Source organism: Lissotriton helveticus, chromosome 11 (genome assembly GCF_964261635.1).
Source record: "Lissotriton helveticus chromosome 11, aLisHel1.1, whole genome shotgun sequence".
Lineage (NCBI taxonomy): Eukaryota > Metazoa > Chordata > Amphibia > Caudata > Salamandridae > Lissotriton > Lissotriton helveticus.
The window spans coordinates 1,107,866,287-1,108,146,311 of NC_136072.1; the positions used below are offsets into that span (position 1 = coordinate 1,107,866,287).

General features: G+C 46.0%; 1 protein-coding gene and 1 non-coding gene across 2 annotated transcripts; both read right to left on the reverse strand.

The window, feature by feature from the left end:
• Window positions 1-58,180: 58,180 nt before the first annotated feature.
• On the reverse strand, window positions 58,181-209,871 carry DDX51 (DEAD-box helicase 51). Its single transcript, XM_078667806.1, has 15 exons — window positions 209,246-209,871; window positions 205,315-206,113; window positions 200,224-200,374; window positions 199,743-199,888; window positions 148,771-148,842; window positions 146,644-146,750; window positions 131,873-131,981; window positions 123,220-123,365; window positions 120,455-120,644; window positions 80,371-80,486; window positions 66,104-66,220; window positions 61,441-61,542; window positions 61,062-61,125; window positions 60,224-60,361; window positions 58,181-58,713 (listed from the first exon to the last, which is right to left on the reverse strand). Exons 1-15 carry the CDS (start codon window positions 209,266-209,268, stop codon window positions 58,687-58,689), a joined length of 2,307 nt encoding a protein of 768 aa, XP_078523932.1. The 5' UTR covers window positions 209,269-209,871; the 3' UTR covers window positions 58,181-58,686.
• A 68,983-nt stretch (window positions 209,872-278,854) lies between these two features.
• On the reverse strand, window positions 278,855-278,982 carry LOC144793269 (small nucleolar RNA SNORA57). Its single transcript, XR_013602866.1, has one exon. It is a non-coding gene; the product is annotated as a small nucleolar RNA SNORA57 (small nucleolar RNA).
• Window positions 278,983-280,025: the final 1,043 nt, after the last annotated feature.

Sequence of the window (280,025 nt, forward strand, 5' to 3'; positions counted from 1 at the left end):
GACTCACCTAGGAACCCGATTACAGCCATTAGAAACTACATGGGATGTATCGTAAATATGCAGGATGACATAACACCGCTTTTTACTCATACTGCCCTTCTCTATACAGAGCCCCACAATTGGGTGGTCCAGCTGAGCTACAGTATTTTGTGTAGGGCGGTTCTCAACCCTGTATCCCGCCTTTGCAGTTTCACAAAGCTGGAATCTCCCATTACCGAATATGAGATAATAGATGCCATTATACAGATGGTGAAAGGTTGGACTCCTGGAGCAGATGGTTGGCCCTCAGAGTTTTCACAACTTTTAGTATGCAACTGGTCCTCCGTTCACACCGTGTGTACCCTGAGGCATACAAAAAGGGTGAGTTGACCCACCGCCCACTGTCCCTCCTGAACTCAGATTATAAGATCCTTTACAGGTTTCTGGCTAACAGACTGGTTGCGGTAACCCCAACCTTAGTGCATCATGACCAGAATGGCTTTATACATGGTAGAAATACCTTTCTAAACCGTTGTAGACTTTTTGTGTTGATGGATTTGGCCTGTGCAATAGGTGAACCCCCTTGGGTCACCTTGCCCGATATTAGTAAACTTTTGACACCTTGGGGTGCTACTATTTGCAGGAAGTGCTTACTAGATTTGGAATAGGGCCTACATTTCTTAAGTAGATCTCCTTTATTTTACAACTCACCAGTGGCACGGGTGAAAATCGGGTTTACAGTTTTGCATCCCTTTGCCTTTGAACGGGGCAGCCAGCAAGGATGCCTCTTGTCCCCAATTATTTTTGTGCTGCTGATGGAACCACTTGCTTGCACGCTCTGACAGCAGGCCATGAACTGGGGAATATGGGCAAACAACCAATGGAACCATTTTATCATTATATGGGGATGACGCGCTGTTATCCCTGTGCCGAGATGCAGTGATTCTTCGAGGACTTATGGTGCTACTGAAGCAGTTGGGTCATGAATCAGGCCTGAAAGTGAACTGGAATAAATCCCTCCTATTCCCTATGACTTGAACGAAAGAGAACACTCCCACACACGTCACTTCTATGGTCTTACCACTCCTTCAAATACTTGGGAATCCGGGTGTATCACTCACCTAAATATTGATTGGACAGAAACCTGGTTAAGGCGATAGCCAGTGTTTAGTCCTCCTTATCTGTCTGGACTAAGTTACCATTCTCCTACATGGGTCGTAGAGCCATGGCTAACATATTGGTCCTGCCTAGATTGTTATAGTTTTTCGCTGCCCTTCCCATTTTGATTCCTCAGAAATTATTTTCGGGATCTTAAAATGTTTCTGACTATCCTAATATGTGTGGTAAGAGTAGAAAGCGAGTCTCTATTACGAAAGTGCATGCTCCATTGTCGGGAGGTGGGCTGGGAGCCCTGAACTACGAATATTATTATGCAGTTGGTATAGAGTCAAAATATCGAGTTTTTATTATCGACTAGACATAATATCGAGTAAAAAATATAGAATAGACATAATATCGACTAGACAGAATATAGACTACCAAAATATCGACTAGAAAATTTTAATATTGAATAAAATGGCCATAATATCGAATCAAAAATATAGAATGGACATAATATCGATTAGACAGAATATAGACAGCAAAAATATCGAATTTAAGGTAAGTTAATAATAATTTTTAATATTTGTGCAATATAATTCTGTAGCGGGTTGTGGGTTTATAGGGGAATAGGGTGGGAAGTAATTTAATTATAATTAATTAAATATGTTATTTTATTCATTGGTATTCATTTAAAATTAATTGTCAATTAATTATTAATTGGTAATTAATTAAAATATAATTGGTAATTAATTTTAATTGATTAATTGATAAATATGTTAATTTTAGTAATTTGTTTTCTGTAGCGGGTTGTGGGGTTATAGGGGAATTGGGTCGGAAGTAATTTAATTATAATTAATTAAATATGTTATTTTATTTATTGGTATTTATTTAAAATTAATTGTCAATTAATTATTAATTGGTAATTAATTTTAATTGATTAATTGATAAATATGTTAATTTTAGTAATTTGTTTTCTGTAGTGGGTTGTGAGTTTATAGGGGAATAGGGTGGGAAGTAATTCAATTATAATTAATTAAATATGTTATTTTATTTATTGGTATTTATTTAAAAATAATTGTCAATTAATTATTAATTGGTAATTAATTAAAATATAATTGATAATTAATTTTAATTGATTAATTGATAAATATGTTAATTGTAGTAATTTATTTTCTGTAGTGCGTTGTGTGTTTATAGGGGAATAGCTTGGGAAGCAATTTAATTGTAAGTAATTACAGTTTTAAATATTTTTATTTGTGTCTAATTTTTAATTATTTTTATATTGTAAATTAATTTATTGATAATTGGTAAATAATTAGTATTAGTAGGTCATTTTTATTATTAGTTAATTTTTATTTGTAATTTTAATTGATTAATTAATATATTTTATAAAATTGTAAAATATTTTAATTAATTTGTAATTGGTATTAATATTTATGTTATTTATATTTATATATGAAGTATTTACATTCCCTACTATTGCACTCACTGGAGTAGGAATAGTAATTTTTACCCCTACGCTATCCAACGCTTTCCCTACTGTTGCACTCACTGGAGTGGGAATAGTACATTTTTACCCCTACGCTATCCAACGCTTTCCCTACTGTTGCACTCTCTGGAGTTGGAATAGTAATTTTTATCCCTACGCTATCCAACGCTTTCTACTGTTGCGCTCTCTAGAGTTGGAATAGTAATTTTTACCCCTACGCTATCCAATGCTTTCCCTACTGTTGCACTCACTGGAGTGGGAATAGTAATTTTTACCCCTACGCTATCCAATCTTTCTCTACTGTTGCACTCTCTGGAGTGGGTATAGTTATTTTTACTCCTACGCTATCCAACGCTTTCACTACTGTTGCACTCTCTGGAGTTGGAATAGTAATTTTTATCCCTACACTATCCAACGCTTTCCCTACTGTTGCGCTCTCTGGAGTTGGAATAGTAATTTTTACCCCTACGCTATCCAACGCTTTCCCTACTGTTGCACTCACTGGAGTGGGAATAGTAATTTTTACCCCTACGCTATCCAACTCTTTCTCTACTGTTGTACTCTCTGGAGTGGGAATAGTTATTTTTACCCCTACGCTATCCAATGCTTTCCCTACTGTTGCGCTCTCTGGAGTGGGAATAGTAAATTTTACCCCTACGCTATCCAACGCTTTCCCTACTGTTGCTCTCTCTGGAGTGGTAATAGTAATTTTTACCCTCCCACTATCCAACGCTTGCCCTACTGTTGCACTCTCTGGAGTAGGAATAGTAGTTTTTATCCCTACGCTATCCAACGCTTTCCCTACTGTTGCACTCACTGGAGTGGGAATAGTAAATTGTACCCCTACGTTATCCAACGCTTTCCCTACTGTTGCGCTCACTGGAGTGGGAATAGTAATTTTTACCCCTACGCTATCCAACGCTTTCCCTACTGTTACACTCTCTGGAGTTGGAATAGTAATTTTTACCCCTACGCTATCCAACGCTTTCCCTACTGTTGCACTCACTGGAGTGGGAATAGTAAATGTTACCCCTACGCTAGCCAACGCTTTCCCTACTGTTGCGCTCACTGGAGTGGGAATAGTAATTTTTACCCCTACGCTATCCAGCGCTTTCCCTACTGTTGCGCTCTCTGGAGTGGGAATAGTAATTTTTACCCCTACGCTATCCAACGCTTTCCCTACTGATGCACTCTCTGGAGTGGGAATAGTAAATTTAACCCTCTCGTTATCCTATAGAAAAAATATGGTATATGTTTTGTTAATAATATGTTTTAACATTATTTTTTTTTTTAAAGTTACATTAATTATTTATTAATTTTAAGTTTATTTAGGTATTTTAAGTATGTTTAAATTAATTATATTTATTATTATATTAGTTTTAAATTAATTTTAAGATATTTAAAAAAATCGATATTTTGACAGTCTATATTTTTTCCTATCGATATTTTGGAGTCTATATTTTTGTACTTACCTGTTTGTAGATAGGAAGTCGATATTCTGGCATTCTATATTTTTACCTCGATATTTTGGCAAGTCGATATTTTGACTGTCGATATTCTGTCAGTGATCCAATGCAGTTACCCAGTAGCAATGGCCAATGCGCCGGCTGGCTGGTCAAAAAGCAATGGAGCTGGGCGACTGAAATACGCCCGACTGCTGTGTTGGAATGACTATTGGGCTCAGGGAATATAATCTCGAAGAGTGTAGGGAATATACTTATGACCACGGCTCGCTTATGCTAGTTCACTTACCTACATAAGAAAGGTCCCTTTTCCTCGTATGCCACCGAATTACCTCTGTGGGTGTTGCCTGTTTTGCATAGGCCTGGGTCCCAGACCAAGCGGCCGGATGGACCAAAGTGGGTATCACATCATGAGGAGCTCTGTGTCCGACAAGATTCTTGGCACATTTGAAAAATTGATGGATGGCTACAGGATCCTTCTTGTATACGTCTCTCACTTGACAATTGAATAAAGTATGGGGCAAAACACACAATGAACCCGAAACATCCAGACTACTTCAAACAGTGCTCGTACATGGCACTGGCTGGCGTGCTAGCACAATGTTCTACAATTCTATATGCAAGACAGGGCGCTCCCTCTTACTGTGTTCAGAGCTTACTGGGATGGTAAATTCTCGACAACATTAACCGTCAAATACCCCAAAATATCTCCATAAATGGCAGGCTCAAATACACTCAATGTAACTACCTACATCACACATATCTCACTCCCAGAGAATTGCATGGATGTATCCTGGCTCGCCGGACTCATACGTCAGCTGCCATGAGATCGGGCTACCTTTACCCATATGGTATGGACTTCCCCGCGGTTGGCCAGATGCTGCGGGTCATGTTATATCAATGGATGGCTGCACTTTCTGTTGGGGCTCACCTCAAGTATGGCAGCGAGTAAGGCCCTTAATAAGTTCTTAGATTTAGCACTGGTGGTAGCTAAACGTAGGATAGCCATGTGCTGGAAGTATCAAATAGCCCCTCCCATCCGATTGTGGCCCACTGACTTGCCTAGAGTCCTTATAGCTGAGCTCGAGGTTTGCCACGGGGCCATATCTGGATACACCTAATCCTCCAGAATGGAAGACATATTGATTAATGGGCACTTCTACTTGAATATCGGTTCACCATGTGGTTCGCGCAGTAGTGGTAATGGGCGGTGCCTCGGACTGCCTAGAGTTGGCTCTCTGTCTTATGGGCCCTCTCACCCTGCTCCTCGCGCCACTCCTGTACTAATGGCGACACCAATGATCACCAGTGTTATAATACTCCTTAAGTTTCACCGCCGCCACACACAGAATTAGTGCCAATACGCAGCAAATTATGTAGAAGACACGGCTCCTACCTTTCTTCAGTTGATGTTTGGAATCTTTTAGAAATGTGACATAGGTGAATGTAATCTCTGTTTCTGCACGGTGGGACTGATACATGTGAGGCGAAGTACTGTAAACTGCACAAATACTGCACTTATCAAAATATTACTTACGCTATTGTATCAAATCTTGTGTCGATGCTATATGTTATTGAAAACTCCCGCTGTTCACGATTTCCAGATGACTAACAAAACGTTAATAAAGATATATATAAAAAAAACAAGATGATGTACTAAGCCTTTAATATATAGTGTAAATAGGAATGGCACCAAGAAGCATCCTTGTCGCACATCATGGGAGAGTTTTAACGAAGCAGGAGCAGTAATTTCCCCCATCAGGCCATATCTCACACTAGCTATTGATGGAGCAAGGATTTGCATATAAGCAACTTGCTGGATGAATCCTCTTGTATAATCATAATTAAGTACTAATAAATGTTTGTCATACTCACGAAATTCGTATACAATGTAGACGCTGGGGAAGCTTGCCTATGTGTCTACTAACAAGTAACTGGACTGAGACTAAAATGACTGCTAAAAATGCAGGAAACAAATTGCGCATGCGCCAACGGCATGATGCCATAACGCTTGGAGGGAAAGCTTTGCTTCTGCGCACTAACGTGCAAAATGGTCACTTCAGAACTCACAGGCTAAGCATCTGCTCTGCTTAAAACTAAACTGTGTTTTATACTAAGTGCTGATGCATAAAGACTTATTTTGACTAAATGGGATTAGAGTAGACATACGTGGTATACAGTGAAACCATTTTATTTCAATCTAACGTCTTGTTTCTTTTGACTTCTCTGTTAGTTCGTAATTGGGCCTAAATTGAGAGACGAGGTTTAAACCCAAGTGGGTAACGCACGCAGTCGCAGTAGACAGCAACCCTGGAGTCGTGATCTCAAGTCTTGGAACCTGATCAAGGACGATCTTTTCTCATAGGCAGAAAATGACGGATGTTAAATTTAATATGAGAAACGGGTGGGAGTAAAGATTGGGTGAAACAAATTAAATGGGCGAGAACATAATACAAGGGTCTTAAGAAAAGTAATAAACTTAGTATGGTGTGATGATCATTCTCTTGGTTTGTCCAATCAAAATACACAATTTACACAAGCTTGAAACATGCCACCAGAAAGTATAATTGGGATAGTTAGCTAAATGAAGTAGTCTGATTGCTGCCAGAACGCTGAGAGACAGAGATGCTGTCCGATTGCTGGTCCATTTACTTGAAGCAGACTTAGAAATTTTCAACATAAAAACTTAGGAACGAGATTGCGGAAGAGGACCAAGGAGGCGAGTGAACTAGGAATGAGATGCGGAAGATAGTCGAGGAGGAAAACTAGTATCAGAGAGGGGTTTGACGCTGGCGTTAAATCCAGAAGAGGTGACCTGTCCTGTCCTAAGCCTGGCCTGAACCTTTTACCTGATATTTCGTGGGGTCCAAACTCTTGGCCAGAGGGGTCTGATCTCACACCATCCTAGGTCAATATAATGGTGTATTGTGTCAATGTGCCTTTTCTCTCTGTCTTCTCTTCCTGAGGTACTCGTCATTTGTACTTGATTCACTAAACATTTCAGATAACATTCTTAACTTAAAACTGAGTCTGTGGTTATTCAATGAAATAAATAGGTAAATGTTTTAATGTCATTAATTACCAACTCTAACTCAACTAAAATAGATCAATGAGTAAGGAAGGACTTAGTAATCAAATAGGTTACATTTTTTAAGGCAAACGGACATATAAAAAAGCCCTAAATCGATCTCTGGCGGGGTTTTCATCAACCGGATACTTTAAGTGAGAGTGGTTTATGAGCCAGTATGTATGTATTTTAGTGATACTTGTCCACAGGTTGGTGTCCCTCTGGGTCACTATTACCTCCCTGTATAATTACCTTAAAACCTCAGCTACATTTGCCTTAATACCCATTCCAAAAAATAATACCCCAGAGCTTGGTGCAGTTTACATGGTCAAAGGCAAATTTTAAATCCATAAATGCTAAATAAACCTTCCCCGGTTTAGCTAGGGTGTATTGCTTGATTAGTAAATGTAAAGTCAGTCACTCTTCTTGCATACCTTATCCTGTCCGAAACCCAAATCCAAGTTTGACACAATATTGATTTCCTAAGCCCAAACCTCTGGGTGATCTACAATTATTCTACACATAATCTTTGTAATAGAGTTAACCAGTGAGATGAGGTGCAAGCATTTTGGGTCACTTCTGTATCCCTTCCTAAAAATGGACACTAATACAGAATGTGACCAAAGCTTAGGTGGGCCTGTCTTGCTGTAACTTCATTCAGCTCAATTGCTATTCCTTCCTAATTTAGCAACAAATTATCTTTAGGTGGGTCACAATGGTGATCATGCAGGATACAATTACCATAAACCTCTTTGAAGTGCTCCACCAATATTTCAACTGCAATCACATGCAATCTCTGCCTCTGTATGATTTTTAAAGAGAGTATTATTAATCACCTTCCAAAATGCCAGGTTCCTAGCAGCTACCAGGGACTCAAGGGCATCAGTCCTGATCTCACCTTTCCTGGTGATGAGACCTGACCTAGAGTCTAGAGGACACTTTCTGGTGAGTTTTATTTCTCATGGTAGCATTTTGATGGATTTCAACAAACCTCATGTGCTTTGGAGTAGTTAGAATCAAACCATCTACAAGGTCTCTGCTTGCGATTCAATGTCAGGCGGATTAGTATTTCCTCTATCGATTTACTCAGCGAATTAAAACATGTTATGATCTCAATCGGAGCTCCTTCATCATTCAAACACATGTTTTGCCTCTGTATTATGTTTAACAATACTGCTAATTAACTTTGACTTCTGTAACAAACCTTGCATTTTAGTAGCAACTAGAAGTACTCGTAACCTACAAGACTATGTGGGAAATTCACTACAGAGAAATATAGCAAGTAAATTATGGTCACCAAATGTATTGCCCTGGACATTATAACCAGAACATAAGCTAACCATATCCTCTGATGGTGAAATAAAATCGATGATGCTGTGACATTAATTAAGAGCCTGCCCATAGGGTTTATGGATAAAGTGTGTTAACCCACAGGACACTGTGCCAACTTGATCACAACATTGGGTATTAAAATCTCCCATCCATAATGAGTTGAGTTGAGATGGGACTTGTAGAGCGCTACTTTGCCCGTAGGCGTCAAGGCGCTAAGGATGGAAAAGCTGTGTGATGAGAAAGTGGGGAGTGCCGGTTACATGTATGCCCCCCTTAAGAGCCAGGTCTTCAGGGCCCTTCGGAAGAGAGAATGGGAGGTTTGTCCTTTAATTTCGGCCGACAGGGTGTTCCAGATCCTGGGCACAAGGGAGCAGAAAGCCCTCTCGCCCCATCTGGCTTTGTTGATTTTAGGTACAGCAAGAAGATATTTGTTAGCTGAGCGAAGTGCCCTGCCGGGAACATAGAGAGTCACCAAGGATCTGACGTCTTCTGATCCAAGACCGTGTAAAGCACGGTGGGTGAGACAAAGGACCTTGAACTCTATTCTAGCCTGGATGGGGAGCCAGTGCAAATCCTTCCTGATTAGAGTACCTGAAGCAGATCTAGGGGCATATACGACAAAACGAGCTGCTGCGTTTTGTACTGTTTGGAGGCGCTGTACCTGTAGTTTATTAATTCCTAGGTACAGCGCGTTGCAGTAGTCTAACCTTGAGGAAATTAGGGCCACCGTAACCATTTTGCGGACCTCCGTGGACAGATAGTGTACTAATTTCCTCAAGGTTCTAAGGACACCGCAGCATGTGGAAGTCGTCCTGCTGACCTGTTTCTCAAAGGAGAGCTTGGTATCGAAAATAACACCAAAGTTCCGAGCGGACTGAGAAGGCGTAGGACAGGCTCCAAGGGCGGAGGGCCACCAGTCCGTTGACCAGATCGCCTCCTTACCTCCAAAGATCAGCACCTCCATTTAATCCCCATTTAATTTGAGGAAATTCCTCACCATCCAGCCAGCAACTGCTTCCATGCAGTGTCTAAAGTTTCGAGCTGTGATGTCAGCGGTTTTTGAGAGAGAAACCATGATCTGGGTGTCATCGGCGTAGGATAAGACTTCCAGCCCAAATGATCTTAGAAGTCTGGCGAGCAGTGTTACATAGATATTAAAGAGCGTGGGGCTCAGGGACGAACCCTGAGGCACCCAGCACTACACAGGTTTAGCTGGGGAAAGAAAATCACCCAGTTTGGCCCTCTGCGCACGGCCTTCCAGGAAAGATTTCAGGAGGCTAAGCGCCGGCCCGTCCACTCCTATCTCCCTTAGGCGTTTGGTAAGAATGGAGGGAGATAGGGTGTCAAATGCGGCTGTAAGGTCGAGCAGGACCAGGAGGGTAGTCTGGCCAGTAGTCTGTGGAGAGGTGTGGCTCACTGGTTAGAGGCGGCAGACCTGTAAGCAGAGAACGGCCCGGGACCAGGGTTCAATTCCCGACGCGGCAGGGTCTTGGACCAGGGTCAACAGACTCGATAATTCTCGCCTCAGTGCCTACTCTAACCAGGGAACACACTCGGTAACTCTGGGCATTAAGCTTGCCTCATCTCTACAACGGCCTCCCACAGACGCCGGGGATGCCTGGTTTCACCCTGGAGTTACCCAGAAAGGGACCATCTCACAGGGAAAACCAGGACGGGTTCCCCAGCGGTCTACAGCGCCAGGACACTCGGGTAGAGTAACAGTGCGCTTTACAAGTATCCAACATTTACATTTACATTTACTGTCGACCTTGGCACGGATGTTATTTGTGACAACTGTCAGGGCGGACTCAGTGCTATGTGCCCTCCGGAAGCCGTGCTGGGAGGGGTCAAGAAGGATGTAGCTCCCCAAGAAGGCACTCAGATAGCTGTTTAAATGGGCCTCTAACATTTTTGCGGGGGCTGGGAGAAGTGAGATAGGCCGGAAGTTCTTTAGAATCCTAGGATCCAACGAGGCCTTTTTTAGGAGGGGCTTTACTATGGCCATTTTCCATGGGGTCGGGAAGACACCTTCCTGGATTGCCAGGTTGATGACTTCCAGAAAAGCAGGAAGAAGAACCTCTCTGCATTCTTTAAAGATATTTAGGGGACAAGGGTCGAGGGGGGATCCTGATTTAAGCTTGTCTAGATGCAGGTTGAGTTGCTCTAGAGTGAGCAGGGGGAAGATGTTAACATGAGGAAAAAGACAGTGCAAGATGTCTCTAACTCTGTGCTCACAGCTTTAACAATTTCACAATTATAAACATAAAAGCAATTATTATAATAATTGATTGGCATAATGTTCTTGGACTGGTACTACAGCTAAAGTAGTGAAAATGACAGGAATAAAGATCAGCTCTCATAACAGGACCAGGAAATGTGGTGGATATCAAGGTTAATAACCCTCCCTTGGCCCTGCCAGTATTCCACAGGGTTGAGGTCTAAAATAAGGCATTGTGGGCCAGATGTACGACCTGCCAAATAGCGCCTCACAAATTGCGTCACATTTGCGACTCGCAATTTGCGAGGCGCTATTTGGCATGTACAAATTGCAAGGATCATGAATATTATTGAGCCTTTCACAATTCGCGAGCCCATTGGGAATGACAGGCCCTCCCAGGGATGGTGGCCTGCTGGGCTCAGCAGACCATCATGTCTGGGACTGCTCTTAAATAAAGCAGCTTTTTTTTATTTTTTGCAGCCCGTATTCCTTAAAGGAAAACAGGGTGCATTTAAAAACAACAAAAAAAGAACCGTTTTCGTTTCATTTTTTAAGGGCAGGCAGTGGTCCCTGGGGCCACTGTCTGCCCTTAAAAAATACTTTCCCCTGCATTTGTAAAGGGGAAGCTTTTGCAAGTGCAATACCACCTTCTTGAAGAGGGTGGTAGTTTGCAAGTGTTTTGCGACTGCAATTGCGGTCGCAAAACATTCATACGTGGGGTTGTGGTCGCTATTAGGAAGGGAACGCCCATTCCTAATAGCGAGTCACAGTATTTTGAGAGTCACAATTTATTTGAGAGTCGCAAAATACTGTTTGTACATGGGCCCATGCTTTTCAGCGTGGGCAAAGGGGTCTAAGACCCGTTTGCGGACGCTAAAAAGCATTGTACATCTGGACCATAGCCCTCTAAATTACACAGGTTGACAGCCCATGTCGCTTGTAGGGAGATAATGTTGTAACTATATATAAGATTAAGTCATTGTAAATTACTCATTTTTGAATCCAGACCAGTCACGTTCCAAGAACCTATTGTCCCTGGTAGTTTTGATGCAAATATTTCATAATCAGTGGTGGCTGGTGAACTATGAAAGTGTTGGGGCGCAAGACTAAATCCAAACTTGGCCTGGGTTAGAAAAAACTGGGTGCCCCAGTTGGGGGGGAGTGGCGGTCGCCCTAGGAATTTGTTTTAAAAAAAAACAGTTTAAATATATATTTTCTAGCTGAAGCTTTGCATCAAAAAGTAATAGTTTTACAAACATTTTGGCAGAATTACTGAACGTCTGCCTGTTTGTGTTGGTTGGTGAATGTGTGTGTATTTGCGCATTTGTGTTTATTTCTGTATCTTTGTGCGTATGTGTTTGAGTGTGGCTATGGATGTGTGTGTTGGTTATTTGTGTCACTGTGTTTTTGTGCCTGTGTATCTACTTGTACCTGTTTCTGCATATGTGGGTGTATCTGCATCTCCGTATGTTGTTTTATATAACTGTGCATATATTTGTGAGTCTAGACTTAGGCGTGTTTTCAAGCAAATTAGCTTTACAGTGAAGGTTTTTTTAAAATAAAAAAGGCAGTCTCATTTTTAACAAAATGTCCAGGGTAGACGTTGGTCTTCGGTACACCGGACTAATAAGCATCCTCGGCATTGTCAGGATGACCAGGTAAGTGCGTTTTAAAGCCTCTTTCAATTTGGAAGCATTTCACAGATTAAAAATAAGCACTTTAAATTTAGTGGAGCAGATTTACAAGCAAGTAAAGCATCTGTAGGGATGCGTCACTTTCCCTCCCCCATCCTGAGAAACCATTGCGCCACCATGGATGAGCCGTATTTACAATACAAAAAGAACAATTGATGGACAGAATGCAGAACAATGTCATACAATAAACGAAGTTCAGAGATCTGGGCCTAAATCCATTGTTTTTTTGCTCACCATGCCATTCCAGTTTGGACCCAGCCATATGCAAACCAGTCTTGACCCTGCACCCAAGGAATTCATGCTAGCCTGGCTGATGAGGGCTGTTAGCCCGAAACCGGTTTACTAGGATGCTTGTTTCCGGTCCAGGGAAGACATGGCTTAGCAGTTCGGGCTGGATGTTCCCATGAGGCACAGGGTCTAGACTAATTTGCATATAGCTGAGTCTGAACTTGGTTGGCGGAGTGAGCTAAAGAACGATGATGGATTTAACCCAGATCTGTGACTGCACTCTGTTCATCCATCATCTTCTTGTATTTACAATACAGCGCACCATGGCGCAAGGATTGACAGATATGTCAGAAATTTGAACGCATCAGTTGGGGCAAAATCACGCATTGCTGGAGTTGTGTCGCAGGCACCACGTAAATCCAGCAATGGTTTTTGAGGCCTATTTCCATTACACTGTGTCACTCCTTACGCCTGCTTCAAGCAGGCATAAGGTATTGACGCAGTGGCGTCCTAAAAGTGACGCAGTGAAATCTTGTAGTTTTCACTGCATCACTTCTATGAGGTTTTCCTGCATGGTACACTTTACTTCAATGGCACTGGCTCAGTTCACTCACAAAGGATTTCACACTAGCCTATTGTACCTCCAGACAGACTGGGACCTGGGCAGAGAGGCATGAAATACCAGACACATCTGTAAAGGCAAAACTCCAGAAGCTTCTCCCACGTCAAAACCGGCACCAGGTATAAATATTGGACCCTCAGACCCAACTCTTCAAACGACTTCTGTACATGTGAAAGACTCAGAAGAAGGACTGCTCTACTGCTCTGTTGCCCTGCTGATCCTTGAGAGTGGTGATAAAGGTGCACTGTCAGCCCAGCGTGTGGTCTCCATCAGAACCGACACAGTGTGATGAAACACAATGCAGTCCTCGCAGCTCTTCATGGGAACCGACACAGTGCGATGAACTAGACGCAGGATCCGCATTGCAGCCCTCACAGCTACCAATTAGAACAGATGCAGCGTGATGTAACTCGAAGTGGGCCCCCCTTGTAGCCCTCTTTGCTCCTCATCAGAACTGACATAGTGTATCGTAACTCAATGCAAGACCCCGCATCAATCATCAGGACCCCGCATCTCTCCTCAGGACCGCCATTGTACGGCGCAACACCCTGCATCCAGACCGTAAGGTACAATTCTCAGAGAGCTTAACCTGGTCCCTGTATCCAGCCCCCTCTCCATCATAGTCTGCCTGAACTTGTAACTTTGTCCTGGTCTGGCACCACCAAGTAACCACAATTGGTACTTTGTGCTTTTAGGCACTATTTTTACCTAAACCTTTAAAATTACATATCTCTAGTTCTGCTGAATGGCTTTTTGTTATTGTGATGTTTACTTTATTTTCATAGATTGGTGTGGGATATTTCTTGTGTTGTGTTTTTTATTACTGTTTGTGTGCTACATAAATACTTTACACATTACCTCCAAGTTAAGCCTGACTGCTTTTGTGCCAAGCTACCACAGGGCTAAGCACAGGTTGATTTAGTGAATTTTTGTGGTTAACCCTAACAACGTTGTGGCTGATCCTTGAGTAGGATTTCTCCCCCCCAGGCACCAACCCAATTCGTCACAGTGGTACAAGGAAGTTCATAGGCTGACTGCGACTTCACAAATGCTGTGAGCTGATTTTAATTAATTGTTTAAAATTGTAATTTTTAGTGACTTGTGGTTTGAATATAAGGTGGCAGTCGCTTGACCACCTGAATAACCAGCTAGAGTTGCTCCTAATAATGCTTCTTCTGAGGAGATAGCTAACAAATATAGACAGTTGATTGAACATTGTACAAAAATAGTCCATGAAAAAAATATAAATTGGGCAAATATTTTGAGAGGCAGACAGATTTTCATGCAGCATAGAGGGCCGATGATCCTGAGAAAGATGGTGTCAGTGGTTTCATTTCTGCTTTCGTTATGGATTTGCATCAAGAAATTCCAACTGAAGTCGTTCGGCTTGCTCCTCTGTCTCATTGGCTTGCTCCTGCAGCACTTGGAAATTGAACTTTACCGCCTCGATACTTGTGGGCCCGGCCTCCGCCTCTCTCTAAAGCACCGCTTCCCTCTCCTTCTCCTGCTCCTTGCCTGCATGGCCCTGTTATGCCAGAAGTGAGTTGAGACCTAACAGAGTCCTTTCTCAGTTTCAACTGGGGTCCGGTTGGGAGGGTTTACCTTAGGGGTGGGTACCTTGTGTTCTGACCCTTCAGTGGAACAGATGAGTTTGAAAAGCTGTATTTCCGGTGATTTTCGAATGGAGTGGCAGGTTGGCTTTGATTAGTTGACTTTGGCAATTTGCCCAAATTTATATTCCAGGCAGGGTGAATCTGTCCCTGTTTCCAGTCCACTGTCAGCGCCAAAGCATGTAATAATTCCCCGTGTCTACTGTGCATTGCACTATGCCCCGGTGCACTGTGGTTAAAGGCCCAGCTATGGAGGCAAGCTAGTGTTTAAGGTGGCTGCACTGCAGGTTTTGCTGTCACACTGGTTTTTAATTGCATGAATATGGTTCTACCAGTTAGCAATCCTAATATAAGAAGCAGCCAATCGAAATGAGGCATTTAATTGGAATGGCAGAGGCGACTTCCGGCATATCAGAAGAGGAAGTGATAGGTGGATGCAGGCCTCAAGAAAGGTAGTCTCTCACCCCCGGGGTCTTTCATGAGGGTGGCACAAAGTGGAGACTAAAGGTGGGCACCAGTAAAAAAAAAACCTCTGCTATGCAGAGGAAATTTAGTTTTTGCCTAACTCTGTGTTCCAAGTGGCCAGCAGAGTGATGAAAACTCTGTGAACTAAGCCTGCCCTTATCTCAGATGGAATGTGTGAGACTGGGAAATGGGTCAATCCACATACAAGTTGGTGGAAGATGGATGGTGAACAATTCTGAAATTAATGCAAATGTTTAAATGTTGAAAAATTGAAGCGGAACACTGCTTGTCATTTTGGTGGTAACTGGGCACCGGGAAAGGGAATGGAAGACGAAATCCAGATAGAATCCAAATCAATTTATTCCCCAGAGAACGTAAAATAAATTTAAATGGTCCCAACCGACTCCTGTGCAGAGAGAGTATGCACGATCAGAATCCGTTTTGCCTGACTATACCTTCAGCTCAAGTGTTGCAGCAAAACATTAAAAGTGAAATTCAATATAATCCAGGGTACAAACAAATCGTACTTGGAGCAGTCTAGAGGTAGATCAAAGTGGCCCATACATTGACAGTGAAGTCAATGGCCACCTCTTTTCCGTTTTCATTAATAAAGGGCTACCCATTCTACAGTTCATTCTGTGGAAGTCCCAAACTTACCCCTGTTAGGAAAAGAAGTCCAAGTTGTAGGGATCAGTAATAAAGAAATTGTTGAGTGGATTACAGCAGATGTCCTAATTACGATCGGCCAAATAGAGAATACACATCAGTTCATTTTGTATGATTTAAGCCTGTAAATTTGTTGGGCAGAGGCTTGGTTTAACAATAAATTGTATGATTTATTTTACACCGGATGGTGTTACGTTTGAAACACAAGACGAAGATTTTGTGTTTAAAATTAAATTACAGGACTCAAGGGTTCAATTGTTTTAAGCCTTAACAAAAGATGACATACCTTTGGATTGAAGACATACTGTCGAAGAAGAGGTGTGGGACTTCTGAGGTAAAGAGATAGCACTGATAAAAAGTGCTGAACCAGTTAAGATTAACGTGAAGGCTGGTGCAGTTTTCTCCAGAATTAAACAGTATAAACTTTCAAAACAGGCAGAAGAAGTAATTAAACCTGTCATTGTGAAAATGATTGAGCAGAGAATTTTTCCGGAAGCACTTAACAGACCTTGGTAGCCCTTGTAACTCTCATGTGAAGGGGTAAAAAAGCCAAACTGCAAATTCCGTACTGTGCAGGATATAAGAAAAAAATATATCCATTGGTACTGAATCCAGGAGTAATTTTTTCCCAAATTCCATTAGATGCAGAATGGTATACATTCACTGACTTGCACCAAGCGTTCTCCTTTCTGCTCCATGAGGAGAGCCATTTTCAAATTGCATTTCAGTTCCGAAATAAAGTGCTTGTTTGGTGTAGAATTCCACCAGGGTACACTGAAAGACATTCTATCTTTAGTCTAATCTTGAAGAAAGATCTTAAAAATGTGAGCTTGCGCTGCAACTCAGTCCAGGTGCAATATATTCATGAGCTTCTGGTCGCTTTAACGACAAAGGACAGTAAATGTGACAGAATTGCTTTGCTCAATCATTTAACTGCAACAAGCACACAGTAACACAATGAAAACACCACAAAATACCACAATGAGGTTTAGAAAAATAGAGGATATTTATGTGAGTAAACAAGACCACAATGACAAAAATCCAATCAGTCGAAGTCAATAAATGATTTTTAAAGAATAAATGCTAAAACAGTACTTTAAAGTCAATTGCGCTAAAAGGTTACTTGAGGTCGCAAGGGACCGGGGTAAATCCAATGTGCAGTCCAATCACCATGGAGGGCAGGCCGGCTACAAGACTCACGCAGGTCCTGCTGAAAAAAGTACCTTGGATGACCAAACCGTTGACATTTAGGACGCGATGCATATATTTTTCCACACAGTCGGGTCACTGTGTCATTGTCAAGCTCTGTTGAGATACAGGCATTGCGTCATCGTCACGCCGTGCAGAGCGGGGACAGCAGGCCACACAGGCTGTAGAACCACTATCATCAAACAGTCTCTGCATTGGCGTCAAAGTGCGAAGCGTCGTTCCCGATCGGCGCCATTATATCTAAAGCCATAGGCCTGTACAAATGAACCCATTCTGAGCCGGGTGCACTAGAACTACTCTGACCCCTTTCAGACGCCATGACAAAAGCTTACCAATAATTTTGTTGCAATTTAACATCGAGAGCAACCTATTTGCTTGACAAGCCCTGGGGTCCTTGCCTTGCTTGTGTAGAGGAATAATTGTATTATGTTCTTCTGAAATAACTATCCTTCCAGTAATTTTATTTAAGGAAAATGATACGTTTTCTTAAAATAACCCTCACCCACCAAAAGGACCCTTGGTGGCATGCTTCATCATTGGGTTCTTCCCGCCCCGCTGCAGGATGGGGCGTGCTACGACCGACGAAAAGGTGGGAGCACTTTGTAGGGTGAGGGCTATTTAGTGATGTGAGAGTGGAAGGGTACAACAAACTGTGAATTAAAAGATACCTGTACATGGAACCAAACCTTTATTAAATCCTGCAGCTGGTATTGTGAAAAAGAGGGAGAAGTGCAATATAATGGGTGTATGTCTCCTGCCCTACATGTTTCCAGCCTATCCCCTAAGGCTTTTCTTCAGGTCCAAACTAAATGATCCCTCTATCCACTCCTAAACAGCAAAATAGGCCTTTTTAATTATACTTATGGTGAAGTATACAATTTGTCATGCACATACAATACCTAGTTGGTATGATTCTTCAAAAAGATCTGGAAAGGTAGGACTTTATCACATTGTTAATGTAGTCAATAAAGTTATATTGAGGAAAACACATCACCAAATGTGGAAACTAAAGTGATATATTTTTCACTAGTGCACGATAATCTTTTTATATAGATCGTATGTGCTGTGCTATCCTTTTAGAAGACGAACAAGATAATACAAAACATGTAACATAAATCACACACTATACAGTATCTTGCATTGGTGAGAGAAGAAACGCTCTTATATGCATGCATCGATGGTCTGAGCTTTCTCATGACTCAATTAACATAAATTGTGAATCTGTTGAAAAATGCATATACGTTACATGTAACATATATGATTTTGCCTAATTTTGGCCCCATGAACTCTACTCGCAAGGGGAGGGGCGCTTGTAGTCACACACTGAAAGGAAAGGAGATATGCAAAAATGATTGAGAAATGTTTTGAAAAAAGAGATCGATAGATTTTCATCTGGGGAATGCTCGTTGTCAAGGGGATTCGCTAAGCCGTACTCACATCATCAAAGCTGCAACCTCATCCACATACTCAGCCTTCCCGTGGCTCTGAAAATGACTGAAGAGCCGGGACCATCCTGTTGAATGTCAGGAGGTTTCCATCGCGCAATAAGAACAATCCACATGTGTTATTCGTAGCAAAAAAAGTCACTTTTTATTAAGACAGTCGAAACAGATAATCCTATAATTGCACTTAATGCCTAGATAAATAACACCCATTGACACATTTTACACAAACATAATAAATATATATAACCAAAACATTCCCAACAAACTTGTCAATACAAACCCCCAATACTGTACAAACCCAACATTTTACTTTTTGTCCTCCTTATATATCCATACCCATTTTTCTCCTACCCTCCTCCCACCCCCAGAGGGAAAGAATAAGCCCGCTCTAGACTATCCAGACCCCCCACACAGCGCCACCCAGGAAAACCAAAGAGTTTTCCTGGCCCCACCCAAAATGTGAAACAAAATTTTAAAAACTATTTGACATTGCTATCACACCACAGGTTTTCACCCCAAATTCCTGCCAGCAAATCCCTCAATTCCATCAAGTAGTAGGCTTGACCCATCTGTGACAGATGTACCCCATCACCTCGAAATAAATGTTTTTCAATACCTGCAATGTTTTCATGAGATAAACCTCTAATACCCATAGCAGGACAAAAAGTTTTCTCCGAGCTTTCTCCACAGCAGTATGGCTACGAGCTCCTCTCCAGTGATGATGATAAATGAATTCCGTCCAAACCACAGATGTACCCGACCAGTTATCTTTTAGGACTGCTAAGTCCAATTTCATTAGTTTGATAAGGGTTAAACCAGATAACTCCACAAGATCATTCTCGCCTAGATGAATAATCAATAAATCCGGGAATCCCCTCTCCCTCGACAATTTGGAAAGCAAAGGAAATAAATCACCCCACTTCATCCCCCCAACACCTTTCCAAAATACTTCATGACCCTTCCCGTGCAATCCTAAAGCTCTGCCACAAATCTGCTGTTCTGCAAATGTAGCCGACCACTTGACAAACGAATGTCCTATAATCCAGGTCCGCATTTTCCTTGGCAGAGAATTAACTCGACCTAAGGCGAGAAAACACAAAATTAGGCTTGCATACTTACCCTATGAACATGTAGTCATTTCCGAACATAACAAGAGCAACAATCTGATTTCCATCTACCTATTCTTTGGATCTCCTCCCAGCCTCAGCCCAACCTTGCCGCCTCAGTGGCAGCCCCAATTCTGAAAGAGTGGGTCCCAAACAACAGGGGGTTACGTCCCACCAAGGTTAAAGCTTTCCGCAATACAGCCAGCAGCTGGAAGCAGGTAATATTGTTCCCGTTGGGATGACAAAAAATCACACCTTGACGAAAGGCCGGAGAAATCAAGAAAGATTCCCACTCGCCCAGAGGACAACAAACCACAACACCACTCCCACTCAAATGAATCCATGTCCCTTTACCCATTTGATCTGTTTTCGACTGTCTCAACAAAATCCTCAAAACACCTTGTTGCACATGTATATCACTAGTTTGTATGCCCATATTGCCCCGTAAACCCAACAATACGGACACTCTAAACGCCCCAAAGAATAACCAAATCATACACAGCCTAAAACGAATCACCTCCCACCCATTGTAACAGCAACTGGGCAAGCATGATAACAACTGCTGCAAAAGATCAAACGTAATCGGCTCACGCAAAGGCAAATGATGAGCCCTCATTTTACTGAAACCTTTTAACATCCGGCGTAACATAACCCCACTCCCAACGTCCATCCCAAAAAACAACTGACCATAAAAGGAAATCCCAGACAGCTTGCCCGCAATAGTAGTATGAGACAAACCCTTATCCATTAAAGACAAAACAAACTGTAAAATGAACTCTTCGTTACCAACCGCTAAACTACACTGATCCTGAGATGCAGCAAAACTTAAAAATTCAGACCAAGCTTGACGATAACTGCGTCTGGTGGAAGGAGCAATGGATTGTTCTACCAATTCGATGATCCTCAATACCCCAGTGCCCAGATGTCTGGATGTCTGGAGGATTCGCTGTTTTGCAGCTGTCCGCCCCTGGCGACAACGAGCGAAATGTCTGCCAATTAAAACGAGATAAGGCATCTGCTATTGTATTATTAACATATGGAATGTGTCTCGCCCGAAAGACAATATTCAACTTAAGACTCTGCAACATGAAAGATCTCAACAAATGCAAAACACGCACATCCCTCGCTCGCTGTTTATTTACCAGGTCCACAACAGACATGTTGTCAATATGAAATAAAACACACCTGTCTCTGAAATCCTCACCCCAAACCCTTATAGCTACTAGGAGAGGAGAAAACTCAAGGAAAGCAATACTACGGCCTTGTTGAACCCACTGTTGTGGCCATCGCTCTGCACACCAGCGTCCTTCCCAGAATAGGCCAAAGCCATGCGCCCCTGACGCATCCGAACATATTTGAATCTGCCACAATGTGTTATCTTCAACAAAAAAGATAGACACACCATTGAATTCTTCAAGAAACTGAAGCCAAATCATGAGATCATCCTTGACAGCTTTAGTCAGTCTTATCCTATGGTGCGGGAGGGAAACCCCTGACATGGCGAAACCCAGTCGTCTACAAAAGGTTCTACCAGCTCTCACAACCCTACAAGTAAAATTCAGATAACCCAGCAAACGCTGTACCTGTCTGAGTTCAATCTTCTGTCTGCCTAGAACTTCCAACAAAAAGAACTTGATTTCAACGACCTTATGCGCTGGTAAACGAGCCATCATCACTTCTGTGTCGATCTCAATACCTAATAAAGTCAGCTTGGTAGAGGAACCTTCTGTCTTTTCCGGGGCTAAAGGCACACCAAATTCCCTTGCCATATCCTGAAAACATTCTAGAACTCTGCTACATTGATTAAGCTTTGCCTGTCCAATAAACAAAAAATCATCCAGATAATGACAAACCGAGGTGTGCCCACATTTCTGCACCAAGCACCACTGCAAAAATGTGCTAAACGTTTCAAACAAGGCACAAGAAATGGAACAACTCATCGGTAACATTCTATCGACATAAAAGGCACCACCAAAAAACATGCCTAAAAGCTCAAAGTCTAGGGGGTGAATAGGCAACAAATGAAACGCAGACTGCACATCGCATTTTTACAGTTCCGCACCAGTGCCGGCCAAACGCACCAAGCGTAAGACATCATCAACAGAAGTATAGGACACATTGGCATCAGTAGGTGAGATAAAATCATTAACTGATTGGCCCTCCGGCCACGATAAATGATGTATTAGCCTAAACTCACCTGCTACCTTCTTGGGGATGACACCCAAAGGGGATACCATCAGGTTTTGTAAAGGACACTGACTAAATGGGCCTGCTATCCTTCCAGCTTGTAATTCCTTGTCCAATTTCAGTTGCACAATATGAGGCAAATCCTTGGTAGACTTTAAGTTATCAGCCCAGCGATGATAGCGCGGCCCTTGATAACCTATTCGAAATCCCACCGGGAATCCCCAGTATAACTTAGAAACAGAGTCCGTATCCGGATACTTAATCAACCATACCAACATAGCCTGCAAATCAACTGGGGTATGTGCCTTTTGGAATAACAGGTTGAACAAACCCTCTGCCTCTCTGTGCCCTCCCGTGGTCGACAAAATTTTGTTTGGGGAAACACTGGGTAATTGGATGCCTCCCCCCACATTGTGAGCATTCATGTTTAAACTTGTAAAATTGCCTGATGCAGGCGCCGCGGTTGAGGTTCCAACATGCACCTGCTGCGGGTAATTGCGCTCTGCCCAACGCACACGCCCCCATTTGGGCGGGACACTGCAGAAAAGGCCGATACGTTATGGGCAAACCGCTGGCAGTATGTATTGTTGCCTGTGTCTGATTAGAAGACATCCATTGTAACCAGAGTTCTGAATCCACCTCCCCCCAGGGTTTGTCATTGAAAATACTGATTCTGGCCCGACATTCCTCATCATAATTGAGCCAGGCGAAACCACCAACCTGTAAGTGTGCTCGTCGAATAATATCCATATATTTAAACATGGCCACTGCCCTTTCCGTATGCCTCTCACAGTACACACTTGCGTAAATGAGAAAGGCAGCTGTCCAATTTTCAATGGACTTAGGGACTCTAGGGCGACACAACAGTTCCCATTCTTCCTCCTTGGAACCCTCTCTGGCTTGAACATCTATATGCAGCAATCTGAACACATCTACAAATTCATGGTTCCAAATCTTTTGTTTAGTTTTGTCTGATAAATGCATACCCAGAGGCATAGCCAGCCCCATATACGCAAGTTTTGTCCGAATACTACAAGTACTTGAACCTTGACTAACCATCGGAGCATTCGGAGCAGACGTTGGACAGTCCTCACAGAAATCATGTACTTTTGAAACAGTACGTCACAATGGTTTCAACTTAGGAACAGACTCTAAAACTTTTGTGTACTTATTGAAACCCACATCAACATCACCCGAGGCAGCAGTATTGCCGCCCGCTCAAGGTCAGGACCAAGCAGCCCACCAATTAGGCTTACTTGGCGTTAGCTGAGTAGCGCGCTTCTGAAATTCCTGAGGATCATCTCGACCACGATGTCCGCCGCGCCGATCTTGAGCCGACAAGAAATCCGCTCTTGATCTCTGTAAAATACTAGAAGAAGTGATTGTACCCCGCCCCCCGCCCATCCAACTCCTGAGTGTTAGCCAAAGGAGTCGCCTTGTTTACCATACCATCCATAATAATCTCTTCATATTCATTATCATAATCTGTACCATCATGAACCATAGAGAAATTCCGAATATTAGAACTTGTGCTCGGCATCTGGCCGTCCCCAACCCCACCATCATAAGCCCTCCAAGAGGTCACAGGCCTCCGCTGAGAGAACCCGGCCGCCGTCTCAAAATCCGCCCTGGATCCGCCTCGTGAAGAATTAGACTCACCAAAAGCCGCATTTTGCTTCGCATAAGATGAAGTGGAACCAATAGAACCCGACCGATAGGTTGGGTCCGCCACAAACTTCTTACCGCTCCTGAATGAAGTCGCTGACAACTTACCCAAATCAGGATCCCGTATGGAAACTGTAGCCTCCGCCGCCGAGACATCTGAATGTTCCACCCATACCCTTTGTCCACGTTGAGGCCCAAACCAAGAGTCAAAGTCCACCTGAGGATGGCATGGTGGGGGGCGGGGTTCTGGAAAAATAGAAACAATGTCTGCACGAGGACGACAATCTACTGCATGCTCTTGAACCTTGTCCCTTATAGGCCAAAATCCTATAACCTGCCCCAAATTGGCTTCATCCTCCACAAAAGTATCTGGGACCACCATCTCTGCATTAAAAACCATGTGCTTCTAACCCAAAGCAGCTTTAGACCTGGGGGGGCCTCTAGGTCTGGGCGTCGCTGCCTGTTCAAAACTAGCTGTACCCTCTGTGGGCCTCACCCCACCCTCCTGACATTCCTCAGCATGGCGTGGTGATATGCTCTCTGTGTCCTCAAAATATCCCTCCTCATCCCCTTCACTGTCTGTAGGGTAATCCACCAGGGCAGCACAGCGTCCTTCCTCTATAACAGGAGGGGCTATATTTATCATAGTTGAGGCTCTCTGGACATTAACACTGTTCTGGGGAAAATTGCCTGCCAATTGCACTTCTCTGAGCATGCAAACCGCTTCTGCCTCTGAAAAAAGCTGGACATTCCCCACTTGGCTCTCCCCTGCCACTCTCCCCACTCTATGTGAAGGGGCCGGCACACTGCTACAGCCCCCAGTGCCTCTCCTGCCGCTCCTCTTGGCAGCCAACCCCGTACGCTGTGAAACCAATGCCCCCAGCTGCCCCTGTGGCATTATTGGCAACGACGAGGAGAGAAGCCTCACTTTCTTCGCGCAGACGCTCCTCCCAGAGGGGCGCACCTTACGCGATATAACCGGCATATTTTGGGCAGCAATAGTCGTCGGCGGTGCGCGGCTCGATGCAGGCATGCACGCTGCCACCGCATGACTCACCACTAAAGCAGCTGAACACCGCGGACGCTTCAATCCCGTCTCCACCTCCATAGGCGCTCCAGGACGCAGAAGGTCGCCATGTCCCGCCTCCAAAATCGATCGGACAGCGTCCCTTACAACGCGGTCGCCCTCCATATGTAAAGGGAAACACCTCTCTGGAAAGTAAACTCCTCCGTCACAGAACTCGATGCCACACTCCTCCCACAAACAAACAGACGCCACCTCAACACGCCTTCTCTGTGATGTCGTTCCCGCCCTCCACCTACCTTATAAGCACTTCCCTAATCCCGCCCCTTATCCCTCCCTTCATCCAATCGCGCTAGGTGGATAGTTCCACCACGCGAACCCTCCCAGGGGGACACCGGCTCGCGCCAAGGTCCCCTTGGGTCCCATTGCTCGCGTCCTCGAGTCAGTGGTGTCTAGGCAGCTGAGTGACACATAATGGATGCCCGTTAGTGGCACGACTTCCTGGTTTGAAGTGTAATACTCCTGCGCCGGTTCGTGTCTCCTGGCCAGTGGAGTATTTTTAATGTTTTTAAAAAAAAATTAAATTCACATGGTGTTAAATATGTGAATCATCATTGTGGCATGTTTTTAAAAAAAGGTTCAGACTAAGATGTATATCTATTTTGGTTTCCACAGGGGCTGACAGTTTAGTATTTGGTTGTCGTAGTATAGTACCCATTTTGATCAATTAAATAAATGGAAAATGGAAAAAGTTGAAAAATTAATTGGAAAATGGATAGAAAAAATTGAAAAGTCCCCAAACAAGCAGGACTGCCATTTGGGGGAGATTTATTGCTCCAGGTTTTCCAAAAACAATTGCACAGTAAACACGGCCGCTTAGCAGGTTGTTAAAAAACTAATATTCACAAAAATTAGCGATCATTGATCTGCTGTTTGTGCCTTGTATGATGGAGGTGTTTATACCTATATGTGCTGGTTCTCAAAAGAAAGGAAAGAAAAGAAAAGATCCAGTGTGGGTGCGCCATTTGTTGGGTTCAAGCCAAACAAGCATTAGAAATGCAATCGGGCTCGGATTTATTTGAGTTTGAGCTAATGGCATTGTAAATGCCAATGTATTGTTGCTATGTGTTATGGAGTGTGTTCATGTGGTGTGTACTGCCAGTGATCTCCTTGTGAGTGTGAGAATATTGCACCACTTGCCTGTGATGTCCTTCTTGTGAGTGTGAGAAGCTTGCACCTCTGCTGCCTGTGGTCTCCTTGTGAGTGTAAGAAGCTTGCACTGCTGCTGCCTGTGATGTCGTTCTTGTGAGTGGGAGAAGATTGCACCTCAGCTGCCTGTGGTCTCCTTGTGAGTGTATGCACTGTCATCGCTAGCCTGTAGATATGCACTGTCATCGCTAGCCTGTAGATATGCATTGGCTTCACTAGCCTGTAGATATGCACCGTCATCGCTAGCCTGTAGATATGCACCATCATCGCTAGCCTGTAGATATGCACTGTCATTGCTATCCTGTAGATATGCGCTGTCGTCGTTAGCCTGTAGATATGCATTATCATCGCTAGCCTGTAGATATGCACTGTCATCGCTAGCCTGTAGATATGCACTGTCATCGCTAGCCTGTAGATATGCTCTGTCATCGCTAGCCTGTAGATATGCACTGTCATCGCTAGCCTGTAGATATGCACTGTCATCGCTAGCCTGTAGATATGCATTGGCTTCACTAGCCTGTAGATATGCATTGGCTTCACTAGCCTGTAGATATGCACTGTCATCGCTAGCTGTCGTTGCTAGCCTGTAGATATGCATTATCATCGCTAGCCTGTAGATATGCACTGTCATCGCTAGCCTGTAGATATGCTCTGTCATCGCTAGCCTGTAGATATGCACTGTCATCGCTAGTCTGTAGATATGCATTGGCTTCACTAGCCTGTAGATATGCACTGTCATCGCTAGCCTGTAGATATGCTCTGTCATCGCTAGCCTGTAGATATGCACTGTCATCACTAGCCTGTAGATATGCATTGGCTTCACTAGCCTGTAGATATGCACTGTCATCGCTAGCCTGTAGATATGCTCTGTCATCGCTAGCCTGTAGATATGCACTGTCATCACTAGCCTGTAGATATTCATTGGCTTCACTAGCCTGTAGATATGCACTGTCATCGCTAGCCTGTAGATATGCGCTGTCATCGCTAGCCTGTAGATATGCTCTGTCATCGCTAGCCTGTAGATATGCATTGTCATCGCTAGCCTGTAGATATGCACTGTCATCGCTAGCCTGTAGATATGCATTGGCTTCACTAGCCTGTAGATATGCACTGTCATCGCTAGCCTGTAGATATGCACTGTCATCGCTAGCCTGTAGATATGCTCTGTCATCGCTAGCCTGTAGATATGCACTGTCATCGCTAGCCTGTAGATATGCACCGTCATCGCTAGCCTGTAGATATGCACTGTCATCGCTAGCTTGTAGATATGCGCTGTCATTGCTATCCTGTAGATATGCATTATCATCGCTAGCCTGTAGATATGCACCGTCATCGCTATCCTGTAGATATGCTCTGTCATCGCTAGCCTGTACATATGCTCTGTCATCGCTAGGCTGTAGATATGCACTGTCATCGCTAGCCTGTAGATGTGCATTGGCTTCACTAGCCTGAAGATATGAAGTGTCATCACTGGCCTGTAATTATGCACTGTCATTGCTAGCCTAGAACCTGCCGCTTTTTGGAGAATTGTGAGCCATTTCAGCAAAGATTTGGCAATACCCAGATGCAAAACATTGCTGTAGCCTAGCCTGGAGATCACGAGAACCTGGACCACTGCTCGTTGAGCAGGGACCGGGAGACATGCCAAAATCCTCCTGCACTGGCCATGACCCATGACCCATGACACACAGACTCAAGACTCCCCCTCCACTCACGACAGAGAGCTCTCTGCCCTCGCTCAGGCACACAACTCGCCCTGCTCTCACACAGCAACACTGCTCACTCTCCACTTACACAGATTACCCTGCATCAACAAAGTTGACCCTGCACTCATAGAACTTGCCTCTTCCATTTGTTCAGCACTATTGCTTCCTGCTACATTTGCAGTATAAAAGCACCTTACTAACCCAATCGTGTACAATTTGCACCATGTTTCATATCGACCCGGCTAAGGCACCATAAGCAATATTGATATGTTTTTGTGTATTTTGTACCATTTTTTTGCTGCCTATGACAATGCTGATTTGGATAGCGCAAATCAGTTAGCCTTTTATGTACGCATACAAGATGAGGAAAGTGCATGTTACAAAGATTTAATTTTTGCAGTATACGTGAATTTTGAAAAGTTTCCTTTTTTGCCACCTCTGCCTGTAAATACTGATTCCTGTGACAAGTTATGTATTAAAATGTATATTAAATCTAACAAAATGTTTGTGTAGGCCTCTCTATGGGTGCTCGGGTGCTAGTCCCCCATAAACCTCTGTGTGTAAATAGTTGGCTACTTTTGTGAATCCGGCCCTTTGAATTTTGTGCACACAAAATAGCATTACTCACAGCAGAAACGAAATACCTTTCTTTCATGTATAGAATATGCCGTTAATAGCGCCCTCCTTGGGTTTATGCAATATGATGAGTTCAGTGATTTGACGATCATTTACTTCAGTGATTTGACGATCATTTACTGAAAGGAGTAACACTTTATCTTCCTGAAATGGAAGCTTCCTTTGTGCCAACATCACTTTGTTCAGGGATGGTAAAGATCACTGACAAACCTGTCTTGGAAGGAATCTACTAGAAAGCATTGCGATCAGCCACTCTCACTATGGCTTATGTGTTAAGAGCAGTACCATAAATTGAGAAACCACAATAGCAGAAGACAGAGCAGTCTATCACCTCTATTTCACTATGACACAAAAAGTAATTTGACAACAAGACCTGAAAAACATGGATGCAAACAAATCTGAGTTTTGTAATTCACTAGAAAAAAGTCCTTAACTATATTTGCTGTTTGGGCCATGTATATGGTTTGCAAAATCACTCCACACGTTTATGTACATTGTTAAGACAATTTCCTTCTATATCAAAGTACCCTTGAGAGAGGCTTGGTAGCTAGCAATTCTATTAAAACAATCAGGAACACATCCTCCCCTTTTAATGTCAATACCTATTACCTGGACATTAAAATTGAAAATAAGAACAGTGGTTTGAAATCTGAGGCAGCAGTCGATGATATCCACTTTGCGGTGGAATCTGATTTCGACCTTATGAAACATACACACATTAAAGAACTACACCCCACCACCCATACAAACGCACAAGCGGAACACAAAACTTGTCTCAGGCAGTCTTCTTCTAACTGCATGGCCCACAATTCCGGCTGTAATCTCCCACCTCCGGCGAAAGCCACACCAGAACAATTTCCACAAGCTTCCACCCAATCAAAAGTGGAGATAGAGTTGGACTGAGACACTTTATTTTTGTGCAACTTTTGACTGGGCAAGAGGGCATGATTGACAAGCCTTGAAGCCCCATTATCTAACATGTTGCACTGTGTGACGCTAGTGCAGCATGTCGGATATGTATTGACTGTGTGGAGCTGGGTGGAAAAGCTCCTGCCTGACACATGCGCAATACAAGTGGAGCCCTCTACTGCTGCCAACCTGACATTACAGGGTTTACAAACAAACTATCCAGATCATTTGTTATCAATGTCATGTAAAAGTTGTAACTGGCCAAGCAATCGGTGGCACTGCAGGTGGTGGGTCGACGCCCTGATGTCCCTATTGAGGAGCCGCCCCAGAAGGCTAGCAGAACGGGCGTTACACAGTGACCATCTACTTTGCAGTCATCTGGCTGGAAGAGGGCATCATACCGTTCGTAGAAGGGCGCTTCCTGGAACACACTGGGGTGTGATCTGAGACAAACAGCTGGCTGGGCACTGCTGTCAGTTGGATCCCACAGCTACGTACCCAGCACTTATCAATGACTGCTGAGTCTGTGTACTCTCTGGGTCCCTGCCTATGCCACGTGAAGTGAACTAGCAGCAAAAGTGATAAAGAATGTCACTATTTATCTGACCATCGTGGGGGAGGGGGCTTGGTTTTTTGAGACTTGACCATCGTGTCTGTGTCAGCAGAGGTCTGCCTAAAGACACGTCTCAGTATGCGGCATGGAGGTGTTCTGGAATATATAATCATAGCATGTAGTGCCCAAAACAAGCGGATTTCTTTCTATGTGTCCCGTTGATGGGTTAACCCATTTGGAGTCATTTGATCGACCCGAGAGGATGAAGGGTTGAGCTCATACTACTGCGATTCTCAGTATGTATACTTTTAAAAAGGTTTAAAGTGCAGCTTGTATGTCTGCAGAATTCTTTTCTTGCTCCGCATTGACGGTTCTTTCACAGATTAATACTTGGAAGGTGCTTAAGATTGCTTTTTCAGAGCTACCTGGTTTTCGTTACTGAAGCCGCCACACGCCTGCTGCAAAATCAACTGCGACTGCCCTTTAAGCTACAGGAAAATTCTTTCCATTATCTCCGCCGTGAACGCGGCACTCTGACAGTTCCTAGTTAAAATTAATGGACTGCCGTGCGCGAAAGGTAAATGTTAAACGCGCGCATGATACATGCAATGCAATGGTGAACGCGCTCGCACCATCTGGATTGCATTACACGGGCACTCTGACAGCTCGTAATTAAGATTAATCACTCTGCCGTGCTCGTTCTCGCACAGAATATGCCACATCGGGCACGCGTAAATTACTTATAGCCTATCACTTCCACGCTACTAAATACACAGCACAGCGAAGACGAATCACTAGGCAGATGCCATTAAAAACTACGGAATGTGCCAGCCGGACCCCTTTCTGCATTTTTTTTTGTGGCGGCTTAGGCCCGAGCCCTAAAAAGGGCACCATGTTCTATCATCGTTCTTTCTTTTTACTATGTATTGTTAATATGTTGAACATGGGTCCTAATTGTTTATAGACTATTTGTAGAAACCACTTTCAAGTTCTCCAGATTTGCTGAGGACTAATCATGAGTTTAAGCAAAATGGCTCCATGGTATGACATCGTTCAGTCCTTTTGTGTGAATTCCCAGACGAAAAACCCAACGTTGTTCCTTTTCAAATAGTTGGGATTCCTTAGGGATTTGTTCTATGATGGTCCACTGTAGGTCCTGTACCTTGTATCCCTCCTCGATTCAATGTACGGACATTTTTGTTGTAGCTCTGTTACATCTTAGGTTGTTCTGATGCTCACAAATGAGTGCTCTGGCCGTGCGTGTTATCATACCAATGTAAAGGAGTTGGCATGGGCAAGTGATCATGTAAATCACATTTTTTGAGTTGCTATTCAGAAAACGGCGTTGTTCCCAATTGGTGTTATTGCTGAATGTGATATTATTGCTTAGTGGTCAGATGGCAGACACTGCAGTTTCCGCATGGATGGTGACCTGTAAAGGGGAAAGAAATACCTGTGACGTTTTCCCAACCTTGTTTTGGCATGGTTTGCTAATCATACCTCTTAGGCATTTCTTTTTCTGTGAGAACATTGGTTTGGGAAAATCTAAAGTACAGCAGTTCAGAATCCGCCAGTGTCTGTTGATTATCTTGCTCACCTGGTTAGTGTTGTAGGTGGTTACACAGATGGGTCTTTCCTCTTTTGGTGGTCTTACCTCCAATAGGGTGTCCCTGATGTTGTTTTTGGCACATTTAATTACTTTGTCTACAGGCAAACCTGAGCTCTTTCTCCCCCTTTGTTTGATTGGGTATAGTAGTCACCTCTCTCATGGTTTTGAGGAGAACACCCCTTTCCAGCACCTCTTGTTACACTTTCTAAGAACGTCTACAACAATGCCTCTGTGAATTTTCATACCATTTTGCGAGGAGGCCATCTGGCCCAAAGGTCTTCGATGTGTTTAGGTCACTAATCGGTGCCTTGATCTCGGCTGGTGTAATCAGTGCTTGTATAAGCCTATGTTTCGCCGGTGTTCGCAACACTGGATAAATGTCCTTTTCTTGGAAGACCGGTGGCTGCGTGTAAAATAGCCTGTAGTAACTAATCAATGTCATTGATTTGGTGCTGAGTGTTCAATATGTTGTCTTGTTCATTTTAAACAGTTGTAATCATGGCGAAGGCTTTGTCTCAGCACAGGAGCTACGTTAGTAGCCTCCCAGGTCTATCTCCTTCCCGATGGAGTAGTTGTCTGTACTGTATATTATGTAGTGACTCTTTACCTGCCATTTTTCACAAATATACCCCTTATGTTCCTGCTTTTGCAGTTTGTACCGCCTTCCGGGGTAATCTGCAGAGCCTACAGCCTCTGATCAAGAGTGCTAATATCACTGTCTAATGCCCTTCTTGTAGAAGTAACCAGACATATCACCGTTCCTCTCATTATTACTTTCATTGCCACCCATTCTGTGCCTCTATAGGTTGCAATGTTATTTTTCTGCCTAAAGTATTGTTCCATCTCGTCGTGAAGCATAAGCACATGTACACCGTCCAGCATCATAGCCACTGGCAGTTACCACCTGGGGATCTGAGGGATGTATGACGGTACCACGCGTACTTTTACAACGCGTACCGTTACAACGCTACTTTTACCACGCAAGTCGTTACAACGACTTGCGTGGAGGGGCGCTGGATAGTAAATTTTTTAATTTACTATTCCAACTCCAGTCCCCGTGGACTCTAGGGAAAGAGTTGGATAGTAAATTAAACTATTTACTATCCTGGAGCGCCCCCCAGCACAAGTCGTTGTAACGACTTGCGTGGTAAAAGTAGCGTGGTAACAGCACCGCGTTGTAAAAAATGCGTGCTAACCGTTGTATACCGATCTGAGGCATGCTTTACCGACAATGATATGTGAAAACCAGCAGGGAAATCTGTGACTCTACTGGTTTAAAGTGGCCCTCTCTTCCTCTTGGTTTAATGAGCATCAGATGTACTCCAGATGGAAAGAGTGGTCTGTCACCCTATGAGGTGACCATTGGAAGAGCAATGAGAATGGCTTATACTCCCTCAATAGCATTTGTTTAAATAACTGATGACACTGTGCTAAATTACTGCGAAGGTCTGGATGATATGGTGAAATCTGTTTCTCACCAGGTGAACTTGGAAACAGAAGCAACAAAAGAAATACAGTGTCATAGATTGAAACCTGGAGACTGGATAGTGGTCCGAAGACACATGAGGAAGAGTTGTTTGAAGGAGCGCTGGAGGGGAGCATGCCAGGTGATTTTGACGAGGAACATTGCTGTGAAATGTGCTGGAATTCTGCAGTAGATCCACGCCGCTCACACAAAAAGAGTAAAGATAACATATGAAGAAGTGGTGAAAACAACCACTGATTCACATGGTCAAGCTGAAGTTTGCATCTGGATCCAGATAGTGGTAAAAATTTGGAGAATTTTGAATCTAGTGGAAAAAACATAATCATAAATGTCCAGGTCAATGAAAGTGAAAGTTCTGGTGAAGATTCTGGTACCTCTACCAGTGGTGCTGCAATCCAGTTTCAAATTAAGAATCAGAGTGTAGAACTGCTGCAATGTGAAAGTTAAAGAAATGATTGGCAGTAAGGAAGTAGCCTTTGATTCAAACAACAAAAACTTCAGTTGAAATTTTGAGTTACGAGAAGCCCCCTGAGGAAGAAAACAGTTCACAGTAAATTGTACAGTCTAAATTGACAAAAGACTCAACAGTGAAAAGAGAGAACAGAAGAAAATGCAATTGAAAAGAACCTGCAAACAAAGCTGCCAACATGAGAATCAAGAGGAACTACAGCCAATCAATGAAGAATCAGAAGTAATTGAATTAGATTCAGAAAAAAGTGAGCGACTCACCTGTTGCTAAAACACCAGCAAGAAAGAACTCTAAATAGACAGTATGCATCACCTGAATACCTTGCCACAGTGTCAGAGGAGGAAGTGTCCAAGAGAGCCCAATAAATCGTTACCAATATACCTTTGAAAGTGTACTTGAAAGTGAATTGGAAGTGTACGATGAACCGTCTTAAAAGTTTTAAAAAGTTCTGTAAAGACTGAGTTACAGTGAAACTTCCTACTAAAATAAAAGAAGAAAGAAATGCACTTTTAAAAGGATATGTTTTTTAAAGTTTTCTTTTGACTATTATTTTGAAAGAAATAAGAAGAAAAGAAGAAACCTATTAATGACTTCATGAAAAAATCAAACAATTTTAAAATACCTGGAGCCTCACAATAATTTTGTTTTAGTTTGCCTGTTGTTGTGCCTACCATCTGAGGTGATATAGGTCTCCACAGGAATTGAATTACCTACTGTACATAATGAAGTGAAACATAAAACAGTGATACATAGGGAACGTTTAGTTAGTGTATTTCAAGGTAATATTTACACTAAAATGATACAAGAATATTCTGATATAAGGAAAGTTAAAAAGTGTTCCATAATCGTTTGTTGGTATATCTAATAATAGTTAATTTTTGTCTCCTTACTTGTCGGATTTCAATATGTCGTGCGTGCGAGGGCTTGCCTATCTTGTAGAATGAAGAATCTGATAATGCTATTAAACATAGTACATTTCGGAAAATGATAGGTGTGGCTATGAATGATGTGAAATTTAGACGTGCATCTAATTTAGTGGATAGACGCGCCTGAAGCACAGCTGGAGCACTAATTCAAATTACTAAAAAAATGATTGCCATAAGAACTATGGTGGTGCAAAACCTCATAGCGCTAGATATCCTTCTTGGGAAGGAAGGCAGTGTTTGTAGGTATTGAAAGTTAATAGGTACTACACTTTCATACTTAATAATAGTCCTATTATTAACTGTTATGTAGCAAATATGACTAATTATCTTGTGAACTTCAATCTTTAGAAGAGCATGGCTTGTAAGAAGTGAATGGTGAATGGATTGATAATTTGGGTGGGGGAACTATATGTGTTACACTAACGCCTGTAATGATTATAAGGATTTGTGCAATAGTTCGGTTTGTCTTGCTAACATTTTCTGGGTGTCTGATTGAAAATTGTAAGCATAAATATAAAACGAAATCATAATAGAGGAAAAGTCATGAGGAATATGTAACGGAGAAGATCAAAGATTGTGTCTACAAATAGTTAAAGATGATTGATGCGAATTTCAGAAAGAAGCAGAAAGTGATGCAAATTGGATGAGTTCCTGATTAAGAAAGTTTTCTTAATTGTTTTAGTTTATATTTTGTACATCAATAATAATGTATATTATGCATTTCCACACATGATTCTACATATGAACACTGCACTAAAATAATTGTAATTGAAACACATTTTTTCATGATGTATAGAAATAAAGGGCCTCATTACGTTGGTGGTCATACTGACTGCCAGCCTCTGTTGTGGCAGTCAGGAGGCTGCCGACAAGCATGCGGGTGGTAAGAAAGTCTCTAGGGCATGCTGCAGCCATGGTGAAGGGTTGCAGCACATGCTGATGCTCTACAGCACCTCCTGCACGTCCGGGCACCGTGTGCCATATACCATGTCGTACATGGTGCACAGAGGTGAGTGGGGGCACTACATGTGCCCCCAGGGCCACTTTTAAGTGGCCTATGCCAGCAGGAGGCCCCCAAAAAGGGCCCCCATATCCCTTTCCGTGAACCTTTTAATGGCTGGATTCCCTCCATGAAAAGGCTGTCAAAAAGGCATATTATAATCCAGACAGTGATACCTGCCTCGTCACTGCCGTCATTCTGGGACGCTGCTCTGACCGCTGCTCTGCAGAGTCTGCGGTCTTGTGTTCGACAGCTTAGGGTCCGACCGCCAATATCAGTATACGGCTGTTGGACCAAAGTGATGTCAGACCTCCACCAATGGACTATCGGCGGTTCGACCACCACCATTGAAATAAGGCCCCAAGTTATTAATGTGTTTTAGTTAGCCCACATATCTGTGTAAAACTCCATTTTGAAAAAAATGGGTGCCATCTCTGTTACTTACTCCTGCTTCCCAAACTGTGCACGTCTTCTCCCCACAGGCTCCGTAGAGCTGATGTCATAATAGTTTATTTCCACTGCTAATGTTGAATCTTGCATGGTGCGGATGTAGAATTGTGACGTGTATCAATGTTTTCCGTTCCTTCACTGGTGTTATTCATTTGGAGAAATTCTTACTGTTACATGTTTCATATTTGTTTGGAAATCTCTGGATGACATTAGCATAGAGGGTGTTGAATAAGTATTCAACAGAATTGGGATGGTCCTTATGTGTTATGGTAATGGCATTTATTATTCTTCAGTACTGATTTGGTAAAGAAATTATACTTTTGCCACAATATGATGAACGAGCAAATATTGCCAATGTTCAATGCGAGAATTATATCTAAAATTCCTTGATTTGTTGGTGAGCCAGATTTGGCGAAGACCTTCCTATTTTACTAGGGATTATCCACGACTATTGATTTTGATGCTTATTTGGGACTCAGAATAATTTCAGATTTGTACATACTCTGCTTCTGAGAGACTGCCTGGCATAACTGTGTACTGCTTATTTGAATTTTTGTAATAAAAACGTTTAACTCTTTATTGATATAGAAATCAGTTATTGAGTAGCATCCATTGCTGTTAAAATTGATTTACTCTGCTAATTCAATGATTGGTGAGGTGACTTAACGCAGGGACTTCATGCCTCATGAAAATGAGATTTAAGACAGTCTCCGATCCCATAACCTGAAGGAGAACTAAATGTGGTAAATTTGGGGGGGTGAAAAAGTTTGCGGTACAGTTTTGCTCCCACATTTTTAATTGGCGCAACAGTGGGGATGCCTTTTGCATAGCATCGACATATCGAACAAAACCATTTTTGATCTTAAGTGGGAATGGCTGATGCCAACTTAACATACAGCAGGGTGATTGTGCCTCATTGAAAACTCGCAGGAGTGAGAGGCACGAAGTTTGCGGGCTGGAGAGGTCACCTGGATGACATGAAGATCAGAGGGCTCTGGCTTCGGATGGACCAATGCCACCACATCAAACTTCTGCAGGGGCGCATCATCTGTCTGGCCTTCAAAGCATCTCGGCTGTCAACCAAGGACAAGTCTGTTCAGGTTCTGACACCACGACCGCCATATAGTACTGAAACAAGCAGGGCCCGAAATATCCAACCCTCTGTCTAGAGGCTCTCAGGCTCTGGTTGCTTACTCAAGGCACATCCCTAATGGCCAATCATCTAGAGATATTTGTGAATGTGGGACGAATGAGTTCAGCGGGTGTCATATTGCCAATCACAAGTGGCATCTGCTCTCTGAGTTGGCGCAGGGCACCTTCACCGGCAGGTGTGCCCAAGATAAATCAGTTCACTGTCTCTGAGAAAGCACAGTTCTCAGTCTTTTGCATAGTGGAGTTTTCTCCTTGAGGCTTTGTAGGCGATGCATTCCGCCTTCGATAGGACTCAGGGATTCTGTTTCATTTTCACCTCTGCCACTGATTTCTTGGGTTCTGCAGATTGTCAGGAGGGACCGAATTCATGATCCTAGCCTTGAATTGCATCCAGTGGGTCTGATACTACCAATTGCAGAATCTGAGCACATGCCTTCGATTTCATCTGCCTCTTTAGGAGGATCCTCGACCACAGCAGCAGGGTAGAGTTTTGCCTCCAAATCTTTACTATCGGATGTACGACATTACAACGCATGCTTTTACCACGCATGCTTTTACATCGCGGTTTTTACAACGCATACCATTACAACGCATAGCGCTTTGGGGTGCTGGATAGTGAATAGTTTAATTTACTATTCCAACTCCAGTCCCTGTGGACACTAGGGAAGGTGTTGGATAGTAAATTAAACGTATTCCCTATCCTAGAGCGCCCCCCAGTGCAATGCGTTGTAATGGTTTGCGTTGTAAAAGCTGCGATGTAAAAGCATTGCGTGGTAAAAGTTGCGTTGTAAGTGATGTTTCCCTTACTATCCACACTTCCTTGCATGGAGATCGGTCAGGAATCTCTAAGGAGCTTTGATCTTCTATCAGAGGGGTGGATAGTATTCTGGCTGCTAGCAGCCCAGCCAAGGTCTGTCTTTTCCTGCTTTGGGTCGAAATTTGGCACCTGCTACGAGGAAAGACAGATAGATCCTCTACAGGAAAAGCTGCCCAATGTTCTTCTGATGGTTTCATCTTTGGCCCGGCAAGAACATGCTATGGTTACTGCTGAAGGTTACATTTTGGCCCTTTCGGCCTTTGTCCATTTGCAAGATCAGCCCCCTTTACTCTTTGTGCTGTGTTTCTTTAAATGGTTCTTATGTTTCACACTGCTCTGTTTATTATGCCGCATTGAGATCTGAATTTGGTTCGGACCTTTCTAATGGGTGTACCTGTTGAGCCTATACATAGCTACAACACGAGGCTTTTGACTACCAAGACTGTTTTTCCCTGCTGCTACATCTGCGTGTCAGTCAACAAACTACAAGTGTTTTCTGTCCAGCTATCACATACCACCTTTATTTCTGACAATTGGTTCTTGGGACTGAGGAATCCCTTCTACCTAAAGTGGTGTAAGGTTTTCATTTGGGGCAGTTCAGCACACTCCCGGTTTTCTTTTCTCCGCCAAATTTTTTTAAGGAAGAGGAGAGGCTACCCGTTTAGATTGGATCCCAAGTGGACCCTCAGCTTCAACATTGGTAGTGCAAAGAAAGGGAATGCAGTCCAGAAATGGAACTTTGTGTCTTTGCCCATGAAATAGTACCATAAAAATGAACTACCAAACTACACTTGAATACTAAGTAGGGTATAATCACATAAGCATCATTTGTTCAAAACAGTTCATTATCCAATATGTACTAAATATTCAGAGCACAAAGAGCCATAAAAACAAGGATAATTCACAAAGAAAACGTATTTTGTTAAAAACAATCTTATTATTATTTAGGTCCTAATCACAAGTTTGGCGGTCCTAGGATTGCCAGACATACGGGGCACGGCGCTGGTGGTCCAGCCACCACCGTATTGGCGGTTATGCCGCCCTATTAGGACTTTGGCATTTGGACTGCCATTGCACCACCACAGCCGCCAGGTAACCGCCAATTCCTGGCAGCCCCGCTGTGGTCTGAGGGCAGCAATATGCTTGGGGGTGCCCTGAGGCGCCATCATCAAGCATTTTCTGAGTTTCCTCACCGCCAGTGCACTCATGGAGGTTCTTCCGCCTCCATGAAGAGGCTGGCAGTGAGGAAAGTAAGGGGGCATCAAAGGGCCCCCTCTTGCCCCTGTGCAGGAGGTGCATGCAGGGAGACACTTGTTTTTCCCCTGTATTTCTGCACCCCTAGTTCCTGCACAGAAAGAAATGCACGACATGGTGCATTTCTTCCTTTGCAGGAACGTGCATGGCGGTGCTGTTTCAGGCTCACAATGAACGTTTTAAACAGCCTTGCCGCGAGACAGCCACTCCGCCCGCCAGACTACAAAAAACATATACTCTGGTGGGTGGCGCGACTTTTTCCAGGGCGAGGGTGCGGCGGTGGCAAGCCACCTGCCCTCGCACCACTGAAAGTCGTAATCGGGCCCTTCATATTTATGGAGAAACACACAAGAAGGAAACAGTCTCCAACAAGTGAGTGTAAGTTAATAAGTAGGGGTGATTACGCAAATCAATTCGTAAATGCATTGGAAAGTATTTTAACAATAGGGTTACATTAATAAAAAGATGAGTATAACAGCAATTCATGCAAATTTGCTTAAGGAAAATATTCTGTAAGCGTTCATTGTAGTGGTGTCTTATTAAGAAAAACAGTTGTATAATAGAATGACGTGATGGAGGTCACATTCTGTCTTGTGCTTTTGGAGAAACATCTGCTATTTATCTCAGAAATGTAAGTGTTTAAACGAATGGATTTGTAGTGCCTATTAAGCACTGATGACGTGTTTCGACCTTGTATGCTTTGAGTCTACTAAGGGCAGTGAACAGGTGATATATTAGTTAAAGGAAGACGGGATATTATTGCAGATAGATGTAGAATATTAAAAAGAGCATGGACATTTTTTATCTTTAAAATGATTTGTGAAGAGGAGTGTTCGGATTTTTCTGGAAGGATAATAGGTTGGGCTTCAGTCTGATGTTTACCTGAGTCCTTTTAAAATGAGCACCACAGGAAACCTTCTTACCATGGAGCATGCCCTCTCCATGATGTCTCAGTCAGCGTTAAGGTGAAGCTGCGTAACGTTTAACCAGCTTATCTAAACCTGGATGTGGGTACAGCCACCTTTGGTGCTCGGTCTAGCACTGACCTTGCCCTACCCCTATCTGCACATAATGGGATTGCCCAGAGTACAATGGATACATCCTGTGTATTGGTGATATCCGTCTAAGTCAGTTGTGATGCTTTTGCAAGTCGCACATGGAATAAGATTTGCCCCGGCTGGAAACAGAACTGGACGTGTGCCTCTACCAATGTCAGAAATGTCTGCAAGCTATTGTGAATTAGCACCTGTATATCGCACAATATGCACTGTTAGGGCTTCTCATACAGTGCAAGAGGGGCCTTTGACTTACTTAAAATGGAATACCCTGCAGCCCAGGTGTAAGTGGACACCATGACGCAGTTTCCTCCAGGTCTGGTAGAAGGAATGCCGCAGGCCTGGTTTTGGGGCATTCCAGTGCTGTATTGTGGCTGGAGAAAATGCAGAAACCACAACTACGAGTTTTAATGCTGTGTTTTTGAAAAAAGGGTGAGCTAAGGGTCAGTGTAGAAAAGATGGCAAGACTGGAAGTCTGCCGTAAGGTGGAATGTGTAAATATATTCAGGCACAAAACTCTTACCCAACATTTCTAGCAGAAATTGACCATTCTGAGCAGTCCCTCTTGCAAACATAAGAAAGTATTTTGGCCCAAATTTCAAGTTATCTTAAGATGTTGCACATGGCGTTTATGACAGTGCTAAGGAATAGGACAACACTTACAACAGGTGAAGAAACAAAGGGATGGACACAAAAGAAGAGGCAATTCAATTTCAAAACTTTATTCGGAACATGTAAATCATGTCCATAAAAGTACATACAACAATACAAATAAAAGAAAATACACTTGATCAATCGCAATCAGCTACAAATACGGTAAGATACATATAACAAGCAAATAACACATTTAAAAATTTTTCAATAAATATGATAGAGTAAAAATATTGATAAATATATTTAAAAAATCATGCTTTTCCTATAGCTGATGGCCCTGAGTAAAAAGCTAGCCGTGTAAAAACAGATGTCAGGGTGATGCAAGTTAAAAAGTAATTTCATTGCCGCTTTAACAGTTCTTGCTCCAAATTTAATAAGTAGAGGTTTTAAAAAGAATTTACGACATTCGCTATACAGGTTGCATATAAACAAAAAGTGCTCTGTGCTTTGTTCTGAAAAATTGTCGCACCGACATGGACCAGTAGGGCGCTTCTTAATCTCAGGGAATGCAACCAATAGGTGGACCGTGCCCATCCTCATCCTGGTGAGAACAAACCGATGTTGCCCTTTAGTCACCTGGACGAGGTAAGGGTGTAGGCCCACAGATTCATTCAAATGGTTATAACGTATACAAGTAGAAAGTTTAAGATCATCCGTAGCTCGTCTTTCTGCACAATGATTTAAAAAAGTTAATTTCAGACTCTCCTTGGAGAGATCCGAGGCAGAACAGTGATCTAATGTAACGTTAAGCCCAAATACACTAGAGAAAGAATCAATTGTGTACTTAATCCATGGGATTCTAAGAAAATAGTCTAGGCGTAAACAATCCTCAATAATGGCCCTGTTAAATGAGGTTTCGTCTTTCATCCAGACTGAACGCCACAACATCAAAGGTCTCAACAATAATAGATCATTTATATGATGTAGTCCTAGTTCTTTGTGGACCAAACTATTAGCAGTAGAAGTCGGGAGACACAACAACTTTTTCAGAAACATATTCTCTTCAACCTGGAGGGATTCGACCCTGGATACCCCCCATACCCCTGCTCCGTAGAGGGCAGCCGAAAGACACCTGGCTTCAAAAATCTTGAGCATTTCTTTAGGCCTTCTACTACCTAACTTACTTGCGAATGCAAATATTCCATTGGCGCTCCTAATCATTTTGTCGCGCACCACCTTGTGCTCGACGTCCCAGCGACCATTTTTGGAAAAATTAACTCCCAGGTAGCAGAAGTTTTCCACAGACTGCACCACTTGGCCGTCAATGAGATACCTATAGGGTTTTTTAATTTTTACCTTGCTAGCTCCGCACTCCATCACAAATGTTTTGCTTTTATTAATGACCAACTTTCTTTTCTCAATAAAGGCCACAAATTTATCAATCAAAAGCTGTAGACCCCGGGGAGTCCTAGAGAGCAGCACAGCGTCGTCCGCATAGAGTAACACAGGGATGGTACTTGTGTTTACTCTAGGTGCGTCGGCTGGCGCCCTCTGTAAAACCGAGTCTATTTCGTTAATGAACAGAGTGAAGAGCAAGGGTGCCAATACACACCCTTGTCTGATACCTCTCCTGACCTTGAATTTGTCTGTGCATTCGCCCGAGGGCCCATACCGGACACACGAGCTAAGCCTCTCATATAAACGGGCCAGAAAATATATGATTTCCCTCGGTGCTCCCATTTCTAACAAGGTGGTCCATAATATGGCGTGATCCACTAGGTCAAAAGCACTGCTCAAATCAGCGAAACAGAGGTAAAGTGAACCCTTTTTCGCACGGGTATATTTCCCAATCAGTAGCTCCAGATTTAAGCATTGTTCAATGCAACCCCTCCCTTTCCTGAACCCATATTGGCAGTCTGTCATTATTTTATTAGACTCAGCCCATTCTTCCAATCGAACGAGGAGTACACGACTCATAATCTTAACCGACGAATCCAACAGCGAGATTGGCCGGTAGTTTTTGGCGTTTCCTCGGTCCCCTTTTTTATGAATTGGAACTATTATGGATTCGGACCAGGTACACGGAATAGTATAGCGAACAGCGGCATTAAAAACTTTGGCTAGTACTGGCCCCCAAGTCTCGGGCGCAAATTTATATACATCAACTGGGACACCGTCGGGTCCCTGGGCCTTACCGCCCTTGCTAGCCCTGATACTACTTAGGACCTCCTGTAAGGTGATATCTAAATTAAGTACTGGCCAAGAGCAACTTTCTGGCAACGTTACCATATCAGGATTAAAAATGGCAGAAAAATGCTGTACCCATGACTCCTTACCCACGTTTGAGGTTAGCGTGGGAAGTTTATCATCTCTAAGAAAAGGGCTATTTACTGCTGCCCAAAAAAGCGTACAGTTATTCGATACAGCCGCCAGATCAAATCGCTCCCAAGCTTCCTCACGTAATTCAGCTTTCCTTTGCCTAAGAGCTAAATTATAATCAGATCTAAGCTTAACTACAACTGTTTTATCTCTAGGTTTTGTGGATAATGCTTTTTTTAATGTTTTCAGTGCCACAGTGCATGCGTTATCAAACCATCCCCTGGCCTTGTAGCTAGAATTTCCAGCAGACCTAGTAAACTTACTGCTAATAAAAACATTGATTTTTGTAAAATGGGAGATACAGGCCATCATATTTGAATTCTCATCAGTAATAGAAATAATATCATTTAAACAACAGGAGATAATGCAATTTGAGGTTACTTCAGCCTTATCCCCTGCCCACCTTATTCTGAATCCATTCGGCCTATGTACTTCAATGTTTGTAATAGCACTACTATCTGGAATTATACAAGCTTTCCAAAACCTTGTTTCAATAACAAGACAGTTGTGGTCACTAACCATATGATCTACAACCTTGACATCGGAACTAAAATCAGCTAATTCGGAAGACATGCAAATAAAATCGATCACAGTGTTCGCCCCTCGCCCTACAAAGGTTGGCAAACTAACGCCCTTCCCATCCTGTTCAATCTCTAAAATCTCTAAGTCATAAGCGAATAGGAAAGAGTTCAGAGTTTCACCATATGTATTATGTTTGAAGTGCATAACTGGCTCTCCAACACGATTCAAATTACCACACAACCTTTGATTAGAGAGAGGGCAAACAGAAGTATTAAAATCACCAACATATATGTATTCAAAATCCGTATTGGAGGTTTTCATCAGTTGTTTGATTGCGACATCAAGTTCTACAATAACCGTATATCTACTGGCATCAAAAACGTTATTGTACATATTAATCAACAAAATGTTTTTACCTGCCTCATCCGCTAACCATAGTAATTGAGAATTATTGCCCACTATAATATATTCCTTCACCCTGATACGCATTTTCACAGAAATCAGAGTTAGCAACCCTCCTTTGGCCCTCCCTGACGTAGTTGCCACTGCTGGTAACTCATAGGCTACAAACCCGTCAAGCCCCTGGAAATTTAAACACCAGGTCTCCTGTAAGCATAAGATATCAAATGTTCTAATTAGTTCTAACCACCCTGGTACATTTAATTTGGAAACCAGTCCTGCTATATTCCAACTGGCAATAAAGCAAGTTGTTGATGATGCCCCCACTAGGGTATTGCGGGATATACCCACAGGCTTAGGCAGTATACTACCGATTGTAGTTGGGGGCTGATGTAAATCTACTCCTGCAACAACTGCGACAGACTCATGTCTGACCTCTTGTCAATCGCAGTTGTTAAGACCAGACAGGGCATCAAATCTATTATGCAATAGCAGACTAGGTACTAAGGGGGATGCCCAGCGATTATGCAGATTCAGATTGTTAATCAAATTGTTATCCCATCCCAATGCAGGCGTTTTCGGTAGGGTTACATTTTGCTGTTCCCCGTGGAAAAATTTTAATGTTAGGGGAACCACCGTACCTCTTCTACGCTGAGGTGGAAAAATATGTGTTAAGACATTGGGAAGTATATTGGGATGAGCAAATGTTATCGCCACGCAATCCCCTTTAAATCTTTTAGGGCGGTTCCCTATCCAGGGAATACGTTTAACTGTTTTGATATCTTGCGCTAATTGCTGTAAACCACCAGGCGCTAACCTCATATTACCAGAGAGCCAGTGAAGGGCCTTACTACTCAGAGAGCTGGCTGACTCGATGATGCCGTCATCCAACTGTGGTACATTAGCTAACACTAATACAACAGGTGAAGCTTCCTCAATAAATTGGAGAGGGTCTGTACCGTGGGCTTGTGCTTGTGGAATATTAACTGACAACGGGCACCCTTCTACTGTTGTAATATTATGATTAACTTTGGGGGCCAACGTATGGGCTAGATCAGTCAACCCGCCAGATATCCCTTCTACGGCATGATCAACACCCTCTATAGTGTTTTTTGCAGATATTAAAGTATTAAGACTACCTATTTCCTCCGTCAGCTTAGTTTGCAGACCTCCAAGCCTTTTAACTTCCGCCTGAAGCTTATCTATTTTTGAGATCAGAGGTTTTACAATTTCAATAAGTTTGCCCTCTACAACCTCAAGCAGTTTAGCAAACAATTCATCCTCTCCTTTATTTCTTACAGTCCCGTCCCCTACTGCCTTTGGGGGAACTCTCGCGGAACCTGGAGATAATGTTCTTTTCCTTTTCGCTCTTGGTCTTTGACCTCCCTGTTTCCGTTGGTTCTTCACACAGGCACGCACAGGTCGAGGTGTGTGCTCAATTAGAGGTGAATCATCCTCTACAGGACCAGTAACAGTGTCTGGGTCAGAATCAATAATGCTATCAAAGTCTACATTCAAAATAACAGGAGATACTAGCGTGATCAGTGGCTGACTGTCAGACTCAATCATGGGTGAATCATTAGTTGATACCCTTGTGTCCACCATCACAAAAGGACTATCTTCAGCTGACATAGGCAAGGTAGGACTTAATCTGCGCAAATCTGGTGACTGGCTTAGCCCTAATGATTCTCTCCTTTGTTCGTTAATTTTCTTTACAGTTTGCACAACATAATTATCCATGGTATTAGCGGGAACAACAGCAGGTTTCTTTTTGGTTGCCATATATATAACACGGTATACAACTGGGGGACTGTGTCTTACTTGTATATATGTCTCCGTAGAAACAGGGGTTCTGGCCCTGCCCCTGCCTCTTCCTGCCGATGAGGGCCGTAGAGGGCCCGCCCTTTGCCCGGGCTTAGCCCCGGGCGTCCCGCTCGCGTCCCGCGAGGCGGGTAGCTGCGGCGCTTATGAGCGCCTCCTGGCGCCTTCGCGTCGTCAGAAACGCGCGCCGCCGCGTAGGCTGCCGGGATTTGTGGTCCCGGAGCGGCGGCGCGTGGAGTCAGCAGGTGTTTGACTCTTGGCGGTGGCGGCGTGCTGCAGGGCTTCCTCGCTGCCTCAAATGACTCCTGGCGGTGGCGGCAACCTTTAGGTAAGGCTCTCTTTGTCTCCCAAAAGAAGAGGCTGTTGGGGCACAATAGTGAACACTTGGCATGCAAAGCTCGGGAAAGGAAGTGCAAGTTCGCCTCGGATACAGGACGTAAACAGTAAGCATGCTAAATGTTCTATGAGAGATAGTCAAAAGCAGGAGGAGACGTCTATAAACAAAATTATCAGATGACTATGTCCCCCAGACAGCGCTGATCTAGACGTGAATTTTCCCTTTTTCTTCCACGATTGCCAAAGTTTTACGACAACCAGAATTTAGGCCCCTTAAAGAGCCAGCAAATTATTATTTTCCAAAAACCCGGCCATCTGCATGTTCATGGCCTTTTCTACCAGCTTAGCTGGGAAGGGGAGCCTGGAGATGGGCCTATAACTATTCGGGTCCAAAACATTTAAGTTAGGTTTCTTTAGCAGTGGAAGAATCAACAGGCTTTTCCACAGTTTAGGAAACACCCCTGAACTGAACATGGCATTAAAGATCTTGACCAGGTAGGGGGCCACTGAGTCAGGTAGTTAGAGAGGAGCAAAATGGAATAGGGGTTCTAGAACTGCTGTCAATTAGAAGAGCTGTTCCTCTCCGCCCAGTCAATATCGCCCTGAAATGAGGCTTTCCCCCAGCTTGCACCACTTGCATCTTTTGTTAGGCCTAATGCCCATCAACAGGCCTATATTTTCCTGCCTTAGCAACCCCCGAAAGTTCTGGTTTAATCCACCGTGCTACTAGAATCATTGATGAGTAGTTTCCGAATGTTGAGGACCACCCCTAAGGATGATGGACTAATAGATGAAGATGCAGATTGGCTCATGGTAGCTTCATCACCAAGCTGCTGTGTGGTTCTCCGCTTTCAACCAGCTGCATACTGAAGCCTCTGGTTTCTCTATTAACTTCGAGAGGCACAGCATCAGTTTTTGTCTTCTCATGTTGGAAAGGAGAAGACAGCCTGCAAACATTTGGAAAATTGATTTAAAAACCTGCAGTTGCCGAGTTGGCAGCTGGCGTGCCTGCTACATGTTGAGGTGAGATCCATGGGCCAAATGTAGGAAGCCTAATTGCGCTTGCAAATTCTGAAATTCAGCATTTGCGATCGCAATTAGGGCAGTGTACTATGTAGCACACAAAACCCACATGCAAAATAAGGAATCGCAAAATGTGCGATTCCTTATTTTGCTATTACATTTAAAGAATAGCAAATTGCGATTCCTTAAATGCCATGTAGGAAACACCCAAGTTGTGCGACTTTTGGCTTAAGGAATCGCAAAATACCACCAACTTCAGGTTGGTGTTATTTTGCGATTTCTTTGAAAAATGCACTTTTTGGCATTTTTCAGAGTGCCATGTGGGTCACATACATGCCATTAGGGCATGTATGTGGGCCACATGTGCACACATGTCAATTTCAGGGGTGGGGGGGTGTAAAAGGGTGTCCTATTGACCGCCTTACAACCCTGAAATTGCATTCTCAATTTGCGATTCTCTAATTGAGAATCGCAAATTGAGAATGTCTTCCCACTCATTCCTATGGGCCTTCTAGCCCATAGGAATGAATGAGAAGGTATTCCTTATTTGCGAATCGCAATTTGCGATTCTCTAATTGAGATTCCCTAAAAATCGCAATTTGAGAATCGCAAAAAGAAAATTACCTACATATGCCCCCATATGACTTGAGTTTTCTACATGTTCCTTGCACATCCTTACAGCCCATAGAAAAATAGGGGGAACAAATTAGCTAGTACTCTAAATACAGAGATATGGCCGGATCTAACTGGATCTAACTGTTGAGCAACCCACCCCCCTCCCATGGTCGGACCATTTTCTGGTCCCGTTCACCTGGGTCAAACACAAAACCCCCCAGCTACCTCCCCAAGTCACCTCCAGGAGGAACTGGTCTAAACTCCCATTGGAGTCCTGGCTGCATAACCTAGATGCCACTCGCCCTCCACCTTGCCTAGACCCCAATGTGGCTAACACCTACTACGAAAATTGGATCACCCATTCGCTAGATTCGATCCTCCCGCTTCGTAAATCCTCCTCGAAGAGATTACAGAAATCTGCCCCTTGGTTCTCTGACTCTCTAAGACAACTAAAACGCCTCTGTAGGCAACGAGAGAGAGCCTGGCGTTTAGATTTCCTTCCAGATAAAAAGGCTTCCTACAAAGAGGCGATCAAAGCCTACAAAGAAGGGATCAGAACGGCCCAGGCAAACTACTATTCTGAGAAAATACTAGAAGCAAAATCTAAACCCAGAGAAATTTTCCAGATAATAAAGCACTGTTCCACTGCCAACACGGCACCCCCCACCCAACAAAACCCAGGAACAATGCAACGAGCTGGCGGATTTTTTCCACAACAAAGTTACAAAAATTTACTCCACCTTCCCTACTGCAGCTACAATTCTGGAGGCGATCAACCCTCTCCCCACTAAATCACCTCTTCACCCAGACCAGCCCTCCCTTGAGCACTTCCCTCCTCTGGACCTTGATACTTTAAGCAAGGTGGCACGACAAGTCAAATCTGGCTCCCCCTGTGATCCCGCTCCTCCAGAAGTCCTGATGCAGGCAAGCAAAGTCACTCTGCCTGTAATCTTGGATCTCATAAATACTTCCATATCCGCTTGCTCAGTCCCTACAGCTTGGAAGCAGGCCATGGTACGGGCGTTGTTAAAGAAACCCAGCCTAGACCCAGACGACCATTCCAGCTACCGCCCCATCTCACTTCTCCCTTGGGCTAGCAAGGTATTAGAGAAGTACATAAACGCACAGCTGGTCCAGTTCCTGGAGGACCACTCTCTATTACATATATCCCAGACAGGCTTCAGACCAAGGCATGGTACGGAAACCGCCTTGTTAGCTGTCACCGAAGAAACTAGAAGGATACTAGACCAGGGAGGATCAGTGGCAGTGATCCTCCTTGATCTAAGTGCCGCCTTCGATACGGTCAGCTATACCACCTTGCTGGACCGTCTCTATAACATCGGAGTTTCAGGTGACGCTTTAAGGTGGTTTGACTCCTTTCTGTCTGGGAGGTCGTTTAAGATCTTCGACGGTGAGACGGTGTCCTCGAGCAAACCCCTGAGCTGCGGAGTTCCACAGGGCTCCTCCCTGAGCCCTGCATTGTTCAACGTATAAATGAGGCCGCTGGCGGGTGTTGTCGAACCATATGGCATTAAAATCGTGTCATATGCCGACGACACCCAGCTTGTGGTCTCGTTGGCCACGAAGAACAACAGGCACTCCTCAGCCGACCTTCTAAAATGCCTAGTGGATGTCAAGGGATGGATGACCAACTCCTCCCTAAAATTAAATGGAGAAAAGACGGAGCTCATGCTCCTAGGCCCTACCTCCCCTGTGTCCTTCATCTCCCTGTGGCCCAGTGCTCTAGCCCCCCCCCCCCACCCCTAAGGATAGTGTCAAAAGCTTGGGAGTGTGGCTGGACAACAAACTCTCCTTCTCCACTCAGGCCAAAAAACTGTCCGCCACTTGCTTTGGCCTACTGAGAATCTTGAGGAAGGTTCTCCCGCTACTTCCCCTAGAAGCCAAAAAGGTGGCGGTACAAGGTCTCATCCAGTCTCGCCTGGACTCGAACAATGCCCTATATGTGGGGGCACCCGAGATGACCCTCCGAAAATTACAGGTCGTTCAAAATTGTGCAGCACGCACCTTGCTGAAAATCTCTCGCACTCACTCAGCCAGACCCGCTCTAAAAAGTCTCCACTGGCTGCCAGTGAGGCAGAGAGTGACCTTTAAGGCGCTGTGCTTGGCGCACCGCGCCTTCTGGAAAACGGCCCCAGCCATCAACACCAACCTCATCATCCCTTACCACCCTAACAGGAACCTTCGGTCGACGGAGGCGTTCCTCGCTGTTGTTCCCAAAGTAAAGCGAGCCAGGTCTGGGGGTAGGCTGTTCTCTTTGAACACCGCCAAGCTTTGGAATGCTCTCCCCATCTCACTCCGGTCCAACTCAGACCTCCTCTCATTCCGTAAAAACCTAAAGACACTGCTGTTTGCCAAATCTGACTCCCCCTAGCTCCCCTCCAGTCACTTCCTGCTTCTACTCAGCGCTTGGACGCCTACGGGCAGCAATCGCGCTCAACAAGTACCTTTACAATTACAGAGCGTGTAGTAGCAACCAATGTTGCCAGTATTTTGTAAAAAGGCTCTTGGAGCCAATGGTATGCCAAATTGGAGTACTTCAAACTGGAAAGGTCTTTAAATGACAAAGTATATTCGAAATGTCCGAAATTTACAATCAATTGGAACATGTAGGTATCCCTCCAGTATATCTAACATTGTTAGATAATTCTCCAGTATTATAATTGGGATTATTGTTGCTAGAGTCAACATCTTGATGTTGATGTACAATGTATTGACTTTCTTCAAGCCAATCCTGAACCAAAATCCCTAGGATTTTGTACTAATAACCATGTTGAATATCAACCTTGCATCTTTTCCTCCTCTGGTACTGGGGCTACTGAAGCTTAGTGTATAATTGTCTGCAACTTCTTATACATCGTTTGATGATGAAAAGGGTGTTGTGGAGTGGCCTAGAAAGACCTCTATTGGTTGCTCTCAGAATTGGATCCAATAGCCTAACTTTATGACATCCAATACCAATTTGGCTGAAATTGTGAAATTCCAGACCATGAAAAACTCTTGAGCAGCCCCCTCACTCTTTGCGATGCACTCCTGATCTAGTCTGGGAAGCGGAGTCTTGCCAAGACTTATTAGAAGAAATAGCGCCATGTCACAAGCCCTTAGTAGGTACAGTTGAGGTGGTTGCTTTCTTGACAGCAGTCAGAAATATTTCCTCTTTATAAATGTACTCCGGCACTCAAAATTAAACAATCACACAATAACATAACGTGTAAATGGGCAGACCCACAGCCGGGTCAGTGTAAGGTTTACAATTGGAGGCAAGGTTTTTAGAAAAAGGCCTGCATTGACATGAACAGAGGCCTGGAAGTTAAGAACATTTTGACCCCTGAGTCAAGGTTTATATTCTTGGTAAGCATAATAAAGAACCCTGTAAGCATCAGTTCATAGAGTGTAGCATTGTAGACTCACATGCCCTGCATACTCCAGCCATCTAGTGTTAAGCTCGATTGATTGCAACTTGTTTTTGTTCGCAAAAGTCTTTTGAGTCACAAGGTATTGTGTGACTTATTTAGCTGGCAATGTGCAGGGGCACTTATTTCATTGTTTTTTTTTTTTTTTTGGGAAAACCTTTATTTATACCAAAGTGTACACAGCTATTCAGCCGAACATCCCGGGGGTACGGCAGCACATCATAAGTAGAAACTTAGCGGCACACACAGACCATAATAGCAGGATACGTGAGGTTCAATCTTAAGTTTAGAATCAGGATGATCTCGAATAACACGAATGATTTTCCTCTATGCAATAAAAGTATAGATTAAAAAAAAGGGGGGGGGGAGGAGGATTCGGGTGCCAGATTTAGAACACGACCATCAGATGAGCGGGCCAAATGAACGAATCCGATACATTTAACAATGTCAATTAGAGTAACTTAGGATAGGCAAGCATATAATCACTATGTGCGACAGTCAGGCGCCCGCCCATTGCTGCAATGAAACAGAGAGTGTTGAGGCACAGGCTACAGCATATCCTTGAGATCTCAAAGGGTAACCCAATATACTGATTTCAAATCCAGAAGAAAGAAGTGAAAGGAAAGCAAGAAAAGCAAGAAAAAGGCCATAGAAATAAAAAACGGAAACAATAAAACCCTTCCCCCAACCCCCACCCTGCACCCCTGCGGATGGCTACGGCCCACCCCCCCTAGCAGCGTGCCTATCACCCCGAAACAAAACCCGAAATATAGTAAGAGTATAGAATTAGAAAGGGAAGAAAAAGAAAAAGGAAAAGAAATAGGGTGGAGGAGAAACTACTAAAATAACCGCCCCTGAATCTCCCATACCTCCCGTCCGACACGTACCGCCCTAAGCGGAAGCAACAATCATAAAATCGGGTATTACATGACTACGAAGGGAAGACGTTAAACAGCATCCAAAAGCCCACAAAGCAGAGCGTTAGTGTCCCTCTCCACTCCCAGCGTCCCAGCTTCCGTCTCCGACCAACCGTATCATCCTTGTCCCTTCCGAAGCATCGAGCAAACACCGTCCAGTAGTGCCCCTGAAGCCCTTGAAGAGTCAAAACGGTAGGACAAGTCAATAATTGGTGGCGTGCGTCTACTTAACCCACAGTTCGCCTCGCAGCCCTCCTCAGCCACCGTGGTCACCATCACCAATTCAATGTCACGGGGCACGACAGTCCACAGACCCACACTGTCGACCGGGATAGCAGAGGGGTCAGACATCCATCGGTCGCCATAGAACCCCGGGGTAGGGCTGAACCACACCGTGATTCCAACAATTAGGGCCCCCGGCAGTGGAAGCAAATTTCCTTCCACAATGGTGAGGTCGGTAGTGCTTCGGGACAGAGACAGTGGAGGCAAATCGGTTTCACGGCCTCAATTTCGGTCCTCCCTCTGGCAATCCAGATTATGCCCGTGGTCGAAAGGAGCAGGCGCCAGGCACGATCGCTCGGTGCCAGTGACATCGGCGACCAGTTCATGAAGCCTCGCCTTCACAATGGAGTGTAGGTCAACAATGGCGGCCATCACGGTCCTCAATGACGGCTCATTCTGTCCCTGGGCTACCGCCCATCGCTCCGCTCTCCACATCAGTGAGTACCCGATGGCACTGAGCAGGATACCTGAAGTGGGGTCTTCCGGTGACGAAAAATGCACCTTCGGGCAGCAGATCACGAATGCCGAACTGTGGTCTCACCCTGGCGGCAGCACAGGCTCCGGGCCATAAACCCCCCGGAGGGGCAGTCCGGCGATGGCAACAATGTTATTTTGCGTGTATCAGGTCAATCGCTCTCCACACACTCCAGGCCGGAAAGTTCTTTTTCGAGGCAAGAGGCCGGTCTCTGTTCAGGTCTCACGGCCGATGTTGTGCAACTGCGCCCCGGCAGGGCCAGTACTCAAGACCCCGGCTCGTAAAGCAGTCGGAGGCCAGAGATTTACACACGACGTAACTCAGCAAATCTGAGCGCTGGAAGACTCGGGACCACACCGATTGACACAGCAATCCATCATCTGTGCGGGAGTCGGACTGGAAATCAGGATGCGAGACAGGATATATGGTCGGCGGACGGTGGTCAGAGGAGCCGAGGGCTCAGGCGACCATCTTGCTTCGTTACGTAGCTCCTCCTCACTTATTTCATTGTTAGATTGTTATCCGCACAGAGTAAATATGGAGTAGATTACGTATGGAGAAGTGAGTAGGATAGTATGGTGGCAATGCATGTGTATACAAAAAGAGGAAGTTAAAAGTGAGGATATCTGTTGCAACCACTCACTTTAGAGGAGGAGGGTGCATGTGAATCTACAGCACTATACTCTCCAGGTGCTTACAGGGTAATATACTCAGTTCATAGCCTGTGTGGCTGTAGATACACACGCCTTGCATGCACTGTAAAACAGTCCTCCCTATATTGGTGGTCAGCCAGTGATGGTGCTGCTGTCTGAAACAGAGTCCTTAAGACATTTTGTCTGATTCTAGCTTGTTGGTGTGCCAGAATATCCACACAGTAATGTTTTGTGACAGTGTGAGGAGTTCACCATGAAGCTGCTTTAGAAGTGTCAGCTATGGAGCTATTCCCTAGGAAAGCTATAGTGGCACTCTGCTTATAAGTGAAATGTGGCCTGGGAGAGGCAGGTAGGGCTCTGCTGGCTTTATGGTAGCAGGCCTCGATGCATCCGTCAAGCCATCTGGCTGGACCTGACTTTGATATAGTGTGACCTTCATGTGGTTCAGTAAAGAAAACAAAAATCTGCTGCGTCTTGCGAAAGGATTTGTTCCTGTCAGTTTAATACATGATGAAGCGTTTAACGGCAAATGTTTGGAGTGCTGTTTCGGCTACTGAAGTGGGCTGTGGAAAACAGACTGGGAGGTCTAGGGTTTGGTTGAAATGGAAAAGTAACAACCTTGGGTAAGAATGTATGGTTGTCCTTGGGACAACTCGGTCATTGTGGGCCTCGAAGAAAGGTTCCTGCAGGGTAATAGCCCGCAATTCTCTTGGGGGCCGCAATAGCACAGATTAAGGCGACCTTCCATGATCCGAATTGGAGAGGGCAAGAATATAGCTGTTCAACAGGAGGGCCCATGAGACTAGTAAGGACAACATTAAGGTTTAGGTTGAGGCAGGTGGCATGATTCTTAGAAGGCCTCCCATGAAGGCTTTGATAACGGATTTTGAAAAGTTATGTGTTCCATGTTCTGCATATATGCAGCGATGGCGGTTAAATGTAGCCATATAGGTGTAGGCTAGCCCTGGCTTTTGTACATTTAGGAGGTAGCATACAATGTCTTAGACCACTGGTTTAAGGGGGGGGGGTCTATGCAACTTGAGATGGAATAGCAGACAAACTTTCCACTTAACAGTACAGCAGGCCTGTGCAGAGGGCCTGCGGGCTTCCTTCAGGATGTCCATGCATTCTTGAGGTAGGTTAACGTATATAAATTCCGTTACCTAAGGAGACAGATTGCTGGGTTGAACTGGCTGGGGTCTGGATGTCAGATTCTGCCTTGGTTCTGTGTGAGGTCTGGCATGTTGTGAAGTGGCTTGTAAGAAGCGATGGAGATCTCTAAGGAGGGTTGAGAACCAGGATTGTCTGTCCCCAGTGGAAGCCTCACTATGTAAGGGAAAGTGGAGAGAAGGAAAAGCATAGACAAAGTTTCCTGACCAGTTCATCCACAAAGCATTGCCCATGGACTGCGTTGTGCAAACCTGGAGGTGAAGTTTTGCCATTTTGCGTCTTAGCGAGGGGCGCAGAGGTTTATCTCTGGGACCGATCCCAAGCGTTGGATATACAGGAGTAGGACATTTGAGTGGAGATACCACTTGAGGTCCTGATGCTGCGTCCTGCTGAACAGGTCTGAATAGTCACTGTCCACACCTGGGAGATACTCCGCTAGTCGGTGTTTTCAATGCCGAATAACCCAAAGTCAAATTCGCTGTGCCAGTATTGAAAGCTGCCGGAAATGTGGACCACCAGGACTACTTTGCCCTGAACATCGAGTAGATAAGCCTTGAGAGCTAGCCAGGTGAACAAATTCTTTAGGTGGTTTTTGTGGGGACTCTGTTGATGAGGTGGTCGCAGATCATTGACTGCCAAGTCTACAAGTTGTGTCTCCCAACCTGTGAGTTATGCGATCATGGTAATTGTCACTTGTGGAATGGGGTTCATAAAGGGCTCACCTCGCAACAAGTTGTTGCTGTTCCACCATAGGAGAGAGCGATGGGTGAAGGCCCTTGTCAACACTAGATCCTCCCAATGACCCTCTGCTTGTGACTACTGTGCCAAGAGGCACTCGGGTAGCAAAAGTATGCGAAGCCTGGTGTCTGAGGCTATGTCTATGCAAGAGGTCATCATCTCTATGAGGCACATTATCGTTCTGACTGTTGGAGTGTGATGCGGTTGGAAAAGAGGCAGTAGCTTCTGGAATGCCGCCACTCTTTGGTTGCATGGGTACCCCTTGGCGGTGACTGCATTTAGGATGAACACTAGAAAGGGCTTAACTGAAGAAGCTAGTGATGAAACTAGGGGCATTAACTGTGAATCCCAAGGTGTGAAGTAGGGACATAGCAGCCTGGGTATGGGCTAAGTAGCCAGCTTGTGTTCTTGATCAGTCAATTATCCAGGTAGGGGAACACATGCTTTCACCCCCAGCCTGCTCTGAACTGGGGGCTACAACTGCTAGGCACTTGGTAAAAACCCTTGGAGGTGTGGTAATTCCAAAGAGTAACTAACACCTTTAATTGGTGTTGCTGGCTACTGACTGAAGCCCAGATGGCTAGGAGAATGGGTATATGACAGTAGGAATCCTTCAGGTCTTGCCTGGCCATGAAGTCACCTTGCTGCAGCAAGGGGGAGGCCCTTTTTAGGACAGTCAGGCGGAACAGTTCAGAGAGCAAGTATCGGTTGAGAGACCCGGGGTTGAGGATTGGTCTGAGGAAGCAATCCTTTTTGGGAATTAGAAAGTAAAGGGAGTAGATACCTTTGCCCCGATGTTGCAGGGGCACTGGCTCTAGGGCTCCTTTGAGGGGGAAGGCCTGAACTTGCTCTTGCAGCAGGCAAAGGTGTTCAGGGCTGAGGATGTGTGTGTTGGGGGGGATGTTTGGTGGGGTTGAAAGGAGACCTAAGCAATAACCGTCCTTATTTATTTATTTGTTCAAGAGTTTTTTCATAGTGCTGCCTAGAACCGAGAGTATCAGAGTGCTTTACAACACATAGCATTGATAGAAGGATTCACCGCTGACAAAGAGGGAATGAAAACAGCGCAATATTAAATATGTATCTCAAAGAGTAACAGATTTATTATTTAATTTTGACATTACAAAGCAAAGAAACGTTTTTTTCTAAACTCCTTTACGACATAGGTAGGGTAATTTCAATATTGCAGTCCCCGAGATGGTTATTAATTGTAGGTTTACGTCCACTGCTTTAATGGCTAAATTACCTGTCAGGTCACGAAGATGAGATCGATTGCGTTGCAAATGCTTGTTTTAATGTACTTCGATTGGCGCTGAACAAATATATTCTGCCCCTTGACTGAGCTGCAGATGGTGTAACTGGACACCTTGGGTCATATCCCTACTTCCTTTGCAACTTGGACAATCTGTGCACCTGTGTCTGTGGGAAGCATTTTCCCTTCACTATGTTTGATTTTCCTCAAGTGCAAATTGCAGGAGCACCTAAAAGTCACTCAGGACAGACTTCACTGTGCACACAGAATTGGCAGTGGCTTATGCACGGGTATCCATGCAATACATTCTTCGGGCAGTGCTCTGCCTCGAGTGCAGCTTAAAGTGAGATTTGAATGCTTCAGTTACGACCATACTTGTGGCTCTCGGAATCAACTTTGTGTGGGCCGGTGTAAAGCAAAGTTGATGGAACGCCTTTGTCCCTTCTTTCCATTTTAAAGGAGCCAGAATAGATGACCTGTGGGTTGGTACTACCAATGACTCTGCGTTGTCTACTTCTTCAGCTCTTAGGGGGTGGGTTAAGCTGAAGATGTACGGAGTATCTTCTGTGGACTGTCTCACCCAATGTGGGCCCAGTGTATTTATCTCTGTTGGCGAAGGGTCTTAACCCCTTTGACGCTCATGAGGAGCTGAGCTCGTCATGAGTTTCGCCTCTTGTACACTCATGACGAGCTGAGCTCGTCATGAACCGCGGGTTTTTTAAAAACCCAGCGCACAGCGGGAAAACGCTTAGCGCGGATGCGGTTAATACACTGAAAGGCCAGGCATAAGGTGCAGGTGCTGTTGTAGTGGTCTGAGAAAGAGACTGAGATAACAGACCTCGTGGAGGTCGAACCTGCAGCATTTGGCATGGCCCGGCGGCATTCCCTGAATAGGGTGTGTTCCATCACCGTCCACGCCTCTTCACTCTAGGGAGTCTACAAGGAAGATGTGTGGGGCCTCCTGTGAGGTGATGACCTGGTCTTCAATAAGGGTCTCCAAACCGTACTGAGGGAGAGGAAAAGGACAACTGTCGGTGTGGAAGCATTCCTCGGCAAGTAGAGTGGAGGCTTAGAGTGAGTGGACCTGAATCAAAAACAGACGTTTAGTCCGGAAGGGGCGCTGATACGTGTCCAAAACCTATGGCAGAGATAAACAATGCAACAATGTATTCTGCATCCATGCGCTTTGCCAGCAAAAGGAGGAGTCGCACAAAGCCACGTGACTTGAAAGATTTCGTTTAAAAAAAAAAAAACAAGTTGCAAATGTTTTCCCTGCACTAGATGGCAGAAGTATGCAGAACATGTGTATCTACAGTCAGCCATGCTACGAACATACACTTTAATAAACTCAAGACAGATTTAAACATGGAGATTTGTGGATTTTTCGAAAACGTGAAGTAAAAACACCTACCGTGAGGATACTTGTTTAACCACAAGGGTTAAAGGTTCAAAATTACAGAGGTTCTGCTAAACATGGCACCCTTCTGAGGACGACTAAGTTGAGTTGGGTAATGGTTGACCCGTTTATTCCCTCGGATTTTATTCTCACCAAGACCTACATAGGTGCAGCATTTAGGATTACAATAAAAGAGCATTAAGTAGCTTTAGAGAGGCAGTTCTTTGCAATTCGTTCGGATTAAAAATTGCAGTCTTGTGGCGCTGCTGATTAACATTTATTACCCCATATCAATATCTGCCATGTTTGGGAGGCTAACTAAATTATGCTGTCATTATATAAGGGCACATGAGAAGGATGACAACAAACAAAAAAAAATGCAGAAAAATATAATTTATTTAATCATCTCATGGTACTTATAGTCACACAAATCATTCATTGTCCATGACAACCTTTTGTAAACGTTGGGCTCCATAAGAATCTGTAGGTTGGAAGAGAATTCATGCCATCCACATTCCGCCAGATACACCCCCCACCACGAGAAAGAATCTGAAACATCTTTAGTCTTTGCCTCAGGGTAAATGCTTTTGAGCACAATTATATTTACTATTCTTGGCATGAATATGTTCAGGTACTTGAGGACTGAAACAATGTTTTGCAGCATTTATCGAGGTTTTGCGGTCATTCGACTTATGAACCCTCAGACATTGAGGTATTACTCCATGACCTTACAGAACACGGCCCTCAGCAGCTGAGGGAAAGGCTGCAGGTCAAGACCTTTCCATGCTTTCTGAACTCCGTCTTGTGTATCTGCCTTTCATCAATCTTCCTTTTGCACAGTCAATACTGTGGCCAGTCCTTGCCTCAACTGTCTGCATCACCTCATGCTCGCTTCTTTACATGTTCCTCCTGTGCACAAGAAGAAGACAAACACTGTAAGTGCCACATGAATAACATTGAGAATCATACCTAAATGTTCTAATCGAGCCCCTCTAGTTTGAGGCTTTGTGGAGGCAGAGTTTTGCAGACTTATCAGATTCCCACGTGTTATTTTCTGGTATTAACACGAAGTTGCAGCAGCAAAAATTCTAGGATTACAGAAAAGAGAGAAGTTGGCCTGTGTACAAGTTCAATTTGTTCTTGTAGTGTTATTTGTTATGGGTCCTTATAGTGTGACATCTCCTCTGCTACTCTACAGCATTTCAACTTCATTGAATCTTCTGTTAGACATCCCAACATGCTTTCAGATCAGTATACTCCGACATGCATTTTCTTATCTGAAGTTCTAACAATTGTTTCATGACTAATTAGTTATTGGCAACATGGTAGCGCCAGAAGCAATTCATAGATAATTATACTTTCACCAAGTTCTAACCGCTACCAATCTGATCAACACTTTCCAGGAGCTGGTGATGCAGTTTGAAACCTGCGAACTTGGGTTCCAACAATGGTGGAATTTCATAAGCCCTCTCTCTAGATCAAATTATGAAGGCCCACAGTACATAAACAATAATTGAACAATATGTTTTAAGGAGTGTTTTGACCTAATCTGTAATCCCAAGAAAACAAAAGTACAGGAATACCGTAAAGACAAGGTCTTCCTAAAATATTCCTGCTACGCGTAATCCTGCAGTAATCTTAGCAGAATGCTACCTTGAAGAAACATCAGCACAACCCCTACTTCACAGTATTTCTACATCACATGTATGACAAGTTCAGAAATTCATTCATCGCCAAACTGGTCAACTCTACTCCACTTGATCTATACCAACTCAACCCTACCACAATCTCATCTACTACACTGCTCATGTCTACATCCCCATTTGTCACCCCTTGGTTAACTCACCATCTAGCATTACAGTGATTCCACTTAATTCCTGCTCCACATTCAAAGTCCACTTCACCAATGCTTACCAACTCATAGCCGATATTTAAGCTTAACTACATCCTACCCCTGCTCACCTCCACATCTTGGGACACCTCACATTCTGCCCTACGTGTTCACCATCTACCCATGGTCTGACCTACCCTACTTGCAAACCTAACTTCTAGGCACGACACTGAAATGTCTGAAAAGCTACCTCTACATTCAATTCTTATCCACTGAAATGCTTTCCTAGATTTCACTATACATTTTTCTACAAATCCTCAACTTACCAACAGATCCTCAGCAATGCCACAGTAAGGTCTCCCTTACTAACTTCATATCCTTAGAGACAGACCCAGCATCCATCTATTCCTTTCTATGCTCTTTTGCATACGTTCAGCACTTTACCACCTGGCTTTTGCTCGCTCAATTCGCGCCAAATTTCTCTCAGCTCTACTTATGTCATGCAGAATGCACAGACAACAGTTTCAATTTATTTTTGCAGCGTGCTCTTCCTGTAGTATAGAGAGCGTCATGCAGGAGTCGGCTTACCTTAACAGTCTTCTGAAGCTCAACTAATGCCGCCTCATATCGTTCCACTAAGGACGGCTTCAGCTGCGCCTTCGTCACCAGCTGCTTCTGAAGCTCAGGGATACCTGCGTCCCTCAACATGTTTAAGAACGACTCTTCCTACTCAGCAAAGAGACAAGAGATAGAAAAAGGGAGCATAAAGAGACTGTGACCATCCAGATCATGCAATGACTGACGTTATGGCACTCCCTAATAGATTAGGGCTATGTATGACCGGGAGGTCACTCAGTACCCTAAATTCCTGTAATTCCAGCGAAGTCACGCTGCCCCTAAATATTTTCAAGTTAACATTTAACAGTGAGCATGCTAAATGTATTGAATGTCCTCTAGTTTGGTTTCAACAATAAGTTCCCTCAATAACCCTCAGTTATGTGTTAGAAGTGAGGTCACTGGGATCCCTCTGTTACAATGATAGTGTAGTCGGTCAGCTAACCGAATGACGACAGATCCGGTAATGAGGAGGGCACTCAGTCGTTACCACCTGTAAATACTAAGATGCAAGTATTCAGACAAGCTGCAGAGTAGGCTGCTTCTACATTTACCTTTCTGTTATAACACCACCCACTCATGTATCACATAACACTGCAGTTAACAGAGCACTGGTGCACAGATTGCCACCTGCAGGTCACATACTGAGTGTGGTGTCTGTAGCAAGATCACATTCAGAAAGTGCCTTGAAGCTTAAAGCAGAAGTCACTATGTAGTGTATGCTAACTGCTAATCATGGAGCCGCTAGTCCATCCCCTGGCCACGATAGGCTAAATTGAAAGTCCTGCCTTAAAAAATCTCGACTACTTACCTGCACTCTCAGGAGCATTGTGAATGACAAGCCAGACTTGCCCGCCCGTGCCGTCCTTCCAACCCTGTATCAAAGAAAAGGACATCACTATAAAAGAACGACTGATCAACCACTGAATTACCTCCTCCTGACCCACCGATTAATCCTCTTTAAGCCAGAATGAGCAATCGAGTGAGCAGAGACGGAATGAGAGAAATGAATGTCAACGAGGAGCAGGGTTAAAAGCAAAAACTAAAATAAAAACACAAAAACCAAAAATGAATGACAGAGCTGGAAGAAAGATGAGCAACAGAAGAACAACATAAGCAAACCACAAACAAGATAGAAAAGTGGGACATAATCTGAAACAAACGACTTAAAAAACTTGGAGATGCTTCACCTGTGGATGTAGACCCGGAAATACTGTGGGGCATCATAGTTGATCACACACCTCACCCCTTCAATGTCAATCCCTCGCGAGGTGGCATCCGTGCTGATCAAACTTTGGGTAGAAAACAAAACATAGTGATGTTTTTGTGGTGGCACACAAACGACTTTGATCCTCTACTGAAGCTCATACCAGGGACAGGGCTCTAGTTCCTAAGAAAATATCCAGAACATCGGACTCTTTATAATGCAAATGGCTGAGTACCTCTGTGATCTTTCAATTTGAACCCTTTCTCAGTCATCTCAGTCCACTAACATTCATTTCAACAACTCTTTCAACTGTATACTCTTCCACCTACTTACTATACCGCCTCAATATGTACAGTGTGACACTCTTGTTTACTTTATGTACGTATTTTGGTTTTATTAGTGCTCCAAGCTGCTTTAGAGTGCTTTGCAGAAGGGGTGGGGGCACAATGAAGTCAAGAATGTGGCTTAGTGATGCAACGGCGCAACATGCAGCTCACCCAACACCTCACATTGCACAAGATTCATGACTGAAACAAAGTGCATTTGTGGCGTACCAGAGAGAGATGGTCATGGTCAGCCTTCAAGACACGCGCCACAGGGTGTATGAGCTGGGGGATAAGGCCGTAAAAATGTTAGCCTGGCTAGACAGAAAAGAAAAAGCGAATAGTGTAATTGCACAATTGAATACGACAGCGGGCTCCCTGGTAACAGCCCCTGCCGATATAGTAGATACCCTAGCTGATTATTTTGAACACTTATATGCCCCTCGCACCGCTTTCACAGTCGAAAAGGCGCATGAGTACATAAGGGATATATCCATGACGCGCCTCGCATCAGAGGAGGCGCTCCTTTTAGAGACCGACATAACAGTTGATGAAATTCAAGTAGCCATCTGCTCCCTTGCGTCAGGAAAAGCGGTGGGACCAAACGGACTCCCAATTGAATTGTATAAGAGGACTGCGCAAACAACGCCACCGTTCCTCCTGGAAATGTTCCATGACAGTCTCCAGACTGGCGAGTTACCACGCGACCAGCGACTGGCCACAATAATAGCAATTCACAAACCGGGCAAATACCCAACAGACTGTAGTTCTTACCGCCCCATCTCTCTAATTAATGCGGAACCGAAGATACAGGCCAAGTTATTGGCAATGCGGCTGACCCCTCACCTTTCATCTTTAATAGGCCCAGATCAGTCCGGGTTTATGCCCCAGCGTAGCACGGCACTGAACCTGCGACAACTTAACGCAGTGTTGGCCAGGAGGTCCTACATTCGGGAGCCCGCAGCAATCCTCTCACTAGACGCTAGTATGGCGTTCGACACAGTGGAATCGCCGTATCTATTTGCAGTACTCCAACACCTGGGCTTCGGCCCCAAATTTTGCGCCTGGCTCCACCTGCTTTACAATAATCCGCTGGCGCATGTGGCTGCTAATGGACACATTTCTAGGGACTTCCCACTTGCTCGGGGAACGCGGCAGGGATACCCATTATCCCCTCTGTTGTTTGCGCCGATTTTGGAGCTGCTTGCGGCGTGGCTCAGGTGGGAGCCTTCCATTCGAGGACTCCGCTGGACTGATGCCTGGGAAGATCGTATATCACTATATGCTGATGATGTATTATTGTACCTCACCTCCCCTAGGAAATCTATCCTAGTATTATTGAATGTCTGTGAGAAATTTGGAGTGTCTTGATATATGATAAACTGGTCTAAGTCTGTTCTATATGTGCTGACGGGCCCGCCCCCGCTGCTGCCTGTTGACTGTCCGCTGCGGATCACTGACAAAGCCTTTAAATACTTGGGCATCTACGATACGCCTGACCCGAGCGACTTATTTGAAAAATCTAAAGCCTCAGTTAGACCGTTTTAAACGTGATGTAAAGGTATGGCATAGCCTCCCCCTCATGATGCTGGGAAAGGCGGCACTATATAAAATGATGGCGCTACAGCGATTTTTGTATGTACTTGAAAACACACCATTTTCGGTCTCACAGGGCTATTTCGAAGCCATAGCAGCGGAGGTCTCAGGCCTTCTGTGGGGAGGCAAGCCGGCGCGGATTGCCCAGGATAAACTGATGCGAAGCTGGTATGACGGAGGGATAGCGCTTCCGAACGTGGAGCTGTACTATTGGGCGGCGCATCTCAAACTTATAAACTTCTGGCTACACACCCCGCAAGCTGAACCGGCATATCATGCAGACAGACAAAACCTAGAAGAAAAGGGACTGATGGGGAATCTATATAATTGCCGCATCCCCCCAGGTTTGCTCGTCCCTACGGAGCATACAATACGTATTTGGTACCAAGCGCAGGCCTGCCTAAAGTGTGCAGGAACTGTTACGCAAATGACACCACTATGGGACTCACAACGGCTGGGCTGTCTACGTAGGAGCAACAGATTCCAAAATTGGGACAACATAGGTCTTTCTGTGGTGGGTGATCTTTGGAAGAAGGGGGCGGTGGTCGAGTTTGCACAACTACAAACGCAATATGGTATGGCACAGACTGAGCAATTTAGATACTTGCAGATCCGGCATGCGCTCCAGACAGTACTGCCTCCAGGCACCTCTTTACAGGAATCCACCCCACTGGAAGATAGACTTTTGATAGAACACATGACAAATAGGGCGACGTCTTTGACGTACCGTAAACTGATCTGATTTACCATACCCTACGTCCAAGCTCAGACGGACCTGGTCCCGGGACACGGGCGACCTCGATGATTCTGAATGGCAGGAAGCCCTGTCATCACCCTGTGAAACGGAGATACCTTCCAGGCTCCGGTTGATCCAGCTCAAGGTGTTGCACCGCACTTACTACACTAGATCAACACTTTTTGTGATAGAGGCGGACCCACACAAGTATTATCTGCGAAAATGCGGGGAGGAGGGGACGTTTTATCACACTATTTGGGGCTGTACACACATTGCGGCATACTGGGTCAAGATAATGCGCACAATCTCCCAAGCAATAGAAATCTCAGTTCTGCCAGAACCAAGACATTGCCTGCTGAATGAATGGGAGCCAAATGACCTGACTCACCAACAACAAGATTGGGTTATCTTAGGTATGGTTATAGCAAAACGCAAAATTGCTATGTTGTGGGGATCTGACGTGTTACCTACACTCCAAAAGTGGTGCAAAGATATGGATGAGGCAATGGTGGCAGAGAAGGCGGTCTTTAACCATCGAGGGTGCCCTCAAAAATAGGAAAAAGTATGGGGGGCCTGGAACAAGTTTAGAGGAAATATTTGTGAACCACCGGACATTGGTGTGGAGGCTGTCTCCCAGTAGTGGGACTGTATTGATAGGGGAGGAGAGGAGACGGGGTGCTGTGTATGGATTTGTCTTAATATTATTGAATAGTGTCAATGTATAGTATAACTCTGAAGCTTTGATGTGTTCGCAGCTAACAACGAATCTTGATGTATGTATTTTTGCCCTGCTACATCTCAAAAAAAAAAAAAAAAAAAAAAAAAAAAAAGAATGTGGCTTTGGATAACTATGCATTTACTAAAGTCTAATTCTGTAGCCCTGATTGATTGGTGGGCTACATGTAGCTAGGGAGTGTGATGGCGAAGCCATAGGAGGAGGCATCAACAGGTTTCGAGCACCTGTAGGTATTTTATTGGCCAGAGGATCACTGACTGGTGTTGATGTTAGAGCAAACCTATACTGGAGTAAATTGGTATAAAGTTCGATCAAATACCCTCAGAGGAAGCAAAACAGATACAGATTAGGGACTGTGCAAACTTTTAGCAAGTTTCTCTGTCTCATGTGGGCTGGGAAGGCCTTTCAAGGGGAGGAGCCCTCAATAGGCCACCATTTTCTTGGCACTAGTGAAGGAAAATATCAAATAAGCTCAGAAAGGCAGATAGGTTTGGATGGTGCTCGTCAGATTGCCAAGAGATAGCCTGAGCAAAGGTTTATGTAAAATCTGTAGCCAGTGAATTGTCTTCAGGACAACTCTATCAGGATCATGGTGCTTGAGGCCATACATAAGTAATGTGGGGTGACTTTCAAACCTTTCGAACTTGGACAAGCTCATCAATGTGAGATGCACCGATCCTGCTCATTCTTTCTATACCTTTATTGTCTGCATATGTGAGCCTCTCATGAATTGTCATTTCTTCCCAAGTCATATTCTACATACTGCTTCTTCTCCACACCTTTACCCCTCTGTAAATTACATCCTTTCTCATGTTGGTGCCAAATCCATTTGTAGATGTCACTCAAACTTTAACAATCTGTGCACATAACACCCGATTCTTTTCATAGCTATTCAACCCATGTAGCCCATCCCACACACCAATTAGGCAGCTCTTATTCTATGCACTCTTCTCTCTATTTTTTCCTTCCCAGGCTCTATCCTTGCCACCAGCAAACACAGTCTCAATTTCATTCAAGCTTTTCCTCTCATTTATGTACTAATTTCTCCACTTCTTCCTACAGCAACTGCTTTCTGGTCCCTCCAGTCTCTTTCCCAGGAAACTGCTAGCGACCCCTTGGTGGAGTTTTTCCACACAATTCTCCTGTTCACTTTTTTCACAATTAGGCAGAACTTAAATGCAATAAAATCAAACCATCCCCAAACTTCACATTGTGGTCTCACACTAGAGTTGGTTTTCACTGCATGGGCACTCACATCTGAATCTTCCCTTGCTTGAACTGCTTCAGCGTCTTCTGTCGCTCAGAAGGGCTCAGGAGGGAAGAGAACTCAGCCACCCTCACTCCACCAAATGCCCGGATTAGGAGGAACAGTCTGTAGGAAACAGAAAAAAAACATCTCTATAGCTTGATGTTCCTGGAAGTTGCATTTGCAAGAACCCACCGAAGACAGCACTTTATACAATTTCTAGATAATGAACAAACCATACTAAATTTCTAGAACGTCTCGGGTCACGAAACACCCTTCTATCGTTCTGTGTGGCAGCTCCTTTCTTCTCTGTGCTCCACTGGAAGAAACAATTATGGTTTCCAACTTGCTTCCCAATAAATGCAGACTCTTAAATCTAAGGGAACCTCTGAGTCCTAGACTCTAAGTGTTTAGGGACGCTTTCAAAGCCCTCACTAGAGAAAACAAGTTTTGTGTTGACAAAATACACAAAATAAGTATTTTGAAGTATGTGTCAGCACTCAAAATAAGCAAGTTTTCAACTGTGCACTATATTTCATTAATGGCTGAGCATTACGAAATTCGAAGGGTTGAGACGACCACATCCACGAAGAAGTGACACAAAAAAGTCTTATAAACAAACAAATCTAGATCGCAACACAGTTTTACATCTGCCAAGCCAAGATATCATGTCAAATGAGAGAGACATGTTTTACAGATTTAGAAGAGCTGTGATTGTGAGACGGCCCCAGAGAAGTACCATCAACAGTCTTGTATTGATATTAAAAAGGATGAGAGACATTCAAGTCCCGAGGACCACCAGTTGTAACGTACTTAGCAGAGGACGGAAAGTTGTCCTGTCCCACTCACCACTCACGCTCTAACAGCAAACAACAAAGCCCTTCCACAGCTGGCTCCTTAGTCTGCATCTGCAGCAGCCAGCTAGTGCGACATGTAGTGTCAAAGGCAGCACGAGGTCCAGTAATCTCATCATAGACAGAAATGCCTAGTCTATCTGTAATAAGTTGTTTCAAATTGTGTGCAAGTCAGACACCGTGGCAAACTGATGGGAAACCCACTCTAGGCAAGATCCCAGATCTCCAAACGCGTGTATTTTGTTTGTTGCTCTCAGCGGAGCAGGGAGATCATTGTCCAAAAACTTCAAGGGTCATTCCTTTATTGGATGATTACGTCATTAGGGCAAGAATCAACGATGTTTTGTCCACAAAAGAAGTAATACATTAGTATTTTAATGATGTACCTACTACTGCTCTTAATGAGCTATTAGCTAAGTCTGCCAAAGGACAACATAAGTTCAGATAAGCTCCAGGACACAGATCACCAGAATGTTTAATACAATGGAGATGTTTTCAGAGCAGGACAAATAATTCTCTCATTCACCAAAAATAAGGTACAAGCCCTATATTGTGTGTTTGGAGGAAACCTATTCCTAACCTGTAATGTCAGTCAACAATTCAACACCCTATTGTATGACTAATGAATAACTTCAGTACGTAGACATGTCAGATGCTGCACTTTGAGGATACCTACCTTTCCATGCCATTTCAAACAAAGCCTTCAGGTTTTTTAAGTCATAACAATATTTCTTAAAATAATATTCCTGTTTAGCAACAAAAAGCTTTACTTTGCTACAGTCGTATGCTGTAGGGTTTCATATTTAGAGACAGATTCCTTACACACAGAAAGTAAAGTCCACATTTGTAAAGCGCACAATCACCCGTAAGGGTCTCTAGGCGCTGGGGGGCCGTCGGGAAGATTAAGCGAGCTATTGCCCAGAGTCACATGGTGCTGGGCTAACCTGCCGCCGGAGCCGGGGATCGAACCGTGGTCCCCAGATTCCAGCGTCAGTCGCCCTGGCCGCGGCGCCACACCTCTTTCATTTAACCAATTCTAGCTCAACATTTAGTAAGGGGCACTTGCGTCTATTGCAAAAAAAAAGAAACCCAGTAAATGTGCTCAAGATAGTAAACTTGCAGAAAATGGCGACAAGGGGCAGACGGGCCACACGGGCACAACTCATTCACATGCACTATCACACCCATCCAGTCATTCACAAGAGTGCACATTTACCCCCCCCCCCTCTCACAAGCCATATACATACACACACCCATTCACAGCACACTAGCACAAATACACCTACGTACATACATGCATCAATATTAAACAATAAAAATAAAAAATCGGACCGCAGGGATGACACTGGGTGGTGGGAGGGAAGCCTCAGTGCTTCCTGGAGGATTGGGAAGAGACTGCCGCCTCCTCTCACTGGCTGACCTAGACATGGGTCAGACAAAGAGAGGAGGACCTGCCCTTACACGTCACAAGGTGGGATGTGGTTCGTGAGACTTGCTGACCACTCTCCACTCTGTGACGAGGCATCAACGATGGACAATCAGCCCTGGGCGCTTCAGGGCTTAAAACGGAAGCGTCCAGGTCAGAGTCTACTAGTGATGCACCCTATCGTCATAAGCCTTTGCCGGGCTGAGGTCACACCCACAGGGCGGTGAAATATCCAGCCCATCAAAGGTAGTCTCAGGCTCACAGGTACCTGTTCAGGCTGACTTTTGCTCAGCCTCACAGAGACGCTCTTCATGTTTGAGAGAAAGGGGGAGAGGTGGGCAGGGCAACTCCTCCCTTAATGACAGGCGATTATCAAATCCACTCTTACCTTCATTTTTTTGTATTTCAGAATTTTTATTCAAGCTATTGATGAAACGTAATAATTCTACCATATGAACTGATGCACAAAACATTGTTTCCAAGATATATTATGATCTATTCACATGAGCAATAGTCCTGGAAAACGCTCACAAGTCTAATGATATCTCACATGAGAAAAGGGCAACACAACACCTCAGGCTCAGCTAGCAACTTAAAGACACGACTGCCCAACCACATATTTAATGTCTCCTTATGAACAGTGAACCGAAGGATGAGCAGCACCTTATATGCATCGTGCATCACTTACTCTGTCTCTATAAAAGGCATTCTAAGAAAAATAAATTGTTAGTGGCTTAAAGTATTTATTGTTTTATCATTCACCACATTGACAGCTAGCCACTGCCCCAACCAGCCGTAAAAAAAGCATTTCAATGACCTGTATCCTCACAACAATTTGGTGTCTTTAAATGTCACTGGTGGATGTGTATATACAACATATGAAAGCGAATTGGGTGAGTAACATTGGCAAAAACACAGAAGGAATTGTAGACCACTCTATTGGCACGGGGTAGGGTTTTACGAAAAGGCATTGTTGGGCCAAACAAATTCACATGGTGATATCCGTTTAAAGCACATTTGGCCAGTAACATTGGTAAAAACTGAAGACCTGTATACATTTTGAGAAAAATTGTACAAAAAGGTGTATTTTGAAGCACACTGTGCTAATAATGATTGCACAATCAAGATAATATAGGTTATCACTTTATGTGGGAGTCGGAGTTCTTTCACATGGGCATTTTAGGAAAAAGAATTCCAAATGTTGCATTTCAAAGAACTTTCACCAGTAACAATCACCAAAAACCTATGGGTTCTAAAATACAGTTTACACTAGGTGGCAACATTTTCCGCATGCTCAAAAACATGAATTTCCAGTTTCCACAGTCCAAAGAACAAAAGGTTAGCAATCTTCAAATGCCTGGTAACAGGTAAAGCCAGTTTTCACATCAACAGCACCAGGCATGGTGAAGCTCCACAAGGTGGCAATAGGTTATTCTCGTACGTATATACCCATGGACAGGAAAGGAGAGCATTCACATGCCCAGCACTAGCATTAATGCAAAAAGAAACATTGATGGACAGAACAATGTCATACATTCACCCCAGTACAGAGATCTGGGCCTAAATCCATCGTTTTTGTGCTCACCATGCTATTCCAGTTTGGACCCAGCCATATGCAAATCAGTCTTCACCCTGTGCCCAATGGGAACAGTCCAGAACGCACGGCCAGGGTAAATCCTCCATCGACTGGAAACAAGCATCCTAGAACCGGTTTTGGGCTTTCAGCCCACATCAACCAGGATAGCTTGACTCCAGTGGCATGGAGGGCATGGGATACCCGTCCCACTTGGGGTGATAATTGCAAAAAGAACAATTGTTGGACAGGATGCAGAACAATGTCATACATTCACCCTAGTACAGAGATCTGGGCCTAAATCCATTGTTTTTTTTTGCTCACCATGCCATTCCAGTTTGGACCCAGCCGTATGCAAATCAGTCTTGACCCTGTTCACAATTGGAACAGTCCAGCCTGAACTGCCAGGCCAGGTCCTCCCTGGACTGGAAACAAGCATCTTCTGCTCAAAGGGTTCAGGGAGACAAGGGAGCACAGTCAGTTCTTTTGTAACCGGGCTGGGGCGCTCGGGTGCAGACAGGCAAGGTCGGCTGCGCTCTGTGCGCCTTGGAACCTTGCGGTTGTCGGTTTCGCTAGTTGAGGGGGGCAAAAATCAGGACATCTGGCCCACTCTGGAAGTGGTCTCTGCTGTATGGACATCCCTCAAAAGCTGCTTGGATTTGGTGTCATTGGAGCCCCGAATGGACTCTCACAGGCTCTTCTTGCTACAAGGGGTCCTGGTGTCCTCTCACTAAGGGAAATAATTTCACTGTTAGGTAGCACTCGGTTTGAAGGACAAAAAGTGCATTACTATACAATTCTGCTGATGTTATTGAGTTTTAACTAGTTAAAGATGATATTGACAGCATGTCTTATTATAGTTACCCTTGAGGAAGGGCGCTAATGCCCAAAATGCATTGGGATTTACCTGCTATATTGAACTATGAAGAGCAGTGAATTACAGCATGCTCGAGGAAAGCAGTATATCAGCTGTTGAAATAGAAGGAAAAAAAGATGAATGAAACTGGAATACGAATTGCACTAAGATTTAAATAAAGTAAGAAACTGTCATGTTTTTCATTGATGGTGTCCTTTTAGGGCTGTGCATCTTGGCGCTCACTAAGCCAGACGTGGCTGGAGCTTGTTCGCGGATAGTCACTTGCACGGACGGAGCATGTGCCAAGGTCGCATGCCACATATATTTGCCTTGGTGTATCATAAAATGTTGAAAATTATTAACCATGGAGTGCACTCCACAACACTGCAATATGAACACAATGTATTTTCAGCCCCTTTCCTAAGGCCATGGGTCTTTAGTTGTAAAGAGCTGTAGAATGAATTCCGGTCTCTAAAATTTACTAAACTGGCAATCACTGGTCAGACGTTTGAGCCATGCGGCATTGGCCACCTGGCATGCAATGTGCTCATTCGAAGAACTTGGAGATGCGACCCCCCCAGCACCGTGTCCGATAACTAGCTTTTCAGGAACAGCTCCATATTGGGGCCCTCAGAGTGCTCAGGGAAACCCAGTAGGAGTATGTTGTTGAGCCGAGAGCGTCCATCCGCATCTTGGCTCAGGAGTGCAAGTGGGACACTTTTGTTCGTAGGAGGCAAAGCTCTGATTGCACTTCCTACAATGTGGGCCGCATCTAAGTAAGTGAGGACTCCGTCTCAACCACCCTTTCAACTGGCTTTTTGTGATATGTCCAGAGAATGTTCACCTCAAGTGTGACCGCATCTATTTTGGATTTGAGAGAAGCCCTCATGTTTTGGAATACTTGCAGGATCTCCTCGAATTGTATTGAGTGTTTTTTTCCAGGGTAGATTCCAGAGTACTCAGCTGGCAGTGAGAGTCGGCACCTCGATTAAGTTCATAATGTCCCTGTTCCCTGTAAGTTTGCCCTGCTTAGGTTTTACCACTTCAGTCGGCTGAGGCGCAGCGCCAGGGCAGGTGGCAATGCAGCGAGCTATATCCTACCAACTTCGACATGTGTGCAAATCCGCTGGTATGGCAGATCGTAGAGTCACAGCTGTAGATGTAGAGGGAGAGGTTAGCATGTGCCCGGTTGGTCCTCCCCAGTACCACACACTATATGGGGCCAATGTTCGCCTCCCACTAGCCCAGTTCAAATCCAGGGTGAGAATGCTCCCCTGCGGCGCAGGCAGCCAAGGCGACCACCACAGGCTCCCAGCAAATCCAGTCGTCGGCGCCCCGCCGTGTCCACAGCTGAGGCAAGAAGATGGGTATTAGGCTGTAATATTTGCCACCAGCCACTCCTGGGTTCTCTCTACTCCTGGGCAAGCTGTGGGGTACAGTTCTGGGACACCGGAGTAGGGGTGTGAGACGAGGGAGTGGAGGGCTGACAATGGAGAGATGCCTCCGGGTCCGACTCCTCACATCACCGTCCTGGCAGATGTAACGCAGAGTAAAGAGAGCAAGGACCCGGCCCAGCCTTCTGGGACTGGACCGCAGGAGCACACGCTGCCCCCACCTCTCCATCGTCTGTGGCCCCAGCCATGCGGCTCCCAAGAGCTGGTCTCAGAAGCAGCACAGGGCCTCCAGTCCACCTGGGACCTCTCCAGCACTCCAGAAGTGTACTAGCAGCAGGGAGTCCCACTAGTGGTGTCTCACCACCCACGGGATTCGGCCACCAAGCTCCACTGCTCACTTCCAAGCGCCCTTGGCAGCGTGGCCCAGACCTCACCCAGAGTAGGCGAACCAGCAGCTGGCTGCCTGAGAAGGCAATTTACCAGCAGAAGTCTTCCTAACCACAGGTGCCACGTTGCGAGCTCTATGCACTCCACCCCAACGCCAACCTCCAGCTTACGTCATTCTTGGGTGGGGAAGGGCGAAGCACGGATTCTGCAGGATTCTACAGTGGGCCTCACGAGGAGCTCTGCACATCACAGCCGCTCCAGTCACCATCTTGGACACCTCGCCCCCAACTCCCTTGTTTGAACCCTTTTATTGAATTTGCCATTTCAAAACTTTGCATTACTTCTCCATATTCCCAGGTAAATTGTTGTATGCAACTTGGATAGCTGCTCCATCTGTAGCTCACACTAGGAACCTACTAGCTGTACTGTCTACAGCTTAAATACTTGGCTAATAGATTTTCTGAGCTAATGTATGCATGGGAAGCAGTAGAGTTTCACCAAAACCAGCTCATGGACTTCATTGTATTGCAGTTCGGCACTCAACATATTCATGATAAAGACCCTGATGCTTCTTTGTGTAAAAATATGCTTTTTAAGTGATCAAAATGAAAATCTATGAACAGCAATATTGAGTGTTGTGTTTTATGGGAGGACATGGATTCTGGAGGTATCAATATGTATAATATGATTTTTGCCACAATCCTGGTACCTGAGCTTTCAGAAAGCAAAGCTCTGTCCCCCTGTCAATGAAGGAGGTGTTACTTGCCCTGGAGTGAGACACTGCTCTCACTGCAGCTGCGAACACGCTGGTCGCTAGACAGCAACATGCAGTAAACAAAGAGCTGAAGCCATATAATGTGAGGCTTTCTAAACGGGGTGGAAGTAGGTCCTAGGGGTCCAGAGACCTTGCATACGTCCACATGGGCATATTAAGTAGCTCAGCATGCAAAACATGGGTCATAGTGGGAGATTCTATTACAAAAAAAGTGCTTGTAGGTAGGGGCTGCAGTTATACAATTTGACACCAGAGGTCCCAAAGAAATAAAAGTACAGAAAAACTCTGTTTTCCAGGTTATACTAAAAAAACATATCCCCTTTGGTGGTGATTTATCCATTAAAATCTGTTTAAATTGAAAACCAAGAACCCTATTAATACGCTAGAAATACAGAATAGCTTTATGGAAGGCTACTTTCCAAGAGGGGAACCGCAAAGTGCAAAACTGTAATGTTCAAACGAAGGTCCCATAAGTCTTGTAAGCACACACTTAGGTTCCAGACGGCGGAGGGACGGACGGAGGTGGGGGGGGGGGGCGGGGGGGGGGGGGGGGGGGGGTTGGATGGGCGGGGTTGGATTGGGGGGGAAGGGTGGTGAGCACGTGGGCGTGTTGGTGGTGGTAGGAGGAACCCTGAGTGGAGGAACTCCAAGTCTGTCCATAAAAGCTTACGTGAAGGAATTCCATTTAATGAGAAGGGTTCCCTAATGCGTAAAAAAGCAGTAATAGCAGCCAGGTGAAAGTGTATAGAAGTGTAAGCTAATCCTGACTTTTGAAGGTGTAGCAGGTAACGAAATGGTTACTTATAGGTAGGAGTAGGATTGTATTTTCTGGACTCGCATGCAGTGCATTGTTCCAACATCTAGTGTGTGGGTCCGGAATCCTCATCTTTGCCTTTTTTTTGTGGATGGGTGTTGTCTGTGGCCATTTGGTGCTATGTCCGTCCTCCCAGGATGTCAGACATGCGCCCGAAGCCCTTGTGTATGGTCGCCCTCTTTAAGATTAGTTTTTTGTCCTTCTTAGGTGACTTTTACTTGTACTTTGTTGGCTTCATTTGCATCTTAAGTTATCACCGTATCTAACCCTCTTTGTTTTTCCAGGGAGGTGGATGGTCACATATGAATCCAGAAAATTCTTCAAGCTGCAAAACTACTCCTAGTGCACCATCTCGTTTTGCAGCACAAATCTTTTTCTGAATTTTGTAGCAGTATGTCTGGTCACTGTTGGAGGTGGGATGTCTGACCTATCCCACTGAACTTCTGCCTCATAAAACACTTTGTACAGAAATAAAAGGCAACTGGATTAAAACCAGACTGCTAACACAGCTCATGACATCTGGCCTATTGTTTGGGCCCTCCACTGGTTCATCGCAGTTTACTGGATAGGTTTTGAAACATTCCACTTGACGTACAAGATTGTCTATAAATCACTCCAACCCCACTTGTGGAACCCCCTTCCACAGAAAGCTGGATGGGAGAATTGTAGTAAATCAGGACAGCAGGAATGCAAATCCCCAAAATTGTATCCACTGCAAATGATTTCTCGTCTTCCAAAGCAGTTAAAAGCTAGCTCACAACTTCTACAAACAGCTAGGAGGATTCCACGTTGGCTCCCTCTCCTCTACCAAATAAAGTGTCCCCCATGGTATGATCTGGTTAGGCTTCCATGAACATACTTTTACCTGACAACATGTCAATGTTTGATATATCAAAAAACAAAAATGAAATGAAATTGTGATTTATAAAGCGCACTACTACTCATGGGTGTCAAGATGCTAAGACCTTCCGGCAGGTAGGATCACAACAGATGCGCTTCAGAAGCGGTGAGTGGAGAAGCAGAAAATAGCCTCCAGCGATCCCAATGGTAGCTTTAAGGACCTGATGGTGCCAAAATTAATCCCCTATGAAAACTTGGCTCCTACTTGTAAGCGGGATTTGCCGAGCCTGACCCCAACATTTCTAGAGGGCTCTAGAGCATTGTTCTTGTACAATAGCCCCTGGTACCTTGAATGATCACCATACAGCCTACCTGACAACCTGCCTGTTCTTAAGATGACGATTAACAGCAGTTCTGAATCACTTCTGATGATCCTCATTGTCCCAGGTGTCGCCTACCCCCCGTCCCGCCTGACCCTATAATGGCGCCAGAATGGCCTTCTATGAAACTATGCAGATGCCCCACGGGCTGCAACTATAACTGTACTGACAGCGAAGTCCGAGTACCCTTGGACGTGGTCCGGTGAAGCTGCCTTATGCAGCTATACGGATCCTGGCTCTGGGTCACCTCCTCAGCTGTCACCTACCCAGCCAGACATCGGACATTGTACTTCACGGTTCTTCCTGGTTTTATCTGTCTCTATCTTCGACTGCCTTGATTGCTTTGTTCCCCTTGAAGTACTTTCCCCCCTTCAGATCTCTGTTTTCCTCTCCCCGGTTTACCTTTCCCCCCACTACCTTCCATTCCACATCTGACGTTTGTCCTGGATATGCTACGCGCTAACATCTTATAATATTGTGTAAGTTCACGTTTTTTTCCTAAGCATATACTGGTAACTGTAACTGATGTAACTATGTAACAATGTTCTGAAACAATGTCCTGTTTCATGTAAAGCGCTCTGATACCTCCGGGTCTAGCCAGCGCTATATAAAACTTTTCAAATAAAATAAATAAACAAACAGTAGTTTAACCAAACGAAGGAATAAGGAAGCTATGAAAGAAAAGAAACATGAAGACCCTACTAATTATTAGACCACTATGTTTTAAGAGTCTTGCGAAAGGTAAATAGGTTAATTTTAGCTTGAGGGGCATCGAGTTCCTTAGTTTGACAGTAGCCACAGCAAAAATCTTGCCTCTCCAAGTGGCTTTTTAGATTTTAGGTACAACCAAATTAGCCAGAGAGGATGATCGTAAAGTTCTGGATTGGGTGTACCATTGAAAAAGCTGTCTGATGGATTCTGCACCTTCGAGGTGAAGGGCCTTACAGGCTATGCACAAAGATTTGAAAATCACCCGCTTTTTCACCGGGAACCAGTGAAGTGAGGACAGAGATTGAAGGACCGACTTGATGTTTAGGTATCCTGAGGAATAATCTTGCTGCTGCATTTTGGACCTTCTGAAGCTTATGCTATGCATTCATATGGGCGATAAGAAACAGCCCAGTGCAATAGTTAATGTTTGAGAAGACGAGTGCAGTGATCACTGCGTTACACAAATTTAGAGGAATGAAAGGAAGAACCTTCCCGAGTGACTTGAACAAGAATAAACAGGAGGAGATGACAGCATTAGCATGTCCCACAAAGGAAAATTTCTCGTCAAATTGGACTCCCAAATTTTTCACTTTGGGGACAGGAGTCAAGAGAACTCCCATTTCCTGAGGCCACCGTTTGGGAGACCAGAACAATGGATAATTACCGAAGAGAAGAACCTCGGTTTCGTCTGAATTTAGCTTCAGGTGGTTGTTAGACATCCAGCTCCCCATCTGTTGCATGCAGTCATGGAAGCACTCGGCTGTCTAAATCTTCGGTGAACGACACCACAATCTGGGTGACATTTTTTCTGTCCAAAAGACCAGACTCCTAACCTGCACAAGTGCCTGTTCTGCATTCCCCTTTTTATTTTTTTATTTATTTTTTACATTTGTATGGCGCACAGCTACCCAAAAAGGGTTTCCCGGCGCCGATGACTTATCGATGAACAGAAGTAGGAGGTAAAGGGGCATTATATTGATTTCTGGAAGAGCCAGGTCTTTATGTTCTTTCTGAATCTGGCATAATTTTCTTCCTTGCGAATATGGGGGGGGGGGGGGGGGGGGAGTTTGTTCCAAAGGGAGGGCCCTAGGACAGAGAAGGATCTACCTCCCATTCTCGCTAGTTTGAATCTCGGGGTCGTAAAGTTTGCTGCAGTCTGGGAGCGCAGTTCTCTTCCCGGGATGTACGGGGTCGCTAGGGATTGCAGATACTTTGGTGCGGTGCCGGATTTGATCCTAAACATATAGCCCAGGGCTTTGAACCTGATGCGGTTTTCTACCCTGAGCCAATGTAGGTCATTCAGATGTTTCGACACACTGGCAGTTTTTGGAATCTTGCACAGTAATCTTGCAGCCGAGTTTTGGACCAATTGTAGCCGTTTGATGACAGCTTGATTAGAGCCCAGATAGAGAATGTTGCCGTAGTCAAGACGAGATGTGATGAGTGCGTTGACCACGGTCTTTTGAGTTGCAAGGGGCAGCATCCATAGGATTTTTTTCAGCCATTTCAAGATGGTGAAACATAGGCCTACCACTTTATTTGCTTGTTGTTTCATCGATAGGGCATTGTTGATGGTGACCCCCAGATTTCTTACGTGGGTAGCAGGGGTGGGGATGATACCTAGCTCGGAGGGCCAATGAGCGGCGTTCCATAGGTCTTTGTTTTTTCCCAAGAGGAGGATTTCGGTTTTGTCACCGTTTAACTTCAGCTGGTTAGAAGACATCCAGCTGAAGATATTTTGAAGCCCCTGTTTAAGCAGGGATGGGGCCGTTGGATTTGACTCGGACAGTGACAAGCTGAACACAATTTAGCTGAAATACATTTTTTTAGGACACTTCTGAGATCACTTTATTTCTATTACCTAGACACAAAGTGCTAATATTGCACTAGAGACTATGAGAATGTCTTTCTCAGGCTCAAGGCACTGGTTTAAGTGTTACAAAATCAGCAATTCTGGGTCATTATGAGAAAAACAGTAGATATCAAATGGGTCACCACACATACATGCACATTAAAATGACAAAATACCGCATCAAGCAAAGAAAATGGATATACCGCTATCCTCCCTCGCAAGGAGGCATAGGACCCCAAATTCTGACATGCTGAACCCTTGCGTGCTTTGGTTGGTATTTAAAGACATGTTTTTGAATTGAGCATATACATGGCGACATATGCTGCAGTTTATTAGCATATTTAACAGAGAAGTAGTATTATTATTTATTATTATTATTATTTTGCGATTTATAAAGCGCCTGGTTACCCGGAGGCATCCCCGCGCTAATGATACAAGTGGAGACCAGAGGGGGAAGGGGAGCTTATTTGGGGAAAAGCAGAGTTTTCAGTTTTTTACGGAAGAGGAGGTGGCAGGGTTCCAGACGCAGGAAGCGGGGGAGTGAGTTCCATCCTGCAGACGCTTTTACTGCGAACCGTCTACCGCCAGTGCGTGCCTTCCTGAATCTCGGGACGGTGGCCAGGCGTTCGTTGTCAGAGCGTAGGAGTCTAGGGGCCTTGTAGGGGGTGACCATGTCTCTCAGGATAGAAGGGCCAAGACCATTGAGGAGTTTGTGGGCAGTGCACATCGCCTTGAATTCTACCCTCTGCCGCACTGGAAGCCAATGTAGGGCCTTCAGCGCTGGTCTGGCAGAGGTTCTGGAAGGGAGGCCCATAAGGAGCCGGGCTGCCGCGTTTTGAGTTCGCTGGAGTTTGGCCAGGGTAGATTCGGGGGCTCCCAGATAGACAGCATTGCTATAGTCTAGCCGGGCAAGGATCAAACCTTGAATCAAGAGTTTCCTAGATAGGGGCGGGAGTAGTGGGAGGATTTTACGGATGGAACGCATAAGTCCGAAGCAGGTGCCTGCTGTTTTGGCTGCCTGGGTCTTCATGGACAACTCCGGTTCAAGCCAGACTCCCAAGGTCTTGATTTCTGGTTTCGGGGAGGGCACCTCACCGAAAGCGTCTGGCCAGACCGAAGGTGGGATGGTGGACCATTTCTTGCCCATGAGCATGACTTCGGTTTTCGATCCGTTGACCTTCAATGATGACTCGCACATCCAGTGGTGGATTTCCTGGAGGCAGTTCAACAGATTGTCCGGGTGATTGTCAAGATGAGAGAGTGAGACGACCAGTTGCGTGTCGTCCGCATAGCTCACTATCTTGATTCTGAAAGGGGAGACAACATCCTCAAGGGGGGCCATATAAGCGTTGAACAAAGTAGGGCTTAATGACGACCCCTGGGGAACTCCACTAGTGAGGGGGAAAGGGGCTGAGCGGGAATTGCCGTCCCATACCTGGAAAGAGCGGCCTGATAGGAGAGATTCTATCCACGCAAGCGCCGTGTCCGCGAGTCCCGCCACGGCCAGCCGGTGGAGTAGGACACGGTGATTCACCGTGTCAAAGGCTGCACTGAGGTCCAGGAGGATCACTGCCACTGACCCTCCTGAATCCAGAATGCACCTAGCCTCCTCGATGACAGCGAGGAGGGCGGTGTCTGTACCGTGGCCAGGGCGGAACCCAGTTTGGGACCGACGTAGAAGGTTGTTTGATTCAAGGAACTGGGACAGTTGGACGTTTACCAGTTTCTCGGCTATTTTGCTGATCAGGTATCAGGTCATGCCTTCAGTGAACAACTTTTACCCGGAATTACTATTAGGAAAAATAGAAGAAAAAAAAGTCCTTCTTGGGGAATACTAAGACACTAGACAACTGAAACAATTTGTCAATGTAATGCTTTCTGTAACTCCATGGACATCCATCGCCCAAAAGCTTTCACAAAGACTCACCCGAACCCTCCGAAAACGACTCTAATTTACACCACTTTTCTAAATCTATTCCTGGCCCTGATATGCCTACCACACCCTCACAGCTTACTTCCCAAATTTCCTTATACCTTCCTCAAACAACTCTCCTCACCAAAATCAATCTCAAACTCTACTCGCTAACACGCAGTTAAACATTTTGCAGACTTCACCCAAAATCACTCTACCCATCATCCCACACAGCTGGCCCAATTCTCCGCCCCAAGACCAAACTCCAAAAATTGCAGAGCTTCCAAACACCACTCACCCCATCCCTCTGACCACTCATTGCAAACCTATGATGAAAGTTAAGCGCTGCTTCAGGAAAAGGCTGAGTCAGTCCGAGGCAGCAGTGGCAGAAAAAGGGGATGAGGCCATATATGTAAACAAAGTGAACAGCCAACACATGGACACACAAGCAATGTCTAAGGATTATTCATGCAACACTATGGGATAAGGCAATAGCACTCACCTGTGAGATGCTTGCTTGGTATTGGTGAAGCACAGCACCCGCGAGTACTTCAAGGTGTCTAGGAAATGCAGCAGAATCAGGGGCTTCACGTTAAGGTTGCAGGGCACATAGAATTGCTGTAAGAGACAGATATGAGCAAGTAGTGACTCGCTAGTGGTACCAGTAACACAAAAACACCCCATGCCCAGGCCACAAAAGGGGAAAAGCAACGTTAATAATGGTGGCGAAATGCTAATCTATAAATGACTAAATGCAATCAGTCTTTGAACATCATCACAGTGATAGAAGAAAAAACCATCTGCTGTTTGTTTTAAAAAATAATAATGGATTTGTATATATTTGCACGTGAGAACAATTAGTGACATATCAACATCAAGAAAAAGCAGAATGTATGGCTCTTATAAAAACACCATCAGTGGACACACTTCATACTGCAAGGTCAAATGCTCTGCAATTAAACCACTACACGTAGGCCTCAGTATCCAAAATCAAATATACTTTGAATATTGTGGCAGTGCGTGTGTGCTCATATACACAGCAAACAAGAATGCACAGAAAATGAAATAAAAACACAAAAAGTAGCCAATGCAAAGACTATCACAAAGTGACACAGAATTTAAACTTGTGGCGAGGAGAAGTAAAATTGAATATAGTGCTGCACCTCCTGATGTTAGTTGTAGTACGCCGTTTATGCTTGTTTTAATTTAACATGTTAAAGTTCCAGTATCCCTGGGCAGGTTACCTTCTGCTTTTGCTATTCCTATGGAGAAAGTTCTCCGAATAAATAAAGGGGACACCTTGGGAGCTCTTGAGTTGTACTGTGTAGCTCACCACATGCCTTAGATTATCATGGGTTCACCCTTCCTACTAAGGAGGTAAAGACCAGGTAAACAACATTTGAAATGTGTGGCAATCAGAAGCTTTTCTGCAATAATGAGGGGCTTTTTGAGAATTAGCATATTTAAAGACCAGGTAAACAACATTTGAAATGTGTGGCAATCAGAAGCTTTTCTGCAATAATGAGGGGCTTTTTGAGAATTAGCATATTTTATTGAAAAATACTATCTTTGTAAGCCTGAGGATCCGACTACACCTCATGCTTGAACATACAATGTACCCTCACCCTTGACCCTTGACTCAGCACACTCATCCACTCATTCATCCTCAGTTACCACCATCATCATCCTAGAAATGATGTTATCAACTGACCCAGTTCTCCTCAGCGATTCCCGATTCTCAAATGCAATGTTGCTGGTGCTTGTAGGAAGCTAGCTTTTTATGTAGTGTACCAAAATGGGGTACACTCAGCAGAAAGCCCAATGACCCTAATTGGCTTACAGGGCTCAAATTAATAATCCCTAATGCTCTGTTTTGTTGCAGTGTGGACGAGCAGAGTGTTGTATTAAGCAAGTCAATAAATGAGACACACACTCAAGAAGAAACTTAAGACAAATTTAGAAAAAGAATATGTATTTTAATATATTTTTAACATAAAAGAACTTCGTAATCGAGTAAGTACTTTGAGTTATCAGTTTTTTTTACGATTAAGCAAAAAATGTCACACAAATGTGTTTTTACGCGGGAATGCTTTCCTACGGAGAAAGAAACCTATACTGCATATAAGTATTTGCAATCGTATTTTGTGGCTCCCCTTTAGGACTTAAGGTGCTAGGGAGTTTAAATCACAAGATCCACCAGCAGTTGCGGTTTACCTGCCCTGGAGTGTCCGGTTGCAGATGCTGGAAGCCTTGGGCTACACAGTTGACAAGAAAGGGGGTAGGGGCACCGAGAGGGAGACTTGGGGACAAGTCTGGGAGCTCAGTTCGTGAGGGTCCTGGGAGTAATGGGGGGGGCACAATATGTGTTTGTGCAGAGGATTTTGGTCAGGTGTTCCTGTGCGACGGCGCTCACGGTTCTCAGTCAGACCTGCAGAGGGGGACATAACAGCACAGCTGGGCCACTCTCAGTGCTGGCCTCTGTGATGCGGGTTTCCCTCATCGCTGTTGTAGTGTTGGAGTCTGGATTGGCCTTCAAACAAGCTTTGGTTGCTGCAAAGGGTCCGGTACCCAGGATATTGCTGCAGGATGGCTCCTAGGGGTTCTGACATATTCAAACTTGGTGAGGAGATGGATTTGACTTTCTGGAGCACTGTGACCTCCATATGTGTGGCTGCTACATCAGTGGACCCAGTGGTCAGCAGAACAGTAGCCCAGACATTGCAGTTGGTGGTTGCAGGGAAGTGGCTCCAGTTCTAGGGAGATGCTGGCTGGTTGGCGAAGTACTGGCAACCCTAGGAGGCTTTGAGGATGCACATCTGCAGGATGATTCAGATTGTCGTAATTGTCAGGCTAAGAGCAGGGACGCAGGGTGTGGGGCCAAAGTCCACCAGTAGTCCAAAGTTCTTGCTTCTTCTGCTCTTCTTCGTCCTTCTTTAATCAGGCGAATCTACTGAACTTAGGGTCGTTAAGGAAGTGATGAGTAGTAGCCAATGGGCTACTAACCTTTGGGGTCACTATGCCCTCTATATGACAACTTCCTGTGGGAGTCGGCATAATCCTGTCCCAGAGTTCCTAATAGCACCAAAAACAAGATGGTGGAATCCTTTCGTGGAGCACATCATGCAGCCCACCTTAGAGGGTGTGAGTGCCCTGGTAGCGGAGCAGGCCTTCATGAATAGGTAATTTCCCAGGGGGTGGTATCTCCCAGGTCAGAGGGAAACCGGAGTTGCATATCAAAGGCAGCAGGGTCTTTGAAGCCCTTGGCCTTGATATACTAAATCCCTCAGACTGATTTGCATATGGCTGGGTTCAAACTGGGGTGGTGTGGTGAGCAAAAGAATGATGGATTAAACCAAGATACTTGTGACTGGGGGTGAATGTTTGCATTGTCCAGCATTCCGTCCATCAACTGTTTCTTATGCTAAATCCCTAGCCACCTTGCTAGAGCAGGCATTATTTCTGGCCTCTGCCACCTGAGATCAGCAGGGGGTGGACCTAAAAGTCACACTTTCGTCAAGGTATCTCACCTACGGATCAGGATGCCGGACGACCGAGGAACAATAGGTATCCGTGGGCGAGTTACCTTGATGAAAATGTGACTATAGAGTCCACCACCAGCCGATCTCAGGTGGCAAATCGCCACAACCGCAGAACATACAACTGCGACATGGTGTCAATATAGTGGGTTGTAAGTACAATCTATACCCCAGCTGCATGTCTTAGCGTGCATGCATGCATTTACCGGTATTGAAGAAATCCATTTGACCCTTTTGGGTACATCAGTACATGGCTGAAACAGGTAGACCAACCACAGGATAAAAAGTATCAGAGTAATATCGTTCACATATACGCCACCTCTTTTAACATTGACCAATACACTCAATTATTAAATTGAGTTTAGAAACACGAGAGTAATGAGCCAATTTTAAATCACACCTCACTCGAGCACTTTTCGCTCACAATCTCACCCCAAAGAAAACAAGCATTTACAATGCAACGGTCTCGCCTTTGCCAAAGTTAGCGCTATTGGCATTGTAAATGACAAAATTGTTATTTATGTGTTGGTTTTGAAAACAGATAAATAAATGGCATTGTCATTTACAATGTCAATAGCGTAATCTCTCGCAAATGCGAGACCTATTGCATTTGCACACACACCCACACAGAGCCACACACACAGAGCCACGCACACACACAGAGCCACACACACACACACAGAGCCACACACACACAGAGCAACACACCCACACAGAGCAACACACCCACACAAAGCCACACACACACACAGAGCCACACACACACACACAGAGAGCCACACACACACACAGAGAGCCACACACACACACAGAGAGCCACACACACACAGCCCCCCCAAACACACACAGAGCCCCCCCACAAACAGAGCCCCCCACACACACAGAGCTCCCCCCCACACACACAGAGCCCCCCCCCACACACACAGAGCCCCCCCACACACACACAGAGCCCCCCACGCGCGCACACACAGAGCCCCACACACAGAGAGCCCCCACACACACACACAGCCCCCCACACACACACAGAGAGCCCCCCACACACACAGCCCCCCCACACACAGAGAGCCTCCACACAGAGAGTCACACACACACACACACACACACAGAGAGCCCCCCACACACAGAGAGCCCCCCAACACAGAGCGCCCCCCCACACACACAGAGAGCCCCCCACACACAGAGAGCCCCACACATACACAGACAGCCCCCCCCACACACACAGAGCCACACACACACACACACACAGAGCCCCACACACACACAGAGCCCCACACACACACAGAGCCCCACACACACACAGAGCCCCACACACACTGCCCACCCTGCACACTCACACACTGCTCACCCAACGCACTCACACACTGCTCACCCTGCGCACTCACACACTGCTCACCCTGCGCACTCACACACTGCTCACCCTGCACATTCACACACTGTTCACCCTGCACACTCACACACTGTTCACCCTGCACACTCACACACTGTTCACCTTGCACACACACACACTGTTCACCCTGCACACTCACACACTGTTCACCCTGCACACTCACACACTGTTCACCCTGCACACTCACACACTGTTCACCCTGCACACTCACACACTGTTCACCCTGCACACTCACACACTGCTCACCCTACACACTGCTCAACCTAAACACACACAGCTCACCCTGCACACTCACACACTGCTCACCCTGCACACTCACACACTGCTCACCCTACACACTCACACACTGCTCACCCTGCACACTCACACACTGTTCACCCTGCACACTCACACACTGTTCACCCTGCACACTCACACACTGCTCACCCTGCACACTCACACCCTGCACACTCACACACTGCTCACCCTGCACACTCACACACTGCTCACCCTATGTAATGCGAAAAGACCTAGCTCTGCCCTTTGGCCTGTGTTGTAATCGTACAGTAGGTTGTAAGTAGTTGCGCTTGATTGGTTGGGGCGTCCCCTACTTGCTGCTCCCCTCACAGAAGGCCAGCTGCCTCAATGAAGCTCCCAAGACACGTGTTCAGCTGTTCTTTCTTTTAGCTCCTGTGTGTCAGTGCACCGTGTAAGCGTAAAAGCATACCCTGCTCTCTCTGGAACTCTCACTCTGCAGTAACTCTTCACTCTGCAGTCGCAGTAGCTCTGCAGTCGGTACTGAAGTCGCAGTCGCTCTGCAGTCGCTCTGCAGTCGCAGTCGTTCTGTAGTCGCAGTCGCTCTGTGTAGGAGAGTAGGGTCTGCAATCCTATGATCACCCAGATTTTTGCTTTTTGCTGCACTGGTTTACGACTTTCCCTGGCTGTGGGCCTGCTAATCAGACCCACAGCCTAGCTGTTCTCTCTATCCAAATTGTACTCAGGTACTGAATTGGCGCTGGGCCCTCTCCAAGTCCCTGTACCCAGGGCTGAGGTGCACCCAGAAGTCTCCCAGGGGCTGAAGCATGTATTATGCCACCCCTGGATTGACTAACTAAAACTGACACAACTGGCTGCACGACAGCTGGGGCAAGGTGGTGTACTCACCCTTTGCTTTAGATATAGTATACCTATATCTAACCCTAAAAATGGACACACAGATCTCCTATCAGTCACTCCTATAGCAGGCCTTAACAATCCTGAAGGCAGAGTGCTTGGAATCGTGTGAGATGGTGCTCTAGCATGAGCTGAGCCTGTCTGCGGCTTTCGGGATCCATCCCTTAGCCGTTTCCATGATATCGCATACCATATACTCTTAAGTGCATTATAATCCTCGCGGTTATGTGCCAACTCTGGTATCGCTTTATCAAAACATGTCGAGTAAGGTGTCATACGAATTGGAATACTAACCCCTCGCCAATTCTGGCGACGGGGTTAGCATTCCACCCTTCTAGAGGGACACGACATGCCTGTAACCTATAACCCGGTTAAAAGTCAGACAGAGCCTTAGCATCCACAAAATGGATGCTGCCACCGAGACACAAGTCTGCCCTCCTGCTGCTGGGAGTCCTCCCAGAGCAGGAGATAAGGACAAAGGGTTTCCTGCCAGGGGCGGTGCCAGCACCGTCCCAGACAGGGTTTTGTGTATTGTAGGTAGGCAGGGCTTTAGAGGAAGGTGACTGCACGTGGCACCCCGGTGCTCACTGTGCATAGGCTGGCTGGAACCAGTTCCAGGGTCACTCCAGACCCTGTGCTGGGGAAAAGCCCGCCAAGGAAGTGGGTGTAACCACCCCCCTCCTGGTCCCACCCATAGGGCAGGACCTAGTCGCGTGCCAGCCCCTTTTTACAGGATAAAGGTAGAGACTGGCCCCCTTCCAAATCAGATCATCTTTGAATCCTGAAACTACTTTCCACGAAAGGAACTCAAGACTTCTTCCTAAGATTTCTCCCTTGTGACTAAGGAGTAGTCACCCTGCATCCGCAGGCACCATCTAAGGACACTGCGGTCTGCTGCAAGTCTCTCCTCCGGATCAAGACTGCCCAGCTCGACGAGAACCGGCTTCCCTGGCACCTCTGACCTCTACCTGCATCATCAGTCACGCTGAGATTCGTGGGTGTGACGAGACCTCGAGGGACCGGCCATCTTCAAGACTGCACGACTTCTTTCCAGCAAGCCCGCCGAGTAATTTACTGGTGAGTGCTTTGGGGTCCGAGAAGCCCCGACTCTGAGCAGCTCCAGCTCCGAAGTGCAGCCCCCCAGCATCTCCACGATCTGCGTGGGGCCCTTCTGCTTTCCGCCGCTCACCGCGTTGTTTGGCTACTAGCCCGTTGGCTTGTGGCCTTCCTGACGACGCCCGACGACATTTCTGCTGCTGGTCTGGTTGCTCCAGACTGGCCCTTGCTCCCTTCCCGAAGAGGAGCACCCTGGACCCTCCTGGTCCACTCAAGACGCCATTTTGAGTCCACCGCGTGGGCTTGAATTAGCCAAGGCTTGTTGCCCAATCCTGGGTAACTTCGACGCCAACGACTTCATCCTTCATGGGACAGCTCGCACCTCCATCCTGGTCGCCGACAACGCCTCCTGGTCCGAGAGACTGCAGAGCCCAGCAGCGCCCACTCACCTGACTGCGGTGACCTCGCCCGGTGCCATCCTGGTGCCCACTTAATCACTGGCTAGTGATTCAAGAACTTGGTCCCCTCTGCTTTCAGGTTTCTTCTTCCTTGATCCAGGCTTGGATCCATCGAACTTTCCTTCACTGGTCGCCTGCCAGCAACTTCTTCCTTCCAGGCTCCCGGTCCGGCAACGAGATCCCCGACGTCTTTTCAGACCTATGCAGCTGCAGCCCCTGGGCTAGGTAACTTCGGCACTCCGGTGTCCCAGCATAGCCTCACTATCCAAGGGTCAGGATCCACTGTCATTTTCTTCCTACCAGGTCGGGTTCGCCCGTGAACACTAACTTTGCCTTTACTAGCCTCCATAGACTTTGTCCCGCATCCCGCGTGAGAGTGCACACTCTGCACCCGAGTCCCCTGGGCCTCCTAGTAGTAATCTAACGATTCCCTAGTCCAGTCCTAGCGGTTCCAAAGCCTATTAGAACTGTTACTTACCTGCTAGTAATTCGCATTCCACTTTTAGTGTATATGGTTTTTCGTGCCCCTCGGGCATTTGTGTAACGTGCTAACTTAAAAGTATTTTCGTAAGAGTTTTGTTGTGTGCCTAGCACCCTGTCCTCATAAAGAGTACAGGGTTGTTGTGATTCTAATAAATACATTGTTTATTTTCATAACACTTGTGTGGTGTCCTTTCACTGGGTGTTCAAGGGGTAATGTGATGGTAAAACAGCTGGCTTAACACGCCCTCTAGAGTCTTAGCCTTAGACTGCTCGTATCCATGCTACTAGGATAGCTGGTCTATAAGGTTGACTTACAACCAATCATCAATAAGGGTTGTTTGGACTGATATATAGTGATCACTAGAATAGTGAGCACTGCACATCAGGCCAACTTCTCACATTGGTGAGCAGCGGTTGGGATTTGAGCTTGCTGTTGTTTTACCACACATGCCCTAAGAATATCTTGTGAAAGATCACATAAGTACTAAAGGTACATATAACTTAGCTTAGAATACTCTGAGTTCTACTGAACCAGCTGTTGTAGCTCCTAGGGCCTAGCACACCCTAAACTACAACTCTAGCAAGGGATCAGTAGGCAAACATATAGTGTAGGTAAGTGCACCACTTACACCTCACTAGAAAAGCATGTCGACTCAGGGGGACTCTACTGAGACTCCCCTGGTCAGTGTTGACCCTCCACAGGTCACTTCAAGATATGCAGCTCTCAATTTTCAGGAGATGAGACAAATCTGTGTCTCCAGGAAACTGAAGCAGGGGTCTAACCCCACCCTTCCCTTTCTGATAGGTCTCTTAGAGACATATGATGCCAGAAAGCTCTCTCAGTTACATGAGAGTATGCCAGCCTTAGAGGGAACCTCTGGGGATCCAGACCTCCCCAACACTGATTCAGCAGTTGAGGAGGGGGATCAGGAGGTACTCTCTGGGGATGAGGTAGACAAAGGTCTTGAGGTAGTCAGAAGGCTAACCAGGACCAACTTAGACTTACTTGGGCTAGGATCTGGGGGCCCCCCAGTACTAACCCGAAGTGGGCCTAACCTTGGAGTTAGGAGAGATAGATCTCTTTCTAGGGACTCCAATAGATCTCTGCACTCTAATGCCTCTTCTCAGGGGAGAAGGAATCCTCCACAGAGGAGATTTACTTCCCCTCAGAGAAGGGAGCATGAGGCTAGGATGAGACAAGCTGAACTGAGGATTGAAAGGGAAGAAATTGCCCTGGCCAAAGAGAAGCTTGCCCTGGCAAGAGAGCAGCAGATGAGTGGGCTAGCTCCCACTGGTGGCAGCAATCTCCCAAGAGATAGAGAGAAGGGTTTAGATACTAAACACCTGACTAAAATAGTGCCCCCCTTTAAGCAAGGGGATGACATCCAGAAATGGATGGCTGCTCTGGAGAGGGCCTGCACTGTGCAGAACATTCCCCAGAGTCAGTGGGCAGCTATACTGTGGCTCTCCTTTGATGGTAAAGGTAGAGATAAGCTCCTCACTACAAGAGTGGAGGATGCTAACAATTACCAGGTCCTGAAGAATACACTGGTTGATGGGTTTGGTTTAACCACTGAGCAGTACAGGTTGCTGTTCAGAGACACCCAGAAAACTCAGTCTCAGGACTGGTCTGATTTTGTGGATTGTGCCACTAAGGCTTTGGAGGGCTGGTTGCTGGGTAGCAAGGTTACAGATTACACAGGATTGTATAATCTAATGATGAGAGAACAAATTTTGAACAATTGTCAGAACCAGTTGCTGCACCAGCACCTTGTTGATTCAGATCTGACCTCTCCCCAAGAATTGGGAAAGAAGGCAGACAAATGGGTCAGGACAAGGATCAAGCAGAACCAGAACCAGAACCAGGGTGGTCAGAAGAAAGCAGACCAGAAGGGTAATGTTAAGAATGAGCAAAATGACCAGAAGTCTTCACCAGGTCCCCAACAAACCAAGGAGGGTGGGGGTCAGGCTTCCCAGAAGAAGAAGACTCAAGAAGGCCAGTCAAAAAGGTGGTGCCAGTACTGCAAAAGTAAATCTCACTGGTTTAGTGAGTGCACCAAAAGAGGAGGAGGACAAACTCCTACCACTACAGCTCCTAAAGCAACTGCACCCCCTAGTACAGTCAGTAGTGGTAGTGTCACTCCCAAGGCATTAGTTGGGTTAACCTTGGGTACTGAGTGGTCTGACAACTTAGTTGGCACACTCACTCAGGCTGTCCTTGTCTGTACAGGGGATGTGGATATGTCCCCTGAAATAAGTCCCAATACTTTGGGCAAATACAGGCAGACACCTTTGATTAATGGCAAAATGGCTCAGGCCTATAGGGACACTTGTGCCAGTGTCACCATGGTGACACCTAACTTTGTGGACCCGGGACAGATCATGCCAGGTACTGATTTCCTGGTGACCAATGCCAGCAATGTCACTACTAGTCATAGTGTGGCAATTGTAGCTTTCTCCTGGGGTGGAGTGAAGGGACAAAAGAAAGTTGTAGTCAGTTCAGACCTCCCAGTTGATTGTTTGTTGGGCAATGATTTGGAGTCATCACAATGGTCAGAAGTGGAGCAGAGGACTCACATGGAGATGTTAGGCTTGCCAGCACATGTGCTTGCTGTGACTAGGTCACAGGCCAGAAGATGCCCCACTGAACAGGTGCTGGATCCTGAAATTATGGACCAGACACCTCCCAAGAAGAAGAGCAGTAAGGGTAAGGCTTTGCCTTCCCCCTTGCCCCAGGTTGAGGATCAAGTCTCTGAGGAGGCTGATCTAGAAGAGCTGAGGGAAACTGAGCCTAAAGAGCTTGAACTTGATCAAGTTGAGTTTCTGGGCTCAGGGGGACCCTCCAGAGCAGACCTGGGGAAGGAACAGTTGAGCTGCCCTTCCCTTGAACCCCTCAGACAGCAGGCTGCTGCTGAGGCTGCAGGGAATGCCACAGGTGCCCACAGGGTATACTGGGAAGATGGACTCCTGTACTCTGAGTCAAGAGACCCCAAGCCTGGTGCAACCAGGAGGCTGGTCATCCCCTTGTCTCTGAGAGGTTTCCTTCTCACCTTGGCCCATGAGATTCCCCTTGCAGGTCATTTAGGTCAGACAAAGACTTGGGACAGGCTTGTCTCACACTTTCACTGGCCACATATGAATGAGAATACCAAGGAGTTTTGTCGCTCATGTGTCACTTGCCAAGCCAGTGGTAAGTCAGGTGGCACAACAAAGGCCCCCCTCATACCACTACCTGTGGTGGGGGTTCCCTTTGAAAGAGTGGGGATTGACATTGTTGGTCCAATGGAACCCCAGACAGCATCAGGACACAAGTTTATACTGGTGGTGGTGGACCATGCCACCAGGTATCCTGAGGCTATTCCCCTTAGGACCACTACAGCCCCTGTAGTGGCAAGAGCCCTAGTTGGAGTGTTCTCCAGAGTGGGTTTCCCTAAGGAGGTCGTTTCTGACAGAGGTACAAACTTCATGTCAGGATATCTGACTGCCATGTGGAAAGAGTGTGGTGTGAACTACAAGTTCACCACACCCTATCATCCACAATGCAATGGGCTTGTTGAGAGATTCAACAGGACCCTGAAAGGGATGATTCATGGACTACCTGAACCTCTTAGGAGAAGATGGGATGTTCTGATCCCCTGCCTCTTGTTTGCTTACAGAGAGGTCCCACAGAAGGGGGTTGGCTACAGCCCTTTTGAGCTTCTGTATGGGCATCCTGTAAGGGGACCCCTGTGTTTGGTGAAGGAAGGATGGGAGAGACCTCTCAAAAAGCCTGCAACCAACATAGTGGACTATGTACTTGGTCTCCGCTCCAGGATGGCTGAGTACATGGAAAAGGCATCTAAAAACCTTGAGGCCAGCCAGGAACTTCAAAAAGCTTGGCATGACCAAAAGGCTGTACTGACTGTGTACCAGCCAGGACAGAAGGTGTGGGTGCTGGAGCCAGTGGCCCCAGCAGCTCTGAAAGACAAATGGTCTGGGCCCCACACCATCATTGAGCAAAAGGGAGAGGTTACCTACTTGGTGGACCTTGGAACTCCCAGGAGCCCTCTCAGAGTGCTCCATGTTAACAGGCTCAAGGCATATGTTGACAGGAAGGACATGAGCTTGCTCATGGCCACAGATGAGGGACAGGAGGAAGAGAGTGACCCTCTCCCAGACCTGCTCACTCAGAATCCTGATGATGGGTCAGTTGATGGTGTTGTCTTTTGTGGCAGCCTCACTGAACATCAGCAACAGGATTGCAGGCAAGTCCTGCAATCCTTTCGACATATGTTCTCTCTGACACCCAGCCAAACTGATTGGTGTACCCATGATGTTGACACTGGAGACAGTCTGCCTGTCAAGAGTAAAATCTACAGACAGCCTGATCATGTTAGAGACTGCATAAAAACTGAAGTGCAGAAAATGTTGGAACTGGGAGTCATTGAGCCCTCAGATAGCCCTTGGGCTAGCCCAGTAGTTCTAGTGCCAAAGCCTCACACCCAGGGTGGTAAGAGAGAGATGAGGTTTTGCGTAGACTACAGAGGCCTCAATGCCGTCACTAAGACTGATGCCCACCCAATACCAAGAGCAGATGAGCTTATAGATAGATTGGCTTCTGCCAACTTCTTAAGCACATTTGATTTGACAGCTGGGTATTGGCAAATCAGGTTAGCTGAGGAAGCCAAACCTAAGACAGCATTTTCTACCCCTGGAGGGCATTATCAATTTGTGGTAATGCCCTTTGGACTGAAAAATGCACCTGCCACCTTCCAAAGGTTGGTGAATCAAGTCCTCACTGGGCTGGATGACTTCTGTGCAGCTTATCTTGACGATATTGCTGTCTTTAGCTCCACCTGGGAGGATCACCTGGTCCACCTGAGGAAAGTGTTAGAGGCCCTGCAAAAGGCAGGCCTCACTATCAAGGCCACAAAGTGCCAGATAGGGCAGTCACAGGTTGTATACCTGGGCCACCTTGTAGGTGGAGGCCAGGTTCAGCCACTGGAGAGTAAGATACAGGCCATCAAGGACTGGACTCCTCCCATCACCCAGACTCAGGTTCGAGCTTTCTTGGGCCTGACTGGGTACTATAGGAAGTTTGTCAGAAATTATGGGTCCATAGTGACCCCCCTTAATGACCTGACAAGCAAGAAGATGCCAAAGAAAGTTCAGTGGACAGCAAGCTGTCAGAAAGCATTCAATGACCTAAAGCAGGCCATGTGCACAGCACCTATCCTCAAGAGTCCAGATTACTCCAAGCCATTCATTGTCCAAACAGATGCTTCTGAGTTGGGTGTGGGAGCTGTTCTGTCTCAACTGAATTTTGATGGTAATGATCAGCCTATTGCTTTCATTAGTAGAAGGTTGACACCCAGAGAGAAAAATTGGTCAGCTATTGAGAGGGAGGCCTTTGCTGTGGTCTGGGCCCTGAAGAAGCTGAGGGCCTACTTGTTTGGCACTCACTTCACCATTCAGACAGACCATAAGCCCCTCTTGTGGCTAAATCAGATGAAGGGTGAAAACCCCAAACTGCTTAGGTGGTCCATTTCCCTACAGGGGATGGATTTTACAGTGGAGCATAGACCTGGGACTGATCACAGCAATGCTGATGGGCTCTCCAGGTATTTCCACTTAGAGCAAGAAGACTCACCTGGTCAAGGTTAGTTTATTGTCCCAAAGTTTGGGGGGGGGTCATGTAGGAGAGTAGGGTCTGCAATCCTATGATCACCCAGATTTTTGCTTTTTGCTGCACTGGTTTACGACTTTCCCTGGCTGTGGGCCTGCTAATCAGACCCACAGCCTAGCTGTTCTCTCTATCCAAATTGTACTCAGGTACTGAATTGGCGCTGGGCCCTCTCCAAGTCCCTGTACCCAGGGCTGAGGTGCACCCAGAAGTCTCCCAGGGGCTGAAGCATGTATTATGCCACCCCTGGATTGACTAACTAAAACTGACACAACTGGCTGCACGACAGCTGGGGCAAGGTGGTGTACTCACCCTTTGCTTTAGATATAGTATACCTATATCTAACCCTAAAAATGGACACACAGATCTCCTATCAGTCACTCCTATAGCAGGCCTTAACAATCCTGAAGGCAGAGTGCTTGGAATCGTGTGAGATGGTGCTCTAGCATGAGCTGAGCCTGTCTGCGGCTTTCGGGACCCATCCCTTAGCCGTTTCCATGATATCGCATACCATATACTCTTAAGTGCATTATAATCCTCGCGGTTATGTGCCAACTCTGGTATCGCTTTATCAAAACATGTCGAGTAAGGTGTCATACGAATTGGAATACTAACCCCTCGCCAATTCTGGCGACGGGGTTAGCATTCCACCCTTCTAGAGGGACACGACATGCCTGTAACCTATAACCCGGTTAAAAGTCAGACAGAGCCTTAGCATCCACAAAATGGATGCTGCCACCGAGACACAAGTCTGCCCTCCTGCTGCTGGGAGTCCTCCCAGAGCAGGAGATAAGGACAAAGGGTTTCCTGCCAGGGGCGGTGCCAGCACCGTCCCAGACAGGGTTTTGTGTATTGTAGGTAGGCAGGGCTTTAGAGGAAGGTGACTGCACGTGGCACCCCGGTGCTCACTGTGCATAGGCTGGCTGGAACCAGTTCCAGGGTCACTCCAGACCCTGTGCTGGGGAAAAGCCCGCCAAGGAAGTGGGTGTAACCACCCCCCTCCTGGTCCCACCCATAGGGCAGGACCTAGTCGCGTGCCAGCCCCTTTTTACAGGATAAAGGTAGAGACTGGCCCCCTTCCAAATCAGATCATCTTTGAATCCTGAAACTACTTTCCACGAAAGGAACTCAAGACTTCTTCCTAAGATTTCTCCCTTGTGACTAAGGAGTAGTCACCCTGCATCCGCAGGCACCATCTAAGGACACTGCGGTCTGCTGCAAGTCTCTCCTCCGGATCAAGACTGCCCAGCTCGACGAGAACCGGCTTCCCTGGCACCTCTGACCTCTACCTGCATCATCAGTCACGCTGAGATTCGTGGGTGTGACGAGACCTCGAGGGACCGGCCATCTTCAAGACTGCACGACTTCTTTCCAGCAAGCCCGCCGAGTAATTTACTGGTGAGTGCTTTGGGGTCCGAGAAGCCCCGACTCTGAGCAGCTCCAGCTCCGAAGTGCAGCCCCCCAGCATCTCCACGATCTGCGTGGGGCCCTTCTGCTTTCCGCCGCTCACCGCGTTGTTTGGCTACTAGCCCGTTGGCTTGTGGCCTTCCTGACGACGCCCGACGACATTTCTGCTGCTGGTCTGGTTGCTCCAGACTGGCCCTTGCTCCCTTCCCGAAGAGGAGCACCCTGGACCCTCCTGGTCCACCCAAGACGCCATTTTGAGTCCACCGCGTGGGCTTGAATTAGCCAAGGCTTGTTGCCCAATCCTGGGTAACTTCGACGCCAACGACTTCATCCTTCATGGGACAGCTCGCACCTCCATCCTGGTCGCCGACAACGCCTCCTGGTCCGAGAGACTGCAGAGCCCAGCAGCGCCCACTCACCTGACTGCGGTGACCTCGCCCGGTGCCATCCTGGTGCCCACTTAATCACTGGCTAGTGATTCAAGAACTTGGTCCCCTCTGCTTTCAGGTTTCTTCTTCCTTGATCCAGGCTTGGATCCATCGAACTTTCCTTCACTGGTCGCCTGCCAGCAACTTCTTCCTTCCAGGCTCCCGGTCCGGCAACGAGATCCCCGACGTCTTTTCAGACCTATGCAGCTGCAGCCCCTGGGCTAGGTAACTTCGGCACTCCGGTGTCCCAGCATAGCCTCACTATCCAAGGGTCAGGATCCACTGTCATTTTCTTCCTACCAGGTCGGGTTCGCCCGTGAACACTAACTTTGCCTTTACTAGCCTCCATAGACTTTGTCCCGCATCCCGCGTGAGAGTGCACACTCTGCACCCGAGTCCCCTGGGCCTCCTAGTAGTAATCTAACGATTCCCTAGTCCAGTCCTAGCGGTTCCAAAGCCTATTAGAACTGTTACTTACCTGCTAGTAATTCGCATTCCACTTTTAGTGTATATGGTTTTTCGTGCCCCTCGGGCATTTGTGTAACGTGCTAACTTAAAAGTATTTTCGTAAGAGTTTTGTTGTGTGCCTAGCACCCTGTCCTCATAAAGAGTACAGGGTTGTTGTGATTCTAATAAATACATTGTTTATTTTCATAACACTTGTGTGGTGTCCTTTCACTGGGTGTTCAAGGGGTAATGTGATGGTAAAACAGCTGGCTTAACACGCCCTCTAGAGTCTTAGCCTTAGACTGCTCGTATCCATGCTACTAGGATAGCTGGTCTATAAGGTTGACTTACAACCAATCATCAATAAGGGTTGTTTGGACTGATATATAGTGATCACTAGAATAGTGAGCACTGCACATCAGGCCAACTTCTCACACTCTGCAGTCGTAGTCGCTCTGCAGTCGCTCTGCAGTCGCACTCGCTCTGCAGTCGCACTCGCTCTGCAGTCGCAGGCGCTCTGCAGTCGCTCTGCAGTCGCAGTTGCTCTGCAGTCGCAGTCGCTCTGCAGTCGCAGTCGCTCTGCAGTCGCAGTCGCTCTGCAGTCGCTGGCGCTCTGCAGTCGCTGGCGCTCTGCAGTCGCAGGCGCTCTGCAGTCGCAGGCGCTCTGCAGTCGCAGGCGCTCTGCAGTCGCAGTCGCTCTGCAGTCGCTGGCGCTCTGCAGTCGCTGGCGCTCTGCAGTCGCTGGCGCTCTGCAGTCGCTGGCGCTCTGCAGTCGCTGGCGCTCTGCAGTCGCTGGCGCTCTGCAGTCGCTCGCGCTCTGCAGTCGCTGGCGCTCTGCAGTCGCTCGCGCTCTGCAGTCGCTCTGCAGTCGCTGGCGCTCTGCAGTCGCTGGCGCTCTGCAGTCGCTGGCGCTCTGCAGTCGCTGGCGCTCTGCAGTCGCTCGCGCTCTGCAGTCGCTCTGCAGTCCCAGTCGTTCTGCAGTCGCTCTGCAGTCGCAGTCGTTCTGCAGTCGCAGTCGCTCTGCAGTCGCAGTCTGTGAGAAGTTGGCCTGATGTGCAGTGCTCACTATTCTAGTGATCACTATATATCAGTCCAAACAACCCTTATTGATGATTGGTTGTAAGTCAACCTTATAGACCAGCTATCCTAGTAGCATGGATACGAGCAGTCTAAGGCTAAGATTCTAGAGGGCGTGTTAAGCCAGCTGTTTTACCATCACATTACCCCTTGAACACCCAGTGAAAGGACACCACACAAGTGTTATGAAAATAAACAATGTATTTATTAGAATCACAACAACCCTGTACTCTTTATGAGGACAGGGTGCTAGGCACACAACAAAACTCTTACGAAAATACTTAAGTTAGCACGTTATACACAAATGCCCGAGGGGCACGAAAAACCATATACTTTAAGAGTGGAATGCGAATTACTAGTAGGTAAGTAACAGTTCTAATAGGCTTTGGAATCGCTAGGACTGGACTAGGGAATCGTTAGATTACTACTAGGAGACCCAGGGGACTCGGGTGCAGAGTGTGCACTCTCACGCGGGATGCGGGACAAAGTCTATGGAGGCTAGTAAAGGCAAAGTTAGTGTTCACGGGCGAACCCGACCTGGTAGGAAGAAAACGACAGTGGATCCTGACCCTAGGATAGTGAGGCTATGCTGGGACACCGAAGTGCCGAAGTTACCTAGCCCAGGGGCTGCAGCTGCATAGGTCTGAAAAGACGTCGGGGATCTCGTTGCCGGACCAGGAGCCTGGAAGGAAGAAGTTGCTGGCAGGCGACCAGTGAAGAAAAGTTCGATGGATCCAAGCCTGGATCAAGGAAGAAGAAAACCTGAAAGCAGAGGGGACCAAGTTCTTAAATCACTAGCCAGTGATTAAGTGGGCACCAGGATGGCACCGGGCGAAGTCACCGCAGTCAGGTGAGTGGGCGCTGCTGGGCTCTGCAGCCTCTCGGACCAGGAGGCGTTGTCGGCGACCAGGATGGAGGTGCGAGCTGTCCCACGAAGGTTCTTGCTGTCGACGTCGCTGGACCCAGGATTGGGCAACAAGTCTTGGCAAATGCAAGGCCCACGCGGTGGACCTAAAATGGCGTCTTGAGTGGACCAGGAGGGTCCAGGGTACTTCTCCGATGGAGGGAAGCAAGGGCCAGTCTGGAGCAACCAGACCAGCAGCAGAAATGTCGTCGGGCGTCGTCAGGAAGGCCACAAGCCAACGGGCTAGTAGCCAAACAACGCGGTGAGCAGCAAAAAGCAGAAGGGCCCCACGCAGATCGTGGAGATGCTGGGGGGCTGCTCTTCGGTGCTGGAGCTGCTCAGGGTGGGGGCTTCTCGGACCCCAAAGCACTCACCAGGAATTCACTCGGCGGGCTTGCTGGAAAGAAGTCGTGCAGTCTTGAAGATGGCCGGTCCCTCGAGGTCTCGTCACACCCACGAATCTCAGCGTGACTGATGATGCAGGTAGAGGTCAGAGGTGCCAGGGAAGCCGGTTCTCGTCGAGCTGGGCAGTCGGATTCCGGAGGAAGGACTTGCAGCAGACCGCAGTGTTCTTAGATGGTGCCTGCGGATGCAGGGTGACTACTCCTTAGTCACAAGGGAGAAATCTTAGGAAGAAGTCTTGAGTTCCTTTCGCAGAAAGTAGTTTCAGGATTCAAAGATGATCTGATTTGGAAGGGGGCCAGTCTCTACCTTTATCCTGTAAAAAGGGGCTGGCACGCGACTAAGTCCTGCCCTATGGGTGGGACTAGGAGGGGGGTGGTTACACCCACTTCCTTGGCGGGCTTTTCCCCAGCACAGGGTCTGGAGTGACCCTGGAACTGGTTTCAGCCAGCCTATGCACAGTGAGCACCGGGGTGCCACGTGCAGTCACCTTCCTCTAAAGCCCTGCCTACCTACAATACACAAAACCCTGTCTGGGACGGTGCTGGCACCGCCCCTGGCAGGAAACCCTTTGTCCTTATCTCCTGCTCTGGGAGGACTCCCAGCAGCAGGAGGGCAGACTTGTGTCTCGGTGGCAGCATCCATTTTGTGGATGCTAAGGCTCTGTCTGACTTTTAACCGGGTTATAGGTTACATGCATGTCGTGTCCCTCTAGAAGGGTGGAATGCTAACCCCGTCGCCAGAATTGGCGAGGGGTTAGTATTCCAATTCGTATGACACCTTACTCGACATGTTTTGATAAAGCGATACCAGAGTTGGCATTTAACCGCGAGGATTATAATGCACTTAAGAGTATATGGTATGCGATATCATGGAAACGGCTAAGGGATGGATCCCGAAAGCCGCAGACAGGCTCAGCTCATGCCAGAGCACCATCTCACACGATTCCAAGCACTCTGCCTTCAGGATTGTTAAGGCCTGCCATAGGAGTGACTGATAGGAGATCTGTGTGTCCATTTTAGGGTTAGATATAGGTATACTATATCTAAAGCAAAGGGTGAGTACACCACCTTGCCCCAGCTGTCGTGCAGCCAGTTGTGTCAGTTTTAGTTAGTCAATCCAGGGGTGGCATAATACATGCTTCAGCCCCTGGGAGACTTCTGGGTGCACCTCAGCCCTGGGTACAGGGACTTGGAGAGGGCCCAGTGCCAATTCAGTACCTGAGTACAATTTGGATAGAGAGAACAGCTAGGCTGTGGGTCTGATTAGCAGGCCCACAGCCAGGGAAAGTCGTAAACCAGTGCAGCAAAAAGCAAAAAATCTGGGTGATCATAGGATTGCAGACCCTACTCTCCTACATGACCCCCCCCCAAACTTTGGGACAATAAACTAACCTTGACCAGGTGAGTCTTCTTGCTCTAAGTGGAAATACCTGGAGAGCCCATCAGCATTGCTGTGATCAGTCCCAGGTCTATGCTCCACTGTAAAATCCATCCCCTGTAGGGAAATGGACCACCTAAGCAGTTTGGGGTTTTCACCCTTCATCTGATTTAGCCACAAGAGGGGCTTATGGTCTGTCTGAATGGTGAAGTGAGTGCCAAACAAGTAGGCCCTCAGCTTCTTCAGGTCCCAGACCACAGCAAAGGCCTCCCTCTCAATAGCTGACCAATTTTTCTCTCTGGGTGTCAACCTTCTACTAATGAAAGCAATAGGCTGATCATTACCATCAAAATTCAGTTGAGACAGAACAGCTCCCACACCCAACTCAGAAGCATCTGTTTGGACAATGAATGGCTTGGAGTAATCTGGACTCTTGAGGATAGGTGCTGTGCACATGGCCTGCTTTAGGTCATTGAATGCTTTCTGACAGCTTGCTGTCCACTGAACTTTCTTTGGCATCTTCTTGCTTGTCAGGTCATTAAGGGGGGTCACTATGGACCCATAATTTCTGACAAACTTCCTATAGTACCCAGTCAGGCCCAAGAAAGCTCGAACCTGAGTCTGGGTGATTGGAGGAGTCCAGTCCTTGATGGCCTGTATCTTACTCTCCAGTGGCTGAACCTGGCCTCCACCTACAAGGTGGCCCAGGTATACAACCTGTGACTGCCCTATCTGGCACTTTGTGGCCTTGATAGTGAGGCCTGCCTTTTGCAGGGCCTCTAACACTTTCCTCAGGTGGACCAGGTGATCCTCCCAGGTGGAGCTAAAGACAGCAATATCGTCAAGATAAGCTGCACAGAAGTCATCCAGCCCAGTGAGGACTTGATTCACCAACCTTTGGAAGGTGGCAGGTGCATTTTTCAGTCCAAAGGGCATTACCACAAATTGATAATGCCCTCCAGGGGTAGAAAATGCTGTCTTGGGTTTGGCTTCCTCAGCTAACCTGATTTGCCAATACCCAGCTGTCAAATCAAATGTGCTTAAGAAGTTGGCAGAAGCCAATCTATCTATAAGCTCATCTGCTCTTGGTATTGGGTGGGCATCAGTCTTAGTGACTGCATTGAGGCCTCTGTAGTCTACGCAAAACCTCATCTCTCTCTTACCACCCTGGGTGTGAGGCTTTGGCACTAGAACTACTGGGCTAGCCCAAGGGCTATCTGAGGGCTCAATGACTCCCAGTTCCAACATTTTCTGCACTTCAGTTTTGATGCAGTCTCTAACATGATCAGGCTGTCTGTAGATTTTACTCTTGACAGGCAGACTGTCTCCAGTGTCAACATCATGGGTACACCAATCAGTTTGGCTGGGTGTCAGAGAGAACATATGTCGAAAGGATTGCAGAACTTGCCTGCAATCCTGTTGCTGATGTTCAGTGAGGCTGCCACAAAAGACAACACCATCAACTGACCCATCATCAGGATTCTGAGTGAGCAGGTCTGGGAGAGGGTCACTCTCTTCCTCCTGTCCCTCATCTGTGGCCATGAGCAAGCTCATGTCCTTCCTGTCAACATATGCCTTGAGCCTGTTAACATGGAGCACTCTGAGAGGGCTCCTGGGAGTTCCAAGGTCCACCAAGTAGGTAACCTCTCCCTTTTGCTCAATGATGGTGTGGGGCCCAGACCATTTGTCTTTCAGAGCTGCTGGGGCCACTGGCTCCAGCACCCACACCTTCTGTCCTGGCTGGTACACAGTCAGTACAGCCTTTTGGTCATGCCAAGCTTTTTGAAGTTCCTGGCTGGCCTCAAGGTTTTTAGATGCCTTTTCCATATACTCAGCCATCCTGGAGCGGAGACCAAGTACATAGTCCACTATGTTGGTTGCAGGCTTTTTGAGAGGTCTCTCCCATCCTTCCTTCACCAAACACAGGGGTCCCCTTACAGGATGCCCATACAGAAGCTCAAAAGGGCTGTAGCCAACCCCCTTCTGTGGGACCTCTCTGTAAGCAAACAAGAGGCAGGGGATCAGGACATCCCATCTTCTCCTAAGAGGTTCAGGTAGTCCATGAATCATCCCTTTCAGGGTCCTGTTGAATCTCTCAACAAGCCCATTGCATTGTGGATGATAGGGTGTGGTGAACTTGTAGTTCACACCACACTCTTTCCACATGGCAGTCAGATATCCTGACATGAAGTTTGTACCTCTGTCAGAAACGACCTCCTTAGGGAAACCCACTCTGGAGAACACTCCAACTAGGGCTCTTGCCACTACAGGGGCTGTAGTGGTCCTAAGGGGAATAGCCTCAGGATACCTGGTGGCATGGTCCACCACCACCAGTATAAACTTGTGTCCTGATGCTGTCTGGGGTTCCATTGGACCAACAATGTCAATCCCCACTCTTTCAAAGGGAACCCCCACCACAGGTAGTGGTATGAGGGGGGCCTTTGTTGTGCCACCTGACTTACCACTGGCTTGGCAAGTGACACATGAGCGACAAAACTCCTTGGTATTCTCATTCATATGGGGCCAGTGAAAGTGTGAGACAAGCCTGTCCCAAGTCTTTGTCTGACCTAAATGACCTGCAAGGGGAATCTCATGGGCCAAGGTGAGAAGGAAACCTCTCAGAGACAAGGGGATGACCAGCCTCCTGGTTGCACCAGGCTTGGGGTCTCTTGACTCAGAGTACAGGAGTCCATCTTCCCAGTATACCCTGTGGGCACCTGTGGCATTCCCTGCAGCCTCAGCAGCAGCCTGCTGTCTGAGGGGTTCAAGGGAAGGGCAGCTCAACTGTTCCTTCCCCAGGTCTGCTCTGGAGGGTCCCCCTGAGCCCATAAACTCAACTTGATCAAGTTCAAGCTCTTTAGGCTCAGTTTCCCTCAGCTCTTCTAGATCAGCCTCCTCAGAGACTTGATCCTCAACCTGGGGCAAGGGGGAAGGCAAAGCCTTACCCTTACTGCTCTTCTTCTTGGGAGGTGTCTGGTCCATAGTTTCAGGATCCAGCACCTGTTCAGTGGGGCATCTTCTGGCCTGTGACCTAGTCACAGCAAGCACATGTGCTGGCAAGCCTAACATCTCCATGTGAGTCCTCTGCTCCACTTCTGACCATTGTGATGACTCCAAATCATTGCCCAACAAACAATCAACTGGGAGGTCTGAACTGACTACAACTTTCTTTTGTCCCTTCACTCCACCCCAGGAGAAAGCCACAATTGCCACACTATGACTAGTAGTGACATTGCTGGCATTGGTCACCAGGAAATCAGTACCTGGCATGATCTGTCCAGGGTCCACAAAGTTAGGTGTCACCATGGTGACACTGGCACAATTGTCCCTATAGGCCTGAGCCATCTTGCCATTAATCAAAGGTGTCTGCCTGTATTTGCCCAAAGTATTGGGACTTATTTCAGGGGACATATCCATATCCCCTGTACAGACAAGGACAGCCTGAGTGAGTGTGCCAACTAAGTTGTCAGACCCCTCAGTACCCAAGGTTTTTTTTTTTTTTTTTTTTTTTTTTTTTTTTTTTTTTGTAAATTTCTTTTTATTGTTGCAACATACGGATCATCAAGAAAAGCAGTGTGGCAACCCGGGGGGGCGTCAACATTCCGCAACCCCCGGTTATACGCAACTTTTTGAACATATTAGCATACAGCATGTATCATGATAAGATCATTTCGTGTTCCAACTGTTCACCCCAAACCCCCCCTCCCAACTTTCACACTGAACTTCCCCGGGCAACTGAGAGGCCTCTATCCGAGGTCCCCCTTCCCGCCCTTCACCCCCCCCCCCCCCCAAACAGCTCGTCCCCCATACCTCCCCCCAGCCCCCGGATCTCGTGTCTTCCACACCCCACATGGCAGAAGCCGCAAGCATTAGTTCGACTCATCCTCCGGGTCCTCCAGGTGCAACAGGTGCAAAACATTCGTACGTGAGACCACCTCTGTGGGCCATATCGTAACCCTCAATTTCCCCCCCCCCCCTCCACAGTGCATCCCCCTATTCGAGTCCGTGATAGTGCCTCCACTTGGCCCATATTTTACGAAATTTCCTCGGGCACCCCCTCGCTTTATACGTAACCCTCTCAGCTGCCATGTACATGTCTAGGCCTCGTCTCCAGTCATCCAGATTCGGCCGTCCAGGTGCCCCCCACATTCTAGCTATATCTCTCTTGGCGACCACCAGCGCCAACAACAGGAAGATAAGAGAGTATCGTGTGACATCCACCTCAGTCGACAAGCCCAGGAGTGCCAGCCTAGGTTCCCTGGGGACGTCAACCTCCAGAACTGCTGACAATTCTGTGAAGACCTCATTCCAGTACCCCCGAATCACGGAACAACCCCAAATAATATGGTAAAAATCACCCTGAGGATGTTGGCACCTCAGGCAGGCGGCATCAGCGGCCCTCCCCATCCGGAAGAGTCGTGTCCTATCAAAGTAGGCCCTGTGGAGAACCTTGAATTGGATGAGGCGAAGCCGTGATTTGATGGCCACCTCCCTAGGGTGCATGAGAATGAGTTCCCAATCCAGGGTTTCAAACGTGCCCACATCACCCTCCCATCTCTCCCTCAAGGCCTGTAGGTCACCTAGCATATTGTTTGTCAGTGTTTTGTAGATCATGGATACCGCCCCTCTGTGTATCCGTTCCTGGAGCAGGCGCCCCTCAAGTGGTGCATATTGGGGAATGTCAGTAAGGGAGATGTTCTGTGTGCCCCACGCATGTCGCAATTGCAGGTATCGGAAGTATTGTGTGTTATGAAGACCAAAGTCCTGTTGCAGTGCCTGGAAGGTCTTCAGCTCCCCCCTCGCCACGACATCCCCGATCGTAGAGATGCCAATGTCATCCCACTGTTTGAAACCCCTCAGTTTGTGGAGTTCGGTCAGCCAGCTGCAGGACCACAGGGGGGTTTGCCGGGTGGGTCTATGTTGCCATCCCATTTTCACCGTAGCTTTACGCCACGCCGTTAGGGTGATTCTAGTTGCCGGGAGAAGCCTACGACCCCCCTTACCCCCGTATAGGAAGTGTAGCACCGTCTTTGCGCCCCATTTGGATTTTTCTAGCGCATAGGTCGGGTGATCTGCGGTGGCATGTATCCACTCGTTGACCGGGGCCAGGTGTTCGGCCCAGTAGTAGGCCTCTAAGTTGGGTAGCGAGATGCCCCCGCTGTATTGGTGCCGCTGCAAAGTCGTCAGTGCCACTCTCGGTTGTTTCCCCAGCCACAGGAAGGAGCGGAGGTCAGCGTGTATTTTCGATGTAGTCGCAGCTGGCAGCGGGTAATATTCGTTTTGGAGGGCGTATAAGAATTTCGGTAAAAGGATCATTTTATACAGGGCGGCCCTGCCCAGGATGGTGAGTGGGAGTTGTCGCCATCGCTCCATTTCCGCCTTCGCGGCCACCAGGATCCTGTCAATGTTAGCAGTATAGGAACGACGGGCGTCTCGGGTGATGAAAACCCCCAGATATCGGAAGCCCTCTGTGGTGTGCAGGATCTGTTCGGGCAAGCACTCCCCTCTAGGGGCCCCCTGAGGATCGTAAATGACCGATTTGTGCCAGTTAATGGTATGGCCTGCCACTGCCCCGAAGTCTCCCAGCTCCTTAAATAGGGCAGGGATAGTCCTAGTCGGCTCCGTGATGTACAATAAAACGTCGTCAGCGTAGAGGGAGATTTTCTCCTGGTCCGCGTCCGACTCCCCCCAGTGAAACCCCCTCACGTCCCGGTTGTATCGAATGCGAATCGCCAGGATTTCAATCGTGAGGGTGAAAAGCAGTGGGGATAGCGGGCACCCCTGTCTTGCCTCAGTACCCAAGGTTAACCCAACTAATGCCTTGGGAGTGACACTACCACTACTGACTGTACTAGGGGGTGCAGTTGCTTTAGGAGCTGTAGTGGCAGGAGTTTGTCCTCCTCTTTTGGTGCACTCACTAAACCAGTGAGATTTACTTTTGCAGTACTGGCACCACCTTTTTGACTGGCCTTCTTGAGTCTTCTTCTTCGGGGAAGCCTGACCCCCACCCTCTTTGGTTTGTTGGGGACCTGGTGAAGACTTCTGGTCATTTTGCTCATTCTTAACATTACCCTTCTGGTCTGCTTTCTTCTGACCACCCTGGTTCTGGTTCTGGTTCTGCTTGATCCTTGTCCTGACCCATTTGTCTGCCTTCTTTCCCAATTCTTGGGGAGAGGTCAGATCTGAATCAACAAGGTGCTGGTGCAGCAACTGGTTCTGACAATTGTTCAAAATTTGTTCTCTCATCATTAGATTATACAATCCTGTGTAATCTGTAACCTTGCTACCCAGCAACCAGCCCTCCAAAGCCTTAGTGGCACAATCCACAAAATCAGACCAGTCCTGAGACTGAGTTTTCTGGGTGTCTCTGAACAGCAACCTGTACTGCTCAGTGGTTAAACCAAACCCATCAACCAGTGTATTCTTCAGGACCTGGTAATTGTTAGCATCCTCCACTCTTGTAGTGAGGAGCTTATCTCTACCTTTACCATCAAAGGAGAGCCACAGTATAGCTGCCCACTGACTCTGGGGAATGCCCTGCACAGTGCAGGCCCTCTCCAGAGCAGCCATCCATTTCTGGATGTCATCCCCTTGCTTAAAGGGGGGCACTATTTTAGTCAGGTGTTTAGTATCTAAACCCTTCTCTCTATCTCTTGGGAGATTGCTGCCACCAGTGGGAGCTAGCCCACTCATCTGCTGCTCTCTTGCCAGGGCAAGCTTCTCTTTGGCCAGGGCAATTTCTTCCCTTTCAATCCTCAGTTCAGCTTGTCTCATCCTAGCTTCATGCTCCTTTCTCTGAGGGGAAGTAAATCTCCTCTGTGGAGGATTCCTTCTCCCCTGAGAAGAGGCATTAGAGTGCAGAGATCTATTGGAGTCCCTAGAAAGAGATCTATCTCTCCTAACTCCAAGGTTAGGCCCACTTCGGGTTAGTACTGGGGGGCCCCCAGATCCTAGCCCAAGTAAGTCTAAGTTGGTCCTAGTTAGCCTTCTGACTACCTCAAGACCCTTGTCTACCTCATCCCCAGAGAGTACCTCCTGATCCTCCTCCTCAACTGCTGAATCAGTGTTGTGGAGATCTGGATCCCCAGAGGTTCCCTCTAAGGCTGGCATGTTCTCATGTAACTGAGAAAGCTTTCTGGCATCATATGTCTCTAAGAGACCTATCAGAAAGGAAGTGGTGGGGTTAGACCCCTGCTTCAGTTTTCTGGAGACACAGATCTGTCTCATCTCATGAAAGCTGAGAGCTGCATATCTTGAAGTGACCTGTGGAGGGTCAACACTGACCAGGGGAGTCTCAGTAGAGTCCTCCTGAGTCGACATGCTTTTCTAGTGAGGTGTAAGTGGTGCACTTACCTACACTATATGTTTGCCTACTGATCCCTTGCTAGAGTTGTAGTTTAGGGTGTGCTAGGCCCTAGGAGCTACAACAGCTGGTTCAGTAGAACTCAGAGTATTCTAAGCTAAGTTATATGTACCTTTAGTACTTATGTGATCTTTCACAAGATATTCTTAGGGCATGTGTGGTAAAACAACAGCAAGCTCAAATCCCAACCGCTGCCACCAATGTGAGAAGTTGGCCTGATGTGCAGTGCTCACTATTCTAGTGATCACTATATATCAGTCCAAACAACCCTTATTGATGATTGGTTGTAAGTCAACCTTATAGACCAGCTATCCTAGTAGCATGGATACGAGCAGTCTAAGGCTAAGACTCTAGAGGTCGTGTTAAGCCAGCTGTTTTACCATCACATTACCCCTTGAACACCCAGTGAAAGGACACCACACAAGTGTTATGAAAATAAACAATGTATTTATTAGAATCACAACAACCCTGTACTCTTTATGAGGACAGGGTGCTAGGCACACAACAAAACTCTTACGAAAATACTTTTAAGTTAGCACGTTACACAAATGCCCGAGGGGCACGAAAAACCATATACACTAAAAGTGGAATGCGAATTACTAGCAGGTAAGTAACAGTTCTAATAGGCTTTGGAACCGCTAGGACTGGACTAGGGAATCGTTAGATTACTACTAGGAGGCCCAGGGGACTCGGGTGCAGAGTGTGCACTCTCACGCGGGATGCGGGACAAAGTCTATGGAGGCTAGTAAAGGCAAAGTTAGTGTTCACGGGCGAACCCGACCTGGTAGGAAGAAAACGACAGTGGATCCTGACCCTAGGATAGTGAGGCTATGCTGGGACACCGAAGTGCCGAAGTTACCTAGCCCAGGGGCTGCAGCTGCATAGGTCTGAAAAGACGTCGGGGATCTCGTTGCCGGACCAGGAGCCTGGAAGGAAGAAGTTGCTGGCAGGCGACCAGTGAAGAAAAGTTCGATGGATCCAAGCCTGGATCAAGGAAGAAGAAAACCTGAAAGCAGAGGGGACCAAGTTCTTAAATCACTAGCCAGTGATTAAGTGGGCACCAGGATGGCACCGGGCGAAGTCACCGCAGTCAGGTGAGTGGGCGCGGCTGGGCTCTGCAGCCTCTCGGACCAGGAGGCGTTGTCGGCGACCAGGATGGAGGTGCGAGCTGTCCCACGAAGGTTCTTGCTGTCGACGTCGCTGGACCCAGGATTGGGCAACAAGTCTTGGCAAATGCAAGGCCCACGCGGTGGACCTAAAATGGCGTCTTGAGTGGACCAGGAGGGTCCAGGGTACTTCTCCGATGGAGGGAAGCAAGGGCCAGTCTGGAGCAACCAGACCAGCAGCAGAAATGTCGTCGGGCGTCGTCAGGAAGGCCACAAGCCAACGGGCTAGTAGCCAAACAACGCGGTGAGCAGCAAAAAGCAGAAGGGCCCCACGCAGATCGTGGAGATGCTGGGGGGCTGCTCTTCGGTGCTGGAGCTGCTCAGGGTGGGGGCTTCTCGGACCCCAAAGCACTCACCAGGAATTCACTCGGCGGGCTTGCTGGAAAGAAGTCGTGCAGTCTTGAAGATGGCCGGTCCCTCGAGGTCTCGTCACACCCACGAATCTCAGCGTGACTGATGATGCAGGTAGAGGTCAGAGGTGCCAGGGAAGCCGGTTCTCGTCGAGCTGGGCAGTCGGATTCCGGAGGAAGGACTTGCAGCAGACCGCAGTGTTCTTGGATGGTGCCTGCGGATGCATGGTGACTACTCCTTAGTCACAAGGGAGAAATCTTAGGAAGAAGTCTTGAGTTCCTTTCGCAGAAAGTAGTTTCAGGATTCAAAGATGATCTGATTTGGAAGGGGGCCAGTCTCTACCTTTATCCTGTAAAAAGGGGCTGGCACGCGACTAAGTCCTGCCCTATGGGTGGGACTAGGAGGGGGGTGGTTACACCCACTTCCTTGGCGGGCTTTTCCCCAGCACAGGGTCTGGAGTGACCCTGGAACTGGTTTCAGCCAGCCTATGCACAGTGAGCACCGGGGTGCCACGTGCAGTCACCTTCCTCTAAAGCCCTGCCTACCTACAATACACAAAACCCTGTCTGGGACGGTGCTGGCACCGCCCCTGGCAGGAAACCCTTTGTCCTTATCTCCTGCTCTGGGAGGACTCCCAGCAGCAGGAGGGCAGACTTGTGTCTCGGTGGCAGCATCCATTTTGTGGATGCTAAGGCTCTGTCTGACTTTTAACCGGGTTATAGGTTACATGCATGTCGTGTCCCTCTAGAAGGGTGGAATGCTAACCCCGTCGCCAGAATTGGCGAGGGGTTAGTATTCCAATTCGTATGACACCTTACTCGACATGTTTTGATAAAGCGATACCAGAGTTGGCATTTAACCGCGAGGATTATAATGCACTTAAGAGTATATGGTATGCGATATCATGGAAACGGCTAAGGGATGGATCCCGAAAGCCGCAGACAGGCTCAGCTCATGCCAGAGCACCATCTCACACGATTCCAAGCACTCTGCCTTCAGGATTGTTAAGGCCTGCCATAGGAGTGACTGATAGGAGATCTGTGTGTCCATTTTAGGGTTAGATATAGGTATACTATATCTAAAGCAAAGGGTGAGTACACCACCTTGCCCCAGCTGTCGTGCAGCCAGTTGTGTCAGTTTTAGTTAGTCAATCCAGGGGTGGCATAATACATGCTTCAGCCCCTGGGAGACTTCTGGGTGCACCTCAGCCCTGGGTACAGGGACTTGGAGAGGGCCCAGTGCCAATTCAGTACCTGAGTACAATTTGGATAGAGAGAACAGCTAGGCTGTGGGTCTGATTAGCAGGCCCACAGCCAGGGAAAGTCGTAAACCAGTGCAGCAAAAAGCAAAAAATCTGGGTGATCATAGGATTGCAGACCCTACTCTCCTACACAGTCGCTCTGCAGTCGCAGTCGCTCTGCAGTCGCTCTGCAGTCGTAGTCGCTCTGCAGTCGCTCTGCAGTCGTAGTCGCTCAAACACTGCTCACCCTACACACTCACACACTGCTCACCCTGCACACTCACACACTGCTCACCCTGCACACTCACACACTGCTCACCCTGCACACTCACACACTGCTCACCCTACGTAATGCGAAAAGACCTAGCTCTGCCCTTTGGCCTGTGTTGTAATCATACAGTAGGTTGTGAGTAGTTGCGCTTGATTGGTTGGGGCGTCCCCTCCTTGCTGCTCCCCTCACAGAAGGCCGGCTGCCTCAATGAAGCTCCCAAGACACGTGTTCAGCTGTTCTTTCTTTTAGCTCCTGTGTGTCAGTGCACCGTGTAAGCGCAAAAGCATACCCTGCTCTCTCTGGAACTCTCACTCTGCAGTATCTCTCACTCTGCAGTCGCTCTGCAGTCGCAGTCGCTCTGCAGTCGCACTGCAGTCGCAGTCGCTCTGCAGTCGCAGTCGCTCTGCAGTCGCAGTCGCTCTGCAGTCGCTCTGCAGTCGCTGGCGCTCTGCAGTCGCTTTGCAGTCGCAGTCGCACTGCAGTCGCAGTCGCTCTGCAGTCGCAGTCGCTCTGCAGTCGCAGTCGCAGTCGCTCTGCAGTCGCAGTCGCTCTGTAGTCGCAGTCGCTCTGCAGTCGCAGTCGCTCTGCAGTCGCTCTGCCGTCGCAGTCGCTCTGCCGTCGCACTGCAGTCGCAGTCGCTCTGCAGTCGCACTGCAGTCGCAGTCGCTCTGCAGCCGCTGGCGCTCTGCAGTCGCTCTGCAGCCGCTGGCGCTCTGCAGTCGCTCTGCAGCCGCTGGCGCTCTGCAGTCGCTCTGCAGCCGCTGGCGCTCTGCAGTCGCTCTGCAGCCGCTGGCGCTCTGCAGTCGCTCTGCAGCCGCTGGCGCTCTGCAGTCGCTCTGCAGTCGCTGGCGCTCTGCAGTCGCTGGCGCTCTGCAGTCGCTGGTGCTCTGCAGTCGCTGGCGCTCTGCAGTCGCTGGCGCTCTGCAGCCGCTGGCGCTCTGCAGTCGCTCTGCAGCCGCTGGCGCTCTGCAGTCGCTCTGCAGCCGCTGGCGCTCTGCAGTCGCTCTGCAGTCGCTGGCGCTCTGCAGTCGCTGGCGCTCTGCAGTCGCTCTGCAGTCGCTCTGCAGTCGCTGTCGCTCTGCAGTCGCTGTCGCTCTGCAGTCGCTGGCGCTATGCAGTCGCTGGCGCTCTGCAGTCGCTCTGCAGTGGCTCTGCAGTCGCTGGCACTCTGCAGTCGCTCGCACTCTGCAGTCGCTCTGCAGTCGCTCGCACTCTGCAGTCGCTCTGCAGTCGCTCGCACTCTGCAGTCGCTCTGCAGTCGCTCGCACTCTGCAGTCGCTCTGCAGTCGCTCGCACTCTGCAGTCGCTCTGCAGTCGCTCGCACTCTGCAGTCGCTCGCACTCTGCAGTCGCTCTGCAATCGCTCGCACTCTGCAGTCGCTCTGCAGTCGCTCGCACTCTGCAGTCGCTCGCACTCTGCAGTCGCTCGCACTCTGCAGTCGCTCGCACTCTGCAGTCGCTCGCACTCTGCAGTCGCTCGCACTCTGCAGTCGCTCGCACTCTGCAGTCGCTCGCACTCTGCAGTCGCTCGCACTCTGCAGTCGCTCGCACTCTGCAGTCGCTCGCACTCTGCAGTCGCTCGCACTCTGCAGTCGCTCGCGCGATGAAGTCGCTCGCGCGATGAAGTCGCTCGCGCGATGAAGTCGCTCGCGCGATGAAGTCGCTCGCGCGATGAAGTCGCTCTGCAGTCGCTCGCACGTTTCAGTCGCTCTTCAGTCGCTCTTCAGTCGCTCTTCAGTCGCTCTGCAGTCGCTCGCACGCTTCAGTCGCTCGCTTCAGTCGCTCTGCAGTCGCTCGCACGTTTCAGTCGCTCTTCAGTCGCTCTTCAGTCGCTCTGCAGTCGCTCGCACGCTGCAGTCGTCGCGCTGCAGTCGCTCTGCAGTCGCTCGCACTCTGCAGTCGCTCGCACTCTGCAGTCGCTCGCACTCTGCAGTCGCTCTGCAGTCGCTCACACTATGCAGTCGCTCTGCAGTCGCTCGCACTCTGCAGTCGCTCGCACTTTGCAGTCGCTCTGCAGTCGCTCTGCAGTCGCTCGCACTCTGCAGTCGCTCGCACTCTGCAGTCGCTCGCACTCTGCAGTCGCTCGCACTCTGCAGTCGCTCGCACTCTGCAGTCGCTCGCACTCTGCAGTCGCTCGCATTCGGCAGTCGCTCGCATTCGGCAGTCGCTCGCACTCGGCAGTCGCTCGCACTCGGCAGTCGCTCGCACTCGGCAGTCGCTCGCACTCGGCAGTCGCTCGCACTCTGCAGTCGCTCGCACTCTGCAGTCGCTCGCACTCTGCAGTCGCTCGCACTCTGCAGTCGCTCGCACGCTGAAGTCGCTCTGCAGTCGCCCGCAATCTGCAGTCGCCTGCACGCTGCAGTCGCCCGCATGCTGCAGTCGCCCGCGCGCTGCAGTCGCCCGCGCTCTGCAGTCGCCCGCGCTCTGCAGTCGCCCGCGCGCTGCAGTCGCTCGCACTCTGCAGTCGCTCGCACTCTGCAGTCGCTCGCACTCTGCAGTCGCTCGCACTCTGCAGTCGCTCGCACTCTGCAGTCGCTCTGCAGTCGCTCGCGCTCTGCAGTCGCTCGCGCTCTGCAGTCGCCCGCGCTCTGCAGTCGCCCGCGCTCTGCAGTCGCCCGCGCTCTGCAGTCGCCCGCGCTCTGCAGTCGCCCGCGCTCTGCAGTCGCCCGCGCGCTGCAGTCGCCCGCGCGCTGCAGTCGCCCGCGCGCTGCAGTCGCTCGCGCTCTGCAGTCGCTCGCGCGCTGCAGTCGCTCGCGCTCTGCAGTCGCTCGCGCGCTGCAGTCGCTCGCGCGCTGCAGTCGCTCTGCAGTCGCTCGCGCGCTGCAGTCGCTCTGCAGTCGCTCGCGCGCTGCAGTCGCTCTGCAGTCGCTCGCGCGCTGCAGTCGCTCTGCAGTCGCTCGCGCGCTGCAGTCGCTCTGCAGTCGCTCGCGCTCTGCAGTCGCTCTGCAGTCGCTCGCGCTCTGCAGTCGCTCTGCAGTCGCTCGCGCGCTGCAGTCGCTCGCGCGCTGCAGTCGCTCGCACTCTGCAGTCGCTCGCACTCTGCAGTCGCTCGCACTCTGCAGTCGCTCGCACTCTGCAGTCGCTCGCACTCTGCAGTCGCTCGCACTCTGCAGTCGCTCGCACTCTGCAGTCGCTCGCACTCTGCAGTCGCTCGCACTCTGCAGTCGCTCGCACTCTGCAGTCGCTCGCACTCTGCAGTCGCTCGCACTCTGCAGTCGCTCGCACTCTGCAGTCGCTCGCACTCTGCAGTCGCTCTGCAGTCGCTCCCACTCTGCAGTCGCTCCCACTCTGCAGTCGCTCTGCAGTCGCTCCCACTCTGCAGTCGCTCGCACTCTGCAGTCGCTCTGCAGTCGCTCGCACTCTGCAGTCGCTCTGCAGTCGCTCGCGCGCTGCAGTCGCTCTGCAGTCGCTCGCACGTTTCAGTCGCTCTTCAGTCGCTCTTCAGTCGCTCTGCAGTCGCTCGCACGCTTCAGTCGCTCGCTTCAGTCGCTCTGCAGTCGCTCGCACGTTTCAGTCGCTCTTCAGTCGCTCTTCAGTCGCGCTTCAGTCGCTCTGCAGTCGCTCGCACGCTGCAGTCGTCGCGCTGCAGTCGCTCTGCAGTCGCTCGCACTCTGCAGTCGCTCGCACTCTGCAGTCGCTCGCACTCTGCAGTCGCTCTGCAGTCGCTCACACTATGCAGTCGCTCTGCAGTCGCTCGCACTCTGCAGTCGCTCGCACTTTGCAGTCGCTCTGCAGTCGCTCGCACTCTGCAGTCGCTCGCACTCTGCAGTCGCTCGCACTCTGCAGTCGCTCGCACTCTGCAGTCGCTCGCACTCTGCAGTCGCTCGCACTCTGCAGTCGCTCGCACTCTGCAGTCGCTCGCACTCTGCAGTCGCTCGCACTCTGCAGTCGCTCGCATTCGGCAGTCGCTCGCATTCGGCAGTCGCTCGCACTCGGCAGTCGCTCGCACTCGGCAGTCGCTCGCACTCTGCAGTCGCTCGCACGCTGCAGTCGCTCTGCAGTCGCTGGCACGCTGCAGTCGCTGGCCCGCTGCAGTCGCTGGCACGCTGCAGTCGCTGGCACGCTGCAGTCGCTCGCACTCTGCAGTCCCTCGCACGCTGCAGTCGCTTTGCAGTCGCTGGCGCGCTGCAGTCGCTGGCACGCTGCAGTCGCTGGCACGCTGCAGTCGCCGGCACGCTGCAGTCGCCGGCACGCTGCAGTCGCCGGCACGCTGCAGTCGCCGGCACGCTGCAGTCGCCGGCGCGCTGCAGTCGCCGGCACGCTGCAGTCGCCGGCACGCTGCAGTCGCTGCAGTCGCTCTGCAGTCGCTCGCGCTCTGCATTCGCTCGCGCTCTGCAGTCGCTCGCACTCTGCAGTCGCTCGCACTCTGCAGTCGCTCGCACTCTGCAGTCGCTCGCACTCTGCAGTCGCTCGCACTCTGCAGTCGCTCGCACTCTGCAGTCGCTCGCACTCTGCAGTCGCTCGCACTCTGCAGTCGCTCGCACTCTGCAGTCGCTCGCACTCTGCAGTCGCTCGCACTCTGCAGTCGCTCGCACTCTGCAGTCGCTCGCACGCTGAAGTCGCTCTGCAGTCGCCCGCAATCTGCAGTCGCCTGCACGCTGCAGTCGCCCGCATGCTGCAGTCGCCCGCGCGCTGCAGTCGCCCGCGCTCTGCAGTCGCCCGCGCGCTGCAGTCGCCCGCGCTCTGCAGTCGCCCGCGCGCTGCAGTCGCCCGCGCTCTGCAGTCGCCCGCGCGCTGCAGTCGCTGGCACGCTGCAGTCGCTGGCACGCTGCAGTCGCCGGCACGCTGCAGTCGCCGGCACGCTGCAGTCGCCGGCACGCTGCAGTCGCCGGCACGCTGCAGTCGCCGGCGCGCTGCAGTCGCCGGCACGCTGCAGTCGCCGGCACGCTGCAGTCGCTGCAGTCGCTCTGCAGTCGCTCGCGCTCTGCATTCGCTCGCGCTCTGCAGTCGCTCGCGCTCTGCATTCGCTCGCACTCTGCAGTCGCTCGCACTCTGCAGTCGCTCGCACTCTGCAGTCGCTCGCACTCTGCAGTCGCTCGCACTCTGCAGTCGCTCGCACTCTGCAGTCGCTCGCACTCTGCAGTCGCTCGCACTCTGCAGTCGCTCGCACTCTGCAGTCGCTCGCACTCTGCAGTCGCTCGCACTCTGCAGTCGCTCGCACGCTGAAGTCGCTCTGCAGTCGCCCGCAATCTGCAGTCGCCTGCACGCTGCAGTCGCCCGCATGCTGCAGTCGCCCGCGCGCTGCAGTCGCCCGCGCTCTGCAGTCGCCCGCGCGCTGCAGTCGCCCGCGCTCTGCAGTCGCCCGCGCGCTGCAGTCGCTCGCGCTCTGCAGTCGCTCGCGCTCTGCAGTCGCTCGCACTCTGCAGTCGCTCTGCAGTCGCTCGCGCTCTGCAGTCGCTCGCGCTCTGCAGTCGCCCGCGCTCTGCAGTCGCCCGCGCTCTGCAGTCGCCCGCGCTCTGCAGTCGCCCGCGCTCTGCAGTCGCCCGCGCGCTGCAGTCGCCCGCGCGCTGCAGTCGCCCGCGCGCTGCAGTCGCTCTGCAGTCGCTCGCGCGCTGCAGTCGCTCGCGCTCTGCAGTCGCTCGCGCGCTGCAGTCGCTCGCGCGCTGCAGTCGCTCTGCAGTCGCTCGCGCGCTGCAGTCGCTCTGCAGTCGCTCGCGCGCTGCAGTCGCTCTGCAGTCGCTCGCGCGCTGCAGTCGCTCGCGCTCTGCAGTCGCTCGCGCTCTGCAGTCGCTCGCACTCTGCAGTCGCTCTGCAGTCGCTCGCGCTCTGCAGTCGCTCGCGCTCTGCAGTCGCCCGCGCTCTGCAGTCGCCCGCGCTCTGCAGTCGCCCGCGCTCTGCAGTCGCCCGCGCTCTGCAGTCGCCCGCGCGCTGCAGTCGCCCGCGCGCTGCAGTCGCCCGCGCTCTGCAGTCGCCCGCGCGCTGCAGTCGCCCGCGCGCTGCAGTCGCCCGCGCGCTGCAGTCGCTCTGCAGTCGCTCGCGCGCTGCAGTCGCTCGCGCTCTGCAGTCGCTCGCGCGCTGCAGTCGCTCGCGCGCTGCAGTCGCTCTGCAGTCGCTCGCGCGCTGCAGTCGCTCTGCAGTCGCTCGCGCGCTGCAGTCGCTCTGCAGTCGCTCGCGCGCTGCAGTCGCTCTGCAGTCGCTCGCGCGCTGCAGTCGCTCGCGCGCTGCAGTCGCTCGCGCGCTGCAGTCGCTCGCGCGCTGCAGTCGCTCGCACTCTGCAGTCGCTCGCACTCTGCAGTCGCTCGCACTCTGCAGTCGCTCGCACTCTGCAGTCGCTCGCACTCTGCAGTCGCTCGCACTCTGCAGTCGCTCGCACTCTGCAGTCGCTCGCACTCTGCAGTCGCTCGCACTCTGCAGTCGCTCTGCAGTCGCTCCCACTCTGCAGTCGCTCCCACTCTGCAGTCGCTCGCACTCTGCAGTCGCTCTGCAGTCGCTCGCACTCTGCAGTCGCTCTGCAGTCGCTCGCGCGCTGCAGTCGCTCTGCAGTCGCTCGCGCGCTGCAGTCGCGCTGCAGTCGCTCGCACGCTGCAGTCGCCCGCAGTCACGCTGCAGTCGCTCTGCAGTCGCTCGTGCGCTGCAATCGCTCTGCAGTCGCTCGTGCGCTGCAGTCGCTCTGCAGTCGCTCTGCAGTCGCTCTGCAGTCGCTCGCGCGCTGCAGTCGCTCGCGCGCTGCAGTCGCTCGCGCTCTGCAGTCGCTCCCGCTCTGCAGTCGCTCCCGCTCTGCAGTCGCTCCCGCTCTGCAGTCGCTCCCGCTCTGCAGTCGCTCGCGCTCTGCAGTCGCTCGCGCTCTGCAGTCGCTCGCGCTCTGCAGTCGCTCGCGCTCTGCAGTCGCTCGCGCTCTGCAGTCGCTCGCGCTCTGCAGTCGCTCCCGCTCTGCAGTCGCTCCCGCTCTGCAGTCGCTCCCGCTCTGCAGTCGCTCCCGCTCTGCAGTCGCTCCCGCTCTGCAGTCGCTCGCGCTCTGCAGTCGCTCGCGCTCTGCAGTCGCTCGCGCTCTGCAGTCGCTCGCGCTCTGCAGTCGCTCGCGCTCTGCAGTCGCTCGCGCTCTGCAGTCGCTCGCGCTCTGCAGTCGCTCGCACTCTGCAGTCGCTCGCACTCTGCAGTCGCTCGCACTCTGCAGTCGCTCGCACTCTGAAGTCGCTCGCACTCTGAAGTCGCTCGCACTCTGAAGTCGCTCGCACTCTGAAGTCGCTCGCACTCTGAAGTCGCTCGCACTCTGAAGTCGCTCGCACTCTGCAGTCGCGCTGCAGTCGCTCGCACGCTGCAGTCGCTCTGCAGACGCTCGCACGCTGCAGTCGCTCTGCAGTCGCTCATACGCTGCAGTCGCTCGCGCGCTGCAGTCGCTCTGCAGTTGCTCACGCTCTGCAGTCGCGCTGCAGTCGCTCGCGCTCTGCAGCCGCTCTGCAGTTGCTCGCGCTCTGAAGTCGCGCTGCAGTCGCTCTGCAGTCGCTCGCACGCTGCAGTCGCTCGCACGCTGCAGTCGCTCTGCAGTCGCTCACACGCTTCAGTCGCTCGCACGCTTCAGTCGCTCGCACGCTGCAGTCGCTCGCACGCTGCAGTCGCTCGCACGCTGCAGTCGCGCTGCAGTCGCTCGCACGCTGCAGTCGCGCTGCAGTCGCTCGCACGCTACAGTCGCTCGCACGCTGCAGTCGCCCGCACGCTGCAAAATGTACTTGAAAATCTCTTCCCCTGAAGATGTACAATTTCTTAAAACTACTCTCCAAAAAAACGAAAAACTGGCTTCCATGCAACCACTTCAAACTAAGGGGGTCATTAGGATGGCGGATTTCCCGCATACTCCGGGCCGGCGGAAGCCACCGCCGGCCCGGAGTATGCGGGAAATCCGCCGAGGAGGGCTGAAAGACCCACCGCCAAATCAGGATGGCTGGTGGGTCTCACAATCCGTCCGCTGCTTTTCCGCCGCGGTCGGAAGGCGACCACGGCGGAAAAGCACTAACATGGCTGGCGGTGTCTATCAGATGCAGGGAATGTAATGCTTTTCCGCGGCGGCTTTTCCGCCGTGGAAAAGCATACGGACAATCACTTTGGGGGCCCGTTGCGGGCCCCCTGGGTGAAGGTTGCATGGGGGGTGCACATGGGGGGTACCTATGGTACCCCCCTGCATTTGCGTGCACAAAGCGGCAGGCACCGCGCGGTGCCTGCCGCTTTGTGCATGCAAATGCACACCTTTCGTTTTTTGCATTGCGGCGGGTGCTGCTTCAAGCAGCATCCGCCGCAATGTAAAACTTACAGGATGTGACCGCCAGGGTGGCGGTCACATCCTAATTGCTATGGAGGGACCGCCGCTGCCCATGCGGACGGTCCCTCCAACTCAGGGGTGGCGGACGGACGCAAGTCCGTCCGCCATCCTAATCGGCCCCTAAATGCTCAAAAAACAGAATTCCTCAATGGCCCCACCTAAACAGTCCTCGTATATCAGAGAATGAATGAAGCAACTGACGGCTCTTAACTGCCTTCCACACATTTTAGATTTCACAAGATCACTTGGAATAACCCATGACAAGAACCTGACAAGAACGTGAACATGCAGGAGCACATCAGTTCTGTCACTAAAGGAGCCATCTTCCAAATGAACATCCTAAGGAAAATGAAACCCTTCCTCTCATTCGCCGACTTCAAATCAGTATTTCAAGCACTAGTGATTTCGAGGTTGGACTACGGAAGCACAACCCTCTGTGGCCTACCTAGATCAATGTTGGCACCTGTAAGGCTCTTTCAACTCTCCTGCAAGGCTCATCACAGGATCTAAAAGATACAACCACATCACTCCTGATCTTAAAGGCTCTAAATTGATCCCAATTGAAGGAAGGATAGAGTAAAAAAAAAGAAAAACACATGTATGGCACATAAAGCCATACATTTTAAAAACCTTTTGTACCTAGCACAAAAACTGGAATCATCTGGTGGCTGTAGATCTTCTAGAAGCTCAAGCACTTTATTGCTGAAACCACAGTAACTCTGTAAAAAGAAAACGTACCACTGAACTTCCTCGGGTATTGCCCCGAGAACCTGGAACACTCTGCCACCTGAAAGCAGACTGAACCCCTCACCCGTATCTTTTAAAAATGAAGTCAACGTGCTACTTATGAACAAGTTCTTGCTCTAAGGAAAATGCACTTTAGTAGCCTTCCACATCTGCTATACCCATGTAAAGTTCTAGACTTGTATGATCATGCATTTGTGGGTGGCTTGATCCCGATGGAGGTCCGCTACCTCATTTTGAGACCCATCACATCCTGTTTCACTCTTAATTTTGTTGTTTGTTTTACTATTTCTTCTTTCCTGACCACTTGTAAAGTCCTCGGATACCCTCGTGGGGCATGCTCGTGCTATATAAAACTTTATAAATAAATAGGTTCAGCACTTTCAGATTGCTTAATCAATCAGTGCAGTAGAACCCTCAATTTGCAGTACTATATTAAACATATGTATAGAGAATAAAGGGCCATTCAATTGCAGTTTCCAATATTAAAACATTTATATGGTATTAGAGAACATTTAAATGCCCCTTTGATGTGATTACAGTAGAAGACAAGAGCATATTTTTTACCAAACATCAAAGGGCCATGGAAAAAGACATGCCAGGCAGAGGGACAGGAATAAAACTGGAATCTGGAATGCATTTCGTCAGTGAACACAATCAGCGTATCATATATGTTATGTTATGTTATGTTAATTTCGATTTATATAGCGCCAAATCACCGACAGGTCTCTTAGCGCTTGCTTTGGGAACCCATCCTGGTTTTCCCTGCGAGATAACCCCTACTGGGCATCCCCAAGGTGAAGACCAGGCATCCCATCGCAGAGGGGCCGTAGTGGAGATTAAGCAACCTATTGCCCAGAGTTGCAGAGTGTGAACCCATGATTCGAGTAGGCACCGAGGCGAGAATTATAGAGTCCGTGGACATTTTGAGCTCAAGACCCTGCCGCGTCGGGAATTGAACCGTGGTCCCGGGTCTGACCTCTGCATCAGGGTCTGCCTCCTCTAACCAGTGAGCCACACTACTCCACTTAGCTACCTAACAAGTGGCGTAATGAAAATAAACCTCAAATGTAAACTGGCAGACAAACAGGAGTAATCAGGGAAAAGAAAGATTTGTAGAACAAATGTTTTTTCATGTGTAGGAAACAAGGCAATGTAGTCATTACCTAGCATGTATGGCTGCATATCTCTCTGCAAATTTCATAGGGACCAGCGCTTACTGGCTTTTGTGGTAATTTAAAATACCACTTCCAACTAATTTAGACCTTAGGGTGTACTCAAAAAGTCATTGCATCTGTTGTTTAAAGGGCTGCAATAATGAACAGTACCTTGAACATACATATTGTGTGTTGATATAGGTTTGGGAAGGTTGATGTAAATATTTTGGACCACAAAAATATCTTGCTCAGAGTGCCTTACCGACAGACCCTCCGGTAGGCTGTATTTCAATTCTGAGTCCTCTGTTGTTTCAGCAGAGTCAGGGTTCTTGTTGTAGGTGGATGTGAAGAGACGAGGCAAGTACAAGCCCAGCTTCTGAAGCTTCTCAGGATTCTGGGTTAGAGTGGCTGAGAAAAGGAGCTTCTGCAGGGGCATCTGTGGAAAACAGGTGCTGAAAGAAAGAAGTGGAAGCCAGTTTAAACCATCCATGCAAAGTGACAATTAGTTATTCATCTGTGCATTTTGTATAGGCGTAACATAGCCAGCTGGGCAACGGAGTGCTTCACACAAAATTACCTTCTTGACAACTTTTAATTAGGCTTTACATAGGATTGTTGGACAGTGACCTCTGTGCTACATGTAGCCGATGATGCTCTGCACATACTAGATAAAGGGGATTCATGCCATCTTATTCTTTTCAAGCAAACAGCTGCCTGTAACACAGTCAATCATTCCTCTCTATTAAAAATCTTAGTCGAACAGATGGGTATACATGACCCTCTTAGGAAATGTTTTGCTTATTATGAAGGTCACTCTGTCCAATACCACTCCTCTCAAACAACAAGATCCTCAAGCATCCATTTTATCAGACAACTTTTAGTATCTACGTATAACCCTGGGGTTCTCTTCTGAGTCAATCAAATATTTATTTTCACCTGTACCTGAAAGTCTCATTCCTGGATGACATCATTGCCAACCATACATTGACCCTCTTGGACATTCTGACATCCACAGACTTCATCTTGGACAAAAGTCTACACCTGCACAAGGCAAAACCAGGCACCACTGGGATATAACATGCTTTAAATTTCAAATCAATGTTAACTACTCGGTGACAGAGGTGCTGCTGTCTAAGAACAGTAGCCGGAATCAGATCAGTAAAATGTGTGGCACCTCAGAGTCACAATAGCATTTATCAGGTCCGTTCAAGTGGTTCAAACTTTACTCCTGTCAAGATTTGATTGTGACAATTCCTTACTCACTTGCGACCTTTAGCTCCAATACCAGAGCACATCACCCCAGTCCTGTTCACTTTTCAATGGCATCCTAACGTATCCAGGTTTTTATTCATGTTGGCCTGAGAAGTTTACAAAATATTTCACTGTGAGCTACAACCTACTAAGCGCAAAAGCGGGCATCCGTGCCCTGTGGAACACTGGTCCTCTCTGACTTGATATCTCTTTTTTTTCTTAAAGTCAAGAAGTTTAAAACAAGCTTTCTCAGGCTCTGCATCCAAACTTTGGAATCCCATTCCTTCCTCTATGATGAATAATCCCCCATGTGATACTTCTGTAAAAAGCACTCAAAGGCATACGTTTAAATAGAGCCATATTCATACCGTAACTTGCTATGGTTGTCTAGCTAACAACAGTTTATTTCATACTGGAGAAAGAATATATTCTTACATCTGTACATATGTTATATGTACATAGCTGGTCTGTCAGTATGTTTTTCCTCTTTATGTCTTTATATGTAGAAGTCTATAATAGCATATCAATGATTGCCCCACTGTACTCATTTAAACTAAACTGTATAGTAATACTGATTTGTATATATTTTCTTCTGCATTCTCTTGAAAGGGCAGGTAGCTATGTGGAGTGCTCGGTTGCCAAGTTGGGGCTGCTTAGTGTTACATTAATACTAAAATAAAATAATTAAATGGGTACAGGGTGAGAGGCCACACTGCAGCAGTTACATAGGGTGAGAGGCATGCAGAGCTGCCAAATTAAGGTCACAGGCTCCGCCATTTATTCAAGTATTTATTCATTTGTTTCATGTGCTACTCCCATGCAAAAGTGCTGAGAAGTTGGGGGAAGGGAATGAGGTTGTATAAGATTCGAGTCAAAGTTAGTTAATACAAACATACATGGGTAAACTTACAATGCTCTTAGTTAGTCAAAGTACAGATCCTGTTGCACAAAAGCCGTGTGCAGATTCTTCTGTTGAACAGACCACGAGACTGAGGTTCTGAGATTGATCATGGCATTATGATAAAAATTGGACAAGGATGAAAGAACAGAAGCATTGGGTGGAAGATCGATGCCAAATGAACCAGATTCTAGAAGCTTTGCATTTATTCACCAAGTGAGTAGAGTTGGGTATTTTGGGAATAAACTACTGAATAAGCGGTCCAGCTGCTTAGAGAGGGTATGAATCAACAGTGGCTGATGGCGCCACGTCATTTAATAGATATGTGTGAAAATATGCACGACCAGCACAGAGCATAAAGTGGCTCTGATGAGGTGGAGTGAATTAAGATGACTTCCTCATCAAGAACTACATCATTATCAAGACAACAGATTAGAAACTAGCTGTACATCTCATGCCATGAGGACGGTTGGGGAGATGGCTCTCTGGATGCAAGTAGGCATTAGAAGATGAGACATGTGAAGGCTGTCTTCATCTTGTCCTCTCTTTAGCAGATATACACAGATAATCCCCAAGGGCCCCCAAAAATGTCACCTCTAATGTAAAATGTTCATTCCAGACCGAAGTTCTTGAAAAGCAAACTCCACTTACATAGGAACATCCCCTAAACTCGAATGTACTGTGTTTCGTGTCAAAGTTTCGAAATAACCAGTTAAGGACTGGTTTTCTATTGAATATATTTGTAGGGATGGTTTGAAGCAACTTTGATACCACGTTTCTCCTTTAAGTGTTCAGCTGCTCAATAAGTATACATGCTGGCATAAATGTTCCCTGCAATCAGAGGTGAGCTGCTCTTGAGGCATCCACCAGGAATTTACCTGGCAGCAGTTATGGGTCCTGGTTCCTTCCTGGTGAATGGGCTGCTGGGGTCATCCCCCTCCTCTAATCGATAAACGGCCTTTATCACCCGATGCAGCCAATCCTGGCTCATGCTGTCTATCATGCGGTCAGCCTCATCGATGACCTGTGAGGATACATGCAGTAAACACATCCAGTGTGGATTAAACTGCCCATCAGAGAACATGCACAACATGTGAAAGAAAGCTGGCTGCAAATAGCAACATGATTGGGAAGCTGCTGGAACTTCAACAAGCTAAACAAACACATTGGCTAAAGGTAAAACAAAAGAAAGGAAAAAAGAAAGAGGAAATGTGAGAAAGCATGAGAGGAAATGTGAGAAAGAAAGAGGAAATGTAGGAAAGAAGGAGAAAGTGTAGGAAAGAGACGAAATGTAGGAAGAAAGACGAAATGTAGGAAGGAAGAGGAATGTAGGAAAAAGAGGAAATAAAGGAAAGCAAGGAAAGTTAGAGGAAAAGGAGGAAAGAGGAAATGTAGGAATGAGAGCAAATGAAGGAAAAAGAGGAAATGAATGAAAGCAAGAGGAAATTAAGGAAAAAGAAAAGAAACAACAAACAAGAAAGAAAGAAAAAGAAAACAAAAAAAGAAAGAAAAGGGTTGCAAAGATAGAGCACCTTTATAAGCTTTACAAGAAAATTGAGGTATTGTTCTACCTCCTTTTGTCCAATGAGTGCAAATGCAGAGCCTTGCCACTAGCAGCATCATATGGGACAAAAGCAAAAAGGTTAACAAGCATAAGAACTACTTTTACTTTCTTTGTAAAGATGCTCGTTTGCTTGCTGGAATCATACCAAACACAAAAAGAGATCAGTGCAACTATAGCTTTTATGTAAAATATTTCTTCTAAGATTAGCCATATCGATTTGAGGTGCTCATCAATTCCTGTACCATCAGGATGTGGTCTTAAATTCATACAACCTAAAATAGAGTCTAAAATGTTACAGACCATAACTTAAAAAAAAAAAGAGGAAACAGCATACTGGGTTGCGTGGTGGTGCTTAGTTGAAGGAGTGATTTTCAAGTTAAACCCAATAACAAACTAAATAACTCTAAACAAATTGCGCGACCCCAGGGGCTTCGTTCTAGTACAGAAATTGATAAGCATCTCAAACTGATGTGGACTTACTTTAAAAATAATATACTGTATAAAGATTATAGTTTTACTAATCACGTTTTGTGTTTCATAAGTTGCAAATGGAGGTATCAACAGTTCCTCTATCAGGCGAATTGAGTCGGTCACTGAAGGACCGATATATGCGGTGAAATAGGAATATAAATTCCTATGCTACAAAATAGGATTTTTTTTCCACTTATTAGAAAGAATGATGAAATAGGGAGGCTTTTTCAGAGCGATGCTTTTACCCAAGGAAAACTATTTTTTTTACTGTATCAAACTGTCTGCAATCTGAAATATTTGTTTGAAGTGGCACACATTTACTCTGTGTTTTTTTACATTATGTTTTTATAGCCTAAAAAAGTGCAATATCAAACAAATAAATATACTTGCAACTTCACCGAATGACACACTAGGAGACAGATGGAAAGAATGGCAATTGAGATGAATGTCTTGCCCTAGATAAAAAATACATGCACTCACCATTTAGGGAGTCTACTTACCTGTAAAAATAGTTTTGCACCTTGAGTGTTTGCTATATTTGCAGGCTTTCCAACATCCCATCACAAGACTTTTCAGGTATCTATCACAAGGCTTTTCAGGTATTTATCACAAGGCTTTTCAGGTATCTATCACAAGGCCTTTTGGGCATCCACCACAGATGGAGGCAGTATGACGCATGATGTCAACCTGAAACCCAACATGCCCCGTTCTACATGTAAAGTGTTAAATCGCTACGTCTGTAATAATGCAGTAGTCATCACCACTTTGCGTGGTGGAGGGCATACCTTCATTTAATCTAAAAAAATCATCAGACGCCAGAATCTGTTACAGGTAAGTAATGTTATCCTTTAGAGAACCAAACCTAATCTTCATTTGAACGATGTGCACCAATTGAAAGACACTTTTTCCCATTGTAAGGCAGTGATGCAGAAAGTGCGCAAGTGCTGCAAACAGATTCTTTGAAATAGTCTACCCCTCAACTGTCTTTTGCCTTAATGAAGGTCTACATAGCAGTGTTTAGTGAGTGCATGAACCAAGGACCACCTTGCCACCTTTCAAATGCCCACAAAAAAATACACTACCAGTGAAAATCAAAGACGTTGCTTTGCTTCTTGTTAAATGTCTTCATGGTCTTGAGAGTAAAAGGTTCCAAGGTACCGAGTAGCATGGCAGCATGCATATTGTACAATCTAGTGTGTAATCACAGTTGTGGTAATTAAAGTACCTATGCTATGCTTGGCAGACAACACAAACATTTGTTAGGACTCCACAAACGTTTTCTGCCCTATCTAGGTAAGCTCTTCACTCTTCATGGGCATCTAAGCTCTTTCTGCTGCCGTTTTAGGGTCTCTGGAGAAACAAAGCAATTCTATAGTTAAGTGTGATTTGAAACCAATGGCTCACCCTAGGGAATGAACTTGGGTTGAGTAGAAAAACTTGCTATTGTGATTCTGCAAATACACACTTGAATCTCAGCAACTCAAGTAGTGAGGTAATCACAAAGAAAAAAGCAGTTTTCAAAGGCAGGTGCTTGAGACTATCATTCAGCATTAGCTCAAACAGAGCTGACAACAACTTAGTGAGTACGGTATTTAGTTACCATAGTGGAAGCGGGGCAGGAGTGGAGGCTTAATGTGTTTGCGCCACTCCAGAAAATCACGTGCAACTTAAAAGAGAAGTGCTGCCCTTAGTCGCAGTGGTATGTAATGAATGCTGCTAAATTAAACAAGTGTAGCAAAATAGTGTGGATATCTGCTGTAAAAAGTGCATTTTGTTTCAGCCAAGTCCACATGCTGAACATTAAATGTGTACAGCTGGCCTTCTAGCCTTGTGAAGAATTACCATAAAAGTACATAAGCAATACAGGTAACAAAACTGACTTCACCAATCATATGAATATTAGCCAAACATGTGGATGACCGTGCATGGCACACGCTCATCATGGATAACTCATCCAAATTGGTGCCATTAGCGTCATTTCAAACACTGCAAACTTCTGGACCACTTGTGGGACAGGTATGATTGCGGAAAACTATATACGAATGGCAATTACCAACTGAACCATATGGCACTGCTCTTGGACAATGACAGTACCAGAAGGTAAAATCTGATTCTGGGGGGTTTCATTGTACTCTGCTGAAAGTGTCTCTACTGTCAGAGTGGTTTGTCATTATATGCTTAGTGCCTTAGTATACTGTGTTCCTTGATGCCAAAAGTTCCTGTGCTGCGTTCAAGAGGGTGTTGATTCATACTACCCTCTGTGCTTGTTCAGGCACAAGATAGCTGTGGTGTTGTCCTTCAGGTTCTGGACAACTCCATGTATGTGTGGGTAGAAACACCTAAAAACTCAAATTCTCCCTTTGCAGCTCAAGCAGACATTCTTGGTGGCATTGTCCTTGGTCTGTCAAATTGCACTCAAGTGACCTCCCCTAACCAACGCCACCACCACCATGGTTGGAAGAGTCTATCATGATGGTCACCATAGAAAATGGATCCCTATCATCAGCTTCTGTTGTGCCCACAAGCATAGGTTGGTCTGTATAGCATGTCTCTATACACCAGCTCGATCACACAGTGAGTACCATTACTAGAGGGGTCTTATGTGAGACTTTTCATAGCAAGCAGGTGATACTGTGTGGCAATACATTTGTCTTGACACTATTAAAGTTTAAGCCGTCCTTTTGCACTCAGGTTGTGTTGTCCTTTACACAGTTTTGGAAACACACCTGGAGGAAAGAAGATTTTAAGTTAAATAAGTTAGACCAGACAAGAATTTCAACGGAACACCATGCCTTCTAATAAGATGTAGGGTAGGCGATAAGTAAATATTGAAAATAGTTGGGCTAAGAGACGACCCCAAGGGTATTTACAGTATGCAAATAGAACGAAATGCAAGCACCGCAATACCTTGTTTTGTTTTTTTAAAAAAAAGGAGAATATCCATATCCATCCACCTTCTCTTTACAACCTCTGGTAGCCAAGTTATTAGGATGGGCTAAGATGATCAACACTGTCAAAAGTTGTGGCTAAATCTAAGCATCCAAAAAACGGAGCTGAGAATGAACGGCTACTAAAACGGATTCTGGCTTGAGCAGAAACCTGCGTGGGCTCAGCATTATTATTTTTTTTTTCAAAACTAGAATTCCGTTTTTTTTCAACCACGTGTGTAGGAAGGTAGGATCCTTCTGCATGGTTACCCCTACTTTTTGCCTGGTGCTGTGAGGATTTCTGACTAATCTGACTGGGATGCTGCTAATCAGGACCCCAGTCTCTGTGCTTTTTCTCCTAAACTGGTATGATAAGTATTTAGGTACAACCCAGATTTGACACTGGTGTACCGTTATGAGTCCCAAGTATACGGTACTGAGGTACCCAGGGCATAGGTACACCAGAGGTCCCCCATGGGCTCAAGAATGTATTATGCCACCCATGAGAGACCACTGAAAACCTTAACTACCGGCCTGCCATTGCATCCTGTGTATACTGGTGCTAGCACTACTTACGACCGATATAGGTTTCCCGATATCTAAGGTCACTGCACTTAAAACCTATAAGTCACCCCTAATGCAGGGTGCTTGGTTCTAAGTGTGAGGGTGCCCCTGCATGGGCAGGACACCCCTACAACCTTCAGAATCTATTCTTCAGGGTTGTAAGTTCATCAGCCATTACGATACATAGAGTGGCCATGCGTCATTACGCGATGACCATCTCGAAACTGGCTGTAACAAACCCTGTCATGTTTGGTAACAAACATGTTGAAATCACAGCTCCCACACCGTAAACGATGTGGGAGATAGGTTCCGAGCACTATAAAGCACCTCCGGGAGACCCTCCGTGCTCCCGGTACCAGTCTTCTAAACACGGACAGCACAACATGACTGCTGCGGACCAGAGACACGATTTTACCCTCCTGCTGCTGAGCCACGCTCGCGCAGGAGAAGGCAGAACAATAGGTATCCTGTCACAGGGAGGTGTGACCCGCTCCCAGACAGGGTTTAGTGTATTGGAACTGGGTGGGAGCGCTTGCCAGCACCACTCAGTTTGCTTGAGGGGCACATTTGGTGCCTTCCTTGCATAGTCCAGTTAAAACCTGCTTAGGGAGCAGTTGGCTCCTGCTCTGATGCCAAAATGGACAAAGGACATGGGAGTATCCTCCACAATGTCCGAACCCTCTCCTGGGAGGGAACCCTGAATTGTCCAAACCCTTTCCTTAGGGTACTTAAGGGCTTACCTGCGTGTGGGTCCCTAGATTCGTCGTAGGACAAGATTCAATTCAAGACACCACTTCTTCGAATGTCTGGGCACTCTGGGCTTCGCTCTGGGCTTCAAGGCTGCTACTAGAAAGACTCCTGCTGCTCCTGGTACTGTCACCCTGCTCGTCTGCTGCAACGCCCGTGCCTGTGCTCCATACAGGAACCTTCCAAGGCCTGTGGGCATCTAAGACACCTCAAGGAATAGCCCTTGAAGTGAAGGAGTCACTTCCCTGCATCTGCAGGCACCGCAACTAAGCTGACCAGACTGCTGATCCAGGGCTTCCACGGACTCTCGAAAGGCTCAGCAACACGGGTGGTGGTTCTCCACATTCCTTGAGGCCTGCCCTGTCCTCTCACCAAGTTTGAGGCCAATATCCCTCGTCGGAGCCGCAGAAACCAAACCCTTGCGCACCCCGGTGACTTGCAGTTGCAAAGGCCACAGGGGTTCTTCAGGGTCAATAGGGAAGGGTCCTTCTTTAAAATCGCAACTGCAACTTACCCATTGACTTGTATTGAGCCCGCGGTCGTGTTCCCACTCTGCACAAGGCCTCCGCTGGGTTTCTGGTTACTTACTTTGTAGAAGTGGGTCCCCGGCACTTCTACGTCTTATGAGTATAGTCTTGACTTGAGTCGTAGTTGCATACCACTATTTTAGTATATGGTTTGGTCTCCCCCTGGCAACCACTGTGTATTCATGCTAATTACCTGTTTCTATTCAAAAGTATTGTGTGCATTGGGTATATCTCCGGCTAGGAGATATCTGTATGTGTTAGTGAGTGTCTTATAATGAATGCATATTTTTATAAACACACTTTTTTAATTAATCTATACGTATAAGATTATGTTCTGGTGAAACAAGCTGCTTTGCAGTCCTTCTGGATTAAGCCAGAGGGATGCTCCCTGCAACTACCACTTAGAGAGCTTTCTAAGGTTGTCTAAGACCACTAAAATCACCTAAAGGTGATCTGGATTAGTGCAGGGTGCCCACTTACATAAGTGTGCACCAAATACTGAGCCAGCTTCTCACAATGTGCACACACACACGCACTGAGATAATCTTAAGGAAACAGGAACTCTTTTACATTCAAGTCCGTCATCCATTGAGCAAATAACTAACAGAACCAAAGTTCCAAAAAACTCAGGAAGTACAGGGTTAAAATCTTGTGCAAGACACCCCCTCGCCTACAAATGGGCTTTTTAGCAAGACTGTTTTAAGAGCATATTAAGGATCCCATATTTCAATATTTATTATGCATGCAAGTACATTTTTTAAATATTTGTTTTAAAATATTTTTTTATTCAGCATTTAGGCCGACTAGATTTTTGGTACAAAAAAGCAGGACTCTATTACCAGCACGTTTGACTTAAAAAACGTATATTGACAAATGGACGAAGTCACTTCTAGAAATGGATAATGGTAAGGGTTTGCAAGGAGTAGTGGGAGTTTTTATTGTTCACATTAAGAGAGCTTTCTTTTTAGGGTTAAGGTAAGGGTCGGAATAAGAGGTTGCAAGGGACTTTTAAGGTTCAGGCTTGTGTTGGATTATGAGGATGCAGGGAACAGTAAGTTTTTTTTTGTACAAATGACCTGTGGAGGATGGAATATGAAACGCATTTTTCTCTCGCTGTCTAGAATGCCGCTTGGAAATCCTAAATGGAAAACCATTCTGTCTGACAGGGACAGGAGTCAATTAAAAAGCTGGGCAGAAAGTGGGCGGAGCTTTATACCCATATCCTGAATACAAAAGACACACAATTGATGGACGGAATGCAGAACAAATCAAAACATTCTCCCCCAGTCAAGAGATCTGGGTTAAATCCATCATTATTTTGCTCACCAGGCCACCCCAGTTTAGACCTGGCCGTATGCAAATCAATCTTGACCCTGTGCTTCATGGGAATAGTTCAGCCAGAACTGCCAAGCCAGGACCTCCCTGGACCGGAAACAAGCATCCTAGAACCTTTTTCGGGGTTTCACCCCTCATCAGCCACGATAGCTTGAATCCAGTGGCACAGTGAACCCAGGACCTACTTCTGGGCGTGCCCAGCACTTAGGGCGAGAAAGCAAAAGACACACAATTGATGGACGGAATGCAGAACAAATCAAAACATCCTCCCTAGTCAAGAGATCTGGGTTAAATCCGGGACCCGTGTCTGGCCATACCCGGCGCACTTAGGGCGAGAATACAGCATGTCTCTAAGGCAGCGCAAGCACTGCCTAGGCGAGAGCTAAAAAAATGAATTTGACACTATATAAAACTGTACTTACATGCATAATGAAATAAGGGATCCTGCAAAGGCTCTGAAAAAAGTGAATCTGTAGGCGAAGGGTGTCTTGCACAAGATTGTAACCCTTTTACTTCCTGACTGCTGGAACTTTGGTTCTGTTAGTTATCTGCTAAATGGATGACAGACTTGAATGAAAAAGAGTTCCTGTTCATGTTTCCGTAAGATTATCTCGATGCACGTGCACATAATTTAAAATAATCGGATTTCTAGCTCTAAAATGACCACACCAGGTCCTTTGTGCCAAGGAACCAGCACTGGTCCTTGAGAGTGAGATGTGGTCAAAAGTCATTGATCACAACAGAATCAATAGACAGTGGTATTGTCTGTAGTTAAGGACTACTGGCATTGTGGAACTGGAAGAGGACTGACATCCTAAAATATCATCAGTCTGTAACTTGCAGAAAAAAACAACAAACATAACTGTCTTTTGTATGCTACATCATTAAAAGAAAGCTCAGAAATGCTGCTGGATATGCTGAAAATCTGGAATGATTTGCTTGCTCATCATTGTGCAACTCTGCATTAAACACCAGATATCTTAGGGCGACAGGCAGGCAGAGGTCAGAATTAGCTTGTATTATGTTGTGACTAAAAGGGAACGCTCTGGCATGGAAGAGCCTTCGCACTGACATGGGTACTCCTGCACCTCACTCGGATTGCATTTGTTCGTACCCCCTTGGTGGCTATAACTGGACCTTTATTTATCAGAATGTTCTGCGTTTCAGACTATAGACCTGTTTTAATGAGTAGCAAATGTTTTTGCACTTCAGTGAGAAAATCTCAACTGCTAGAACTGGTTAAAAAAAGGCACAGCATTAAACATGCTTGGCTGTTGAGAACTGCCACCCTTCGTAATTTAGGCAGAGGATGTTCTAGATTTCTGCACAAATATCTTCCTCAAACATGAAGCACGTTGTCAGGCTGTTGGCCATCATAGACGACTCCATCACTCACCAGGAAACGCAGCTGCTTCAGACTGAACCCCGGCGTCTGCTCTATATGGTCCACAAGACGCCCAGGAGTGGCCACAATAATGTCTGCCAAACTGCGGTAACCCATAATTCTGGAGGAAAAGAGAATACAGATAAGAGGGGATAGCATGTTTAAACATAATCTCTGAAAAATACAATAGATAGCAGGTAAGTAAAAATAGAACACAAGGGCGTTGCTGTGGGCTATTGCTACCTTGATAATTAGCAAGATACGGCCCAAGAAAGCTGGCTGCTATAGTTTAGGACTCCACTACCGAATGCTCTAATGTCACCCTAGGTGGTGACAGCGCTTCTCAAGTCCTATCTGGGGGCCTATTTCTTTTTACTTTTATCTTCAAATTTACCTATTTTGTAGTCATATATCACAAACTCTGCACAAGGGCTTTGTAGTGCTTTGCCTGAGCACCAGATTACATTACACAAGGGGCAACTATTTTTTTGGCATGGGGAGATTAAGTGATTTGCTCAGAATCGCAGGATGTTGAGCCAACATCAGGTTTCAAACCTGGTTCCTCAGTCCCGAAGTCGGCAGCTCTGGCCATCTCCTACCTAAATCCCCATTACAACCTCTTTACCACTGCTCTGGTCTTTGAAGCTACCTACAAAAGGCATGTGCAGCAAACAATAATGCAATAAATGAGCAAACAAATTATTAAAATGGCTTCGCTGCTCCCTGACAACAATGGAGTCGAATATCAGCCGCATTTTTAGCCACAGTTGACAGAAGGTTCAGGACAGTGACTTCCACAGAAACCACATGAAGCAGACATAAAATGTTTGAGGGTCACGTCCTTCTCTGCCATAGTTAATGCAGTAGGACACTTAAGTAAATATTTGTAAGCTGTAGGGTCACGTGGCCCATTGGGAAATTGTTGTCTCCACTAACTTACCATGAGCACGCTGCAGCTTGCTTGCTGCTTTGCGCACATTACATTTTTTTTAAAATAACTTCCATGGCAGTTTTCACATGAGAAATAATTTCTGTGCTTACTTTCTGCAGCTTCCTGGAATATAGTCTGAACATTGTGAGCAAGTTCGATAAACAATGCCCCTTGTTATTTTGTTCTGGTCAGGCCTTAGCACCTAGATAAAACATACAGATGCAGCTACTGTTTGGGACAACGTACTTTGGAATTATGGGGGTACACGAATAGGTAACACACACTTGGAGAGGGAGCTTTCCAGGGAGAAGAGCAAGACAGAACCTGTGATGTTGATCTACCATCTATAGGCTGAAGTATGGGGTCTGCTCACAAAGCCCAGAGATCTTCTAATATATAACAATACTGCTTCTTAAGAAGGGGAGGGAGGTTAGGTTCTACTGTCTTTCCGTAATGACATCTCCCTTTATGATTTATGGACTTGCTGATATGCTGACAGTATTTGTATTATGCATTTCCTGCTTGTTGTGGCACGTATACTGCATGTTAGGGCATGTTAGTTTAAATAAATATTTTAAACTGTTTCGTGTTTCTGTCAGATCTTATTGTGGACAAGTACAAGAGTGAGAGTGAAAGGGTGTGGGGTGTGTCTTGTTACTGCAATTCCAGAGAGATCTGGGAGTGTTGTGTTCTGGGGTGTCTAATCATTTGTTTCTCTGTGAGTGGGTAGCACAGCAAGTGAGACACTATAGCTAGTCTGTCCTGGGCTCTTGGGTACTAAGGTGGTAGGATGACTCAGTCCCGATACACGAAGGACCTATAATCCTGCGCATAGTTCTGTGTTTGTGCAGAATCCCTGCAACAGTAGGCAGCAGCAGGAAGTGAAATGGGTTTGAGTACGAAGAGAGCCGACTGGAGCAACGTAATCTACTTCTAGAGTATACCACCTATCCTAGAAACTGTACCTGCGATAGCAATTCCTTTACAGTTGCTCAGTAAAGAAGGTATACAAGTGGCAAATCTATTATTGTCACAGATACAACTAGCCAACTGAAATACATAGTGTCCCCTGAACAAAACTCCCTCCACATCACCCATGGCCAGGCAGTTCATACAATTTTAGAAAATAAATAATGCAGAGCTCAAACTAATGGTTATGACATTTGAGTCACTCTGCTGGGCAATACAAGGCCAGAAAAATCCAAGGTACCCTGTTACTGCAACATTTCAAAGACCCTTGACAAAAACAGCCCCACTGAAACGGATCCAAACGAAACCAAGGACAAGAATGGATCTAACTTGGGTTTGCCAATCTGAAGCGACTTGGCAGGAAATTAGCATGGGCGGTGTGTGCATTACACACCTGTTTAAAGAAAAAGTGTCCCTCCATAGTAAAAATATTAATAAGCCCCTAACAAGTCACATGTGATCTTAAAAATACATCAATCAAGAGACCAACACAGAAACTCCACAAAAAACCTCCTGTAAATACATAATTTTGAGGATCTGCACCGGTTGTTCAACTCTAGTCGTCAGTCTTGTTTATAAAATTAAAGCGCCAAAGCAAAAATTGACTCTAGAAGATCCTTTTCTTAAGTGAGGCCAAGGAAAATGGCGTGTGATAGTGAGCAGTACCAAGACTGAACTTTAAATGGCCCACAACACTGTCTCTATTCCAGCATCCATATGAAAGCTGAGACACGTACGCACAGCATTTTCAATTCTCATGCCAAGTCAAACTGATTACTTTTTTAGCCATGGGAAGTCCTAAATTTGGTAGGAAAGTTACTTACAGGCAAATCTACTCTAAATTTACATGCCAAAACTACTCCAGCTTGTTACAGTGGGATTCCCAGTGTAATGTTATATACATAATGGTTAAAGATTCATGCCTTTAATAAAACTGTGTTACACTTTTCTGCTGCATGTTTTAGTACGTATTGCAGCCAAAGAGGTAGTTAAACCTAGAACTGCACACCAGCCTAGTGGAAAGGTTACTAAAATTATTTAAGGGAAGAGGGATAGTTGCATAGGACTACAGATAAAATATATCAATGCATTAGAACAGTAGTTACAGGTAAGTAACCTTCTTCACAGGCATTGGTCTTTCATAGATGAACATGGCTGAATTAAGACTAGCAAACACTACAAAAACTTTTTTTTTAAAAAAGCCTAGGAAGGCAAAAATTAGGCTCACCTTGCAATACTGAACCCTACACCTTAGAAGTGTCTATTCCACAACGGACTCCTTCTTTTACTGGATAACCAGCAGAAGCGCTATGTAACTAAGTAGCAAGTCCAATACGCTGCTGCTTTTCAGCTATTGTGCAATGTTCTGCCACTCTATAGTGAGGTTTGCACTACGAAATTGAGAAAAGTTACTCTTTGAGAAAGCAGGCATTGCGTCTTCTCAAGAAAGAATCTGATGCAGCGTAAAGGAATACCTTTCTTCTTGGAAAATTTGCAGACTTGTTTAAAAGGTTGATGGAAACGAAGAGCTGGATGGCTATTCCAAAAGTCAGTCTTCTAAAAGCTGGACAAGATGCATGGTTTTGGATCCACCCTGTGAAATGTTCCTTGAGTCATGAAAATGGATTAGATCTGGGAAAGCAAAAACATCTACTGGTCCGTAGAGGGGGAAATCTATCAGCACTTTGGGAGTGAAGTTGGGTTTAGTCTTCATCAGCACTTTGGGAGTGAAGTTGGGTTTAGTCTTCAAAAGGAACCTTATCCTTATAGGAATGAAGAAAGAGTTCTTTAATTGAAGACACCCACCTGTTAGGCTGACATGGGAGATAACAAAGGAGTTCAACAGTGTGACAATCAAAGTTCGCTTTATGGTATGGTTCAAATGGAAGAGTCTTACGTTTCTAATTAACTGTTATCAGTTGCCTCTGGACAGCTGGCTCTTTGGAAGGTGGAAATGTTAAGGAGAACCCTTGCAGACATCATTTGATTCAAGATTGAGCATGTGGCTTCCAGCTCTGATCTGTACCTTGAAATATTTGCAACAAGCACTAGACTAAAGGATGATTGAGTTCAAATATATAAAAGGTTTTCCCCTGGGGTATTCTTATCGGCCGGAAATGTTGCAGAGAAACACTGGTTGTTACAGTAGTTCCCAACCGAATAACAACTGGAGCTGCAATTTGGAAGTAACAAAAAGGTATGGGCCTCTACACTCCCTAGAGAAGGTCGACTGACTCCAGGATAGTGATTGACATCAAGTTACCATAGCTGACCCGGCTTCCATAATTTGTGGGATGGGAAATTCTTTGGTATCGCTGGAAAAATTAGCTGTCAATGTTTACACTGATACATGTGGGGGGAGGGAAATTGTGGCTCTGTCCCCAACACTTTGTAATTATGTAAATTGTGATGTCTGCAAGGATTTAGATAGAACAGAACTACTCTCCCTAGCTGGAACTAAGAATGAAGTTTATAATGTGTCAAGAGATGCATTACCCATTGTTGCACCTATGGCTGCAACTGTCGTAGGTTTCCCTGTTGTAGATACACACCTAGGGACAAGCTTAAGACAGGCAGAGCGGGAACAGGCAATAAAATCCCAAACAGAATTAGCTCAAGGGATGGTGAGAGTAATTTCCTGGAATATTTCTGGGCTCCTATCTAAGGTTACCAACCAGGTATGGGTTGAATTTATAAGGTACTTCGATATTCTTTGCCTTCAGGAAACTTGGCTGTTGACCGAATTGCATACAGATGGTCTAAAAGAGCTTCCATACACCAGCACGGCGATCAGCTCATGGTAGGAATAAAGGGGGGATTTGCGTCTATATTTCAAACATGCTAAGGGTCATGAAGAATAAAAATTTTAAGTCATCTACCTATTACCAAATAGTTAATATTGATTTTTCTAAACAAATTGTGGTAGTGGTTATTAATTTCTACAACAATCTAGACAAGGGAAACTTTATTAGTGTTCTAAAAAATCTCAATGAGGACATGAGCAATTTATCTGCAACTACAGGGAAGGACTTAATTACAATCTGGGGAGGGGACTTCAATTTTGGAATTTGTTCGCAGGCGCATTGTGGGTTACGGGACAATGATGGAGATTATAACACCTTCTACACAGAAATAAGGGTCGAGGCAAAGAAATAATGCACCTGCTTTCACCTGTGGCTTGAAAGTAATGGGGATGGTGCTTGAGAATCCAAGGAACACAACCCTTTCTGTTCCTTCAAGGGCAAAGCCCAAAAATTGCAATCAATGATAAGGAATCAGCACCCATCCAATAGTGTTTTCTTGTACAATTTCAAAGGTCCATAACATATGCCAAAGTATATAGTCTTGTAAAAATAAGTCCGGATTTCAGTGAAATTTGCTTTTTCCAAAGTTCTTTATTGTGAAAATACAAGTAAGGAAAAAATCCAAGATCACAAATGGATTTTCTTCTTAGCCGACGCGTTTCGTCTCACACATTGAGACTTCTTCAGGGCTCAAATATTTGGTGATAGTCAACAGTCAATACACCTTGATAGTATTTCTTAAATGCGGCAAGATAAACTAAGTTCTTTATATCGTGATGAAAAATTCACAAACTTGTAACTCATGCAGGTTCAGTTACCCCTGTCTCTAGTCTGTTTAGGCCTGTATTGCTGTTTTTTCGTGCTTGGTCTTGTTATACAGAGAAAGGCATGGTGGCCAGCTCAGCTGCCTTTCTCTGTATAACAAGACCAAGCACGAAAAAACAGCAATACAGGCCTAAACAGACTAGAGACAGGGGTAACTGAACCTGCATGAGTTACAAGTTTGTGAATTTTTCATCACGATATAAAGAACTTAGTTTATCTTGCCGCATTTAAGAAATACTATCAAGGTGTATTGACTGTTGACTATCACCAAATATTTGAGCCCTGAAGAAGTCTCAATGTGTGAGACGAAACGCGTCGGCTAAGAAGAAAATCCATTTGTGATCTTGGATTTTTTCCTTACTTGTATTTTCACAATAAAGAACTTTGGAAAAAGCAAATTTCACTGAAATCCGGACTTATTTTTACAAGACTATATACTTTGGCATATGTTATGGACCTTTGAAATTGTACAAGAAAACACTATTGGATGGGTGCTGATTCCTTATCGTTGATTGAGATTATAACACCTATGCACCCCACTTTGTTCACTCCGATAGGGGCGAAAGTTATAATGAGGTTATGGTCGCTCATGACCTCGGTTTTGCAAATAGGCTTTGTTCCCCACCAGTAGAGTTTGATTCCACGTTTATTGGCAGAGGCCTTAGCTCTACGATAGATTTCATCATAATTCCAAACCGGTACGAAACCTGGATCAACAAATGTATTATTCACCCTAATGGGTTAAGCGGTCACCTCCTGCTGAGCATTAAGATTACTCTTCCTTTTAAAAGTACAGTTTCGGTGGTTGAAAGCTTGGTATGGACACAAGATAGCGTGATGGATCATCAAAATGGATACTCACTGAGATGGGGTGAAAGAGATCCAGAGGTTCTGAATCTAAAGATTATATCCAAGGCACAAGGTCACATTCTAGAGTGCCTACGCGAAAGGATCGCGTATAAGGACATATTCTCAGATTGTATTGGTGATACAAGAAAAGCTGAGCAGTCCCCCATAAGGTGTCACCCAATAATAAGAACGGTTGGTTTGAACCTTGGTAAAACATGTACCAAGGCTTATTCTGCATTAAAGGCTGCTTTAAATAAAACAGACAGGGATTATGAGGAAATCAGGGGATATAGGAAGGCATATAATTGTGCCAGGAACAAATGAAAGAAGGAAATTAAAGAGCAGGCTTGGCAGAATCTCTACAAAGCCTCTCTTCGCAGGGATTGCTCTTATTTCTGGCAGGCAGTAAAGGAACCATTCTTTGCTAATAAAGAGGGAGCTAGAGTGGAGGTTTCAATTAGTGATAACTTCTGGGCAGACTTTTTCTCCCAGGTATATGGTAAAGAGGGTAAAAACGCTGTCATTTCACAAGACCTATTAACAGCGGACATTGTTACCCCCTTTCTCCCAATTGATATTCACCTCACTCATGGTGAAGTTTTGACGGCCATAAATGAGAGCAAAGGTAGAAAGGCCCCAGCCCCTGACGGGACTTAGATTGATATGTATAAATTCACAACGGAAGTTTGGTCTCCATTGCTAACCCGGGCGCTTGCAGCTTGTTGTGCTGAGGGCTTTATTAAAACGTGGTCGGAGTCCGTTATTATACCAATTTTTTAAAAAGGGGATAGGGATAACCCCGCTTGTTACCGGCCTATATCACTCCTAGACTCATTCATAAAAGTTGCGGGAAGGGTTATCCTCAATAGACTCCAACAGTGGGCCGAGGACAATAATATCTTAAGCCCTGTACAATATGGTTTTAGGGAGGGTAGGGGAACGGTTGAACACGTTTTAAACTTTACTTTATTACAGGTGAAATACATTAATGCAAAAGAGGGGAAATTATTTGTGGTTTTCGTTGATCTTACCGCAGCTTTTGATTGTGTTGTCCATAACAGGTTATGGCAAATTTTGAAGGGCCTTAAGGTAGAGTCCTCCCTGGTGTTATTCTTGAGGCAATTATAAGCAGGAGCCACAGCCAGGGTGAGGTATGGCCTAAAGGGAGAATGTACCAAGTCGTTCCGCGTGGAGAGGTGTGTTAGAGAAGGTTGCGTACTGGCCCCGTTCCTCTTCAAATTATACACCAACGCCTTGGAGGAGGAACTGGTGGCCAGGGCAAGAGATCCTCGAAAAGTTAACACAAACACATTGTCTCCCTTCTCTACGTGGACGACGCAGTATTGATGTCAAGAACCCAACTTGGTTTACAAAGGGCCCTCACAACCTACATTAACTTCATGGATAACAGGGGTTTGAAGCTTAATGTCAAGAAGACCTTTGTAATGTCCTGTAGCAAGGGAAGGAATAAACAGTGTAACCTAATAGTAGAAAACTGTAAAATTGAATCTACTAAAAAAAATTCTTATTTAGGCATCCTATTAGAGGACACGGGATCATGGACTTCTGCAATTAAGAATAGGACCCTCCTTTTTAAGCGATCAACTGCAGCTGTGATACTATTCGCGAAGAAAATGGGTAAAAGTCCCCCGGGGATCCTGCTAAAAATGTATCAAGCTAAATGTTTAAGCATAGCTACGTATGGGGCGGGAATCTGGGGGTTTTATGATGTTTCCTCTATTCAGGTAATAGAAAATGCTTTAAGATTTATATTAGCTGTCCCTCAAAGTTCGTTGGTTTTTAACTGTAACAGTGAACTAGGGATATCCCACATTGCCGATGTGATTAAAATGCAGCCCATGTTACTTTGGCACAGAGTCTGGACGTCGCCTCATTTGGCGTTAAAAAGAGAAATTATAACAGACTCCTTGGGATTAGAACAGTCTTGAAAAATTCCCTGGTTGAACTATATAAGAAAGCTGTCTAATGATCTAGGGAGATCAGATTTTTATACTAATCCGGTTATAATGTGCACAATATCTAGAAAAGAGCTAAAGGGTTTTTGTTTAAAACACTTCCAGTCTCTAAGAATTGGGCAGGAAATTAATAAAAGTAGAGTGCTCCGACATCAATTGACTTTGGCCTGCAGCTCTATACAACCATACTTCGTATTGTGCCTAGGTGGATACGATAGATATGTCCTGACCGGGTTCAGGTTTAACCGTTTTCATGGTCTAGTATCTTTCCCAGCCACAAACGATTGGTCTAGGCAGCTCTGCCCATGTCCGTGTGATAATCTATCTTAACCAACCACAATGCATTTGATTCTTTTTTGTAAATTTTATGATAACGAGCGTGCAAGATGGATTATCCCTTTTTTAAAGCAAGGAGGCAATGTCGCCCGGCCTTTTTATTCTTACAAATACTGGAAAATGTGTATGTTATTGGAATCATGACCGTTTTTTAAAAATGTATATTAAGAAAAAGGAGAAGCATAAATTTTTAAATGTTTTACTAATTGTAATAATCTGTGATTCATGGGGGCAGCTGTTTTTGTAACTTACTTTTAAAATGATAAAATGTACATATCAATTGTTTTTGGGATTTCTTGCTTTTAAGATTTTATATAGTATTTAAAATCGAATAAAGCATTTTCAGATTCTGAGTTCAAAGTGAGTCAAGAGCAGTAAAGTATTGAAGTACCTGCTGGTGTTTAGAGGGCAGTGGACACAGCCGAATCTCTTCTTTGTTATGCCTTTATGATGGAATTGGTTCTGGCTGCATGCAAAATGTACCTCAGAAGCCAGACAATGAGAAGTGTAACCATGCTGGTTTGTTGCGCAAAACCTAGCCCTTACCTAGTGTCAATAGTGTGGGGGAGATTTATAAATTGTCTGGATACGGACAGTGACTGATGGCTTTGGAGCATGAAACTGTCTTAGACATGGCATGGTTATGTCTTTCTTCCCTAACTTTAGCCAGTAATCTGGTGACAAGGGCAAGATAAGAAAAGAAGCAGAAAGAGGTCTTGCCATCTTGTGAAAAACGCCCTTCCATGCACCTAAAACTATTTTTGCCAATGTCTGCTGTCAAAGCTCTGGAATTTCTGGCTCATGAATGTAGCATTACATATCCAGGGGAGGCAATCCATGCGTGGTAAATACCTTCTGAAGTTGCGGACAGTCCATTACACACTTGCGACATGAATTCACATCTCCTTTCCACGCATGCATGCTAGATGGCACAACAAGCCTGACAGGTGTTATATACCAATTGTTATGTTTTGAAAGGCCCAATTCCACAGTGCTCCAGTGGACTGAGAGAAAGGTTGGTTGCTCCCTTGCAGGAAGATGTTTTAGACGCTAATTGTCCAAGCAGCGCAATATGAAGAGTTTGAAGCACTGGACATGCAGGCAATATGAGCTCAAGCACTTTATAAACTTGCTCTGTGTCAATTTCATACTAAAGGAATGTGGCTGGACTGGGAGTGTGTTGTCTCCCCATAATGAAATTAACCCCTTTACATGCTGATGACGGCCCCCATACGTCATGCACTACGGCGCTCGTGTGCTGGTGACTGCTGGGGGCCGTCATAAACCCGCCCACTCGAGATTCTGCCGCACAGGCGCAGAATCGCAGCAGCATGCAAGGGGTTAAGCTAATTTCTGTGTTTGCCAGCAGGGTGGTGCCCTATTGCACTACCGCTCTTAAGGAATGTCTTTTCAGGCTGTATTTGTTTCATTCACCAGGAATTATCTGGAGTGAAAATCTTTATTCCTCTGAATTTTAGTCTTCCATAACAGGCAACGTCTTAAGACAAAAGCTTCTTGAGGACCATAGCAAAAATGTACAGTACGTTTAAAGGCCACCATTACTTACGAGTGGTTGTCTTTAGTGTCACTCATCTACTTGCTTCTCATTCAGTGATTATTATATTTATTATTTTTCCATTTATAGAGCTCATGGTTACACCGCCGGTGTGTCCCTGCGCCGATAGCAGATTCTCAGATGACAAGAGATAAGTAAGTATGATACAGCTAGCATGTCTTGTGTCTATTCTAATTTACTGGTGGGGAAAAGCCATGTTTTCTATCTTTTCTTAAAAGCAGCTTCACATGGCTCTGTTCTCATATCAACCGGTAATGAGTTCCAGTGTTTTGCAGCTAGGTATCTAACCAATCTGACACCCATTCTGGCCTTCCTCCTTCTAGGTACATTTACTAGTTAATTTCCTTCAGATCTTAGGTTTCTGCTGGATGTGTAGGATGTTATCATGGTTTGTAGGTACCTTGGACCTTTATTTGCCAGGATACGGTGACAAAAGCACATTGCCTTGAAAAATATCCTTTTTTTCCACAGGTAGCCCGTGCAAGTTGGCTAAAGCCTTTTTAGTAGACGATCTTTTAGGGAGATTCAGCACTAGGTGGGCAGCTGCGTTTTGAATTGATTGCAGGTTCATTAGCCTTTTTTGTAGATGCGCCTACGTAAAGAACATTGCCGTAGTCAATCTGAGAAGTGGCCACTGCATGTACTATGGTTTTTCTGGCATTGACTGGTAGCAGGTCAAGGACCTTCCTCATGATTTTCAGCGTTCCGAAGCATTTACCTGTTACTTTTTTGGATTTGACACTCATACGTCTGGTTGGAGTCAAGCGATACTCCAAGGTTTTTGACTTCTGCTTTAGGGGTTGAGAGATGGCCAAGGGTCTCAGGCCACCATGCAGATCTCCAGACAGATGGTGCCACTCCCACTATCAGGGAAGAGGTGTGGCACAGCGGCCAGGGCGACTGACGCCGGACACTGGGGATCACAGTATGATCCCCGGCACCGGTGGCAGGTCAGCCCAGCACCATGTGACTCTGCGCAATAGCTCACTTAATCTTCCCGATGGCCCCCAGCGCCGGGATGCCTACAGGTAGCTGTGCGCTTTACAAATACTGGATTTACATTTTTGCCATTGAATTTTAGGTAGTGATCTGCCATCCATGTAGTTACCTCCTCCATGTATTGGGAGAACTGATGAGCAGAGCGTTCCGGGCTTTGAGATAGTGTGACGATAGGCTAAGTATCGTCAGCATATAATACGATGGACACCATGTGACCTTCCACTATATTGGCGAGGAGGCCCCATATATTGGTTAAACAATGTGGGGCTCAATATTGAGCCCTGAGGGACTCCTTGTAATAGAGGAGATGTTTTAGATGTAAATGTGTCTTGCATGACCTGGAAACCCCTTGACTCCAGGAAGGATCTCATCCATCTTAGGGCCATGCCCTTGACCCAGCATGACTCCAATCTCTGAAGAAGGAGGCCATGGGAGACGGTATCAGTGCTGCACTGAGGTCCAGCAGAATCAGTGCAGCTGTATGTCCTTCGTCCGCCCTTTGTCTTAGGGTTTCTAGGGCCAGGAGCAGAGCGGTTTCAGTGGAATGTGCAGCTCGGAAACTTGATTGTGAGCAGTGCAATAGGACATTATTATTGCTGTGGCCAGTAAGCTGTGTGTTGACTACTACTTCTGCAATTTTCGCAAAAAAAGGTGGGAGCGAAATGGGACGTAGGTTCTCTAGTACCACATGATCTATTTACGTTTTTTTTCCTTAGTGGGTGAACCATGGCCTGCTTCCAGTCATAGGGAACTTCTCCCGATTGGAAGGAGTGGGAAATGAGTTCCAATATGAGTGGCACAATACAATTCTCTCATATAGCAGGATTTCGGGGCATGCTGGGTCCCACGGGGAGCCAAAATGAATTCCATTAGCTAGCTTCCTTATCTCATCTGGCTCCAGCACTTTAAATTCTTCTAAGGTTTCTCCTTTAACTACTGTATCCGTAATACCTTTGGTGCAGATGCCCTGACGTGGTTCCATAGGGAAGGTATCATAGATCTTTGCTACTTTCTCTGCAAAGAAATCGGCGAATCTATTGCAGGACTCCTCAGATGTAGAGGGGGGCTCCGTTAGTCTATCAGCTGACTGTAGGGATTTTAGTATGGTAAACATTTTTTTTCAGGAATTTTTAGCCATTTCAATTTTTCTAGTATAGAAATCACAGTGAGTTTTCTTTAACAGTGTGTAATATATTTTTTGTTCTTGTTTATACTCCCCCTTAATTTTAATACAGTAATTTTTACGTCATCTGTGTTCCAACTGTTTGCACTTTTATTTGGCTTTTATTAAGGTTTCAGTAAACCATGGTGCTGATACCTTCGCCCTCCTGGTATTTTTAGTGTTCCATGGTGCTACTTTATTCAGTGCTTCTGTTATCCAAGTTCCCACTTGTCTGTTGGCTATATTAATATCCTCATCCAATTTGGGCTCATTTTTTAGTAGTGCCCGAGTTAACGAATTCGAATTAAAATTATCCCACTTCCTATTGGTCAATGTCTGTTTAGGTTTACTGACTAGTGGACCCAGGCGCGGAATACGAAAAGGGATTATGTGGTGATCGGACCAGGAGACTGGCCAAGATGCTCCCACTTCAAAGTCAGTTATATTCGTAAAAACTGAATCTAGAATATGGCCCGCTCAATGTGTTGGAGCGTTAACTTTTTGTGCTAGGTTAAACATCATGAGGTCTTTGCAAACAGTTTGTATCTCCAATTTCTCAGTTTCATCAAAGTGTATGTTGAGGTCCCCTAGAACGAGGAGTTTTTTGTAACGTATCACTGTATGTATCACTTTTTCCCCTAGGCTAGTAATGGATTGGGTTTCTGGGCCAGGAGAATGATAAATTTTAAAAAAACAGCTATAAAGTCATTATCTGCTATGGAGAGCGTAAAAAAGAACCCCTCACATTTTTCTAGGTAGGCTTCCTTCATGCAGCATTTCATTGGTGATTTACAGATTATTGCAACCCCCCCCCCCTCTATGTCCAATCCGATCCTGTTTTGCTATCCCATAACCTTCCGGTAAAGCATTCAGGATATCTGGGGTAGAGCTATCGCTAAGCCAAGTTTCAGAAAGAAACATGACATCGGGCTTGCCTTCCTCTTCTTGTGTTTGTCACTTCCCTGAAGCACAGCCTCTTTACCTTACATTCTTTCATAGCAAAAAGAACAGATGATGGACGGAATGCTGAACAATGAAAACATTCACCCCCAGTCATCAAACAGATCTGGGTTTAATCCATTGTTTTTTTGACCACCACACCACGCCACCCCAGTTTGGACCCAGACATATGCAAATATGCCTAGACCCTGCTCCTCACATAACAGTCCAGCCCAAAACTGCCAAGTCAGGTCCTCCTTGGGCCAGAAACAAGCATCCTGGGGCCCGTTTCAGGGTACTATCCCTCCTCCATTGCCATTTCCACCCCTCCTTGCCTTTTATTATTTTTTGGGACATTGGTTTTCCCTGTTCCCTGCCTCGATGCCTCTGTTGCTCCCTCGTCTACCACCCACTGCGTGGTGTCCTCATGCCCCCACCACCCGCTCCTCAGTTGCTCCTCAATTCACTTGTGGACATTTAACCCAAATGTTTTTTTATTTTTTTTATTTAGGACTTGACTGCTGCCATTTCCTGTCAGACCATTATGCTGTGCAAAAAGATTATACACGCTACTAACATTAATTTTTATATATGGCTTCAAATAGCACCTGCCCAATTAAACCGTAGGAAACTAATGAAACTCATGAACTACATTTAAAATTATGTTTACTAACCCAGTGTGTAAGAGGTTTGCATGTTTGCATTACGGTTTATAAAAATTTCATATTAATTTCTGCTTTTCTAATTATTCATATAGAAAAAAAGTTGCCATCCCCGCATCATTTTACAAAATGGAGTGTTTGGGGTTGGAGGGGAGCTTGGTGGGTTCCAATATGGCAGAACTCCATCCGATGATTTCCTTCAGACCAGTTTTCTAGCAAAGTACTGGCGATGGTTATGCCCCCTGAAGAGCAACAGTCTTTTGTTGTGGAGCAGAGTTTGCCTTAGAGTGGGTCATGGGTGAGGTGTCACCCTCCACCCTGCGTCACTGGTTTTGTTGCAGACCCAGTGGTAGGCATGAAGACGTGTTTCATGACTACATCTGAACTCAAGGGTTCTGATGCCATGGTACGTTGTCATAGTAATAAAGAAGTTATACATTTTCTGACGGTTTTGCTGAATATCAAAGTACTTAACAAGCCGGAACTAAGCTCAAATGAGTGAAAGGGGAGAGGGGTTGGCCTAACGTCTCGGGCAGTCGACCTCGAATCTGGGGAACAGGGTTCGAGTCTCGGCAAGGACGCTGAACATCCTGTGATTCTGGGCAAATCATGTAATCTCCACATGCCTAACATAAATGAATGTGCCCTCATGTAATGCAACTGGTATTATGTAAATTGCTCTGATAGCCGATTCGAGTTAAGTTCACGCTATATAAAATTCAGTAAAAAAGACATAAAAAATCTAGAACACTTACGTTTTTTCCACAATGGTCTCCTGTTCCCGGGAAAAAGATTTTTGGCCAGTCACCAATACGACCTTTAGGCTCGTCCCATCTGCGTAGATGCTGAAGACCTTACCCACCTGCCAGACAGAAGAGAAAGGGAAGTCCAAGTAGAGGTTTGCTTCCTATTATCAGAACAGAACATCCTACACATCCTACAAACAACACATTAATTTGCTAAGGGGAACAGGGCGGCCAGTCTCCCAAAATAACCACACAGTAATTTCATTACTATAAGGAGGATCCACTGCTTCACCATCACAATAACCTCAGTTAAATCAGAAGATGGCTGGTTTTCAGGATTTACCAATCCCGGCGGTGGACTGGCCAAGGAGGAAATCAAGAACTTCTCGAAAGCCCGTAATTGCTGGGGCAAGGTTCAACAGCTAGCCTGGCCTGTGTTCCGAGAGCCTTCTAGAGGCCCTCTTCCTGTCGCAGCACGAGTCGAAAAGCCTAGGAGTAACTTTGATACTAATACATTCCTTTCCAACTAGGTTTCTGCATTGGTGTCCCCTTGCTCACACCATCTGACAATACTATTGAAAATGATGCCTTTCCTTAATGGGAATGGTATAAAAGGTCCACAGCAATCAAAAAATTATTTTTCGCAACTCCGTTAAACAGTTTCTTCCAGAGCTTCACTGGGCATACACACATTGAAATGTTTTCTTTACAACACAGGTCATTGCCTGGCTTCGTTTACAAAGCTTTTCATGGTAGAGGTGGCACTGCGGATCTTTTGAATGTTCTCCCTAACTAGGTTTGGTTGCGAGTTCCATAATCGTCCCACTTACTGTAAGCTGGCATTGGTTGGCTTACACTTTGTTTTCGTTCTGGAAGACAAATATTTTAGTTTTTATTTTGTTTACTTTCAATCCTGTGGTTTGCAGTCTTTTAGAGAATGGTGAGGCTTAGCTGTAAATGCAGTTCTGTTGTGGATAGGAGAACCGGACCATCTGCGTAGAGCAGGCAGCTGATCTTTGTATCATCCAGGAGTAGCCAGAAATCTGTTATTTTTTAAGCGACTGCTAACTTCTTTATGAGCTATGGCATTGTTCTTGACTCACTCCTTGCTTTAGTTAGAAGATATCTGACTCTGTTCATTTTTCTATAGTATTTTGTTTGAATACTTGCTCTGTCGTATACTCTGCTGATTACCTACAGCAATTCCCTATACCTTGGCCTGCCTTACTATTGTCTTCAAAGAATTCAGGTAATCCGTAATTAAGCAGCTAAGCTTGTGAGAGCCCACACAGTCAGCCAAGCATGTCTATTCCTCCAATACCTTCACTGACTCTCAATCAGATTGTGTATCCACTTTAAGATATTATGCATTGTACACAGAGTAATAGACACTCACCCTGTATTATACAAAAACGGATCTGGTCTTACCAGCCTTCCAGATTTCCTTAGCTTGTTTGTTGCCAAACCAAAAATGTACACACAAAAAAGGAAAAATAATGAATTGGAAGTTACAGTTTTTAGGTTTGCGCATCCAGGCAATGCAATGCTTTGGTGAATTCGCTTGTCTAAGCAAATTTCGATGCAACCTGAAAATCTGCTTGTTTTACCAGGCATTATGATCCTCTTGCATCGCCTTCATTTTGGCATTATATGGTCAGGGCAGTTTTCTAGTGCCAAGAAATCAATGATGTAAGAGTGCTTTATAAATTCTACTAACAGAACATAACATTCGACTAGACCTGAGGCTATACACAGTCTCTTTGTGGGTCTAATAATCCTCCCTCCATAGTTTCAGCCCATTCATATGCCCCAACGTCCCTGAGCTCCTATGTTTGCTACACCACAATTTCGTTCATAGGTTAAGATTTTAACAATGTACTGAGGATAACGAATACCGGTTTCATAACTCGACCATTTATTTTTTATCCCTTTGCTATGGGCAGAGATGTCAATTGCCATTAAATTGCTTTATGCCCCATGGTTAGTGGTGACAAGATGAGAACAGAAAATGTGTAGGCAAAAGAAAACATATATGGTTTTATTATGTTTGAAATCATCATATGGAAACCATGGGGGCTCCACATGCAGGGGTTCATCAATGTGGCATGATGAATCAAAGATAAATTTGCACCTTACCTGCTGCGCTAGTTCTTTGGTTGGTAGCACCACCAGGGCCCGTACACAACATACAACCCGTTCCAAAAGAGCCTGTTGAACAACAAAATAAAATTGTCATCTCAATCTGTCACTGTTGATTGGTAAGAATGATCACTTTCTTTCCAGAATCCCCATTTTAAATACACCCCTCTGCTCCTGTGCAGCTTGTGATAAATCAAAGCATCTAGTCACTTCCCTGCAAACCAACTCTTCTTAACCCCTTAGCTGCGGCGGCTATTCCGCCGCAGTGCTAAGGGGGAGGGGGGCCGCGCGGCACGCCTGTGCTTGTGACGGAACCGCTCTGTCACGAGCCTCGGGTGGGCTGTGCTTGTGACGGAACGGTTCCGTCATGGCCCCGCCAGCAGAATAGAACCCTCAGCGCAGGCGCGGAATTGGCGCCGCGCAGGCGCGGCGAGCAGGCCGTGACGGAACCGTTCCGTCACCAGCACAGCCCACCCGAGGCTTGTGACGGAACGGTTCCGTCACAAGCACGCAAGGGGTTAAAGCATCAACATAGCATGCGTTATGTGGATCACAAGAACAAAGTAGCACAATCTGTAAATAGCAGTACAAAATTGATTCTGGAAGTTGACATCGTAACTTAGCAATATCCCTACATGGCTGGAGTAGGTCACACTGAGGCACTGTCATCATCTTCGAGGTCGGGAGGTCCACAGGTATTACCACGAAACTGATTCCAGGCTCCCCATATTTTCCCCCATTTCTTAGGGCACCCTCGATGAATGAACACTGACTTTTCTGCCACCATTAGTTCGTCCATATCCCTGCACCATTTACGGAGGGTAGGGAACACTGCGGAGCCCCACAATAAAGCAATATTGCGCTTTGCCACCATCATACCCAGCATTACCCAATCTCGTTTGGCTGCCAGACATTTAGTAAACAGCGCCGGGGTTCTGGCGTTAGGGAAATGTTCATAGTTTGGGATATCGTGCGCATAACTGCTATCCAGTACCTTGTGTACACAGTCCCATAGAGTATGGTAGAATGATCCCTCACCCCCGCAGACAAAATTTGTGGGGGGCAGACCCTATTGTGAATAAAGTCGTTCTTGTGTAATATGTGCGGTGTAATATTTTGAGCTGAACCAGTTTCAACCTGGAGGATATCGCGGTTTCCCTGGGAGATGAGAGGGCCTCCTGCCATTCGGAGTCATCAAAGTCGCCTACCTCTCTGGACCATTTCTGCCGCAGCGCGGACGTCGCGTCAGGGTGATTGTTTATTAATTTCCGATAGGTCAGTGAAGTGGCCCTATCTGGCATGTGCTCTGTTAGAAGTCTGTCTTCTAAGGGGGAGGACTCCTGTAAAGCAGTACCTGGAGGTATGACAGATTGAAGTGCGTGCTTAATTGGAAGGTATCTAAACATTTCCTTTTGCGCCATTTCATATTGTGTTTGGAAGTGGGAGAAATCTACTACTTTTCCCTTTTTCCAAAGGTCACCCACTACTGAAATGCAGATGGCATCCCAGCCCTGGAATCCTTTACTGTTGTGGAGGAGGCCTAATTTATAGGAATCCCACAGTGGAGTCATCAGCGTAATTATCCCAGTGGATTTTAGACGCCGATTAGCTTTGTACCAGAGATGTACCGTATGTTGCGTGGGTCCGATTAGGTCCGCGGGCATACGACGGCCATATAGATTGCCAAGGAGGCCTCGGCTCTCCAAGTTGCGTCTGTCGGCGAGATATGCCGGCTCGGTCTGCGGAGCGTGCAACCAGTAGTTTATCTGCTTAGGATGGGCTGCCCAGTAATAGGCTTCTATGTTTGGAAGCGCTATACCTCCATCGTACCAATCCTTTATTAACTTATCTCACGCAATACGCGGTGGCTTCCCATCCCACAAAAGAGTGGTGACAGTTGCAGCTATAGCTCGAAAATAAGAGTCAGGCACCAGGAACGGTGTATTTTCGAGGACGTACAAAAACCGTGGGAGCGCCATCATTTTGTACAATGCCGCCTTACCCAAGAGCGTGAGAGGAAGTGTTCGCCAGATCTTAACGTCCCTTCGAAACCGCTCTAGGTGAGGATTGAGATTCAGGTCAAAAAAGTTGTCAGGGTCGGACGTGATGTTAATACCGAGGTACTTGAATGCTGTCACAGTAAGCCGCAAGGGGCAACTCGAGGGCAAGACGAGGGGGGGGGGGGGGACCAGTCAACACATGGAGGACGGACTTAGACCAATTGATATTGTAACCTGACACCCTGCCAAACTTTTCACACACGTTCAGGAGTTCTAGGATGGATTTCATGGGGGAGGTGAGGTATAGTAAAATGTCATCAGCATATAGGGAAATGCGGTCCTCCCACGTGTTGGTCCAAGAAAGTCCCTTAATCGAGGGTTCCCATCTGATCCATATTGCGAGTGGCTCAAGGATCAGCGCGAAGAGCAGCGGGGATAAGGGGCATCCCTGTCTTGTGCCGCGTCCAAGCGGGAAATCTCGAGAGATGCGGCCATTGGCCGAGACATGTGCCAGTGGCTTGTTGTATAAGAGGCACAATATTTCGGGCCGAAGCCCATATGTCGGAGCACCCCGAAGAGGTAAGGCCACTCAACGGTATCGAACGCCATGGTGGCGTCCAGGGAAAGTATAACAGAAGGCTCCCGGATATATGACTTGTGGGCCAGAACTGCATGGAGTCTGCGCAAGTTGAGGGCAGTGCTACGGTGCGGCATAAATCCAGACTGATCAGGATGTACTATAGAGGCAAGATGGGGGTAAGGCGCAGCGCCGGCAGCTTGGCTAGAATCTTAGGTTCTGCGTTGATCAGAGAAATCGGGCGGTAGGACGCACAATCTCCCTCTGGTCTGCCGGGCTTGTGAATCGCGACTATTGTGGCGAGGCGCTGGTCCCTGGCAACTCTCCCACCTCTAGGCTAGCGAGAAACATCTCGCGTAGAAAGGGTGCAGTCGTCTGAGCTGTCCGTTTGTACAGTTCAACTGGGAGACCATTAGGCCCAAGCGGCTTACCTGACGCTAAAGAATAGGTTGCAGATTCTAGTTCTTCTAAGGTGATGTCTGCCTCCAACAGGAGTGCCGCTTCAGGGGAGAGTTGGGGGATTGTCAGGTCTTTTATATAGTCATACGCCTCATCCGACGTATAGGTCGCCCGTGGAGCATATAGTTGTTCGTAATGATCGGCTAAAACGTCCACTATTTTGTCCGGCTTACTGATCACTGCACCCGTGGGGGACAACAGCTGCGGTATGACCCTATTTTCTCTTTCTTTCCTATCCAGCCAGGCTAGCATCTTCCCAGCCTTGTCACCTAGTTCGTACACTCTATGTCTAGTTGCCAGAAGGCCTTGCATCGTACTTTCCCGCTGGTATGCCACATACGCAGTTTGCTTAAGCTTAACCTCACGGGTGGCGCTAAGCGAAGGGTGCACAGCCTGTTCAGCCAGTGCCGAGTTGAGCTCTTCCTCCAGATTATCCAGTTCAGCCCGTTGTGATCGTTTATGACCTGTAATGGAGGCCAGCGCTTGTCCACGCAGGACCACCTTATAGGCCTCCCATAGCGTGCAGGGGGAGTCCACAGATCCTGCGTTTTCTTGGAAGAAGTGACTAGTGGTGGCCGTAAGGTGCTTCATGATAGGGGCAACATGCAAGAAACCAGCATGAAGTGGAAACATGCGCTTCCTAGAGGTCTGGTGATGTGTGTATTTCAACAGCAGGGAGGAGTGGTCAGATATGCCCCATGGACGGATTATTACTTCCTCTATACCAGGTAGGCCGTCTGCAGAAATGAGGAAGTGGTCAATGCGTGTATGACAGTCGTGGACTGCAGAGTAAAAGGTGTACTGCCGTTCGTTAGGGTGTCTGTGTCTCCAGCTGTCTGTGAGCCCCAAAGCATCCAAGAGACCAAGGAGGCGTCGCCCGCCCTGCACCCTCGGTTAGTGGGAAATCTGTCTCGAGAACCGTCAATTATATCATTGAAGTCGCCCCCTATGAGTAGTGTTGCAGTGGGTAGTGATAGTAGAAAGTTTGTTAGAGCAGAATGTGCCTGTGTGTGGAGGGCCGGTGGGACATACACAGAGACCAAATTGAACAGTTGACCCTCCCATTGACATGTAAGCGCCACGAAACGACCCTGGTCATCTACACGTGTTTGCTGTACCACCAGAGGGAACCTCTTCCTGACTAGTATTCCCGTACCCCTAGAACCTGAAGAGAATTCTGCGTGAGCTACCATCTGATACCCCCATCTATCCATGGCCTTGACAGTCGAGCCCGTTCGATGAGTTTCCTGCAGTAGGACGACCGCGGGGCCGCAGCATTTTAGATATTGTAAAACCAGACCTCTCTTCACCTTATCTCCAAGACCACGGACATTCCAAGATAAGATCGCCAGAGCTGTTTGGGGAGCACTGGGATCCTGCAAATTACAATCAGCCAGTCAAGGTAACAATCGACCACATTTCACAGATAGCTTTGTCCCATTCAGATCCCGCATTAAAAGGAATTAGTACCCCAATAACATCGCATGCTGCCAATACAAGAGCGTTATAAGTACTTTGGTTGAACATACGAATTCGTATCAATATCACTAGCAAACTGAACCTGCCATCTTGTCGCAAAAGTAGTATACATCTCATCACATCCTGCCATGACGTACATAAACACGAAACCAGGAACTACTGTGCTCCGCTGCATCACAACGTTTTCTTCATCAGCAGTGTTCAAACATAGAGCAAAGAAAACAACAAAACCCCAACCCTGGTTCTCACCCTCCCTGCTTGCCGCCCTGCTTAGCAGACCTACAACTGCCCGCCTCCCCAACTCAGCAGAGTGCTTCTGTCCCTCCCAAACCATAGTACTTGCTTGTCCGGGGCTGTGGGTCCTCGGTGCACTACTAGATGTATTTTTAACTCTGATAAAGCGGATATCCAACAAGTAGAGAAAACATCCTGGGATCTTTTATGGTAGAATCTGGGTACGCTGTAAAAGCAGTGGATGTGGTACTTAAAGCTGCAAGACGCTTGGCATGGGTAGACTGTGCTGTGAATAATCAAGCCAGAAATGCTCCCTGAAACCCATAGTTATAGCAACAGTTGAGGACAGACATTTCTCAATGAGAGAATAGTGAGAGGCAAGACTGGTGAGCAAATGAGCGGTTACCTCATGAATCAGTGTGCCTTGACACTAGAAGGTTTCAATTGGAGGAAAAGGGCCCAGGGTAATTTAAGGACTTATTCTGCAGCGCTTGTGCAACAAGACACTACCTCTGGGTAGCTTAAGAGGGTCATTATATGCACAGCCTCCATTTATCGCCACCCTCCACTTCAAACGACTTCTGCCCCACAAAAAAGCAATACTGGGATTACCATATAGAGGTGTGAGCAGTCTTACATTTCTGCCAAAGTACCCCTACAATCAGGATGCATTTCCTGTGCAGGCTGAAAAAAAATAGGACCAAAAACGCACTCAGATCAATTTCAAATTCTGCATGAAATTCAAATATCAACTCTTAAAATGGTCAACTCTTCTATGGCCTGCAATCCTGTGCAAAAATGCAAATCACTGCTGCTGGCCTGTCCGAAAACCCGACAACGAACCATTTTACAAACTAACATGATCCACTTCTGCTTGGCTCTCTTTTCATGGGAAAGCAAGGACCATGCCAAAGGGAAGCCCCCGCCACAGTACTGAAAGCATACAAAAATCTGTTTTCTGGCTTGATTTGTATTGGGGGAGTGAAGAATGTGGAACAGTCAAGGGGCATCGTCCATTATGAAATGAAAAAGCTGTGAGAAAGAGAGAAAGATATAGAGATGTCCAACCACAGAGGCAACTTCAAAATATCACGAAAAAGACAAAGCAGTGAACCAAGCAAATATGCAACGAAAGACAAGAAGGGCCAGAGAAAATGAAGCACAAAAACCAACCAATGAAGAGTTAAAGAAATTATCAAGTACACAACCAGCGTCTGCACCTCCAGACCACATAAGATAAAACCTATAACCTGGCAACAAAGATAAAAACGGAGGGAGAGAATGAGAATGCAACAACCAAAGGTGCACCAAAGTAAGAAAAAACACTGTGTCTCGAACCTAGCAGAAACATCTCACAGAACGCTGGAGCGGCGAACACGGCAAAGGTGCCCTGTGTCCCCACTATTATTTGCGCTAGTAACTGATCCGTGCATGCAGACTGAGGGGGGTCCTGTAACCCTGGGGGATTCCGGTGAGTAAGTAACACATGAAGATCATTATATGCAGAAGATGCTCTAGGCTGTCCTCGACAGATGGCTTATTCAGCTCCAATCCTATTGCAGCAATGGAGGAACATGGGAATATTTTGGGACCCTGTATCAACCGGAATAAATCTGAAGTGTTTCCATTGGGCTCCTTTAGAGGCATCGCTGGCTGACACTTCTGGGAATGTCACGGGTAAGATCAAGCTTCCAATATCTCTGCGTATGTATCCCACACAACGAAGCTGAAAGTCATAAAATGAACATGGGGAGAGCAGTGAAGAGGCTTCGGACCTCTATAAAGTTCTGGACTATGTTACCCTTGTCAACGATGGGTAAGGTGGCCCTAGCGGAGATGTCTTTATATACTACAACGTGCAAAGTTACCCGAAAGGTATTTACAGAGCTGATCAACTATTGGTGGAATTGATTTGGGCAGAAAAAAAGTTGAATAAACTCCCAACATTAAAAACGGGAATGGGAGGGTGGGGAAAAAATTAGAATGCTTCAATAGATCACCTACTGATGATGGGTAAAAGAGTACCAGCAAATATGCCATTAATTGTAAAACAGGTCTACGGAATCTGGGAAAGAGTGATCAATAAATTCTCAAGCATCCTCTATTTACACCGTACATGCATATCTGGACCATACTTCCATTTGAACAAAAAGACCAAAGTATGGCAGTGGACAGGCAGAAAAGTGGAGGATGGTTGGCGTTAGCAGATCTCTGCCCAAACAATACGTTTGTGACCTTTATAGAAGCACAGGAGACCTTGGGAATTAGATTAGGCCAGGTTTTACAATATGCTTGAATAGCGCACACATCCAGAAATATATGGCCCAAGATTACGGAAGTACCCGTACTGTGGTAGAGATGTTTAGCCTAATTGCAATATGCTGATAACTACACTATATAGGCCACTAAGAAAGGACAGATTCCTAATAAAATTAAAAGTGAAAACCAAACGGCAGGAGATAGCAGACAAAGCTATTGCAGACATGGAGTGGGATAAAATATATATGGGAACAAAACAGGTCTCAAGCAGTGCACGTTTCTAAGCTTATTCAGTGCAGGTATGTCCATATGACATATCGAACGACAATTGAGTAAAATGTATCCGGGGGTGATCTGCCAGATGATCCCAATGTCATATTGGGGAGGCTGATTTCAACATCATGTCATTGTCACATGGTACAGGAGTTTTAGACAGACGCATGAAATATACTCACACCGTACAGGCAGAACTGTGACTTGTACAACCACGCAATGATATTTGGACTCGGGTAAAATGGGTAGGAAATGTATAGGTTTAGGTACAGTACTCTACAAGAGGCGAATAGCCATCCACTTGCTGGGAGTTAGATTGCCAAATAGAGATTACTGGGTTAAGGATATGCTAAATTGGGCTACCGCAGATAATACCCAAATGAAAAAAGTTCGCCTGGATAAATAAATTGCTGGTGGCCTGGACAGAAAGGTTAACAGACTCTCTGGATACTAGGCTGCCTTGAATTGCTAGGCACAAGGGGCGATACGTGTAGGCTATTAATTAGGTGGACATAAGGTAAGAAATGTGAAACCATTTGCCCCAATATAAAACTGAATAGAAATTATCAATAAGATAAAACAGGTTAAAAACTATGCACAAGTGATCGATTATTGGAGGCAAAGATAGTACCTCATAAGTCCAGAACGATCATGAGGATGGATTGCTCACCTGTTGCTGTTTTGGAAAATAGAAAGGAGTACTGGACTGCGAGCACGTTGGAGTCGCTCTTCCTGCTGTTTTAATACTCCACTTCTCGCGGAACCCGCTCCGCGGGTCCCGCATCGTCTGTTGTCATCTTGGACTGCGCTGTCAGAAGTGCGCTGTGCTACGAAGCTAAAGTGTCTTTTAAACATTACTGATTGAACTCCTGGGGCGGTGGTGAGTGCAGGGCTGCGAGCGAGGGCAGGGGCAGGACTACTAGTCCCAGGAGCGCCTGACCCTCAGCATTTCCATCAGCTGACCCGCTCTCCCTGCCGGCTCCTCCCCCGCCTCAGCACAGTTATAAATCTCCGACTTGGTACCGCAACGCGGGAGCGCGCGGGAGCGCGCCGGGCGAAGCCCGGGACAAGGGCGGGACTGTCTGAGGCCGTCAGAGGCTGAAGTAGGCTGGGCTGGGCCCTCTCCCTTTGATCCTTGGTATCATTTTGTTTGACATTCCTTTACAGGCTTGTAGTGTACCTTAGGGAGTTTGATCAATTTTATCTTATGTAATCTTTTCTCATGACGGCTAAAAAACTGCGTTCTGGTCGTGTTCTAGTAGGGAAATCTGGGGCTAAAACGAAATCTAACCCTTTACGCAACAAAATTACGTCCTCTATGCAACTTAAAGGCCAGTGTCAGCTTTTCAACTTATGGGATAAAGGGAAAGACAAGTCGTTTGAGTCACAGCCCCCAAGCGAGGTTCCAGATTATAACGCTCCGGAGTCTGTTAATATGGTTATTAACGTTTCCTCTACCCTGAGTTTGGTTCCTAGTCAATCTCTATTAATACCTGCTAGCCCCGTAATAGTAAGGGGTTTGCCTTTGACTTCAAACGACTTGCAACTGAGACCGAATTCTCCTTCTGAGTCTTCGGGTAGTAAGGTTTTGAAACCCGATAGTACTGTTCTTCCTCAAGCGTCCCTCATGGAAGTTCCCAAAGTTATAGTGAACACTAGTCCTCTGTCAGTTTTGCCAGTTAATCCGCCCGTCCTAGAAAGGGATTTTACATTACCTGACATCGATTTAACAGCTCATAAGGATCGGATGACAGCCTTACAGGGGAAATCTAGGGGTATCCCAAATTCAAATGAAGTTATATCCATTTCAAGTGCGGGTCCACTAAGTAGTACACCCTCTGATAAATTAGATTTTTCCCTTGCTCAATTAAACTTTACCTCTTGTTCTGGCCCTATTTTGAACAACTTAGCTGAGGGGTCTCCAAGTATTGATGGGAAGTTAATTTCTAATTCATTATTCTCTTTGGAATCTATTTTATCTTCGATTCTGAGCCTACTTGAAAAATTTGTGGGAGGTTCTGAGTGCATTTTTGACACGGTAACTCAAATTTTAAAAGTTCTTTTGCAAAATAAGAATGGAGCAGTGTCTGATTGCCCTCCAACGTCTGCTACTTTGATGGAGATCCCCAAAAAAAGTTCTCCAAGTGCTCAAATAGCACTGGATTCAGCTCAAACTCCTCTCCTCATGGATGGCCAAAAAACAATGAATCCAGCAGCACTTCCAGCTGACCTTAAAATTTTCAAAGCGGTTTCTTCTGGTGCTAATTGTGTAGCTTCCATTAGTGATAAGATAGAGGAAGTTTCTACGTCCCCAGTCAACCATAAGATTGAAACACCCTCTCTTTTCCCTATATTTTCCTTACAGTCAAAAAATGAGGAGATCTGTATAGTAAATACTGGAATAGCTGACAATTTGATTCCCCCAAAACAAAAAAAGAACAGAATAAAGAAGAGAAAACCCATTCGAAGATTCTCTAAAAAAAGACAGAGAAAACTTCTATTTGATAAAAGTTTGGAACCAATTCTGGAAGATCCCCCTCAGGCTGAGCAGTCTTCTGCCTCTCAGGAAGATATGATTGCTTCCCCTAAAGTGGAACTTATGTGTACAGGACCAGGTCCCATAAGTTCCACTAACCCCTTCCTCCTTAAGGTCACTTCACCGTCCGTTAATCCTTTCCTCTCCTATCTCAACCCTTCAGCAAGGCCTCTCCAAGATGTACCCAAGGTCACCTCTCCTTCTGTTAATCCTTCCCTTTCCTCTCTCAATCCTTCAGCAAGGCCTTTCCAAGAGGCACCCTCAATTGTAACCATTCCTCCTAAAGAAAAAATAAATGTAGATACTCTGTTTCTTGATTTTTTTCCCTTATTTGAAACTGATTTAATTCTAAATAGATCTGCCTTACTTATTTGTTTCAAAGAGATTGATAGTTTAAAATTAATTCAAACATCTGATTTGGATGTAGTATTTCTTCTTAACTCTTTGATAGGGAGATCTACAAGGGTGAAATTCCAATCTAAAGTAGTGTCAAATCTTATTCTACAGTGGGCAGAGGAATTACAAATCAGAGGAATAGATATTGTGCCATACTTTGGGGAAAAACGAAATCAATGTGCTGTTCCCAATCTGTTATCTCCCTCCAATACGGGTTTGTTGTCATCGGATTGGTCTAGTTCTAGATCGGAGGACTTAAAAATATGTGTGTCCAGGAATGAAAGGCGAGTGTCATATAAAAATCCTCCTCTTAAACAAACTGTGAAAGATGATCAGTCTAAGTGGAGTTGGTTACCTGGAGTTTTAGCAAGTACATCTGCTTCCTGCCCCAAACCGCATTCAAATTTTTAACAAAGAGTTGAAGCTCATATCGTGGAATACTGCAGGCTTTAAAGATCATAAGGAGAAATTAGGCTTTTTGTATTCCCATAAGGCAGATATAATCTGTTTACAAGAAACATGGGTGGAAGGTAGATTAGCTCTAGAAAAAGATTATTTTGTTTTGGAAAATGGTGCAACCTCCTCTAGAAGAGGCCATGCAAAGTGAGGAATAGCATGTTTGTTAACAAATAGAATAAAATGGAATTATTCACATTATCTCGATCCAGGGAAATTGTTCCAGGCAATAACCTTAAAAGATGTATTTAAGGATTGCCCTAATACATCGTTGGTAGTGATAAACATCTATATTCCCCCAAATTGTTGCTATAATGATGGTCTAAAAACACTGTTCTCCTTTTTAACTAAAACGATGGATGCTTCTCCGCCTCCTCATGTATTAATGTTTGGGGATTTGAATTGCAATATATCCAATTGTGGGCTGGATTTATTTAGAAACAACCTCAGGGAGGAGTCTCTGAATATACCATCGGCCCAGTTCCCTGTCAAAGTTAAAACTAACAAAAGAGGTAAACTTGTCCTAGAAGGCCTACATAAAGTTGACTGTTTAATAGTAAATGGGAGGCTTCCCTCTGACACCCCGGCTGCTTTCACGCATAAATCAAATAAGGGAAAATCTATTATTGATTATGTTATGGCAGATTATGCCTTATTTTCCCAGTTGAAAAATATGAAAGTCAGAGTCTAATCTTAGTGACCATAATGCGTTGATGCTTATAGTCTCTGTCAGTCTTCCGAAAGTGGATTCTTGGAGTATGGATACGGATCTGGTGAATTTTGACTCCAATTCAGGGAAATGTTTCTGGAATTTTCGCTCCTTTGAAAGTTTGGTGTCCCTTTTGAATCAAACTGTCAAGAGTTTATCTCTCTGGGAAGGGAGAGAGCTGTTGGGATTTGCTAATTTTTTAGAATCGGTAATTTCCATAGCGGAAAAGAAACCCTATGTGAAAAAATCTTTTGCAGTCCCTCATCCATTGCGGGCTATAAATATAGAAATAAATAAAGTAATAAGGGGGCAATATCTATCATTTTCCCAAGAAGCCAAGCATAGGTTGTCAATTTTAAAAAGAAGGAGAGTTAGGCTTAAGGCCCGTTTAAAGCGCAATAAGGAAGATTCTCTTTGGATACAACTGAGGGAAGCTTCTTATAACGGCCAAGCCAAGACTTTCTGGTCTTTAATCGGCAAGGGTTGTGGGACTAGAGCCAGTGCCACCCCTATTGCCATTGAGGAACAGATTTGGGTCCAATATATCGAGAATTTGTACAGTAATAATAATTCACAATTGCCCATGGTGGAATCTAATTATGTTTCCCGTATATTTGATTGTCCATCGGTAAAGGATATTGAATTTGCTATTATGAACATGCGTTCCTCTGGTGCGATGGGTCCAGATAAAGTCCCCATCTCTGTATTAAAACACCAGAGTGAACTTTGGAGCAAAATCCTCTTTCCTGTATTTAAATTTTGCTTTTCGAGTGGAACAGTCCCCCCTTCCTGGAAAGGAAGTATCATTGTTCCTTTATATAAAAAAGGGGCAAGAGATCTTCCTCAAAATTATCGCCAAATCGCTTTGCTTGACGCCATTGGTAAGGTTTTCGCAAAATGTATTCTTATTTTAATGAACCAATGGGTAACTGAGTTTAAAATCCTGCCTATTGAACAAACAGGTTTCAGACAAAATCACGGAACTCTAGATAACTTGACTGCACTTCAAGTTATCATGGAAAAATATGTGAAAGTCCGTGGTGGGCAGGTTTACGGCGCCTTTATTGACTTCTCCACCGCATTTGATAAAGTGGATAGAATATTGCTCTGGAGAAAGTTATTTGATTTAGGTATGCCCCCCTTTCTTATTAAATTAATTCGCGCACTTTACTCAGATACCTGGTGCAGAGTTCTACTGGGAGGTGAACGTGGTTAATCCAAAATAATTTTTACCTCTAATGGGTTAAAGCAAGGTTGCCTTCTGGCTCCTTTGCTGTTTTCCCTTTATACAGTTGATTTACCTGTGGCCCTCTCAGCATGCGCTGGTATTGCCCCGTCTTTGGGTGGAGTTCCGATTGCATGCCTTATGTATGCAGATGATATCTTGATTTTGGATCTTACCCCGAAGGGCTTGAATAATCGTTTGCAAGCGCTGTCTGAATACGCCGAAAACCATTACCTATTGATAAACACGGCAAAAAGCAAAGTGATGTGTTTCTCCGGTAAGAAGAAACCTAAATTTCTTAACTTTCCTTGGGTTGTGGGGGATCAAAAATTGGAAATTGTGAAATCTTATACCTTTCTGGGCAAAATTGTCACAAATAATCTAAGTGACAAAGCACATATGGATAATAACTCCCGGAAGGCTATTTCACAGGGAAAGAGTTTAGTATCCCTGTATAAAGCCACAGGTAGAAGGCATTTTTCTATTCTTCTAGATGTTTTTAGAGCAAAAGTTCCTGCCTCCCTGTTATACGGAATATAGTTAATAGATCTAAGAAAGTGGAGTTTTTTAAACTCCGCAGAAGGGAAAATTCTGCGTAGTTTATTATCTGTTAGTACAGCAAATTCTACTGCTTCCCTGAGACAGGAACTGGGTTTACGCAGTAGCTGGGTTCAAGGTTTGGCCAGTATTATACGTTGGGTAGTAGGGATAGCAAAAAGTGAGTCTAACACCTTAAGAGATCTTATAAAAAATGAATTGCTGGGAAACTTCAATGACTATTCCTTACTTGTAAAAAACTTCAGATTTGCCCTGGCACAATTGAAATTGGATGAAGAGACTTTATTTTCTTTATCCTCTTATCAATTAAAAACCATCCTGAAATCTACCACATGGGAACTGGGGTTTTGTCAGGACAGAGATTCCCGGCTGTTAAAAAAAGGTGGTACTCCTGTTATTGAGTCCTGTATTTTGCGGAAAGCTCAACCTTATATGTACTGGAACATCTCTCATGGCGTTCGTCCCTTAGTGTACTTAATAAGACAAAATCTGCTTCCGTTGAAAGATCTTTGTGCCAGATGGTACGGACATTCAGCACTTTGTGATCTTTGTCAGATGTATGACCAGGACTTAAATCATGTTATTTTTGTTTGTCCTGCCTTGATGCCTTTTAGGCGTAGATGGTTACGACCAATTTGCCATCAACTCAACATTCTTTCAGCTTCATCATTTCAGGCGGCCTTGATTAACCCACCTAATGAAATGTTTTGTTTTAAACTGTACGGTTTCTTTAAATGTTTTTTGGACCTGTATTAAGATGTTTATTTTTTTTGTTTGTAGTGTTGATATGACATTTTATGTGCCTCTTGCTTGGTATGTATATTTTGGTTTTTATGTGGACCTCATAAGGAGTTCCTTTATCATAATAAATAAAACTTGAAAAAACTTGATAATATTGAGAACTCTTACATCAATATGCGATAATAGTCTCCAGAAAGATGTCATTGCTGCTCGGGTTACAAGATGCCCTAGTTGGGGTGGGAGAAGTGGAGGGGTAACATAAGCAGGACAATGAAGATGTTTGCCAAGTAAATTGGTTTAGGTAATTTGTTGTGTAAGTAGTTGTTATTGCAATACTGTAAAATCCCTGAAATAGTACTTGTTGCACCATGAATCATGATGAGTATATGATTATTAAGGAATTTGTAATATTTTTTTCAGTAAAAAAAGAAGTAGAAATAAGTAAATAAAACATTTTTTAAAAGACTCACAGAAACCCCACAGCAAAGCTTTCACTCACCACGTTAGGAACTAAAAACACCCTAAAATGAGCAAATCAAGAGTTTCATGGAAGCAGACCAAGAACAGGGGAACCATTTCCAAAGAATATTGTTTAGTCAGTGTCTAGAACGGAAATGTACTAAAATCTTAACATGTGGCCACTTGAATTACAACAGGAAGTGGAATGGAATTACTCTTCTACACAGAGAAATGAAGAAAGTATGGCAAGCAGTATACCTGACTAAGCTTCACCAACGAAACATTTACCTTGAACCCAAAAACACATCGACATCGGGGGAAATCCAACCACTTTTATGCAAAGCTGTAACAATCGATTCTAAAAGGAATCTTTTGGCAATTCTCTTCTAAAGGTTCGAGAGTATAAAGGTGAAAAGTCTGCTTAGTAAAATATACTTTCTCAGAAGAACAAATTTTAAAGTAGAGAAGCAATGCGTTCATTCTGAAAATCAAGTAAATAATCTACTTTAGATACTAGTATCACTACCTGGAAGTGACACTAAGGTAGGTGGGAGTGCATAGCGGACCCTATTTGAGTTTTTGCCCTTCTTCCTTTCCGCTTGATTTCAATTAAAAAAAACGTAACATTGATATTAGAATGTCACAGACAGGGGAATGCTAAGACATGCTAGTTCTCCTTATAAATTGTTCTTATAATGTATTGTAAAATACACTGTTGAATATTAATTGTACTGCAATGTTATTCTTTTATTGTACTTTTATGGTCTATTTATTTAGATCGAATAACGTATGCTCTAGTAGTATCGCTACCTGTTTCTGCCAAGCATGAACAACTACATTCCTATGATGCAAAGAGGTTAATGTATACTTCTATTAATGTTTTCTTGTCGCTCTGCAAAGCCTCTGTGTATTGTGAATATTTGCTATGTTCTTGAAAACGAATTAAACAAGCATTGTCACAGACAATAAGCCTGGCCTTGATCTAGTTTGTACTAACAAAAGCACATTATAAAAATATAAAATACATACAAATAAAACAGCAGCTCAGGCACACCAGCTTTTGCACTGAAGTGCACTCATTGATTGATTCAAATTAAATTATTAAGACAAATTTGTTTAAACAGAATCAATATATACATTATAAAACAACCATAAAACAGATTAAACAATTTACTATTAAACATCCAGTTAATTCATCTAACTGCTAGCAGCATTCAAGTATTGTCCTATGGCGATGGTCACATCTAAATAACACATTTTACCTAACAGTTGTATCACCTATTTTCCTGTCCATGACCCAAGTTTAACAACAACAAAAAACAACACAAGAGGTTTAAGAAACTTTTTATGGACATCTATAAATAAAAACAGTCCATTCAAATATATAATGAAGTATATTATGTAGTGTGTAAACACAGACATTTTACATCATTCTCTTGCATTTTTTGATCAAATTCTAGCCTAAAAAAAAGTAGGGTTCAACCAAATCTAAATTTTAGGATACATTGCTGTAATTTGCAATTCAAAAGCTTGTGTGTCTGCGGAAACACTTCCTCACTCCCCAATGTAAGCTTTTGACTGTTTATTTCATAAGTAAACCATAGCTCTCTCTCCTTTGATAAAATGACAGAGGAAACTATTAAACCTTTTTTTAACTAGGAAATGGATAGCATTATTTTATAATTACCATTTCATGTTTTTCTTTACATTGCTTCAACCTTTTAGTTAGGAAAAAAATCCAGTTTTTTTTAGTATTTTAAGCTTCAGACCAACAAAATAAGAAATGTTATCTATATTTTCGTACTGGGATAATGTTTTTAAAAAAACATAGTTGGCACATTTCAGCGAGGTGCGACCATGAAGTTAACATTGTTTACAATTAATGGCCTGAATCACTGCCCTCTTAGGCAGGTGTGGCACTCTTTATTATGGCACTTTCTAGATTTTCCCAGCTTATGTTGATATTGAGATTTAATATTTCTGCTCCATAAAGCACCAGAGGTAGATTTTTTTAAAGATACTGCTCTTCAGAAGAGGGTTAAGCGAATATGCTCCATATTTCTTACTGAACTTTACTAATGCCCCTGACTATATCGCTGTTCTTGGTTCTGATGATTGAGAAGGTCCCAGCCAATCTAAATTACTTGTAAATGTCAACCCTAAGTATTTGTAGCTTTCTTTTGAGACAAACCATTTATATTGTGGCTGCTTTTTTATCAAATATCATTATCTTTGTCTTCTCAGTATTCATATTTAGGGAATTTACCTTACAGTCTTGAGCTAGCGAATACATTTTCCTCTGTAAATAGATAGTTGCATAATTGAGTAGAATCAAATTACCAGATCAGCTAAATACAGACCAAACAGTGGGGGGAGGGAGGGGGAAGAAAGCAGGGCAGAAGTACCCTTGACGTAGACCATTTAAAAGTTAGATTTGACAGTTGTCACGATTTATAAATCTATACTTGAGCCCAATTCGATGTATTCTATGCAAAATTTCTGAGTGTAAATTAGGTATTATTTCAGACAACACTAATTTGCCCCACTGTGTCAAAGGCAGTTCAAAAGTAGAACTGTGCACAAAGCCTTTGATTTGCCGTAACCGACTACTGAACTATCGCCCGTAGGGTGAGGCAGAGATCCACTGTTGAGTGACCTTTACGGAAGCCACTGCTCTCTGGGTATACGATTTTTACTTGAGCTCCAATTCAGTTAGAAGGAGCTTTGCAAAGATCTATGAACCTATATCTGTTAGACTAATTAGTCTGTAATTTTGCAGGTGAATTCCACCCTCTTTGTTAAATATTAGTTTTACTACTGCGCCCTTCCAATAGTATGGTTAATTCCCAAGTCAGTGAAATAAAGTGCATAAAATGCAGCCCACCATTCAATATTCTTTACGGTCCACAGAACAAATAAATGTTCATCCGTGGATGCTATTCCTTATATTATTTATTGAAAATGATTTTACAATATCCGAATTTATGACATGATTGACTAATACAATTTTTGTCATAGACAATCCGTATAATTTAGTTAAATGATATTCCTATTTTTCTCAAGGATAGTGTTCAATTGTGAAGATGAATTTGTTTTAAATACAGCATTTACCAGTCACAAGCACTTTTTTTAAATGTTTTTGGGTCCCCTGATTGGATAATAACGTTTATTTTATTCAATTTCATGTTAAAATAGGCTACCAATTTTTCCATTAATTGTGCTCCATAATTCTTTCCTAATTCTTTTATTTCCATATCTAGGCCCCCGATTTTAACCTTCTTTTCAAATGTTGCATTATTGAAATGTTATTTTTCAACTTGTAGAAGTCGGAACCAAAACATTTAGCATTTTCTGTGCTTATCTTCTGATTAACTCTATAATGATTTGTGGCAACAGTGGGATAATTTACATTGTTCCTCCATTATTTCTCGATTCTCTTTAAAAGGCTTACTTATAATAGGAGTTAACTAACTCCCAAGTATCTCAAAATAATAATAAAGCATTTTTAGCCCCAGGAGGTCCCAACCAAATGTGGACAATTACCTTGGCTTTTCGGTGTCACAATATGAGACTCACCATCAGTGGCCAAGGCAACTCAAGCCCTATGAACTGCCGCACATCCAAACCATAAAACAGTCAAGTAGGGATCAGCACCACCACCAACCCCAAAAGGACAAAAAGGCAAGATCAAAATCCGGAACACAGGCCTAAAAAGAAAGTGAGAAATTCTCGAAGAGTTGTTGCCAATAATCACAAGTTTGTATTGTCTTTGCACCCTAATGGAGGTTAGTCTACCTATTCCACTGTTCAGATTATCACAAAATTGTCAAACTGCAGTTAGCACCGCCACTGTTGCCTAAGACTCAACGCTCTACTTCCCTGCCATTAGTGCCACCTTCTTGCAGTCCCTTTGCCATAACAGTAAGTCTCCACCGGGACTGTAGAACCTGCCACCCTTCCATCAGTACCTCCCCCATCCCCCAGCCATAACAATGGGACCGATCCACTTCCCTATTTCTTGTGCTTTGGATGGGACTAAATATGGTTCACAGTACGGTCCATTGTATTCACCCCACACTTCCTCAGTGGCATCACCAGGCTAGTCAGGAGAGCTCGTCCAAATCAATCAAAATCGCCGGGTGTTGCAGGAAACAACTTGTGATTTGCGGTACTGGGGGATACTGCCCTCCTCCTCCATTTGAACAGACCAATGTATCATAAGACCGAAAGCCGCTTTATTTATGTACATATGCAAGTATTTTTGTGATTACCTTTAGGAAAAACGGGAGGCTGGCGAAACAACTAAAGGTGTGTCCAGGCCTAACAAAAACATGCACTGGTAAAGCTGATAAGTCTGGCTTTGGCATGCTGGATCAATGGGTTCTTTGATATATTTTTATTGCAAGCATATACCACAAGATTATTTTTTTTAAACAAAAGAACACATGCCTGTCTAACCAAATACTTACAAATAAAATGGACATGAAAAAAATAGTAATTGGTGTGGATGTTTTACACCTGGTTTTTTTATATTAAAAAGCTTTTCGCTTGTGCAGGCACTCTACAATTTTTTGTGTAATGGCACAAGAAAGAAGCATCATTCAATCATATAATCAAATTGAAGGTAGCTACATAGTCAGAATGTCACTTTAACGCTTTATACCAGAAACTATATGCGTAGGAAATAAATCCCCATTTAACTTGGCACTTGAAGTGCATGTAAAATAAATAGCCTTTTTTCCGCTTAAAGATAATACAGAAAAATAAGATGGGGGTTGGGAGCACACTGCCTCACAGTCCCAGCACAGTTCGCCCTTTTGCATCCTGGTAAATGCAGTGCACAGTTCAAACTTACTTCAAAATTAGCTGGAGTTTTTCACCAAAGTTGGTGCAGACATTGCTGTATATCTCTAGACACGTGTTTATGTGTTGAGCCCATCTTCAGTAGAGAGCAGCAGTATTAAAGAGCAAAGAAAAATCATCTGGGGTTGCTGGAAAATGCTGCCAAGTTTCTCTCAGGTAATACTACCACTCATAGGCACACAGGTGCATCTCCAAAGTTCGTCAGCTTGCTGGCTCAAGGGAGCCTTTTGAACAGAATGGGGGTTGGGAGCACACTGCCTCACAAACCCAGCACAGTTCGCCCCTTTGCATCCTGGTAAATGCAGTACACAGTTCAAACTTACTTCAAAATTAGCTGGAGTTTTTCCACCAACGTTGGTGCAGACATTGCTGTATATCTCTAGACACGTGTGTCTGGGTTGAGCCCGTCATCAGTAGAGAGCAGCAGTATTAGAGAGCAAAGAAAAATCATCTGGGGTTGCTGGAAATGCTGCCAAGTTTCTCTCAGGTAACAGTACCACTCACAGGCACACAGGTGCATCTCCAAAGCTCGTCAGCTTGCTGGCTCAAGGGAGCCTTTTGAACAGAATGGGGGTTGGGAGCACACTGCCTCACAGTCCCAGCACAGTTCGCCCCTTTGCATCCTGGTAAATGCAGTACACAGTTCAAACTTACTTCAAAATTAGCTGGAGTTTTTCACCAAAGTTGGTGCAGACATTGCTGTATGTCTCTAGACACGTGTTTCTGGGTTGAGCCCGTCTTCAGTAGAGAGCAGCAGTATTAGAGAGCAAAGAAAAATCATCTGGGGTTGCTGGAAATGCTGCCAAGTTTCTCTCAGGTAACAGTACCACTCACAGGCACACAGGTGCATCTCCAAAACTCATCAGCTTGCTGGCTCAAAGGAGCCTTTTGAACAGAATGGGGGTTGGGAGCACACTGCCTCAGAGTCCCAGCACTGTTCGCCCCTTTGCATCCTGGTAAATGCAGTACAGAGTTCAAACTTACTTCAAAATTAGCTGAAGTTTTTCACCAAAGTTGGTGCAGACATTGCTGTATATCTCTAGACACTGAGCTCAGGGGTGCTCGGGGCTTTGACTACAAGTAGCCCAATGAACAACTTCAGTAAAGCTCGGGCAGTCGATGCACTTGCAAATGTGCACGGTGTCCAGGAGTTCCGGTCCCACGTCACTCGGGAGGGCTGGGGGTCTCAGCTTTCTCGTGTTGGCCTCTGAGAAGTCTGGAAGTCCATGTCCTGTGTCGCAAATCCGCCGGGATCCGGCGAGACCCTTGGAAATGCAGCCCGGCAAGATGCTTCTTTGGTGCCTGTTTGAACAGGGGAGTCACTCCTTGACCCCAAGGGAGATTCTTCTGTCTTCTAGTCGAAATAGAATGTCGAAGTTCCAGGATATATGTTGCAGAGTTTTGTCCTGGATCATCTAAAGTCCTAAGGACTGGGTTCCTATACTTATACTAAATTTAGAGGTTGTACGTACTCTAGGGTCCCACCAATGGGAGGACCCAGAATGGGGGTGGTTACACCCTTTTCCCTTTGTCCAGTACCGCGCCAGAGAAGGGGCTGAGTGCCCCTGCAACCGGTTTTAACTGGGGTATGCACAGAAACACCATGTGTGCCCCCAGCACTGTCTGAAAAGCATTCTCTGAATGCACCCTCCCCAGTCCCAATATACTAAAGCCTGTCTGGGAGGTGGGGCACCTCCCAGTGACAGGAAACCTATTGTTCAGGCCTCCCCTGCCGGAGTTTCGTCCAGCAGCAGCAGGTCAGACTCATTTTGTGATGCTCTTCTGGGGCTCTTTTAAACTATTACCGGTTAGGGAAGTGTGTACATGTCTTCTCCCTCTACAAGGTTGGAATTCTACCCACGCTGCCAGAACTGGCAGGGGCTAGTATTCCAAAGTGTTTGACACCAAACACAACATGTTTCCATGCAGCCATTCCAAAGTTAGCATTAACCGCAAGGTTATAATGCACTTAAGAGTATATGCTCTGGCCGCATCACAGAACAGCTACAGAGAAGTGATTCCGAAAGCTGCAGAGGGGTCCTGCTCATGCATAAGCACCCTCTCACACAAAACCAAGCACTCTGCCTTCAGGATTGTTTAAGGCCTGCCATAGGAGTGACTTATAGGTTTATATGTGTCAGTGATATAAAGTAGATATAGGTGACCTATATCTTAGCAAGGGGTGCATGCACCACCTTACCCAGCTTGCAGTAGCAGACCTGTGGTGCCAGTGATATAAAGTAGATATAGGTGACCTATATCTTAGCAAGGGGTGCATGCACCACCTTACCCAGGCTGCAGTAGCAGACCTGTGATGCCATTTCGGAAGGCATCCAAGGGGTGGCATAAGGCATGCTTCAGCCCCTGGTAGGCCGCTGGGGTACCTATGCCCTTAGAATCTAAATCTAGAGTGTACCTAATGTACATGGAATCAATTTAGAGAGGAAGCAGCTAGGCTGGGGCCCTGAATAGCGGGATCCCAGCCAATCCCAGCCAAACTAAGTCAAAACCCATCAACACATCAGGAAAAAAACTGGGGGCAACGAAGCAGTAAGATTCCACCTTCCTAGAGATAATGTGAATTATAATTCAACTGACCAATGGATGAAGCCTGCAGACCAAAAGTCCCTCTATGTCTACAATTTATGTGTTGATATTTGGGCAAAAAAGTCTAGCCAAACAAGTAAAACAGTCTTTAAGGCCAGGCCCAAAAAAGTATACAGGCAAAGTGTGACAAATGTTTTGATGCGGCCATAAGAGGGCAGGGAATGACTTACTATTCACTTTGATTTTCACAGTAACAGATAGGATGGCGTTCCCTTGACGTGCAACATTTCACTGCATAAAAGGGCACGATAAGCCGCTTATATTGGAGTCTATTCTTATCACTTTATGAAGCAGTGTGATAGACTATGCTCTGGTCAGTACTGGGTCCACAAATATCGTCAAGGTACTTACTATCCCCGCACCTATCCACTTGTTTCAACACAATGACATTGACTTAGGCTTAGACCAATTTAGGAAGCCAAGTGGGGCCTGGAAAACATAACAAGGTTTTATTTAGAGATATTGCATTGTAAATATTAATGTATATGTGGGGGAGTGAAATGTAAGGACAACGGGAGGGAGATAGGGCAGGCGGGCGAAAGAAGGCAACAAAGCAATGGAAAGGAAAAGAGCCCATGATGTTGGTGCGGAAATGTATATATTTGCCACCCCGACCTTTCTTCCCAGCTTGAGGGTGTAGATAATGCCTCCCGGCTGGCTGAGCCAATTTTAGCATTTTCTTGATGTTGGGTTGAGCACCAACCCTCACGCACAATCAGCGCCTGTAATTCACACTACGCGCAACTGTGTAGCTGAGGTGATTTATGCCCTCTCAAGCAGCAGCGGAGCTAACCCCTGAGCACCGCACGCACGGACATTGACTTAGGCTTAGACCAATTTAGGAAGCCAAGTAGGGTCTGGAAAGCATAAGGTTTTATTTAGAGATAATGGCATTGTAAATATTAATGTATATGTGGGGGGAGTGAAAGGTAAGGACAACAGGAGGGAGGTAGGGCGGGCGGGCGGAAGACGGCACCAAAGCAGTGGAAAGGAACAGAGCCCATAATGTTGGTGCGGAAATATATATATATTTGCCACCCCAACCTTTCTTCCCAGCTTGAGGGTGTAGCTAACGCCTCCCGGCTGGCTGAGCCAATTTTAGCATTTTCTTGATGGTGGGTTGAGCACCAACCCTCACGCACAATCAGCGGCTTTAATTCACACCACGTGCAACTGTGTAGCTGAGGTGATTTACGCGTTCTCAAGCAGCAGCTGAGCTAACCCATGAGCACCGCACGCACTGAGCTATTATTGCCAGCTGTTCCCTGCGGCTCTTCCCAGCCTCTCTCCCACCAATTCCTCCAGGCCTGGCCCTACACCTTGTTCCCTCACCTTCTTTTGAGAATAACCAGCTAACATAGAAGAGCGGAGAATGGTCGGTTAACGAAAAGAGAAAAGTATAGCAATGAAAGGGGTGGGGTCTATTGGGGTGAATTAGATTTTATACAGAAGAGATGATGTCTAGAAGAGACAGGGAAGGGGGTTGTCTAGCACGGAAAAGAGGGGAGGGCCAACCTCTGAGACTACTCGCAGGTGGGTCTTAGGCCTCCAGGCAGCGTCAGCAGACTTGGGGCTATACGCTCAGTGGCACTCTGTGCCTCTGGTTGCTTGGGGGTGCGTCAGGCTTTCAGGGATCCCAGCATTCTCTCTTCTGCGGCACCTGCCGAGGGGGTCCTGACCTCTTCAGGTCAACAGAGGCGCGGCTGAACGCACACAAAAGAGGGACAGTCAGCCGCCGCGCCGGCTTCGGGGGCGCGCCGTGAGCCTCACTCGATGTCCTGAGCCTGGGAATAAACAGCAGGGGGAGGGGCAGTCTGCGTCCTGCACACATCGCGGCTTAGCTTTGTCGTAGCCGGTACCAAGGAGCCAATTACTGCTTGGTTTGCACAGCCCAACAATCCCAAACTTCATCCGCTGCCCAATGCTGGAGAGAAAGGCGGGCCAGCAGCCCACACACCCAATCAACAAGCGCAAACCTATTGGAGTAACGGACACCTGAGCCACTGCAGTGAATGTGTCAGTCTGTATTTGTTGTGCACCAATTAGATACAGGGTGACGTAAGGCTGCAGTTAAACAGAGGGCACAAGTCGACAGGCCACAAAGGGAGGGGCACAGCGTACCGTTGTTGAAGTCCGCTACCATGCTGGAATGGTTTCCTTTCGTATACTCAGGGGGCGTATATACATAATGTTGCATTCTCTGCTATCTCATGCTGTAAAATTTAGTTTTGAATAAACATGTGTTTTTAGGTTTGTTTTTTTCATTATGAGAATAAATCATAAAAGTATTTGTTAGGACGAAATATGAATCCAGTTTGTTACAGCGTTGTATAAATAGCTGCCCTATTAATGCCTGTTTTTACACATCAGAGATGTGTGTTTAAAAATGCAAAACACTTCTGCTTCTACCTTGAAGGCGTGTGTGGTCATCTTAAGTATTTTAATATCCGTGTTAGCTGCTGAGCTAGGGCACTAGGGAACAGGCTTCTTCTACAGATTAACGCTCGAGCTTGTGGTACCTTTCTGTGCACTACCTGAAAATAACAAGCTGTCGCCATTGCGGAACGGCAGACACTTGTTTACATCGCGCTTTCTACCAAAAAACAGTGCATACACCGAGTAATGAAGGGGAGAGTGTCACACCGCCAGTAAAGCATCCAGTCCAGTAGGGAAGGGCTAAAAATCGACCGGGTGGTGACTAGGAGGGACTAAAAAGCCTTACTAACAATGGGAAGACAGGGTTTAGCATGCACAATGACGCTAGCGAATGGAAAGAAGGGGCGGAGCCTACACTCCACATCTGAAATCATATCGATCACAAGAAGCCAGCTGAGCGAGCAGTGCGCATGCGCTGCAATGCAGGTTTGCGAGACCTAAAAACCAAGGGAGGGAGAAACACCCAAACACTAAAGTGTTCTGCTACACACCGGTCACTGGGACGTATAGCTGATTGGATTACTGTTTTGTGTCAGCTGGTCTGGAGAGGGGGATAAGGGAGGTTACATATTTGGCGCATGCCCAGAAGTGCAGAAAGTATTAGCAGGGAGTATAGAAAGTGAAAGCATGCCATGCTCGTGTTTTGCAGAAACGCCGTCAGGATCCGTAAACGTGAACATCGGCCGTCCGGGCGAGGATGCCGGAACTCTGCAGGCTCTATGCTGAAGTCCGGGCCCCATCAGAGGGACCGGGTGAAGAGCGAGGCAGAGTGCATGGCGCCAGAGGCAAGACGGGGCTCCCGAGTCGTGAGCAAGCCCGCGGTGTGCCAAGAGACGGCCAGGGATCTTACCTATTGAGGTAAAGGCCCATGCATATTAAGGCAGATCGCAGCTCATTGTGACAAGTGAGGTTTTATCTTTGGTTTCAGCTGTAAAAGAAGATCAATCAACTGAGCAAGAGGCCAACATGGACGGCTAGCTCTTTTGTTTGTAACCGATATGAGTTAGCTCTTCCGGTGCTTGAAGCTGAGAGAACTGCTATATGCTCTGAGCGAGAGATAAGTAAGTTAAGCAAGTCAGCCCCTGCTTCCTTGGACAAGTAAGCTAGTGTAGTGTGTTAGTCTCTCATTTCACTAAAGATTTTAACTTGGGGGGGGGGGTTAGAGATAGGAGAGCTTGAGTTCTATGCCTTCATTGAGCTCTAGGAGCACGCGCTGGTGCTCGCTGATCCCAGGGCTGTCGGCGTGGCTGCTCCAGTTGCTAAGCTGTATCTAGGCCTGACAAGGGTTGTGGACGGTACAAACGTACTATGCCTTGCCGTCGGCAAGATCTTTTTTAGATTTTATTTCAATAGCTGGAGTAATATTTTAATGTCATGACATTTCTATACGCCTGTTTAATTCATTTACGCATTTTTCATTTGTGTATTTCTCACACTGCCTTACAACTGCTGAAGAGGGCTACTGGGTAAGTACAGGTCACTACATGAAGACAGCTAGAAACAAGTTAACTACAAGCAGGCAAACAGCGTGCGCGCAGTGAGGGAGCGAGCGGCCGAGCCGTAATAAATCAAGCGCACGGTGGGAGACGCCAAGCGAGGCAGACTGCAGGGGCTACCAAGTGGTGAGGAGAGCCCTGCGGCGTGAGCTGGTGAGTGAGAGCTTGGCTGGGTGCATTGCCGGCACCCATTGGGCTGACCCATGTCTTTAAGGCGCCCGCTGAAGGACACGCCATGAGCATGCACATCGGCTGTCTGAAAAAGATGCTGTGAGCGTGCACATGGCATGTCCGGGCGCCGTGAGATGTGCACGCATATGGTGCGAGCAGGCGTTGGGATAACACCGCGAGCCGAGCCGTACATGTGCACAGCTCATGTCTACAAAAGCGCATGCACCTATCCTGTCCCACATGCTAAGCAAGTCGGCAACAATAGATCTTGCTTATGCGTGCAGCGCATGGCTCTGCATCGCTAGGCGAGACCTAAAAATGACCAAGTGAAGACAAGCATTGTTGGTATTGGGGAACTCCTTGCAATGCAAGCATAAGGGTAATTTTTTCTCCTCGCATGGCAGTGTTTTTTGGTATGCTCACCATTTAGCCATCTTCAAGATTATCCTCATAAAATGTGTCTGAAAGCCTAAAAATGACAACCTACATGCACTGTAGACTTTCTCAAATTCACTGTAAACAGTACAGGAAGAACTGAATAAGAAATAATCAAAGCACTGTACTGAAACAAAACACAATTAAAAAATGAATAGCTGAGTCAGACAGCTTCCAACAGGAACAAGGGGCGAAGCAGAAAAACTGCCATAGCTCAAATCTATTTAACCTTCACACGAAGAAGTTAGCTTATGCTTCAGAAGAATGACAGATTCCTGGCTACTCTTGGACGATACAAAAATCAGCTGCCTGCTCTACACAAATGGTCTGTTCTCTCCACACAAGAACTACATCCCAAACAAAGCCTCAATACACTCTAAACTACTGCAAACACAGGGATTAAAGAAAACAGAAACTAAATAATTGGTCTTTCAGAGCTTAGACGAAGTGGGAGCCCACCAATACCAGTTTATGATAAATGGTTAGATTCTCCTATACTGTGGTGAATATGCAATGAATACACAGAGTGGGACTCCAGAAACTACACATCTGCTATTTTTTATTATTTTTTTTAAGTACTAAACGTCCGCACAACAATGGTAAACTTACTCACATAATGCTATTGTGAATATAATACACCTCGAGAAGTGTAAACAAATGTTTCTTGAAGAAACCTTACATCTGTACAAAATCGACAGTCATTCCCCTGAAAGTAGAGGAGGAATTCCTCTACACAAGAGATGCGCGCCTTGCAAAGTCACCGCAAAAGCGCCGGCACACAGTACCGCAATCTGTATGGTCAGCACCCACACCCCGAGATCATGAAAGGGGACCGAGAAACCTGGAAATACTGAATAGGTCAGCAATGCAAATATTTATCTCAATGAATGGTATAACGAGACCTCGGCACCAGTTGCCTAGAGCCCGGATTTAGGAAAGAGCTTCCCGCTAGATCCACAAATTACAAAACGTACCTGACAGCATGTTTTAAAGGATTAGCAGCTCGTCCGTCCTGCAGGAATTATCTTTGTAGCAGCTTAGGGGTCAGAATCATATTTATCAAAAAGAAATCGCAAGAGTGGAAATCATTACTCCTACGCAGGCTATCTAAAGGCCCTCTGAAGCCATCTGTGTTCACACGTATATGACGGTTCAAGATTCAACTTGACCCCTACTAACGTCTAATACAGTCCGTGACTCTACTACCTGCAGATAGGCAGATTGCAACTTCGAAAAGTTTTTTTTATCTCTCATCTTATTCTATGGACCTTGATTAAATATTCTGAGCACAACATTCGGTGGTGGAACTCCTGATGAAAGCAGTGGTCTGTCGAAACGCGCGTAAAGTTATTCTGGAAACCACAAAAAAAATCATGTGTTAATTATGCTGTTTTGCTACATTAATTGCAAATTAAACTGCTCTCACTAAGAAGATCATATATATCAATATGACCATTTGAATGTAGTATGCTTGTGTAATGAATGAATGCGGTCAGAATGTTATTTGATTGTTAGTCTCTGTAGGACTTTGTTCTATTTGTGTGTTTTACATTTATCAAAATAACTATGAAGTTTAATAAATTGTGTTTGTACTTTTCTAATCATTAGTGTCACTATTGTTTTTTACCTTACAATTTTTGAAGTAGCCCTAGATTATTTACATTAACTGGACGCTCTCCCTGTTTGCCCCGCCCCCCGAGCACCGAGTGAAAGGTGCCTGCCTGCCTCTGCATCGTTGGGAGACGCCTTACTGTTTAGAAGTGGGAGAGCCTTTTGTTTGCCGTTCTGCTTCTGACTGCTTCTGACTGCTTCTGCCTTCCTCCGGATTACTAGGGACAAGGTACTCTGGGACCCCTCTCGGCCTAGCAGGTCCTCTGCCGGCAGCTGGACGGGCCAGGATGCCGCCCCAGCCCCGGGTCCCTCCCTGGGCCTGCCGCCTGGCGGGAAGCCCTGGATGGGGTCCGGGGCCCGGCAGGGCCCCGGGTCGGGTGCTCCGGCCCTGTGCCCCGTCCCCCGGCCTGCTGCACTGCCAAAGGCCCGGGACGGGGGTTCCGTGGTGCCCGGGGAGCCTCCCCATTGCTTGGCTGGGTTCGGGAGCTCCGTCCGAGGCCCCCAAGGGCCCCCGGGGAGGGTGGCCTCCCCTCCCGGGGCTCCGCCCTGCGTCCTGCCGCATGGCAGGGTGACTGGGACGGGGTCCGGAGGGCCCGGGGTAGGCTTCCCCTGCGCCTCCGGGCCTGGGAGCCCCGGCTGGGTCCAGGGGCCCCGTCGGGCCCCGGGTTGGGGTGCTCGGGCCCAGGGCCCTGTCCCCCCGGCCTGCTGCACTGCCAAGGGCCTGGGTCGGGGTTCCGTTGTGCCCGGGCAGGCCTCCCCTGCATGTCAAGGTGTCCGGGGGCCCCGGGTCAGAGGGCCTGCCAGGGCCCCCCCGGGGAGCCTCCATGGCTGGTGCCCAGCTGGGGCTCTGGGCCTCCGCGGTCAGCCATGCCCCGGCGCCCGCTCACGCCTTCGTTGGGGCACAGGGTGTCCAGACGGCTTCCCTTTCGTGCCCGACCATCTGGTCGCCCGGGTCCCCTCGGCCATCTGGTCGCCCCGATCGCCTCGGCCATCTGGTCGCCCGCGATGCTTTCCGATGGGGCGACCAGATGGCCGAATTTCCCTGGAAGTCCCGATGAGGTGCCATTTGCCTCCCGGATCCCGGCGGGGGCTCCAGGAGGTCGGGTACGTTCGCGCCTTGGGTCCCCTCTGTCACCTCGCGTGCACGGATTACAAGAAAGGGGGGTAATTTTCCTCCGGATTACTAGGGAGAGGGTCAGTCAGACCTCCGTGAGCTCCGGCGATTTTGAATCAGGGGAAGGCAGGACCTGGGCCCGCCCTCCGGGGCCCCCAGCGGCCCGGGTACGCACCTGCCGCTCAGTCCCTTTCCGATGGTCCTTTTTCTCCGAGTTTGCTCAGGCAGAGCTCCGTGAGGCCTGGTGATGGCGAGACGGGGGAAGGCAGCACCCGGGGCCGGCCCGCCCGCCGGCGCCCCCAGGGGCCCGGGAACGCACCTGCCTCTCAGCCCCTTCCCGATGGTCCTCTTTCTCTGAGTTTTTCCCCTCAGGCAGAGCTCCGTGAGGTCCGGCGATTCTGAATCGGGGGAAGGCAGGACCCGGGCCCGCCCGCCGAGGCCCCCAGGGGCCAGGGTACACACCTGCCGCTCAGCCCCTTGCCGATGGTCCCTTTTCTCCCGAGTTTGCTCAGGCAGAGCTCCGTGAGGCCCGTCCATGCAGAGACGGGGGAAGGCAGCACCCGGGGCCCGCCCGCCGGGCCCCCCAGGGGCCCGGGAATGCACCTGCCTCTCAGGCCCCTACCCCATGGGCCTTTCTCTCCGAGCCTGCTTGCCCCGGGTGAGCGGGCAGGCGGGGGACGCCTAGCCAGCACCCCCTCCCCCCCCCATCCCCATGCGCAGGGCGGCCTGCCCAGGGGAGACGCCTTACTGTTTAGAAGTGGGAGAGCCTTTTGTTTGCCGTTCTGCTTCTGACTGCTTCCACCACCGAGGAATTTCGCGGTACCCGCTGCGCGGGTCCCGCATCGCCCGTCTGCCTGGGCGCTTCGCTTTGCTGGGTCTTGGAACTTTGGACCTGAGACCTGTGGGCTGAGAGCAGACTAGCAGGGCTGCGAGCGCCAGGTGAGGGACAGGGACTCCATTGCCCAGGAGTCCCTGCGCTGTCATCACCTGCACCTGGACGCTCTCCCTGTTTGCCCCGCCCCCCGAACACCTCCCTCCTATAAGCAGGAGCTGTTTTCCCCGCTGCGCGGGAGCGTACCGGGAGAAGCCCGGGACAAGGGCGGGACCGTCTGTGGCCGTCTGGGGCCGAAGGAGGCCGGGTCGGGCCCCCCCTCTGTCATCTTGTAATCGTGACATTTAGGTCTCCTTTTTTGCGTTTGTGTTTACAAAGATCGTAGGTATTGTCACTTGTATAACATAGTACTTGCTTTAAATACTTAGGTCACCAAATATGACATCAACTGCAACCTCCACCACCGGTATCCCTTTTCAGGCTGAGGTGGGGCCAGCAATCTCGGGCCCTTTGGATAAATATTTTTGTCGGGTAGCCAACGACATCGACAAAGAGATTGCATTGGCGGAGAGACGCGCTGAGCGTAGGTTGTCTATCGAACTTCTTAAAATATCCATGGAAAAAAGACAACCGCAGGTTTTCCCGGCATTGGTTTTCCCCCCGGTCATCCTTAATTCTGCCAGTGGTAGCTGAAACTCCTTATGCTTTTCCCCCTACGATGGAGTTGTTGACTGATTCGCTTGTGGACTCTGATATTCGCTCTCCCCTTGTAAGTACACCTCCCTTACCTATTGATCCACTAATAGGGCAGCCGAACCAGGCCCAACGGAGTGTGTTAAATCAAGTGGTAAGAGCAAAGCCATGCTCCAAAAGGAAGAGATGTCCTGCTCCAAAGAAGTGCTACCTGCCCAAACCCCCGAAAAAATTAAGGAAAGTGGTAGCATGTTCCCGCTCTTCCCAGGAATCTATCGGGGCTGGTCCCAATGGGGAAATGACATGCGAGGAGGGGGCTGCTCCGGAGGCAGCTAGTTCTGGCTCGAATAGCATCTACCCATTAGTTATGGGATTGCCAGAGCTTCCACCTGCAGTCCCCCTCCTGCCTCTTGAGGAGGGTAATGTGCCAGTTAGTCCCAGCTCCAAGACCAACGACCTCCCAGAATTGGGAGCGGTTGAGTCCCTACACGTCATCCCCACCCTGTTACTCGAGTTGGAGAAGTTAATGAGGTCTCTCTTGACTCCGCTCGAGGAACAAGTAAAAAAACTAGCGGATAGGCTAGACCACTTTGAGCAGGCAACCTTGGACAATTTTTTCACTACGAAATCATTAATCAAGTCCCACACAAGGATAGGGGAGTGTAGTAATCGTCACCAACCTAGTGGGCAGGGGAAAGGTGTGTCGGCTGTTGTATCCCTTTTACCTGTGGATGGTACCCCAAGTAGGCGTCAGGAAAAACGAAAAACGAAAAAGACCAATTTGGAGCTAACGAACAACCCAAGCAGTAAGACCACCAAAGAAGCTAAGCTCCCTGTTATAGTTGTTACGGGTACAAAAGATTGTTCTAGCAGTGTTAGCCCTCCATCTAATGCCCCTCAAGCCTCATCGAATAACCTAATACCCTGTAATAGTACTGCAGCCAGCAGTAGCAGAACCATCTCTGGGAACAAAAACACTATCAAATAGCTCCCAACCACCACATGACATCTCTTCTTCCGGATCTGTTGTTCCTGCCAATAGCCTGTTCAAACCATTACCAATGAAGGCGCCGCGCAGGATACCTCCCATGAATCTCACTCCAGATTCTTTTCCCTACGTGGCTGTCCTTATAAATGTGCCACCGCTATTGGCTGGGCAAAAGGAATCCTTCCAAATGTTAAAAAATAAGGTAATGCACTGGTTAAGGGTAAATAGACCATTGCCCGGGGAAGTTGATGGTTTGATTATTGGAGTACGAAGGACGGAGTGGATAGGTTGTACTTCTAAGAACTTGGGGGGTGATTGTATAGTTGTCAATTTTCAAGATCCTAGGGTGGTAAATTTGATAACGAAACACGATGGGGGTACAAGCTGTGGGGGAATTGGTATCGTAGATCTTACTTTCTTTTATCCGAGACCAGCGGGTGTTGAATCTGTTATGACAAAGTACCCAAGATCCTTAACCAGTGTCCCGCTTCTAGGGTTTGCTCCCTTCACTGTACCATTTCAACCGAATAGTTACTATGGTGGCACAAATACCAATTGCTTTGGATTATTGAGGGAGCCGGGGTGGGGGTATTGACAGATGTTTGATAATTGTACGAACAAAGTAGAGGGCATGAATAGCCGGAACCAATGTGGGAATTTTGTTAAACTTGTTAAGAACCAAAATGTGGAACCAAATGGAAGGAACACCGGTTTGGGGTTTGTGACTTTGGAAAATTTATGTGGGGAATGTAACCAAATATCTGGGGGTGAGGATTCAACTACTTTAAGCACCCAATGGGTGGCCTCACAATTTGGGTGAAACAAAGCTTACAAATTGAAGCAAAAGTGGTCGATCTGGGCTGTAGGGATATTCAAATGCTAAGATTAGCTTCAGAAAAGGGGGGAGTGATAGATATTTATAATATCTATGCTAGGGGCACCATCTCAGGAAGCTCCCCCACTCTAGAGGCCCTGTCCACTTTCCTAGAATCGCAGTCCTTGGGGAACAAAATTATAGTAGCTGGTGACCTGAATAGGACTTTCGAGCCACTTGATAGTATGGATAATCCCCTGGGGCAGGATGAGGACACACAATGGGGTGTCCCGACCTTAACCTTGGCTCCTGTCAAACGGTGGACGAAAGATATCCTGTTAATGAATGCTATCTGCCTGGAACATGGGTTGAGAGCTCTCAACGGGAGAACGAAAGATGATAGGGAAGGTGCTTGTACCTTTGACAATGGTCTCAATCATAGTAGGATAGACTATGTCATTTGCAGCCTTAGTCTATGGCAGTGGGTATGGGACATGAAAGTTGAGGGTAGATTGGAAAGTGATCACAATCCCCTCTGTGTGACCCACAATTGGTGGTCAATCATGCCTGGTAGCCAGCAATCGAATGATGATTTAATGCCCATAATGACTAACGATATGCGTAGACTTAATTGGCCAAGTGTTTTGGCGAATGCAGATTCAATGGACTTTATAAGTTCCGAGTTGGATGCTGCAATCGCTGCAATGGAATCTGAAAATTCCGTTAACCCAGGGTCTAGGGAAATAACGGATATACATAACAAGCTCTTTACCCTTATAAGACCACATTTTATGAGAGCACGTAAGTCAAACAGGAAACAACCACCTAAACCAGCTAGGTGGTTCAACCACCAGTGCAGGGTAGCCAGGTTGGCCTTAGGTAGCGCTATTAGGAATAAGGACAGGGAAGCCACTAGTAAGGCCAGGAAGCACTACAAGGCTAGTATATTACTAGCGAAAAAAACATGGGATGAAGAGTATTGGGCAGAATTGAAGGAAGCCTCAGGGGTCAAGGACTCCAGGTTGTTCTGGAAATTATTAAAGTGGGGTAGAGGTGGCACTCCGAACAAACCCGATAAAAATGTCGCCGAGGGTGCCTGGGTAGAATACTTTAAACCCCAATATGCAGAGTCTAAGGAGGTTGGGTTTGTGAAAACGATTTCAGTAGTATTTGCAACTGGGAATTTATTCTCTTTTAAAGAATCAGAAGCTGCAATATGTGCTGCCCAAGGGGGAAGGGCCCCGGGTCTTGACGGGATATCCTCTGACGTCTTTAAAAATGACATGGGTCGGTGGGTCAGGTATGTTTCCCTTCTGGGAAATTCTATCGCCAAAGGAGCTGAAGTCCCGGAAGTATGGAAGGGGGCGATCATTATACCCATATATAAAAAAGGGGATAGGTCCCTCCCGGCTAACTATAGGCCGATAAGCTTGATTGCCACCATTCAAAAAGTGGTAGGGAGAATGGTGGTAAACAAGCTAATGGATTGGGTTGAAGAGAATAGCGCATTGTCCCCTTACCAGGCCGGTTTTAGGCGCAAGTACGGTAGACCAGGTGTTTCGGTTTGCTTTACTCCAATGGGGAACGGTGGTGCTTGGCGAGGGCAGCCTGTATGTCGCTTTTGTCGACTTGCGGGCTGCCTTCGACCTGGTCCCAAGGGGAAAGCTTTGGGCAGTCCTGAGTGAAATTGGCCTTCCGGCCGAGTTACTCACCCTGATTATGAGGCTGCTCGAGGCTAATTTTGCCAGGGTCCAATGGGGCACGAACGGTGATTCTTCCGCCGACTTCCCCGTTGAACGTGGTGTTCGCCAGGGATGCGCAATGGCACCCTTGCTCTTTTCGTTATTTATTTATTTTTTTTATTTATTTTTTTGGGTTATAAACTTTTATTCGTCGTCAGTACACACACACAGCTTTTCGCCTACAACCCTGGGGCCGGCAGCAATGCAGGGTAACACAAAGACAGAGTGCAAAAAAATTTAGGCCATGAAATCAGTACGCCGTCATCCCATGATGCAGGAGACGCAGGACTTAAATAGCACTACTTTGTGGATGTCCCGCGTGCGCCGTCGCCCCCCCTCCCTGTCTCCTCTGACCTCGGGAAGCGTGGTTACGTTGTGTATTATGCGGTAGCGATAATTGTGAGTGTGCTCGGCTGTCGGCGAAATCCAGGTCCACAACCACTCTTTGCAACAACCCCCCCCAACTCCGTCCCACCCCCCCCGTCTGCCCATGTGCCTGCTCCCACTACTTACCCACTGCTACGATGCCTCTCCACCCCCGCCCTAGTCACACCCTATCTACTTCCCCCCCCACTCAGCTGGATGCCTAACCCTTTAGGCCCCCCCACTACTCGTGTGGCCCAATGTGAGTGTTCCCAAATACCTAGTGTCCCGCCAGCCTCTTCTATGACCCAGGAGTCCCACCCCCTATCCCGCCAAGGCCTCCACGCACTGTGCTTCTAATCCTCAGGGCCCTCCTCCCCTACTTGACGCTGCTCAGTCTCCTCCTGATCCGATACCGCGGCTTCCTTATTGGAGAAGTAAGTTAGATACAGGTCCCAAAAATATTTTGGTCTACTAACAGGGGGTAGAAGTTCGCTATATAGCTGTGACTGGGTGCAACCGTACAGCATGTCCCTGGCCCATCTGCTTTTAGTCGGAAGTGGCCCCCGCATCCAACATTGTGCCACCGCTCGTCGAGCCATAATTAGCCCTATATCTGCCAGACGACGTATCACTGGGGGGAGTATTCTGGAATGTCCCAACAACGCCAAGGCAGGGTCTGCTGGTAGCTCAGTCTCGAGTATTTGACCCAGTTCCAGAAACACGTCAGCCCAGAAGTTGTTAATGCCCGGGCAAGACCATGCCAGATGCAGGAAGTCCGCCACCGGTGCATGGCAGCGTTCGCATTCCGACGACTGTCGGAGACCGTATCTATACAGGCGTTCAGGAGTGTAGTATACTCTTTGTAAAAATTTTAAATGAATGAGTCTATGTCGAGCATTAAGCGACACTCTTTTAGTATTGCAACAGCAGTATTTCCACATTGAATCACTTATCTCCACTTGTAGGTCTCGCTGCCATGCCAGTCGGGCTTTCGAGGGTGGCTGCTCTCCGCGTAGCTGTCCCGCCTTGTATAGTCGCGAAATCAGGTTGCTGGAGGACGGGGTTTTAATAACGTATGTTAGCTCCGGCAGTTCGGGGGGTTCCACCATAGTCGAGCCTACCAAGACTTGAAGCGTTGCACGGACCCTGTGGAAGTGGAAACGGTGCAGCAGCGTTACCGGGGTCTGGGAAGGTACAATGATGTCCCAGGAAATCACTGTCCCATCCTTGAATAAATCACCCAGCGTAGATATTCCTAATTGTTGTAGTGCGCGAGTGACTCCCTTTTCCCTCAGTGGCGCAAGCCAAACTGCCTAGTCTATCGGTACAAGAGGGGAGTACAGTACTGTGTGAGCTTGTCTTTTGGCCAGGGAGTGCCAGGCGTGGTTCGTCGCAGTGATGGAGTCCAAAGTATCCATCCGACGCGTAGCCTGCTCAAAGACAGTAGCCGGTGGAGGGAGGGGGTGTGTGAATAGGGTCTCCAGGATCACGTGCGGGATATTACGATCCCCGTGTATCCAGGTATGTAAATGTGCCGCTTGGGCAACCCTATAGTACCTCTCTAAGTCCAGAGCCCCTAAACCTCCTTGTTCATACGGGAGCGTTAGAACTTGCCACTGTACCCTCGGTTGCTTTCCCCCCCATGCCAACCGCGTGAGGGTCTGAGTCATTGTCTTGAAGAAGGCCTTCGAGAGGATCACCGGGATATTGTTAAAAAGAAACAAAAACCTCGGGAGGACTATCATTTTCATCAGCGCGATACGGCCCGTCAGGGACAACGGTAATTTGCACCATCTATCAACATCTTCAGACAACCTAGTATATGCGACTCCATAATTTTCCCGGATTAAAATATCTGGATCCGGATGCAGTTGAATACCTAAGTATCTAACCGGATCGCATGACCATTTTAGTGGATAACCCATCACAAACTCCCCAGTCACTGGAGTCTGCGGGAACGCCACCGATTTGCTCCAGTTCACTTTTAGTCCAGACAATGCTCCAAACTGCACCACTTCCCTGAGTACGGGGGAGAGGTTGAGGGTCCCTGATGTACAAAAGTGTGTCGTCCGCGTAGGTGGAAATGCATATCTTGTATGTAGGGAAACTAATACCTTCATGGCTATGATATTCTCGAAGTGCACACGCCAGTGGCTCCGCCACAAGTGCGTAAAGCAGTGGTGAGAGGGGACAGCCCTGTCTAGTGCCTCTACTTATGGCAAACTTTTCCGTGACTCTGTTACCTAACCGCAGTCTAGCCGATGGCTTATAGTACAACGCCCCTATCATTTGTAGAAAAGGTTCGCCCAGTCCCAGCTTCCTAAGCACTCTCGACATGAAGGGCCATTCCACAGAGTCGAACGCCTTCTCCATGTCCAGGAATACTGCCAACGCCTTATTCTCCGGCTTCACATGCTGCATAGTCCCCAGTACCGTGCGTATGTTGTACGTGAGGTTCCTAGAGGGAATAAAACCGGCCTGTTCTGGGGCTACTAGTTCCGGGGCAAGCAGTGCAAGCCGCGTCGCCAGCACTTTGGCATACAGTTTCGCGTCGAAATTGATCAGGGATAGGGGTCTGTACGACCCACACTCAGTAGGGGGCTTCCCTGGTTTAAGGAGAGTAACAATGAGTGCCGCTCGTCTAGAGGTTTTTTCGTGCCCTGCGACATTGTCTTTGCTACAGGAGTAGCCCTGCTGACCTGTTCTGCCCGTGTTACAGCCGTCGAGGAGAAGACCAACTGCGTGGCCGCAGAGGAGGTGAGAGGCGCGGCCCCGGGACTGCGAGGACCAGCATTCACCATCAGCAGCTGGGTCCTCTTCCCGCGTGAGCCGCGCCCCCTCCCAGTGCCCGCCTCCAGCTGACTCTGCTCTACATTACCTCTCGCGGCCACCGCTATGCGGGAGCCGCTCGTCTAGAGGTTTTTTCTTGCCCTGCGACCTTGTCTTTGCTACAGGAGTAGCCCTGCTGACCTGTTCTGCCCGTGTTACAGCCGTCGAGGAGAAGACCAACTGCGTGGCCGCAGAGGTGAGAGGCGCGGCCCCGGGACTGCGAGGACCAGCATTCATCAGCAGTAGCTGGGTCCTCTTCCCGCGTGAGCCGCGCCCCCTCCCAGTGCCCGCCTCCAGCTGACTCTGCTCTACATTACCTCTCGCGGCCACCGCTATGCGGGAGCCGCTCGTCTAGAGGTTTTTTCTTGCCCTGCGACCTTGTCTTTGCTACAGGAGTAGCCCTGCTGACCTGTTCTGCCCGTGTTACAGCCGTCGAGGAGAAGACCAACTGCGTGGCCGCAGAGGAGGTGAGAGGCGCGGCCCCGAGACTGCGAGGACCAGCATTCACCATCAGCAGCTGGGTCCTCTTCCCGCGTGAGCAGCGCCCCCTCCCAGTGCCCGCCTCCACCCTCCTAAATCGAACTTAGGCAAGTCCTACAACGCGCATCGCGGGACGCGCACGGGACGTAGCCCGGGGCGAAGCCTGGGCCAAGGGTGGGCCCATCCTAGCCCGTCACAGACCGGAGAAGACTGGGCTGGGCCCACCCCCCTAACACCTACCACAAGGTAAAGCCCCCCATACGGTCCTGCAAGCCACTCACAGTGGGATTTAACATCAATTAAATCATTAAACAATCCCTGTAAAACCTACCGGATCACTCAATCAGATTGAAAACACAATGTACACAAGAAGCACTAGAAGCAATTCCAAAAAAAACATGACTAGCGCAGTAGGCCCCATCGACCAATTCATTACAAAAGTAAATCAAACCATAGATCAAACTGTATTGTTGATCGAACGTCGAGTTTCATACGAACTAGATCAAGCCAGACGCTCATCAATGGGATTGATAGCACAGGCACAAACTCCAAAAGTCCAACCACAAAACAATATCAACTCGGAAATAAATGCTGACATACACGCAATACCAAACACGGTCGATCTATCAGTGTCCTCTCAATTGTCAGACTCACAATTGACCCAGGGCCTCGAGCAGACACCGGACATTTTTTCTAGCCCTCAGCCAATATTAAACGAGCTAACACAGGTCGAATCAAGAGGAACCAGGGAAGGAGCAATTCCGAAACTTTGGCAACACAAAGAAACATTTCCAAAAAAGCCTTCTCACACAGTTGATACACATACAGATCCTGATTCATTTTTCATATCGCATGATCTGAATAACGACCAAACTCATTGTAACACTAAATCCATCGTAATTACAGAACCTAGCAGTAACATTAACCCAGACGTACTTATAGTCGAAGACCGCAACGACAGAGTCAATTCTAAGCAGACCCGCCAAGAAACTGTGGCCTCCCATTCAACAAGAAACGCTAACAACGACAAAGTAAAATCACCATGGCTAAAAGAAATAGCGGAAATAGTGAAATATCATTTACAACCCATTCAGAAAAGCTTAGAAATCATAGAAAAGCAAGTAGCCACATTAATTGCTACCTCAAAAATAGCCCCTAACTCAAGAAACAAGGATCTCTCAATTTTGCCTGGATCGACGGCCACACCAGGGAATGTTAAAACCACAAGCAATCCGCAACAACTATGTAACAGAGTGGCTATTGAAAACACCATCACCCCAAAAACAGGAGATCCAGCAAACAAAGTAAACAACTCAGTTCCTCCATCAAAAACCAAGATACCTCGAGAAACTACCACAACCGCTCCTGTAAAACCATCATCAGTAAACGCACTATCAGCAAAAGCGCCATCTACAAATACTCCCCCTACACCACTTGCACAAAATAACTCACGCCATGATCAGACACAGAGACAAATCAACAAAGCAGAACGACCAAACAAAAGACGGTCAATACCAGTAAATCTCCCACCGGAAGCAGCATCATTCGTAGTCATAATAACAGGAGTCCCAGAACTAAGTAATGATACTGATGAACCAACTTGGTCTTTGTTAAACAAAACCCGCCACTGGCTGAATATTAACAGACCCAATCAATTAAATAACATCACTAGAATCACTACAGTGAGAAGGGTCTCTTGGATAGGCCCCCAACCAAAAACAATCCCCGGGGACTGTATAATAGTTAACCTTGAAAACCCTCGCGCAGTGGACTATATATGTTCATGGGAATCGCCGGGAAACAACGCAGGGATGGATGTAAAACGTTTATCCTTCTTTTATCCCCGACAAGCCCACCGTTTTGAGGACCCTACTCGGCACTCAAACTGGTCCTGGAACCGACCTGATCATGGAACAAACAACTGGAACCAGGAAGATTGGGGCCACAAATACAATCAAAGAAACTGGCATCAAGGAGAATGGAGGCACGACTATAGACACCAGGGCGACTGGAAGAACTACGGTAGGAGGGCACCCCAACCCTCCCACAGGGAACCCTGGACCGGAATACCAACTTTTAATAGTTACAGTTGCCTAGATATGGTAGACTGACCATCATCACAGAATTACATCCCGACTTTTCGGTTAAACACTAGAGCCTACTCAATCTCCCCAGTTAACTACTCAAAGAGCAAGACGCCCAACAATGCTCCTAGCAAGTCAAAACATAGACCATACGATCTCATAGAAAAAACAAAAACCCAAATCATGGCAAAACAGGAACAAGAGTCTCAACGCCGACTTGAGGAACTTACTAGATCTTCGATCTCGGCACAACCCGCCCCAAACAAGCAAATAAATACATCACCCTTGAACCTCGACCTTTCTCTCATACCATCGGAAGAAGTAACCATTGTCCAGTCGACGTCACCTGTCAACACGAGTAAAATCCGCGACAGGAATATGTTATTCTGGAACGTGGCGGGACTAGCAACTAAACATCTCGAAAAAAGTTTCTTAGAATTGGTCAATTCAAACGACCTAATCTGTCTTCAAGAAACATGGCTCAACGACTCAATCCACCTCGTGGGATTTAGAACATACTTCTCCCAAGCAATAAAACCAAACTCGGGGAGAAGCAAAGGCGGTCTAACTACATACATTTCTAATCTTTGGCCGTGCCGTGAAATAACGCCTGCATTACTCCATCAGAACTATCAGATCATTAATATTAAAGGAATAAATCAAGAGGTCTACACCATCATCAATTTCTACAATAACTTGACGCCGACGGAACTGATCAAAGTTTTAAGCGAAATCTCTGAGGCAGTAAATGACTTGAAAATAAAATACGCTAAAGTCTCACACTCATTAATCTGGGGAGGAGACTTTAACCTTCATATATGCAATAGAAGCAATACCTCTACCTGCGGGATCACAGATGAACAAGAGAACCCACTAACTCATTTCGTCCATACGGTGGAAGGCACCAACATGCAGGCTGTTATGTTTGAGTTAGACATAGGGTTCGCGAACCTGATAAAGACGCCTATAACCCAATTTATTTCAACCTTTCACGGAAGAGGTGCTGAAACGTTAATAGACTACATTTTAGTCTTCAACAACAAAGCCACACATATAAAGTCCTTTGAAGTGGACGGTAACGCACTCAGCGACCACTTTCCACTCAGATTGACGTACCTAGAACCCGACCATCGAAACGACACAGCTAAGGCCTACCCCGGCCTGCTTCAACAGGAAGCTTTAACATTAGACAGACTAAATGGCTACACTCTCAATTGGGGCAATGTAGATCACGAATCAACCACTGCAAGAATAATTAAAAAATGCAGGAATGAAATTGATAAATGCCTGGACTCTTTGTCAACTCCCACAGAGATCATGAAAAGTTATCAGGTAATAGTGAAAGCCATAAGTAACGAACTAACTAAATCCAGCAAACGAAACAACGTACCAAGAAAAGGATGGTTCAACACTAATTGCACAAAGGCTTACTCTGAACTCAAGAAAGCCCTAGCAAAAAAAGAAAGAAACAGAGAAGAGGTAATTAAACTAAGAAAATCTTATACGCTGGCAATCAAACAAAGAAAAATGGAGTTACGAGCAAACCTCTGGACCCAACTGTTAAACAGCAGCACCTTAAAAGATGGCACAGCCTTTTGGAAAATAGTCAAGAGTCCTTTTCTAACAGAAAATAACGACGGTCCTTCCTTGGACGTAGCTATAAACGCGGAGGACTGGGTGCAACACTTCTCAGGGGTCTTCGGAGAGGACCAATCCGGGGATTTAATTTCGCCTGTCCCTCTTCCACCGGTGAAATACCCAATAGAAATACAGTTTACCATTAATGAAACAGAGAAAGCAATAAAGATCGCAAAAAACGGTAAAGCACCTGGACCCGATTCGGTTCCCATGGACCTTTACAAATTTTTACCAGATTTATGGTCTCCCCTCCTAACAAAAGTACTAAACGCAGCAAAGGATACCGAACTTCCTAATTCCTGGTCAACATCGATCCTAGTGCCCATTTTTAAAAAGGGCAGTAGAGATAACCCGTCTTGTTACCGTCCCATCTCCCTCCTGGACTCAGTCGGAAAGATGGCAGGGAGGATACTGCTTGACCGACTCCAGGAGTTGTCAAAGGAACACGGAGTACTCTCAGACCTACAATACGGGTTTAGGGAAGGTCTGAGCACCGTGGATCAAGTTCTAAATTTAACTTTATTGGCTGGCAAATATGTAACAGTAAAAAAATCTTGCCTACATATGGTTTACGTCGACCTTACTGCAGCATTCGACTGTGTGGAACATTCGAAACTTTGGGCAATAATGCTGCAAATGGGGATCGAAACACCAATAATCGACTTTCTGCGTGAACTATACACTGGAGCCAAGGGAAAGGTACGATTTGGGACAGCTGGTCAATTAACAAACAGCTTTCCAATACAGACGGGGGTCAGACAAGGGTGCGTGCTGGCCCCTTTTTTATTCACGCTTTATACCAACGGTCTTGAAGTTGCAATGCTACAGGGCGTAAAAGACCTCCCAGAAGCTGGCCGTCGGCAGATTCCAGCACTATTATATGCCGACGACGCGGTAATTCTCGCACGAACTCCGGTCCAGCTTCAACGGGCATTAAACAACTACTGTACCTTCATGACTAATCTAAACTTAAAAGTGAATATAAAGAAAACCTTCGTGATGCATGCTGGCATCAAGGGGAGTAAAGTGAAGAAAATTTATGTGGACAACCTGCCTCTTGAAAGAACTAAAACGTACCCCTATTTAGGTATCACCATCGACTAGGCGTTTAACTGGAAAGAAGCACTCACATCCCGAAAGTTATCTCTGATAAGAACAGTTGGCGCTCTAAAAGCTTTTTCTCTTCGACTGGGCAAAAAAAACCCCACGGAGATGATAAAAATCTACAATGCAAAATGCATTAGCACAGCCACCTTCGGTGCAGGAGTCTGGGGAATAACAAACGTCGACCAACTACAGATAGTTGAAAACTCTTTTTTAAAATTCTTATTGGCAGTTCCAAAGAGTACTACAACATTTGGATGCCATCTGGAACTTGAGGTGGACCATATCTCTGATATCATCAAGATCCAGCCTATCATGTTATGGCGCAGAATATGGGTTACGGACGAGTGTCAGCTCACAAGAGCAATAATCCAAGACTGCATGAAACTAGAGAACATGATAAAGATAAGAAGGCTGGGATATGTAAAATCTTTTCTCTCAGATATTGGTCTCCAAAGATTTTTTGATGAACCACTGTCAGTAACAGATATAACAAAAAAAGAACTAAAAACTCTCTGTCTGTCGCATCTTTCCCAACTTCGGATGCTGAATGAAATAGGAAAGCCAACAGTCCAACATTGCCTATTAATACAGTTGGTCCCAACCATTCAACCATACTTGCAATACGATCTGTCACAATTTGAAAATTACTTCTTACTCGCTTTAGGTTTAACCTTTATCACTACATGGTTTTATTCCCCACCCAGAATGTTTGGACACAAACTACATCAGTATGTCCCTGTGATTCAACATCTTCGCAGTCCACAATTCACGTTCTTTTCTTTCGCAAATTCTATGTCCCATTACGCAGGAGGTGGATATTGCCTGTACTGAAAGTTATGAAAATTCGCAGATGCCGCCCTGCCTACCTGGCACTACAATTTCTGGAAAATAACTTAATGACAAAATCAGTGGCACAGTACTTAAAACTATGTCTTAGACATCGTTTGAATTTACAAAATAATAACGATCTTCTCATTTAAAAAGTATTCTGTCAGTAAAATGTTTCTTTTTAAGTATGATTTTAGTACTGAATGAATTCAACGTTTCTTTTTTTAAATGTTTACTGTATTTTGTACTTTTATGGTTTTTCACAAACGGAAACCGAATAAAGATGATTTGATTTGATTTGATTTGAGTGCCTCCCGCATGGACGGAGGCATGCTGCCTTCCAAGCATATGTCATCAAACAGAGTGGAGAGGAAAGGAATCAACTGATCTTTAAAGGCCTTGTAGAAGCCAACAGTCAGCACGTCAGCCCCTGGGGCGCTACCAGATCTCATGCTATCCAGAGCCTCCACTATTTCCTCCTTCTGAATGGGCATCATGAGGAACTCCCTTAGCGAGTTTGAGAGTTGCGGCATTTTAATATAGCTTAAGTAATCGTCAATCGCCCCCTCCATCCCCGAAGACTTAGATTCGTAGAGGGTGGAATAGTACCTTCTGAATTCTCCAAGTATTTGCTCTTCATCAGCGAGGACCTCCCCAGTACTCGACACTAGTTCACCCACTATAAGTGGACGCCTCTCGCTTCGGACTATTTTAGCTAGAAGGGAGCCAGGCCTCTCGCCCTCACCATAAGTACGAGCCGTGGCGTATTTACCCATGTGTTGGACCTCCCTGTCAGCCTCCGTATTATATTCTGTCACCAGTCGTTTAATCTGTTCTAAAGCATCCCCCCCGGGATCTGCCTGTTTCTTCTCGAGCTCCGAAAGCTGTTTTTCCAGGTGGTGAAGCCTCTGTCTAATGGATTTTAGGACACTGGAGTGTTTGGCCATTGCTACCCCGCGTACATATACCTTAAACGTTAACGTCAAAAAAACTTTCAATTTCATTAGCGAGTTCCCCCCTGAAGACTTCGTCTAGTAGTGAATATGGGGGGGAAGCACCACGTAAAGGGTGGGATCCTGTATGCCGGTGTCTCCAGAGTCAGGAGGAGAGGGGAATGATCTGACAGCATTCGCGGTAGTATCTGGCAGTCCCTCACACTACTGGACAGCTGTTGCGATGCAAGCCAATAATCTATTCTGGTGTGTAGAGCATGATATGAAGAATAGTGAGTGTACCCTCCCCTGGAGTGATGTCTACTGCGCCACACATCCAACAAATCCAAGCGCACCAATTCAGAGTGGAGCACCGTGGCCGCCGCCGACGGGCTCCTGAGGGGACCCGCAGACCTATCCAGATTCGGGTCTAGTACCAAATTGAAGTCCCCACCCTAGAGCATACTGGAGTAGTCATGCGATCTGCATTTCTGGGCTAAGTCTGAGTAAAAGTCCGGGGAGTCGTAGTTAGGACCATACACATTCACAACCAAGAAATCTAGCCCCCTGCCCCTACATCTACAGATAACGTATCTTCCCTCAGTGTCGGTCTCTAGAGATGTTAGTGTGAGCTTGGAACCAGGATTTACCCACGTGAGTGTCCCGCTCGAGTGTGTGGTGAAGCCCGCTGCGACACTACAGCCCGCTAAACCTTTGTGTGTGAGCATTTTGCTGCTTATCGGTAAGTGTGTCTCTTGCAAGAGAGCAAGGTCAATATGATGTCTACGTAAATAACTAAGGACCTTACGCAATTTTCTGAAGTCATTTAGGCCCCTCACATTCCACGTTAGCACTTTTAGGTGGGGTGGTGCCGAGCCCTTCAGTGACGTGGTGGCGCCAGCCGCAGCCCTGTCTGTCATTGTGTGTTATAAGGTTATCATGCAAAAGTCGCTGGTGCCCTGAAGAGGCACATTCAAGCAGGTAGCGTGGTGTGGCACTAACAACAACGCACATAGCAGAACCCCCCCAAAAGTTCAATTTCAGCACATCCGCAGACAAACAAAATAACAACTGGTATTCAAACACTGTCCCCAATAAGCCACCCACCGCCCACAGCAGACCCACCCCAATTCGGCCATGCAGGTCCCCATCCCACCCGCCCTTCCCTAACACCCATTCCAATCGCCCCCTGTGCATAATGCTCGTGGGCAAAGGTAGCAAGCCAACTCGGTCTCAGAAGTAAAGTCCTAACTCTGGTGCCCAGCCCCCCTCCCCCCGTCTCGCACCACCAGCTATGCGTTAACGCACCAACCTCCACATCAGTATTGTTATTCTCCCCTGTTCCCCTGGCTAGTCCCCTCCACCCCTGCCACCCTATAGGCGACCCCAACGCTTCACCCGACATCTACACCTCGAAGATATATAGTTTCTGCCTCGGACTGAGGCCAAAGTCTACAATAGTCTATGTCTATACCAGAACCCCAGCCCATCTTATCTGTTACATCACAGCCGTGGGAATCAGTTCCAGATCCATGTCACTCCAGCCCCTCGGACAGCAGAGTGGACAGCTTAAGTTCAGCGTGCGCCAAGCACCCTGCCACCAGATCGGTCCTGGTCATCTAGTTGTTGTCGAGCTGGCTCCTTCTGGCCATCTGCCTGCTCTTCCGTCTTATCTCTGGACCACTTTTTCATGGCTTTCTGCAATTCTGTAGGGTCCGTAAAGATATGGGAGCGGCCTTGCCTGTTTACACGCAATTTGGCTGGGTATAACATCGCATAGTCGAGGCCCATGTCCCTGAGGCGTTTCTTGTGTGGGGCAAAATGCTTGCGTGCCTCCTGCACCCGTGCTGTGAAGTCTGGGAATATGGAGATCACCGACCCCTCGTAGCGTAGGTCACCCTTGGTCCGAGCCAGCCTGAGCGCCGTGTCTCTGTCTCTGTAGTTTAATAACTTTGCTATAATCGGACGGGGAGGGAGACCCGGATTGGGCTGAGGGCCAAGCGTGCGGTGAGCTCGTTCCACCACAAACATTGCCGAGAACACATCGTCGCCCAGCAGCGTGGTGAGCAGGCGCTCAATGAATAACTCCATTTTCCCTGTCTGAGTAGTCTCCGGCAGGCCAATAATGCGGAGGTTGCAGCGACGGGACCGCGCCTCCAAATCCTCCGTCTTATCTTGCAATGTTCTAATGAGTGTCTCCGCCCTGCGCCTCGCCGTGTCCAGTTCCGTTTGGGCCTCCTCCACCTCCGTGATTCGCCGTACGGCCATATCATGTCGTTCCGCGTGTTTGTCGAGGCGCTCCGCCATGCGGTCCATTCTGTAGGACATGGCGTCCATTTTGGTCCCCAGAGCTGCTATGTTTGTTTGAATGTTTTGCTCCATGGATCTGAGCATAGATTTTATGTCCGAGTTTTCTTCCTGCGGGTCCCCTGCATTCAACTCTTCTTCTCGCTGTGGCAGACGACTCTGAACCGGCAGCCTCCTTTGCGAGAAGGGGAGCTTACTCTGGGTCCTATCCCCAGCCGTCCACCCACTCGTGGGCCTTACCGACTGCACAACTTTAGAGTTCCGGGGCCTGGAAGCCGCCACTGAACACCCCTGTGTTGCTGCAGGAATGAGGAAGGTGTGCGTCCGGCCCAACCAGGACTCGGGGTGTTCCTCAGGAGAATTACACTGTTCGCCTTGGGCTGCCTGGGCCTCGCAGGCCGACCCCGCAAAGGTACCTCCAATGTAGGTGAGAGGCCCGTGGGGCTGTGGAGCGGGGCTATGCAGGATCCACCATCGCCTCCGCTACCCTGTCTCCCGACTTGATTGTCTCCGAACAGGAGGCCCCCCTGACGGAACGTGTAGAAGGGGGAAGGGGCAGCCCCCGGTCTGGTAGCACCGCTGTCCAGCCGCCCTGCTCAGGGCACCCCCCCCGTGCAGTGTCGTATCCGCTGCCTTGTCGGTCCCGGAGTAATGGGGCCGCCGGTCTCCCTCCTCTCCCACTGGACTGGCTCACCGTATGTCTTGCTTCCCAGCAGCGGGAATAGGCTGGTGTCTCCGGCTACTCTTTGTGACCGCCGTAGCCCCCTATGGATTTTCAACCGCCCGGACCCGAAGGGCCGTCCACCGGAAGTGAGCTCGCCGGCCGCCGCCGCACGCCTCCTTACGCAGCGCGGGGCCGACTCTACGAGAGGCCGCGGTCTCCAGGCCCTCCCGGCGCTCCGGAGCGTTAGCTCACTCTCGCTGTTGTGCCCGGCAGAATCACCTCTAGGACGGGTCCGCCAGATCCCTGTCGGCTCCGCAAGCTTTGGTGGTGTCAGGGGTGTCGAAATCTCAAGGTTGGTGAAAGATATTGTAGGATTTTGCTGTGGCGCCGACGGAGCTCCGGGACTATGCGGCCATTTTCGTCGGCTGCTAGCTCCGCCCCCCCTTTTCGTTATTTATTAACGGAATTGTGGCTCGGATGTTGGATGCCTGTGTCGATGCACCCTCGTTGGCGGGCCTCAGGGTCCCGATCCTGATGTTCGCCGACAACACATTAATTTTGTCCAAAACACCGGGTGGCCTGCAGCGCGCCCTACATATCTTTGACCGCTTTTGCGGGGAACACGGCTTGGAAGTGAATGTGGGCAAGACCAAGCTGATGACTTTCTCGCCTAAGCGTAGAGCCCGCCCAAAAATACTTTTGAATAATAGTGAGTTAGAGGTAGTTAGTGTATTCACTTACCTCGGGGTCCAGATCACTAATAATCTAAAGTGGTCCTACCATATAGAAAAGGCGGTCCTGAAACACCAACAGATAGCGGGAGCATTAAGGGTTGAACACAAAAAATCTAAATTTAAACCTATTAAACCAGTCCTGGCAGTTTATGACGCAAAGGCCATTGGGTCTGCCCTGTATGGGGCGGAACTATGGGGCTTTGACAAGGTTCTCCCCTTGCAGACATCAGAGAACAGGTTTATTAGGGGTATAACGGGACTCCCCCAGAGCACCCCACTAATCCCGCTTGGTCTTGATCTTGGGAGAAGATCAGTCAGTGACCGAGTAAGATTGCGCCCAATCCTTTATTGGCGACGCCTCTGGACCACCCCAGAGATACGGCACTATGCCGATGGGTTCCTTGCAATAATCAAAGCTGATGTTTTCCACAAAATAACATGGCTTAAACACCTCAGGGCTGCTCTAGGTGACCTCGGCCTTTCCAATCTCTGGAATAATCCCTCTGGGGAAGTTTTTCCCAGTAAAAACATCATCAAAAGTTTATATTGGGATATGATTGATGGCAGACTCTGGAGCAGAACGAGATCTGACACGATGGGGGGGGGCGCTTCTTGGAAATTAAACAGTGTCCATTGTTAAAATTATACTGGGACAGTATCACCGTCCCAGGAGACAGGAAGCTAATGTTCCAGTTAAGATCTGGTTCTCTCCCCCTGAGATCTTTGACGGGCAGGTGGAGGAGTACGACCACCTCGTGCTGCCCGGTGTGTGGTGCAGCCAAGGAAAGCATCAGCCACTTTTTATTTCTCTGTAAGGCATACGCAACCCCTCGAAGAGTATGGCTAGTACCCATTTGTAGGAACTTAGGGACATCTAGTGGTGTTGAGGCGCTAAGAATTATTTGTACCTCTACTGATTTGCCAATTGTTTTGGGAACAGCAAAATACCTGGGGTGGGCATGGTCTATCAGACAGAGGGCTATCTCTTTTAATGTACATTGATTTTTGTGTAAATGTGTATTTAACTGTTTTTATTCTTTTTTTGTCAAAGCTGGCACAACAGTTTTTACTATTGAATGTATAAAAGGGTCAATTTTAAGTCCTGTATTTTTTAAATGTATGTTGTGCAACGGCCCCTCGCGGCGGGATGCCTGACTTTCACCTTGTGGATACCCTGCTATCTCACAGGGGAATACCAGGACGGGTTCCCTAAGCAAGCGCCGGGAAACCCACTGCGGGTAGCTGTGCGCTATATAAGCTCAACTACATTTACATTTACATTTATGAGTATATTGCTCGAATAAAGCTTTGAAATCGCAAATCGTATTTCCCTGTCTCAGTGTACTTCACATTGGTATCAGGGAGCCCCTTTTCTTTGCAATAGGTCAGCAATGCAACCTGGGCTTCATAGACAACAGGATACGCATCCTCATCCACAGCTCAGTAGGAGATGAATAGCTGGAGCCTGTGATGCCAAAAGATACAAATAGTCTTTCTTGGAATGTGTCATAAACCGGTAAGTTCACCTTTTTTTACGTGAAGAGAAGAAAGGGGAGGATGAACAGGGTTTGCCAGAGGGTAACTGACAGTGTGAGCCTCCTCTGGTAACGAGGGAATATGCTCTACATGGTACCCGGTTAGTGAGTGGACTTAAAAAGTATGCTCTGTTGACACTTGTTTTAGGATTTCAACGCTTTTGATGCGTTTTCTACTTGTGTGTTGTTCAATTGTTGGGACTGAGATGCTTGCTATATAGCTATGTAATACAACAGAAAATGCACATAGGATGTCAGAGCGCATTCTGGAGTAGAGGACGTTAAAATTAGAAAGATATAAGGAAACGTTTGGTTCAGGATTTTACTTCTAGTGCGGAATACGTCTGTTTAAAGTACGTTTGTTATTTGTTGGCAACTAACATCTACTCTGAACTGACATACCCACACAGTATTCCACAGAGGGTACCACAAGCAGCACCTGGTCCCTGGATGATGCAACATTACTTAGGACTGCACATGTGTAAAGCGGACACGTACAGCACTGGACAGCAACAATCATTGTTTTTAGCTCAGTGTGTTCGTTGTCAGACAACTGATCCAAACTGAAACAACACACTGCCAAACTGACCCACTGGGACCTCATCTTAATCAACACCTGGTTTCGGAGTGATGTAACATTAGTTCAGCAAAGAAAACTGCCACTTCAATGTAAAGCTGGTTTTGCAATTGGTTGCTGCAATAAAGATTTTACATTCGTATTCTGTGTGCCAAACAACAGCAGCTTTGTTTTCCAATTACACACCCATATATTTACCCAAAGGGGTCTTATTTAAGTTAACACCAGAACTTTGAGTGATGAAATATTACTTCAGTAGAGAGACTGCTCACTTAAAGATAGGCCACTTACGTACTTAAATGCACCATGAGTTACAAAGAAACACATTTAAAGGCGGTTTAATTAATCATTAGCGATATACATTCTTCCCAAGTCATTTGCTGTGGCATAATTTTGTGTTCTATTGAAGGAAACACCTCATTAGCAGGATGGTGAACCCGCCCTCCCCCTCCCCCTCCCCCAGGATTCAAACACACAGGGAGGACGGACTCTGGCAGAATGCCCAGGCACCACCATGAGTGGCTCCTAAAGATGTGTGGGAAACTGACTGGTACAATCTGATCACAGGGGATCCAACGCGAGGATTTGGTACCCACAGCAGCAGAAGCTGTAACGAGGGTGGGATTCAATCAAAGACTTTATCTAGTTTTCTAGATGATCACAGCTAAAAACAAGACTGTATGGATTGAACATAGATTCCCTTTGTTCAAAAAGTCTGAACTCACCTGTATCACCGGGATGACAAAGGCCAGTGTCTTTCCACTGCCAGTGGGAGCAGAAACACAGAGATCGCTGGGACGGTATCCACCTCTTCCGATTAAAAACCCGTTGCAGGTGCTCTCCAAGATGGCTGGGATCACCTCCGCCTGCACTAGTAAAAGTAGAGCAGCAAGAATGGAGCATGAGAGTCCATTCACCAGGAGAAATGATGTATGAAAAAAGAAGGGTGAAAATAGTAATGAAACAACACTGCTGGAGTAGTCTCCACAAGAGATGGATCAGGTATACTTCTACAATGCCATCAATGCAGAAAGCCTGACACGGCAAATGCAGGGTTATCCGCATGCCTAACATGAGGCATGCCCTTTTCTAGATATACCGGCAAGTTCTCTTCAACACTTATGAAGGACACCAATTACTTGCAATCTGCATATCAATGCGAGTGAAGCTAGAAGACAATATATGAGTTTGATGCAGAGTGGATACCTGGAAAAAAAGAATGGATCTGGTTTGCTTTGAGTTTCTTCAACAATTTGGGATGGATTCCTGGCACCTCATCGATCGGAACCAAGTGCTGCTTAATATCCTTTTGAACCAGACTAGGATGGGAGAGCCAGTGAGGTAAAACCCGTTGTACCTGGAAGACAAAAAGGGTTGTAAGCAATTTAGAGCGTGAGGGAGAGAAAGATGGCAGGACCCACAAGTGCGCAAGAGTGGCCATGTGAGGCTCAGGCATCCAATAAGATGACAACAGTAGCACTTCTCACTTAATCTCAATTAAATCCTTGCAGTCTTCTGGGACTATTAAAAATTACTATTTTATTTTTCTTTGGTCAGATCTTCAAGACTTTCTGGGAGCTCGGATTTAGTGCTTGGAACTATATAAAGATTCCAAGCTGGAGGCAACTAACCATCCATTACGCTATCACTCTGAATGGCACAAATTAGTTAATGGACTTTTCTTCAACTCATAATTTGAAAGTTCTCTTCAGGGCTTAAAAACAAACTTAGTTTTTCCCACTTTCATCTGCACATAAATGTGTCCAGATGTCTACTCTCCCCTTCTTATAACTGAATCCAGATTCCTTGCTCTCCTTAAATAAGATAGTAATTAGGGGCTAGGGGCCAGATGTAGGAGGCCATTTACCGACCGGTAACGGCCGATTTCGGCCGTTACCGACCAGTAAATGGTTATTTGGTATGTAGGGGGCCATTTTTACAGATTCGGTAAATTTACCGAATCTGTAAAATACCGAATCGGTATTTTTACCGATTCGGTAACGGCCAGATGTAGGTGGGACTCTTCAGAGTCCCTAAGGCCTTACAGAATCGGTATTTTACCACCCAATCCAATTGGGTGGTAAAATACCGATTCCAGGTGTGCATGCACATGTGTGCATGCACACCTAGCCATGTGACAGACAGACATGCCCTTAGGGCATGTCTGTGTGCCACATGGCACACATGCCCGTCTTTGGGGTGCTAGGGGGTGTCAAAGTGACACCCCCTGCACCCTTGCTAAAATCGGTATTTACCGATTCTGTAATTACAGAATCGGTATTGCCCATTGATTCCTATGGGCTTCAAGGCCCATAGGAATCAATGGGCAATACCGATTCGGTATTTACAGATTCGGTAAATACCGAATCTTAACGATTCGGTATTTACAGAATCTGTAATACCTACATCTCCCCCCTTCATATTTACCGACTCTTAAATACCGAATCGGTAAAATTCGGTATTTAAGAGTCGGTAAATATGAATTACCTACATCTGGCCCTAGATGTAGGTAATTCTATTTTACCACTTCTTAAATACCGAATTTTACCGATTCGGTATTTAAGAAGTGGTAAAATAGAGGGGGGGTGTGTAGGCCTTGAAGCCCATAGGAATCAATGGGCAATACCGAATCGGTATTTACCGATTCGGTAAATACCGATTTCAGCAAGGGTGCAGGGGGTGTCACTTTGACACCCTCTAGCACCCCAAAGACGGGCATGTGTGCCATGTGGCACACAGACATGCCCTTTTAGGCATGTCTGAGTGTCACATGGCTAGGTGTGAATGCACACATGTGCATGCACACCTGGATTCGGTATTTTACCACCCAATTGGATTGGGTGGTAAAATACCGAATCTGTAAGGCTTTAGGGACTCTGAAGAGTCCCACCTACATCTGGCCATTACCGAATCGGTAAAAATACCGAATCGGTATTTTACAGAATCGGTAAATTTACCGATTCAGTAAATTTACCGAATCTGTAAAAATGGCCCCCTACATACCAAATACCCATTTACCGGTCGGTGGCCGTTACCGGTCGGTAAATGGCCTTCTACATCTGGCCCCTTCTTATTCCTTTATTCCTACAAATCAGCTATATCCTCATTCCGCTCTTCGGGGTACAAGTCGGTGCGCTGAATACCTAGCTCTCCTTCGATAAAAATCATATCCCAATTCATCACTCTTTCTCTGGAGACAAATGTATCTCGATTCCTCTTCCCTGCCGTCCTTCCAGGTAACACTGCGCCAGATTCCCTTCTCCATGAATACGAGTACGTTCAGATTCCTCCCTCTCACTCAATATGACTGTGTCCAGATTCCTGTTGTGCCATGGATGAAACTATTAGGATTCCTTTTTTGCCCTGATACAACTACACTGAAGTTCCACTTTTCCACCTGGATTAGACAGTATCCTAACAACTCGCTGCTCCTAGATAGACCATGGTGTTTATGGGCAGAAAATGGCTGTTGGTACAGGGGGACGGTGGTGGTCTTAGTTAACTTCTCCATTAAACATATTCTTTTTTTATGAAAATTCAAAAGCTAAAGGATAAGTGATTCAGTATACTGTCCTTTTCAAATCTTGCTCATACTGCAAAGGAATGTATTAGGAGTGCCTTCTCCCCAGGATACAACTTTACACATGTTCCCCTCAGGGCTTCATGGATTTGGAATACAGATACCTTACTGCCTCCCAGATGACTACATGTATGTTCAGATCCAGAATGCACCCCTACGTTTAACTCAAAAGAGAGTACCATCTCACCAACAGCACAATACGCAGAGTCCAACTTTCCCCTACATTTAAAGGTACACAGATTCTAATCCTACTTTACCTACAACTGTTCACAACTTCTTTTCAGTCTCTACAGACAACAGTACACAGATGAAACTCCCTATAACATACAATGGTTTACAAAACTCCTATTCTGGTGTTTATGATTACAATTAGATTCCACGTCCCCTGGCATAACATCATTTTCCTTTTCCCAACATATAATATTAATTCACCTCTCGATCCAGGAAACTGCAGACTGACAGTCCTGAATGATAATTAAGCTAAATATTATGCCGGAGTCCTACTTGAGCACCTCAGGGACTGGAAAGAACTGAACTCTATCATCCCCCGTAACCAAACACAGTTCACCAGGAATACAGGGACCACGACAAATATAATAGCCCTTTCGCTCATACTTGACCACTCTAGAGCCTCAAAGCTTCCCCTTTACATCCGTTACATTGATTTTCAGGCCGTCTTTGATCGCGTGGACTGAACAGGTTATAGGAAAAATTGAAGACCTGGAAAATCCCTTCTTCCCTCCGGAGAGCGACAGAAACCCCATATTCCAACACTTGGGTAAGGATCAAACTGGGGAATTGAGCCAATCTCTCAAGAGCCATCCTGACAACCAGAGGGCTCAAACAAGGGTGCGTATTAGCACCACTGCTATTCAATTTATTTCTCGCTGCCCTTCCGCCAATACTCTCTTCCACCAACTTGCTCGCCCTGAAATTAGGGTCTGCTCAGCTATGTAACGTGCTCCATGCCGACGACCTGGTGATACTAAGTAGAACACGAGTCGGGATGGAGCGTCTCATGAAAGCAACTAAATGAAAATAAACTGGAAAAAGCCCAAAAGAATGATATCTGGAAAAAAGTCCCTTAAAGGGAATACCATCTGGTACCTAGGGGGGAGCGGTGTAGAAGAAACAAAAAGCTACAAATCAGACAGCTACAAATACCTCGGCCTCACACTTGAAAGTGACACCTCTTTCGAGTCTCACAAGGAGGAGATCATAAAGAAAGGGTGACTCTCGCTGCAGGCCTGGAAGGGATGTTTAGACACCGAACAGGCCCTCCTATTATCCAGATTCTTGAAACCACTAAAGCAAAATTAGTAGCTACACTAGCCTCTGGTTGTGAAACGCTGAGAGGTAGAGATACTTCCGTCCTGGATAAAACCTTGGTTTGGATGTTCAGGCAAATCTTTAGTCTCCCCCCAAAGCACCTCACCAGAACAAATCAGGCTAGAGTTTGGGCTGATAAAGCAATCCCGCGCAAGAGGAGCCGCTTTCGTCACCTTCTGCTATAAGCTAAAAAAACTCAGAGCACAACTCCATTAATTACTATGTCTGGGAGGAGATTGCAAAAAAGCCATGTTCGCCCTGTCACAAACTTGTTAACCTCTTCCATGCTCATGACGGCTCCCGGTGGGCGTGTGCTGATGACGGCTGGGAGCCGTCATGACCACGCCCGCGATTGACATCTCAGCACTGCGGCGGAATTCGCGCCGCAGCGATGAGGTTAATGATACTATCGAACTGCTAGGCCTGGCGGAATTGTGGTTGCTTAGACCAATTCAAAAAAGCAGTATCAAAATCATCAACAATTTCAGCATCACTGAAGACAGAGCAGCCCTAGCAAAACACTCACATGCCAGAGTCATATTGAACAGCTACACATCCCTGAGACCTCATCAGTACCTTGTGGAAGCTCTAACCCCCAAGATAAAACAACAATTTCTGTCCTGCTGACTGGGCGGCTTCCCGTCACAACCATTCAACAAGCCTTGCCTGAGGACAGCAAGAGACACAACCTGTAGGTTATGTGGCTTGGCAGTCGAAAATCTGGTCCATACCATCTGCCTTTGACAAACCATCGTAGAAATTCGTCGATTTCTGCGCCCTTAATGAAAACAGCAAGTGGTGTGCACCTGTAGGGAAGCTATCCTGACCTTCTTCAATTCATCAGATCAAAGCTCCATTGCCAGAACAGTCAAGTATATTCTGGGTGTGGAAAGGCACCGATAAAGGCAGCAAAACAACGCCAAGGGCTAATACACCTACCTGCCCAAACAACAGATTGATGGTCGCCCTCTGACTGGGGAAATAGTCATATCCTTGGTCAGTCCCAATAAAATATTCTTCATTTCACTTGCCCCGCCCACTTTCAAGGACTCTGGACTAATCCATTTTATTCTGTTACTTGATCACTGATGTACAAAAACGTTTAAACTACTGTTGATCATCTAAAGTATACGCTTCTATTGATATTTTAAATTATCACTACCAGTGCTGTACTTTTTATTGATTTTTATTGTAAAGATTTTAAAAAATCAAACAAACTAATAATTATTAATTCACCTCTCGATCTGCGTTTTTCTGCAAGTCCCTTTCATCAGCAATAACTACGTAATTAGGCTACATCTACCTTTCATGCAAACACATTCCAGATCTTCTCACGAAAGCCTGTGCCACTCATATTTCCACCAATGCGGAAATATGATCTTAATTACCTTCTGAACTGCTTTCCTCTCAAATCCTCCAAGCACGAGGGAGCTGATTTCGGAGTCAGTTCCTGCAGCTACCTCCTGCTTATCGTCATCCTCCTCTTCAGCCTTTGATGATTTCAGCTCTTGGCTCCCATTTTCTCCAACTCCATCACTCTCTTCCTTCTCCGATTGATCAGATTCACCCCCTTCTTCCTGTCTGGAATCTTTAATCCTGCTCTTCATTTTCCCTTCTTCATACCCATCTGCTTCATTATCCTCTAGGCTCAGCTCTGATTTTCTCCTCTTTCTCTTCTTTTTCACTTCTTTCTCTGTTCCTGCTTCATCCCCTACTCCCAGCCCAGACTTCCTTTTCTTTCTCGTCTTTTTATTTTCATCCTTTATTCCCACTTCTGCCTCCATTAGTTCTTGGTCATCTTTGGCTACATCCTCTTGTAGTTCAGATTCACTTTTCGGTCTTTTCTTTTTTGCTTCCTTCGGCGCTGAATCGTTCTCAGTTTCACTGAGATCTGACAAAGAAATCTGTGCTCGTTTGCGTGTCTCTTCGCCTTCTTCAATCCCAGCCTTTTTCTTCTTCACAATGCTAGGGCTCTTTTCTTTGCCCCATATTCCCTTTCTCACTTCTTCCTGCGCCGGGCTTGTAGAATTATCCATGAGAACCTTGCTTTCTGATTTTGCCTGTTTCTGCCCGCCAACTGAAGCCCGTTGCTTTTCCAACTGTCTGGCCTTTGCCCGTTCAACGACTTTTTGCAGCATAGCCTGTGACCTGTCTTCCTTGACATCTTTGACAGTATCATCAAGGAACCTGTAAATGTTTAACAAATGACATTTGGTTCTTTTTGTAGCACTGTAATTTTATAAAGTTTTTTACAATTAATATTTTATACCCACTTTAAAATGTTAACTAGCTTATCGATCTTGGAAGAATGAAATGATGAGTTGTCAATCACGTTGATTTAAACCTGTGACATGCGGATCAAAGGAGTCCTCTGGTTTCTGGTGGTTGCAAGCATTAATTTTAAACTCTGTTATATCATGTTCAATGCCTACTGGGGTAAAGGAAAGGGGTTTCCAGAGCAACCAGCTCCTAACTACTTGCAATGAGATTGGGACCCTGAACATCTGATCACCCAACACTACCTCTAACAGATACAACAGAATCAGATCTATTGAGGTCCAATGCTCACAATTCCTTCAACTCAGTTCTCAGGGCAGGACCAAACGATATGCACTTCAAAAAAAGCCTGATAATTGAACTTTATTGCGTTATCTACTTTACATGCAACGGAAATCGCAACTAAAGAATATTGGGCATGTGTCGACCCTTCTCGGACTAGACTCCAATTTCCCTTTCCTCATTTTGCGGAAACACTATTGTTATTACAGAACTCTGAACTGACCAAAAGGAGGAATGCAATGCCATGTATAGCTCACGGATAAAAGTATATATTGAAAGAATGAAGGTTTAGGGCCTACAATAGTGATTTCCAACAGCAACTTTATGCATTAGGGAAATATAGAAAAAATGTCAGCGCTTTTTTGCTGCCAACACTCAAACCAGAAGCAATGCCTTGCTTTGGCTAATACCCATCAAAGGTGAGGCACTGTGTTTAACATAAGCTCTGAAATTCTAACATCCAGCATGAGCACCATCAAAGATTATCATACTTTTAGGATACATGTTGTACAGACCCCTCCTTCCCTTTTCTACCCTCACCCACCATATTTTGACATGCACCTAAACAACTTAATGGATAAAGCATACTCTAAAGGTGCAGCACAACAAACACAATTTATAGAGCTCTACTCCATAAAAGATGTCGAAATCCATATAATAAAGAAAAAATATGCTCCTATCAAGAATACATTGTTTTAAAATGTGATTAAATCGATTTTTAAAAAGAAAGGCACTGTAAATATGAAAAGTTCGAAAGACTTTCAAACACTGGCCAGTATTACCACTGATGAGGACTCAATGTGCACGATTCGACAGCAGGGGCTGGAGCAAAAAAAAAAAAAGACATATTCCTGACTTGCAGGACCTATGTGAAATTAAAGAGTGCAAAGCGGTATTTATTTTATTAAAGAAGTAAACAAACTAACGGCAAGCCAAAAGAGAAGTCAGTAATGAGAACGGTGAAATAGTTAGACTTTTTAAGAACATTTTAACTTTCAGGCCACAATTCCATGCTTATGAGTACTTGCTAATGAACTGGTGACTGCTTAAGTGGAGAACATCTGGACAATAAATCTATAGCTGCTTAAGCCAAAAATGCAGTACTATCGGGAGACCAGTGGAAAAATCTGGATCTGCTGACAAAGCACAAACTCGTCCGTCTTACACAGTACCTCCTTCCTTTATTGAATGTCAATTGGTAAAGCAGGATGGGCTTCTGGCAATTCTGCTAATGTTAGACACTCGAAATATCCTCCAGACACTTGATAGTGGATTTGCATTTGCAACTGAAAGAGTTTGCCTTAGAAGTGGCAATCATGCAAGATATTATAAATGGTTTTATTCCTGAAGGCATTGTTCCTGCAAATCTAAAGCATACAGAGCCAATTTCATTAATACAGAACCTGCAAGTCCTCAAGTGTTAAACAACATATTTATTGTCTAGATGTGATGTTCTGGACTTCTCACTGGCGGATTTTCGCTGAGGCCCAGAGACCAACGGTTAGCTGCCGCTGACTAGTTACAGCCTTCCACCACACAGATATAATGGCTAGAGGGCCACGGGCTGGGAGTACTGCTGGGCCTATACGTGACCAGGACTCTTCATTCGAAAGAAGAATTACTATCTTGGCCAGTAGCATGAATAAATCTTACACAAGCCCAAAAAAATAGAGGTCATCCCTTGCATACAGAAAACCAGATCCAGTGGTCAATCTTCCTCCTTCATTGATCCTAAAGCATGGAACGACCTTCAGCTACACATCCAAGCCTCCCCGTACTTCTTGAATTTCTCAAGAAGCTGAAGACCTGGCTCTCGAGTGACAGTTCAGCTGGCCAGCCTCACGTCTGCTTGTGGCAGGATACCCTCATGGGTGAGAGCGTGCTCTACAAATCTACATACCAACATACACATACATAGGGTTCCTACAGCTAGGGTGACACCAGCTCAGTCATAACCTACCTCAGGGACAAACAAGGAATTCACACAGCAACAACTCTGACAGATCTCCCCTTCAACTGCCCCGATATGTGGTTGGACTATCGCAAGCATCTTCGCCCGCAGAACAATAAAGATACTCTAGGAAGACAAGTACTACCAGAGCAAACATGGGTTAGGCAGAAGACTAATTAAGGGAAGGCGGTAAACTTCACCCAACCGAAGTAGTTTGCAGAGTTTTATTCACGAGCAAGCGAAAACAAATTAGCTCAAGGACGAGTCTGGCGCAATTTCTCAACACGGGTGGTCCTGGCAGGTCGCTACCGTTCACATTGAGAATGCTGCTGCTCAAATAGAAGAACCACTTGAGCGGAAGAAAGAGCCAGAACTCTGTAGAACAGTGCATGGTGCCGTTCGCGCTGACTCTACAGCGCAGAACAAGCTCCTAGCTCTAAAAATCCATGCAACGTGCCAGAATTCCGGCAGTCACAGAACTCTATAGAATCTTGCTCCGTTTTTACATAACTGTGCAAGTTGCGCCCACCTTTAACTGTAATACCCTCACCAGCAGAGCATCCGAAGGCATAAGCATAAGGCAATTAACACTTGTTTGAATTAGACTAGAAGGCTGCAATATCCACCCTTCTATTATTACTGCCACAGCGGACCAACCCGCCACCCCTCCTCAAAAGCAAATTTAATCCCACTTACAAGGGTCAGGGGAGTCATTTGGCAGCGGTCTGCATAACACCTTAACCGTCTCAAAGCAGAAAACTGACAAATGCTAAGTTAAAACATTGTAATAGCATACCAGATGTATTTACCTGTTAACGACAAACAGAGCCATTGTCAAAAAGATGTGTGCTGAGCCTTTGACCACCTACTTATTCACCTCTCCCTAAAACGCGCTTGATAAAAGCATTGCGCTCCTTGACACAGTAACTTATTCCTTGCCTGTTTGCTTCTGCTTTCCTTGTCTTCCCTTGTTCCTTTTTTTCTCTCCTTTTTGTTTCCCGTAAGGGCTTTTCCTGCTCTTAGTGAATCTCTTTCTTTTTTCTCCGTTTATCCCTTCCTCTTCTACTAGTCTCTCTTATATGCCTGCAACTTTTTTCCGCTTTTGCTTGCCTCTTTCTTCCTTGTCTACCCCGGCACCCTTTCTTCGTGCTTCTTTTCCCTCTTTATTGCCGCCTGTTCATTCTTGTCCCTTTATCCTCCTTCACGACCACTTTTTTATTATTTCTTCTTTGCGGCGCTACATACCCCTTCCTTCTCTCCGTCTTTTTATCTTCCTAGTCAATATATTGCACCCTCACGCTCCGCTTTCTCCCTTCCTTCCTTCCTTACCACACTTCCCTTCCAAGCGCCCTTCTCTGCCTGCAATCTTGAATCCCTCCCTTTACACAACCACTCAAAACACACTCCTGGGAAAACAGCATGGTACAGTAACCTGAGCAAATCAGGCGCTGTTAGATGACGTAGGGTTAATGAGGGGGTAGAAAGAGGACTACAAAAGCGCACAGCACCTAATTGTCAGAGCAAAAGGCACCAAGCAAGTTGATTTGAAAAAATAAGCCTCAAATATAAAACTGTGAAAAAAATATCCACAGTTAAAACGTCAGCATTTTAATAAGCGCAGAAACAGCGAAAGTGCCGGCCTTGTATTCCAAAGAATAGTACCATGCATGACAATTTAATGGCGTCCATTTTAGAGTCAGGCTACAGCGTCACTAGGACATCCCCGTAAATGGCATTACAGTGACGCCTGACGTTCGCTGAATTGTTTATGTTTTGCTTTCCATGACGACATCTGTCTCTACTCGTCTTTCTCTGAATGTGACATAACACGAAGATCTAAAACGCTAACATAACGCCAGCTGCAGCAGTAGGGGGCGCCATGCTGCTACTGCTGTCAGTTTCAGAAAGCAAGTGCCCAAACATGCTGGGCTAGGCAAGGCAATACAATTCTAAGGAAGACATTGTGATGCTGGGGCTTGGCCAAAGGGCAGCACTTGGTGCGCCAATAATGACAGGCGGAGAGGGGTAGTGCTCATAGCTGCCAAGGTTTCAGATTGCCCCTGTGACATTTTCATAATTTCAGTGTAATTATGAGTGATATTCAAGGACTATTAGTGACACTTTCTCAAGAGCAAAATCAAGCAATGAAGATGAAGGAAACATAAATATCTGAAATTATACCCATTTGAGCAACGAGAAACTCTTAAGAAGATCTTAAAAGTGCTGCAAAGCACAAGGAATGGAAGGGCACTAACTTTGCAGGAGGGTCTCTTGGTGAAAAATGAATGCCAACTTGCCTGTAAGATTTAACCGGTTTATTGAAGTAAAAGAGCTGTTGAAGAAGTGCACTAAAGCTGCAAATCCCGGACCCCATTGGAAGAGCCAGAGTTCCTAGACTGCTGAACACAGTCTAGTAGAGAACTGTAAGTAGAGTTGTAATTTACAGGCTCAGAATGATGGCGCGGTTCTGAAGAATAAATTAAATAAAATTAAGAGAGAACTACCTTGGCAACTAGTGTGCGTAATAGAGCGTATAGCTGCCAACGTTTCAGATTGCCCATGAGTGACATTTCTGTGCTGTCAGTGTGCTTCCGTGTGAAATGTATTTCCTTATGTGTGACACTTTGAGTGACACTATGACAAGCAGAAGCAACACGTGAACTCTTGCTCCGACATGCACACATACCTAACGTGAGCTGTGTCGTAGCGTCTGCTGTGTTGTACCATGCCTATTGCTTTTCTGTAAAAGTTCTCACGCACAGCAAGTGCACGTGTGTGAGTGGTATTCCCACCACTCACGCATCCAGCATTCTGTGCGCGCCAGAATGTCATTGTTGTCGGTATTCTATTTTTCTTTGAAATGTGCATCAGCATGCATATGCCATTGTCTGCGTGCGGATCGGGAGCAGGGGGGACCTCGGCGCGAGCCGGTGTCCCCCCGGGATTATTTGCGCGGTGGAACAATCCACCTTGCGCGATTGGCCGAGGCGGGGAATGGGGGCGGGATTAGGGGAGGGCGCTAGGGGTATTGCGGCTGCCGGGAACCCCTCATTCTGAGGAGTTTCTCGTCAGCTGGAGTTTTGTTGTCATTGCGTCGGAGTTCCTCACAGCTGAGGAGTTTCTTGGGCCATGTCGGAGGAAGCTGTCGTCAGGGACGCTATCCGCACCCTCGTGGAGACGACTTGCTTAGCCCAGGCGCCCAGGAATTCGTGGCGGAGGGCTCCAGGCGCCCAAAGCGGTCGGCTGCACAAGGGGTGAGTGACGCGGTGGCGGCTTGCCTGCCCGCCAAGAGCCACGCACAGCTGCTGACCACCACAAATAATAAATATGCAGCGGTAATGCACAGTGGGCGCCCCTCAGGCTGCAGTGCTCGCGCGAAAGGGAACACTCAGCGCTGTACATCTTTGCCGGTCATGACTGGGAGGCGGTTGGGGGTTTTACCTGTTCAAAGTTTAGGAAGGGCTGGCAAGCGGGGCAACAGGAGAAGCGGCAGGGTTGCCAGAAGTGTTCCGGCCCCCCTCAATAGATTCAGCTGTGAAGAAGGGAGTGGTCAGATGGGAAATGTTCAGCTTTTTGATGACGCTCAGCGCTGGTTACTAAATAAGCCGGTACATTTGAAGGGCAATTTTCGGGAGTCGTGTGTGCAATGGCAAAAGGCTTCCACGTGTATTGATATTGCCCCCCCGTTCTGGATGCTGGACGCTCTGCAGTTTTGGTGGACTACTCGTCGGACAGTGAGGTAGAAGAGGAGGCGTTTATTGACTGGTCAGATGGGTTTTCTGGAAGCCGTAATGATCGCAATCCTCAGGTTATGAAGCCTATTCGTGGTGCCTCTAGGAGTGAGTCAGTGTTAGTCCCTCAGTCTAGGCCCCCCCCCCCAGGGCAAAATCTACGTCAGACCAGAACAAGCAATTTACCCCTGATGGCATGGTTTCCGAGGATGCTGTGGGGAGTGGGGATGTGCTACTTTTTCAGGATATGTGGAGCATGCTCATGAACAGTTAGATAATGACAGTAATGTTTCGGGCATTGTCTCTATTTTTCCATTTTCTCGCCCCCCTCCCTCTCACCCTCAGGTTGACTTTGATTCTACGTTTGGGCCTCAATGTGGACAATGGGTCTGGGTGGAACATGCTGCTATTTTGGCGTCGGAGGTTGGAGGTTCCATCCGGGATCCTGGTCTTGGTAAGTTCACAGCGGCTTCTGGCAGGAGCGGTAAGAAGTTTACAGAGAAGTCAGTCCCTAGGTCAGCGTCTAGTGTCTCCAGTTCGGCGTATGCGAAGCAAAGTGCGGCTTCTGGTAGGTCTTTTTCTTCACAAGGCGGATCAAGTGCGGATTTTGAGTCATCGGCCGGGCTCTCTACGCGGAGACCTGTGACCTCTTGGACAGATTATGATGGTGGGGTTGGGGATGGTGAGATGCCTAGCACAAGTCATGATGTTTGGGATTTATCCATGGATCATTGTGATCAAGGTTATGGTGATGATAATGAATATGAAAAGGTTTTGCTGGAAGGTTTGGATAATAATAATGCAACTCAGTTGGGTTCTAATCAAGAGTTATCTAGAAGGGGTCGGGGTACTATCAATTCTTCTAGTCTGTTACAGAGATCAAGAGCGGTTTTCTCGTCGGACCAAGATCAGCGCGGCGAACATCGTGGTCGCGATGATCCTCAGGAATTTCGGAAGCGTGCTGCTCAGCTAACGTCAGGTAAGCCTCATTGGTGGGCTGCTTGGTCACGTCCTTTGGCGGGTGGCAGTACTGTTGTCTCGGAGGGAGTTGATGTTGGGATCACAAAACAACTTTTGAGCGGGGTGACACAAATGGGTGTAGAGTCTGTGACTGATTTGACATCTGTTCCGCGTAATGTTACAGGGGTGAATAATAATTTGTGTGACGACACACACATGTCTGATAAGAACGTTCCCAATACTAGTCAGGTTGCAGGTACTAGCAATGTTCGGACGAAACTTCCCTACATGGGTGTAGCTATGCCTCTGGGTATGCATCTCTCTGAGAAAACTAAACAAAAGATTTGGAAACATGAATTTGTCGATGTGTTCAAATTGTTGCATCGAGATATTCAAGCCAGAGAGGGTTCCAAGGAGGAAAAATGGTAATTATGTAGACGTCCAAGGGTACCCAAGAATGTTGAAAATTGGACTGCTGCCTTTTTAATTTATGCTAGCATATACTGTGAGAGACATCCGGATAGGGTCGGTAGCTATGTTTAAATATATAGATATTAATCGTAGAGCACAGTTACAAGTTGGCGGTTATGCTTGGCTCAATTATGATGAGGAATTTAGGGCAGAGTCAGCATTTTCAATGACAAACCTTGGGGGGAGGTGGATCAAGAACTTTGGTTACAGTGGATGTCCTATAATCAAATGCCTGCAACAATACACACTGCTAGCGGTTTGCCCATAACTTATCGGCCCTTTCTGCAGCGTCCTGCCCAAATGGGGGTGGGTGTTTTGGGTAGGGCACAATTGCCTGCAGCGGGTGTCTGTTGGAATTTCAACAGGGGCGTCTGCACTAGGCAGTTTTGCAGATTTAAACATGAGTGCTCGCAATGTGGAGGTAGGCATGTCATTACCCAGTGTTTCCCGACCCAAAATTTTGGGGACCAAGGGAGGGCCCAGAGAGGCGGAGGGAACATTCAACAAGTTATTCCAAAAGGCTCATACGCTGGTTAATTTGCAGGCTATGTTGGCATGGTTGGAAAAGTATCCTGATGCGGATGCTGCCTCTAAGTTATTTTGGGGTTTTACGGTGGGATTTAGAATAGGTTATCAAGGGCCACGCTGTCATCGTTGGGCTGATAACCTAAAGTCTGCCAAAGAGTTGCCTCATATTGTGCAAATGAAACTTAACAAGGAATTACAAGCTGGAAGGATAGCGGGCCCATTTAGTCAGTGTCCTTTACAAAACTTGATTGTGTCTCCTTTGGGCGTAGTTCCCAAGAAGATAGCAGGTGAGTTCAGGCTAATATATCATTTATCGTGGCCAGAGGGCCAATCAGTTAATGATTTCATTTCACCTACTGACGCCAATGTTTCTTATACTTCTGTGGATGACGCTTTACGCTTGGTACGTTTGGCTGGAAATGGTGCGGAGCTTGCAAAATGTGATGTGCAGTCTGCCTTTCGTTTGTTGCCTATTCACCCATCAGACTTTGAGCTCTTAGGCATGTTCTTTGATGGTGCATTTTATGTTGATACAGTGCTACCTATGGAATGTTCGATTTCCTGTGCCCTGTTTGAAACCTTTAGCACTTTTTTACAGTGGTGTTTGGTACAGAAAAGTGGTTACACTTCTGTTTGTCATTATCTTGACGATTTCATGTTCATTGGACGGGCAAACTTGAGTCAATGTCGAAGAGTTTCAGACTGTTTCCAGGATATGGCGAGAGATTTTGGTGTGCCATTAGCTCCTGAAAAGACAGAGGGTCCCTCTACCAAGCTTACCTTTTTAGGTATTGAGATTGACACTGAAGTTATGAAGGCTCGTTTACCCGCTGCTAAGGTGGATGAAATTAGGTCTTTTTTACTGGAAGTTCTGGGCAGACAGAAAATTGAACTCAGGCAGGTGCAGCACTTGCTGGGCTATTTGAATTTTGCTTGTAGGGTAGTTAGGGTTGGCAGAACTTTTTGCAGAAGGCTGGGCATGGCAATGTCAGGAGCTTCCCTTCCTCACTATAGGATAAGACTTACTAAAGCCGTAAAGGATGATCTTTTGATTTGGCTACAGTTTCTGGAAGAATTTAATAGTGTTTCCTTTTTTGTCGAAGATAATACAATATGGCCGATTCAAATCTTTTCAGATGCGTTTGGGGCTCATGGTTTTGGCCTTTTTTGGGAAGGACGTTGGCGTGCAGAGAGATGGCCTCAACAGTGGGTTCAACAAGGGCGCAGTATTGCTTTCCTTGAGTTCTTTCCTCTCCTCGTAGCCTTACGGGTTTGGGGTGAGGATTTCAGAGACAGGTGTGTTTTATTTCATATTGATAATATGTCAGTGGTGGATTTGGTTAATAAACAAAGAGCGAGAGATGTACGTGTTTTGCATCTGTTGAGATCTTTCATGTTGCAGAGTCTCAGATTAAATATTGTCTTTAGAGCGAGACACATTCCTGGTGTTAATAATACAATCGCAGATGCTTTATCTCGCTTTAATTGGCAGAAATTTCGCTCTTTGGCGCCCTGGTCGGACAACTGCAAAACTACGATTCCTCAAGACATCAGGGTACTGGAGGATTGAGGATCATCGAGCTGGTCGAACAATCTATTGCTCCTTCCACCAGACGCAATTATCTCCAGGCTTGGTCTGAGTTTTTAAGTTATGCTACATCTCAGAATCTGTCAGGTTTATCAGTTGGTAATGAAGCTTTCATCTTACAGTTTGTTTTGTCCTTGATGGACAAGGGTTTATCCCATACTACCATAGCTGGTAAACTTTCTGGGATTTCCTTCTATGGTCAATTGTTTTTGGGGTTAGACATAGGGGGTGGTGTGCTGTCACGTCGTATGTTAAAAGGTTTCGATAGAAAGAGGGCTCATTCTTTGCCTTTGCGTGAGCCAATTACTTTTACTCTTTTGCAACAGTTGTTAGTACATTTGCCAAGTTGCTGTTATAATGGGTGGGAGGTTATCCGTTTTAGGCTTTGTATGATATGGTTGTTGTTTGTGGCATTTAGAGTGTCCGAATTGCTGGGTTTGCGGGTCAATTGGGCATACAGACTAGTGACATTCATTTTCAACAGGGGTTTTTGAGGATTTTGTTGAGAAAGTCAAAACCCGATCAACTGGGTAAGGGGGCATGGATTCATTTGAGTGGGAGTGGTGATTTGGGTTGTTGTCCTCTGGGCGAATGGGAGTCTTTCTTGAATTCCCCGGATTTTCATCATGGGGTGATATTGTGTCATAATAATGGGGACAGCATTACCTGTTTTCAGTTGTTAGCTGTGTTAAGGAAGGCTTTGACTTTGGTGGGAAAGAACCTCTTATTGTTTGGGACCCACTCTTTCAGAATTGGGGCTGCTACTGTGGCGTCCAGGTTGGGTTGGGGTTGGGAAGATATCCAAAGAATCGGTAGATGGAAATCAGGTTGTTGCTCTCGTTATGTCCAGGAAATGACTGCATATGGTATTTTTGGTAAGTATGCAGGCCTAATTTTGTTTTTTCTCGCCTTAGGTCGAGTTAATTCTCTACCAAGGAAAATGCGGACCTGGATTATAGGACACTCGTTTGTAAAATGGACAGCTACATTTGCAGAGTAGCAGATTTGCGACAGAGCTCTAGGCCTTCACAGCAAGGGTCATGAAGTTTTTTGGAAGGGAGTTGGGATGAAATGGGGGGATTTATTTCCTTTGCTTTCTATGTTGTCACGGGAGAGAGGTTTTCCAGATTTATTGATTATTCATTTAGGCGAAAATGATCTTGTTCAGTTATCTGGTTTAACGCTTATAAAACAGATGAAATTGGATTTAGCAGTCATACTGGGTGGGTACATCGGTGGTTTGAACAGAATTTATTTATCGTCATCACAGGAGGGGGGCTCGCAGCTATACTGCTATGGAGAAAGCTCGCAGAAAACTTAATCGGGCAATGAAAACCTTTTGTCCTGCCATGGGTATCAAAGTATTGTCTCATGAAAATATCACAGGTGTTGAGCAGCATCTATTTCAGGGAGATGGGGTACGTCTGTCTCAGATGGGTCAAGCATACTATTTGATTGAATTGAGAGATTTGCTGGTGTTTTTTTGGGGCGAAAATTTATGGTGTGATAACAATGCTAAATAGATTTAATTTTTCACATTTTTGGTTGGGGCCAGGAAAACTCTTTGGTTTTCCTGGGTGGCGCTTTTTTGGGGGTCTGGATAGTCTAGAGCGGGCTTATCCTTTCCCCTTGGGGGTGGGGGAAAGGATAAGCCCGCTCTAGACTGGATGAAAGATGGTTATGAAAAAATAAAGCGGAGAAAAAGAAAAATGTTGGGATTGTACAGTATTTTGGTGTTATTGATAAGTATTTTTGGAAGGTTTTGGGTATATTTAGGATGCAAAACGTTTATAATTCTGCCAATATGTTATTTTCTCTCTTGTGACAAGTTTTGCTTTAAGAAGAAGGATTATCTGTTTGCCTGTCTTCATAAAGTGACCTTTTCTGCTAAGTATGCTAAGTGTGGATTGTTGTTATTGCACGAGCATGTTTCCTTTCAAAGTTAACTGTGCTTTATTTATACAAGTGTCCAGGACAGTTTTGTCAGTTTCTGCCTGGCTGCTGTGCTTGTCAGACCTGCTGCTGTGGGCTCCTTATTACTTGGACTTAAAAATAAATACCTTTCTGGATTTTATTGGCTGACTTGCTTTCTTAATCATTCCTCTGATGGTACTTTTCTACCTGGATCTCTCTACCACAGTCTGTGAGCGTCAGCGTTCTTTTACATGAGAGTTAGGATTTGCAACACAGAATATATAATGGTGCTTTAGAAACATTTACTTTGTATTGATGCAAATAAGGAATGTGATTGCACGCACATTGAGCTGTTTGGACATACAAACAAAAAGAATTATACTTCTTCTATGAGTTTAATTTTAAATTCAGATCGCTGAACCAGTCAAGATCTACTTCTACCGGCACAAAGAGTTGAAATTATTGTCTGCTGCCTTTGCAGCAGCATTATGTTATCACAAATCAGGACAATGGTGAGTGGCTGCCATGCATTACTGCTAAAAGTAACAATTTTCATCATCATGTGCAGTATTTCCAAAAGCACACTGCATTCAGGAACTTTTCCATTTTTTAAGATGGTCTGCTGGCCTACATAATATTAATGTGCTACTGAAATTGAAGGATTATATGTACTCAAGTGGGCTTCAGAAGAGACTGCAACAGGAACAAAACAGCGTTCAAAAACAACCCAATGGTTAGATCTGCATTATTGCCCATGCCACCTTTACTACACTGTTAATATAGTTTTCCAAATGCTAACATACATGCTATTAAACAGTTGAAGTTTTAGTGCCCGATACTGCCCGCACAGCTGTTTTTCCAGCGAGGACTTCAATCCCCAGGGTCCTTTGCGCCTGGAGGCGCCAACGGTTGAGCCTGAGACTGCACCCTGAGGCGCATAAGAGTGTCCAGGGCTCACCGCCCACGACCATACAGGCGCTGGTAGTCTCCCTTTTAAAGCCTGGTAGAGATGGTCTGGTCCTCGCGAATTACAGGCCGTTATCATTACTGAACACGGACTATGAAGTGCTTAGCAAGATCTTAGCGGCTAGACTAAACCAATACATCCCTCAGCTAATCCATGTGGACCAGTGTGGCTTCGTGCCTGGTCGGAGTACGGCGCTTAATCTCAGAAGACTAAGCCAGATAATGCTGCACGAGGCAACGGGGAATGGAAGGGAGGGATGTATCTCCCTGGACTTAAAACAGGCGTTCGATTCCCTGAGGTGGGTTTACATGCTTGCAGCCCTAGCCAGATTTGGAATACCGCCTGAATATATAGCGTGGGTGAATCTATTGTATACGAACCCAACGGCGCGTGTCCGCACTAATAAATGTATATCCGTCCGGTTTCGGATAACCAGGGGCACAAGGCAAGGCTGCCCTTTGTCACCCCTGCTGTTTATACTGGCCCTGGAACCCCTACTTCATAAGCTCTGTGTGCTGGCCGAACCTCAGGGGATACTGAGAAATTCGACCGAATGTGGTGTCGGCGTATGCAGACGATATCATATTATATATTGGTGATATGTCGGGCTGTCTCGATCCAATACCCGAAATATTTGACACCTTCCGGGGACTATCGGGCCTTGCCATAATTGACACTAAATCGTACGGTTACCATTTTGCCGCCACTCCGGCAATCGAGCAGATACACTTCCATCCGCACAGATTCCAGATAGCACCTACGACATTTAAATATTTGGGAATACAAATATATCGCACCAAGCAGGATCTCTTGGACGGTAATCTGGGCAAAGCACTCGGTACCCTCAAATCACAAATACAGTTTTGGAACACCCTACCATTGTCAGTGGCGGGAAGAGTGGCACTTTCGAAAATGGTGGTCCTCCCTCGCATGGTGTACTTTTTCACAAACCTACCACTCCTAGTGCCGGCGAACACGTTTAAGCTACCGAATACCTTATTGACTGAATTGGTATGGGGTTCAGGTAGGCGGAGAGTAAGCCTCGCCAAATTACAATTGCCTACCACACAGGGAGGTATGGGGGTCCCAGACATGACAGCGTATAGCTACGCTTGCCAACTTCAATGGCTGGCCTACTGGCTGGCGGGCCGTAACCTCCATGAGGTGGATATGACTACAGCTGACAAGGACAGCGGCCTCCTACACCGATTATTACTGCCAAATGTTAAGGTGCCCACATTGACGCCACACCTGTTGCGCCTAGCAATCAAATGCTGGAGAAAAGCAGTCAAATACACAAATGCGTTGACCTCCTATGCAGCCACCATACCCCTACTGGGACTTCCCCTTGGGACGGGCACGCTATCAGAGCGCGGGCTCCGGGCGTGGCACGACGCTGGTGTTTTCCACATAGGGGACTTCTTCGTGGACGGAACTATCATGACACACACAGATTGCACACGAACGCACCGGACCCCTATAACGCTGTTGTCACTGCATACACAAGTGACTCGATATATCACTAGGACCTGGGCGCGGAACGGCGTTGAGCCACACACAAACCCCCTACTTACCATGCAATATTTAATGGGTAACGGCAGTCACTTGACGAGATGGCTCACACATGGTATACGACCTGGCAGGGCGGTCTCTCTACAATCCACCCGGGAGCGCTGGGAGCAAGATATTGGGCGGGCGCTCTGCGACAAGGAGTGGGAGAAGGTGTTGAAGTTCCCCGCCAAGGTGTCTAGAAACCCTAAATTTAAATTTATACCATTAATGATAGTGCATAAAGCTTATCTCACTCCTCATCGGCTGCACACAATGTTTCCGGAGGTGTCAAATGCATGCCCCCGAGGCCTGACTGCAGACGCTGGCCTTTTGCACATGTTGTGGGAATGCCCAAGACTAGGCCACTACTGGGAGACAATACACGAGGTGCTAGCGGTGATAGCAATCGGAAGGCCCCACCCCTCCCTATTGTATGATGTACTAGGCCTGGGACCCGCAGTAAAAAAGAAAAGCACCACCACACGTTTCACAGACCTGGCCCTAGTATTAGCTAAACGCACAATAATGATTAGGTGGAAATCTGCCTGACCGCCCGACCCTGGTGACTGGCATAGAGAGGTGCTGAGATGGGGGAAGGCAGAGGGAATAGAGTTGCAGAGGGAAGAGCGTAGGGGCCTTTGCAAAACGCACATATCGATGGACTGGAACCCCATGATTATAGCCTTCGAAACATGTGATGTGGCTGAACTGGTGTAAACAAAACAAATGTTGTTGACGTAAATTTTGATGACGTTAAAGTTGTAAATGTGGGACCTCACCAATTTGCGACTCCCCATCCCCCCCTCTCCCCCCTCTTCTCCCCCCCACTCCCTAACCCAACCCCCCTCCCCCCCACTGGACAGAGCGGGGCCTTGCAGTATGGCACACTAGCCGCTTACCAACAGATCATTGTCTAGGTACAGGAGCATCGGCAGTGGGAGAAACAGCGGGTAACCACGCGCTAAGGTGCAGTGCACGAAACCTAAATGGGCATTACAACTGTAATAGGAGTGTTGGAACTGGGAGGAGTGGCGGGTATTGCCGCAAAGACTTGAATACCTCTTGAGCTGAGATCACTCACTAGCCACCTGACTTTCCGGAAGACCCTAAAAACATACTTATTTACCAGTAACTAATTTCTTCCCTGTATGTTGTACTATCCCTTGAATAAGACCATCTGGAGCTATATTCTGACTGGCAAAGCGCGGAGATACCCCTTTGGCGGTTTATTCAGGCGCTATATAAAAATATAAAAAAAAATAAAAAAATAAAAAAAATGGATTCAGTGCAACTAGACAAATACGATTGCTATGTATAAGTGCTAGTGGAACTAGGGTGGGGGGTTTAAGAGTTGTTTTGGGATCCAGTTTAAAATCACAAAAACTGCAATGCTAATCATATTATGTGAATGTGAATGTACAGTCAAAGATGCAATACTATTAACAGTGAACATCCTGTTGTACATGCTGAAATGAATATTGCGGACCAATAAAAAATATTTTTTAAAAAAAGAGTGTCCAGGGCTCCCGCAGCGCGGGACATGCGCGGGCGGGCCCGGGCCAAGGTCGGGCCCAGCTGCGCCCATCCGCAGACGGACAAGGCTGGGCTGGGCAACCCTCCTGAGCTTTTCTCTCAGAACCGGCTGAACCTGGTACCTAGACATCGTATGGATTGAGGCCAGTGCTTTAATCCCCTGCAAAAACAACAGTTGATGGACAGAATGCAGAACAATGGCATACATTCACCCCAGTACAGAGATCTGGGCCTAAATCCATAGTTTTTTTGCTCACCATGCCATTCCAGTTTGAACCTAGCCATATGCAAATCAGTCTTGACCCTGTGCCCCATGGGAACAGTCCAGCCCGGACTGCCAAGCCAGGTCCTCCCTGGACACGGAAACAAGCATCCTAGGACCGGTTTCAGGCTTTCAGCCCTCATCAGCCAGGATAGATTGATTTCAGTGGCACGGAGAGCACGGGACTCACGTCTGAGCATACCCCAAGTCTGAGCATACCCGTTCCACTCGGGGTGACAAATGCAAAAACAGTTGATGGACAGAATGCAGAACAATGTCATACATTCACCCCAGTACAGAGATCTGGGCCTAAATCCATCATTTTTTTGCTCTCCATGATATTCAAGTTTGAACCCAGCCATATGCAAATCAGTCTTGACCCTGTGCCCCATGGGAACAGTCCAGCCCGAACTGCCATGCCAGGTCCTCCCTGGACTGGAAACAAGTACCCTAGGACCGGTTTCAGGCTTTCAGCCCTCATCAGCCAAGCTCAAGTTAGGGCCATTGTGAAGGATGAGCTCAAATCGCTGATAGCATGGGTGGATAAGTTGGCATTGCTGTTTGAGGCTCGGGTAGGCAATCAAGGAGTACCAACTGGGGGAATGAGAATGTCAGTGTCCAAGAAGCACAGGCTGCACCCAGCACTAACAGGGTTGACTTCCCACTTTTACGAAAAAGAAGCTCTATTGCTGCCCAGTATCAAGCCAACCAGTGTTCCACAAACGTAAGTAGGGCTAATCTAATCCCCCCCCAGTACATGAAAAAGGGCAACCGCAGGAGCTCAGACAACGGAAGGGGGAAGGATCCGCTCCACGCATAGAAGACAGTAAAGGAAGGCTAGCCCTGCCGTATATTAATCTTCCACCGCCTCATCCTGTTTTAACAGGTATACCAGAGCTTGGCACAGTGAATCACATCAGGAATTAAAAAACAAATGCATGTTCTGGCTAGCCAAACAGAGGCAATTTCCCTACAAGGATGCAGGTGAGATCCTCCTAATACGCAGATTTGGCTGGGTGGGCTGGATACCAAAAGATGCACAGAGGGACTGTATTGTAATCAACTTTAGAAACCCATTGGTTGCCCACACAATCTTAGGCAGGGATGATTATAGACAGGAGGGGGTCATAAGCGCCCTTCCGCTGGGCTATTTTTAACCTCCAGGGAGACCCCCACAAACTAGATGGCAGAATGGTTGGGAGGGAGGAATGATGAATCAGATCTATCAACCTGTTAATTTAGATCATGAACGGCCCAGGCAGCTACTTTTCAACATACCAACAACAAATTGATATGGGGTCTTAGAGGGAGTGGACTGACACACACTTGAAAGGCATCAGCTAGAGGAATTCCATCTCCAGAGGGAGCAACAGGGGAGAATTCTTTACTTAGGGGAGGTTCCTGAACAGAGTATGTCATCTAGGTGGGGTGTGACCTGCAGGAAAGTGTGTGGCACCAAAATGGAAGGAATTGACAGGCTCTTCAGAGCCACAACAACTAGATCACCTTTAAATGTATCCAACGACTTTGTACAGGTGCCAGATTTGAATATAGTAGAGACCTTAAATTCACCACCCACCATCACAGATAGCCGTTTGGACCCACCAAGACTGCGGGTACTATCTTGGAAGGTAGCTGGACTAGTTGCTAAAATGGATAATCCTGAATGGAGGGTATTCATAGAACAACACAAGGTCTGTATGTTCCAGGAAACCTGGGCTAGGGGGGGGGGGGCACTTCTAAATCAGGCTACACATTGTATGGTGTAGCTGCAACATCGGTGGGAAGGGGAGGCCCTCAGGGGGGCTTTGCACTTGGGTTGGTGTACATTTGGGCTGTGTAGTGAAACAGATGGAAACACTCTCAAATGACATTTTAATATATTCTTCTTTATTTTCCATCAAGGATTACAATTGCTCCAAATAATGATTACTCTAGACCGATTTGCCACAGCCAAGAGCCAAGGACACTCGATGAGTTAGCATCCTTTCTGTCGATTATCCCTGATAACTTTCTGGTGATTCTTGGTGGGGACTTTAATTGCCAATATGAGCCCTTGGATAGCCTGAACGGAGGCAATCCCAGTGAAGAGCAACACTGGGATATCCACGAGACTACTATACCATCAGTAAGTGTCTGGACCCCTTTGGTGCTTCAGATGAATTCCCTTACATTAAAAAATTAATTGAGGGCATCCAACATTGGATTGGATTCACCAGGTAATCACACTTTCAACAGAATTGGGCATGCCTCCATTTTAGATTATATCTTGATAGATACAAAATCCTGGCACAGGGTAATAGACCTTAAGATTGTGCCTCATCATGATAGCGACCATAACGCCTTGACTCTAGACATGGTCTTGCCATGCCCTGGGAGTGTATCTGGTCCGGTATCATCAGCTGATGATAGATTAACCCTCACCAACTGCAGGAAGAGAGTTCGATGGGTGGACATATGTCAATCTCAAGAAAAGTTGTCCTCCCTATACCAAAACAACATCCTGATTTTCACAAATGCGATGCAATCAGTTCTAGCTGATGGCACCTCAATTGCACTTTCAAAAGTTGCCATAAGCCACACTACACTAACAACTCTTATGGCTAATTTTTTCTACCCAAATAAAAGAATCAGGAATAATAAAAAACACCGACATCCCAGGCGAATGAAAGCTGTCGTAAGGCCAAATCAGCTCTGATCTCTGCCATTAAGGCCAAGGAAAGGCCGCCAATTAAAGCTACAGGGCAGCCTACAGAAATAATATGGATGAGGCCAGAAAAGGGTGGGAACAAGACTAGTGGGATACCCTGAGAAGTTTCCTGAGCACTCATGATATGAGGACTTTTTGGAACGTGGTAAACACAGAAGTTCTGAAGGTAAACCAGCGATAGAACCAAATCTAGGGGTGGACGTGTGGAAGGACCATTTTTAGTCCCTCTACTCCAGGGCAGAGGCATTAGATAGTGTAGCAGATAATGAGCCTTCTCCCCCACAGGTCAACTGTCCTGAGGCCCACACGTTAACTTTTAAGGAGAAAAAAGATACCCCTGTGATAACATTTAAAGAGATAACTGCAGCACTGAGCAAAGTAGCGCCAGCAAAATCCCCAGGGCTTGATAAGATCCCCGGAGACCTTTACCGTAGTGAACCCACCATTTGGGCACCCTACCTATGGACCCTATTTAATGCCATCCTGTAAGGAATGGCAATTCTCGCCACTTTGGCAGGTGCGGAAATTGTACCTGTTTAAAAAACGGCTCACCTCTTCTCCCCACAAATTACAGGCCCATAAGCCTGTTTCCGGTCCAGGGAAGACATGGCTTGGCAGTTCGGGCTGGACTGTTCCCATGAGGCACAGTGTCAGACTGATTTGCATATGGCCATGTCTGAACTGGGGTGGTGGAGTGAGCTAAAGAATGATGGCGGATTAAATCCAGAGCAGTTGCCTGGGGGTGAGTGTTTGATTTGCTCAAGCGCTCCGTCCATCATCCCCTTTGGTATCGCTTTGTTCGCCCTAAGTTGGCAGGGTATGCCCAGACGTGGGTCCCTTGCTCACTTTGCCACTGTATTCAAGCTAGCCTGGCTGATGACGGCTGATTAGCCAGAAACCGGTCCCAGGATACTTGTTTCCGGTCCAGGGAAGACATGGCTTGGCAGTTCGGGCTGGACTGTTCCCATGAGGCACAGTGTCAGACTGATTTGCATATGGCCATGTCTGAACTGGGGTGGTGGAGTGAGCTAAAGAATGATGCTGGATTAAACCCAGATCAGTTGACTGGGGGTGAGTGTTTGATTTGCTCAAGCGCTCCTTCCATCATCCCCTCTGGTATCGCATAAGCCTCATTGACATCAGTTAAAAAATATTTGCACGAGGGCTGCTCGGTCGCCTACAGAGCTGGATGGAGGAGCATAATGTTCTTAGCCCGTTCCAAGCTGGTTTTAGAGAAAACATTTCGACACTGCCCGACTCTCTTTTCTTTATTTATTTATAAACAGGTTAGTTGAACTTCTAAATACAGGGAAGGACATAGACGCCACCAAGTTGGCGAACGGAAAACTCCCGGCCATGATGTTCACTGACGATACTTTGCTACTTTAAAAAACACCTATGGGTATACAGAGGGTCCTTGATAGGTTTGATGTTTTCTGTAAGGAAAGAGGGCTTGAGATTAACCTACAGAAAACAAATGTTATGGTGTTTAACTAAGGCAACAGCACCCGACCAAATCGTGTTTGGAAGGCAGACCCCTGGCGAGGTTGCCTATTTTTTGAGTACCTTGGCATCACGATTACAGAAAAAATGGGCTGGGGGGCACAAATGAAAAAAGCGAGTCGTAAGTTAACCTAGATACTGGGGGGGCCTGACAAAGGTATTCTGAAATTCCATCTACAAACCTGTGTGCCCGGTAGTAGAAATCTACAAGGCACAAGCTAGAGGTGCTGCCTTGTATGCTGCTGACATTTGGGGCCACTGTCTCTCTGACAATCTACTAAAAGTTGAGAACACCTTTGCCAGGCAATTGTTTGGTCTCCCTCGTAGCTCCCCCTCACACTGCTATGCCTAGATCTTGGGGTTAGATCACTCTCAGAAGAAGCTGCCCTTAAACCACTTCTATTCAGGCAACTGGTTGAGTTTAGGGAAGAACTGAAAGAGGTGTTGAGTATATCAGGGGTGGGGAAACTACCATGGCTGGCTTTTATCCGGGACACCTTTCTGATTATTGGGAGGGGTAATTTGTGGCATAACCCAGAAGTAACCTGCCCTATAGTATCAAGGAAGGATTTGAAGGAGAGCTACTGGGAGAACAAACTGGCACACCTCCAGGGGAGCTCAACAGTAGGCAAGTTTACCACAGTGTTTTTAGAAAATCAAAGAAGAGTTCAGATTAGGGCCCATACTGAATGACATTAAAACAGCTGCTGCAAGAAAGCTATACCTGCAGTTTAGACAAAAGTGGTCCTAGACGTTAATACTAAATATTGAATATTACAATTAATGACACAAGTGTTCCTCTTCATGCGATTAAATCCTGCAATGGAAAAAAGAAAAATAGCCCAATGCATTTAGAAAAAAACACAGTACCCACAGAAAGCTGGACAGACAGTTTAATATTTGTTTCAGCAAATATTCTCATTGTTTTCTGAACACAAATGGACATATATTGAGGGGGTTACTACCAAGTAGCGTGAAAGAGAAGTGATGAAAAAATTGCTCATGTAAAAGGACCAAGAGAGAAAGTACTGGAAACACAGCAATTCCTTCATATAATAACAATTCTAAGGTTAGAAATCATTAGCATAAAAATGGGCCATTTTTATGCTAAGGATTTCTAACCTTAGTAAGGAGGGGGTGGATAAGGGGAGGATACTCCCCTGTCCTTTGTCCAGGTTCGCACCAGAGCGGGAGCCAACGGCTCCCTGAACTGGTTTGAACTGGACTATGCATGGAGGGCACCAAGTATGCCCTGCACGCAGACTATGTGGCGCTGGCAAGAGTTCCCACCCTCTCCCAATGCTAAATCTTGTATGGGAGGTGGTCACACCTCCCTGTGACAGGATACCTATTGTTCTGCCTTTCCTGCTCGAGCTTGGCTCAGCAGCAGAAGGGCAGAAACGTGTCTCTGGCCAAGAGCATCCATATTGTGCTGTCCGGGTCTAGAAGATTGGTACCGGGAGCTCTGAGGGCCTTTTGGAGGAGCTTTATAGTGTATGTATAGTGTATGGAATCATACCTCCCATACCGTGGGGGTCTGATTCCAACATGTTTGTTACCAAACATGATAGGATTCGTTGCAGCCAGTTTCAAGATGGTCACCATGTAATGATGCAGTGCCCCTCTATACGTCACTTACAACCCAGGAGAATGGCCACCGTAGGTCATGGGGGTGTCCTGCTCATGCAGGAGCACCCTAACACTTAGAACCAAGCACCCTGCCTTCAGGATTGTGAAGGCTGCTGTAGGGGTGACTTACAGGTTTTAAGTGCAGTGACCTTAGATATAGGGAAACCTACATCTTTTGTAAGTGGTGCTAGCACCAGCTTACACAGGCTGCAATGGCAGGCTTGTAGAGATAGTTGGAATGGTTTCCTATAAGTGGCTTAATACATGCTTCAGCCTATGAGGGACCTCGGGGGTACCTATGCCCTGGGTACCCGGGTACCATATACTAGGGACTTATAAGGGAACGCCAGTATCCAATCTGGGATACACCTAAGTACTTAACATTACCAATTTCAAATCTTTATTTCGATCGAGTGATCATAAAAGATATACAATAAAACATAATTTAAAATTCCAAGCATCAATATTTCATTTATATTGAGTACATGAGTTAAAAAGAATGTTAAAACATGAATAACAATGTATCGAGGGAAAGGATTTTTTTTTTTTCTTTCAAGAGTCACCTGCCATCTTTAGGTAACGAATTCGAGCGTGCCACATTGCTGTTAAAAATTTGGCTAGGGCAAACACAGTTGGCGGGGATAAGTCTGTTTTTAGAACTCTGAATGCAGGGAGAAATGTTCTAAATCCCAAGTTTCTAAGCAGGGGGACGAGCCAAAATTGCCTGCTTTTTCGATAACCTCGGCAGAAGAAAATAACATGTACTTCGTTCTCCTTAGTGTGGGCACAAGCAGGGCACGACTCTGTAGGGGACCGCCCAGACCATGCTGTGGTGAAGGACATTAGAGGAAGGGTCCCATACCTCCATTGCAGGAATAATTTTCTTGTTAGGACAGGAGTCATTCCATCCAAAACGCTTTCAAGATTGTATGAATCTTTGGTTGTGATAAAACGATGTGTCAAAGAACCCTCTCGTGTACTGTCCAGGACTCTCCAAAGCATTTTAGCATAGTATACTCTGGAGAGCACTTTCCTTGGGATCCTGGTACTTGTGCTTTCTGGATGGGACCACAATTCTGGTATTCCAATGGTCTTGCATGTTCTCTTGATGTATTTTAACCAAGGAGTCTTAGTCGCATTAGGTAGCAATAAAAATTCCTGTAGCTCAGATCGATAGGAGGTAAGATCTTGGCTACTCCAAATGAGACGCCAGAATAATAAGGGCTTGAGCCCTAATTCCTCCGTGATGGGCCTCAGACCCAGGTCCAATCTCAGAGGCAGGAGTGGGGTGCTTGGCGGGAGAGCGGTCAACTGCCTTAGGAATTTGTTTTCGGTAGTCTGCAAGGTGGAGGATGAGGTGTAGCCCCACATCTCTCCCCCATAAGTTACTCCCGCCCTCGCCTGGGCTTTATATATTTGAATGGCCGGGGTCAGAGGGCGGTACGTAGACTTAGTCGCAATTCTCATGATGCCACCCACCTTCTGGGCCAACTTCATATTCGCTTTGGTCTGGTGAGCCCCCCACGTAAGGTTTTGGTTTAGAGTTATCCCCAGATACTCTATTGTAAGAACCCTTTCTAATCGTACTGTGCCAAGCAAGGGATTTGTGCGCTTTGGGGACTTGGGATTTAAGATCATGAATTTTGTTTTGTGTGGGTTAATTTCAAGACCCCTTTCTGTGCAGAACTCCAGGAAGCCATCGAGGACCCTCTGTATGCCCATCGGGGTTTTGGACAGCAGCAGGGTGTCATCCGCAAACATAATTGCGGGCACCAAGCTGCCAGTCAGTTTTGGGGCATCAGTATTGGCAATCCCGGACAGGTGTGCGATTACCCCGTTCACAAAGAGGCAGAACAGGGTCGGTGCGAGCACGCAACCCTGCCTCACCCCTCTGCAGACGGGGAATCTTTCGGTTAGTTTGCCACTTCTCCCACACCTGACCCTTGCAAAGTTGTTATGATGTAATTTGATAAGAATTACAAGGATGTCTTTTGGGACGCCTAGCTCTGCCATTACCTCCCACAACATTACCTTTTATGTGAGCAATACCAGAGACTGGGGTCCTGATTAGCAGTATCCTAGAAAGACTAGTCAGAAACAGCATTACATCAAGCAAAACATGGGGGTGACCATGAAAGCAGATCCTACTATATTCTACAGAAAGTAACTAGGAGAATAAATATATGTCTCCCTGTTATGCTTCCCATTTGAAGGCGTATCTTTGTGGTGTATTCTTAGATCTACCACTTTTGGTAAATCTGGGAATGCATGAAAAACCATGGGAGTTGTGTGGGAACACCCACCCAATGCCCATGGAACGCCACCCCAGGGCAGAGTAACGCAACACAGCATTGCGTGGCTTCAGATTTATGAAGCCACTCAGGGCCTCGCAAGGTGGCCTTGAGTGGCTTCATAAATCACATTTGAACTTGCGTTGTGCTTGCACCACGTTGCCTCGTGCAATAGCACCCCAACAGTCCATATCAATTTTTCCTTTAGTGTCTTTTCAACGCCCTGAGATACTGAGCAAATAACCATCCTTAAAAAACATTTAGCTTCTCAAGTAGTAGATTGCTCCATTTCCCTTGGGCCAAGTGTAGAACATCTTAGCTACAAATAACTCCAGGTGATTTGCTGTCCTATTTCACCACAAGCCCCCTACAGCACCAAGAACCAACTGACCCAACGCTAAAGGGGTTGCCACCTTTCCAAGTGAAAAATACCAGACATTTGTTGTTATAAGAGTCTGCAAAGGTCCAGACAGGATACTAAACAGGACTTTCAACAAAATTGAATGTATTAATTTTTAAAATGACTTTTCTGCCTTAGTCTGTTTACTTTAATTATTAGTCAGGGACCATAAGCGCATCTCTGGAATACATTTAAAAGTGCTTGCTAGTTATATTTGTTGTTTGAAGCATGTACAGACAAGAGCTAAAATACCAGCTTTAGGTGATTTTGCCTATTTTTGTATCAGCCAGGGCAGTAAAATACCAATGTAGCTAGTAGAAAATCGGCCAAGTGGCAACCCTACCAACTCTTGAAAACCAACATTCTAACAAAACAGAATGTAGATTGTTAACAATCAGCACAGTGCGAGTTACAGGTACATCGCCACAATACCCCCTTCCCTCCATAACCAATAAAATCCTATCTTAATGTACGAAACTGTACAATAACAAAACAAAAGAAAAAATAACTGAATACTCCAAAAATACAAATCTAATGCGGAAGTTGGAACATACCGTTTTATTAAAAAAAGCAAAAATAGTTATATACAGGTTATACATTAACTAAGTTATTAACAAAACCTCACTTGCCATTAGCATATTTTAACCACTTGGCTGCTAAGGGGTATGCATGTAGGTCCATTGACTTTCCATTGAAATCAATGGGAACTACATGACGAGTTACCCTTGTCATTAGCACTGAAGGGGTTAAAGACTCATTCTGTACTTAGACTGGGACCTTACAATTTGAAACAGCCCACTTTCTACCTCACTTTCTACTCTCACCACCCTACTCAGATTCCACCACTCATTACCACTCTCCACCTGCACAATACAGGTTTCCTAAATTTCAACACCCCCTTTTAACATAACATACCATAACAGGTGTATTTGTAAAACGCACGTTCACCACTACGGGTATCTTGGCACTGAAATAACAGATGTATATTGTTACCCAACTCAATGACACTCATTTTATCGACCTCAGATGGATGAAAGGCTGAGTGGTCCCGCCGGGATTTGAACCTGTGACCATGAGGTCAAACACAGGCCCCTGCAGTGGATGCATTAGTCCATTGAGCCACCAGACCCGGCTTTTAACACATTGTTAGACATGGCATCATTGGCGTGGGTTTCCCCTGTATTTTTGCCTATGCCTCCAGTCTTTTTGCTGTGTGTTGGACTTTGTTTTGGTGGTCTAGGTGCTTTGGGCACTTTGCCACTGCTGTTCAGTGCCAAAGTGCAAGTGCTGCCTTTGTAAATTGTTGTTATGGATTGGTGATTCCATGATTGGCATATTTGATTTACTAGTCATTCCCTAGTACAGTGCACTGTGTGTGCCCAGGGCCTTTTGAGTGACATGGGCTGGGGATGTGGAGTGGCTCCAGAGAGTCTGGATGAGTCAGTGGTAAGCTGAATAGGCCTGGTCTGCATTTGGAGTGGTGGGAGGAGTAGCACCTGCACCTAAATAGGGCTGTGCCTGCCTTCCACAATGATGGCTCCGTCCCCCTGTGGTGTGTCTGGAGCCACGGCTCACACTAACAATGGAGGTTGTTGTGCACATGCACAGTGCCCCCCCAGAACTGGTTTGGACTGGGCTCAGAGCGCTGGGCCAGGAGAGAACAAAGAGATTTATTGTACAAAAATGGGGCCCAAACCCCAGACTTTTAGATCACTTCGGGGAATCAAGAGGAACCTTTGCCAAGGAGAAGAGCCGGAGAAGCTGAGTAGGAATACTGCCCCTGTGCTGTTTGCTGTCTGGGGTTGGCCTGCAGTGGCTACTTGCTGCCAAGAAAAGGAGAAAGGACTTTGCTGCTTGCTGTGTCCCTTGCTTGAGGAAGATCTCCAAGGGCTTTAAACTGAGCTTGCTTCCTGCTCTGAAGTCTCGGGGACACAAAGACTTCACCACCAGCTCCCCTGAACTTCCTGGCTGGGAGTTCTGACCTGGAGGTGCCTGCTGTTGTTGTGGACCTCTGGAGGCTGTTTGCCGCTGGAACAAGTAACGCAACTTTGAGAAGTGCGACGCATCTGCACCAGTTTCCGATGCATCGCCGAAGAAATCATTGCAGCGCCTGCCTGCAACTCGACAAATCGCTGCACGCTGCATCGAGTGCACCGATCTCCGAAGTCAAGACCACCGCACTGATTCTGATTCCAATGCAAGGCCTGCTGTGCGGCACCAAGAACCCACGTATCGTCACCTATCGTTGCATCGCATTGAGGCGCCAAGTTTGTCGCATCGTTGGGTAATGCAGTAAGAAACCGAAGCATCACCTCTCCACGCAGTAAGAAACCGACTCATCACCTCCTCTCCGATAAGGAACCGACACATCATGTCCCCTGCGCAGCCGTAAAATAATGACGCATCACCTCCCCCGGAGCAAGGAACTGACTCATCACCTTCCCCGAGTGCAAGGAACAGACGCAACACCTTCCCTGCAACCTTTTTTACTTGTGTGTGCGGCGCATCCGAGGTACTTTGTGTGAAAAGGCTTGCATCTGCAACTTGCTTTGAACTGAACTATTTCTACCATTTGAAAGTTTTATTACTGTACTGTGGATTTTTGTCATTTTGGTCTTGTTTGGTTTAGATAAAGATTACTTATTTTGCCAACCTGGTGTGGTGTCCATTTGAAGTGTTTTCACTGTATTACTGTATGTGTTCACAAATGTTCTGAGATAAGCCTGTCTGCTCATGCCAAGCTACCAAAGGGGTGAGCAGGGGTTATTTTAGAAGTTTATTCCCCTTACCCTGACTTGAAGCAAGGGTCCCTATTTGGACAAAGGTACCTACCTCTGCCAACTAAAGACCCCCATTTCTAACACACATGAACGGGTTCTTTAATGCATACCCAATCTCCAACCATCACTTTATTTTTACTACTTTTGACCTTACGCTGTTCATAAAAACTGTGTATCATTTTGAATTGATAATCTTCTACCCTTTGTCGAATGTAGTTGTCCATTGACTGTTTATGGTCAGTATGAAACTGCCATTTTATTTTTTTTTAAAGGCCGGAGATATTTTGAATTCAGGAATGCAAGCTTGCATCACTTCAAATGGTGATTTACCAGTAACACCATTAGGACTCTTTGGATAAGACCATAACGGTAATTGATTTTATTTATTTTATAATATAATATAAAAAAAAATGATGGAGACGGTAATTTCTTCTGGTAGTTTCTCAATGTAAAACCTCCATGCTACCTCTAATTTACCGCTCAAAAGGTGTTGGGCCCTTCACACCATGTATTACCTTCAGGAGACTTTAAATAAAGATGAACAGTAAAAACTGCAATTATTATTCAAGCCAAAAAAGAGAGTTGTTGATTATTTTAAAGGGTTTTATTTTCTAGTCAAAAAGTTAATTTTTCTCTGACCCTTTATTCATTAGTAAAATATCAATCAGGTTACAGATTTTGGAAAACAGTTAAAATATCAATAATACAGAACACATTACAGTCTGCATATAAGCATTACATGTAGTTATGAAAAATGTGGCGCAAAATTTCAGTCACAATTCTTAAAGAGTTTCTAAGAAAAATAGTCTTGCAAAGCCAATCAATAATTTAATAGTTGGCAAAAATCTCCCATAAAGAGAAATAAATGCATAAATCAAATAAATCTTTTAGACCTAATTAATTAGTTAAAACATAAACTTAAAGTTTAGCATCTAATTCTATCCTGATCCACTGCACTCTCTGTCTGTGTCTAAAAGAGGAAAGCAGCCCCTCCTTCACAGGCCTCAAAGGAATGTGGCCTGATGTGCCAAGATATGACGTGGAAGCAAGAAACCTCCCCCTGACTCTCCTCGGACGCACCCACCCTTCAGCAATCTCCCGAGACGTTTCTCGTACCTAACCCATAGAAGCCAGCTGAGCTGAGAAAAAAAGTAGACAGCCCCCATCCAGAGAGGACAGTATTTATACCCTAATTATTGGCAGAGTACACAAAGATGTAGCATTTTTCAGGAGAACCTTATGTGATTGGTCAGTCATAAAGGCATGAGTTCACAATACCCTGACAAATTCTAAAAACCTGACTTCACTAGTTTAACAAAAGAAGCATACATGAATAACTACATTTATAAACATTTGCAACATTTACTAGGAAAAATGTTTCATTCTAATTCATCCTTCCTTCCACAGCGTAGTCAGAACGGATACTTTTAACTAACTGGTACATTGGCACAGTTACAAAAATTTACAGTTCAGGTTGTCCTTGACTTTTTGTCATGAGGAAAGCTGCCACAGTCTGCGCATGCTCCCTTCTCATTAAATTGCAAGCCATAGCCTTGATGGATTCAGAGGCAGCCATGTTTTGTGTAGGCCCCAAAAATAAAACAAACACAAAGATAATATTAATTTCATGTAAATCAGTCCATTATGTTTCCCAAGTGCATTATTAATTCACGCACATTATAAAAAGAGGTGTTATTAACTGAAAATGTTTATCAAAATATGCAACAAGTCAAAGTCTATTAAGACAGGAATAATTGATTTTAGATTGCATGGGATGAGCTGGGAAGAGAGAAACACATTCTATTTATCTTCAAAGGTAAAAAGGCCACTTTTCTCTACATTGCAAAAAAACACATGTTAATTCAGCAAAAGCATTTTCACACTGAAGTGAATAGGCCTCACTTTCATGTTTTTCATGTGCCATGTTTATAACCTGCACCAAAATGTGCGTGGCAATTTAAATGCAGCCTGTCTGAAGCACAAAAAATAAAACAATGCATGACTGCAGATGAAATCTGCTCCATCAATCCACCCTTCTGATTATTCAAATCATAATAAAATGATTTATAATTCATCACACATATTTCATTTCACAAGTGACAATTATTTTTTCTATTATTTTTTTATTATTATTATTAATTATTTTTTAATTGCAAAAGCTGAGCATATAAGAATGTTACTTCTATTTCTAAGGCAAACACAAGTTTGGTCTGTAATCAGATCATATATAGCCAAGCTCAAATGTTTTAGTGCAGAGATCTGTAAGTAGCTTCTTGGAACAGTTAGTCTTTTTTAAAATAAGTAACTAAAATAATAACAAAGGAATTCAACATGACAGTTTCAGCATTTCTTTGCTCTGTGTCATCAGCTTGCCATCAGAATGGCTCATAAAGTGTGGCATCCTGTACTTTTTCCATGCAAATTAGACTACTTAGGTGCTGAGAAACTCTGGCAGAGCACCATCAATCCTTTGCACTTTTTCAACCAAGGCCTTTCACTCTTATTTTCACTTTGATCAGATTCAGATGTTTCACCACAGCATCTCTCAGATCAAAACCGTTGCACCATCCATTATGCAGATCTTGTGTAGCAGCTGCAATCTGGTGAGAAACTGCACACTGTACATCAACCAGACCTACACAGCAATGGCTAGTGTTCTCCTCAGTGTTTTCCACAAGTGCATTTGCATATGCATTTTCAAGCCACTTTAGTGTTGCTGAAACACAGTCTTTTGCAAAAGGTAACTCAGTGCTGCCATTGTGTTGCTTTATTATGCGTGACACTTCAGGCAGATAGCTACAATCCATTTCTTGTCCAATCTGTTGTTCTGCACTCATTATCTTTGAGACCACATTATGATCTGATTTCAGAGAAACTGGCAATCTATACCTGGGCATCAGTCTTTGCAATAACACATTTGCCACTTTGCAGTTGTCATTTTTCTCAAAAACAGTTCTGATACAACCCTGTTGTGCTGCTTCAAAAACATTTTCTTGAGCCTCTTTAAATTTAACTGTGAAGATTCCATAGAATGTACATGCTAACAGAACACAAATTTGTGCAACTGAATTAGCATTTCTCTCTCCCATGACTACAGTGACTCCCAATTGAGCAGATATACTGCATGTTATGGTAAGGGCAATCAATTTCGAATTTTGGGCTGGGGTAATTACTAAAAGCCATGAAGCTTTGACAACATCATGTATAAGGAGCACAGCATGTGCTGCTTTTAACCACTTGGATGCTAAGGGGTGTGCTAGGAGGTCCATGTAATTTCCATTGAGCTCGTCATGAGCGTCGAAGGGGTTAATGTGTCACCTTTCAAACTTGGGCCATCTACAAAAAGGACATTGTTGGGCTGACTCGGACGTTCATCTTTAAAGTCTGAATTTGGCTTTATGCATATTTTCATGATATTTAGACACTCATATTCCGTTTCATCATAATCCAATTCATTTGCTGACATTTCTGTGAAGTTAGGGTCAAAGGTCATTGGGCAATACATCACAGACCCTTGAAAACATTCATCTTTTTGAATAAGCAATGAGAGAGCGCAGCCCTCCCTCTCACTGCAAATTAGTGTATTTTCTTTAAAATAAACCTTCATTCCTAGTGCTGGGGCGCGACATTTTTTCTCTTTCAACTCTAGGAATGCTTTTGTGCAGTTGTTGTCCAATGGAAGCGGATCAGACACACCTGAGTGTGTCAGCCTCAGTAAAGGCTTAGCCACTAGGGAACTGTTTATTAACCACTCTCTACAGCAGCTAACCATTCCCAAAAATGTCCTGACTTCTTTCTGAATTTGAGGTGGATTTTTCTTTGAAATCATTTCCACTCTCTCTGGTGACACCTTTCTACCTTCCTTTCCAATTTTGTGTCCCAGACATTCATCTTCTTTTTTACAGTACTCCTGACTATTCTCATGCAATGGCACTGTGACATGAGCTTGGCAAAAATCAATAAAAATAAGCCATTCTTCAGCACATGGAATGTGAAAAAAATATATTGGCTGGATTCGGTACCACAGGACAACATGAAAAAAATATGCTTTTAATCTCCTGCACTATTCTGTTCTTTTCATTTATTTTCTGTGAACCTATGATCAGAAAGTTACACAAACTTCTAATCAATTCCATCAAAAATCCTTTGGTAAAATTCCTGCAACTGATTGTGTTCCTGAATACATGTCATCTGGTTCAAATTTTAATAAGACATGCTCTGCACATTTTATTAACCTGGCATCCTTCTCTGTGAACTCTCTTATTTCTGTGTTTATTATTTTTTCCAAAGCAGAAGGTAATTTTTCAACTGTCTTTTCTGAAAACAATGCTACAACTGTCTCTTGTTGGGCCAGTTTAAAATGTACATCCTCATCAGGAATCTGAAAAATAACATTATCTAGTGTACAGTAATCTGTGCTGTTTAATTCGCAAAATAATAGTTTTTCTGCTAGGCCTGAGTCACAAACAGCAGTTTTGCAATCTTCCTCAAATGGGCCTAATTTTGGGGCAAATTCTTCTAAAACTTTGTTTGTAATTTCTTTGTTTAAAACTCCTGCAACTAAATCTGGACTTTCCACTGCCTTCACAATGGACTTGGCACATTCAGAATTGTGAGTGTTAAAACTCTCATTTGCAAACACAGTAACCTGTTGAACTGGGTTCTGATTTTGTCTCTGGAAATAATTCACATTGGCTCTGGACAACTTATTTAAATTCATGTTGGCATTTTCCATATTTTGTGGGACCATCTGTGCTTGAAAAATTACTGCCATAGGTACCTGTTTCTGAACTGACATTTGCATTTGCTTAGCTGGCACATTTTGCATCTGCATTTCTCCATGTTTTTGTGCATCATGTTTAAATTTATATTTCTTCTTCCAATGCTCAAATCTGTTATAAAGATGGCAAAAGGACACATTTTCCAGCAGTACAACATCCATACCTGAATTTGCACAAACCAAAACACCTTTACTTCCATCCTGTGTTCTTTTAATCTGTACCCAATCAACATCCTTTGCTGGCACTCTGCCCTTCAGGAAAATAATCACTGCTATATTTTTCTCCATAACAACAGAAAATGATGGTGCATTCATGCAAACCCTTTTCATTGTCTCTTCACCTGGCCCTTGAACAAGAACTTTAGATTCAAACCACAATTTAGTCAGCATGGCAATATAAAAGAACATTTCCAAATTAATGCACAACTCCTTCAATATTTCATCAAATCCATCAACTTGTGGGTACCACAGCATCATTTTGTCTCTCAATTGTGGGATTATGTTCAGAAATGCTGCAAGTTCACTTTTATTCTGTGGCATATGCACATACATTTCTCCCACCTTTTCTCTCAATGAGTAAGCAAAAGCCTCTCCCTCATTCTGTTTATTATTTTCCTCAACTAGATCTGGTGGCTTCTTTTCCTTAGCCAGTTTCCTTTCTAGGTCTGGTGGTTTCTTTTTCTTCTCATGTTTTCGTGCCCACTTGTCTCCTAATTTCTCAAACCCATTGCATTTGAAAATATATTTTATTTCTGCAATGTGCAATTGCATTCCTGAAGAATACATTTTCTCATCTGCTTCATCATCCATGTGTACCCTGAAACTTTTCTGAAATGGAAAACTTCCTGAAACATCAGTTTCATATTTTTGAGCCAAATCTGTCAGTCCATTATGTGTAGTTAATGAACATGTAGCTGTTTCCATACTCAGGGAAATTAATTCTTTTTCTTGACACTGGTTCACATTTTCATGATTTAAACAGCAGGGACAGTTAATTTCTTCATGTTCAAATGTTGAATTTAAAACACTGAGCTGTTTCTCTTTTTCAGGGCCTGTGTTGTTATGTTCTCCCATGTTCTCTATATTTTCAATCACTGCTGCTTCCTCAAAGCAGGTTTGAAAAATCCCATTTTCAAATACATTTATTTTATCCTGGGCTGCAGATGTTGTAAATACCATTTTTTTCTCACCTTTCAGTGCTTGGTGTACTTTCTGTTCAATAATCTGTGTGTTCTGAGTTTCTGAACTAAACCCTGCCATAATCACTCCTTCTGCAGCCCTTTGCACCTTTTCAGTAGGGCCCATATTAATTGGGACAGTCATAATTTTCCTAGGCATTATCTGTGCATCTGCAGTTTGCAATTCTTGGACTGAATCAGGCACATTTGAAGCAGTAACACCTGGAGGTATCACTGTCAGTACTGAATCAACAGGTAATGGTTCAATATAAAATGTCTGCACAGTTTTCTCAGTCTGTATTTCTCTCTGTTCAACAGAAGCAGTAGCCCCTGTAGTATTTACTGGTTCATTATTTTCAGTCTTTTTCATGGGAACCACATAAAGTGGTGGACACTCAGTTAACAATTCATCCATTATTTCATGCCCTGAATCATTATTTATTTGAAGCGCTTTTTCATCACTAATTTTCTTCTCCTGAATCTGGTGCTTTACCTTTTCATCCTCACTTGCTTTCTCTCTTGCTACTTTTTCCCACATGCTTAAGGCCTCAAATTGTGCAGCTTTAGATGGTGTCTTTATTTCACATAAGACTTCCCTTAATTTGTCAATTATTTGCAATTCAAAAGTACCATCTTTTTGAAATCTCAAAGCACCTTCTTTTTCAGTAATCCTGCACCATTGGTGAACCCACATACATGTATTTTGTCCCAAATTGGTAGACATAAAATGCACAGGTGTTCCTTCAGGAGCATCACCAATAAAAAACGATTTTTTCACTTTACCTCCTTACAGCTTCTTTAAACCTTCAAACAATTTCATTTTTGCAATAGTTCAATGCAATTTCTTTTCTCCAAAGCTGTCAATCTCAATTTCAGTCAGTTTTACTCCTACCACTGACCCTCCACAAAATCTTACTGCAATATTTCTCTTAATCAATACCTCTGTTAGTAACAACATAAATACATTCGCTACTCTGTCTGTTGTGCTAAATAAAGGATAGATTTATATTCACTGCGAGTAACACATTCCGCTTACCCTTCACAAAGTAAGACCTTCCGTTTACTCTTCAAACACTACAGGTAAATCCCTTCCGCTTACCTTTCAATCAAGCTCAGAAGAACCTGCTACTCCTTTGGACTTATCCTTCAGGATATATCTTAGTCCAAAGTTTCACCAGCGAACCCTTGTGCTATCAATCAAGCTCAGAAGAACCTGCTACTCTTTTGGTGTGACCCTTTCTAGGTGATATCAGACCAAAGTTTCACCAGCGAACTCTTTGCTATCAATCACTCACACAGAAAATAGTCCCTAATTTAACACTGCCAGCCCTACCTAGCTTCTCAGTGTTATTCCAACAAACGAGTAACCTCAGTGCAGTGTGGCTTCCATTTACCACCCGCTATTCCTTCCCGGGATTCCACAGGTGTGCATACCTGCGTGTTCCAGACAACATAGAACAAGACACTACCTTAACATGAAGAGTTAAAACATGTAATCAATAACCAAAAAAGTATGTCCTATGAAATTACCAATATAATCAATAACACCATCAATTCAAAATGAGCAAAATATCACCAACAGTAAAAAATCCTTACTATTTTCAACACTTAAAAAATACATGCTAGCATATTAACAACATTTCACAACCCTATTGATACTCACACCACTTCTTGCATCACCTGCCAGTACTGCTTTGCCAGTCTTCAGGTTCTGAGCATTGGAGTCAGGAATCAGGACTTGGACATTTATCTAACTTGGGCAAATATTTAACTTCCCTCTTAAGGTCAATGATCCATTAGTTGAATAGTTGATGGTGAAATCAATAATCATTAATCACCAAACTAATCAATAATGACCATCCTCTGCTTACCAAAAACTGATGGAGACGGTAATTTCTTCTGGTAGTTTCTCAATGTAAAACCTCCATGCTACCTCTAATTTACCGCTCAAAAGGTGTTGGGCCCTTCACACCATGTATTACCTTCAGGAGACTTTAAATAAAGATGAACAGTAAAAACTGCAATTATTATTCAAGCCAAAAAAGAGAGTTGTTGATTATTTAAAGGGTTTTATTTTCTAGTCAAAAAGTTAATTTTTCTCTGACCCTTTATTCATTAGTAAAATATCAATCAGGTTACAGAATTTGGAAAACAGTAAAAATATCAATAATACAGAACACATTACAGTCTGCATATAAGCATTACATGTAGTTATGAAAAATGTGGCGCAAAATTTCAGTCACAATTCTTAAAGAGTTTCTAAGAAAAATAGTCTTACAAAGCCAATCAATAATTTAATAGTTGGCAAAAATCTCCCATAAAGAGAAATAAATGCATAAATCAAATAAATCTTTTAGACCTAATTAATTAGTTAAAACATAAACTTAAAGTTTAGCATCTAATTCTATCCTGATCCACTGCACTCTCTGTCTGTCTGTGTCTAAAAGAGGAAAGCAGCCCCTCCTTCACAGGCCTCAAAGGAATGTGGCCTGATGTGCCAAGATATGACGTGGAAGCAAGAAACCTCCCCCTGACTCTCCTCGGACGCACCCACCCTTCAGCAATCTCCCGAGACGTTTCTCGTACCTAACCCATAGAAGCCAGCTGAGCTGAAAAAAAAAGTAGACAGCCCCCATCCAGAGAGGACAGTATTTATACCCTAATTATTGGCAGAGTACACAAAGATGTAGCATTTTTCAGGAGAACCTTACGTGATTGGTCAGTCATAAAGGCATGAGTTCACAATACCCTGACTCATTCTAAAAACCTGACTTCACTAGTTTAACAAAAGAAGCATACATGAATAACTACATTTATAAACATTTGCAACATTTACTAGGAAAAATGTTTCATTCTAATTCATCCTTCCTTCCACAGCGTAGTCAGAACGGATACTTTTAACTAACTGGTACATTGGCACAGTTACAAAAATTTACAGTTCAGGTTGTCCTTGACTTTTTGTCATGAGGAAAGCTGCCACAGTCTGCGCATGCTCCCTTCTCATTAAATTGCAAGCCATAGCCTTGATGGATTCAGAGGCAGCCATGTTTTGTGTAGGCCCCAAAAATAAAACAAACACAAAGATAATATTAATTTCATGTAAATCAGTCCATTATGTTTCCCAAGTGCATTATTAATTCACACACATTATAAAAAGAGGTGTTATTAACTGAAAATGTTTATCAAAATATGCAACAAGTCAAAGTCTATTAAGACAGGAATAATTGATTTTAGATTGCATGGGATGAGCTGGGAAGAGAGAAACACATTCTATTTATCTTCAAAGGTAAAAAGGCCACTTGTCTCTACATTGCAAAAAAACACATGTTAATTCAGCAAAAGCATTTTCACACTGAAGTGAATAGGCCTCACTTTCATGTTTTTCATGTGCCATGTTTTTAACCTGCACCAAAATGTGCGTGGCAATTTAAATGCAGCCTGTCTGAAGCACAAAAAATAAAACAATGCATGACTGCAGATGAAATCTGCTCCATCAATACTCTCAACAGAATGTCACGCTTCCATCTTGTTTTTAATCGCAAACTGTACACATTCAACCAAAGTACGATTCATTTTCCCAAACGGGCCATTTGCTTATGTGTGATACAATGCAATCCTTTGGTTAACAATGCTGCATTAAAAAGTCCTTTATTTCCTTAGACACGAACTGAACACCATTGTCAGATCCAGCTCCCTGGGAATACCTTCTCTCAGAAAGACTTTGTAAAGTTTGATGACCAACTTGGTGTTGGGCTCTTCAATAAACTCAACTTCCCACCAATTGCTATAATAATCAACCACAGCTACTGCATACCTTAGCTTAAAACGACTAAGTGCTGAAAGGACCAATAAAATCAATGGCTAACATCGATCATGGCCCCTCAGGTAATTCAACAGTTTGAAGCAGAGTTGTTTCCATTTTAAAGCTTTTGTCACTGGTAGCACACATCACACATAACCTGGTGGCCTGAACAAAGTTTGTATCCATGCCAGGCCAATAGTAGACAAAGCGTACTTTCTTCTTTGTGATGGTTTGACCCAAATGACCCTTATGCCCTGCTCGGACAATTTCGTCTCTCAAAGACGTGGGAGATATACATTTATCACCGCTCGTCAACATATTGTTCGTTTCAAGAGACAGTTTATAGTCCACCTTGAAAGAAGACTGTACATTCACTTGTAAAGATTTTTCTCCCAGCCACTCCTCCGTCACATATTTTTTACCAGACCCAGTTCTTCATCTGGAATCATACATTAAAAACACTACTCAGATACCACTTTCACAATAAACATCAACCGCAGCAATCAGATATTCTTCATCATCTTGATGAATAGTAGAGCTTGTTGACAAAGGTGACCCTGAAATCAGCTCCTACATGTTTTCCTACTTGAATATGACATATATAAATATTGTACTGTAATAATTTCGAGCTTAATCAGGCAATCCTTGGAGTATAATCGTTACCCCTCAAACCACTAAGTGTATTCATCAATGTTTTATGATCAGTCATTATTGTGATTTTTCTTTCCCACACAAACACTTGAAATGCTCAAACACCCAACAGCATGCCAAGAGCTTTTTCTCAATTACGGAAAATATCTTTTCACCATCACATAATTTTCTAGATGCAAAACTGACTGTCATTTTACCTTCCCTGTGGTTTTGAACTAAAGTGGCAAGGAGCCCACTGTTGCTTGCATCAGCTGTAATCATACATTCTTAAGTTGAATCAAATGGTGCCATTAGATTAAGAGAAGCAATTTCCTCATTCAATGTCACAAACGCTGTCTGACATTTCTTACTCTAAGTGAATACTTTATTTTATAAACTCCTCAAATTTTCAATATTGGTGTACAAGTCTTTGATGAATTTGGCGTAAAACTCACATACGCCTAAAAATTAAGAAACCTGTTCTATGTTTTCTGGAATAGGAGCTTTCGTTATAGCTTCAGCCAATGCAGGCCGTAGTTCCACACCACGCTCAGAGATTACATGGGTCCCGCAGCGCCAGCAGGGAACATCGCCAGGAGGCAGTTCCGCTCCCGGAGGAGCAACGTATCACCCGCACCACCCGCTAGAGCACCGCACGGGGACTCCATAGCCCAGGAGCCCGTGCGTGTCCAGCTCGGAGCGGAGCCACGCCCACCGGCCCTCCGGTGTTCAAAACACCTTGCTGGACCCGCTGGCGCGGGTCCCGCAGCACCAGCAGCGAACATCGCCAGGAGGCAGTTCCGCTCCCGGAGGAGCACCGTATCACCCGCACCACCCGCTAGAGCACCGCACGGGGACTCCATAGCCCAGGAGCCTGTGCGTGTCCAGCTCGGAGCAGACATCACAAAGATCCTCGAAAGTTCTGAAACACCTATAGGAGAGGTGTGGATAGCAACTCTGATAAACCTCAGAATTGGGTCCCACAGGATAAATGGGTACCCCATTTCAAACCGCAGTTTGCGAAGGCAACAGGGCAAGACTCTCCTGTTGAGGTGTCCTGTATGCCCTTTTTGGAAGATCCCTTTACCTTGGGGGACGTTCAGCTGGCATTGGATAACGTTGTTCCTGGTAGAGCGCCAGGAATTGACGGTATCCCTGCTGATCTATTCCTACAAGATAGAGATTCGTGGGGAGCATATATATTATTATTGGCAAACGCAGTGGCAAGGGGACTACCGGTCCCTAAATCATGGAAAGGGGCTGAAATAATCCCAATTAGTTTGATCGACACTACCCAGAAGATCATAGGTAGGCTTATTTTAAATAAGGTCCAGGTTTGGGAAAGGGAGTACAGCATTTTGTCCCACTTGCAGGCTGGCTCCAGAAGTTGCGTTAGCACGGTCGACCAAATTATGCATTTCACTATGCTATATTGGAAGACCGTTCTAATTGGCAAAGGCAGCCTTTATGCCGCCTTTATAGGTTTAAGGGCGGCATTTGACTTGGTCCCTCGCCACACATTATGGAAAGTACTCACTGAGATGGGAATGCCAGGGGATCTTTTGTCTTTGATAGTTAGGCTCCACCAGCAGAACTTTGCCCAGATTAGGTGGGGTAGTCCTGGCAATGTTACACCACAGTTCCCTGTAGAAACAGGAGTCCGTCAGGGATGTGTCCTGGCGGCAACATTATTTTCTTTATATATAAACGACGTTGCAAAATTTTTAATTGATTCTAATGTTGACAGTCCTATTCTTGCTGGAGGTAAAATTCCCATATTATTGTTTGCGGACGATTGTCTTATAGTTTCGAAGACCCCGAGCTGGTTACAGAAGGCTCTGACAATTTTCGAGGACTTCTGTGCCTCCCGTGGCCTGGAAGTTAATGTTCTTAAGTCTAAGTACATGTCTTTTAATGCACCCAAAGTAAGTAGGGGTACTGTACATATGAGTTCCGGTCCTCTTGAGAAGGTTGAGGCATTCAGCTACCTGGGTATCTGTATCCAACAGGATCTCTCATGGAGACAACAGATTGATTTGGCCACCCTGAAGCATCGACAACTATCAGGGGCTTTGACAGTAGAGCATTCTAGGTCTCTGACTAGACCAGTAAGTCCGGTGCTAGAGGTTTACAATGGTAAGGTAGTTAGCTCTACTTTGTATGGTGTGGAAATGTGGAGAAGTGAAAAGCTAAGGGGGATGACTGTCTCTGAAAACACATTTCTTAGAAAACTTATAAGGTTACCTCAAAGCACCCCATTGTATCCTCTGTTCTATGATTTGGGTATAACACCTATAGCCCTAATTGCATCTTTGCGCCCAATACTATACTGGCGGCGAATTTGGACCACACCGGAACTGGAAACATACACTAGAGGGCTGATGGATGTGATTAAAAGTGATGGCTCCCGGAAAGTCAAATGGTTGGGTCATATTCAAAATCTTCTGAAGGAATTAGGATTAGGTGAATTGTGGAAGGATCCATTGCATGCCAGGTTCCCACCGAAGAAGACACTTAAGGCATTGTACTGGAACATGGTGGCTACAAAGATTTTTAGTACCACACCTTCACAATCCCTTGCTGGTTCATTTTTGGAAATCAAAGATTGTCCCAAACTTGAGGAATTCTGGGATGTCATTACAAAGCCCCTTGACCGCAAGCTCTATTTTCAGTTAAGAGTGGGAAGCCTACCCGTAAGGTCGTTCTCAAATAGATGGTCTAGTGGAGGCATGGTGGACTGTCCAACTTGCCCAAGTGTTCCTGAAACCGTAGGACATTTTCTCTTTGAGTGCCCAATGTATGTAGCACCAAGGCGGAAGTGGCTAAAGCCGATGTGTAGGTTATTGGGAACAAGGGAAGGAATGACTGCAGTTAGACTCATCTGTACCAGTCCTAATATGTCTGTGTATATTGCGGTGGCAAAATACCTAGGTTGGGCATGGACGATTAGAGCCCGACTCCTGAAGGAATAATAGAGTACTTAACGCTGTCGGCCAGATACCTCTTGTAAGAACAATATTTTGCTCATTTGTACAGTTTTTAAATGACCTCTTATTTAACTATTTATTCATGAAATTGATATTTTGTTTTTAATATGGTTTTATTACTAGAAGTTTATACATGTACTTTTATATGTGGAACATGCTTTTATGACGATTGTCGAAATAAAGCTTACTTGACTACATGGTCTACATATTCAATGCTGGGCTCTGCAAATTCACACTTATTTATTTAGACCACTGTACCAGCTTTTTCCAAGTCTTGCTAACACAATCTGCATAATCTTTTCACATTCCTAAATATCACTACCAACAATCAGAATGCTCTCTTGAATTGTGATCACACCACTATTACCTTGCAAAACTGACTCCGTAATACGTTGTAGAACAGATGTAGACAAAGCCAGCCCAAAAGGCATTCTTTAAGTTGAAATGTTCCCAGAGAGGATGTATGTCATTACAACGCATGCTTTTACCACGCATGCCTTTACAACGCAGGTTTTACAACGCAAGTCGTTACAATGACTTGCGTTGGGGGGCGCTGGATAGTGAATAGTTTAATTTACTATTCCAACTCCAGTACCCGTGGATAGTAGAGAAGGTTTTGGATAGTAAATTAAACTATTACCTATCCTACAGCGCCCTCCAGCGCAAGTCGTTGTAATGACTTGCATTGTAAATCCTGCGTTGTAAAGTTACTGCGTGGTAAAAGTTGCGTCTTAAAGGATGTTTCCCTCCCAGAGAGGAAACAAAGGCAGTGCAATGTCTGGATGATGGGTCTAATTGAACTTGATGGTAAGCAGAAGCTCGATAGATTTCGCTAAAACGCATGCCCCAGCAAATGTAGTTATCTCATCAATGCGAGGCAAAGGATTATAATCCACCCAAATCACTTTTTTCAAACCCCTGTGATCAACGCAGAACTTCAACCGGCCTATTTTATTCTGGCTCTACCTAAAGGAGAACGCAATATCGAAGATTCGACAGGTTCAATGACCCTATCCATACACATTTTTTGAGTAAACATGTAATGTTCTCTAATACTAAATGATACGATCCTTAGTGTATGTTTGACCGGAGTGTTTCCATCCCAAACCCAAACCTTGTGTTTGAAACCCTTGAAATTTCCAAGCTTATTAACAAGCATTGACATGAGACTTTCCACCCATGGATTACCTCCTGTTTGATCAGGCGGGGGATGCGATTGCCTGACATCTACAAGCAATGAATCTTGTACCTTCCTCTCAGATCTCAATGTCATTCCCAACAGACTCTGCCCATTCCATCCCAGAATATTCAACCCTTTCTTGACTATGTAAACTTTTTCCAGAATGTTCTCTTTTTAAAACTTAAAAAAGGCAAAAGAATCCTACAAGGTCAATTTTCTTTCCTTAGTATGACATCAGACATTTATCTGGTGGTGATAATACATTTTTAGACCACTTACTTTTGAGTAGCTCTTCTGTGATTATTGCCCCTTAATCAACCAGGAGATCCAAGACATTGCTATTAACCACCACATAAATATGCAGATTTACCCACTCACTTTCACTCTCTCTTTAACAGCCAACACAACATCCTTTGTTTTCTCATGGACATCTGCAGTATCATAATCTGTAACCACATTAACCTTGCTCTTATTGCTCTGACATACTTTGGCAAAATGTCCTAGTTTACTGCAATTCCTACAAGTAGAACGTTTAGCCGGACACTGCCACCTGAGTGGGAAACCCACACCTAAAACAAATATTCCTCTGTTTAAAAACATTTATTTTTTTCATCCCTAGTTTCATTATGTTTCTTTCCTTGAAAAGAAAATCTAAAGACAGGCTCGTTATTTGTAGGATTGCCAGGAACAGCATTGACTCCTTCCATATCTTTTTTAATGAGTTTCCTTTTTGCATTAAAGAGAAATCGCAATACTTTAAACAGCATCAATGATTTCTGTAAGAGAAGGGTTTTTCAGTGAGTAAATTTTCATGAACTTTCTTATCCCAACATTTCTCCACAATTTGATCCCTAATTAACTGGAATGTAAAAACCCCAAATTTGCAATCATCAGCTAAAATTCTTAAAGCTACCTCATACAAATCCATTGATTCATCTGGTGCTGTTTTCATGTGAAAATTGTGTTTAATGATTATTAAACTGGGCTGAATTTCAAACTCTCCCCCCAACTTCTTTACTGCTTCCTGATATTCATCCAATTCATTTTCTTCAGATAGATCATTTAACAGTGGTCATTGTTCATACATAGCCTGGCCTTCAAATACTTAAGCGTATTCTAGTAAACATCTCTTTTTTTCAGGGTAATATCTATTTCCACCAACAGCCCCTAAATACTTTTTGAAAGCCCTAAACCATGTTTTCAACCGGATAAGGAGGCTCTCCTAGTGCTTACAAAAAAAATGTGGAGGGGCATTTACACTATGCATGGCGACTACATCTGTGAGGTTCCCAGAGGACAAGATTACTTTACTGGAGATGTGAGAGTAATCACACATGTATATCACTATAGACCACTCACAATGTTTTGTTCAACTTTGGAATCAAAATATTTGATTACAACTGGTTATGAGGTGTGCGTTTCACCATTGTCACAAAACCAGGAAAACAAGACGCAAATACAAATTTCTCAGCAGGAGAATGTGTGCCATCCACAACCTGAAACTTTAAATGTGTTATCTGCCACCAAATGTCAAAGTATGAAATCTTTAAAAACAGACAACTACACCCTGGTAGCAGTGTCCATGTAGCTGAATTTCCCGTACCATACAGCTCATTTGAAGAAGAGTGCGTGCCATTGGTGATACACTTGAGGCAGTGTGCGTGCCACTAGAATTACTCCCAAACACCATGGCACCAATGACGTACTTCAGTTTAGAAAGGTCCTAATTCACAATGGAGCCTTCTTTCGCTTAGCGCAGTGACGCCTCAAACTGGATGACATCGTGATGTGCTGAGACACACTCACCAAAGTGATGACGTGGTGATGCACTCGGATGCTCACTCCAACACTTCACAGATAAAAATGGCATCTCCTGGCGCTGTGCGCAGTGAGGGGGTCACACGCTCAGCTTCTTTCAGTTAACCCAGGCACTTATAAGCAGCAGACTGGACAATGGGAACACCATCTACGCAGGAATTAACAAATCTCTACTCCACAAAGTCCAGACCATCCAGAACGTTGCAGCCAGACGCGTCCTCAGAATCCCACAACAAGACCACATCACCCAGCATCTAGAGACCTCCACTGACTCCCTATTGAAAAGAGAGTGACCTTCAAGCTGCTCACTCATGCCTACAAATCCCTTCACAACACCGGACCCCAATACCTCAGCAAAAGAATCTCCTTCCACACCCCCAAGAGAAACCTACGCTCCGCTGACCTCACCCTAGGCAAATTCCAACGCATCTGAAAAGCCAGAATGGAGGGAAGAGCCTTCTCCTACATCGCAGCCAAGATCAGGAACGAACTACCCTTCGGCATAAGATGAACCACTGCAAGCATTCTGGAAGAGCCTCAAGACCTGGCTATTCGGTTAATGCAGAGCTGCCCGATATCCCCCCAGCGCCTTGAGACCCTCACAGGTGAGTAGTGCACTTCACAAATCCCAGATTGATTGAACCCAGAGGAGAGGTGTGCGCATTTAGAGGACATTGTGTGGAGGCGCTTGAGACACAGCGAGAGAACGACATCCACTGGAGCACCTGGCAACTAAAAGATTAGATCTAATTTACTAAAATCACTGCAGTGGTAAAAGTTCATAAATCTTTATTGTGAGTTGCAGGAAAAACAGTTTCCTTGAAGTCTTGTAGTCTCATAGGAGTCAGTAACATGGTAGAGTGACTCCTTCAGGTATGCACTCATAAGTTTGAGAGGGGCACTGCTAAACATATTTAGCTATTTGCCAAATTATTGAAACTCTCAACTACAAATAACTCCAGGAGATTCACGGTAGATCTGTAGCTCTTTATTTCACCACAAGCCCCCAACAGCGCCAGGAACCACCTGACCCAAAACTTGAAAGCCAACATTCCCTCAGGACAGAATGTTGAATGTGAACAATCAGCACAGTGTGAGTTAAACTCATCTCACCCCGGGCCGTACTGGCCGTAGTGGGCACCGGGCATTTCCCTGGGAGGCTGGGAGCCGATTTTGCAGTTGTGAGGGCTGGTGTCGTTACTGCGGGCTGATTTTCAGCGGTGCTACAATATCGGTCCCCGGTAATAAAAGCAGCAGTGCTTCACACTTGTGAAACCACTCTTTTCGCGGTACTGGTGTGACCAAATTGCCAGGGCTGCTTTGGGTTGCCAGTCCGGCCCTGATATCACAACACCAAGTTTGGTCTGTGTAAAACAGCAAGCATAGAAAACAAGCATTAGCAAAGCCAATAGGTTGACAATGTCTTTAAGACATGTGGTACAGCAGCGTGGCAGTTGTGCAGCATGCCTAAATGTTAGGGAACAATAACTATGACGCTGTCAGTGATGGCCGAGTTATATCACTTTTTTTCTTAGGGTTGGCGGTAAAAACGACAATGGGAGGAAGGATGGGAGGGGCAACGGAACGGAGGTTTGGAGGGGCAACACAGTCAATGGGGGTGGAAAAAAGCACTTTGATGCAGCCAGTGCTGGTCAAGTCATAGCGCTTCGTATTCTTATGGCTGGTGGGTTGGGGGGGTGGGAGGGACAGAAAGAAGCTGCACGGAGGGTGGGGGCTGGAAGGAAAGAAGCAGCACAGAAACTGGGGCGGGAGGTAAGGAGCATCACCAACAATAAGAAGCAACATGACGAGAACAAGAAAGAAAAATTACCAAAAACCAACACGAAGGAAAGAAGAAAGTAAAAAAGTAAAATAGTACCTCAATCACAGCACGACCAGCATAAGGACACTAATCAAGATGAAGCAATAAGTACTTGGTCCATACTCCACATGAAAGAAAAGGAAGAGAAGCTGGTACGGGCTGGCCAATTACAAGGCAGCAAGTAAGAAAGACAATTAAGTCAACAAATGGTAAGCAGTGGGCAGGCTCCATGCCCCTTTTAGAAAACAATATCTCTCATAAGCAAGAGTGCATGGCTGTCGCAGATGAGACCTAAACCAGGAGAGATGAGCAAGGGGTCTGGCTCGGCTCTTGTAGCCAGAGCAGGAGCTATCAAAAGATTAATCAGGTAGAAAGAACCAAAAGTGTCTTTGCCTGAGAATAAACATCTAAATAAGCACACTTAGACCGTCACAGAAACCGTGTGCGGTTGCTGAAGGGAGGGAAGCTCATCCTTATGGAAAATGAAGCCTTCCACACAAAATTGTGTAATGCTGCATCATCGGCAGCCTCTCCCTACCCAGGAAGGACAGTACCTCCAGGGTGGATTCAACCTCCTGTTGGACGCAGCGCAGGAGGAAGTTCTTAGATAAAAGCTACTACGACAACGAAGGGATCCATGTCACTGAATTAAAAATACCTTAATGTATACTGGCCATTTACCTGTATTCGTGGGTACATTATTTAAGGTTAAAAAAAGGTTGTGAGGCAGTAATGTGAGAGCAATAACTCACACCACCATAAAAGTTAGGCAAAGATGTTCTGCCCATCCTGGAAGCTCATACGGATCTGGGGCATTCCTCCGGGCCAGGGATCCCTAACTCACTCTGGGGTGCTAGTTTACCTGCTGTATAAGATGAGGAGGAAAATAGTGAAAGAATAGAAAAAAAATACTAAATGTGCTCAGGTGAGTTCTACGTGAAATACCATGTGGAGTATGACCCTAGATTATAGGGGATACCTGCTTCTTAAACAGAGATGGGGATAGTGTCCTTTGTAGTCACACATTCATCAAAAGTCACACTATTAAAGTAAAAGTGTAGCGGCTTGCCCCTACACTTTTACTTTAATAGAATCCGTTCCTCTACTTTATTTTAAAAATTCGTCACAGGACAGCAGAAATAGCCAAGGCCTATATTCAAGGCGCGGCAATTCGAGGCTGTTCGGGGATGGGCGGGGTGGGCAGAGAAGGAAAGGAGTCTGTCCTTGTCTTCTCTGGGCAAGAAGGAAGAGACAGAGTCCACTTTTCCTGCTCTGTCGCAGTCAGCTGCTCTCCCTCTCTCTTTCTTCCTGTCTGTCTTTCTCCTCCTAACTTCCTAAATGAAAATCGTGTCTTCAAGAAACTGCTTTTACCCTCTCTTTCAACTCCTTTCCTTCATTCATTCCCCTGCAAATGGATCCAAAAAAGAAAGAAACACTTTTGCTGGAAATGTCGTCTTAGTCTGACATTTTTCTATTCTAAAGTGTAGCCTCAGGAAAGAATGCAAACAAGGTTCAAAATACAAAAAATAACTGAATAACTAAATAAAGTAAGACAGAGTGGTTGCAAAGTGGCCAAATTGGTTTTATTCACACCCAAACACTTTAGCACCACTTTACAGAGTTTGCCAGTGAAGCGCCACTTTAGTTTTCTCGTCTTTCTTTTAGCATTGTTTTCCCCGGGAAGGGAAGTGTACCATTCCTAAGGGTACTGCAATACCTGGTTGATGCATGGAGTGGAAAACGTTTAATGTGATGCTTATCAGCTGTGTTTCTTATTTTACTTCATAAAATGTGTTCCATGACTCTGTGTTCAGGAATGTGGTCTTTTTAAACCATACTGCTTACATTTTGTAAGGATATAAGCAATGGACATTAAAACAGGTCCCTTAGGGGCCCTGTAGTCTTCCTTAACTTTTCAGGTAAAAACACTAATTGATTTCTGAATATTGAGTGTAAAAGTGTTAAGGTAACCATGTTGTTCATGCTTACTTAATCGTGCATTCCCTATGAGTGTTTGCTTTTTCCAGGATTTTATTACTTTTTTTTTAACAGGCAGTATATTATTCTTGTCTAGTGCATAATTTGAATTGAGTCACATCCAGGTGTTTATAGAGCGGCATAATTGGGTTGTAGCTGAAGGCAGTGTGAGTTTCTCTCAGTGGGGCAGTATGGTGTTCAGTCGGGGAGAGGATGTGTCACTATGGCCAGAGATGTCGAATTTGGAACTGGGCACTGGAATATTTCACATGTCTCTTTCAAAGCATTAGGCATTTTAGCTAATTTATTCCAAAATTGCACTTTAAATGCAGGGGCGGGGAAACCTCCTATCAAAACATTACTTGGAAGAAGGCTCCCTTGCTGAAATTCAGATCAGTTATTAAAGCTGACTTTTGGCAGTGTCAATGGGGGATGTGGATGGAGCCAACAGAGTAAGTAGGTGGAGCCAGTGGAAGTGGGTGGAGCCAGGGAAAGCAGGTGTGCCCTCCGACAAACATTTGAGCACCTGTACTTCATATTTGACAAATTAAGTACTGTACAGTCTGTTTAAAAGTAGAATTAAACGGTGGTGAGCAAAACGAAAAGGAATTGAAAGCTAAAATAGGTAAGACGTTTAAAAAGTCAGATGAAGAATCTGAAGACCGGGATCAAGTTCATGTATGACTGAACAGAAGGCCAACTTCAGGCTATAAAAATATTAAGCAACAAGAAAACAAAAATCACATTATGGCAATTGCTAGAAAAGTATGATTGAATTGATTGCACCCAAAAAGTTAAAACATCTTATCAACTTGTACAACACAGGACTGGGAATGAGCCAGGATTTTTACAGTGCTTAGTAGGGTATGAAAATAGTTGCAGGAGAAAACAGCTATGTGGGTGGACAGCTTGAAAAAACCTTTTTAAAAGTATAGATAGTAGCCCAGTTTTCAAGAGCGATCATGGAGGTTACAAAACTGTCACTACAACTAATGAGAGTGGCTGGCATCTACGATCTACCGGCCATTATAATTACAACAAATGTTGATTGATGAAGTTAGGATGCTTTAGTTGTTGTTTCAACGAATATTTAAAAAAGGAACTTTCCTGAAAAATTAAAGGATGCCAAAATAAAGCCAGTTAAAAAAAAAAAGATGATCTGACTGCTTGATGTGGGTGAAAAGGTTTTTCTAAAATCTTTTTGGGCCTATTGATTGACTGGACTGAATTAAATGACACAATCCCAGATGAATAGGGAGACTTTAAAGAGAGGCACTTGACTCTAGATCATTGCTTCAGTTTGTGGTCTATGGCACGAAAGTCTATTGAGCAAAGTGGTAATTTAATCTGCTGCTTCGTAGATGTTCGGGCTGCGTTCGGTCTGGTGGACCCCTCAATCTGTTGTGTCAAATGTTAGTAAAATTAGAAATCCCCAAAGGTCTTCTCTTAATTCTTCCTGGGCTCATATTGAAGTAGACATTGAAGTTACAGTCCTGTAAAAATCGCTATCTAAAATGGATTGAGACGTGTATTGGTACCTCTATTATTTTCGATATTTTTAGTGGATCTACCATTTGAGCAGGGGCGAATATTTTTAACCCTTAAATGAATGGTTCACCCATCCCTTGCACTCTATATGCAGATGAATAAATCATTATGGACCGGACAGAACTAGGTCTTCACCGGAAACTAGATGAGTTGAACAAGTATTGTTGTAAGAAGGAATTGATAATAAATATTGACAAAATTAACTACATGGCATTTGGGAAAAGGAACTTAAACTATACATGGTAAGACAGCCAGATGGTACAGTTATGTACAATTGCAGTTACCCTTACAAGGGCTTAAGTTGTCCATACTTCTCTCCACTATATATGATATATGCTTTGGCGGAGTGATTGATTGTTTTCAAACCTGGGCCAATGCAAGGCGAGCTACCACTAGTAAGCTGTGAATGCTTGTTCTAGCCAAGTTATTCCCTTTCCTCCCAGTCCACTGGAAATATGCTCTACTGTAATGTGGAGCTTTCTCACTTTTTGCCCCATCTCCCACCTCACACAAGTTCGCCCAGTGTAATAATTGTGTAAATCAGAAGTTCTCCTCCCTGGCCAGATGCCAGTCTGCCCGCAAATAATATGAGACTCATTACTCGCGGACAGAAAAAAGGTCAAAGAAATGAGGGCGGCTGCCATCGGTACACCACCAAAATCGTGGTTCTATGAGACTTGGGGAAAGTCAGGATTATAGATTATGGGGTGAGTGGGGACAGGAGTGTTGTGGAGCTCACCCGACGGGTTATTTGTTGCCAATAATCTAACAATGTGAGGGTCATTTTGGATGTGGGTTGCTGTCCATGCCAGACTCTTTGTGGGAGCCAATAATGATGTTGAGGGGGATTTTAGAGAACCCAGTCCTTAGTGTGGGTATTTCGATTCCAGTCTAGACCTGGGCAGCAACAATATAGGATTTTTTTTTATTTTAATAAATCTTTTTATTAATTTTACAACATTAAAGTCACATACATTTTCCAGTTGTCATTTCGAGTAGTAGTACATTGTTTCATCGCAATAGTTGAGGAGAAAGTGGTTACAATCATAATACGCCTATACCTCGCTCCCCAACGTGCTGAATTTCCATTTCCACCGATGGGGATATACACAGGTTGCCACGGTATACATCCCATTTGCCCCATTTCCTATCCCCACAATATAGGATTTGATATTCGGGAAGCCAAGTCCACTTTCTGTTGTGTTTAATAGAGTGTTGACCTCGCAACCCCGGGGGCTCAATTCCCCTCTTTTCCTCCCAAATGGCAGAAGCTTTTTTTTTTTATTTGGTCCGTTGCCTCTAGGGAATCTGAGGGTATACTTTGTGCTGCTTAGAGAAATCTTGGCAAAACATTCACTTTTACCAAGGTTAACTGACACAGCCAGGATATCTCTAGCCTACCCCACGGTAGAGATCCTTGCATAGGGTCTGTAGCAGAGTGGAATATTACATTGGTATCAATTACTCATGGTGAGTGGTAAAGTCATGCACATATATCAAATAAAATCCTGAACCCACAGAATGCCATTTTGTTTGTGGTTAGTTTGAGTGGTTCTTGGGTCAGCTGCTATGACCATCCATTCATACATCCATTGTGTGTAGTTAATCTGGAAGCCAAAGGGGTCTGTGAAACAGGCTAATTCTTACTTTCATGATGGAATGGGAATCTGGCTTGGTTAAGAAGCAAAGCATGTCATCCACATATAATGCCAGTTTGAGCTCTTGTGACTCAACCATGAACTAATTGATGGCCTGATTATGCTGCACTCTGTATGAAAGGCTCCATTGTTAAGGCGGATATGAGCGGGGATAGAGAGCAACCTTGTTGGGTGCCTTGCATGACTGACATCCCGGGGAGCATATTCATTGATTTTAGTTTCTGGCTTTAAGCCGCTGGCCAATATCATGCACTTCATTCTGGGGACTATTGGGACCTTGTCTAGGAGCTTAGTGATACAAGACCAAGTAGCATTGTTGAAGAGCTTCTACGCATCCATCGAGACAAGGACAATTGTTTTCTTGGCTGCTCAGCAATTTCCCTTAATGAAAGGTTGAGCCTGGCATTATCTTGGGTCTTGTGGTTGTTAACAAACCCTGCTTGTTATAGTGATATTAATTTTGACCATATCACATGAAGATATCATGTGAAGATGGGAGATGAACATGGAGGCAAAATGCTCATGTCCGTGCAAAGGGGTGCACTTGGTCTATACGATGGGCATGGGGCTGGGTCTTTACTGGGTTTTAACAATGCTGTGAGCTATGATTCAAGCATTGTGTCCTCGTGTAAAGAGGTCATTGTATACTGCTGCCAGTGGTGTGGCAAAGGCTTTGTAAAAATGCCAAGAATCAATCTGGGCCTGATGCTCTGCTACCGCGTACTTTACATCTAGTTGGTCTAACCCCCTCTACCGTTATTACCTGCTCAAGTGAGAGGAAGTCTTTGCACTCTAACAGAGAGATAGAGGAAAGTAAGCCTCCTGTTCATCAGATGACAGGTGAAGTGTCTGATTGTAGGTAGTGAAACATTCGAGTATGTTGGGTCAGTGTGTAAACTTTGCGTGTCCTGGATTTTATGAATAGGATTCCTAGTACGTGCCTGTGTACGCTTCTAGGCTAACAATGTGTTTGTTTTAGCTGCCTTTAATATGTTTGTTTTACGTATAATAGTATTTTTTCTTCATTTTTACAGCACCATGCATCAGCAGTTATTCCTATGCCTGTCGTACGTCGCATAATGTGCAGTGCGTGTGGGGCAAATGGTCTCATTTGTGCTGGGTCTCTAAGTAACGCAATTCCTCCTCTTGTTCCATCTTCTTTTGCTTTCCTGAACTTTCATACACTGTGGTGTATGGTATAAAATCACGCGGATTACCGCCTTCGCAGCATCCCAGAGGTCCATTGACTCGCTTTACAGTTCTCGTTTTATTGAAATGAAGACTGTTTCAGTTCTTCTCTGATGGGATCCTTCTCCAGAGCATCCCGTAGCACCGCCTATTTAGTAACATTGGTGATTACTGGTAAAGGAGGTGCTCTTCGGGGTACAGAAGTTAGGACCTGGGGCCCCATGGTGAGATTTTACATAATTTGCTATGCGAACCTTTACCTTTTCAAATGTTGCAGACAATGCACCTTTGTCCCACACCGGCCGACTCCATTTTTTTATTGTTGTCAGATAGGACTTGTTCTGCATGCCACAGACGAGTATTGTGCCAGACGTGGTATTCTGTTTCTGGCATTTGCTCACATTTTACCCTGGTAAGTTCATTACTCTGTAGAGAGGTTATTTTTGGTAGTGTGTGCACACTTTTTAACCAGCTAATTTCAGTGTAGAGTTTTGTTTCCTTTGGTATCACGCACACTTGCTCACACTTTACCCTGGTCAGTTCACAGCTTTGTAGAGAGGTATCTTGGGTGGGACACAGACTTGTTCTCACTTTACCTTTGTCAGTTCACTGCTCTGTAGAGATGTTATCTTTGGTAGGGCACAGACTTGCTCACACTTTACCCTGGTTAGTTTACTGCTCTGTAGAGAGGTTATCTTGGGTGGGGCACCCACTTGCTCACACTTTACCCTGGTTAGTTCACTGCTCTGTAGAGAGGTTATCTTGGGTGGGGCACCCACTTGCTCACACTTTACCCTGGTTAGTTTACTGCTCTGTAGAGAGGTTATCTTGGGTGGGGCACACACTTGCTCACACTTTACCTTTGTCAGTTCACTGCTCTGTAGAGATGTTATCTTGGGTGGGGCACCCGCTTGCTCACACTTTACCCTTGTCAGTTCACTGCTCTGTAGAAATGTTATCTTTGGTAGCACACAGACTTGCTCACACCTTACCCAGGTCAGTTCACTGCTCTGTAGAGAGGTTATCTTTGGTAGCGCACAGACTTTCTCACACTTTACCCTTGTCAGTCCACTGCTCTGTAGAGATGTTATCTTTGGTAGGGCACAGACTTGCTCACACTTTACCCTGGTTAGTTTACTGCTCTGTAGAGAGGTTATCTTGGGTGGGGCACCCACTTGCTCACACTTTACCCTGGTTAGTTCACTGCTCTGTAGAGAGGTTATCTTGGGTGGGGCACCCACTTGCTCACACTTTACCCTGGTTAGTTTACTGCTCTGTAGAGAGGTTATCTTCGGTGGGGCACACACTTGCTCACACTTTACCTTTGTCAGTTCACTGCTCTGTAGAGATGTTATCTTGGGTGGGGCACCCACTTGCTCACACTTTACCCTTGTCAGTTCACTGCTCTGTAGAGATGTTATCTTTGGTAGCACACGGACTTGCTCACACCTTACCCAGGTCAGTTCACTGCTCTGTAGAGAGGTTATCTTTGGTAGCGCACAGACTTGCTCACACTTTACCCTTGTCAGTCCACTGCTCTGTAGAGAGGTTATTTTTGGTAGTGCACAGACTTGCTCACACTTTACCCTGGTTAGTTCACTGCTCTGTAGAGAGGTTATCTTGGGTGGGACACACACTTGCGCACACTTTACCCTGGTTAGTTCACTGCTCTGTAGAGAGGTTATCTTGGGTGGGACACACACTTGCGCACACTTTACCCGTGTCAGTTCACTGCTCTATAGAGATGTTATCTTTGGTAGGGCACACATTTACTCACACTTTACCCTGGTTAGTACACTGCTCTGTAGAGATGTTATCTTTGGTAACGCACAGACTTGCCCACGCTTTACCCTGGTTAGTTCACTGCTCTGTAGAGAGGTTATCTTTGGTATCATGCACACTTGCTCACACTTTACTCTGGTTACAACACTTCTCTGTAGAGAGGCTGTGTTTTGTATCACGCACACTTGCTTACACAAGTTTTCAAGTTTTTTTTTTATTGTTTGATTAGTTAAAATCATTACAAACCCCCCCCCTAGAAAAATGGAATACATCTGCACAGGTGACTAGCATTATCATGTAATAAAAAAAGATCGAAGTGCATCACTATTTTAACTTACAAAAAGTACATGACTATAAAATTCAATTATAAAAATAGTACTTTAACAGTTTTAAACTCGAGTATCAATTTTTTTTTTTTTAAATGTATACCCCCTTCAAGACGGTGTGGGGGTGATTTAACATGAATTTGTATTTAGTCTTCCTCAGCTTGCAATAGGAAACTATTGACAAGTTTCATGAATTTAACTCCTCGGCAAGCCAGGATACACGATGAGCCCTCCAACCAGCGTATAAGTGCTTGCCTGCTGGACCGGATGATGTTCAGTTCATTAAAAATAGCTTTGAGGTACTGTCTCCTTTGGATTTGGATGGCTGGACAGGCGCATAGTAAGTGGATTAGGGTTTCTTTTTTAAATCCACATAGTCGACAGGATTCTGAATTGAAATCTGGTTTCCATGAGGGGTATAGGTCCTCGGAGTCATGCATGCCCATCCTAAACTTTAAAAAGCTCATTTTTAGATAAGAGCTGAAATGGGCAGATAAATAGGCTTGTGGCTTTGAGGACCTATACGATTTTATAACTGTCCATCAATGCCGCCTCCTGGTGAGCACCATTTTGTCCTCCAGTAAAGATTTCTTTTTGGCCGCGACATTTATTATTTTGTTGAAGGATCCTCTATCCATCGCTTTGTCCCATGCTGATTGAAGTTCCATCTTAACCAGAGAGGTACTCAGGAAGCTCCCCCAGGAGTTTGGTATTTTCTGCTCCCTCTGAGGCTTAATTTCGTCCCAGCATAGGCTGTTCAAAGTGCCCGGGTCGGAGGAGCGGAGAGTGTGGCAGAATTTTATAAATTACTCATTCCCCTGTATTTCTGATGCTGGAGACCAAATTCCAGTCTGACCTGGGCAGGCGAGGCACATTTCGGCAGATCAAAAACAGCTTTATAAATTTTTTACTGCAACTCATTCTGTAGGTGCGAGTCTCTGCCACACCAGGGGGCCATGCCATAGGACAAACAGGATTGGATTTGGGCGGCCATTACTTTTAGCAAGTGGGAATAGTTCGGGCAGTCCATTTTTTTTACATATTAATCTATATGCATAGATCAGTGATTGTGCCTTAGCTTTGAGGGCCAATTTATGTTCTTTATGAATTGTACCCTGCGCGATTGTTACGCCCAAGTATTTGTATGAACATTTTTCTTCAACGTTAGCCTCATTGACCGTTCATTTGAACTTTAATTTTTTGCTATCAACTAGGCGGACGATTTTTGTTTTCTCTTTATTTAGCTCCAGCTGTTCCTTGTCCAAGTAGGATACCAGATTGTTTATTGATCTCTGTAACCCCACTGGGGTTTGGCTCAGCAGGACTATGTCGTCCGTGTATTGTAGGATTGCAACCGGTTCGTTAGCTAATTTCAGGGGGTGACAGTCTGGTTTTATAATGTATGGAGCTATGTCAGATAAATACAGGTTGAAAAGGCTGGGGGCCAGGACACAGCCTTGTCTCAGGCCGCTTTGCGTGTAGATATTTGCAGTGGTACTCATCCCGTTTCCCAGCTTGACTCTTGCCCAGGTATCAGTATACAAAGTGATTATGGCGTTAAGCAGTATGTTCGGCAAGCCCCATCTGTTGAGTTTTTTCCATAGATGACCCCTGCTCACTCTGTCGAATGCGGATTTGATGTCCAAAAAACAGGCGAACAGGCGGAGTTTCCTTCTTTGAGCTTTTTCCGTCAAAAGTGCTAGAGTGGCAAGGTTGTATAGAGTACCCATGCCTTGCCTAAATCCTGTCTGGAATTTGGGAATGATGATGTTTTGCCTCCATCCAACCTTGCAACTGGATTAGCAGGCACGTAGCATACAATTTTGCTTCAACGTCAATTAGTGAGATTACTCTATAGTTTTACGGCTTACGATGATCTCCCTTTTTGAATATGGGGTGGATGATGGTCCCCCTCCAGAAAGCCGGGATGTTGGACTGCGTATAAATCTCATTGAAGACTGGGATGAGGATGGAAGACCACATCTCTGGGTTATTCATAAAAATTGCGTTCGGTATGCCGTTTGGCCCAGCCGCCCCCTGAGACTTTAGTTTCGCTATGAGGCCACTTAGCTCTTTCACGTTTGTCAGGGAGTTTGGCTCATTGATAAGTGAATTTGATTAAGATGTGATGCCTTCTGCAGAGGCCAGAGTAGATAAGGCTTGGATTTCTTTCTGTTCGTGGTCTGGCCCATGGGGTAATTGTTCAGGACCCGTCGCGGGTTTGTTAAACAGGGTTTTCACATGGGCAATCCATATATCAGCACCAATTCCTACCTCTTGCTGAAGTATTGGTCCGGATGTTAATGTATTTACTATGCCCCAGAAATCGCTACTGTTGGATTTTTTACTGGCAGATAATAGTTGCAGCCAGATGGACCCTTTATGCGCTGTTTTTGCTCTTTCCAGGTTCCTCCTGTACGTGCGCCTTAGTGCGTGCAACTTTGTTTTTTCTTGTTTTGGACCCTTTTTTCCTGCTCGAGATAGATGTCGCACTTCTCTCGCGATCTCTCTTTTTTGCATTTTGAGGTCATGATTGAATCACAGATCCCTTCTGGTGAATTTTGTTGAAATCCATCCCGTGGGAACTGGAAAATTACAGACCAAAAACTCGGCCAATCGCTCCCAGAGGCTTACGTGAGCATGCTCTAGTACGGGGTCTTGGTTTTCTTTGAAAGCCTTGAGTCAACGGGAGGTGGTCACTTTCAGCTCGTGGAATAATTCTAAAGTTGTTAATTTGTGAAAGCAAGTTATTGCTGATAATTATGAAGTCTATTGTTGAGGCGACCTTTCCGCTCAGATATGTTGCCGCAGCTGGCGAATCCCCCGGAGCTTGCTTACACTTTACCCTGGTCAGGTCACTGCTCTGTAGAGATGTTATTTCTAGGTCTCACACTGTAGAGAGGTAATCTTTGGTAGGGCACACACTTGCTCACACTTTACCCTGGTCAGTTCACTGCTCTGTAGAGAGGTTATCTTTGCTAGGGCACCCACTTGTTCACAAGTTACCCTGGTCAGTTCACTGCTCTGTATAGAGGTTATCTTTGCTAGGGCACATACTTGCTCACACATTACCACGGTCAGTTCACTGCTCTGTAGAGAGGTTATATTTGGTAGCGCACACATCGCACGTTTGTTCATCATTAGCGCACACATCGCACGTTTGTTCATCATTCTGTAAATATGTTAACTTTACTGTTTATTTATTTGAGGCTAACAGGGATGGGCCATATACATTCCAAATAAACAAATAAAACCATTATATATATAAAAAAAAAAAAAACCTTTGCCATAAAATATTCAACGTACCCATCCATTATTTCCGTCAAAAGACAGTTGGCTTCATATAATGTGAAAATCACCTTAAATAGGTAGAGTAAATAATCAGTATACTGCCCGACTTGATCCAGCACGAAAAGCATCAAAAACAGCAGCATACCAGTGAAATTGTCTAAGAGCAAAAATAACAGGTTTTTAAAATACAATAAATACAATTAACATTTAAATCTTTGCTCAATCTATTATCTACCATATAGAAATATTTCCCAACCCTGTAACAGTTTAATATTAGAGCATTCCAAAATTAGAGAGAATAGGCGTTATCTTTAGTAATGCATACACCTGCTCACAGACAGCACTGAGGCCATGAACCCTTCTAAAACTTTCATAGAGGTTCTAATCTTGGTTTCTTTATGACAATACCTTTCTGGGCCCAAACTACCCTTAGGGGGACTCTGACAGAAAGCACCTCTTCTTCTCGCCCCCAGCAGCAACTACAACATTCCTAGAAGTTAAAACCCATGTTACGGGTTGGGACAAAGAACAGTTATCCACAGCGTACTGAGCCAAGGCAGTTTGCCAAACTGCTGTGTCAGCACCTCCCAGATCTATGGACGTGGGCTGTAAGAGGGCCTGTGGGGGGAAAAAGCAAATTGCATCACGAGCAAGCCGTGCACCTTATTGAGTGTCGCGTTACTGCAGCTGCAACATTTTAAATATTTTTATTTATTGGTTTTCAATCACAAAAAAATAAATAAAACATCACCCACATAACATCGCCATTCATAGGAATACGGTGCGTTTTCACCATGTTTGCAGCACATTGTAGTCTGTTAGTCCAGTATTTGTATATACACAAGCACATCAGAGAGCAACACTTTACAATAATTATTACATCTATAGCAAACAGTGATAATCTTGTCCCCTCCTGGTGCGGGACCCAATGCAGCAGTAATAGCGGACTTGGAGTTAATAAGTGGTCATGGCAGGCTGATCAAGCGCATTGGTCCCTCCCCCAGGTAAACTTCTCAGATGAGCTACAAAGGGCTCCCAAATATCTTTGGGTCTTGCCCTTGGGAGCATCAGGTCCCAATGGACCGAGAATTGTTCCTGACAGTATGTTGCATCTACCACCCAGGCTTGTGAAGTCGGTGCAGGGCACCGCCCCCAGCGCGTTGCCACTCTAGGCTTGGCCAGCAGCAGTAGAGGCGCCGCCAGTTGATGGTATGGTCTCGGGGCGTTTTCCACATATCCCAGCAAGCAAGTCAGTGGATCTAACTTGATTGGCGCCCCCATAACATCCCTCAGTGTAGTGCATACTTTAGACCAGAATTTTGCCACCTTAGGGCAGGACCAAGCTAAATGTAGGAAATTGGCCTCTGGGTTGCAGCACAATGTGGGCAGTCATGTAACCAAATTTTGTTAAGCTGTATTGATGTTCTGTATGTCCTATGCAGGTAGTTAACATGTATCAGTTGAAGCCTGTAGTTGGGTGGTAGGTGTTCTATTTGGGCATAGCAGTACACCCATCTTGTTTCCAGTATTTCAAAGTGTAAGTCTCCCTCCCAAACCACCCTAGCCTTCGTGGTGTTAAAGGTGGAGTCTGCCTGTGTTATTGCGTAGAGGCGTGTTACAAGCTTGCATGGGAGGCAGTCGTGTATAGGTATTCCAATGCCTTAAAAGTGGTAGGGGGATAGAAAAGACTAATGTATTGCACGGCAAGTGGAGCTTATTTGGTAGTACAGCAGTATGTCCAAGAGCGGCTGCACGTCTAGGCCGGGGTTCAGCAGACTGGGGATGAAGTCTCCCTCTGGATATATATCAGCAAACACCCGGATACCGTGCATCCCAGTACGCCTGGCCGCACCTTTATCCTGCAGAGGAGGAAATACGGGGCTAGCTACCAAGGGGGCAGTTGGTGCATATGCCGTCAAAAGGCCCGCCCATTTGCAGAGACCGGTCCACACCCAGTGTAAACACTCCCCCGTGCCGATTTCTGCTCTGGGGGGAATGTATTTCTGGAATATTGCAGTTTTGAGTGGCCACTGTGCCACCTGGTCATTTTCAATCACCAGATTGGGTGGAGCAAGTGGTACACAAGTTGTGCCCGAGCACACATATCTGGGGCACTAAGCAAGTGTTGCATATCACCCTCAGTTGTTGTCCCACCCATATATGTGTGATCAGGTTTGACCTCAAACGTTTATAGAAATGTGCAGTAACAGGAGCAGAATATTTACAAATAGGTACAAGAATTTAGGAAGTACCACCATTTTTGAGATGGCGATGAGGCCTGTGAGCGAAAGGGGCAGTTTGATCCAAAGTGGAATCCGGGGCTCCAACCACTCCATGGCGCACCCATAATTCGCTTTCTATAGCTCGTCCAGGTCCCTGCTCAGCCATATGCCAAGATACTTAACTGGTTCAAATGCCCACTACAGCGGTTAGTCGCCTATATAGGGTGTGGCAGAGTCCGTCAATGGGAAGAGAGTTGACTTGGACCTGTTTATCTGGATCCCTGAGAGTCCACCATATCGTATCACCTCGCAAATTACAGGTTCAAGGTTTATGTTCGGGTTCTGGACATATAGTGCCACGTCTTCCACATACATGGAGACAATTACACCGCGGGTGGTAAAACCAATGCCCCATTCCGCGTGGTGCTGACACAGCCTCGTTGCTAGCGGCTCCATCGCTATTGCAAAAAGAATCAGCGAGAGGGGGCATCCTTGTCGGGTGCCACGGGTAATAGTTAATGGCTCAGAAATACTATCATTTAACCAAATGCGTGCTGTGGGGAAGAGTGTAGAGGAGCTCAATCTTCAGGATGAAGTCACAACTTAGTCCTATTTTCTGCAGCAGGGTGAAGAGGAAGTGCATTTCCAGTGTGTCAAAGGCTTTAGTGGCATCCATTAGGGCAGCCACTGCCTGGAGGTCTGGGTGTATATGGTGCATAATTGCGAAAATAGTACGGAAATTGTGGGAAGTCGCACGTCCAGGGCCAAAGCACGACTGGTCTGGCCACACGATAAATGGTAGTAGGGGAAGCAAGCGGTTTGCCAAGACTTTCACGTAGATCTTGTTATCAACATTAACCCCTTGGCTGCGGGGCCGATTCCCCCCGCTGTGCTGGGGTGAGGGGGGCACGCACAGCGCCCCGGTGCTCATGACGAGCTCAGTTTGTTATGAGCCACGTTTCTAGTGTGCTCATGACGAGCTGAGCTAGTCATGACCACACCTGTTCATTAAAGCGCCCAGCACAGGAGGGGAATCAGCCCCGCACCTGAGCGTTCTAACGGTCATGACGAGCTCAGCTCGTCATGAGCACACGAGAACCGTAGCTCATGACAAGCTGAGCTCGTCATGAGCATGGGAGGGGTTAATGAGGGAAAGCAGACGATTGGAGTCGCAAAGCTCCGCTTGCTTATCCGGCTTAAGAATGGTCACTATAACTGCCTCTCGCAACGAGGGAGGAGTGCAGCTGCAACATTGCACATGAGCACTGCGACAGCAGGGCTAAACAAGCATTGGCATAGCCAATAGAGCTCACCTTTGGGACCTTAGAAGTATTTCGCCATGCAGCCCTTTATCCTGGGTGCTGCAACATCTACTGCTCTTTAACATGGAAGCTTTGACACCAATTAACACATTATAGCACGGCACCGAAGAGTATTTAAAGTGTTATGTTTGTGCAACGGATAGTCAGAACTCGCATCTGGAAGTACTTTCAAACGATAATGAAGAAAGAAAAAAAAGGATTTAGTGAAATAATTTGCCTGATAACCCAGATTTGTTGGTTTCACTTTGTACAAATCAGCCAATAAATGGGTATCAATGTGTCTTTCTTTACACTAAGGTTTGTTTTTTATTTTAGTGTACTTTTCAAAATATAGCGCAAACTCGACCAGAATGTTAGTGGAGTATCAGCAGAGACTGCTGCAAGGGCACATCAACTAAACCTATAACAATGGCAAATAGGAGTCCGGACGGGTAAATGGGGTTGTCTGAGTAGGTGGTGCGAGGAAGCTAAGGAGTGTCCATGTTTTGTAGGAACAAGTCAAGTGCATTCCATAGAAGTGTGTGTTGTGTAGTTTCTTATATATTATGCTGTCTGCACTTCTGGTGGAGCATGAAAAGTACCACCACTTGTTGAAGGGTATTCCTGTGGTAGACTTGCACTCTAATAGAACTGTTTTGGTACCCAGGTCTAGCATTAAATAGATTAGGATATCTGATGTGTAGGAAGATCAAATTCCTGGGGATGGGCCACAAGACCTAAATTCGTGCCTAGAAAGCTTGGTGTGAATGTGATTTTAAAAACATCACAAATCGTCTGGTGTATTTTGTGCCAAAGGGGCTGAACTAATTTACATGTGAAAAACATATTCCCAAGTGAGGCAAGGGATTCCCCACAGTGCAAGAAATTCTCTGAATGTAAGATCCTTAGTTTGTACAATCTACATTACATTAATTAACACACATGTAATGTTGACAACTACACAGCATCAAGTCACTTGACAGAGCAAAAAGAATTTAGAGTTAAGGTTTAGAGGCAGACAGCTATTTTGTATGCCCTTTACTAACTGGCTTTCAATATTCAAACATTGATCTGGGGGACCATTCCGTAGTTAAGTGTTCTGCAGCAGCTAAAGAGCTGGTAACTTACACAAACATTATGGGACAACATGCTTGACAGATTGCTCCACTTGTATTAGAAATCTACAGAATAGAAAGTAAACATAACTACAAACGTGGTGTATGAGATGGTAGAATAAGCCAGAAAAGGTGTTATTATAGACTGTGTCTATTTGACTTGCACCGATTTTTGGAATTTGTGATATTCCAAGAGTATTAAAGTGCTACATGATCATTTTCGAACTGCCATAGTGATTAACAAAAATGATCAATAGGTTAGGTGTCACAATAGATCTGACAGATGCACCCTGTAGGTAACTGCCTCTCGGTACCATGTACTAAAATGAAGTACACAATGTGGAGAGTGCAAGAGAACCCCAAAAGGCAGTTAGAGGCAAAAGTAGATAATACTAATGCTTTGTTTGTGGTAGCCTGGGCAAGTAGTTAGGTTTATACGAGGGTAGTGTTAAGCATTTGTTATACTCACAGAGGCAATAAATTAATAACACACTCCTCAATAAATCAGAGACCAATCTGTAAAATAACATCTATTTTTATATAATTTTTGAGACTATAAACATAGCTCTAAGGTAAGTACTTTCAGAGTTACAATTTTTCTAAGTTCTAAAAATATATCACTTCTATGTACAATCACACACAATAGGAAACAATGGGTCTAAGCAGAAAAATGCAAAATAATTCGGGCAATACGAAAGTTCACCTTCTCGTTTTAGGTCTATGTCAGGACCCGGTCCAAAGTTACAACAGGAGAAGTTTGGGAGCGTCCCAGATCAGCCAGGAGCAAAGATGCGGTCGTCTTGACAGCTGGTGTGCGAAGATGAAGGGTGCCACTTGAAAAAGCACTGCACAGAGGTACTTACTGTGGGTCTTCTTGGAGGGAGGAGGTTGCAAGGGACTGGGGACCATGGCAGGGCTAGTTGGTCATTGCGGGTGTCGGTGGGACCAGGTGTAGAGCAAACAGACCAGCAAGGCATCATGCAGCTTGAGGTCCTCGCAGTCAGGAGCAGGCAACTTGAAGAGGCAATCTTGGGACAGCTGTGCCACTGAGGAAGTGGGTCTCTGGTGTCTAGACTTCCCTCAACGGGGGTTTCCTTCCAGTGCTTCAGAGTCCAGACTGGACTCCTCTTCTTGGTTTTTACTGTTGGGGGTCTGGTACGCTGTTGCTCCGGTAGGTCCTGGTGTCTTCAAACTTGGTGGGAAGGAAGATCGGACCCTCTACTTACCACTTCATGTGGGAAGAGGCACTACCCTAGCCCTGAATGGAGGTTTCTCTGCCATTCCAAGATGGTGTTACTTCAGGAGAGGGGTTCACATCGCCTGCCCAGCACTAAGGGTGGAGAGGCTGAGTGGGGACTAAAGGTCTGCGTAGGGGGTGACTAACCTACATCTTATGCAGTGCAGGGGAGGCAGGGCACACAAGGCTGTGGGACATGTCGACTCTTCGGATTTTCCTATACCAAGACACACAGCCAGCAATGGCAGATTGCTTAGACATGGTGAGGGGCCCCTGGGGTGGCACAATCAGTGTGGCAGCCCCAGATGACCCTCTTCAGTACCCATACCCTAGGTACCAGGGCTACCCATTTATTAGAGACTTACAGGGGTAACTGAAATTGTGCCAATCGTGGTACAGTTATTGGGAAAGAGATCTGGCACTGGGGACCCGATTAGCAGGGACCCGGTGCACATTTACTTCAAAATTACATTGGACAAAAAGTGGGGGATAACCTGTCAAGAGGCACTTTCCTAAACAATCTAGATGGTGACATACATGTTAACCCTAGATTAGCCTAAAAAACTTGATAAGACTAGAAAAGAGCTGATTACAGTTCAGACCTAGATAAAGGGCATGGTAAAGCCAAGAGTACTCTTCAGTGCTGTAACATTTTTCAGGTCATATAATTTTGGAAATATATTTGGAGTGGCTCAGTCTAATTCCACAACCATTTCATAGAAAAGGTTATTGGAATATGAAACTATATACCAATTAACCGGTCTGTCAAGTGTACAGTATCAGCCAAGGCACGGCAGCACCAAAGGAATCGCGAAGTCTGCAACTTGAGTTTCAGGCGAACAAACATTTTGTGGGTTTCTTGGTGGTAAAATATGAACTTCTGAAAGGCTGAGAGAATGAAAAAATTGGGGGGAGTGCAAGGAAATGCTATCTTTAAGAATTATCCAAATTGTGTCACAGTTAATGTTTACACAAGAGACGTTCAGGTAGGTTTACAATTACATCGTTTTTTATTTTATTTTTTATAAAACCTTTTATTTAGCTTTTCATCAAATTACACAGCACCAAATACATTTAGAATCAGTCGGTCAGTTATACAGTTATACATTAGGTCGTTTCTGAACTTCTCAAGACATTGCAGGTAGAACAATCATGACTAATATCCTGTATACATACATTGTTTGGGACCCCGTGATGTCCCTACGAGATGTGGTCAGTCTTTCATGGCTGTTCCTAACCTCCCAGCAGGTCTTACGTTATATATTTATCAGTATCAGACCCCCTCAGTGATGGAGTACACCCCCTCCCTCCCCTCTAGAACCACACAAATCCTAGACATTCGTAATATGCTGTTTCTACCTCCACCCCCTTATGGACTAGCTTCTGGGTCCGACAACTCTGGTGGGGGAATCACATATCTGTCCTCTGTGTTCGTTCCACTTTCCCCAGATCTTGGACCATTTCTTGGGGCATCCCCTATGTACATAAACAGCCCTTTCAGCAACCATAGCTGTGTCCATGTCCTTTTCCCATTGCGTACGTGATGGTACCACTCCAGAGCCCCACTTTCTAGCGATATTGCGTTTCGCCAATGCGAGACCCAGTGCAGCCCACGTTTGCAATCCCCGGTTCATATCAGTTGGCGACCACATATTCAACAAACAACATCTGGGTTCCCTTTGCAGTTCTACCCCGGCAGCCTCGGAAATTTCTGATAGTATGCGGTCCCAGTATCTCTCCATCTTTGGACAGTCCCACAATATATGATAGAATGTGCCAGGGGAGCCACATCCGCGCATGCAATTTGGGTCTAGGGCACGGCCCAATTTATGTAGAAGTGTACGGGAATAGTAAACTCTGTGTACTATTTTCAGTTGTATCAGTTTGAGTCGTGACGGCATGGAGGCCTCCCTGGCTGATGCTAGGGCATGTAACCAGTCTTCGTCCTCGATGTCTCCCAGTTCTACCTCCCATTTGCTACAGAGCACTACGGTAGGGTCCGGGAGATTGTTGATCAGTTTCTGGTAAGTAAGCGATATTGCTTTCTTATCTATTTGGTCCGTAAGGAGTCTGTCTTCTAGTGGGGATGATTCTGCAAGTGTTGAACCTGTCGGTATGGCGCTCTGAAGTGCACGCGTGATTTGCATATATCTATATTTCTCTGTGTCCGCCATTCCGTATTGCTCTTGAAGGGTGGGGAAAGAGATAACCACCCCCCTTTTCCACAGATCACCTATCTTAGAAATGCCAATAAGGTCCCATTGGCGGAAGCCCTTAGTGTTCGCTAGGGTGCCGAGACGGCGTGTGTCCCAAAGGGGTGTGGCCAGTGTGAGCACTCCGTCCCATCCCAGTGCCCTTTGCGCTGCATGCCATATTTTGACCGTGTGGGCTGTTGGGCCTGTCAGTGTGTGACGTCGTTTGTTGGAATACAGTGCCTTCATTAGTTGATCCGGGGGCAGTACCGCTCTGTCAAGACGGAAGGCTGGGTCCTGTTGTGGGGCATGTATCCACCGGTTAACTATCATCAACTGTGCTGCCCAGTAGTATAATTTCATGTTGGGTAGGGCGATACCCCCATCGTACCAAGAACGGGACAGTTTGGCGTGCGATATGCGAGCCGGTTTTCCATCCCATAGGAGCGAAGAGACCTCTGCGTCTATTGATTTGAAATACTGCAGTGGGACCGGGAATGGCGTGTTCTGTAGGATGTATAGGAATCTGGGGAGTGCCAGCATCTTAAAGAGCGCGGCCCTCCCCAGTAGCGTCAGCGGTAGAGATCGCCAATGGGAAACCTCAGCTTTCAGCCTCAGTAGAGGTTTCTGCAGATTTTCTTCCATAAAAATCGATTCTTGAGGTGTTATGTAGATTCCTAGGTATTTAAACCCTCTGGTGACCGTTTGTATTTCGCAATTTGGGGGCAGTACGGGTGGGTCACCCCGTAGGACATAGAGCAGTGATTTCGTCCAATTAATGGTGTAGCCCGACACTGCACCATAGACATTGAGTATGTCCAGCAGGACGGCCAGAGATGCGGAAGGGGATGTCAGGTAGATTAAAACGTCATCCGCATACAGGGAAATGCGGTTCTCCCAACCCGCCTCCCAGGCTATCCCCCTGATCTGAGTATCCAGCTGGATTTTCACTGCCAGTGGTTCCAAAAGTAACGCAAATAGGAGTGGGGAGAGCGGGCAGCCCTGTCTCGTTCCACGCCCCAATGTTATTATACGCGACGTATGGCCGTTTGCAACCACCTGCGCCTGGGGGGGCAGTGTAGAGGAGTCTGACCCATCCACAGAACCTTGGACCAAACCCCAGTTTCCTTAATACAGCAAAGAGGAATGGCCACTCTACAAGGTCAAATGCCATTGTCGCGTCCAGGGAGAGGACGGCCGCATCTCCCCGCAGTAGAGGTATACGGTGCATGACCCCGTGAATACGCCTCAGGTTAAGGGATGTGTTTCTTCCTGGCATGAAGTCTGATTGATCCGGATGAACCAAATTCGTGAGGTGGGGCTGTAGGCGGAGGGCTAGGATCTTTGCAAGGACTTTCGCATCAACATTCATCAGGGAGATTGGTCTATAGGAAGATGGTCGGTCAGGGGGTTTGCCCGGTTTGTGCACCGAGATGATGGTAGCTAGTCTCTGGTCCGGTGTGAGTGTACCCTTTACCATACAGTCATTATACATGGCAAGCATGTGTGGAGTGAGCTGCTGAGACCGTGCCTTATAAAGTTCAACTGGTAGCCCGTTTGGACCCAGGGCCTTACCGGTGTGCAGTGCTGCTAGGGCCTTCCCCAGTTCCTCCCCTGTTAGGTCCTTCTCCAGTTCCTGTGTGTCCTCTGGAGCTAATGTGGTCATGGGAATGTCTTGGAGGAATGTTATGCCTTCCTCCTCTGTTACCTCACTACGCGCGGTGTATAGTTTCATAGTGGGTAGCTAGTACTTCCACTATATTTGCGGGAGAGGTTGTGTGCGTGCCGTCTGGGAGTTCCATCGTTGCAATCCATCAATTCGCCCTGTCCTTTCGTTCAAGCCAGGCGAGCATTCTCCCAGTTTTATCCCCCAGTTCATATACTCTGTGCATTGTGTCGGTCAGTCTCATTTTGGTCATAGCTTCTTCGTACGCCCTGTATTCGTGCTTCGCCAGCTCAAGGGTGTGGGCTGTGTCGTCTGTGGTGTCTAAGGCGTGTGCCCTTTCAGCAGCGTGTAATACTGTTTCTAGGGACTCTATGGTTGCTCTCTGTTCTCTCTTGTGGTTAGTGATCGAGGAGATGGCCTGCCCTCTAATCACCGATTTGTATGCCTCCCAAAGGGTGGAGGGGGAGTCCACTGAGTCAGTGTTTTCGTCAAAGTAGTGAGTGGTGGAGGTCATAATGTTCTTCAGAATCGGTCTATTTTTTAAATATCCCGGATAGATCGGGAATATTCTCTGCCGTCTAGAGGGCTGCACTGTGTAATTGAACTGTATGGGAGAATGGTCCGAGATCCCTCGGGGGAGGTGCTCCATGGCCGACACCCTCTCCGGGGGGACCGTCTGAGTCAGCATGTAGTCAATCCTAGAGAGACTATTGTGTGCTCCCGAGTGGAAGGTATTGTCAGGCTCTGCCTTCCGACCTCTTCGGGGCTGTGTTGCTAGGCCTATAACCTCCCCTTCTGAACCGCCTCAAGGTCTGAGGGATGATGTACAGACTATTAAGGGTGTTCACCCGGGGAGGGAAAGGAAGGGAACAGCTGGGAGGGAGACCTGAAACGACAAAGAACAACTGGATGAAACAACAGCCCCCCCCCCTTAACTCTGGGACTTCCAGTTCCACACACTCTAACACTCCTTTACCACCCAATTGACCCTTAGATTCCGGATTATACCTGTAAAGAAAGAAATGTATGCATAAACCAGTAGTAGACTCTCAAGGCTGGGGTAACAGGCACTCCACCCATCTAATAGAAAGACAAAGCATAAACACGTTGTAGAACACAAACCCTTCACATCAGAGACTGTTCTTACCCATTTCTAACCGTCACACATACCTAATATACAGGATGTGTATTCATCAAAGGGGGAGTAATTCTCTTGGAGTTTGCCCTGCTTGGAGTCTGCTACCTATGTAACACAATATAAAACAAGGAATAGGTAAAGCAAATGTTATAAGTAAAACGAATAACTGAAAGGTGAATGCCTTTAACCTGGTGTTTGTATAGCACACCAAAGACAGGTTCTTCCCCTCGATTGAGAAACTAATGTTTGCACCACTGAGGGTGGAGAAGTATAATGCCCTTCAATGTTCTTTCCTCTCACTCGCTTTAGAATCCTGTCTTTGTAGTTGAGGCAAGTTTCAGTAGAAACAAATCCTTGCAGTTGGAAATACAAGCGCCTTGTATTCCTTGCAAGTGAGTCAAATATCCGGATTGAAAGCACTTCACTTTCGCGTACTGTTTCGATGCACGCTAACCTCCAGGAAACCAACGTTTCTAAATACAATGTGCCGGGTGTTATTCACACACCCAGCCGGGGATTTCGCTTTTTGCTTACTGTTCCTGTGAACACCACAGCACTATGAACACAAAGTACACACGGGCGTAGGGAGAGCCTTGCACACCCCGCCGTGTATTTCCCTCCAGCCGGAGGAAACAACGCAATGTTTGTAGTGCGGAAAGCACTGAAGCGGGATTCCAAAAGGACTAAGCCACCAGGTTCAAAGATATCCCAACAAAGGAAGAATCCGCGTTCTTACCGCATCTCCAGCCACACTCCAAACACTCGCCAGGAACATCAGGAATTATCGGCGCCGGCTTCGTGACTCATTTTGAAGACTCGTTGCGCACTTCCTGTGCGCCCCTTGCGTCTCTCCCACGAGCATGACGGGAGTTGTAGTTTTTCCGAGCATCTGAACGGAAGAAACGGGATCGGTTTCCCCCTGCCTGGCAGAACATGACAGGTATATTGGCGGTCATAGGGATGTTTCAGTCTCCACATGTCCACCAGTCCCAGGGCCTCTAGGAAATCTTTAAATAGATGATGGGGTCTAGTGGGCTCCCGCGGGGGGGGGTGTCGGTCAACCGCCGTGTCTAAGACTGTATTGAAATCGCCCCCCATGATTAGTTCCCCTTCAGGGAGTTCGAGCAATAGTTTCCGCAGGTCCTGGAGAGTGTCCAGTGTAGTGCTGGGGGGATATATATTGACAGAATATTGTAGGGTTTGCCCTCCCATTGACCATTAACTGCTGCGAAGCGTCCCCTGTCATCAGTCCAAGTGTGTTTAATGAGAAAAGGGGCGCTTTTTTGAACTAGAATGCCCACTCCGCGGGAGCCGGAGGAGAACTCTGCGTGGGCGACCATTTTGAAGCCCCATCGATTAAGTGCTTTACAGGCAGTCCCTACTAAATGAGTTTCCTGCAGCAGAGCCAGAGTGGGCGCCTTCCTCTTCAAATATCGTAGAACCAATCCCCTTTTAATCTTATTTCCTAGTCCATTAACATTCCACGAGATAATCGTCAGGGGGGGGATATTTAAGTCTGTAATTGTGGGTCTGTTGACAAAGTGTCCGGATCAGCCATATTCTCCATCAAAAGGGCATATCTGCTTCGACCGGGCAATGACCCGGTCCGAGACCAGGTCGTCGGCTATTGCGGAAGGACCTCCTAAGGCCTGCCGCGACGGAAAGACCTGGTACGATCCAGAACGACCCCACCATGGACATTCGCACTCCTACAGTAGCCTTCGCCCGGGCCGTGTGCCCGTGTGTGTGTCATGGAATTCTAGTGGATGTGGTGTGTGCTCAGGAAAAGCTAAACCTTGCAGTAACAAAGAACTAAAACTAAAACCAAGGAAACTCAAAACGTCGTAAACCCTGGCCCCCCACCCTGCCTCCCTGCCCGGCGGACATTGAACCTTCCACCTCCCCAACTGAGCAGAGTGCTTGAAGTCCCAATTGTTGAACATTGTTCCTGGGGGTGAGACTTCTGTGTCCGTTGGCAAGCCCCCCCCCCCCTCAAGGAGCGAACATGCAGTGCCTTGCTTAACTAGATGTCCTACCTGTATGGAGTCAACCGCATGCGACCAGCCTCTTACCATCAACCGCCAGCTGCAGTTGCTGTCACGCTGTCCCATCTCCCCCTCACTTGTCTAGGAAGTCTTATCTTCAGTCGGGAGGAGTGGGCAAATGTTTAGAGCATCGGTTCAAGAGATGTGTCCAAACCGCATTGTCTATAGTTCATGATCTTGTCCATGTTCCGCTACGTCCTGCATCCTTGGGCTTCCGTTCTCCCGATGTCGCTGTCTTTCGCGGTGCTTAGGTCCCCTTGCCGGTCTCCATCCCTCCAGCCAGTCCTGGGTTGCCTGCGGCGTGTCAAAAAACCATACTTTATCTTCAGCCTCTACGCGCAGTTTCGCAGGAAATATCATCGAGTACTTGAGGTCTCGGGCGCGTAGTTCTTTCTTCACCTCTGTAAAGCCGCGTCTTTGTTGGGCTACAGCCGCCGTGTAGTCTGGATAGAGGTGGATCTCTGTATTCTCAATTTTGATCGGTGGTTTTGTGCGAGCTGCTTGTAAAATCGCGTCGCGGTCTCTAAAATTGAAGATGCGAGCGAGTATGGGACGTGAGGCCCCGGGTTTCGGCTGGCCCCCAGGAACGCGATGAGCGCGTTCTACTGAAAAATAGTTCGACAGGCCTTTGGGTTGCAACTGTTTACAGATGAGGTCTTCCACGTAGAGGTCCAGGGCCGGCCCGCGTATAGATTCTGGCACACCAATCAAGCGGATATTATTGCGTCTTGAGCGGCCTTCTTGGTCGTCCAGCTTCGCCCTGAGCACAAGGTTATCATCTTCCAGCTTTTGGACTCTCCGCTGCAGATCAGACGTGTCCCCCACAAGGTCGGTAGTCGTTTTTTCGACCTCCAGTACGCGGTCAGAAATTTTGGCGAAGTACGCTCTAATCAGTGACACTTCCGTAGAGATCGAACCCATGGATGCCTGCATCGTCTTCAGGGCCGCCATGACGTCATGTAGAGTGACTCTGTCCGCAGCAGTCGCATCCCCCGCCGGGTGCGGCGGCGTTCTGGCCAGGTCCCCTTTCGCCGTGTCCGGTGGGTCCTTTTGGTAGGCGAATGTGTCGAGTTTTGAGGTCTGCTGGCCTCTGGTCCCCCTGCCACTCATCTCGGACGGTGTGGTGTGTAGGTCGGCTTAACCGCGTTTCTTGCCACCTCCTGCGTGGGTCGCGTCCTCCGCGGCTACCTAGTAGTGGGGAGCCGTTCGTTTACCGGTGTAGGCGGCCTCAATGGCTGGCAGTACGCGGCAATTGCGGGTCTTCAGCCCGGGTCTCGTGGCGCTGCTTCTCCGGCGGCCGGTGCGCAGGGGAGGAAGCCAGTTAGAGACCCCCCCCCCCCCCCGTCTGTGTGTCGGTGCTTTCCCGCCCTGTCCTCCGTCGCAGCCTCTCCCAGCACGTAGAGTAGCTTATTAGCGCGTAGTAGGCCACAGGAGCTGGGAAGTGGCGGCAACAATACTGCGCTTACCGTAGCTGGCAGCGAGGCCTTTGTCACTGGGAACTTCGTGATCGGGCAGCGGTAACCGATCTTTCCCGCAGTTCCCGCTGCTGGAGTGTGGCCACTGTCTGGTTGGGGTGCACTGTTGGCTGTCCGACGTGAGGTGCCTCTCTCCTCCCACCCTGGGTGTAATGCACCTGCGGCCGCCGCTGCGCTGGGTCGCCGCTGGGTCTGCCCTCCATGCAATCAAGCAAGTCTCGACGTTCAGCGCCGGAGCGGGACGCAACTCTCCTGCCGGTGCGGCGCCTCAGGGGGAGCAACGGAGGGCTGCGCGATGCGGGCGCCGGTAGCTGGTAATCTTGAGAGAGCGGGTGGGAAGGCTTCAGGCCGTGAGTCTCCGCTGCGGAGGGTCTCCGCGATGGGCTGTGGTGTCGGCCGATCTCCACGCTGGATCCCGGGCCCAGGGGGAGTGAGACAAGGGCCTGCTGTCACACCCTCAGGTCTGTGCACGGTCTGCCAGCGGCGCGCGTTGTTCCCTGTCGGGGGCTGCGCTGGTACCTTCAGGCGCCCGCCAGGCGCTGTGTGAGGTATGCGTGGGCGAGGGTTATACCAGGGTAGGGCCTCCAGCAGGTTCACGGATCAGCAGGTGTTCAACTGATGCCCCGGGGGCGCCGTTCTTGTAACCAGGCTGCCAGTCGCCGACGTGTTGGGACTTCACCAGGAGCGTCTCGCACTCAAGCCCCCGGTCTCAGGCGCCAAATCAGGCCGCAACGTTCTACTCGGCGCCGCTCCACCGGGGAAGGTCGTCGGGAGATCCGGAGAACAACCGAGTGTACCGGGGAACCAGCTGCACCGGGTCGCGCTATGGGGCTACTGCTGAAGAAGCGGATAACTGGTCGGATAGTGAGAGGAAGGCTCGTTAGTTACAGAGCTCTCTCAGAGTGCAGCCATCTTGGCTGTTGGCTAGCCACGCCCTTACAATTACATAGTTTAATCGAAATTTAAATAGTAATATTCTCCGTTTCGAAGCTACTCACTGTTCTGATCTAAATAAACAAAATCAGCGCAATCCATGGTGTTTACACTGTATTGTTGATCCCATTCAGGTGCGCTTATTTGCATCAGCTGAAACAGTAAGCAATCAAACACATTGAGATTTAGTTAAGAAAAGGTTGAAAGCACGAGAAATATGAACTCACGTGGAGCGCAGAGATCGACAATTTAAATCAATAGCATCTGCATCTTCATCCTCTAGGACTCTTAACAGTAAGAGGCATTAAAAAGTGTCCCAGCGATTGAGGATGGAACCAGCCAATGGGAACAGCTGGCACCGAAGACTTAGCACTGGGAATTACTCTGCTTCCAACATTACACACCGGGGTTCTGGATAACCAGGACAAGAAATGAAGGCTCATACACACTGCAACACCCCGAGTAACGCGAGATTAAGGGAACGGAGACTGAAGACACCCACTGCACTCCGCTCAATGACTTAGAAGCTATCCTCCCTGCACCCACATACTTTACCAGGCCCAGTGATCACCTGTGTGATTGCAAATAACCTGAAACAATCAGATTATGCGGAAGAAAAAAAACTGACAGACTACAGAGCGGTAGGTATGCCAATAAATACTGGGTGCAGGATCGGCTTTGGAGCTCAAATGAAACATTTTTATGAAGATAATAGATCGCCAACTACAATATGCGTAATAGTGCAGTAAATTGAGAAACGGGCCAAAGATTAGAAAAAGAGGATTAGAGGCAAAGATCAATACTCGATAATAATGTACTTTCGATTCCACATGGTATTAAGCCACTCACTTCCAGTGGTTCTAACTTAAGGGACAATTATTCCAATACATTGTTTTTAATTCACGTTCCCTCCCTTTGCTACAGCCCCTCTTCATACTGGTCAAGATTTTAACTAAAAAACTCAAGCTATAAATAAGTTATCCGATTAAGGCAAATGGAAAATTAACTTTTTTTTAAAATTAAAGTTTGATAAGCAGGTATCCTGAAGTCTAAGGAGGCGTGTTGCCAACGCACGTGAATAGGAGTGAAAAGCTAAAATGCAGGTGAATTGACAAGGAATGCCTCTTACCAACCAAAACACCCACCTTTTAACAAAAAAAATACACTAATGCTTTGATACATTGTGCTACGCCAAAACTACAAAGGAAGAATCTGTCCAAACCTGTCCATACAAGCAACACAATGCTTCTACCAAGCAATGCCCCATCTTCATCGCAAGTTGTAAAATGACCCATATGTCTAAGAGTGGAAATTATAGGCACGCGTAATCTCAGGTTTGTCAATTCAAGCACAGGGCGCCCACACACGCAAAATACACACCTGCCAGCCACACCTTTAATACCCGTAGGTACACAACATTTCAGACAGAATCACATAAGCAAACAAGCGACATTTGTTAAATACCACGTTCAAAACGCGG

What these genes read in the sequence shown, in the direction of transcription:
- DDX51 (XM_078667806.1), bottom strand. Translation starts at nt 209,268, where the DNA reads ATGGCTCTGTTTGTCGTTAACAG. An exon ending in GCTCTGTTTGTCGTTAACAG is followed by an intron (nt 206,114 to 209,245) that starts GTAAATACATCT and finishes AAACATTTACAG; the next exon opens with GTTCCTTGATGATACTGTCA. An exon ending in CCAAAGAACTAGCGCAGCAG is followed by an intron (nt 146,751 to 148,770) that starts GTAAGGTGCAAA and finishes TCTGTCTGGCAG; the next exon opens with GTGGGTAAGGTCTTCAGCAT.